At 41.4% G+C, this 288,358-nt stretch overlaps 4 protein-coding genes across 11 annotated transcripts; 2 read left to right on the top strand and 2 right to left on the bottom strand.

The window, feature by feature from the left end:
• Positions 1–18,314: 18,314 nt before the first annotated feature.
• LOC141949334 (UAP56-interacting factor-like) lies at positions 18,315–32,577 on the bottom strand. Of its 2 annotated transcripts, none has more exons than XM_074882808.1 (9): positions 32,422–32,577; positions 28,275–28,418; positions 24,780–24,922; positions 22,687–22,814; positions 21,800–21,881; positions 21,324–21,364; positions 21,163–21,237; positions 20,380–20,491; positions 18,315–19,623 (listed from the first exon to the last, which is right to left on the bottom strand). In XM_074882808.1, exons 1-9 carry the CDS (start codon positions 32,501–32,503, stop codon positions 19,528–19,530), a joined length of 903 nt encoding a protein of 300 aa, XP_074738909.1. In that variant the 5' UTR covers positions 32,504–32,577; the 3' UTR covers positions 18,315–19,527. The 2 variants fall into 2 exon arrangements, with proteins under 2 accessions (XP_074738909.1, XP_074738907.1); XM_074882806.1 differs by having other exon boundaries at positions 21,800–21,884.
• An 8,858-nt stretch (positions 32,578–41,435) lies between these two features.
• On the top strand, positions 41,436–94,929 carry LRCH2 (leucine rich repeats and calponin homology domain containing 2). 2 transcript variants are annotated; one of them, XM_074883173.1, is made up of 21 exons: positions 41,436–41,765; positions 59,918–60,062; positions 62,581–62,707; positions 64,769–64,874; positions 64,964–65,100; positions 65,324–65,457; positions 66,833–66,920; positions 68,003–68,114; positions 68,432–68,529; positions 68,625–68,692; positions 68,921–69,025; positions 74,534–74,602; positions 76,731–76,779; positions 77,920–78,036; positions 81,258–81,302; positions 81,759–81,809; positions 82,849–82,906; positions 84,926–85,038; positions 86,132–86,269; positions 86,543–86,620; positions 87,771–94,929. In XM_074883173.1, exons 1-21 carry the CDS (start codon positions 41,471–41,473, stop codon positions 87,888–87,890), a joined length of 2,253 nt encoding a protein of 750 aa, XP_074739274.1. In that variant the 5' UTR covers positions 41,436–41,470; the 3' UTR covers positions 87,891–94,929. The 2 variants fall into 2 exon arrangements, with proteins under 2 accessions (XP_074739274.1, XP_074739275.1); XM_074883174.1 differs by lacking the exon at positions 81,759–81,809.
• A 17,899-nt stretch (positions 94,930–112,828) lies between these two features.
• Positions 112,829–127,729, top strand: IL13RA2 (interleukin 13 receptor subunit alpha 2). The gene is made up of 10 exons (XM_074882339.1): positions 112,829–113,004; positions 114,770–114,928; positions 118,472–118,623; positions 120,733–120,886; positions 121,351–121,471; positions 123,299–123,483; positions 124,621–124,778; positions 125,592–125,736; positions 126,390–126,492; positions 127,414–127,729. Exons 2-10 carry the CDS (start codon positions 114,850–114,852, stop codon positions 127,454–127,456), a joined length of 1,140 nt encoding a protein of 379 aa, XP_074738440.1. The 5' UTR covers positions 112,829–113,004; positions 114,770–114,849; the 3' UTR covers positions 127,457–127,729.
• An 11,414-nt stretch (positions 127,730–139,143) lies between these two features.
• Positions 139,144–237,892, bottom strand: HTR2C (5-hydroxytryptamine receptor 2C). 6 transcript variants are annotated; one of them, XR_012630665.1, is made up of 7 exons: positions 236,409–236,681; positions 228,004–228,429; positions 209,103–209,213; positions 184,842–185,484; positions 154,286–154,486; positions 141,446–142,339; positions 139,144–140,688 (listed from the first exon to the last, which is right to left on the bottom strand). XR_012630665.1 is itself a non-coding variant. In XM_074882335.1 (6 exons), the coding sequence occupies exons 4-6, from the start codon at positions 185,224–185,226 to the stop codon at positions 141,507–141,509; spliced, it is 1,419 nt and encodes a 472-aa protein (XP_074738436.1). In that variant the 5' UTR covers positions 185,227–185,484; positions 209,103–209,213; positions 228,004–228,429; positions 237,760–237,892; the 3' UTR covers positions 139,144–141,506. The 6 variants fall into 6 exon arrangements, 5 of the variants coding, with proteins under 5 accessions (XP_074738436.1, XP_074738435.1, XP_074738437.1 ...); XM_074882335.1 differs by lacking the exon at positions 236,409–236,681 and adding an exon at positions 237,760–237,892 and having other exon boundaries at positions 139,144–142,339; XM_074882334.1 differs by having other exon boundaries at positions 139,144–142,339.
• Positions 237,893–288,358: the final 50,466 nt, after the last annotated feature.

The raw sequence follows: 288,358 nt of genomic DNA on the forward strand, positions 1-288,358 counted from the left end.
CTCACGCAAATTAATTCATGGTAACGTGAACCTGAGAACCATGCAGGATCGTCATTTGTGCATCTGAAGCAGAAGTTTGCTCTACAAAGATGGGGGGGTGGAAGGGGGAGAAACAGGTAAACGAAATCCAGCACCTCCCATTCTGATGTAAATATATTCAAGGATGCTCAATGCTTGGAAGAGGTTAAAGGGAGAGCCACAAAAATTACTTGCAAGCTAGAAACATACCTTCAGCATGAGAGCATGGAGCTGAGCAGTCTATTTACCCAGGAGAAGAAAGGAGGGTGACTCCATCACAGTCTGCCTGCATAAGGATGCATTTTCAAGAACAAGCACTTTTAAAATTAACCTAAAATGGGAAAATTTATATTAAGATGCAAATAGCTAGTAAAGAAGCTAGGTAATCATTAAGAAAATTCAGAAAGAAGGTAAATTTTCCATTACATTAATAGCAACAGAAAGAGTGGCTGTTGGCCTTTTACAAAATATTCTGCAGCACAATCAGCAGTGACAGGCTGGTGCAGGAGCTGCTCAATGGGGATATACAGCCCACATTAATGTCTTCCAAGGGATGTCAACCTGTATCCTTTCCTTTTACTTGGAATATATCCATGTGTAGCATTCCCAGATGTGAGTGATGCCACCTGTTTGTCTCAGGGAATTCTCAACTGTTCAGCATCGTCCCTTTAACAGCAGTAGGACCTGCATAATTTATTATTATTAACATTAATAAGACTTTTCTTCACATGCCTCAAAGAGCAAGGGAGAACTCCTGGGCTGATCTGGATTCTGCAGCACTGATGACAGATTTTTCTCTAAATACTGTGAGCAAATACTTCTCAGGAGCCAGGCCATCTCAGACAGGTTGATGGTATGAGTCTGTGCAGATAGTAACTACACCTAAGTAAAATGTGCCAAGTCCGAAAGTAGGAACAACTTATTGTGTTCATCAGAACATCCCAGAACTTTTGGAGCAACTCTGAACCACATTTGGGTTTGGAGCAAGTCATACAAGACTAGAGAGAGTGTTTATTCCAGCAACCTTTCCAAGATGGTTGTGTCAGCTGAATTTTTCTTCAGATTCACAGTTCCTAGGACCTGGAGCTCAAAACTGTGTAATCATGACACAGCAATTCTGGGATGAAATGACACAAGCAGAAGAAAAATTGTTCACATTCTATTGCAAAATGATGCAGCATCTCTGGTAATGCTAGTAATGTTGAACTGTGCTTTTGCTATACAGCTCTGAGATTCTTCTCCAACCCACATTCTCTGGAAAATCTCTCTGCTAAAACATATTAGTTTGTGGTCATTCTTTGCTGGATCTGCTCTGTCTTGACAAAGATACAGCACAGGCCAGGAATTAATTGACTGAGATGAACACTTGGTGGCTATCTTAGATCTTGCTAATATGATTCTTCTTTGTTGAATCCAGCTTTTTAAAACTGGGTTTTATATTGACTTCATGCAGTAGCTGTGAGACTTTCTGAAGAAGCATGTGGGATGATGGTGCTAAAGAGAAAACAAGACAGCAATCTGCCATCTGGCTGGTCTTGGAGCTAGCTCAGGCCTCGCCATGGCATTCATGGCACCAGGAGGAGGTAGACAGCATACAGAGTCTCCCCTTAGCCTGGCACCCACAGAAGGGCACAGGAGCCCATGGAGCATCTGGGCTGCGATGTGGCATGGGGAGTTCTTGGTGGTTTATCCCTCCTCCTCCCCACTTGGGGATATCCACAGGCAGAGCTGTCAGGTCAGTGCCAGGCAGTGTTAGCCATGATCCCATGTGCTCCTCTACCTGAAGGTGGCTTATCTCGCTGGGCGGGATGTGGCTCAGGGTATATTCAGCTGTGTGCCACAGCCATGGGCTTCCCTGAGATGCATCGTCCTGAGCCTGAGGCTCAGCAAGACCCTCCTGCCATGGCTCTTCTTCCACAGCATTAGCTTTTCCTCTAGGACTTGCCATTGCAAGAGATGCTGATGTGGCAGTTCAGGCTCCAGCATGGTGCTGGCCTCTCTGCAAGCCAGCCTGTTTCCACTGCTCGGATTGATCCCTGAGGTACCTTCCCAGAGCAGTGAGGGACTGTTCCTGCAAAAATGAAGAAGTATTTTAACACTTACAGTCTTGGTACGTGCAATGGCAAAGGCACAAAGACAGTATTACTGTTATGCATTACACAGACTTATACTAACCAAATTATAACAGTTAAACACTAAACTAGCTGGACACTGGACTAAAGTGTGTCCCCTGTGAAAAAAAAGGTTCAGATGTATAAACTTCTATTTTGGTTTTAAAATACGAAATAAAGTTCTTAGTTTGCAGTTTGTTGCTACATTAATTGATTCTTTTTTGTTCTTTTTAAAAAGGAAAAAGGAGTCTAAGATGCAAATACCATTTCCTGATATGGAAAGCAGAAAATACTCCTAACACGTTTTCCAAGGTCAGCTCTGAAGTGGAAGCTGCTTCCAGACTACAGCTACAAAAATTAGCAAGCCAAAAGTTAGAATCCTCTTCTATAGTTGGTCTGTTTATAAAAAAAGCCTGAGCATCTTGGTCCTCTCTTCACCCCAGAAACATCCTGTCTGACCTCAGTGGGAGATTGTGGGTATATGATACTCTTAAAACTTGAGCAAGTGTCTAAATAGGGACTCAGGAGCCAATGTTTGGATCTGTTATGTAAAAAACCCTCAAAGTCTGTCATTTCAAGCAAAGACACAGCAGAACAGTAATCTATAGTTTCCATGTCTTCACGTAAAGGAAGTTTGAATCTATTCTCTCTCCTCTTTGTTTATTGTGCAAACTGATTCCTCACAAAAAGAAATGAGCTTCTCAATCCAAATGTCACTTTATTTAAAGCAGTGGGTAAGGAGTTTACCCTGGGAAGTGGTGAGCACACTGCAGTGCTCACTGACCTCCCAACAGGCTCCTAAACAAACAGAAACCAAAGTGCTGATCATGACAATGCAGCCATGAAATGATTCAGTAGCAAGCTATGTACGTTCAAGGATCAGCACCCAGGCAAAGAACCATAATGAGCTTTAACTTGCATTTGCTGAGGGCTAAGAGCACACACCGTCACTTGCTGTAACTCAGCAGATCTGCAGTATCTCAAGAAGCTGCAAGATGTGTTCAAGTATTCACATTTGCAATGGATGAAATTGCAGGTCCCCACATGGGAGTCCACCTTTCTCAGGATGGGTCAAAGACACTGGTTATCTTCCCATTGTTGCTTAGAGCAGCCCTGAACAGGCTCCAAACCAGATCAGCTGTTTCTCCATAGTCCTTGTCTGCAGAGATGCACATGAGGGCACCCAGCAGCTGCTCTAAGGAAGAAGGGGCAGGTATTTGCTCTGTGGCTGGGCCTGGCATGTTGTGTACCTGCAAATCAGAGCATTATCCCATCTGATTTCTGGGTGATGGTGTCAGGCAGAATCAACAGTCCTCAGAGGGTCTCTGTGGATCTTCTATTTACAAGGTAGAGACATTATGAGGCATGACAACACATCAGGCAAGGATGTGTTTAAAATAACCAAAAAATACAAAAGCAGAAGTGCAACTTCTGTGTATTTTTGTTGTCCTGTGATCATCCTGGAATAGCATGTGTGATTCAGAAGCAAGCCCAAAGCCACAGTCACTCTCCCAACACCTCCCTACCAACCTGCTCACAGCAGCCACAAGACCCCACTGCGCAAAAGCTGTTGCTGTTCAACTGTCCTGGCTCTGAGTTTAAAAAATCCTGGGCTGTACTTGCTGTAATGAGTATGATCAAGACTAAGCACATGGGACATAAATAATCTAAAGGCAAGTTATACTCACAGCCTAATTCAGTTACAGCTTTAATTTGCACATTTCCTCTTTGAAAGCAGTTCTTTTGTCTTCTATATAGAGCTGAACCTCTCCCAGCTGCCATTTGCAAGCCAGGAGAGGTGCTTTGCATCAGAGCCAAAGCAACACAAAGACCTGCAGGAGCATTTCTGACCTACCCACCATGCTCTCCACCTGAAGTGCAGGACAGAGTCCTTCCATCAGCAATGTTCATCAGCAGTTCCTCAGCCTCCCCCAACTTTCCAGTTAGTTCTGTGTCTAGATGGGAGAAAAACTCCAGCACTTAACAACAGTCCCTTAGCTGACCTTCCCACTCAGTTACTTATTGCAAGCAGCTATAGCACAAAGCAGGAGCAGCTACAAAGAGCTGGTTGTTACTAAAGCAGTATCTGTGGCTCTCCGTTTATAAAACCTGCTCCTCATTTGCACCCCCGGCACCTCATTATAAAGCAGAACAGGCTACCAGCTACTCTTCTTTTCTAGTTCCTCACCCAATTCTCTGCTCCTTTCCAGGTCAGTGGTGTGGCTGTAGGTGTGCTTGTGTAGCTCTCTTGGGTCAGAGCAGCAGCATGCTATGGAGCAGAGCTGCAGTTTTATATCTCTGTGCAGCAGGGAAGTGGTATATGCATAGAGATGGCTTGTCATCCATTCTGAGTCTGGGTTAAAAAAATCCCAACTTGTTGTAAAGCATCAGGAGAAGTACTCTAACACAGCTCTGTGGTGTCTGGTCATCCCAGGAAAAAGATGTGGGTGTTTCCAGTTTCTGTGGATAACTTTGTTATCATGTTATTGCCTTCTTTGATGTTATTTGTTATGTTCCTGTAGAAACTGGTGTCATCCTAGCAATCACAGGCACCCAGCCCCTGTGAGGATGTGCTGTTGGGGCTCTGATAGCCTGAGCACCTACTCTTAGGCTTTTGTCTTTGTTTACAGATCTTTGACTATACTTGTCAAACTGCAAAGTATCTCAGAAGAGATACTACTCATACTATTTAAGAAACCTTGTAGATGAGGTCTGCCAGCTGCAGACAATGCCAGAGGGAGAGCACAACATATAGCCTGCTTTTATGAAAATATTTATCATTTACTATTCCAGCATTTCCTGCAATTTTGGGATGTTATGGCTGAAAGGTTTCATTAACAACTCTTTCATGGAGTGTTCTGTTCTCTAAGAAATCTCTTATGTATAAAAACAAATAAAACATGAGGAATATCTGCTGGAGACCTGGCTTGGCCTTTGAAACACCTAAAACTAATTCCAGAGCAGAGCAGTGTTTGTATAATCTTAACTGGTTATACTGCTCTGAGAGCCCAGTGCCAGCTGAGCTGGCTGTCTTTGCAGCTCTGCCCTCACCCCACTCCTGCCCATGCGACAGGGTCTACTGCCACCACCTTCCCACCCACGGGAGGGAGCCTGACCTTATGTGCTCCTAAGCAAGGCTTCTCCCATGGCAGTCAGGGATTTAATCCCCAAGTGAAGCTATTTTCATGTATTTGGTGTGGTGACACAAGCTTACAGCAATGTGTAGGGGTGTTACCCAGAACAACAGGGTCAGGCTTGTCAGCAGCAAGGCAAGGAGAAATGCCAGCGCTGGTTGGTGTCTCCTTTAGAACTGCAGGCAGAGGGCTGGGAATTGCTACAAAAGGCATTTCAGACATCATGGGTCTTGTTGCTCCATCAGCGTGCCCTCTGAGGCACAGTTTACTGGAGAAGAAAGTGTTGTCTCGCGTCAGAGCTCCTCTGTTCAGCAAAAGCTTGGATTGAGCAATGCTTTACAGCTAATGATGATCTTTCCTGGTGGCAGAAATAAAAATTACCATTACCCACGGAAGAGAGATTTTTAACAACTAAGGAGAAGCTTGTATTTTCCTGTGTGGAGAAATGGAAGGATTTCATATTCACAAAAAAAAAAGCGCAGCAAAACAAAAACCTGAAAATGGCAGTTTTGTCAAAGAACCATAAACCTGGCTTGGCAAGAAAGTTCAGCAACAAAATTTGAATCTCAAACTCCTTTGCTAAGATGATGTTTAGCAAGTCCATTGTTTAGAATAATTACTTTAGCTTCCTTTTTGAAAACAGATGCCAGCGAAGACTGGGGAAAAGGGTTTTGTAAGAAAAGCAACAGGATAATTCACTCATAGACTCCTAGCAAAACATGTTTGTGTTTACTCAATAGAAGAAAGTCATTTTCCAGATCAATATTTGGACTAGATCCAATTATTCACTGTTTAGCCAAGAAATGGGACAAATCCACTAAGAATTGTTATTTATTTGGAAATTGTTAGTGGTCATAAATCAGTTTCAACTGGCCCAGATTCAGCTTAACATTTAGCCTCTGGGCTTTTTTATTTGTTCCTTTAACCTGTTCCGTTCCAGCTCTTTGCTTCCAAGGTCTGACCTGGTGAAGCTCTCTCCACCAGGTAACTGTGAGTGTTGCTCAATGGGAGATGCAGGACTTGGAGGAGCAGGAGGTCAGTAAGCTCAGGACACTAGTGGGGGTAGGTGTTGCTGGGAGACACGCTGATTTCTCTGAGGAAAATATTCTGAGCGATGCAGTTCTGATCATTAAAGTCCCTCAAACTATTACATCAGAGAATTCATGAGGATGTTGGCATATTTCTCTGATTAGGACTATTTACCACAGGACATTAACCCTTTCATATACAGCTTCTGTAGAATATGTCAGCTAAAATTTATTCTGTAGTTTGCATCAGCAGAAAAATTGTAAGTGTAGTTAATACAGCATCTAAAACACTACATTTAATAGAGATGCACATAGCATGGCCAAAATCTTCAGGAGGCTGTACAGAGATGGAGCTGCCTCCCTGAAGGCGCTGCTGGTCTGGAATTAAAGTAATGGTATTTATTTGGTCTTGCCCAGAAGCAAATTGCATGGGGGAAGGGAGCACACTGTCTAATCCCAAGTGATCGGTTGCCTGGGTTTGATGTGAAGTCATCCTTAATAGGCTTGTGCAGGACACGGGCTTCAGAAAGAACATGGTGTCCGGAGAACTGCACTGAGCCTGCTTTATTCTGTGTTGACCACAAGGCAGAGCATCAAGCCCAAATGGCTCTGCCTCTTGAAAACTCAAACATGATGATCCACCTCTGTTGGGAAACCAGAGCTTTGCATGGTGCTAGGAGACTGCGCTGCAGTTTGCACAGACATAACATGCAGAGTTAGGAAAGTTAGTTTCTCTCCCACAGGAATCTGACATTTCAACCTTTCCAGTCTTTCTGTTTAGGGGAAGACTTTAAACAAAGCTTCCTCACTAATGATGCATTTAATATTGTGCATCTTCACTCATGTGGAGTTTCCTTATCATTCATGCCATGTTACCTTCTTTCAAGCCTAACTATTCATGTAACTGCAGACTGTGGGACACTGAAGGTGACTCTGAGCACCACCTGATCGATTAGATGTCATCTTCCTCGTGGCAAAGGACGGAGCTCTGCGTAGTGGTTCCCATGCCATAAACTATAGCTCCATGGGTCCCAGATGCCTTTTGCAAGCCAGGATGCTTTGCATCAGAGTCAAGACAACACAGAGTTCTGCAGCTTGTGCATCATTTTCTGCCCCAGGTGCTACAGGGACTGAAACCTCTCCTGGCAGACCTGGCTGCTACCCAGCTTCCTTCCATTGATTAGATGAAACAAATAAACTCATGCAACTGCTGTAACAAGGTATCTGAAAGCAGACACGGCTGCCAAGCAATTAGTGTCCAAACCATGCCTAATTAGCCCCTTGAGTACATCTTATTACAGAACAAAGGAGAAGATGTCTTTGTCTGGGTATTATATTGGCAGTGTGCAATTCTGATCTGATTCGGGCTGGTGCAAGGCAGGAGGAGTAGGGCTGTTAGATGATCATTTCCAGGACATGTCTGGGGAGAGACCATCTCTTGCTCTCCCTGCAGTGATGACAGTTCTGGCTCGTGCAGGGAAGGGCAGGAGAAGGGCTCTCAGTTTGCAAGTGGTGCAATATAGAAAGCCGTAGTTTTTATTCTGGATTATCTGTAAAAGATAAGATACAGATATAAAGGCAGTGTTGTGTAGACTTAGACACACACTGTAGATCTTAAAGACTTTGGAACATAGTAAATTTTACAATATAAGTACTGCAAAACACATGTTGGTTTGGAGGGTAGTCATGAGAAATAAATGGTCTGCTTCAAATAGATAACACAAGAAATTTCTTAGCTAAAATCAGCCAGATATTAAAAGCTGACTGATTGTTACCATTAAATTTTAGATCCAAAAATAGACAGAATCTGAATGGGAACTGAAATCCTGCTCAGTAACTGTTGGTAAATCCCAGCAAACCACACTTCTGTGTTGAAAGGAAAACACAGACATGCATTGGTTGGCTTTGGCAGAGCAGAAACAAATTCGCTTTCTCAAATCTGCTGACATGTTTATCAGGATAATGTGAATGAATGCATTGCACTTGCCAATACAGCACACAGTGGCAGCAGAAGATAGAAAATGATCTGAAAAGAGATGACAAACTATTTGGCTGTACACATGGGGATGTTACTTGCCCTTCCCGCACAAAGAATTGCACTTCTGAGGAAGATACGACCTAGCAGCAAAGCTGGCTGCTGACTATGGCTCTGGGAAAAGAGTGGCAGGGGAAGTCTAGGGGAGAAATTAGTCACCCAAGCCCTGCAGCACCCAGTGCACCCCTCCTGCTGTCCCCATGGCCCTGGACCTCTGCAGAAGCAGAGAGGGTCTTTGGCCTTAATGGGTATTTACTTTTTAAAAGCCTAAAAAATCTTTTCGTCCCATTTGCTTTAATTCTTATGTAGAGTTTGGGCTCTATATTGCTTGAGTGGAACACATAACATGCAATAAAAGGGACAGGAGCTAACGATGAAAAATACCCTTTGCTTTCAGCTTTTTGCCTCTGTGTTTGCTGGAAAATAACAGATTTTCTTGGCAAATATCAAGAGAATATTTGTGACGGAGCTTGCTCTAATGGACATGAACTGTGCTGTGCCTCTTAGGACTGTTGCACTTTCAGATGATTTCACCACTTTACAATTCAGCTCTTATGATAACATTTAACACACACTTGTTAAACCATTCAGTGTAAAGGCAGCATAAAGTCCGGGGAAGGGTAGCATTGTGCATGATTTGTTTCTAGATGGTCTCCCTCTTAAAAGGGCTGAGATGTTGTAACTTTTTACGGTAGGGAGTAGAAATTTATTGACGGTGCTAATGTGATTTAGCAAATTGAGCAAAATAACATGTGGAACTATCTTTCAGTTCTCTTGCATTGTGTGGGTTTTACTTTGTCAGTTGTTTTAAAAAGCAACCAGCAATTTCTGGGAATGCTGAGTTCAAAAAAAAAAAAAAGGGGAGGGGGGAGGGAAGAAAAAACTTATCAAGCATTTCTATAGCTTAGTAAACATGATTAATCCAACTCAGCAAGACTGAATCAAAGATAATTCATTGACCAGTTGATAATCAGAAACATTTTGTTTAAATATGTGGCTTAAATATGTTGTTTAAATATGTGGTTTAAATATGTTTAAATATTTCGTGGCTTGAAATGCCACGAAAAATTGATCTAGTCCTGAAACCGACACATGCAAAGTTCTTGTTGTCTTTACATCTGTGCTTATGGTCAGATCTGTTTTAATGTCTTTAAAAAATACAATTGCTAGTAGAAAAGCAGAGGGCTTTTGCAGGGCTTAAAGGAATGCAGAAAAAAAACCAGTTTAAAATTGAAGTGCCTGGCCCAAAATATGTTCTTCACATCCCCTTTTACCTGCTTCTCTGCATAGTTGCATAGTCCTTCACAGATCTTCTGCTAGTAGGGTGAAGGATGGGACTTCCCCTCGGGTGTCTCTTAATCTGCCTTTAGACAAAGGAGTTGACTGTGCTGCTCATCCATCCGTATGAGATACCAAGCAATCCTCAGGAGCAGCAGGCACAGAGGTGGCTGTCAGAGGTCCTGTAAATGCCATGTGTCACCCAGGTCTGCAGAAGTGGGGGATGGCAGATGAGCTATGCTCCTTGGCCCCACAGCCTACCCTCAGTGGTGTCCCCCAATCCTTCCCGTGCTCCAGGGGAGCCCCTCACTGCAGTGTGGCAATGCAGCAGCTTGCCTGAAGGGCTAGCCAGCACTCAGCAGCGCATGTTCAGGTCTGAATTGTGAAAAAAGAAAGGCCTACGTAGCTATGGGCAGAGTCATTGGTCATTTTTGCACTACCCAAGATGTTCATCCAAGTTCGGGCAGGATGAAATTCACTGCTGCTGCAAAATGATGGAATACCTCTGAGCGGGGCCTCTCTCAGCCCATCTGACCCTGACATACAGGTCACATTAACTCTTATAATTTGCTGAATATTCTTTGAAAACTTTTAAAAGATTTTCATTTACTGTATCCAGAGTTACAGCTTACAGTTCCCAGCAGCTACCAGGAAGGATGGGACAGACAGGCCCAGACAATAGCAGCTGTGGAAGGCAGACCTGTTGTAACAGCACTTGCAGAGACTGATACAATGTGGAAGGAGCCCATAAATTGTTCAATGGTTCTGGGACTTGATTTAACGTAAACAAAAGAAACTGAAAAAAGACTGAATATCCCCTAGCTTGTCAGGACACTGGTATGTAATAAATAACCCCTATAAAAATGTTTACCTCCTTTATTCCCAGCAATGAGAGCTTCTTGATGAAACACAGCATTTTCATTTAAAAGTTTCTGGTTCTCCTCAAGAGCTAGGGGGATGTTCATCTGAACAGCTGAAAATGTAATTTGTACATCTTTGCCACCAGAATGATCAGTTTTAATATTTGAATGAAATCCAGAATTCCCTTTCCTGATTCTAACTGTCATCTGTAAGGATTTTATATGTAGATGATGACTGCTTTCTAGCTGTTCCTAGAGACCCATATGAGGACTTTCAAGGAAAAACACTGTTTTGTTGCAGTTTATTGCAAGCTATCAAGTGTTGTAGGTCTGGGATGCAATAATCTCCCACAGCCCTTCCATCACCCAGCCAGCTGTCTCTGATGGAAATGTCTTTGGGGAACATGAATGATTGTGAGCTGGTTTTTAGAAGCTCTAGGATCTTTCTCAGCCCTACCTCCCTCCAGCTTTCCATTTCCAGGTGGTTGGAAGTTGCTGATGTGCGTGGCTGAGTACAGCAGGATGCCGGCAGCTGAGATAACAGAGGATCTGCCTCTGGCCCTGAAGTAGTCAGAGTCCTCAGCAGCCCAGATGAGCAGGAAATTGCCCTGCTATAAAGCAGCAACCAGGCAAATATACCAAAGACTTCTGGTTGGATGGAGCAAGTGCTGGACTGGAGACTTCCGCAAGGGTTTTCTGCACATGGATCCAGGATGGAGTTGGGCTCTGATATCTCCAGCACGGTAAAACCTCCCATGGCAGCGGTCGGTCTGGTGGAGCGTAGGCCTGACAAGTCTAGGGTGGGCAGCAGCCATGGGAGCTTTTATGCTGTGAGCTTGATTCTGCCTTTGCCAGGACACTGCAAGCACTGTGCCAAAGCAGAGACTGCACTCTGCCCGAGACTGAGGAGCTGCTGCTATGCAGCTGAAGAGGTCAAGGTCCTCACAGCGTACATGGGGATGGATCAAGAGCAAAGGCAAAGGTGGGCAGCTAGTTCAAGGAGGTGAAATGTGGCCAGCGGCTGCATGTACTATAGTTTGTGCGCACACCATGGTCTGTGCAGAGCTCGTGTCTAACACAGATGGCAGGAGGGCTCAGAGAGGAAAAACTCTGCCCTAACCCTGCCTAGGCTCTGCATGACTGCCTGGAGAGGTCCTGCCTACCTCACCAGTATACCAGTTTTGACATTTTGAGTATTTTTTTCCTGGCTGGCCCTAGTAAGAGAGCAATCTCAGCAGAGAACCAGCTTGTAATTTGAAATGGATATAAAAATGCAGTTCTCTAAATACATATGATCTATACCACTTAGCCTATTTTCAAGGAAAGACAACCACACATAGAAAGATGTGATCAGGGGCTGTAATTAGAAGATAAAACCTTACATTAAAGCTAGGTGCTGGGTGGGAATTGCTACATTTTCACATTCTGTTTGTGGCTACATTCTGTTATCGCCCTGCTTTAAAAGTGCTGCAATTACCATCTATTTCAATGAACACTGCTGGGGCTGATATAAATACATCACCAGAGCATCTTGTATGCAGTACACAAAAGTCCCTTTTCCTTCCAGAAGTGCTTTGGTGTTCATTTGCATCATAGATTCATGACCAGGCACATTCAATAGTATGAATCAAAGTGCTTCTAATTGCAGTGTCAGATCCATTGCACCCAATGAGGCTCTGCATCCCTATCAGTAAATCCAGGGCAACTCCAGAGTCAGACCAGGTGTAGCCTTAGCTGGGGCTGTTGGTGTGTTTCTGGATTGCTGTAGAAACATAACAACCCAAAATGCTCCTTTTTTCCCCACTGGGGTTGCTTAGCAGGGATTTCAGCCACGAGCTGCAGCAAGCAGGGTGCTGGTCATCCAAATGCCTGGGCAGTGCTGGGGACCCAGGAAACAGGGGTGTCTTTGGCAATTGCTAACACTCAGACACACCCTCCAGCATTTCATGGCTGTGGTAGGGTGCAAAATGCCTCTGTCTTACCAGCTTCCTTCCCATTTCCAGGCTTTCCTGGCCTTGGAGGAGGTGATCACTGGGCACAGATACACAACAGAAGCAAGCTTTGTGCAAGCAACTGGAGAGTCTCCTCTTGAGCAAAGGAGATCTCTGCAGTTCCCCCAGGGCTTTGTCTCCTTTTGTCTTCCTCTTGCAGTCTCTCCATCTTCCCCAATCCTTCTCAGCTGTTTGTTGACGAGGTCCAAGCAGGGCACTTTCCCGATGGTCCTTTCCCTTTTCATCATTATCAGCAAGTGGAACAAACACATGTTTTTTCCCCTTGTGTAGAACTGGTGAACTCTTAAAAGGCTGGGTTTTTTTTCCTCCAGGAACCAAGATCCTTGAGGAATCTGCCTCCCCTGCATCATCCTTGTGTTGACGTGGAATTAGTCAGATTTTTTGCAGATGATAGCAGTTTCTCAAAAAAAGGAGAAAGTTCTGGACAATTTATAGGTTTATGAAAAAAAAAAGTAAATCAATCTTATTCTAGTCTCTAGCTGTTCAGACTGTGTTCTCTTTTCATTGCACAAAAGCAACTTCCATCACTACTAATATGCAAATAAAGATATTTGACGTCAGTTTTTCCTACAGGGAGAAAACCCTCAGCCATGCCACGTATCCTACAGCCAAGGCTTGTTGCATGTCAGACCATATTTTCTTCCCTAGCCTGAATCCATGTGGGCTAAGAAACTCACAGGCTCCTGCATACCTATATTAGAGAAGACCCAGACCTCTCAGGATGTTTCAGCTCAGTCCTTCAGGTGAGGTTTTTCACAAGTTATTTTCCATATCGCAGAAGCGTTATAACTACAAAACTGTAGTGATGGAAACTGGGACTCAACTGGCGAGAGCTGTTTAGTCTGTTGTTAATATATAGCAGGCAGCTCACAGACACTGAAACTGCAGCTAGATTCCTGTCTTTACCCAAGCATTTTCTGCATACCAAAATTAACTGTGGTCAACAAAGAAACCTTGGATTGGTTGACAGCAAAATCCTTTAAGCAAATGCACAGATGAGTCATTGTGCTGGGTCTAGGGCAGGGGGAAAATCTGAATTTAGGATGTGTGCTCTCTGCAGGCCCAGAGGAGGTGTGAAACCCGGGAGCTCCTGCAGATACCTCCTTGGCAAGGCTGTCTTAGTGTGGTGCAAAAGTGGCTGGTATAAAATATCGCTGTCTCAACTGGTAGTATTATGTGGTTGTGTTCCCCAGCAGAGCTGTGCTCCACAGTATGATACAGAAGAGATGTGAGGTCTCTGCGTGGTGGCAGGAGTGCCGTTCGTGAGTGAAGGTCTTGGTGCTCTGCCAGAGCATCCGTGGGGTGGGTTTTTGCATGAAGCTATGAAAAATTCAAAAACTGAAGGGCCGTCCATCTATAGCAGTAACCTTCCTCGTATAGGTAAGACAGCTTATTCAGCTACAGTGCATTTGGGAATGGGATGTTAGAACTGGAATTTTCCATTTGTGGGGTTTGAGAAGGGCTCTTAATAGGGCTGGGAGAACTGTGCTGAAAGAGCCAACTGCAAGTGCTCAGCAGAATGCAGGCTGGGAAGGGACTTCTGCATATATACACGCTGCGGGGGACACAGGACAGTGGGGAGGGGAAAGCCATTTCAGCAGAGGATGAGGCTGACTCAAGAACAGGCAGAGATGACTACAAACTTATTTAGACTGGAAAACTGAAGCTAGGGAGAGTCTTCAGAGCAGGGGTTGCTGGATACTCCCTGGCAGAAGTGGAGGGAGAGCCTGCCTGCCCCAGGTCCTGTGGGTGCCTGTGGGTTGCCAAACCCCTGACTGTGGCAGCCCCTTACTTCTCCAATGACAGTCACTGGGAGGAAAAATACGTGCAGAGCTTCACCCATTCCTGGCATTACTGGTAACACAGAAGGCTCCAAGAGGTTTATGAACATGGCCAGCAAGAATAACAAAAAGCTCCATTCCTGGAGCAGCTGGAGGAGACATTACCAGCTGCAAATAAACTCTTAGACAAGATAAAGCAGCCTCCCTCCCTCCTCGGCGCTTGGCTTCGCTTCCCACCCCAGCCTGGGTCCCCCATGGGGATCCTATCAGTCACCACACTCCATCTTCACCTCACAGTACACTTCCTCGATCCACGGCCAGGGTCAGGGACATCCTCAGTCTCCAGGGATGGGTAGCCAGAGCGACAGTGCCATTGATCATCTGAGGGCACAGGGTGGGGAGCCTGCACCCTGTCATTTTCCTCCTGGAGCCTGGTAAGAGGAGGGTTAATAGTTGCAGCCTAGTGTGATTTAGAGATGAACATCCTCTTCTCCAGTCTTGACCTACGAAGAGAGCAAATCTCATGTTTCTCAGGCATATGGGCTTCTGCAACAAGCTGGGGCTATTACTGCAGTGCAACAAAGTGCTGCCGCGATGGGGGAAGCGGGGACAAAGGTCTCCAAATGCTGGCAGTGGCATAGAGATTCCCATTTACAATGAGACATGACTGTGGATTCATTTTGGTGCAGCAGTGTGCTCTGAGCATTTCAGAGTCATGAGCTGAGCTCTAAACATCATGAGGCTGACTTAGAAACATGACATTCAAAGAAATAATTAAGAGGTTCCTTGTTATTTTGGCATCTGATGACCAAGCTTTTAGGTTACACTTGGGTCATGGTCTTCCCCACACAGCCACAGCATTGCAAATTGACTTTTTAATACAGGCAAGCCAAGATTTTCACCTCCTGACCCGTCTCCAGGAACCAGGGTTTTAACTGCATCATTAAACATCACAGGACTTTCAGTAAAATCATGAGAGCTGGCAGCAGTCCTGACATAGCTAGGAAGGATCTGCTTTAGGACATGGCTTAATACTAAATCCTAAACCTCTGATCTTGAGTGGATAAAGCCCAAATCTGATTTTTTTTTTGTTCCTCTTGCCTCCACGTTTTAGCACTTTATGTTATGTTGCCTATAAATATGGTCAGAGTTGATCCAGATGAACAGTGGCAATAAGACATCAGTGAATGAAACCTGCGATGGGGAAAAATAAATGTCTTGCAAATGGAAGTTAAAGACCCATTAGTTGAGGCTATCCCTTTTCCAGGGTGCAAAGTGGAGCCAAGCTTCTGCACCTAGCATGGGGCATGGGTTCCTGACAAAGCTAACGCTGGCTTGGAGAAGGGCTAGCCATGAAAGCCGGGCACCCTGCCCGTTCCAATGCCTTAACTGGAAGGGCTGGGATTGCCTGGTGCTTCCTGGGGGGATGCTGTTAGTTTTTCTGGTCCTCTAGGAAATTGTGGTAAATCCTTCAGGTTTGTAGCACTTTCCTACATCCTTTTCTCTCCTAGCCCTGTGCTGGGGTAGTACGCTGATTTGTTCAGAAATTAAATTAGATTTCTGGAAATAAGTTACTTGATAAAGTACCGTTCAACCTTCCACAGACTGTTTCCCCCCTCCAGGCTGTTTTGCTGTCTGGGGTCCAGTTTGAGGCACTCCTTGCATTTCAGTCTAGGGGTTTGCGTGTCTTTTCTCAGCTTGTTATGACTCTCTTTTCTACTGGGCTGCTGCCTGGCAAATGCTCTGCTTGTAGCTCATTTTAACTGTATTGCCTGAGATGCTGTTTAGATCTCAGGTTTCTGTTTAAATATTTTGCCTGTAGTTTCTGGATGTTTGAATCCCTCCAAGGACCCCTAAAAACTAACAACTCCTGCTGCTGACAGCAGGCTTTCCCCTCTGCACCTTCAAGTCTGGGCAGCAAGTTCATGCCCTGCCTGACTCTGTTTTGCAGCCAGTCTGACAAACACTGGCACAAGGACCCCTGTGCAATGCAGGGGGGACTGGCAGCCCCCATGTGTGATGTCTTGGCTGTTGCTTTTATACCAGGACGGATCTGTCCCAAACCACATATTTTTGTTCTTGAGGCCCCTACTGCCATGCTGCTCCTGGGGCACCACTTTGGGACCCTGCCCTGTGCTAGCTTGGCAATATGAGTGTGCTAAAATACTGGGGAGTGACCTGATGCACATCTCTTCCTGGTCATACAACACTAAAATCGGGAAGAGGGGGAAATTCACAGGAAAAGTTGGCCTTCTACCCCCTATCTGTTAAACTCATTAAAGGTAGCTTTTAGCATCAAACCAGACATCCTGAGAACAGCTAAGAAAATACCGAACATCAGCTTAGATGGGAAAGCAGACCCTTGGGCACATCCTCTCGCAGCCAGCCTTTCAAGGTGCCCTCTCTGCCACCGATATGTTGGCTGCAAGACCAGCTTCTGCAGAAAATGTTCCCTGGAAACTTGTTTCATTAAACCAATATAAATGTGCCTTACCGTTTCCTACTCTAAGTGGCTATTCTGGGTTAAAAAGCAACTGGAATGTTAGGAATTATTAGGAGGGGAACAGAAAACAAAGCAGAGTCTCCCTATAAATCCATCTCACATATCGTGTCTGCTTCAGCCCTGCTGTCTCAGGCAGATGTAGCAGAGCTAGAAAAGGTACAAAGGTGACCAGAGGGATGGATCAGCTTCCAGGCAGTGATGATGTGATGTTCCACACATGTGATGGTGTCCCCGCTCCCCTTGGATGCACTATGGGGACTCTCTTCTGACCCCATACCATTGCTCTGACGTTTTTAAATCTCTCAGACATCATCAGAGCTGTCATTCTGGAAATGGCTTTGGCTGCTCTGAAATAGAGTAAAAATGTTTTCTAGCTGCCCCTTCCCGGTGGCCCCAGCCTGAGAGCAGTCATCCCGGCGGGGGGCTCGGCCATCAGCCGGCTGCTGCCACCTTCCGGGTAGGGGACCGCCGGCCGCCTGTGCAGCACCAGACACCTCCGCGGAAACCGCCAGAAACGGCCCGACTGGACAAACACATCTTCCAGGCGATGGTTAAAGAAGCGTGCTGAACTGCGACACACAAACACCCTCCCCAAAGAGCAGCCGGGCTCGGTGCAGCAGCTCTCCCTATGCACGACAGCAGGGATAATTTTAGAGATGATTATTCTGTGGTTTTAGTACTGTGGCAGAAAGAGGTATTTTATGCCTGTTGGAGTGAACTGACTGTGCTCTCTCCCAGTATGTTTTTAGCACGATGGTTATGCTTTTTTGCCACTTATAAATTCAGTGCCCTTCTGTGCAAAGCCTGTTTCGTCTCTTGCTCCATGCAAAGTCACCCAGCCCCGTGGGGAAATCAAACCAGAAAGTAAGTGTAGTTTTTATCATTAAGCCCTCAATTTCAATTTAACTTTAAAAATTATAAGGTACAGATTGCTGAAAAACATCTATTTGGAGAACAATACCAGGGCGTGCTCTGAACACCAATGCGATGCTGCACATTCAGCACTGAACGGCTCCATCCCTTTGTAACCTGGTTTAAGAAGGTTCTCTTAGCGAGTCTACCATCTTTTGTCAATATTTATAGTGAAGGTGTAACTGAAATCAGGGATATAGCCATTTGTGACAGTGTTTCTTGTTCATCTTCCATGACATCCAGATTATTTGCATGAAGGGGTGATGTCTTCCGAGTTCATTAACCTGGAAGTCAGTTTGCATTTGTTTCACTTTGGACATACTCAGAGCCAGGTCTGCTCTGATAATTTTGCCAATAACATTAAAGGCAAAAGACATCGCAGCAAAGATTTTACAAAATACCTATTGAAGGCCTCCCACTGCTTTGGCTGTGCTTGGAGCCAGCTTTGCGAGCAGCAAACTGCCTGCGTGGCCAGTCCAGTGCCCCACTGCCCACCGGTGGGCACCAACAGTGGCCACAGTCTCCCCCACAGCGCCGAGGTGGCAGCCCATGTGGCCACACATACTGTGCCCTGCAGTGCCATGCTGAGGCTGAACTTGTGCCAAAAGCCTGTTGAAGGAAGGGAAATAACCAGAGGAGACATTTGACAAGTTAGTTTTTTATTCAGTGCATTGGACTCATACATCAATGCTTTGTCAACTAACAATGTTTCACACATTCCTATAAAACCAACGCCAAGTCCAGTCTCTTGTTAAAGACGCTCAGTGTAAAATGTAAAGCAGTCTATCAAATATTTACTTTAATAAGTATAGCTTAGAGCCCAGTAACAGGCTGTGTCCAGTGCATTCAGTGCTGGGTTGCAGCAGTGGGTGGAGAATGGATCAGTGACTCATGGTTGGTGCAGGGCTTCGTTAACAAATGTCTAGACCCAGCTCATTAACATCTCAGCCAATGTTTATTGGACTGCTGTAGAGCCTGGCCTCCCTCCTGCAGCTGCTAGTTCGATTATGCCAGTGCTTTGAGCATGGGTGGAGCTGCACCTACGAAATCCCTAATGCAGAACTACTGCAGCACTGGAAAACCTGATTTGAGCTGGGGCAGCCTGTCTGTGCTCCATGCCAAGGACAGTCACGCCGACAGCTCGGCAAGGCACGTCTCACCCCGTCCCTGCAACTGGGCCGGCAGCAGCAGTCAGAACAGCACAGCAAACCAAGGAGAAATGCAAGGTGCTCAGGCCTGACTATCGGGGCAGAAGAGGACATTTCAGGATGGAGGGGTCTTACACTGCAAACCTCCAGGCAGGGATGCCTGCATGCACAGCAAATCAGGCAATGCTGGGGAATGTGGGCAGCTGGAGCATCCCCACTGCTGCCACTGCTGGGGCACATCCTTCAGCCCCACACACGCTCCGCTCCCTGCTCTGTCTCCCACGTGGGCAGGCAGTGTCCTCAGCCCTGTCCCACCCATGGGACAACGCAGGGAAGGCTCCACCGGTATGGCTTGGAGCTGGTCCCCCTTCCCTCTTGCAAGAGTCACCACGGGCAGCACAGGGTGCCCTGGCAGGAGGACAGGGCTGGTGCCAGCCCCACGGCTCCCTGGCAGAGTGCTCCCAGCAAATCCATCTCTGCTCATCCCCCTCCACCAACCTGCTCATATCCCACCTGCCCTGTGCTTTGGCCTCAACTCTCGTCCTGCCTCATCCCTGCCCTCAATCGCTCATTCATTCTGCACGTAAGGAAGGAGACGGCACATTGCCAAATTAGCTATATCTCAGAGGAAATCTATCGAGTTTTATTGAGCTGCCCGTTACGGGGCCTGGACTGTTATGGGCAGTCCCTGTGAAGAGCATGTGGTGCTAAGGCATGGTGACCGTCCGGCCGGCGTTCCTGGCTGCTGTAAAGCGCCTCTTATTCCTCAGACCAGAGAACCTCTCATCCAGTGTCAGGCTGGTCTGCAGGGGAAAGGGAGAGCGAGTCAGTCCCGTGTCTCGTGGCAAAGCATGGCCAAACTTGTAGCGGGGTATTGATTAGAGCCCATCAGTCAGGACGGTGCTTCACAGCCAGTTAGTCAATTAAACCACTCAGCACACGGAGACAAGGAGCTCAACAGACTGTGTGTGGCTGGAAAACCTCCAAGCAGCGCCCAGCCCCAAGACACTGGGCATCCTCAGCAAGAACAGGAGCAAGCAGATGGCATTTGAGCACATGGCATCAAGTAAAACCAAACCGTCCAGACAAGAAACGCCGGCGATGAAGAAGGTGGAGCAGGATTTCTGACCTGCCCAGGGGCTCTTGGACCATACTTCAGCATAAAACGTGGCACTGAGGAAGTCACCAAAGCAAAGAGAGAGCAAAGCCCAGAAGTGCTGTGTGTCTCTGAGGAGTGGGGAGCACCGACAGTGAAATGGTCCCCCCTGGCCAAGACCACTCACAAGCAGCATCTCCCCGCTCCAAGCAAGCACATGGAGAGGCCAAGAGGGGCCAAAAGAGTGGGGAAAACTGGGCCGAGTCTGTAACTGCTGAACAGTCTTCTCAGATGCCTTCAGTTTTGTGAGCAACCTAGCCAACACGGCTACAGGACTCTCCTCCCGGGTTATGCTAGATAAACCCAACTGGTAGCCCCAAAGACCTGTGAGTGATGTTAACAGCTTAGTGGCAGTGCTGCTGCAGGGTGCAAAGTGCCACCTGTCCCGTCGACACTCCTCTACCTGGTTGGCCATTGCACGGAAGTTGAATCTCAGCAGCACCCCCCTGGGCTGGGGCTTGGTGGCCCGTGGCGGGGGCCTCTGACTTCGCAGGAACGGGCGCTTGGATCCAGGCCTGGGGAGAGCACAGATCTGCAGTCACTCAGGATGCTTAGGCAGCTCACTTCCTATCATCTGCAAACCAGCACAGAGTAAAGGAGACACGCGCATGCCCCACACGTCCCATGGCATGTCTCACAGCAGCCGGGGTGAGTCTAAAGGGTGCCGGGAGAGCTGCTGTGCAGGCAGAGTTCCAGCACCAGGGACTGCGTCACATCAAGGCTATCACGGGGTGCTCTCTGCACCCAGGACATGCCAAGTGCCCTCACTCACCCTTCTTTCTGCCCCTGGGTGCTGGGTCCTGCAGCTGCACCGGCTCAGCCCAGGGGTGAAGCTGCCCCCTTCCAGCCTCTGCATTCCTCTCACACAGTGAGGGTGCTGTGTCCCTTTGGGGTGCGTGGGTTTCCCCCGTGAAACCCCACAGCGAGCACAACCAGCCCGCCACCTCCCACATGCTGCTGGCACTTCCATTTCTCCTTACTCCGGATAACAAATGAGCCACACAGTAATTATCATCTCCTTTCAGATATGCCAGGAAGGGAACGAGACACCATTTTGCTAATCATTTTGGGTCTGAACCATTCATTGCACGCTCATTATAGAAGAAGTGAAGATGCAATAATGCTAAAGGGATTTGCAATGGCTTTTGTAGGGCTCCCATCCTAACAAATCACCTCATTTACTTACGCGTTGGTCTGGCCTGCCTGGGGATTAGCCACAGAAACCGTCAGAACTGCTCCGGGGCTGGGTTTCACTTGCCACCTGCCGAGACAGGGAGATGTATCCAGCTTCCACTCGAATGTGAAAGAGCACCTTGTGTTTGCAGCGTGCCTTTGTTCACCAGTTACCTTCTCATCCTTGGTGGTTTCCCTTCTTCATTAGCATCCATCTGTTGTGAAATATATTTTTAAAAAAATGACTTAAAGAATTAGCTCTCAGAAACAATGATTCATTTTCTAGTATTTCATTTGGTGTATCTAAATAGCTCTTTCCTTGCATGTTGTCAAGAAATTTGTTAATTTTGGGGTTCCTGCTGGCACAGTGATCTGTATGGGGTGGCTTTACTTTACCCTGTGTGTGCTGCTGTATAAGCTACAAGGTTTACTTTTATCATCTGCCCAGGTTTTATTTTCCAGCTGCCAGAATATTAAGCTGCATTGAAAGTTGCCTGTCCTGCGAACACTTTCCTAGGAATACATTCGTTGTTAAAGCCATTCATCTCTCCCAGTCACTTTTGGAAGCAAAGATACAACTGGGCAAAGGCTGGTAAAACTGAAGGCTTGTCACCATCAGCAAGTTGCAGAAAAAATGTCTCGATACTGACCCCTCTCTGAAAGTTCGCTTTGGAGAACCGCTGCTGCATCCGCTTCTGCTGGAAGGCTGGTCCCCTGTTCAGCAGGAAAGGCCTGCTGGTAAAGGAGGAGAGAGAAAAGGACATAGGTGAGTATGATGCCAGGTCTCTCCTAAAGTTTAATGCTGAACTACCTAACCCAGTGTGGTATTAAAAAGCAAATGAGGCTGTGTGTTACCAAGTTCCGCCCAACGGGTTTTTCTGCGAGCAAAGGATTTCAGAGGAACTCGTTTTTCTGCTCAAATGAAACAACAGCTTGTGTTCTGAACTCTGCTCGTTTAAAAAAAAAATCATGGAAGAAAATAATCTGATCGGAAGGGACCTCTGGAGGTCATTTAGTCCCTGGTCTACTCCAAGCAGAGAAAGATGGGATTGCAACAGAGAACACAAGGACCGCAGTGAGACAGGCACGGAGACTGCCCAGTGCCCGGCAGCCTGCCTTTGTCACCGCTCCTGGGGCACAGCATCTGCTTCTGCAACCCCTCACCAGGACAGACACCCTCTCCCTGCCTATCCCTTACAGCTGGAATCTGTATTTCCTGCCTTTATGAAAATAAATGCTATTTCACCATTCAAAAGTTTTCCCCAAAATGACAGAGTTTAATAAAGGTTTAATAAAAATACAAAGGTCACATTTTCTATGTTTTCTAAAATGAAATGACAGATCTAATACCTGAATTATTAACTATCAGCACAAGGTTGTTTTATTTCCAGGTGCCCTCCTAACATACCCAGGGGTACTTTTCTCACATCGCATGAGCACACGGGTGTAGCCACTCCCAGCTGGCACAGACTGAGAGCAGAGCCCCAGAAACTGCACAGGGAAAACCAAAAAAGCCCAGAGTTACCAAAGATTTTACCTTCTCCCTGGGGCGTGGGTGCTGGCGGCAGCTGCTCTGAATCTCTTGGGGCCTGGGGGTGGCCGTCGCCGTCCCTCCGGCTGCCCACTGCTGCTGCTTTTGGAGAAAGCATCGTTGTTCTTGTTGCCCTGAAAGAGCAGCGAGAGCTCAGCAGTTGTCACCCATGCCACACCCTCAGTGCACAAAGGGGGAGTGAGCACGAGTGACAGCACACGACCGTGCTTCCCTCCACCAACTGCCGCTGCCTGAAAAGCCAGTACATTTATTTGGCATTGTCTTTGGCTCTGTCTAGAGGGAAACCCAGACTGCTCCAAAGTGCAGGTGGTGATTGCTCACACTGCAGCAGTTCCCTCGCTGCTCTCGGACACGTTCAGCGCCACTTGCAATTGCTTCAAAGGGGGCTCAGCCCCACACTGTGTGCTCTGCATTCCCCGTATTCTCATTCCCAACTGTTTTTCCTTTGCAATTTCTGCAGTCTTGCAACTGAACAACCCTGCTCTGCAAGTGGTTTTTTTTTTTTCCTTTTCTATTTTCTTGATGTGAAACTGATTCCTCACTAAATCTACCAAAATCTACCAAAACCGAGCAGTGTTGCTGTAGTCTCAAATTTGGACTCGGTATACACTGTTGTCAACAATCAGTCTGTGTGCCTCAGCTCCTGGGCATGAAACTACAAGTACCAGGAATAATGTTTCATTCTAATGGTGCAGAAATACCAAAAAAAATTAGTTCATGGAGAGCAAATCTCACACAAGCCAAGCATTATAGCTTTGCTCAGGTTTCTTTTCGGTCATTGACTCTTTCTTGTTTGGACATGTACGTTGCCCGGTCCAAGCCCTGACGCATGAAGAACATCAGAAGACCCCTCAGCAGTGTATGTCCTCCTGCAGTTACTTATGCAAACTGCCACAGACTCTATCCCATTTATTTCTGTGGGACAACCACCACCACTGTTACTACCCACTAACTGAGATGTGTTTCCACATTCTTCCCACTTGGTTTATTTCTGCGAAATGGAAGCTACCGTAGAATTATGCCTCCTAGCAACTGCTTATTACTTTCTGTTAATATCCAGCCACATTCAATATCTGAGTCATCGCAGTCTTTATTTTCAGGAATAACCACACTCCATGCACATGCATGCTCAGCTTAGGGCTCTCTTATTTACACCCCCAGCACACAGCCATTAAATGTGCCATCATGTTTGGCACTTGGGTGTTTTTTTAAAAGCTTGCTGAGCGTATGTGACCTCCTAATTGAATGGAAAAAACCAACCACCTCTCACAGAGGACTACCTGCTTGATTTCCACTTTCTACACCAAGCCAGTTTAATATTAGTGACACTCAGAAGAAAGCTGTAAGAACTACTTTAATGGTGATCACATACCTTCCTTCCCATGTCTTGAATCTTAAAAATAACTCAAAAACCAAATGAAATATTTCAATCTTTTTTTTTTTTTAAAGTGTTTTTGAGCAGACAAGACCTAGACATTTAAACTTGAAAAAGGCAGAGCCATGAAAGAAAAAAAAATGTGTTTTACACTGAAGCACGTGGGCAATCTGACCCATGGCTGTCACAGTACTGGGAATCAGTGTCTCTCAGGAGGATATCCACTTGTTAGTGAAAAGTATGTCTCTGAACCAAAGTCACCTGAAGTCAACAACAGGCTGTCCTTTTACTTCATTGGACCTTGGAAAACGCTCAGGGTGGAGGGCAAATAATGGTGAATCTTAACAAACCTCCTCTAAGTGCTAATAGTAAGATGAGATGACATGAAATTTGTTTTTATGGAAATATTTTTAAATCTTTTAAGAACACATTTTTAAAAAATCTTTTTTTTGTAAAACCCATGGGAACTGATTCAGTAAAATTATGCCAAGTCATAAGCTTATAAAATCAACCAGAAAATTGCTATTTTATATGCATATGTGTCTGTACTCAGCTAAGCATACAAATGCTATGCACAGACATATAAAGGATAGTGCCTGTAAATATTTTATGCAGATTGTTCTTTGGGGTAATCCAGGATCATAAAATCCAGCAGATTTCCTCATGACATTTGGGAACAGCTGTACCTTCCTTACCCCCCTACCTCTTGAGCCGATGCCTGGCGATTTAAAGGGCTCACTCCATTTAATGCGGCAGCTGCTCTTCTCCTGGGGCCGGGCACACCATTCCTGAATTGTCTCCGATTGTATTGTTGTTGTCCAAACCCTCTTCTAAAGCGGTTAGGTCCTATGAAAATAAACTCTTATTTTAGCATCCTTCGAAACTTAATTCATGATTACAGTTTTGCAAATGGATTACAAGGTTAACTTAATATGATATAGCAGTATCTATATAAATAGTGATGCAAGAATCACATTAATTTATTCCAGAAAAGTAAATGAATTTTGCAGAATATTAAATAATGTATCCTTCCAATGTCTCACTAACATTCTCATTCTGTGTAGGACTGACATACACATTATTTGATTTGAAAGAATATAGAAAAGCCTTCCACAATTCTGATTCCTAATAAAGGCAGGAACGCTCACATCAGGAAACCTGTCAATCTGTTGTCAGAGCTCACACTGCTATGAATTAACTGTGAAATGGAAGAAGCCTTTTGGTACAGATATGCAAGTGACTCAAGCATCCGGAAGCCAACCCCACAGCAGCCTGGAATAGCTCTGAGTGCCCACATTATAGCACTTGATAGGTGAAGACTGGACCATAATTTTTATATATATATATGTATATTATATTTTCTTTCAGCTTGATATAGACATATCCTTACTTACTGCATATACTGAAGGGGGAACCTTCTGCTGCTGTTTTATGTAACTGCACAGGACATACACACCAACAGCCCATCTTGCATATAATGCTTTCCCCTAAGCCTGTTCATGATCTTGAAGTGTGCTGAAGTGTCGAGCAAGAGGAAAGCGCTCCGTCAGACGGAGGCACAGTGCATTAAAGCCTAATTACTCCACATGATAAACTTCTGTAGTCATAATGAAGTAGACATATTCTGAGTCGCTATAGCAGTGAAATGTGCACACATACTCAGAGGGGTGTATAAATCAGGCACAAAGCAGTGCATGGCAGAGAGCGGCAAGAGTGCGGTTAAACCCTGGCCCACACAGCAGCACCGCACTGATACAAACCACAGAGCAGTTAGACACATGTATTGATCCTACATCATCGATTCCTACTTCACAGCAATTTATAATGACTTGGAGCAATTAGAAATGAAGTGTTCTGAGGCAGTGGTGACATCGCTGTCAGGGGCCATCACCGCAGTGATTAATGAAGGCTCCAGCCCCAGGGTGTAACACCGGTTGGTGCCAGCGTGTGCTGGTTACACTGGAATGAGTGAAGATGATTTGAGCTGCTCTAGCTTTAAAACAAAAGGGCACCAGGGCATGCCCGTGGGAAGCACCTCCGGGACAGCTCATAAGGGTGCTTCGCTCCTGATGGCTGGAGATGCTGGTTGGGAATCCTCACAAAAATGCTGCTCACACGATCTGTGGGGCCAGTAGTTATTTTATTTGCAAACGATGCCCTCTCACCTCAGATGTGCAGGTGTGTAAATGTTCCTCTCCAAACACTTGAATTCTGGCAATCTGTGTCATTTTGACCAGATGTGGTCTCGCTGTGTTTAATGGCCCTTTTTTCCCTTCTGGTTCTGTCCCCACAGTTTGTTTTTCCCCTTCTTGTTCCCTTCAACACCACCCTGGGCTTGCCCCTCTCTACTGTTTGCCAGATCGTGCTCCTGCAGGCCACCAAGCTCTCCTGTACCCCGGAGAGGGCGCCTCCTCTGCGGCAAGACAGACTGAACTCAGCTGCCTTTCCTGGGCATTTCATTGGTGCAATGGGAGGGACTGATGCAAAAGGCAGCCCTGACTAGAAAATCATGCCCCTGTCAGTCAGTTCATATTAGGGAGCCTCTGCTCAGCGGTGCGCTCAGGCACACCTCAGCCAGTGTAAATAACTAACGACGGAGCCGTCAGCCTCCAAGGGGTACCCTGTGTACACCAGCTGGGGACGAAGGACTCAGTCTGTCATGTATCCTGAAGTGTGACAGATGGGAGGCTCCATCTCTGCAAAAAGTCTGGCACATATTTATTAATGAAAGAACATTTGAATAAAACCCCACAGCATCAGCAGCTGGGGAAGACCCTCACTGTGTTTGGGTGCACCCTCAGAGCCTGGTGCTGAGCACATCTGCGTTGGCCAAGAGGCACCTCTGCCCAGCAAGCCCAGTTGGGGGAGAAGCCCCGATGTCTGACAGACTCTTTTTCCAAGGAGATTTGAAATTCAAATTTCTTGTCATTAAAAATCATCTTTCCCCCACTGGGGAGATGGTTTAAGCCATATTCCAGGAGGGATAACAGCACTTCGCTTGCATGAATTCTCTTGCTGGTTTAATCAGCATAATAGCCTTCTCCATCCTCTGTCATTACAGTGCTAGGCTGTTCTGATCGTCATTTTGATAATGGTTATCACATCTCAGCCCAGAAGGGACTGCACTTCAGCAGGGACTGAAGTGAAATGAGCCCCTGAAGAATTACGGGCTAAATTCCCAGTCATGCTGAGCTTCCCAAAATTGCTACTGACATCAGCCCCACACAGCATGGTGGGTCTCTGCACTTGGCAGGACTAAATTCAGATTCAGTTAAAACCTCTGAAATACTAAGACTAGCAGAAATAATTCTATAAATGAACAGAAAAGTTCTCCACTCTAAGGAATAGCTAAAAAAATATTTTGGTTGATTTATTTGACTCTGCATGCAGTAGTCGCTTGAGTGTGGAAGAATATCAAAGCCTGTGTTTTTGACAGAAAAATCAATTTGCAAAGGGCAATTATTATCATTCTGTTTTGAACTGGAACAATTCTTGCTAAGGCAATATGTGGTGGAGACCAAGAACATAAGAGTGGGAGGCAGACTGGAGACAAGCAGGATTGCTCCCAGCAGTCCCACTGTCCTGATGTGCCATTGGCACCCCAAGGGAAGACTGTAAAGACACTGCTGCAAAATGTCACTAAAATCTTCAATGAAGTGATTTAGCGGTAATTTAAAAAAAAAGCAACACTTTGATAGAGATGGCATTTCGTGCAGCAGATCATTTTGGTTTTGTAGATAAAAGCTAGTGGAACCAAACATAGATTAGTGTGTGATCACTCGGTATTATAAAAAAACTCATCATAAAAATAGCATGGTTGGCAAAAGTGACAAATTAGCTCCAATAACTGAGCTATCAAAGACAGTTACTGAAGGGGTAATTTAAGTGTGTTCTGGGAAAAAGAGGATTAGGAAGAGGCATAATTAAAATATGCAAAGCCAAAAGGGAATAGAGAATAGATATTAAGTCACTTTGAATTAGTAATTCATGAGAGGGTGGAAGGGAGAGAAATGGATGAATTTATGCTCTGAAAGGGCCCTGATAGTCCATTGTTGCAGAGAGAAAAGCTATTCAGAGCCCGAGAGCATCTTATACGCGCACAGGAATTAGACAGGAGAAGGATTTAAGGGATGCATTTTGTTATACAAACGTGTTTTCCAGATTGGCAGGACTACACTGTCCCAAGGCGCTCACCTACCTTGCAAATTCCTCTGCATCCAGGCATGGAAACGGGGCCGCCCGTACCCATATGCCGAATTCCTGTTCTTGACCTGCTGCCTTCGCCTGTCCCCTGCGGCGCTGGCATCTGTTTGCTCTTTCCTGTGGCGTTTTATGATGTCATCTAGATCAAAATGGCAAAGGGGAAACCCATAAAACCTGCACTTTCTACCAACAGTGATTCCCACTTTTGGTGCTTGCAATTGTCTGCAGTAAAAATGGAGCTTGCGGTTCTGTGAGCTATGCTGGCTGGACAATAAAAGATTAAGCTTAGCTCAGAAAGTATAGGATCAATTTACTTGGCTCCTGCGGGCTGGAGATTAGAGTGCAGCGAATTATTTAAAAATGTGCCACCATCCAGCACGTATCCACCATGTGCAGGACAGAGATTTCAGACCCACATCCCACCAAGGGATCTGATCCTGCAGATTTCCCACGAGCATAAGGGAATATGGTTTTGCAGGGGCACCGGGAGCTCAGCGATGAGCAGAGAACATTTTTTGAGAAGGTCTGACCTGGAAGGCTACAGGAGCAGTGGTCAAAGGGGGGACATTGAGCAGAAGCACCCATGGGTGCACCCACTCTGTGACAGCTGTTCCAAGGCTCCCCTTGCCATGCGTGGGACACGGGCACTGCCCTGTGCAGAGAACGTGTCCCTGGTGTATAAACAACAGAAATGCTGGTCAAGTGCCATGCAAACACAAGTGGGATGAATGTCCCCCCAGGCCCTAAATTTGTAAAGGGGAGAACTGAAGCTTGATGCAGCGAAGGCTGCGACGTGAGGGCTGTGGGGAAGGAATCTCACTCGTACAGGGCGACTGTCAAGAAAGCGGACATCGCAGTCCCACAAACACTCATGGCTCACCAGGCAGCTGTAGAACAGTTTCCTTTCAATTCCCATCTCCTGGAGTCAGCTACCTGCATGTCTTTCCTCAGTGCTTTAAAAAAACAAAGCAAGTTTCTAGCCCTCAGTGGTATGAGATGAAACTTGAAGCCATAAACCTCTATGGATGAAAAACTAGTAAGTAAATAGATGCAACATGCACAATCAATATCAGCAGTCCTTTGTATTTTAAGTTTCATTATCTTCAGGACCTGACTCTTGATTTTCTATCTGGGGTAGACGCTCCTGCTTAATTACTCAATATAGCTAACATAGAAACAGTTGGATAAGGATGTACCAACCACAGAGGAAGAATTCATTAGCTTCTGCTGTTGTCTGGTGAGGCAGAGAGGGAGAATATCCCAAATGCAAGAGGACTGCGCAGGGGATGCCTGCTCTCCCCTGCAAAACTTGGGCTCTCCCGTATAGACCTGTCTGCGCCACACCAAGGGAACCAGCTCTTGTGCTTCACATTGAACACATCAATTCGATTTCCATGCTTGCCCCACTGCCAGCAGCAGTAAGATATTTTGGGAACCCTGTACAGCTCTCTGCAGACAGGAGGGAGGACAACCAGCCAGCTCCTGCACTGCTGCAGTACGAGCACTGGGACCAGGCACAGCTGCCTCACACCTCTGAGTCTCCACTGCCACCCCACCACAAAAGGGGTATAAAACAGCCTGAATGCAGCAAAATGGACTCAGGATGTCTTGCCAACATCCCAGGACTCCCCTCAGCCAAAATTCTTATTAGGCAGCTCTGAAAATGTACTCTATTGAGCTCTTCCATGAACTGCGAGGTGTTTCTCGTTTTCCTTGCAAGACACCATCCAAATGCAGTTCCCAAGGCGCAGAGCCTGTACAAAACAACCAATTATTTTCCCTGTAATTTAGACCCTTTTGGTTTAAAACTGTACTGGTAGCACTGAGAAGACATCACAAAATTTCTCCCAAGGACATTTTGCCACAGTGCTTCACCAGTTCGGACCCAGCCAAGCATCCCGGGTGCTTCCGTGGGCACTGCTGCTGTAACACTGCACATCCCCTGAGCTGCACTGAAGTGGCACATTTTACAACAGAGCACAAGGGACACAAAGTGATGATTCACCTGCAGTATCCAGAGTATACCTGACAGGGTTTTGAAAGCTCATGCTCATCCTGAACAAGTGTTTTTAACTCTTTAAAAGATGGCACTGGAAGTTGAGGTATCTGGACCACGCACAAACTACTTTAGATGAAGAACTCTATGAAGAAACAGCTCAAAGCCCCTCAGTTCTCAATGAGTTGAGCTGGTCTGAAATCAAGGGGATCTTCTTAATTCAAGCTGTTCTGATGAAGAGGAAAAGCAAAGGCCGGGACATCTCCTTGTTAATTTTTCTTGTATTTTCCAACAATTTCTTCTTTGAACCTCAAACCTTCCAGAAAATACTTCGCAAGTAATAAAGCCACATCTGTTAAGCTCCAAGCAGAATGTTTTAACTTTACTTTAACAAATTAGCAAGGACAGAAGTGTCCAAATCAGGCCTTTTCCCAGGCAATGGCCACTCCAGCTCCTTAATGAATCACTGGAGTGGAAGCACAGAAGTGCCATTAGCTTTCAATGGGTGATTATCATGAACAGCACACCATACCTCCAGCGCTTGTCTCTTGTCATTTTCTATCAAGAAACTCCTGTGTCCAAATTAATACAAAGCCCAGGGAAAACAAACAAGAGCAGATGTAAGAATAGGCTGCGTGACTGCTTTTGTGATTTCTCTATCAAGTATGCCAGGAAGAGAGCACACTGGGAGAGGCTGGGCGATGTTCTTGGTATGAATGCGCTAATGTTCTCAGCTAAGTGTGCCTTTGGGACATGTGCTATTTGGGGCACAGGCTGATCTGAAGTGTATCGACAGCATCCCTGCTTGCCCTGCAGGGAGGTGGGTGCAGGCATCCAAGGGTGGGCTATATACAGTGCGAGGAAGAGCCTGCTAGGAATGGAAGGGAGATGAATGCTCAGGTGCCCGGTTGGTCACCTTTCAGTGTCTTTTTTCTTTGTGCATGAGTGGTTACCCTGTCTTTTGTGCCCATAAATATGAGGGGGTTAACATAGCAATGTAATGGAGTAATACGTAAGGCTGGAAGGGATCCTAAGAGGTCATTTAAGGTACCCCTATGCCCTCAAGGAAGAATTAGATATATCAGGGCTGCTTTAGAGTAACTCCTGCAGTTTCCTGTGACTGCTAACTCAAGTAAGGCCTAACATATCTGAAAGCACCGAAACAAGCACCTGATGGTTAAAGTATCAGTTCTCCACCAGGGCTCTTGTTTTATAGTTCTCCCTTCCCTGAGTAAGGTGTATTCTGGATTGAATATGGAGGTGGACCACAGGAGGTCTGACCGAGGGAAGCACTAAGGGAGAGCAAAAGCAAAGGGAGTATCGCACGTCAGTATACAGAAAAAGGGTGTGCAACACCATGGGAAAAAAAAAAAAAAAGAAGAAGAATTAGGGACCTGCTATTGCTGTAAATCCTCACAGCACCATTAAAATAAGGGTGCATCAGCCAAGGGATCAGTTTGAGTTTGCAGTGGAAAATGTTCTGCTATTCCTGACAAGTGGCTCATTGCTGGGAAGAAATGACACAAGTTTTCGGTTAGGAAGCTGACCCAATAATAAAGGGTGCTGGTGGACTTTCCTTCCACAGCTGAGATGGCAACACAATAATCCACCAAGATCAGTCATCCAAGCGTCGGAGTCCAGGCCTTCGGAGTTGATAAAAGGGCAGTTGTTTATGCACAGTTCACATATCCAGCGCCAGAGGAATGGTGAGCACCATGAGCAAGCTGCTATAAATAGCCTGCACACCCGAGGACATGTCTCCTATCTTTATTTCACTAGAGGGCTCGTTGACGAAAGCCTCTCCCAACCCCCGGCGCTTGACGCTCTCCCCCTGAAGTTACGGGGTGCTGCCAGCAAAGCACAGAGATGAGTTTTTGAAGCCGTGATTCCTTCCCCCCCCCCCAGCTATTTCTTCGCCTTTTCCTGCCCGGTGCCCTCCCCCCAGCCGAGTGCAGGGGTACCGGGGGTCACCCCGCGCTCCTCTGCCCGACTCTGCCCACCCCGCCACGACACACACAAGCACAAACCACCCCCCGGGCCCCGCCGGGCGCACGGAGCCCCGGGCCGCGCCCCCCCCGGCCCCGAGCGCCCTCGGCCCGGCCCCGCCGCCCTCCCCGGGCAGGGACCCTCTCCCCGCCGGACCTACCCAGGGACATATCGATCTCCTCGGCTCCCGGCTGCGGCTCCGCCGCGGGACCCGGCCCGGGCTGCGGCCCCGCCGCCTCCATGGGCTCCCAGCGCGCACTGCCGCCGCCCCCCGCCGCCCAGTGCGCCTGCCCGGAATGGGCCGGCACCGGCGGCGGCACCGCGGGCGGCACCCCGCCCCGGCACCCCCCCTGGGCAGCCCTGCCCCGGCACCCACCCACCGCACCCTGCCCGCTGTGCTCGGACACCCCCTCTCTCCCCAAACCGACCGTCCGTCGCCCGCCCCCCCCCCCCCCCGCCAGCATCCCCCAAGCTCGCTCCGCGGGCATCCCCTCCAGCGCCCCCCCGGCCAGCTCTGCCCTCGGGGCACTCCCTGCTCGGCCCTGCCCTGGCTCTCTGCCCCCCTGCACCCCAAGAGTCGTCCTCGCAGCCTCCCCACTAATTCGGGAGATCCTTTTCATCAGCACTTCCCCTCTAGCTCGCTCCTAAGCACCCTTCCCCAGCCTCTGTGCTAACACTCTTCTCCCCCCCGAATCCTTCTCCTCTGGGGTTATGCCGGGCGCAGATGTATCTTAAAAGGCCGTCAGTCGTTTCTGAGCGATGTAAAAGAAGGAATGACTACAAAAACAAGGTAACTTTACCAATGGAGGGACTCTCGGCTTGTACTCGGCCATCAAGTCTGTTTGTATGTGTGAGCTTCCTGGGGAGGGAGCATCCGTTTGGGATTGGTCCTTCAGCACCATCCTGATCACTCGCAGAGTCAAATTCTTCAGATATTTCAGCCTCTGTGTCACATTGGATATGGCACTGGTACTATTCTGCATTTTGAATACAAAATGTGAGCTAGACCATCTTCCTCTACTTTTAAAGCCAGATTAAAAAAACAAACAAACAAAAAACAAACAACAAAAAAACCCAAACCAAACAAAATGGAAAAGAACTGGGAGAACTCACTCCTCTTCCAAAGGGCTACCAGGCATTAGGTGAATAACATGTTTTTTTCTGAAGTTTCTATATAATAAATGCTCTGAAGTAATCTTCCACACCACATACATAATAAAGGCCACATAAATCTCAGAACAAAGTCTGCATGTTCAAGACTGTTTCTTGTGTTTTCAAGACAGTTTCTTTTTCCCAGCTTGCACTTCAAATGGCAGAGAAATTTCTACGTGAAAATAAATCAGGGCAAAGATTGCCTCCTGGTATGTGTATAGCTCTTAGCAAGATCAAGTGCTTCTGAAAGTGTTGGTTTAGGGAACTGTTCTTTCATGAAAGAAAAGAACAGAATGGTGTTGAGAAAGCAACAAATAACCTTGGCTTTTTGCAATGACACCGCAGGACGATCATTAAAGCATTTTAATGTGAAATGTTATGAACGAAGATCATGATACCTCATTTGCAATTTTCTGTGATATACAAGGTGTCCAGGGGGTGCTGCTGCTCTTTGGGGAGCCCTGGTTCTAATGCCCCCCTAGTCCAAGAGCTTTCCTTCAAAGGGAATCATTAAAATTTCCCAGCAATTTAGTCAGAGCAGCCAGGGAAGCTGGAGCTGCTGGGAAAGGGCTAGAAAGTATCCATATAAACCAAACCTTTAGCTATGGACAGGGAGAGGAGGTCTACAGCAGTGCCATTTTCTAGCACCTAATGAGAGTGTTGGAGAAGGGCTCTGGCAGGTGTCCTGGAGCCAGATGTGAAGCAGCAGCTGCCAGGAGCCACAAGGGAAGGACTGCGGGAGGGGCCTGGAGTCTCCTTTGGGTACAGGCCAGCTGGGCGTTGAATGACCCAGGCTTCCACACTGAGAAGTTGAAGTTGGTCCCGCTGAGAGGACAGTGTAATGAGGGTGGCTTTCTGCAAAGTCATACATACTTGTTTCTTCAGAAAATCTGAAAGCAACAGCTGAGACATTTCCAATAGTTTCTACTTGATCACGTTTAGTGAAACAAACATTTGAGACAAAAAAAGACAAAGGCGGAGTTTAGAAATACCAAGACCGACTTCTAAAATAGAAGGTTTTCAAATGACAGGTTTTTTATTGAACTGCAACACAGCTTTTGCAGCAAATTCCACTTTACCAGGTGAGAGGTTTAATGATCTGTTTTTCTGTAAGTGCATACCTTTGAAGGCAGTGATAAACCTTTCCGAGCCCTATTTCTGCATCTGGGAAGTACGAGCTGATATGTACTCTGTTATCTCTCAACTGCCAGTCTGTGACCTCTTAACGTCTTGGCAAGTGTCCCATTTGCTTAGTATGTCTAAGCACTGCCATTAACTCAGTTCTGAGTAATTTCTCACATTAACAGTGTAGGTGACACATGCTGGAGTTGGTGAAAAGGCCTTAAGAGCCAGAACCAACTCTGAAGCACAATCCCCCTGCACTGGAGAGGACTGCAGAGGTCTGGCAGACAGACTTGACCCTGCATCCTAAGAAAGGAATGTCAGTAATGTGACTTTCTAAAGGTTAAAGTGGGATTATTTAAAAAAAAAAAAAAAAGGGAAAAAAGAAAGGAACAAAGGAAAAAAAGGATTTTTGTCATGCATTGACAAAATTATACTGTTGGCAACAAGCCGTCAAGCTAAGCCTTCAAAGAAAACTGGGGCACCTCTGCCGAAAGTACCAGGTATTCCTTCTCTGGAGGGCACAAGCATAATGAACTTTTTCACAAAGAGCAAGTGTTATTTTGGGGCACTGAGCCTTTCAATTTATCAGGTGCTCTTCCTGTCACATAATCAAACCTCAAGGAACCCTAGAAGGCTTTTAGTTAAAAACAAATAAAAATAGAACTCAGTGGGAGAAGGGAACACATGCCAGTGTTCAAACACTTGTATTATCTGAAATGTTTTCTCAGTCTTTTAGTAGATTTAGTGAATCTTCTGCATGTTAAATAACTTGTGATGTTTGTAGTTGTAATAAATCTTATGCTGTGATATAAAATAATATAAAAGACCTCTTTGTCTGTTGTTCCAGGGGTACCTCATATCACAGTTATTTAATGTAAAATTACAAAAAATATGACTGTTCACCTTCAGTGAAATGGACCCAAAATTACATGATGCAATTCCAAATAAATGTTTTTCTTGGGAAGTAAGCCTGAGTGGCTGTAGGAATATGTGTCAAGGAAATGTTTAGCATCTGTATGCATACGTTTGTACGTGTGGGTATGGAAGCACCCTATATCAAAATTGCTCAAAGCATAAGCAATTGCTTATCTCAGTGGGCCAAAAATCCGATCACTTTTGTGATGTTTTGTATTTTGCCCACCAGGGGGGGTGTTTAGGCCTTTTAACTGGTGAGAACTACAGGAGCATAACTCTCAGCTCTTAATGAGGAATACTGGTAGCAGCACAGCTTCCTTAGCTTGCTCTGAAATTGGTGCACCACCACCGAAGAGCTTATGTTTCATTGTTAGATGCTGAACATGGTCGCTTAACCATATGTTGCTACTTGAAAACCATCTCCTTGAGAAGATGGAAGAGAACAAAACTGTCATTCAGACTTTTTGAGAAAAGAAAACTCCAGCTTACGCCAATATTTCTGCACATTACCCATTCCCAGAATGTGAGCTACATTGATGATAATACTTCTGGTTTTATGTAGAAGTTCTGACTTGATGCAATAAGTGGCTGATGTGCACATATCATTGAGTTCGGCTCAGTGAAAACAGTTCACTGACAGGTCAACCACTTCTCGTTAACAGTTAATGACAAATTCCATTATTTGCTTCTTACACATTTAGCAGATGCAGCCTGTACACTGTAAGACTGAAAGGTATTTAGAGAAAGATTGTTGTTGGGTTTTTTTTTTTCTCTCTCTCTCTGTATATTAAAATTGAGATCTCAGCCTGGTACATGCAAATCTACTCTTACAATACCCATTAGCTACACCTCTGAACTATGCAGAACATCCTCAAAGTCATCCCATAAAAATGCATGTCTAGATCTGGAGATCTGCAGGATGATTTAACATTTGTATTAAAGCACAATACAATTGATCATCCTGTGTGCAGCTATCTAGGACAAGGTGACAACCATTACTTCTTATCTTAGACTGTCTTTTGTGTGTCAGAGATGTGGCTTGTGAAATGCATGGCATACTTGATAAAAGATAATTGCAATTGGCAGGGGCTTGGACTCAACACACACACGTGCAGGATGACAGGGGTGCAATCTATAAGCAGCCTAGCTACATCCCAGTAAGCTGAGATACACAGATACACCACGCCGCTGTGCTTCTGATTGCAGTGTAGGAGTAGTTTTAGTTCATGTTGCTTCTCGGAGTCTCTCAATATTAAAGTAATCCTTCCCTGAAAGGGCTGCATTTCTAATTTTACCGAGAAACAAGCAAGGCAAGTATGCTACTGCATGGTAAACAAGTTATTCAAAATAGAATAAAAAGAAAAATCCTGTTAGAATGACACTAGAATGATCAGTTAAGGATAAAGGCCTCTGCAGCACCACAAGAACCTATTTCCAGTACATGTAATTGCAATAAGTGGTACTTGAAATTACATCTTTGAGGGTAGAGACTGCCCTCCCCCTGCCTTCAGAAATGTATTTTCTGGTACTCAATGAAGCATTGCAAGCTGTACAATTAATCAGATGCTCCCAATGGAAAAGGTACCAGGAATCTTCTCATTAATGGATCTGCTGTCTTATTGTGGTCTGTACATAAAGACTTTTAAGAACAGATATTGCTCACCAAAGCAGCTAGACAGAATCCTATTTGCTTCTTTTCTATTCAGACATCAGATGCTGAAGTATTTTCAGCTATTTCTAGCACTTTCAGAATGGTGTTTCAGATAAATCACTACCCTGTAGCACAGACAGTGTGGCATTTGCCTTTTGACCTAACCAGGAATGTATGGTTTGCTTGCTTTACTTTCAAAGTGGCCCAGATGATGCCATTTTAGCATGAATCTTGAATCCCGTTATTTGGAGATTATTTTAACTCCCTGTGGGAAGCTGTGGACACTTGCAGGTCTTGAAGAAGAAAAGCAGTATCAATTAGGAATAGAGCATGCACTGATACACAAAGTAAGTGAGAAGGAATTGAAGAGTAATCAAGGAGATGGCACAAGGATCATGTGAGTGCTGAAATAACAGTGAATGTGTTATCTCAGTACCTCACACATGTAGGAGGACTGAGGCTACTCACACAGAAGCATAGTAAGAACATTATGAAAGCTCTGGTGTGTTTAATTGCTTAAAGCAAGAAAGTCTCTAAAGGATGCAAAAAAGGTCAGTGCTGACATGTCAGGAGGATTTAATTTCTCACAGCAAACAGCAATCTGGACTGACAAAGATCTGCTTTGTATTCAGCTCAAGTATTTAGTTCAGGAACACTGAAAGCTTCAGGGGTGTCTGTGCTTCCGGCAACGCCTGTTGCTTGGCCTTAGGTGCCCAGAGCTTGCGTTGCCTGGCAGAGGCCTGCAAGTCTGACAGAGGTGTCGAGGGAGCATTGCACCACATGACACCCCAGGCAGCACCTCTGCTTTGTTACTGTGCTTTGATGTTCTTATCACATGCCCTGACCTGACCTGAGACACAGCCTACAGTATGCTCTGGAGAATTATGAAGGTACAGGAGAGATAAGGGACTCCACTCTTGCTTTCCCTATTCTCATAATCTACTTTATTCTGACATTTCCAGTGCAGATGAACCTGTCTGGCTCTCTCCAGAAGGCAGTGCTCTGGGGAAATTTGGAGCTGTGAGCAACGATGCTGAGCAGGGGTCAGAAGGGGTGTGGGAGCAGCACAGGCAGAGCAGCAGGATGGGCGCACAGCTCTCGCACTCGCTCGGAGCATGGCTTGGGCTAACTGTTCCAAGGACTACGTCATTGCAAGACTTGTGAGTAACCACATCTTGCAATCCATGTTGAAAGTCAGATAGATCAAAGCCTTATCTAGATCTCATTCCTCTAGGCATTAACACTACCTCTTAAAGTTTGTTGATGTCATATCTTTATGAGTTTTTATCTCATCTAGACCGGATGTGGGTAACCACAAAGACTTTCAGGGTGGAAGCTCGTCATGGAAGTGGGGGATTTTCAGTGGTTTTCAGACTCCTGAAACATAGACTCTGTCTGTGGTGTGGCAGCAAGAATATATGCTTGCCTCGTGCAGTTTCATTACATCTCAGTGTTTCCACCTCTTCCTGTACTCATCTTAACTGCCTTAATAAATAAGAAAACACCATCATCTCTGTTTTATAGAAGAAACTGAGGGATGGCACAGCTGTGACTTACTACTAATTATGACAAAAAGGTTGGTTTTGGAAACCTTCTGCCACTAGACTAGTGACTCTGGTTCTGCTTGTGAAATGAAAAAGAAAGGGCAGCTGGGGGCGTGGGGAGAAAGAACTGTTGAAAGGCTGTGAAATATGGTATAAATAAAATGAATTAGACTTTAGCATTCCAGACATCCGTTCTGATTGTGCAGCTATTTGAGGTGATAAATGACTCCCTGCAGGTAAATCTGCATGTAGCTATATGATAGGAACCTGCCATCAGTTCCCAAGCTTTTGCCTGAGTAAGCAGCAATTTGCTCAAGACAGTTTGCAGGTCGGGGATTTTTGGTTAGCTATTAGAAAGAGTCTCAGACATTGCTTCTAGCCTATTGTATTGGACATTTTAATGCATTTGAAGATGTGAGCGTGTGCCTGAGCAGACTGAGCATGCTTGGTTTGCTTCTCGGTAGGAACACCTGCAGACATCGTATTTCGTTAAAGATAAAAAGGCCCCTCATACATGGGAACTCCGGCATGATTAAATGGTGTTTTGAGTCCTCTGACGATTCGTCAGACCTATTTCTTGCAAAGTGAGCTGAACCCCTTTCTCTGTCTAACATCTCAGAGATCAGTTAGGCTCTAAACAGTAAGCGGCTGTGAAACTGGCTTAGAGGGAGGATAGCAAAGCAGCATCTCTGAGCTGGTCCTGTGCCAAGTCACTTGCTTTGTGAACTCAGAGCGACTATTTCTAACCTTTAGTAACATTTAGTTACTGGACCTGGTCCTGGCTGCCCCTCTGCTTTGCTCCTGCCAGCTGCAGAGTCACTGTACTTCCCTCTCCATGTCTGCAGGCAAAATCACCATACACACTTGGCTCAACATCAGTCTGTGAGTTTATTTAACCTCCACCCTCTCTGGCTGGAAGCTCGACCGAGGGCAGCAGTCAGCAGTGTTTGTGCAGGTTTGTCTGATTTTCCTGCTATGAATCCAGGGAACAATTAGCTTTTTCAGGGCAAGAGCAGAGGCTCTGGCCCAGGCAGACTGATCAGTAGATATTCATCTGTAAGCTTTAATCCCGCAGCCCACAAAAGTATCCACAGATAAGGTTAAATGAAGCAGACAGCCACAATATTTGCAGGTGACAATGGGAGCCCTTCCCCCACCACACATGCATTTTGCACATAGGCCTCTTTTGCTGGAAAGCCAGTCTATTTGCAATGACACAGTGATCCCGAAGTCCATACAATACTGCACCAAAGGATTAAACCCTTCACTCTTCAGTACCTTCTTACTGATCCTGGCTAATTTGGTTCTATTGAATTTCAGCCAGATATCACCCACAGAATATTACAGGGCTGTTCCTCTTTTGACTAATAATGGCTCAGCTGTCTCTCACTGACATATTGCTGACTGAAGGCTAGTCTCTTCCATACTGCTTATAGAAGGAATTTCCCTTAGATCCCCAAATTAGTCATGATGCATGCATGCATGCAGAAAAATTATCCATTTAAGGACCTTCAGGAGGATCAAAGCATAAAGGCGGATTCTGCTTATCAAACCCACAGCAACTGCATTCAAATGTGGGTCTATGAGCCTTTCTTTAGCATTTCTTAATTATGGCTCCAGAGTAATTTTTGACAGATAAATATGCAGCACCTAACAGGTACAGATTACATGGCAATAATTATTCATCCATACAGTATTCCCACAATTGCGTAGCATTTTATTAATATAACGGGGCCTTGGACATCATAACCAGCTTCTGATTTATGTTTCACCACTCCCCTTTCACATGCTGAGTGAAGACCATTAGTACCTCTGAGGCTTTTGTGGATGTTTCTTAACCCATTTTAGAGTGACTATCTTGCTCCTATTACCCTTTGTTCTGCTGTGGAAGATTCTGCACTCAATTTTTTTTCATGCCACTAACGGGGATCTGCAGCTATTGACAGGCACTCCTCGTTATTAGCCTTCAACACAGAGGTGATGCTCTGATGCATCTGGTTTAGGTGACTTTTTAACCTGAGGAGCAATCGATAATCTGTGTTGCCATAGATACGACAGTAAACCTGAACGTTGCCAAACGCCTCACTGCAGTGAAAATAGCCTATTTGCCACGCCGCCGGCAGGCGAGGCGGCTCCGCCACCGGGATGGGATGCCGTTACACCGGCGCTGTGGTTGCCGAGCAGTTATTTCCCGTGTCACATCACCGTCACCGCTGTTCTGCGGGGCGGCCCCTGCCCTGACACACACACCACCACCACCACCACCACCACCCCCCCCGCAGCTGCGTTCTCCCGAAACACAGTGACCCGCTCCCGGCCCGGCTGCAAGAGGCACGGAGCTCCCAAGTTCCTCGCCAGGCCCTGCTCGCCATGTCGGCGGGACATCCCGGGACTGCTCCCGCCGCACCGCCCGCTCTTCCCGCTGCAGCCCCTTAGGCTGCGACATCCCGCTCCCCGGAGCGCCCGCGCGCACCGCCCTCATGCCACAACCCGCCCCGCCCCCTGGCGCGCGCGCGGCCCCTCATTGGCCAGCGGCGCCTAGGGGAGCCACACCTCCACCGCCCCCGCCGCCGCGGATTGGTGAGGGAGGCCGGGGGGGAGGGTAAAGCCACGCCCCTTCGCCCTACCCCGCCGCGGATTGGTAAGGGCGGCCGAGAGGCGCGCGGGAGCCACGCCCCCTCCGCCAGCGGCCCCTCCTTCTCACTCCCGCGCCCCCCCCGTCCCCCATCGCCTGCGGGCTCGGCGGCGCCTGCGCAGTGGCGGCGGGGCGGCGGGGCGGCCCCGGCTGTTGTTATTGTGGGGCTGGTCTGCGCCGCGCGAAGATGGCGGCCGGGCAGGGGGGCGGCGGTGGCGGCAGCGGTGGTGGTGGCGGCGGCGGCGGCAATGGCAGCGGTAACGGCAACGGAGCGGGGGGCCTGGGGATCCCCGCTCACCTCACTCTCTCGTTCTCGGCCGGGCCGCACTGGGGTGCGGCGACTCTGCCGCAGCCGCACACGGTGCGCAGCCTGGACCGGGCCCTGGAGGAGGCGGGCAGCTCGGGCATCCTCTGCCTCAGCGGGAGGAAGCTGCGCGACTTCCCCGGCAGCGGCTACGACCTCAGCGACACCACGCAAGCAGGTGGGGGGGCTCCGGCTGTGAGGGGGGACGGGGCCTCCTGCCGAGGAGGCCCGGCTGCGGGGGTAATGCGGGGCCCGGCTGTGAGGGCGGGGGGGCGTCCCCGCTGTGGTGGCAGTTGAGGGCGAGCAGTGCGAAGGAGGGGCCCTGTGGTGGCAACGAGGGGGAGTGCGGGGGCCCTGCTGCGGTGGCAGCGGGGGGAACACAGCGAAAGGGTCTCCTGTGGTGGCAGAGGAGGGCTGCGGGGAGTGGGCGCTGCGGTGGCAGGTGGGGGAGGTGGCATGGGAGAGGGCTGCTGTGGTGGCGTTGGGGGGCCCGGGGGTGCCTAGTGGGGAGGATGCAGAGGGAGGATTCGCTGTGATGGCAGTTGGGGGGAGTAGTGGGAGGGACATGCTGTGGTGGCGATGGGGAAGATGTAGTGGGAGGGCTCGTGTGGTAGCGATGGGGAGAAGTGCTAAAGAGCCCCTGCTGTGGTGGCAGTGGGGGCCTTGGCGTGTGTGTGGGGGTTGCTGTGGTGGCAGTGGGGAGAAGACGGGGCCCTCGGTGTGTGAGGGCAATGGGGGATACTGGGGAGGCTCCACGTTTTGGGGGGGGGGGGGGGCGGGACAATGGGGAGGTTCCCCCTGCATGCAGTGGGACGGGGAGGGCTAGAGGCTCTGGGGTGTGCAGTGATGGGGTGCTCCCTCTCTGCGTGAACGGGGGGGTTGCTGCTTCTGTGTGTGCTCACGAGGGGAGCGATCCTGCTCTGTGGGTAGGTGGTGGCGGGCTCTGCACCAGGGGGGACCTTGTTTCTGCTGTGTGCGTGCAAAGGCAGGGGTGCCCCTGCCTGAGGAGGTGGGGGGCAAGGGGCGAGGGTACCCCAGCAGCGTGCGCCTGCGCGGGGTGCTGCCGCTGTGTGTGTGCAGGGGCAGGGCTCTGCGGGGAGAGGGGCTCCCGCTAACCCCCCTCCGTGTGTGCTTGTGCTCAGTGTGTGTGTGTGCAGTGCGAAGGGTTATTGTGCTTCGTGTGTCTGTGTCTGCCGTGGGGAGGGGCGCCGGCGCTCTCCGTGTGCCTGTGCTGCCGGGGGAGAGGGGTTCCCGTCTGTGTGTGCTTGTGCACTGAGGGAGAGGCGGTGCTTTCTTGTGTGCGTGCAAGGTGTGTGTGTGTGGGGGGGCATTCACAGGGAGTTAGACGTTGTGTTCTGTGTGTCTGTCTGTACGTGTCGTAAGGATGAGGATTTGCAATTCGTGTGCATGCACATGGAGCCTGTGGAAGAGGGTGTGCAAGGTGAAGGGAGCTATTTAGTTCGTGCCCTGGGGAATAAGAGCTCCGTGCTGTGGTTGGTTTGTACCTTCAGGGGTGTCAAATCCCTTGCAGTGAACCTTTATTACCTGGGGTATTCCGGTGGGTCCTTCTTCCCAGCTCAGCAGGGAGATGGTTACAAGTGCGGGTGCGAGGGATGTGTGTGCATCCAGCAGTGTGCGTGTCGGAGCTTAATGTATTCACCGTGTTGGTAAATGCTTAGGTATCGTGAGTGTGAGCCTGGATTTACTCAGGCTTTTAGGTGAAGAAAACTTGGAGACATTTTTCTGTACGGTTCCTGGAAAACAAAATTACGTTTTCTGTGGGGATTCTGTTATATTTTGGCTCATCTCTGATGCACTTCTGAATGTATTTGCTGAAAATGGATCATCTTGAGTAATGTGCTAGAACAAAATATTAATGAGAGGTCTAGCATCTTTTGTTCACAAGTAGTAGTGGTTTTCCAAAATGTCGTTTGAGTGAATTAATTCCATGGGTCTTTTTGCTTTGTTTTGGAGCTTTTCTTTCCCCATGGGTTATAAATAGCTGGCTTATTGTTTTGAATATGCGACTGTCCATTGTGGTACCTTATCCATCTCTGACAATCCTGTACTCCTGGTCTATCAGATACTCATTCTGTTGCTCTTTGTTGTGGGCTGCATTTGTGCAGAGGGTTAAATAATGATGTACTCATTCTTCTGTGATATGTTAGGTTGTGTAGTGGGTAGAATTTGTGGAGGACTGATTTTAAAATCCAATTTATGTATCCAGTAGCAAGCCTGCTAATGATTTGTAGGTCATTAGCTTTTTTTCCTGACACATGTGATGCATCCCTATGTGCAATGCAGAATACGGATAGGTAAAAGTGTGTTAGTTATTTCATAATGCAAGCACAAGACTAAAATAAAAACAGGTTCCATGGAATAATAGCTCTTTTTCCTTGTAGTAGCATAAAAATGTATTCAGCAACACAGTAGGTCGCCTCTGTGTATAAATATTCAATAACTAAAACATTAAAAAAGAAGCATTGCATATAGGCAATCTATTATTAAAAAGACTTTTTCTATATCCTGAAGCAGGTGCATCAACAATCCATATTTTGTGTTTGTTTCTAATTATTACTAATTGCATTTTGGGTTTTATTTTTTCTTGTTTTATTTTGAATCTCATCATATTTGAGTAAAAGCTGTCTGCAGTGATCTTGTCTCTATCTTTTAGGATGTAGTAGAGCCCAGTCACTGCCATCAGGATTGAATTCTCATCATGAAAGATTGCATGAAAATATTTAAGGGTAGTCCCTGACAAAAATAGCTGTATTGCTTACTTGCTTACTAATGTGGGTCTATGCAATTACCATCTCATAGCAATCCTGAATTAATGTAGCAGTGATTTACAAATTAATCCTGTGAAATACAAATTTTAGATATCTTTCAAAATATGATTGTAAACAAAAGATTTGTAGTGTTTATTTTGACTTAATCTGTAGATTTTTTTTTTTGATAAGTGGGTAAATGGTATTGTCGTGAATCACGGACATACTTTACAGAGTATCAGCATGGCATAGAGCTTGATGGAAGATCAGCAACTGTCTCGGAGGCAATGGTCATTTACTTATTGGCATATTTTAGCAGTGATCACTGTTTCACATTAAAATATACCCATGAGTAAGGGTATAGGTTTAGGCTGAGGCATGGGAGATGGGGGGTTGGGTCAAAAATCTTCGTTGTGTTTCACTTTCTGTTTTAAGTCAGTGACTTTGTAATTGGTTCTGTGGTAGTTGAAACAAACATTTTAAAAAAACAACCTCTAACAAATCTGTATGTAAAAGACTTCTTTTCCATATTACAAACGTTATGCAGTAGGATCTACAGTGTCACTGTAAATCCAGAATATTCTGCCTTAATGTCAATAAAATCAGCAACAGAAAGAAAACTGCCACTGTTCTCCGTAATGTTCAGATATATATACCTTAAAGCACAACTGCTGTTGATTTATCAGAAGCACTGGTTTTTTTGTTATTTAAGGTCTGACCATATTTTACATCTAACTTACATAATGGCTTGCCAGTACATAATTTGCAAATACTGTAGCACGTTTTCGGCATCTTAAATTATGTGGCAAAAAGTAATGCTGAGCTAAAAGCATAATGATGACATCTGGCTGTTTAGCTCTGACCTTATGTTTGTAATATCTTTTTTTAACCATGAATTGTCATTGCAGCTCTTTGGCCAAAAAATCCCTTATTTTTATTTCCCTGAATTTGTTTTCTGGCTGTTCAAACAGATCTTATGCTGCTGTTAAATGAACATCTGAAAAAAAATTTATAGGTCATGAGATATCCAGAGGTATATTGAATATTCCAATCATTTTATTAACATGTAATTTTGCTTCTCGCTGCGTGAGCAACATTAGGCCCCCTGGCTGTTAAGTAATTGAGTATATCGCATCACTGTAATCACTGTCTGCTTAACTGAAGAGTTGTGTGGTTTCTGTTTTGTTTTTTTTTAAGATAGGTTCCTGTACTGTATTGTCATGCTGAACTAAATCATTCTGTGCCTTTAGCAATTTCCCCACTTTTTTGTGAGCACTTCTTAAAACATGAATTTAATAAATGTGAAAGGTTCTAGACTGACAGCTCAAGAAACAATTTATTTGCTCTGAATAAATATAGTGGTGCCATCAAGCTTACTTGTTTATGACTTCATCACAACAAACTTGATTCCCAATTTTTAAATCTGAGGGAACCTCGAAGCAATTACAAGTAGGTGAATGATTGCTTGTAAATATATTAACTATGAAATGTCTCCTTTCTCACCACCTGCTACCTCATATAGCTGAGAAGTATCACCAGTGTATTCCCAGTATGACTTCAGAATGAGCCCTCCTGTCATGGCCAATAACAATCTCAGCACCACAGGCAGAGTTCCCACATTGTGATTCCTGCATGTGTTTGCCGAGGGGATGGGAGGAAACGTGTGTCATGTCGACAGCATTGCCTGGCATTACTTGTGTGACTTTGTTCATTTTTACATCATACTTCTAGCCCTTCTAATGTAGATAGTCATTCATGTGATTGCAGATTAAAACCAACAAAACTTGCAGTTTAATACTGAGTGTGAATTGTATAAGAATGTTAATTTATAATACTACTCTTCTGTCTTTACAGTATACGCTTCTAAACCAATTATTTTCCTGTCTGAATGACGTTATTTTTGTTGGTGGTACCAATGTTGATAAAGCATTGGCAGGTAACTAAGTAGCAACACCAAATCCAATTTTCAGTTTAAGAAAATAACATTCATAGATGATGATTATCCTAAGTGTAGATTACATTCTAGAAATCAAACATGTTGAAAAATGTGGTTCTTCAGTAACGATTTCTTCAGATTTGAATGAAAAGAGAAAGCCAGATTATATGTTTTTTGGGGGGCGGAGGGTATAGTGTTTATGCTCAGAAATGCATCTGATGCAAACTCTGGAAGTGACACAGATCATAAGTAATTGTAGAAATTCCCCACAGTGGTTTCTTAGCCTATCCAGTGTTTTAGGCTAAGGGGAAATGGGTTGTGCATGTTGTCTGAGGCTTTCTTGCTGAAGGTCAGTAATGAGGATACTTGTTATTAGAGACAAGTTAGGAAATGTCTCAGTTCCGTGAGTTGAAGTTAAAACAACTGATTATTAGTTCACCTGCAGAAAAGGATTGTATTATGAAGAATACCACTAGTATCTTAATCTATTTTTTTTTAAAAAAATTCCATGTTTCTAGCTTTATCTGAAATACTGACCTACAAGAGATGTGCAGTATGTAATTTTTTGACTTTTTCTATTCTCCATCCATCAGAACTAAATTTGCCATCACATTTACTATTTTTGTGCCTTGGAATATTAAAAAATTAATCTTTGAAATATTTCTGCTTTTGATTGATCTAAAGAACTTTTTGTGATACCTATTTCTTCTTTGTTACTATTTGAGGAGGGGGCAAATGTATTTAGATCATGAATTGTATTGCAAAACTGTGTGTGATAAGAAAAATAGACTAGCCATTGCTTTTTCAGATTTTTTTTTTTGTTAGTGAAAAGTATCTTCTCATCTGACTTGTGAAGCTTTGTTGGAGCTGATTCAAAAGCATATAATCATTTTACTGTCAAGGCTGGCATTTAATGCTGAAATGTGTCCTTAGCTAAAAGGTAACCGAATGAGCACTGAAGGCTAGAATTCCACAGAAAATGCGAAGATAGTTGCTGGATCTTTTTTGTGGTAAAAGGTCTACATGACAGTGTGGAGAGACTTCTGAATTCTCTGCTTTTCTGTGGCTGTGCAATGGTCTGATTTTCATCATTCTTCCAACTAACCTGGGATTGTTTGCTGCTTGCTAGGAGAACCTGCTGCCAGGTCTGACAGATCTAGAGAAGGTATAGCACTTTAGGCAAGGGGAGAAAAAAAAAAAGTCTGATTCTCTGTTACAGAACTAAAATATTATTTCGCTTGGCAGCCATGATTATCACTAATGTGTTCCCAAGTGTCAACCTTATTTTTCAAAAAAGGTTTTTGTAGTTACAAGGCTTGAAGGAACCCTGCATCTTGGGACTGTTCACAGGCTACTGACCAGCAGGTGTAAATGCACAATGAGCAAATCCCTGACCATCTGTGTATTAAAACAAACATCTACTTCAATTTGTCACTCTACTACTGTCTCAAGAGGTGGAACCAGTATGCAGTGAAGAAGTAGTTGATATATTAAAGACTGACCTAGAACTAAAAGGTTTGCATCAAATCATTGCATGCAGTAATGAGTGATGTTATATCCCTATTTCTAAGCTAATATAAGTGGCTACAGCCATTCTTAATAGCTGCCATGAGGTCTGGCATGAGTAGGACAGTCAGCGGGAGGCACCAGCAAATAAGAACAGATGCTGAAGTTGCTACAGCAGTGGCCTTCCTGTCTCAAGAGAACATGCTGTAGTTGTTGCTAGACCCCATTCACTCTGTGCTCATGGACTGTTAGTTTACCTGTTCAGGGTTTTTTCTGCTTTGGTCTTATTTCACTTGCCTTGTTTTCCGGTGTTGTTTGTCTTCCAGCAGTCTAGCTTACTTTAAAAATGTTTCTGCTTAGTTTGTCTACTGTCAAGCAATTTTATCCGCACAAAAAGTCAGTCATAGAGCAAACATTGGTTCCGGTTGATTGGTTGTAGCCTTTTGTCTCTGCCTCATGTCTATTTAGATTGTAAGCTCTTCAGGGCAAAGGCCTTGGATGTATATAACTGAGCATGCAGAGACTAATGTAAGAAGCTTTGCTTGGGAGTTTTGTGTGCGTTTTAGGTAATCGTTAACAAACCCAGACTTTGCTTCATTTATGAATGATGATTTCTTTCCCTTATATTACTTTTCTGTAAAAGAGTTAAATAATTTGAAACTGAATCTTTGAATTTAAAAATTTCAAAACCAAAAAAGAAATCAACAGAATTAAACCAATAAGTAATGGCCAATGTAAGTGGGGGGAAGATGCCCTGTGCTATAATACACAAGCTTAATAAGTCTTGCTGACTTGTCAGGAAAACACATTTCACTCTTTCTGGTAGTAAACTGTTTCAGGAATTATAGTCTAGACTAAATACCAAAGTGTGGTTTTGTTTAAGGAAGCAAATAGGTTTCCTGTGGGATTTGTTGTTTACCATTTCAAACTACAAAAGATTTGTGGTGACAAGATGCCTTCAGAAGTGGAGAGGAAGATAATCTCCTTTTGACTGTGTAGCCAATTGGTATGCCAATTTACCCCTTCATATGTCAGTTTGAGAAGTAAATGATCCCCCCCTCCTGATGTGTTCTTTATTTTTTGTTTTAATCATGCTACGCTAAAATAATTGAACACACATACTCAAGAGTTGGAGCAACGTGCTGTCTTGTGTTGGAAATGCCTGGATCCCTCTCATGTGGTAACATGGTGAGGAATTCCCTGAATTCATCTGTTGGTTTCATCCCTGCATTGGTGTGCAGCAGATCAGCACTGGCGTGCCTCTGAGTTGTTCCAACCTTTAGATCAGCGCTTCTGGTTTATTTTTTGATGAGTGGAAATTTCAGGAAAAACCTCATGCACCTGAACCAACATGTGACAAATGGAGATGACTTATATGAAAAACAAGAATTGCTTCAACCAAACAGCAATTTAGACATGTTCAACGTAGATGTGTCCAGCGGAGAGTAGGAGACTAGGTTCAGTGAGGATGGGCTGGAATAGTGGGTTCCTCAAGGCTACCTTGGTTTTGAAGTCAGTGTGCTGGATCTCAGTCCTTCCTCCCTGCTAGTGGAATTCTGTGAGAGACAACTGTTGGCCTGTTCCAGTTACAGAAACATGTATTTCACATGGAAGAACTGTGGTTCGATCTGGCAGGATGCTTTTTTTGTTTAAGTTCCTAAAGTAATGAGTATATATTTTTTATAAAGAATTTTTTCTTTAGTAGTGCTGTTTAGCTTGAAAAGCCAAGAACTCAATCTATAAAATACAGTTTCTGGTTGCCTGTACAAGCTTCTCTCTGTGCTTGACAAGAAACTTTGATTATGTGGTCATGTACAGTTTTTTCATTTGTCACTTTAACCTGAGTATGTAGCTAAAATTAGTGACGTGGATAACCATGAAGCAGGTATTTCCTAGCTCGTCAGTTTTTGGATTTAGAACCCAAACACCACTTTTTAATATCTCTATCACAAAAATAGAAACTATTCTGTGCTCTGTCAAATACCCAGTTAAAAAAGTAAAAGCTGCTTGTAGCCACCTATAGTCTTGGGTGTGTTTTTCTTTCTTTTAAACAGCTCAAAGAAACAATACAAGCAGAGGAGTATGAAACTGAGAAGCAATATGAAAAGATGGCTAGCTTCTCTCTAATATGGAACTGCCCTGTGCTGAAATATTTGATGGCATATTGCTATGAGAAACATGGTTGGTCACATTAGCACAGTCCAGTACCCTGTGTTTCACTTCAGCAGCATATAAGGACACATTGTGTGTCTTAGAAGACGGAATAAATGATTGAACGTGCACTGTAAGCTGTCAAGCTGGCCAAAGTAATTAATTTTCCTGGAAGGCTTTTTCATCTCTCTCTAGGTATATTAAACAGTGGTCACATTGATGGCAAGGAGAAACCTCTTTTATATTTTTCTCTGAACTTGCTCAGAAGTCCCGAGTTTATCATCCCTGCCTGTTGGAATTCTGTGACTGCATAAAAGCTGCAACTCAGTATAAGTGCTCTTTGTCCTTTCAGTTTCAGAAACTTCTCACTATTATTTCCCTTACTGTCACATCACTTGCAGAGGGTTCTTTTTATCTTTGCTGCTGTCTCCCACTATTCCCTGGAGTAGTAGGTGCTTGGGAAGAGGTACTGGTCCTTATTTCTGTGCATTCTCTCTCATCGTGGTTATATGTAGGAATATATACTATATAATTAGAAAAAAATATATACAATTATATATATTACATATTAGAAAAGTATTTTTCTAATATATAAATTGGACATAACTGTATTGATACAAAAGGTGTATCTAGCCTAGGATTCTCTATTAAAACCCAGTAATAATCTTTCTAACCTTTTACTTGATAACTTCCTTTGCAGCCCCATATTTTTACTGAAAATAATGGAAATAGATTGTGTCCTCAGTTGTCTATTCCAGACTGATGAAACCTATTCTGTATAATCTCCTGTTATACTGAAAAATTCTCATGCGTGTGTGTATACTCTTTGTATATGTTGTATGTATCTTTTTTGAGATAAGCCAGGAACTGCATGCAGTATCAAGATAAGGGTATGCAGTGAAATAACTTTCTATTCTCTGTTCCTAGCACTGTTTAGTGCCTTTGACTTGAGTTGCCATTTTCCAAAAAAAAATTCAAGAATTGAGTAATATGGCTGGATGAATCTCAGTTTTGAAAGATGAGCATATTCACTTATGAGTTACTAATTAAATGGAATACATTAAAGCTATGTGAAAGTGAAATCCTTACAAAATTCTGCCTAAGATAAATAGGAAGCAGCATTGGAAACACAGAAGTAGAACTAGCTGCACATGTAACATAGCTGAAAATGCAGAGTGTGTATAAGACTTTTCCTTCAATTTTTTCTTAGCCATAAGCTATTGCAATATTAATCATGAAGTGAAGATGGAGTTCTAATAATATCATTTAATTTATTTAAATGTCAAAAATCTAACCATGTAACTTCTCAGGTAAGTCCTTCTGAGCAGGGACACCAAAAAGCTTTTTTCATAAAATGATCTTTTGCTTCTGTAGAAACTAAGTGATTTGCTCTTTCTGCACATTGACTCCATGCTCAGATTTAAAAAGGGCTTATACTATTCTAAAAGTTTCATTGGTTTGAAGGAGCTTTTCTAGATAGAGGTTTTACAATTAATATTCCAGGTGATTGGGAATTAAATTTTAATTATGACACTCATATAAAAAAATATTTGGAGGATGACATTTTAGATGGCCTTAAATACTTATGAAATCTAATTTTCTACAAGTGCCTAATATTTTTTGAAAGTAAAACATCACTATTGTTAAATGCTCAGGTGTAACTTCATAATAAGTGGTGTCTGTGTCTTCTGTTAAAAAAGTTGCTTCCCATTTGTGGGAAGTATGTGCTGCGGAATGTAAATCCTGCTATTTGTGATTCCATAATAAACACGGAGCTTATGAACCATTTCCAAGTTTGTGTCTATTGTATGTCCTTTTGATATGTCAAAATACACAGCAACCACAAGGATTAGATGAAGACAGACTACGCTTCTGTTTTACTTAAGAGTATACATAACAGATAAAAATCAATTTAAATATTACTACATAAACTTTTAACAATAGACTTTAAATGTATTTAACTTTCCTTGTGACAAGGAAAGTACATGGGTCGGTTTAGTTTCCTGAGAGCTATGGGTGTCTGGCAGGTATATCAGTTTCCTAATTGTGCATAAGAGCTGATGGGTGCTCAGTTAGTTCTGTGTAGTCCTTCACCATAGCTCTAAATGTTGGAGAGTAAACGTGTATTTGTATGTGAAAGAGTTACATGCAAAAATTATTTTTCTGTAATTCTAGAATATTCTTTGCCAGTAAATTGTAAATTTTTTTGTCCTGCAGCTGAAGTAGTTGCTGTTTATATCAATATGCATAATCATTTCTACATTTGGACATATTCTCATTGTTCAATGCTTAATTTTGCAATTTAACTAATATCAGAATTCTTAATGTTTACTTATTGACCAGGCTTCTCTTTTTTCTTTTTCAAAGAAAAATTTTAAAACATTTCCATGTTTCAGAACACTAGTTGTGCGTTACTGTTAATATCTGAACTCTGAACCTGCCAGTAGGGTGTGTAGAATTTGAGGGGAGTGCTAGAGATGGTAGAGGACATCCCTTCTGATGTAAGCTTGGCAAGCTTAAGAGTTTCTTTCTCCTGAGGTTTCTGAAAATCAGGATGAATCGGTAGTTTCAGAAACCTGATTCTGTTTCAGTTGTAATGGAAAGTGCTAGATAACTTACGCAAAGGACTTGTGATCAGAATCTATGTGGAAAACAATCTTCTTGAATAGCCTGTCTTCTTTCTACCAAATCTGGCTTTCAGTTTCTGGCTTAGTCTTGTGGTTTGGGTTGTTTTCCTGTACCAGATAACAGCATAGGAGCAAGGTGCCTAAAACACACTCCAGCATGTTCACTTTCTTTTTGGCAAACTGGACACAGAATACACTTTTTTTTTTTTAGGTGAGTGTAACTGTTGTTTTGGGGACATTTTTGTGGGTGGTTTTTTATTCTCTTTTCTTCCATAACTCTGTACTTGAAAGCTCCAAATGGAAGATTTGTGTTTCATTAATGCTGCCATCAAAAGCAATGGCTGATAATATTTTTCACTTTACAGGAAGCAGATATGTATTTAGGCACACTTGGCTTTTTTGATGCGTCTTTAGTTTTCCTCTTTACCATCATCAGGAACTGATATTTGAAATACTCAATCAGTGCTAAGATGATTATACTCCTGTAATATGCACAAACTACAATTTTATATCCTGTAATTACATACGTTGAAAGATCTTCATAGGTCATCTAGGGCAGTCTCTTGCTCAGAACAGGTCCAGTTACAGCAGGCTGCTCAGGGCCTTCTGTTGAGTTTTGAGCATCTCCAGTGATATTACAGTCTTTCTGTAAAATGTGTTTTCTGGATTCTCTTAGAGCCCTCAGTTAATTTAATTTTTCTGCCTGAAGAAAGCATTATTACATAAACAATGAAATTGGTTTGTTCCTGCTGAGTGCCATTTCGTGGTTAATAATGAAAGCCAGATTTCTTACCTCCTTTTTTAGTTTCTCAACAAAATGGGCAAGGAGCCTCAAGCTTTAGTAGACTTTGAAACATACTATTTTTTTTTAACATACATCATTTGTCATTTTAATATTGGGCTTACAGACTTCAGCTTAAGATCAGTAAATTCAAGTAGTACCTTTGAATACCTGCTGACTCATGAATCCATCTTCCCCAGTCTTAGAATGATTGTGTCATTTATACAGTACTTACGTGACTTTCGAAGATTAAAACAAGATAGAAAACAAGGATATTCTTAGTGATTACATTAAGACCAATAATATTCTTAGATTAGGTAGATATTCACTACTGAAATATCACAACAGAAGCTGGCAGCTTCAGTTTGTTGATAAACAACTACTATATACTGTTTCCATGGGTTTTGTTACCTTTTTACTTCTCAAAGCAGGATTGCTAAAACAAGGAAGGAGGAGAATGTAATACAAGTGGGTTTATTTTCTGAACTGTTTTGTTCAACACTTGTATGTTGTTAGCAGCTCTTCAAGGTCTTTGGAAGCTTGATACTGACAGAGTAGTAAGATGAAGGATGACATTTTCAGATGTGGATAAACCAAGGTTAGTGTTAGCTCATCAGTGTTTCTTTTTAATAAAATTTCTGAGCATCTGCATTTAATTATTTCCAGTAAAGAAGATGACAAGACTAACAATAATGTGAAAATACAGGTTTTGTAGCATTACAAACATGCTTGAATGGGAGATGTACAGTCTTGGTTGTCCTGAGGATTAAACTCGCACTTTTCCATGGTATGGCCATGCAAACTATGCTAGTGTAACATAAGAAAGGGTAGGAGCTAATGAATTTATACAAATGCCGAGGAATTACTTGTTGAGCCACAGTCACGAACAATAGCAACACTCCAACTGAGATTTGGACGTTCTTTTTCTACTTAGCTTTTGAGTTTTTGTGAGTAATTCTGCAGACCTGGTTTTGCTGTTCATCAGCAGTAGGTGAGAGATTCCTCTGCTACATGTATTAAAGCTATATAATAACATTGCAGGGCTCTGCAGGTTGACCCCAGCATGCCCGGAGTCTGTGGTGGGTATAGTGTAGTTGAAGTGTTGGACTGCTTTGGCAAGCTGACCTAGTCTTAGTTTTGGATTCATACTTTTCTTTCTATGCTATGCTGGAATCTCCATTCCTGGTAGGAGGCGGGCAACTCATGCCTGTTACAGCTTAAAGTATTAGGCTTTTATAGTGTGACTCAGGGGTGGTGGTGGTGTTGTTTTGGGGTGTTTTTTGAGACAAATTTCACTGTATTGTGTGCATGCATCTTTGCTTTTTGGTTAATACTAAATGCTTGGCAGCTTGGATTTAACTTTCCTTCCTCCTCCTTAGAGAGATAGGGAAAAGCATACATTTACTGGCTGATTCCTTTCAATTATTTTGATGTTTCAGCATCTGGAATATCTTTGTGCAACAGAACTTAATTTCTTATATTTTATATTTTGTCTCCTGTTCTTTGAATGCTGTGGTATAAATAATGCCTGTCTTTTACCATGGTTCATTGTGAAGTTAAAGGTGTTTGAAGTCTAATGTCCTTACTTGTGGGTGAAGGTGACACATCAGTAAAGCCATGGTCTTGTCATGGTATCGCTCTTGGAACTCCATTGGATAGAATGCAAATCTGATAATTTTCTCTTTATAGAAGGAGGGAGACTTGGCTTTCTGTTTGAGATGAGAGGAAAAGAAACATGGGATATTTGTGTAACAGAATAGTTGGTAGGACACGTGGTCATATGGTGGCTTTGGAGCGTGACACTAAGTAAGAACAATTGCCTGCCTGTATTTCTTCAGTACCATTGGCCTGTCAAGTGAATCAATAATTGCTGTGTGAAATATAATTAAACGGAAGGGGTTTTTTTAATGCTGTTATTGTTTAATATACATTTTAACCATCACAGGATTTGAATTACAAGGTGACTGAATATTTTGTGGACATGGAAAACTTCTGCCTCCTGGAATTACCATATGCAGGTGTTTCTGCAGTGTTTGAGCCTCCTTTTTTTTCTCCAGAATCATCCTGCTTGTGACAGATTAATAAATTGTACTCGGGTTCTGTGTGTTGATCTCAGATTTGTGTTTAGATTGGCTAAAAGTGTATCTTTAGGATCAGATCTGGACACTTAGTTTTATTCATTCGTTGACTTCTGTAGGACTATTATATAGTTGCTTTTGTGCTTAGATTTTTTTGTCTTAGACTTGGCTAAAGCATTACTAGAAAAACTGGCTAGGAAAATCTGAACGTATTAAGAGTTAAGAGAGCAGATCTGGGTTTTGCGGGGGAGGGGTGTGTGTGTGTATGTGTTGTTTTCTTTTCAATGTAGTTTCTAAATAAAATTTTGGAACACTTTGAGCAAACAAAAACCCAACACTGGTATCATGGATCGACATATTTTTATGAAAAATGTTATAGCATCAAGATGAGATTCAAGTGTAAATTTCCCAACTAAGCTTTGTATTTCAAATTCAACGTGTAGTGCATGCAAAGCATGAATATAAAAAAGATTGTACTGGATCAAATAAAAGGCCAGTCTGTTCTAGCAGCATGCTTCTGATAGTAAGCAGTAATGAATGCTTGGGGAGAAGTGCAAAACCAAAACAAACATGATGTTAATACTATTTGACTACCTTACTGTACACTGCTGTAACCTGACAGCTTGAGCTTTTTGTTTTTCCTTTTGATCATGGCTTAAATTTATGCAAGATACCTTTTTACTTCTAATAGCTTCCCTTCCAGACTCTGACTGATTTCCTAAAATTCTTTTCTTTTGAACTCTCAATATATTGTTTTTTCATCATTGTCTTGCAGTCAGTAAAGAGTTTACTCTGTGTTAAAGAATCTAAGCTTGCAACCAACTTCTTCCTATTTTTGTAGTTCTCCTTTTAAATTTAACCTTAGTAATGGTGTACTTCTCACTTTTATTGTTTCTGCAGAGATAGTGAATTGAAATACCCTGTGATTCATGAGCAGTCACGGATGGTATCTTCTATTTAGTCCTCACCTAACACCCCAATTTAGAGTTTTCCAGTCTAAACTGGTTAAGCAAAGAATTCCTATAATCTCACTTCTAGAGGAGTTGTCATCTTAAATCATCTGCAGTTCTGCATTTAGCAGCTTTCCTTGCTACTTCTATTAACCCTTAAGGAACCATTCCCATTTTAAGTGCCAGCAATGTGCTTCCATTTTGATTGAGATGAAATCTATCATGTTTGTAGAGGAACATTCTATTCCATAAGTTTCCTCCTTTTTTCTTACAATATTTTCTCAGTCATACATTGAGTTATTAGTCTTCAGAAGGTACTTAAATTGCATAAGCTTCACATCTACATTTTGTTCAGCGGAATAGATGAACTCCTAAATTCTTTTGCTCATGAAAACATTTCTGGAGTAGAAATCATTTTTCAGTGTGGGAAAAGAGCAGCCTTACTTGTTTTTAAAAAGCTGTAAATACATTTGATATATGAATGTTGTGGGAAACTATATACACTTGAATCTTTCTCTTTAGAGAGATCTGAACCCCTGGGGCTACTCTAATACTGTTTTGCAATGAATGAATAAAGAATTGCTTGGAAGAGAAGTTATCTTCCAACTTTTTATTTACCTTTTTATTATTGACAGATAATGGGTATAATTTCCTATTTAATAGGACTTCTGTGTTTTGTAATGGAAAAGTGGAATCCTTGCCCCTCAGTGCCTGAAGGCATTGTTTTCAAGGAAGTGTTTGCAACAGTAATATATACCAATTTCACAACACTTGTAAATTTTTTCTAATGTGAAATTGTATGGTTTTTCTACAAGGGTGCATGCACTAAGGGACTTCAGCCAGGCTGTGGTAATGTGATTTTTGTCAGGTCATGGTTGAAATCACAGCTGGTTTTATATTGTCTGTTGAATACTACAGTCCTGGTCCACTCATTGTCCAGATCAGAGAGTTGATGCGCACTGTAGTTATTGTCTGGCCCACCTCTGGGTTTTATTTCTGCAAAAGAAATGGCAAAGCTGTTTTTTAACCTGTGTCTTTCCAAGACGTGTGGTTGGAGTATGGCTGGATGCACATACAGCGGCAGAATTTTCATGGTGCTCTTGAATCTTCCAGTTCAGATGTTACCTACAGTATTGTTCTTCAGATCCGTGGCAGTAGGGTGGGATTCTGTCACTTGTGTTTTGTGGACTAGATCTTTGAACTAGCCTTCAGTTATCTTTCCAGCTGCTGATAAAACAAAATCAGGAAGAGCTTTAGAACTGATTTCTTCAGAATGGGGTTGTATCAAAGACTGTTCATATGGTGGAGGTTGTAAAACTGCGCTAGCGATAAAACTGTGTGCATCTTCACACAGTTATCCCACTCTGCTGAATATTAGAATAAAAGAGCCTTTGTTTAACCTCAAAATGGTTTTGCAGAAAATTCTTTCATGTGAAAGCTGCCATCTTTCTCTAATGTTCTGAAAATTGATGTGGTAGAAAACAAAACCAAACCTCATTATTGTGAAAGCTTTCTCAAGCTATGCTAAATTTTTTAATAAGTGTTTTAGTTGGGATGTTTAGTTTCAGTTAACTTCATTCCATTTTTCATTTAATTCATTAAGAATGTCAGTCCTGCAATCTAGGTCTTTCTGCCTCTAGCTGCAAGAGTTTGCAGAATTCAGCATCAGCAGTGGATGCCATGATCTAAAAGAAGGCTTTGTGATACTTTAGCTTGAGAATGTTTCTTAGAAGTGATGGAACAATGGAGTGACAGTCAGTTAGCTCACAAATTTCACATATTCTAGACTTCAGGAAGCAAAGTTGAGGCTACTTCCAAAAATAATGCCACCAGAAGGTGATGTTTCATTGTAGCACTTCATTTTATTTGTTGGGCATCTGCAGCACACTGTGTGGATGGCCTTCCCGGCTGCTGGGCACACTCATGACTTGCATTCGCCTGTTGTGTACCAGCATCGTGTGTTCTTCTCTGCAAAGCAGTCTTCTATGCTTTTGTCCTTCAGCCCACGCTAGTGTGAAGAGTTATTCTGCCATACGTGCAGGTCTTTGCATTGGCCTTTTATTAGATGGGGAGCCTGTCAAGGTCACTGTGGCTGGCATCCCATCCCTCCAGTGTGTGAGTTGCCCCTTCACTCCCTCCAACTTGATGTTGTCCATGCGCTTCCTGAGGGCACATTCTATCCTGTTTTCTGGGTTGTTGATGAAGATACTAAACAATACTGATTCCAGTGTTTTCTCCCTGAGAAATGTTGCTCGTGGCTGGCTTGCTGGTTATACTTCAGGCTGTTGAGCTCTCTTTTTTTGAGCCTGACGGTGACATTGAACCACTTTCCCAGTCACTTTCTAGTCTGTTTTTTCAGTCTAGTGTAGAACAAAGTAATGTATGTTCCAATGATAATGTGATAGGAACTAAACAGAAACACGGTTATTTCATGCAAGTGTTAAAAACTGAGAACTAAAGCCTGAAATAGCAAGGGATCTGTATTGCATCTTTGTTAAAAGAGTTTGTTCAGCGTTTCTGAGAAACCACATCCTTTTGAAATATCTTGGGTTGGGAACCAGAGTTACTTTCAAAAAAGTAGACAGTCATTCTCAAGTAAATATCTCTTTCTTCCAAGATAGTTTCATGGAGTTTTTATGACACAGGTTTTGGTAGTTAACTGATAATTTTCAGGATTCTTGGGTCACATCCCACTTGAATTTTCTGGTCTCTTTAAAGATTTCATATAGTCAGAGATGCTGTGCATTTTTGTAGTGCTCTGATTTTTTTGTATCTTCCGTATGCAGTCATGCATTGTCAGAATAACTCTAGTTCAAGTATTATGTTCCCATTGTCAAAGATACCTCTTCTTTCTGCCTGTAGGGCAGGCTAAATTGCAACCTTATTTTTATAGCTAAATGCATTTGGCATTGGTTTTTGCAACTTTATTCTCTTTTTAGCTAAGTTATAAATGTGTACCTGGAGAATGTCTTGGTTACTATGCTTGCAATAAAGAATACCTTTTACATGAGAATTGTAGTTCTTAACCAAAATAAATATGTAAGCTTTTCGCAAACTTGCCTTTGGCATTGCAGATATTTTGTACAATGAGATGAGATTCTAATGTAGCTGTTAAACAGGAAAAGTAATGTTTGCTGGGTTTGTACGTTGACTTACTGTTGTGCCTAGAATTGGAGGAAAAAACCCAACGGTTGCACAGAACAAAGACTGATAGAGGAGGGACAATCAGAATTGATATTCAGCTGCGTTTTAAATGTTCTTAATTATGTAGTGGGTAATATATCAATTCCTGTCATTTTTCTATTTTCTGTTATAATTGCATATCAAAAAATAATCTTTTAGTGTTTTCGGTCTCTTTTTGTGTATTAATTATATGCAGTAGCATCTGGTAAAACGGAATTATTTTACACTTCTTGCAACACCTAAATTTTTAGGAGCATGACAAGAATAACAGTGGGTACTTTTATCTCCCCTTACTGCAGGGAAATTTTTGACTAAAAAGGGATTTTTTTTTTTCCCCCTTTTGCTTCTAGATCTTTCAAAGAACAGATTTACTGAAATTCCTCCTGATGTCTGGCTGTTTGCACCACTGGAAACTTTAAACTTGTATCACAACTGCATCAAATCCATTCCAGAATCTATTAAAAACCTGCAAATGCTTACCTACCTTAACATTAGGTGAGTAATGCTTGTTATTTTTGGTCTTTATATAATTTATCTCATTGTAGAGGTGGTATTCTACTTCATCAGGTCACTGAGTGCCCTTGTGCCCTCGTTTTGCCCAGATAGATAAAATTCTGTTGTTTGTTTGCCTTATAGTTGTTGGTTTAGGGCCAGCTGTTGTTGCTTCCTTTGTGGGAGGGAATTGAATGCATTACTAAATTTCAGTCAGTAAACTATGGTAGCCGAGGATAAGGAGAGTTTACAGAGTTTTCTTTTGTTTTTAATGTTATGCAGACAGACAAAGTTTAGAAACTACATGTGTAAAGTTTTGCTGCTCTCAAGAGGGTAGATTACTCTGGCCAGAAGGCCCGACTCATTCTGCACATTATTTACATCCGTTGCTGTTCTTAAACTTGGAAAACACATGGTTGGATTTTCTCAGAAGAACAGAAGATTAATGTAAGCTCTGGAAGGAGAGGGAATCTAGAAGAACCCTTTCAAAAAGAGCTGAGACCCCATTTTCCACAATATTCCTTGTTTCTTATATTGACTACATCAAGTCCAAAAGAGTCATCTTGTCTAAGAGCTATTTATCATGTGAGATTTGGTTCCAGAATTTATTTTGAAAAAACTGTGAATTGATCTTTGAAGGGAAAAAAACCACCCCAAACAAAACAAAAACACCAAACAAAACAAAAACACCAAACCAAAAAACCACCACCAACGATGTCTCGAAATCTGCAACTATCAGTACCTATAGTGATAATTTAAGAGTAGTGTATTCTGTGGCAATTCTGGAGAGTATTAATGATATGATAAAACTGCGGTGTTTTCTGAAAGCAAGTTGACCTTTCTTCACAGACCAACAACAGCCCATTTCTCTTGATGGTAATTGAGGTGCTGAATACAGTTCACATAAAAATAAAAGTAGCATGTAGTTCTAACTGCATGTTCCATGTTATTTCAAGAGTCAACTCTTGTAATCATCATTTGCCTTACTGCTTTGTCTTAATTTTTGTGCTCATGTCTGAGGACTATTTTAGCAATGCACGAACATGTGGACTGTAGTAGTTGAAGAACAGGCTAAAGTGCTGTTACAGAAGAAAACCATGTGATCTCAAATTCTAATTTTGGATTCAGATGACTGAAGAAATGTATTGTGCAATTCATAGTAAAGTAGGCAGCTCTTTTTTAAAAACTACCAAAAAAAAAGGCAAACCAAAAACCAGAGGAAACTTAAGTGGTGCAGAGGATAACTGTTTCGTTGCCACTTTTATAACATTTAAAAAAAGCTTCCTTGCACATTATGTTTTCACTTCTCATGCTCTCCAACCAAAAATGCCTGTCATATCTGCCTGAAATACAACATGAAAAAAGAGACTTACTGCATATTTGCATCCAAAACTTATTTGTATTGTTCACTTAAAAAATTAACAGAATAAATATGTTACTTTTATAAAGATACTGATAGAAGTTTACTTTCATTTTATGGTGTTAAATTGCAGTACTTTGAAACTGAAAGGTTGCAGGGTCAAATTTATTTCTGTTAGGTTTGCACCTCTATAAACTGTAGTCATGGATAAAAATAATGTAAAAAGCTTTGTATCATTTTCAATATGAAAACAGTGCTCTGATACGTGTAAATTAAACAGTAAAACTTCTGGGTTTTTCTTTAATACAGTGTGAATACAAATGTCAGTGCTTGAAAGTTGGTTTTTTTGTGTTTTTTTTCCAAAAGAGAACTGACCTCTACACAGTTCTACTTAAAGCAACAGCAATTACTGAATTTTTTTACTTTTATGTACAAAAGGAATTGCTTTCATACCTTATCTGAACAAGCTGGTTTCCCAATGGCTTTTTAAAATGTACAAGTACATTATTAGGAAAAAAAAAGTGTATATCTGGCAGTGGCAGTCTGCAGTTGGTAGTTTTTCCAGTATGGATTTAAATCAAATTGCCAGTATATTTCTTGTGTACAGAGCAGACGTGCATGCAGTTAGAAAATGGTATACACAAAAGAAATAAATTTTAAGTAAAACTTACCTTCCAGACTATTGCTCAGCAAAGTAATAAATAAATGTCAAGGGCTTTTTGTGATGGCTTAGGAGTGACATGACCACATGACATGAGAAGCAATGACCTTGTATAAAGGTCTATTTTTCTGAGAACATTAACTTCATATTGGTAGACTGTTAGATCAGATGGTCCTTCTGAAGGTATCGGCAGGATAAAAGCAAACATCAGACATTTCTTTTAACAGATTTCTATGTACATTTTAGTGTTAGATCAGTTACAGTATATACTCTTTTCATCAAGTGAGATGGAGATCTAAAATTCACATAGCTGAGAGAGGCTTTATCTGGTAAGGAATTAATGATGAAGATTGTAGCTTAAATTTAGATGAAACTGTAATAGGTGGAGAATATCTTCTGGAATATGAGAAAAGTTGTACAATGTGCATCTCAGGCTTCCTGTCAGGCTTAAAAAGAAGATTATAATCTAGCCTTGCTTGTTTGTTTTTCTTTCTTTCAAGTCGAAATCTCTTATCAACGTTGCCAAAATACCTGTTTGATCTTCCACTTAAAGTTCTGGTTGTCAGTAATAATAAGCTGGTGTCCATTCCAGAAGAAATTGGAAAATTGAGAGATCTAATGGAGTTGGTAAGTACAATTGTGAACCATTGTACTAAGTAAATTTAAACTGTAAGCAGTTTATTTACTGTGTAATAAAAAAATTTTTTTTTAAAATACAGAACTACAATATGTAAATTCAGTTACTGCTTTTTCTTAGTGTTTGAGCTCAAATTACAGATGTAATGTAGAGTTACAAAAATGGGGTTAAACACAAATCAGTATGTTGGGTTAACTGAAGTGTAGGAGGTTCAGAAATAAAATCGCTCTTCAGATCATTTCATTTGAGTCCCTTGTATGTTACAAAGAATGGTGAATTTTTTCTATCTTCTTTGCAGTAATCATAATTCTATTTATTATGTTGTCAGGAATCTTCTTTCCATCTGAAGAGTTCATCTCTGCTCTGTACTCTTATACGTGTTATGCCATTCAATCATTGTTTTCTTGTTTTTCTTTCCCTCACATTTCTGCTATTCCTTTATTTTGATTGGGGTGAATAGTGATGTGTGATATTCACAGTCTAGGTGTCTGTTCAACATGATTTTATCCTATGGCATACTCAAGTTTTGTGCTTTGTCCTCCACGAATTTCTCTATATTTCTTAATATTCTGGGCTTTTCTGATCATTACTCCGTGTTAGGCTCATGTGTTTGAGAAGTACGTGCAATTATTCTCTGATTTGGCTCCTGGATTAGGTCTGATTTGCCCCCCCGCCCCGTATATATAATTTCTTTGGTTGCTGCAAGCAATCCGTATCCTGTTTCCAGAGTAGTTGTGTATGCCCTGGAGATTTCTTTTAACATGACCTAATTTCTGAGCTATAAATCAACATTCTTTTTTAATTTGCAAGTAATATGAGATATTCTGAATGTTTGTGAGGCTTTTCTAGTGTCCTCCACTCTTTGGTGAGAAATTCTTTGTGCTCACTTCAATGTCATAAGGATTTCAAGGTGGCGTCATTGCTATTGTTTACAGGACGTGAATGTTTTTCAGAGTTGCAGGTGTGGTATTTTTGGTTTATTTTTCAAAATTGTCAAACCTAGAATGCATGTGTGATGACACAGATTAAGAACATACTAGAGAGTTTCATTCCAATACCTGTTACACCTGTTTAGAACATAAGTAATACATACACACTTCTTAAAAAGTTGACAACTAAGCCACATGCTAGAAAGAAGACACTTTTAGGAAGGGAATCCCATCTTAAATCTGGTGATGTAGCCAGAAAAGAACTTGCAATAGAGACCCAACAGTTGATCCCAAGCAACTTGGGAGACATCCAGCTGTGTGCAGACATCATGGTAGCCAAAAGCGGATGAGCAGTGCCTAAGCTGAAGCTCTGGAAGCATGTAGTGGAGAAGGAGGCTGGATTCATCTGGTTAAGGCCTGGCTTCTGGTTACTGCCTCAGCTCGCTTTTAAAAGCAGCTTTCAGTTTTTCAAGAGATGGATGTGTATCGCTGTTACTTAATCTAGGAAACTAATCTCTAAAGTCAATGTTATTGAATCAGAAATAAAAAAGATTAGCAATGGTCTTATAGCAATGTGATTGACTCAGTGTGGGCTACATAAATAAATGTTAAATTAGTGGCAGAAATAGCTGTAGTCTGTGTTCACTTGGTGCAGCTTTGTCACCCTCTAGTGCTTGTATCCGAAAAGTTGGTGAGCCTGCTATTGCTCTTTGTAAATTTTTAGTTGCATAGATTGGTTCAAGGTTTTTTAAGGGTGAAGAGTTTTTATAAAAAGAACGGAATGCAAATCATTCGCTGGCAGTAGCACAAAAGTTCTTAACTGATAAGGGAACTACACCAGAAACTCCTGATTCCTATGCTATAGTTTTAATCTCAAAACCAGTCTTTCATCATTCATTAGTTCAACTTTTTTTAATTGAATTTCTGAAACGTGAATCACTGATTGCTGAAGAAACAGCGAGACCTGTTATGGTACTTCTTCCCTTTGTGGGAAAAAAACAAGCAAGACATGATGTCTTTTTTTTTTTTTATAGTATGCTTCATAGTATTTTTGATAGAAGTCTTCCATTGTTTAATTTCATTTAAGGTGTTCAGTTAATTTATTAATTATATCTTTCTTAGGATATTAGCTGCAATGAACTTCAGGTTCTTCCCCAGCAGATAGGAAAATTGCAGTCACTTAGAGAATTAAACATAAGAAGAAATAATCTCCATATGCTGCCAGATGGTAAGCTGCTAGTCTTCATTTCTTTGATGTAGGTAAATTAGGTAAAGTGTTAAGATATCTGATTCTCTTTTTTGTTTCCCCCAATGCAGAATTAGGAGACCTTCCCTTGGTAAAGCTGGATTTTTCTTGTAATAAAATTACAGAAATTCCCATTTGTTACAGAAAGTTACGTCACTTACAAGTTATAGTTTTGGATAATAATCCAATGCAGATACCACCAGCACAGGTTAGTATTAAAGCATTCTAGTTCAGAAATTTGCATTAGGATCTTAAGAAAGAGGAAGCTGTTCTGAGTGATAACAATTAGGTTTTCATTTTTTCTAGCTGTATTTCTTCTAGTGGGAAGCTGTGAGTACAAACTCAGTGTAAAAAGTATTTCTTGGGGTACATTTTCAAAAGCCATGCTATGTAATTAAGATTTTTGTTTTTGCTTGTTTGTTTCCCAACAGATATGTTTAAAGGGTAAAGTACATATATTTAAATTCCTCAGCATTCAGGCGTGCCTCAGAATAGATAAAAAGCCAGATTCTTTGGATCTTCCGTCATTAGGTAAACGAATTCCTTCCCAGCCACTCACAGACAGGTGAGTAGTGGGTTTTTTGGTTTATTTCACTTTAGCATTTGCTATGAAGTGATCTTTCTATTACAGATAATAGCTGTAATTTCAATACTTTAATTGTTCTTTATTTGGGAGTCATAGTATTTATTTTCTAAGGTCGTGTTACTGGAAGCTTAATTGACTCATCCAAGTTGCTATGAAAAATTTTCATTGTACTTGCTAAAGATTTGGACACTGTAACGAAGATGTATTTTAATTTTTTTTATTGGAAAACTCAGCTATGTATTTCCCAAACAGATATGTCAAAACAGTAGATGAGAAGTTCCCATAAATGTCCTGAATATAGAGTTAGTCTGTTGGATGGAAAGTCTGCCTCCCACGTGTGTGTATATATATATATATATATATAAAGGAAAACTAACTTAAACATCAGTGAAATACCATGGATTTTTTTTTATTAGATTAGTCGAGGTTAAAAAGTGTGGAATATTTTGTTGGGCTTCTCTACTGAGTACCTCTTGAGTAATTAAATGGGTATGCTTTTGTATTTTCTATTGTCAGTTAGCTTGCCATTGGAAACCATATGGAACAATAGTCTCTTTTTGACTATTTTTTTAACCATCTGAATCATCAAATTCAGTCCATGGTCTTGATCTTGGGCATCTGTGCCATAGGGATTTAGTCCGCAGTGTCTGTAGATAGCTTCTAAATGCTCCTAAAAAGTGCAGTCCATAACTGCTCCCCAGAAGCCTCCACTGAACTTAAGGCCTACAGCTAAAATGTATTGCAAAGGAAGAAGGTCATGGGTGTTACCATTGTACATCATATTTGTAGTAGTGAGAACTTGTTTAATTAAACTTTCCAGATAATCCTATGATTTAAACCAAGCTCCAGTGCACAGCTGGAAAACATCATGCTGATGCTGCCAATTTTATGTCTTCAAAAGGCATAAATTTGGAGGAAATACCTCCTAGATATTCAGGCAGATTTAAACCATTATAATATGACAGCCTATTAGGGAATGTATATTTGCTGCTAATAGAAAACCATGTCTGCCAATAGAATTCAACAAATTGCCTATTTTCAGAGGAAGCCTTCTTTTCTGAAGATGGTATTTTTGAATGAAATAGAACAATTCTAAAATGGCATAAATACAGAGTACTGTAATTGATTGTTCCCACTTTAACTTTGGTTTGATACTTTTTTCTTAAACAACTCCTTCAGGAGATTAAGAATTTGTTCTCTGCACATGGGGCATTGTGTAAAAATTCTGTATCAGCAACTGTAGATGCATATAGAGAATATATTTTTAAAAGGATTTTATTTTCTTTTAGAAAAGTGAAACTACAGTTTCTTTCATTCCTGTGTGGGTTTTTTTGTGTTGTTTTTCTTAATGTAGCATGGAGGACTTTTATCCCAATAAAAATCATGGACCAGACTCTGGCATCGGAAGTGATAATGGAGATAAAAGGTTGTCCACAACAGAAGTGAGTATTTTTCAATGTTGAATTTTTGTAATTTCTGGGTTTTAGACTTTTTCTTTCCTTTGTATTTTGTATCATTTGAGAAATACTTTACTAAGCTGAATTTAACATTCTGTGAATATCTGTACAGTTGAGTTTAAACCATTAGACTGACAGCATCAGACACAAATTATTTACATATTGCTTTGACTTTTCTGGTTAAGGTTCATTCCAGTCCAAATTTCATACCTTTTAAAACTGAATTCTGACCTAAGGAATTGTTTAGATCTTTTAATGTGTGAAGTGCATAATCATTTTCTACGCAAAGAACAAAATTTATTTGAAACTTTATTTTGTTATTAATTAATGTACTTAAGAAAATGAAAGTATATTTGGACTAAACTTGTGTTGTATATGTTAGTAATCCTCATTGTTGTTTAAATTTTAATAAACATCTGGATGATCCGCTAGGTTTAAAGCGATGAACAAAAATCCATTTAAGTTACCTGTATATTTTGTAGAAGTATAGATTAAGGAGCCATAATTAATAACAGTGATGTCAAAGCTGAATAGTGTAGAACAAAAGATTTTTGAAACTTGGGAGAATTACTACAAATGCAGAGTGATTGTTAGTGGGGAAAGCTGTAGACCAAGCTGTATTACTAGTTGGGGGTTTTTAAAGAAAATTCCAAATGATTAGAAGTAAAGCTATGATTTTTTTTTTTTTTTCATTTACCCCAGTGGTCTGAAAAGGGTCAAAGTAATTGGAGGCTTTAGATAAGAAAGTACCTAAGTACAGTTTTCTTAACCCACTGAGTGGGGCTGGACTGGACCTCTTTGAACAAAATACTGTATTTCAGATTTATATTATATACTGAACAGTTGTATGTCACTCCCTAAACTGTGATTCTCTTAAACTCCCTTTCCATCCTGTCAATAAAACCCTGCCCACACAAAATCCCCACCTGGCTTGATGTTATTTTGTCTGTTCTGGGAGCCATCCCTCATGATAGGGTCAGTAGCACTATAATTTGTGATTTCTTAGCAAATCCTATAATAATGTAATTTATATGCAAGTTTTGTTTTAAATTTGACTCTCTTTGCAGCCATCTGATGATGATACAATCAGCCTTCACTCCCAGGTATCAGAATCAACAAGGGAACAGACATTAAGGAATGACAATCATGTAATGGGAAGTAAACTCGATCCACAGAAAGGTACTATCTGTTGTGCATCTGTCCCTTTAGGTATCAGAAATACTTTTGCTTAGGTAATCTAATATAAGAAGATTGCACAAAATGATATGATCACATGTTGGCATTGTATTTTCATAATTTCAGAAAATGATGTAATAATCACAAATAGACAAGGCCAAAAGGAAAGAAAAAATATTATTTCTAGCTCAAGGAGATGTGATTTCATTGTTTTGTCTTTATGGGACATTTTTCATAAGTACTTATCTCTCTCAGGAATAATGTTTGGTTGAGAGAACTGTTTAATACTGTCTTTTCCGTTCTTCATCAATCCTCACTAGACCAGGAGGTGTACGATTACATCGATCCGAATGCAGAAGAGGGAGCTGTTCCTGAGCAAGGAGATGTACAGATTGGACCATTGCTGTCTTATATCAAGGTAGCAAAACTTGACAAAAGAAAAAACGTTCAGCAGATTTGTCTGGGTTTTTTTTTTTGATTCAAGTCTTAAGTTTATTTTCCATTCTGTGTAAGGAACGGGGAAAACATCCTGAGAAATCCCAAAAAATAGAACAGAATGAGGACTGGGGAGATGAAAAAAGGTAAATCTTGATCTTTTTTGGGAAGGATTTACTGATGGTGGGGCGTGAGGGTGGTTTCGTTCTAAGCTCCTTGCATATGGAGGAAAGCTTATATTGAACACATAGTGCTCCTTCTGTGACAGAAAATAAGCTTATAGGAAGTGCTTCTTAGTTATTGTCCAGTAATGCAGCCATTTCTGTGTCTTGCTTTACTGAAGTCAGGCAAGTCACTGATGTTTAATTTTTCAGACTTCAGAAAGAACAGCTGCTGGCTGAAGATGATGATGAACTCAAAGAAGTGACTGACTTGAGAAAAATAGCAGCTCAGTTACTGCAGCAAGAACAAAAACACAGGTATTACAATGTTAGTTAAGGTAACTTTTGTTACAATTAACTTATTCTCTAACCTGCCTTATACCCAAAAGTTCTTGAAACCTTATTATTCTGAGAACAGTTTTGTCCAGCTGTTAAACAGTTAGTGACAGACTCTTTCAAGATACCCGTCCTGTCTTTCATAAAATTGCTGTCTAGAGAAGCAGTGATATACCTCCTATGGAGAGCAAGAAATGAATGTGAAAGTCTCTTGATTTATTGGTTTGATATTTGTTAACTTTTTATACTTTTTTTTTCAAAGTGGTATATCTAAGTAGGCATGGCTAATGCTCATACGAGTGATTATTGGTGACGTGGTAAAATGACTTTGTCTTAGTTTGGGTTACAAAACGTGTGTATAGTTTGTTTGTGACTGGTTATTTTTATGCAGATAGACAATTTAGGTTGTACTTCATTCAGTCTGATGTGAGATATAAATTTCCTATGGACTAAAGGGGAAATTTGTACAAACATTCTGTCAAATGACAGAGCTTATGTATATTATGAATATAAAAAAAAAATAAATAAATTGAACGGTGTAAGTTCATCCTGATGAACTGCCTGACTTTCTCTACTTATTGTTGGGCATTACAACCAGATTCTTGAAAAGGAGCTGTAGAACAAGCAGCGGATTAAAGGAATGTAATAGAACAAGTTAACAACTGTGTAAAACGAAGAGCAGGAAGGAATACCTGGAGTTGCATAGGATGTGGACAGGCTAGGGTAGGAACCGTGCTCTCTGCTTCCTTTACCAAGCAGGCAAATGGCCAGTGATGTACTTGGGCGAGACTAAGCTGTTTCCTGAAAGGGAAAAGTTATAGTTATTAGTAGTTCATTAACTAAAATAGTTCAAGTTATTCATTATCCCACAGTAATGGATTTAACTTCATGCCAGCTTAAATACTGTTTTTGTTTCCTTTGAATTTCTGTGTAATGATGAGATTCTGCACTGCTGTTTTTCTTTTAAGATAGTTGAAATACATGTGAAGCCCTTAGAGAAATTCATTTCCTCATACTATAAACTTCAGAGCTTTAAAAATTCACCAGTGTTTTATATTAGTTAAATATAATAGCCGCGGTGGGGGGTGGGAAGATGGGAGGTGGAGATAAAATAGGTTTTACTTACAACTCCATGCAGTGTATTTAAGAATTGGTTGTTCAAATTGGGAAGGGAAAAATAAGAATGAAATCTTAATGCTAATACAGTCTTATTACCAAAAATACTGCAAAAAAGTCTAGGAATGCTAAATTTTCTTGTATTATTCTATTAATAAAGAGAGAATAAGTGTGTTTTTTCTTATATTAGCTTTTTATATGATGGTTATTTATATTGCATGTGGTCTTGTTTGATTGGTTTTAATATTTCCTGGTTATCTAGTAGTTTGAAATACCAAGCCACTCCTCTTCTGAAGCACTGCAAATTAAATTTTACTTGTCATATGTTGTATCTTTAAAGTAGTGATCTTTATAATGGTTCTGCTTTGCTCTTGAATATGCAATCTTACTGTTAAGGTTTACTTCTTAGTTTAGCATTTATATTTTAAAGCTTGCTTATGTATCTTTAAGTACGTGAGGGCAAGATCACGTCTATAAAATTTAGCCCTGATTTTGAATCCATAGTTTTATGAATTAATAATTTCTTGCCATAAACAGCAGTAAGAGTAATTATTTAGAAGTTTAGTGAAGATATTTCTGTGTTTATTTGTGGAAAACATGTTCAATCTGAGTAAACAGAATCCTCAGAAAAGTGAGCATCGTGAAATAATTTCTCACTAATCATATTTCTGTTCGTTCAGTGTGGCTTTTTTAAATATTATGCAGTCTCCTTTCGTTTTGCTTGCTATGCTAATGACTTCCCTGTCCTCTCCCATCAATCTATCCTGCTTCCTTCTTCCGTCTTTGGCTTTGGTGTGCATGAAATATGAATACAGACGAAGGCCATTAAGCTATAGAACTTCATTCAGTGAAAAACTCTTCCAGAGGACAAGGGCGGCAGGACGTGCATCAAGGTATAAAGGGTTTGTAGAGCTTCAGATTTCCAAAGTTAAAATGTGGATGAAAGAAACATTTTGGCCATTTCTTGAACAACAATAGAGTAAAGGGATAGGCTATGTTAGCCTAAGATATTTTGTTACCAAAAATAGATTGCAATGCATTTATTGTTCTTTAAGATGAAATACTCTTAAGGAAAATATTTAATTAGGCAACTCTCCAAAGAACACTTAAATGAGTCCAAATGCTTTCTCTTCAGTTTTTTGTTTTTAATAGATACCTCAAGCATAGAACCTCAGGCAAAAGATTTTTTTTTTTTAAGATATTTTGGCTTTAAAGTGATCACTTTCAAATTAACATGACCAGTGACAACTTGTTTTTGCAATTGACAGCCATGAGGGAAGCATTTGCAGGTACACAAACCTTACAGGTAATAAGAAATCTGGAATGGGCTCTGTATGTTATGCTGACACATAAGTGATGAATCAAGTGATTTCAGACTTTGTTACCTTATCAACTGAAACTCTGTAACTTGCTCTGGATACTCCTGGTTGGTTTTAAAAAGAAAGCAGGATAGCTTAGATTAAATAATCTTCATTAGTTCCAAATGAGCCTGTTTCAGTTTGCATCAAAGTTAAGTAAGGGTTCTTACCTGACAGCAGTGACTTCCTATAACTGTCTAAATCCCTAAGAGCACAGCTTATGAACACAAAATAGAACCGTATGTAAAGACAGTAGACTGTTCCTGAATGAGTTTAAAATCCATCTTTTTCTTGTGTCACTGTAAAGTGTCTTTATACATGTTACAGATCCTAGGTAGTGCTTGCTTGTTTGCACTTGAAGATAGCTAACTTTAAAATAGCATTACCATCATTCACTTCATTTGTGTCCCTTAATTGTGATGTTTGATCAAAATGTGAAAGTATAAATGACTGAGATTCTACTTTTTAAATTCTCAAACTTTAGAAAATATTTTTCAGTACCATAATTGGTCTTGCCATCACCTTTCTCTCCCATCTAGTCAGCAGTAGATGTTAGGTTTGCATGACTAGAAAAATGAGTCAGTGTTGGGTTTCCAGTTTAATATATATAAATATGTGTCATTGTGTGTGCTGTTGAGTAATTTACATTGCAGAGTTTGCATTGAGTTTTAGAGCCCTTTCAGAATAATAGTTTGCATGCTACCTCTGTAGCAACAGAATTTGTGTGGTTAGTGGAAACTGTAAGCAGGAAATTAATGGCATTAGTAACACAAGTGTCTTATGCAAATTCTTACTTAGTGATTCACTATGACATCAATAATTGATACTGATAATTGATCTGTTTAATAAAAAAAAAATTTGGATTTAATGAGTTGTAGTATGAATGGAAACAGTTGCTGGAATCTTTGCACCATTTAACAACACCACACTTAGAAGAGCATGACTTCTGCATATGAGGTACTTGTACTTTCATTTTGCATACTGAGTTTTGCATTGTATTTCCTGGAAGACAGTTCTTAACATGACTGCAGTGATGTTTTTTTTTCCTCTTCCAGCTGAACAAATTATTTTGCCATGAATTCCTTAATCTGCAATTTAGTAAATTCAGATTAATTTTCTTCACCATTTTCTGCAACCGAAAACTTTCAAGTTCCATATTCCACAGGAAATTCAGATTTCTTTGAGTGGACTAGTGACTGCTAACCTGACAGAGACTGAACTTGCTATTACTTCCCCATCAGTATTTTTCAGTTTTTAAAGAGGAAGTTTCAAAAATGATAGATTGTGTTTGTTTTACAAAGTATAAAAACATACTTAGTTTATAATAGACTTAGTTTATAATAAACTCAAACATTAATTATATACATATTTCATACAAACAGCATAGCTGAAAAGTGCATGTGTACATATGTTTGAATTGTAAGGAAAACATATTCAAGCTGTTTCATATAATGACTAAAAAAGAGATGGCTTGTGTTCCAGTCATTAAATTTACACTGGTAAGTGTCAGTTTCGGTGCACATGTTACATTAAACTGTTTAGGTGACTCAGATTTCTATTTTTTTAAAAATTCTCATTCTATTGCAATGATCACGTCTTGTTACAAAGTCTCTCTGAATTTCTCATTGCTTTCAGTTGGAAGACATAAGGCTAATTGGGAATTCTCTCTAAAAATTAATTACTTTAAAATAGCGTGTTTATATGATGCTTTGATAAGCTACGCTCTGAATATTAATTTTTTGTAACACTCTTTTCAGGCTGTAGTGTAATTTAATTCTGGAATGCACCCTCAAAATAAAGTTTCTGAAGACAAAATGTAGGGAGCAGATGCTGCAGACTGTAAATGCTGCAGACTGTGTTGGTTTAAAGACTTAACTTCTCATAATCCCATTAAATTGAGGTTCACACAGTGAGAGATTTAAACTACAGATGAGATTACTGAGCCCAAAGCTATCACTATAAACAGAGAAGTCTGAAAAATCATCAGTCATTAAAAGCTAATGGTTGTACTGCCCTATGTAATGATGAAATAGAAAAAGGTGCCTACTGTTTTACTTCCATTGAATAGTTGTTCTTCTAATTCTTTCTGATTCTTAGTACATTCTACTTCTCTATATAATTCAGCATAAATATACTTTGATCACAGTTCTGCACATGAAGTCAGTGTCGAAGTGTAACATTACTACCTCAAAGAATTCAAAATTATTCATTCTAGTTACTGTTCAACATGACACTTCTTGAAAATGTTTAAGTGTTACTGATTGTTTTGTTATTTTTAACACTTTAAACATTCATAATAGCTCATTTTTTCTTCCTGTGTGTGCACATGTGTGGTATGTTTTCCAGATGAAAAGACATTTCTGAATCTCTGTGTAAGTTTTGGCTTTTTTTGACTGTTTACCGTTTAGAAAAATTGGATTTCCATTGGTTCCTTTCTGCATTAGACTTTTCATTTAGTTCTTAGCCTGTGCTTCTTCATTTTCCACCTTTCCTTTTTCCCTGCATTTCCTTTGTACTTGCAGTGTTTCTTACTCAGCTGTCTTCTTACCTGCTCCTATTGACTGACTTCTTGTGCTCAATCTGTGTATCATTTCTTGTCTGCATTAGGTTGACTATCTTCTGTCTTCTAATTTTAGTGAACAGTAGGGCCTTTTGTGTTGAGGGCAGCAAAACTTTACATAGGTGTGAGATCAGTTGAAATAGTATCTATTTAGGGAGAAAAATAAGAGGAGACTTCACTTTGGTTTGAGTTATGATCAAGTTTTACTTCCTTAAAATTCAGAACTTGAAATATTTCAAGAGCTGGAAACAATATTGTTGATTTAAATAGAAGCAGGATTGGGCTTGGTTTTCATATGTGTACACACATACATATTCTAATTTTATGGAAAATGTTACCTTAATGTTCAAAATTTTTTACTTGCAGGAGATACTACGCAGTGAAAGTAACACGTATTCTAAGAAAAAGGTTCAACTACAAAGCTGTTGAATAAATATCTATTTTTTTTCTTTCTAGGCTTCTTAATCATTCAGTTTCAGTAAGCACAAGGAACAGGCCAAAGCAGCCAATGGAATCTGAAAAATGGTATTGATATACTTAAATTATCACAGCTTTCAATATTGTATTAATTTAATTTTCATATTTATTCTGTTTTGCTACTGCCACCTTCTGTCATAGTGGTTTTGGCTCAAGATGAAATAGAAGCTACACAAATAATCTGTTCTTGAGCTTCTTTCTTTCAGATAAAAAAAAAAGTATCTGTTCTTCTGAGTCTTTAGGAAAGTTGATATCATCCAGAAACTAATTTGTGGGTCTGATTATGGCAGCAATTCAGATGCCTAAAGATAGGCATTCAGTGTTGTTTTAGATATCCAGTTCCAGTCCAGATCAGGTCTCCCATAGTTAAGTCCTGTGTAGATGTGTTAGATTGTGTTACATAAAATGGCACTGTAGCTGTGCTTAGGCATCTAAATTTTCCTCCCTGGCAGTCCTTTTGTGCTCTTAACAGCTGTTGCTGGGAGTTCAGCCTGCAAAACCTTTACTGTTTGTGAAAGATGTGTCATTGAGGAATCCATTGTCTGCAGGAGCTGTACTCTTATGCTCTTTCTTTGAATTAAAAGACCATCACAAACCAACAACAAAAATATCCAAATTAGGAAATTGGGAAATCACAGCTTCCCATTTCTGACTACTTGGTGAGAGAGAATTTAGCAAGTTTTCAGACCTCCCTCCCTTAAGGAATCCTAGATCAGTTCTTTTAAGACACAGTGTAGATATTTCAATGTGATACATCCTATTCTGACTGTCTTCTCTCTTACTGGTGTCTGCGGTTTTAAAGAGCTAGTTGCACACATGTCCTGTGGTTACATGAACCATGCTGCAACTATTACTCCTTTTCGTTTGGAACTTTCTAGTCCTTGATTACTTAACATACACTTTCTGTTCTTTGGGGTGCTGTCACCTATTGTAGTGTACAGCTATGTCAGGCCTTTATATTATCAGGTAATCCAGGAAAGGTTAAATTTACCTTTCCCCGTTTTGTTAATGAAACAGAAACAGTTATGAGACTTAAAAACAAAACAAAAAAACACCCCAAAAAAACCCCAACTATGCCATCCCCTCCATAATTTTGAGATGTGCACACAAGAGAAGGTAGATGTTGCGAGCTATTTGTTGTTTTATTGCACTGATATATAGGAACCTAAATCACACACTGCATAAGGAACATAGAGTAGAAAGACTGTCATTTCCCTAAAGAATTTACACTTATAGAACATGTCACAGTTAATAGGTACATAGGTATCAACAACTTATTCATTGCTGCAGTTCCTGCAGTTCTCAACTGGATTGCTTATCAAGCTATTGGACATGATTCAGACAAATTTCCTATGCCTAACAGCTTTAAAAAATGGCATTATTGGTTTGAGGCAAACAAAGAAAAAGGAGGGAAAAGAAATACAAAGTAATAGAAGCTAAGCGACTAGTTGCTTTCCCTTTAGGATTTAATATAATTGCTCAGGCTGTTATGCCCTGCTTGCATTCAATCTGCAGTTACTAGCCTTTTGGTACACTGCACAGCTTCTAAGCCAGCTGTCAGAATGTGAAGCAAATTTCACAGAAAGATTTAGAAGGAAAAAATTGAAGTTACTTTAAATCTAAACATCTTTTCTGGAGAACTTTCAATAATCTCAGGCAGACGATGTTGTAGAGTGTATTTTTTGAGATTTTGCAGTTTCATTGTCCCATCTAAAAACGTTTTTCCTTCCCTATTAGTGTAAGTTTCTACTCTACTGTATAGAACTACCAGTGAAACGAAACATGTGGGTCTTTCAAAAGTTGTAAGAATAGATCTTTTGTCAGCTTTGAACAAAATGTTTCATTGGTTGCTTTGAGAAACAAAACAGCATTAGTAATCTTGAAAGATCAACATGGTTAAGAAAAAGCTTTATCTGAATAAAGTACTGTAGTGTGGAAGACCTATTGATAGCATAGGGTAAAGGAGAGTGAAATAGGATTTGAGATTTTAGTAAAAAGGTCATACTTTTTAGCCACATTGTAACATCCTTATACAACACAGGCAGCTGAAAAATACTGTAGTGCTGCAGAGAAGCTGCTTTTTAAGTGTTCGCTTTTTTGATATTTTAAAATAACTTGTTTTTAAACTACATGAAAAAGTAGTAAATTTCATAATGCCTCTTATCTTAATTTCCAGTGTCTCAACGGATGAGGTAAATTCCCCAGTGTCCCCATACAGCTGGCAGGTAAATATTCAAATGTAAATGTGGTGGCTTCATATTTGAGTGATTTTTTTGTTTGTTTGTTTGTTTGATTTTGATACTTGGTTTTGTATTTCTGGCAGAAAGCTTTTACACATTCATACAGCTGCTTACAGTTATTATATATGTGTAATTGTGGAAAATACAAAACTTTTGAAGAACTTATGCTTCAAGATATTGAGTTGTGTGTAATGGAGGCCTTTTGTTTTAAGAGCATATGGTACTAGCTTTAAGATCTTGAAACTAGAAAGTTTTACTTACTTGGTTTTAGTATTTCTCTACTTATAAATTTTGTTGCCTCATGATAATGTGGTTTTTTAATTTCTAAATCGTTTGAATTATGTAGGCCTTTCATTCCCCATACCTCACTGAGAAGCTTGCATGGTGTGATAAAATTGCAGTGAAACTGTAGCGAGTACTTTTTTTATTATTTTAGATTTTAATCCATCAGGTATTTACAATTGCTTCAAGTGGCCTGATATTCTGATATGAAGAAATAGTTGGAAATGGGGTTTTAGCCTTATGAAATGGTGTCCCTTCAGATTGTCTGCTTTAAGTTTTCATAAAATAGACATATTCGTACATATTCATTGTTATTTTAAGAATAAATCTATTTTAACTATCTCTTCTGAATATGTTGCATAATACAATGCTTTGAAAGAGAGATTATTTTTACAGCTAGTTGATGTGTATAACCTTTTAGACAGGACCAGCAGACAAATTCTTAAACTGTCTTGTAGTCATCCTTTTCCTGTGCAGTCAGTATTCAGATTGAGAAATTAGATATGCTAGTGGCTAACAACACTTCTAACTGTTTATTTTAAGTTATTTATGGCAGTCTTGGGTGCCTTCCTAACATACCTGAAAAAATTAGGCTCAGTGCAGAAAAGGGTGTCATTTTCTTAAGAATTATTTCATAGATTATTTTTCTTCTATGAAATATGTTTTAGGATTTGAAAGGAAATAAGTGATTTCTGCCAGAATCACCATCAAGACTGGTAACACTTTCATGTCATAAAGCTAGATTGAGAGGCAAACAATTCATAATTCTAGTTCATAATAGTATGTTTTAATGCACACGAGGTATATTTACCTTTTACGTAGAAATTTTTCTGAACCTTATAGCCACTGGAAAACCAGAAGGATTCAATGGATGAGCAGTATTGGCCAGAAACACAGCCAGTGATTTGGCAGAATGAAGAAAGGAGGAGAAGTAAACAAATTAGAAAAGAGTATTTCAAGGTAATGGGGGAGAGTGTGGGTGGATGACACATTTCTTTTTTAAAAATGAGAGTAGAAGAAACTATATAGCTAAGTAAAGGTAAGAAAACCTCAAAGGTTGTCATGCTTTTAATTTTTGCATGTAACCTGTATTTTTTTTTATTATCTTTTGATTTAAATAATACATATATGTATTTAGATTAATGTGTAGGAAAATCACAAGAAAAAAATCGACTGAAGACTTTGTTTATCCTTTAAAAAAAAGGAAGTGATTTACAGTTGTCTTCTGGTAAAGCCGGAAACTAATCTTCAGTCATTGGTCATTCCCCATCCATTTTGAGCTTTGGGGGTTTTTTGGGTAGTGCAAGTAAAATATACAGTACCTTTTTGTGCAGTGTGGTTATAAGAATGATTTATGCATTTTGGTTCTTACTGTATTGATTTGCATTTTAGAGAGGAAAATTTTTCTCTGTATTACTTTGCTGCTGTAGTGTGTATCATTGGTCACTAGATGTCAGTGTCTGCTTATTACAAAAACAGATGAGACGTTATAGCAGCATTAGATAAAATTCGTTACGGGGTATGGCTGAGAAATAGGAAAATTCTGACCAGTGCTAGGTTGAGTTAAAATTAAATTTGTCACTCATTAAATTAGTTTCTTGGGTCTTTGCCATCAAGCATCTTTATGAAATGCTAGGGAACTTCAAATAAATTAAATTCTAGGAAAAACTGTGTGTGCCATACGGCTCAGATACATTCTTGTGATTACAGAAGCTGTTGGGTTTTTTTTCCTTGAAGAGTTTATGGAGTTGTCTTCTTTCCAGGGTTTTTAATCCCTAAATTAATTCTGCGCTGCAGCCTTTGAGAGGAAGGGGAGAAACTTCTATGTAAACCAGTCATTTAACTTATTAAACAGCTGTGCTATCAATATGGAAGACCTGCATTAGTGATTCCTCATAACTTTAAAGGATGTCTCTAAATGTTAGTACAGATTTCAGTTTTGAGCTCTGTGATGGAAGCAAATACCTGACAGCATATTACATACAACTATAGACATGTCTCAAAAGTGAATTAAGCAGGCTGTACCAGTAACAAAAAATACTGTATGACTGAGTTTCATTTGCAAAAACAAGGCAAATAAGCAAGTAAAATGAAGTCTGTCTTCCGTGGGAAACTGGAGGAAAAAGAAATAGGTGCCACTGCTGTTCTGAGAAACCAGTGAAAATACAATTCATATTGTGCCCATGTTTTCTTGGCAGAAAAGCTCATTGAATATCTGTACTGCCAAACATTACTATCTTAAGAATACATGCCAAATTACTGCAACGGGTGTCATTAGAACGGGGAAAACTTACTTGGATCAGCATCTAGAAGTATTTATAGAGCATCTTTATTATACATGTAATATATTTCATTGTGCAGTTGTACTGTGCCACAGAAGGGTAGGAAAATGCCCATGAGAATCAGAGCTCCTTTGCTTGTGGTATTGCACCAAAGTCTCTCTGGAACCCGAAATCTTTGTTGCATTAAGTATATAAAAAGAATCTTACCATTGAAGACAATTTTATCAACCAAAATGCTTTTTATTTTTTTTCTGAAATAGTTTGTAGTTGTTTTGGATCCTAGCTACATCCTAGCTGAACTTCTTACCAGCATATCCACAATGGAAAATAATTACTATGTGCTAGCTTTGATATGGTTAATTATGGTGGAAGAACATGAACACAGAACTGGCCAAAGGCCTGTATAAACAGAAGTCAGCAGTGAAGGTCTGCAGGGCATAGAAGATGAGGCTTTGCTTTATCAGCTGCCAAAGTAATATATTCCTTTGTACTGTAAACTTACAGGAAATATACCTAAGAAGAGAAATACCCAGTCATGGATATATGTAATAAGCTCTTCCTGACCCCAGAACTACCTGTACTCTGTGCATAGTTTAAATAAAACCAAAATAACAACAAAAACAGAAAAAAAAATCCACAAAACCCTCCCTAAAACTCCTCAAAACAAACACAAAAACCCCCAAAACCACTAAAAAACCCATAATAACAAAAGAATCCCACAAACCAACAATTGAGACTTTATTTAATCACTCTTCAAAAGATGTGTTTGATTTGCATAGAAAGTGAACGGCAGTAGGATAGCTAACAAAGGCTGTTTGTCCTAGACTTTGATTTTCAAGAGCTGCTGTTCATCATTGTTGTCAGGATCGTTCAGCATGTAGTTCAAAAACTGTTGAAAATTCAACTCTGTAAAGCTGTTCAGTTTTACAGTCCAACAGTGCTCAGTTATAACTAATAAATACAACTTCCTATAAGAGCTTTGTACGTTTGCATGTTTATTAATATTAAAGAACATAGTTGCAGGTCAGGCATACATAGTAAAACCTATATGTACCCTAAAAGTCAAATCTTTGAAGGAGAACCATCCTTTCAGTTCCAGAGTTAGTCTCTTAATTTAGCCTGTTACGTGTTATATAACAAAGGTGGGTAGGCCAGCCACATAAACACAACGCATGTATCAGAGTTTTATAGTGATGGATCTTTTTAATTCTAGCTATGTGTTTTTTTTTATTTTTTGTACACTTACTCTGGAGACAGTGAAATACAATTATTTTCTTAAATACCACTTGTATAAATTTCTTCCTTCAGTACCTCAATTTCCTACACTTTTAGGATAATCAGGAAGTGGGACACTGGTGAAGGCAGTGTGCAACGAATCAGACCAACCTGTGGAAAAAGTGCTGATCTTAAATAGATAAAAGGATGTGATCAGGCTTTGAAGTTGTAAAGGAAGTCTTGATTTTTTTTTTAAATTTAATTTTTTGCAATGTCAGGTCAATCTCTCAAAGTGTAAGCAATCTTAAAGTTACATAACAAAATATACTATAAAAGTAACTCTCACAGGTTGCATAATTTTTTCTAACAAATCATGCTTCAGAGTAGCAGTTGTTAAGATCTTTTCACTTGGATCAACTGTCATATGCAGTCAGAGTTCATGTTATGAAAATATTTAGTTTGAAAATGCTCTTACCCTCTCATCAACATAATGGAGATCTTGACTAGCTAGGGACTAGATGTTCATTTCCTGTTTTGTTTCTTCTTTGCTCCCTTGATTCTGTAACATGTTTTTTTCCTCAGCAGCTTCACCAGTAATAAGTAACATCTGAGTGATATCAAGCCATTTAGTTCAAATGAAAACCATACTTCCATTTTAAAGTAATAATTGTGTGTGTTTTGCAGTATAAGTCTTCCAGAAAGAGTTCAAGTGGAAATGAAAATGATGAGGTGAGAAATAGTAATTGTGTAAAGTATTTAAGAAAACATTTTATTCATTTGTCTTTTATGAACACCTGTGAGCCACAGTCACAGAACTGGAGAACACTGGCTGAGTACGTGCAAACAAACTTTGCATTCCAAAGCCATAGTAGAAATAAGTATTACAATGCTTCATTTGAAAAAAGTCATCAAGATTGTGTACTGGGGAAAAGTAGGACATTCACTTGCTTCAGTAATAGGAAAGTTAATTCACCTGTCAAGCAGACGTAATGTAAAGGTAGTATTTGACACAAACAGTGAACAATGTTTCCTTGACTTACATGTTTTTAAATTGAGTTGCTGCCAGTTTGTCAACATACTTGGCAAATGTTGCATGTCTCATGTATTGTGTATTTCATAATTTCATGTTTCTTGTTAAATCATAATTTTCATTTTTATAATTTCATCTCTTTGATTTCTTTTTAGCAAGACAGTGATAATACTAATGTGTCCCCACAGTCTCCTGTGTCGTCTGAGGTACAAGTTGTGGTTTTGTTTTTCATTCAACAGACATTTCTTTGTGTGCATTACTTGTCACCAGGTTTTCCATGCAGATACAAAGTTGTTAGTTTCCCTTGAAACTGAAGTTAGAAATGCTTCATCAAAATAAAAATTCATAAATAGATAGAAACTAGAGACAGATATGACAACTTGGTTTACCTTTGCAACCATCTGATCTCTCCTAGATTTTTTTGACTGGTGTGTAGAAAGGTTTATTGCTTTGTCTCATCTTTCCTAATGAAAACAGTTAATAAAACAAGAATCAAATTTGCCATATTTTGAAGGTGTCCCCTATGCACTAACCATCCAGAGGATTTTAAGTAAAACTTGTAGTTAATATTTTATATATCACAGGGAACCCAAAGGTACTGACAGTTCTTAGGGAGTTTCATCCTTTACGATTCTGGCTGTCACCTTTGTGGTGCAGCCTTGCAGCTTCATTCACTGATTGCTTTCCTTTCTAAGGAATGTCCATGTAGTCTCACTGGGGCTGCAATATTTTCTACCTCATGTCACTAAGGAACTTGTGGGAACATAATGAGAACATCTTCCAAATACAGTGAAATGAGTTGAAATAAGGATATCTCATGTACATACCAAATTACGAGTACATCTCTTTCTTTAGATGGTGAAATAAGAAAAACCTGATCTTCATAATTGAAAGTAAACATTTCTTAAGAAATATTTTGATGCTAAGCATTGGGAAGATATTTGCATTTGCTTACATCTGGCTTAGAACTCTGTTCACAACATGGTTTGCAGTAGTTTGAAGTGGTTTGGAGTAGATTTTAGTTAATGTGGTGCTGCTTTTCTTCCTCAGTAAGATAATTTTATCTACATATAGTGAGGTTACTTTCATCCTACTTATTTTATACTGTCCCCTTCAAAAGTGTGTTAGAGTTAAGCAGAAGGACTCACTTCTCTTAGGCAAAAATAATTTAAACACTTTCTTGGTGGGAATAAAAGTTAATTCTTGTAATGAATGGAAGAAAATTGACTTTGTCTCTTTTAACAGGATTATGAAAGGACAGATAGTAACACTCATGGTCCATTTGGTCTCAAACCAAGGTCAGGTAAGCTGCTGTTCCCCAGCTGCTGTTCTCTAACATAGCATGGTAGAACAGATTTCCTGGGCTGGAATAGACGGTAAGGATAGCAGATGCGTGAATTGGAATGAATATGAAGAGATGCCACAGTACAGCAATCCACTCAGCATATTTATTGCAAGTCTAGTACTGGGAAAGCCATAGACAGCTGCTTTGGCAAATGAGTAGTTGAAAGTTCCCCAAGTTTGCGCAGTGATTTTAAAATTATTTTTTCATTTTTTTTTCCCTCACTGATTTATTTGGTGCATGTTTAGTCACTGTCAAAGAACAGGGAAACAGCATGCAATTGTTCTTGAGACCTGATGGCTGAGGTGGGAGGTTTTCAAGAGACGTGGATTTTTGTAGTTTGTCCTATGAAAGGATGCTTTGAGCAGAGCTTTGCCAGGAGTTTTATGGGTTAGTGTTTTGCACCCTGACTCTTCCAAGACTCTGCCATACCCTTGTAAGAAAGCTGTATTGTCTAAAGCAGACTTTCAGTCCTCTGAAATCTAGGTTGAAATAATATTTTTTTTTTTAGTTACAGTATTCTTTTGTTTGCAAATGTCTTTGTGAATATCAGTTATCAACAGTATAAAACATAGTTTGGAAAAGCCATTGTGAAATCCTTTTCCCAGTTAATACCACTGTTCTCTGTTTTTAAGGGAACAGTCTTTGTGCAAATTCATTAAGAAAGAATGGTGTCAGCTCTTCAGTTTAATTTCATTCAGTGTTTATGGTAGCAAAGCCTGTGAGCCCTCAGTAGTAGAGGATGTCTGGCTGAGGTCATGCAAGTGGCTTCTTCAGGGCCCCTAAGTCACTTCAGATTTGTTAGCACTTGTGTGAAACTATCTCTGCCAGAGATAGTTAGGTTAGTTGCCTGCCTGGCTGTGATCATTTAGAGGCTTCCGAGATATCTACGTCCTTGGCTGCAGGAAAGTGCAGGTTTGACAAGAGGAAGCAGGCTTGTTAGGACTTTCAGCCCATCTTTTCACAGTGGGGTAGTAGGCTTCCTAGGAGCTGCTGCTGGCTCACATCTGAAACAGCAGCACCCCTTTCACTCAGTTCTAGGAAAGTGAAGGGCATTTTCTTTCTTAGTTACAAGCCAAAATTTTAGTGGTTTTAGATGCTTCCATAGATACTGCTGGTAACATAGAATTGTATTTTTCTGTATACAAACCACATACTCTTATGTATAAAATCAGAGCAGTGATTTTCAAGACTATCTATAAAATTTCTGTCATTTTTGATTGTTAGATCTCTTGCTAAAATCCAGACTGTTAGAAACAACACAGAAAGTTCTAAAGGTGTAAGTTTTAATTTTTTTTTTGACTCAGAAGCATGGGACAAAATACTTAAGGATGCAGTGGTATTGCTACAGAAGAGTTTTTATTTGCCAGTGTTCTATAAAATAATATAATTGTCATTTTAAGGCTTTCTGACCATGAATAGTAAAGTGAATGTAATTATTTAACAGACTTCCTTTTTAAAGAACTCTGAACTTGTAGATGTGATGTTTCATATTTTTCAGTTCTTTAATAAGCAATCGTTGTGTGTCTGCATATGCACACCTAACACACATGCCTCTATGTGTGTGTATATATATTTTAAGTCTCATTGTAAGTTCTATCAGGGAGGTCTGTCCTTTTTTTAGACTCCGTAAAGACTTTATACTTGATTAAAAATAAACCACAATTAAAATACTTTCAAAGCTAGATTGCAAGATATGCTTTAAAAAGTGCAAATGAAGTTGTATATCTCAAACAGATATTTGAATATTGAAGTCAATTCTGTCTCCATATTTTTCAAGTTATCTGTTTGCACTTAAGACAATCTGTGTATTTTATTTGAAAGTTTCGTAGACAGCATCTTTTACATCAGGATACTTAAATATATTTGTTCTGAGAAGTTCTGCAGCATTTTTCCCATTTTTATTCTTGGTGGTAGGTTTTTAGTCATTGTATTTTTTTAATCTGAATTCTGAAAACTAACTTCACTAATGTTTAATAGCTTTCATCCGTGCATCGCGCCAGGACTATGGTGCAGTCGATCCTGGATTTACAATGAGGAGGAAAATGGAGCATTTAAGGGAAGAAAGGGAACAAATAAGACAGCTTCGCAATGTATGTACCATTATTTACTATATGGGTGCAGTGCGTTTAGTTTGCTCTGTACCACAATTTAAACCTTTATAATAAAAGCATGCAAATCATTACGGTTGTGCAAAGGCATCTCTGTAGTGATATTTCTTCCTGAGGAGTTTCATGTAACAGGCTACACTGGTCCAACATTGGTCCAATCAAAACACCAACCAGGAATGGAATGGGTTTTTTAGCTGAAAAATGAAGTGAAATGAAAAATAAATTTTTTAAAAAAACTTTTTCAGTTTCTGAAGTTTTAGGTTTTCCCAGGGAGACGGTAAGTCTGCTTGTGTTTGCTGCTATTTGAAGAAAGATGGTCATAGTCTTCTCAATAGCCAAATGCTTTTTGAGTGTAGAACGTTGCTACAAATTATACAATACTGAATGGGATGTAAATTTCAGACTTCCACTAAGTTTTCTGTATAGTTCTGTTCTCAAGGTATTTAACAGTTAAGTTAGGCAGCTCTGTTCTCCAGGACAGTGCTAATCCTGGGGGAGTGACTTTCATGAAGGTTGTTTCTGTCTTGTCTGGTTCACTTCCTGAGGCTTGTTGCTGGGGTGGGAAAAAGCATTCCCTTTGCAATGCAAGTGTGGGAACTTCTTGGCCACGCTTTCCTCAGCTATTTAACTGTCATCTGCAGAAGTGAAATAGCCATGCCCGAAATGGTTTTCCCCTCTTTTTTTCCCCCTCTTCCTCCTAGTAAAATTGTGTATGATTTCAACCCACAAATTCTGCACACTAACAGTATTCAGCCTGATGTTTCTGTCCTTAAATTCTGTGCTTTCCTGTTATAACAGGGGAGTTCATCATATGGCTTTGAGGGTTATGTATCATGGTAGCTGTTGGCTGAATGTCTTTCTCAGTGTCTATAGTTGCATCATTAAAAAAAAGGCAAAGGGAATGTATGGTTAATGATAAAGAGAAAAGGACATTTGTACTCAGTAAAGTGTCAGTTGACTACATTTACTTCACTTCAATAATGTCCTTTTTAAAGTGAATCCTTTAAAATACCCTGGATTTAAAATTAAAAATTAGCTAATGTTGAAAGTAACTTACTTATGGACTTTTTAACAGAATCTTGAATCAAGGTTAAAAGTAATTTTGCCTGACGACATTGGAGCAGCATTGATGGATGGAGTAGTTCTTTGCCATTTAGCCAATCACATAAGGCCACGTTCTGTTGCCAGCATTCACGTACCATCGCCAGCAGTGGTAAGTCATTTATCTCACTTCCGTTTCATCTTATGTGAAAACAAGCTTGTGAAGTTCAATACTAAAATATCATGAATCGTGTTTACTGTATTAATTGGCTACATGCCTCACTTTAATTCTTCTGCAAGGTGCAATAAACGAGGCTCAGAAGTTTAATTTCAGCTATTTTCATATATTGAGTCTTCATAGAATTTGTTTTGTGTTTTATCAACATCAACATTTATACAATCCTTCATGAATATATGATGATGATCTCACATCCTGTCTTTACAGCCTAAACTCAGTATGGCAAAGTGCCGAAGAAATGTTGAAAACTTTCTTGATGCTTGTAAAAAATTGGGCGTTCCACAGGTATACTAATTGCTTTATTGACTTATTATTAATAACCACAGAAAATATCAGCAAATACTGAAGTTGAGTTTTGTGGGGGGTCTTTATTCAGGGAGAAATAGTGATTATATTACTGACCAGTAATCTTGAAGATAGGAAAAGAAATCCCGTTTCTGGCCTGTGGCATGAACTTGAGGAAGCTACTTTATGGATTTGTAGTCAGTTCCTTACAGTGTAAATAATACTGACCTCCTTGTAAAATAAACTATCATCTAAACGAAAGAACTGATGCGAGAAGATGATGTTGTAATATTTGAAAATCTTGAGTTTAGAAACTCCCTTTGGCATGAATTTCAGTGTCTGCCTAGGACTAATCCTGCAATTATAGAAATACGTAGCCTAACTGATTAGTTATATTTTTTTAGCATGGCCATAGTGGCAGCCCTTTATTCATGCTTCTGTTGCTCAAGTTCATCCTCTTGCTTCCCTGTATGAGGGGAAAAAAACTAAAATAATTTCCTGCATATTACGAGAGACAAGAAAATCCCTTGACCACCCTTTTTAGCGCAACAAGAAAATTAGTTCATGGATTTAGAAGCCTGGGTTACTGCTCTGCCACAGCTTCTGTCTAGTGTGGAGCCACAGGCCGTTCAGAAGTTGAGATGCTAAAATTTACCTCCTGAATTACATGTAACACCAGTTAGCATTTGGAAAGGTTGTCCAGCTCGTGCTGAATTTTGAAACTGAAAGATGACTTTCTTGGGGAATGGTTTATTACTGAGGACCCAGTCTACTAGCACTTCCAAGTTCTTCCAAAGGAAAATTGGTAATAAGCCTACAAAATGAGAGAAGGGGAAAGTAGGCCACTGAGCTAACTGCTCATCAGCCTGGTTTTCTTGTTCTGTGTATGAAAAGAAACAGAGTCTTTGGCTTTATGAAATTAGCAGTCTTTTATGTATCTGCTGATGTTTAACACTTCAAACATCTTGGATACAATTAGTTGCTGGCCATTCTGTCACTGTGGAGAACCACATGCAAAATTTAAGGCCAAAGACGTTTTCTGTGCAACTGTCTTAATGATGTATGTGTGACTTAAGAGAGAATGCACTGGTTACCTATCTTGGGGAAAAAAATGAATGAATCTTGATACATGTACTGCTTTATTTTGCAGGAGAGACTTTGCTTGCCTCATCACATACTGGAGGAAAGGGGTCTGGTGAAGGTTGGCCTCACAGTTCAAGCTCTGCTTGAATTGCCTGCGTTGAAAGTATCTCAGCTTTCATCCATGTGACATGACTTCTTGGAAGCTAGACAACTTACCATTCGATCTGTTGATTTGGATTGCTCTGAAGCAGTTCAGCTTCCTACATGGGAACACCCAAGCCATCAAAAACTAATATCTGTCCAGATGCTGTAGAGACCCGTACTTTGGAGTTGTATGTGAAAGCCTTGGAGTCAGCTAACAGTTAAAAGGACATAATTATTATTTTTTTCTTTTGTAGTTGGATGCACAAAGAGATTGTGGTAGCATCAGGTTGTCTTTCCAGTTAATTTAAGTTAAAAGCTGCCATTTAACATCTCAGTGTTACAGTTAAATGCTGTATTTCTTTTCCTACATTGAAAATGTTGTTTGAATTTAATTTAGAAGTACAAAGCACACACTCTCCCTCACTTTAATCTTTCAAGTCAGTCGATTGATTTAAAGGTAAGACAAAAATGTAGCGATGGTATGATGGTAAAAATGCGTGTGACTGATCACTTAGAATCCACTTTCACACTCTCAGAAAGCTTAATATTCGTGTTCTTTATTTTTTGCACTCCTGATTGTAACACACACTTCTAACATTGCCAGTATTTAGTCTGAGTGTATGGTGATTACACAAAACAGTATACAATGGGAAAAGGACACATTTTATTGGGTTTTTCCAGTCTTCTAGATTGGTGCCAAATATTTTTTTCAGTTGTACTGTAGATTGTTTACATGTGAAGTGCCTGTGTAATTGATAACTCTTAATAGTCTTAAACATTTTTGAAATTTCTTTGTTTAAAATAGATAAAATGGAAATTTTTAAATATTTTAATAGTTTTTTGTAAAATCAGTACGTGAAGATTTAAGTAATACTTCACATTTTTGATGTTGGGTGTTTTAAGTTTGTTGCACAATTTAATTGGTTATTTTGTTGTCTAATAATTAGAAAATACTGTAAATACTTTTTATTTATGATATTTAATTTGATAATACCTAATCACTTTTGGTTTAATGTATTGTTGGACAAGAAAAAGCTGTCTACTTTTCTTTGTTTGGGACAAATACACACAGTAAGACATGAGGACTAGTGATGCATACAGAGTAATTTAGGACCTTTTGATAAAACTGCCAAAATCTCAGGTTTATGCTGTGACTTTCAGGATTTTGTGTAATATTGCTCCTGATCTCACGTTACATTTTTACAACAGGTATATCCATAATTTAGTTGGGAAATATCAGTGTTTTATCTTTTTAGTGTTTACGGGATTTATTGTGTAATTGACACAAGTGTGGCATAGCACACAAATCAGTTTGTACAAATGTCACTGTGCTGAGACATTAGATTTTTCTGGATAAATGTGAAAGAAAAACTTCCACCCTGGTGGTTTTCTGAAACTTCTGAGTTTATGTATTTGTTTGCTTCTGCACAGTTCTCAGTGTTTTGAGAACGTTATGAAACCATACACAGTTGAGTTCTCCAAGTTGCAAATTTCATAATTTTAGTAATAAATCTATTTGCATTAGTTTGTACTTTGTTAATAGGTAGCTTAATTAAAGAAAAAAGCTCTGACTGTCACAGGTCTTCTGTTTCAGGCTAGGTTAATTTCAATGGAGGGGTATGTTTGCCAAGCATGTAACAAGATTTGATTCTGCTCTTTCCAATTGATCAAGACCCCATATAATTCATAAAAGAATGAGGGAGGGGTATCATTTACTCCTTACTTCATTTACTACAGTCCTTAAAATCAATAGCTGAGAGGAAAAATAACCAACATTCTTTTTTTTTTTAAGAGGTACATTATTTTTAAATCCATTGAAACAAGCTGATTCATGTGTAATAGTTAAAAACCACTCTTGTTTATATAGTGTTTTATTAAAACACAGTTCATGGAGAGGTTGGTGTAAAACCTAATTTGCAGAGTCCTAGATATAAATCTTAGGTTACATAAATACTTGTTTAAGGAAACTGAATTACTTTGACCTTTGAAATATGGTATTTCAAATCTCTCAATTGGTTTTTAAATTATTCACATAGTACTCATTTTAACAACTTCGATCTCTATTTTTCATTAAAGGCAGTATCTGAAAAGTCATGCTAAGACTAAAATGAAAAAGTAATATAATTCATTAAGCATTTGAAGAACACAACCATTCAAAAAGAGTAAGTCATTGTCTTTCAATTCCTTGCTGTGGTATTGACAACAACAAAAGTTCTATTTCAGTGTGTTAGCCATAGAATTGCTAACTGTAAATTGTCACTTTCAGTTATCTGGCTTAAACTGATCTACACTACTATTTCATTTTCATATTTAAATGTTTTTTGATCTTAAAGTAACTTTTTTCCTACTAGAACTAAATTTATAAAGTTATATTGCAGTGTAAACGTTAATAATTCCCTTGATGTAGCATGCCAGATGCTTACTGGGGGGGGGGTTTAAGCTTAGCTTATTTCCTAAGTAACTTGAAAACTGGATATGAAGTTAATGTACTCATTTTAAACTGTGTCTCTGAAGTTGAAAAATACTAAAATAGCATATTATTTGTTTTTAGTGCTCCGGAGTTGTTCTTCCCCACAAACTTGCTAGAAACAATCTTGCATTGCCATTCATTGGAATTTATTATGGCCGCCTTCATGCTTATGGGGAAGGATAATCATGATTCTTCCAGGGCTTCCTTTTTAGTATTGCAAAGATTAAGGTCTTCAGGTATCCTTAGGAGCAATCTGAGAAAAGGTCCAGTGTGCCTGGGTGAATCTTTTCTCATTTTTCTTTAGCTGCTTTTACAAATAATAATGATCTAAAGGCTTGCTAAAATTGGCTGTTCCCATTGTGATTTTTTTAGAAGCAGTTGCAGAAAAGATGCTAAAGATTTTCATTTTAAGTTTCAATTTTAAAGCAGCGTGTGGAAATTGTTGCTGTCTTCCCTGTACAAGAATTTGCCAGCTATCCCCTTTCTTCCTTTCCATTTGATTCCCATCATCTTCTTTCTTACTTTTGTTTGTTCACAGATCTAGTGACTTTACATTGTTCATTACTGCATGCCCCTTTCCTCCTTCCTCTTTACTTTTTTTTTTAAGAAATTACTCCAGTGGCATTGGTGAACTGATTCCAGAATTCCTGGTATCAGCCTTTAGTGTGTTTGAGATATCCTTTTTTAATTTTCTTTAGGATGCAATGCCAATACTAGGTACAGCTGATAGGATGATTTAAAACAGAGGTCTGCCCAATTCCTGTTGTAGATCTCAGTTTTTGCTTTGGATGTGAAGAAAAGTCAACAGTAAAAGCTTTAGGAAACTGCATTAAGTTTGCCTAATAAATTTAGGAGTAAACTAGGGTGCTTTTGTTATTGTGAATGCTATACAAAGTTACTGCAGTAATGGGGTATGAACTGTAAATTACAGAGTGAATCAACATACTGACAGGGCTTCTGGCCTTGTGTATTTTTTGTCATTGGATGCAGTATGTCACACATGAATGATCTTTCATTTAAGCAATAATGTCCTAGATATTGAGATCTTAAAGCAGTGGCATTAAAATAATTGTTGTAAAATGTGGTGACTTCCCACACAGTATCTCAGAAATGCTTCACATCTATTATATAATACTGCTAATCCAGTGTGCTAGCTGGGGCACTGCTGGAAATGCAGAAAACCATCTATACTCATATATCTGGAGGCCTTCCAAAATATAACCAAGAACCGAAATTATCATAAAATACGGAGGAATACATTTGAAACAATAAGTAACTATGACATGAATCATAAGAATTTCTGAGTAAAATCCTAGCTTTGCTGAAGTCAATGCAAGTTTTGCTCTTGACTCCAGTAAGATTTTACCTTTTTGATTTATGGAACACCTGAGGTGGAGACCATAGCAAACATGGCTTTTAAACATGTTTGACACTAACAAAGGTATAGTGTCAAATTCTTGACGTAAAATATTGGTCTCTGGTAAGTCAAAGGAAGCTGTAAAATATACTCTGATTCATTTATTTAATACAAATTTTCTGATCTGCTGTATACAGTATTAAGATGGTAGTAAAAATTTGAAGCACAGCTTTCATACTATGGGAAGGTATGTCACCTCAACAAAATTGCAGGTGAGGTCTATCATCAGTTATTTACTGCACTAAAAACTATTTCAAATCCTATCATTTAGCAGCAGTCTTCTCAGATTTTGACATAAATCTGTAGCCAAATTCAAACAAAAAATGAAAAGGCGTCTGTGGTCTGACACGTCTTCCTTCTGCTGATTTCTTAAATGCTTGTATGAAAGGTAGCTGTTGTAACTAATATAGCTGCAGTCTGCCTGGGTCGGAATTGGTCTGTATACAAGTGCAGAGATAAAGCACGTTAATTCAGCTGATTTCAACTGAAAGCAACTTGTGGGAGTTTTTAGCACTTTCTGCGTATAGGAGATGATTTTCTATTGACAAATCAAATTTCTCCTATTCCTCATTAAGTCAGGCTAATGTATGTGTTTTTCAGGAGGTACATCATATTAAACAGTGACTTGAAAAACAAGAGCAAATAAACAAAACACACCCCAGCATACACAAAACTCATTAAATATTTCCTGTTTGCAGGCAATTCTTTGGAATAAAGTCATTAAGACCAGGAATGGGAAGGGCAAAGTCCAAGCAGAGGGTGCTCTGAGTTGGTTTCACATTGAGTCACTTCAGTGAAAAGCCTTTAGATTTAGTAGAGGAATAGAGAAATAGATGTTTTGTAGCTACTTCATGCCACGGGAGGCGGATCCTAAAGTACAGGGAGCTTTCTGTAGAGGTTACAATAACAAGAAATTTGGCATCTTTGTTTTCACAAAGATTGTATAATTTGGATAGCTGTTATCCCAGCGCTGCAGAAAGCGTGGTTGATGGTGCAGAGAACGTTGTACATAGCTGGTGCTATTTGCACTACCATCTGGCTTTGTAATGACAAGAATGGCCTGTGTGGTGCAAGTTCTGAAGGAAACACCTCCTTGCTTCATGCTGCTGCCTCCTCCTGAATAGGCCATAGAATTCTTTCAAACAGATGTTTGCAATCTGAATAAAAATGCTAAGGAAAGCAGTAACTTAACTTGAGAGTGATAGATAAGTACATATTTACCGATATTTAACTTTCACCAGCAAAGAACTACGTAGTGAGACAGAGGAAGCTTGCTCTAGGAACTACAGAACTTCACTGACTGAAAATTGCACCATGACTCTTAACAGATTAGCGTGTCACTTGTCCTCTCACGTGAGTGAATCAAAACAGTAATCCTGTTTCTTGTTCCACACTGTGCTATACACGTAATTCATTTACGAATGGAGGGAAGAGTGAACTGTATTTTTTAACCAGGAATTTTATGGCACAGATCTCTTTGGTAAAATAAATATGAAGGTAAAAAGTCATTCTCTTCCTGTGAAGAAAACTTCTGCTGATCTTGACTGTTAAAGTAGAGAACATTTGTGATTAACTGAATTTTAGTTTAAACTTGCCACTTCACAGGAGCAGTTCTGGCTCCTGTGTTTCTTACATAATAAAATGCTGCTTTGCTTTATTTGTCTTTTAAGTATTTCACATAGTACAATTCTGACAACACATTATCTTAAAATTGTGGTTATGTGCAGTGTTTGTTCCCTTATTGGTTTTGATGTTTTTCTTTTTTTTAACATGGGAGGCAAAGGGAAGCAAAATTTCTATAAGCTACCTGATTAATTTCTATGGAAAGAGCACAAGTTGTTATAAAAATGACATAATCAGTCATTTTTAGTTCAGATGTTTCATAGCCAACTATGCTTTCGAAGAAGAATTTGTGATTTTTCAGTACACATTTTAGAAACCTAATCTTAAAACAAACAAAACCAAAAAGTTTTTCCAGAACTACTTTAGTATATTAGTAAATATTGAAGGAGAAGAGTAGCTCAAACTAACAGGAAATTTAAATGTTTTGGGAAGCTTTCAATTTTGGCAGTGTTAGGTTTATAGTTGGACGTGATGATCTTAATGGTCTTTCGCAACCTAAATGATTCTATCGTTTCAGTGAAAACAAAATTTCCCTCGATAGTTTTGTAACTGAACTAGATCAAGTCAGTCATTCAACATGAATTCTTGGCGCTAATGAGGATTTCCTCAGTTCTTTCAAAATTATGTGAGATAAGGCAAACATAACTTTTTTTTCACAATAGTTTTATGAAGGCAGATTGTCAAATAGAGAATATTTGGAAATAATCACAAGGATACTTTTTGTTTTGTTTCACTTTTAAATACAAGCGAACCAGTGAAATCTTTCCAGAATTGCTGTATTTGTTTAGGATTTAGTCATGCCATTCCTGGCATGGGAACTCCCATTGTTCAGTATTTAATATGCTTTCTGGAGCATGTGCAAGACTGTGCTCTTTACATGCAAATGTTAATACAGTTGTGTTTACTGAATTGATGTGTTACATTAAGCATTGCTGCAACTGTGGGAATTCCTAGCTGCAACTGTTCATGTCTCTTGCACCAGCAGGTAATGCAAGGCTTTGATTCCCATGAGGGACATACACGCAGGCATTGCAAAAGGGTTGTTTGGTGGATTACATTGGAAATAATGTGAATACTTACTATGTAAAGTGTAGAACAAGGAAAATGTGTTTGCTTTATGATTCAGTTGGTATTCAGTATTTTATTTTGTAATGTGATTATAAAACTCAGAAAATACAATGTAACCAAATTATCGATATGTAAATGCGTGTAGGACATGACAGAAGTAGTTCTGAGGCACAGTTGGAGAGTTATCATTTTAAAATAGATGCTTAAATTGTGTATATACTTGCAACATCTTTGATAGCGCATTTTAATTTTGCATTTCATGTTCTTGTAAAGTGCATCTTCCACACTTCTGAAGATTGTCTACTTGTACAATACTGTATTAAGTCTTTTTTCAGGACTTTCATTATTGCTGGAGCTTCCAACATATATGTTTCTTCTGAAAAATGTTCTTACTGTTACTTTTTTGTAAATAGTTTTTTGTATTAAATTTGCATGGATGAAACCCACATTTCCAAGACCAGTGTACATACTCAGTGTATAAAATACAAACTGTTTCATAACTTTCATGTAGTCAAGTTATTCAATTTGATTTCACTTCAGTTTTTATATATTCATAGTAAATAATGAGAATTTGTTGTATGTTCTTTCAAATGTCTGTGTTGCCATTTTGGTAGATAAGTGACCTGCCTCATTACATATCAGCAAATAGGTTCTTTTGTAGTGATGACAAACAAAAGAAATGTTAACTCTTATTCCAAGGAAATACAGGACACTTTTACGTATGAAGTATGTTAGGACTTTGGTTTTGACCAACAGATATCATTGGTGAGAATACGTGAAGATAAAGATGCCTTCACTTGTAGCAGGGTCTTCATACACTTTCACACTTTCCTGTCTTACACAATGTGAAAACCACCCAATGTCTTATATAGCATATATATTCAGAACAACGTAGGTTTTGAATCTTGCTAATAAGCTTAATCCAGTACAGAAACTGTACAGGTGATGTGCTTCCCTTCTGCTCCCTGGGTTAAGTCTGACAATAGCACAGATCACCTTTTGTGTGGTTTGCAGTCATTAATTGCTAGAACCAGCATTAGGGAAACAGAACTGCCAGTGTTTGGACCTCTAGTTAGGTTATTCAAATGTAGGTTAAAATAGAATTCTATATGATAAAATTGATTTTACCTTAATTTATTTCTGTATGAAAGATCTGGCCAATTTTATTACTAGATCTGATTATTGAAAGTAAATATTCTCTTTTGAGAGGTGTTTTTTTCCTGTGAGACTTCATTCTGCACCTGCATGCGCCCAGCTCTTCTTTGTTTCTTGATGAAGCACAATTTGGGAGTATGAAGCAGAAATTGTGGAACAGCATTACAAATAAAGTGAACACCGTCCCTTGACAAAGGCATCTAAACAGAACTTGTTTTTGCAGTTATTGATGAGGGGTGTGTGGCTGAAATGTTCTGTGAGTCTGTTTAGTTCCCAGCTATAAAGAAAACTTTCTTCTTATGAAAAAGCCTTTCAGGTCTACAGGGGGAATGGTACCATGTGCAGAGGCCTCTGTTCCGGGCTGGACTCTATGAACCATGAGATTCCTGTTTTTCCTTGACCGTCTTCATGGAGAAGGTCACTGTTGAATAAGGAAAGTGGTAGAAGCAAAAATGATCTGCAGTTTCCACATGAGATGTATTGAGAGAAATGTAAAATGCATGAAGCTTTGCAGTGTAACTTTTTTTTTTTATTCGAGCTTGGTCCATTTGATCAGGGTGCCTTTAGGTTATCAACTGTGGATAATATGACTCAGACACGGACTTTTTTCACTGAGTCATGAGGTTTTAAAAGTTTTGTAAATGCCAGGCTCCAGCTATAAACAAAACATACATGGTTCACAACACCTGCCTTGGTAAAGGTGCTTGCTGCTGGCAGGCTGCATTGATTCCAGCAGGATTTGTGAACTAATGGCACTGAACAAATTTTACAGTTCTTTACTGCAGTGCTTCTTCCACCCAGTGATTTTTCAGTAGTTCTTAGGTCTGTATAGGTCTTGCTGACTGCAGCAACCTTTTCACGTGTCACACTGAGCTTATTCACCTTCTATTTCCTAAATCAAAGATGGTGAACTACTGCTAAATAGAACTTTTTGTTTTCTGTTCAAGCTTGAAATCTACATCTCCTTCCATAACCTGTCAGATACCCGCGATGTCTGTTCTCATGCTGTGTCTGCTTTTACAGTCTTGTCAGTGTCCTGCTTACAGACCAGTGGTACATCTTGCTGTCTTCAGCTGCTGGTTTGCATTGGTTAAGATTCATTGTTATGACTTTAGCCTTTTGACTTTCCCCTCTGATTAAGATATGTCTACAGTGCCCCAGGCTAGCATCGCTGTTCTGATACTCTTAGGTTGTGGAAATGGTATGAGAGGTGGTTTTTTTTTTAAAAAAAGTGTAATCAAAATTCAGTTCATCATCCACAGCTTCAGTGAATTCTCCTGTTTCTGGTTCTGTGTTCAAACACGTTAATCAGTTACTCTGAGTGGCTACAACTGTCATTCAAATGGCTGTTAGAACCCTTCCAAGAATATGTTTTTTAAAAGCTTGAAGTTTAATGTTGCAGTGACTTCAGCAGATTAAGCCTATTTGCAAAATGTGTATGTAATTATTTGTGGTTTTAATTAGTTAGGCCTCATTAATAATGGAAATCTCATGCTAATAATATTCTGATTATATAGCCAAAGAGTAGATTATAATATGAATATCTAGTTTTCACAGCTATAACACATTGCCTTCAGAACTGAACGATGCGTAACTCAGCACAGTAGCTCATAGGTACTACTAAGGGCAATATAACAAGAATTAGAACATGTAAACTTTTCTGAAATTCACAGGTGATTATTAAAGGTTTGACTTTGTATCATCTTAACATAGTTTTCATTATAGTGGGGAAGTGGAACAACTAGACTGTATAGAACTTCTGTAGGTTTTTTTAGGTAACCTTTAAATGTGACAAACTTTCTGGAATACTTGTATTTTTCAGCAACTTAATAAACCTATCTTTGGAGTAGTATAATTGTGGTTTTATTATAATTATTTCATTACCAGAATGCATACAACTTTTCATATATACATACAGATACTGCGTGTGTGCATGTGATCTCTAGATCAATAATCACAAGTTGGAGAAATGATAAAGAATTCACCCAGAGAAAACCATGTGTTCTGTGTTAGTTGATCCTGCAGGGCCTCTGCTTATATACCTGGTTCTGTTGCAACGTCCGTGATAAAGAATCACCTCTACTACTCTATCCATAGGAGGAAGAAAAACTAAACTCATATCTAACAATGCATCTATTGTTAGGTGCAGTGGGACTATTCTTGTTGCCACCGCCCTAGCACACAGCTATGAATGCTTGTGTCAGTGTGGGGACTGCAGGAGGCCACCACTTTTTGCATCTTCATCTTGATACCTTTCTATCCCACTTGCATGTCACACTGCATTCCTCTGTATATAAGAAAGTCTATTGAAGGTGGTTGTCGGAGGTCTTGGGGCTCACTACTCCAGTGAGTTTAAGGTGTGAACCTTCCAGAGGACCATCTCCCTTATTCTCATCCTTTCACAGGAGATGGCTCCAGTGCCAGTGGTAAGTTGTCTCACTAAATGACATACTACTATTTTTATCTTCCATAACACTGTTAAATAGAGCTACATTACATTTCCTTCTCCTAAGCATTCCAAAGAGGTTTGTTGCTTTTTCTCCTAATGCACTTACAGATATTTTTCTGCTCTAAGGTTAGTGGTTTTTTGAAATCCTTTTGCAGCTTGAGTGAGAAATACTGCTATCTTAAGTGTAAATGTTCATTTATGTTAATATGACATTCCAGATAGGTATGAAGTCATGAACTGATGAGACATTGTTCATTTCATCCACTTGCTTTTGATCTCTAGAATCTCCTGTTCTCCTATAATCGGAAGAAGAAAAACAAAGTAAAGCAACAGCATGTTTCCAAGTGCATGAACTTCTGAAAACTATTCGATAGGACAAACCATCCCACATTCCATGTATTCTCCAGCCCCAAAGAAACACAAGCAATAAATAAGAGGATTATCTCTGAAAACTTTAAGCCATACCATTTAGAAATGGGTAAGTAGTATTGAATTACAAATAATCTTTATGCTAAAGCTGTTCTCCTCCACTACTTGGTGGGCGATGTGTCTAGCTTGCACGTTCCACTGTGTACTGAAATGGTAAGTTCATTCTGTTCTTTCTGCAGTAAAACATTTATACAATGATGAAATGGAGATACTTCTGCCAACAGTGATAATTTTGTGATTTTTGGCTCAAGCAACATAAACTCCTATTTCCCAGGAATATCAATTAAACAATGATTATATTGTTTCTGGTGAAATGGTGGGGGAATTGCCAAACAGTTTCCTTCCCTCCTGTTTTTGCAATCTAAGGATTGCAAAGAGCAGCAGTAATAGATAGAATATTACTCTTGGACCACTCTAATGATTCAAGCATCACTTGTTACTCGGTGTTCTTGCCCTTTTCTGAGCAGTCCCATGCTTGCCTGTTTATCCATTATTGTAGTATTGCTTGTATATGGCATCACTGAGCCTTATTTGTGTTTGGGAACTTCAAAACTCCCCTTGCCAATTTTTAACTTTTGAGAGTGGCTTAGAAACAGTCTTATCAGACAGGCTCCATTTGACATCTGCTCTTTTTGATAACTTGTGTTACCGTTTTGTTCAAAGTTCTTTCATTGCAGATTTAAGAGTTCTGTTTGCATGAATTAAAATGACAAACCTTGTTGTATTTTGGAAAAAGTATTTGATTCTTTCAGGATTTACATGCCCCAAAATCAGGATTTCATTTCATTTAGTTAGATTATTTGGCCTTTCAGATACTAACAAACAACATGAAATTCTGTTTTGACTAAAAGCAAACTCAGTTGTCATAATGTGCTTAGAAGGCATCTGTAAAGCACAGTAGATCTTATCACTTCTGTTCCTGCAGGTACAGATGGAGGAAGAAACCTCCCCATCTGTTTTCTCTCACTTTGATTTTTGCATAAACTAAGAAAGGTTAAATTTAGTTTCTGTAAATAGAAATTTTTAAAACCTAAATTTATTGTTTTTTTAAAAGCTGCAACAAATTCATGTCTAAATTGACAGGTTACTCTTAACATCAAAATTGGTAAAAACATGCAGGTATTTTTAACTTTCTGACGGACCACATCTGTTTGACAATATTGCAACTCATTTTCCTGTGATCACTTCTGAGCGCAGGTCGTGCTCTGCCTACAGACATTGAACACCCTTTATTTTGGTAGTAGAAGACTGTTTCTGCACGCTGATCTCCAGCACAGAGCATTCTGCTGTTTGTCACTTTTTCAGCTGCTTTATACAAAATGCCTTTACTTGGTGCCGCCAAAGCCGTTACCCTTGCAAGTGTACAAACATTAAAAATACATGAAGGAAGTGGAACCAATATGCAGTTAAAAATACGCATCTGGGTAGGGGTTAGGGCCGCCTCAGTTCTCTGTCAGCTTCCAGCAGTGTTGCGGAGTGTCGCTACAGTCTTGACATCCCTTGACCCCCCTCTCTAAACTAGGTGAGCTCCATACCTGCCTCCTCTATAACCCTTGCCTCAACAAAGTCTAGGGCTTGGTCTAGGGCTAAAACAGGTCTAGCTTAAATTTTAAACCAGTTGCCTGACTGTTAGCATGTTTGACCCATCTCTGCTCAGGAGGTTGGACTAGATGATCTCCTGAGGTCCCTTCCAGCCTCAGCTCTGCTCTGCTCAGGCTGGCAGGCATCTGCTTGCGCTGCAGCTGTGAGCATCCCTCTGCTCTGCAAGATCTGCAGTGTGCTGCCCTGCCTGCTGGCTCCTGGGCTCCCATGGACCATGCAGCAAGAAGACCTGGCTGGCCAGCAGACTTTAGACAGCTGTATAGGGTGGTTTGTGCCAAATTTAGTTGTTATTTTTTTTTAGTGAAATGGCTGGGAAGCATACAGGCATTCCTGTCGGCTGGCAGAATAGAGGGTGGGATGCATCTTCACAAGCGAGTATGCTCTAACATTTCCAATATGGAAAAAGCAGCTGGACTGATATGAAAATGTATCTCTATTGCTGGTTATTTTGTCAGGCATGGTGTGATTTTGATGGACCGAAGGAATCCAAAGGCATTTTTGCCCTGCCCCACACCACACTGTTTAGTTAAGATCACAGTTTTGATTGGACAGTTCATATGTTTGTGGTATCATGAAAAGCACACACAAAAAGTGCTGCTGCGGGCCAGAAATTTTTTAAACAGTGTAGGAGACAAATTTCAAACCAAAATAAGGCGTTTGAGATTAGGCTGTCAAAAGTGATTAAGGGTAGGGAAGCATATTTACTTGCTCTTTTTTTTCCCCCACCACAGGAAGAACAGTGGCTGACTTGTATGAGCAGTCCTTCCCCGTGGGGAGGAATTTCTGATCGCTGATGAATGTTTTGTGCTCCAGACATTCACAAACAGAAAATCTAAAAGTATGGGAAAATTTGTCTTATGCTTGATATTCTCAGACTATAAAATAGGGAGCCAATGAGAGACAAATGCTGTGGGCTGGAAGATAAGCCAAGGCAGTTTCCCTTGAGCTGTGGCTCATTTGCTTCTTCTGGAGCAACCTCCCTGTTGCGCTGAGCAGCCCCCTCTCCTCTCCTCCAGCATAGGCACAACCATTCCAGTATCCCCAGTGCTCTCTCCTTTCCCACGACATTCCCTCCACCCAAGGCAGAGGCAGGGTGGACACCAGGCTGAACCAGCAGCTCTTGGCCAAGCAGAGACAGCAATAACCTCTGCCCATTGCTACCTGCATTCTCAGCCTGTGTAATTAAAGGCAATATCCTGGAGTAGTGAAGGCATGACCATGTCAATGGTTGAATGTCTGGGAAGACCTTTCCTACATATCCTGATCCTGACAATGCGTAGGTTTTCTTCAAACCCTGTTTATTTAAATATAGTTTATAATGATCCATATCATATCATGGTTTGGGCTGAGCCACTGCATGCATCAAGAGACTTCATGTTTTGAGGGACTTAGTGGGAAGCATGACTTCACTAAGAAAGTATCAGAGAGTGCTTCTGTTCGTGTGGCGTGTTCCCAGGGACAGAGGCAGTTGGTGCAAGACTGGGACGTGTTTCAGAAGAAGGCAGGTCTTCAAGAGTCAGGGTTATAGCTGAATCAAAAGTGTATTGTAAAGTCACTGCTCAGTCAACTTAGAATTTAGGAGAGCATAACTCATTTTTAGAAGAATGCAGATTGCTGCACCCACAGGTTTAAGGAATGACTTTTACAGAAGCAGGCAAACTCCTGAGATCCTGTCATTAAAATAAGTATTTTTATTTCCTCTATTAAGAGAAATCTTCCTACATCAGCTGAAATCCATCTTGTAACTGGCAATTGATTAACACATTGATGAAGTATATTTCTTAAAGCCTGTTGAAATATTTTTTTCCTGTTGTACATCTTTATAGTATTACTCAAATGTACAAACTCAGCTCTTAGTAATGTAGGGCAAGCCCTAACTACAAAGCATAGCACCAGTGAAAGTCAGAAAAGGGAACAAGTAGGAAATAGCATGATGATCGTTGGGCTTAATCCTACACACCCTGTATTTCTCAAGCATTAGACTTAAGATGTTAGGTGTTAGCCAATATTTTTGCGTGCAACATGCCCAAACAGACTTTAAACAGGTTGAGCCCTCCCTGCAAGGTGAAACTGGGGCAAATGCTAGTTCTTTCCTACCACTGACTGATCTGCTATTAATCTATCCCAGCTTGGGTTTATTCTGGGAGGTGGCAGTGCCTGAGCGTGAGCAATGCAGTAGGAGAACTGTATTGTTTTGATTGAGAACCATGTTCTATTTTTCCTCACTTTGCATGTGGGCATAATCTTTATCACAGCAAATGTGATAATCTCCCTCACCGAGGGTAAACTGTGAATTTGTTGCACAACCTGGAAGAGTGAGAACAACTTGTGAAGGCAAGATGCCATGCTCTGGTCTCCTGCTGGAAGCAGGGAGCTTTCCAAAGCCCTGGCTTGCAGCATCCCTGTAAACTGAAATTACATACCAGAGAGTTCAGGCACTGATACCTGACAACTGTGTGCTCGAGGACCCAAATCTGCATCCAGCCATTACAGGGGTAGGGCCTTTATTCAGGTGAACCATGGATATTGGGACACACTTGACTTCCAGTGGCAGGAGCCCTGGGAAGAGGTGGCTTGTTGGGTGTTACGAGCTCTGCACACTCAGCAGTTGCTGAGTGGGAATTCAGGTATTTGTTTATAGGGCTTTGCTGTAGTGTCTCTGCAAGGACTGAAACAATAAATCATTCTTTGTAGCTCTTCAGTGGTGCTTCTATTCATCTTTTCACTAGACTGCTAACTGCAGATTCTTCATGTCATCAGATTTTTGGCTCTGGCAACTTAGCACTCCTTTATCCATGGTGAATCAAACACTGTTGATTTATGTCAAAGATGATGTATTTCCTTAGATTTTTTTACCCCAAGGCAAAAGGCAGTGGTTGGCACAAATCCTGCCCTGTAAGCTTTTCCAAAGGGCAAACCCAACACAGCTCCTATTGAAAAGGATCACAAGGAGACACATGGGAATGGCCTGCTCAGTTCTCTGACTTTGGAAAGCCACTGTGCTTTTGTAAAGCTTTGAGCAGCATTACCTTCAGGTCTGGTCACATGGACTTACTTCTTCGTCAGTGGTATAAACTGTTGATAAATTATCTGGCAAAGACTTCTGTCCTCAACATGCCAGGGTCACCTCTGGCCAGAATCAGTCTCTCCCACTACCAGGGTGGCAGGGGACACTTTTCAAAGCAGGGCTCTGCCTTTCCAAGCAGAGCTGAGCTGGATTAGACAGACCACCCTCTCAAGAGGCTCTGTGTATCCTGTCCTCAACCTCCTCGCCAGACCACAGTCCTGCAGCAGCTGCTGGAGGAAGGCGTCTTGCACAGTAATGCTTCACAGAGGGCAGAGCTGCAGAGTGGCTCATCTGTCTCCCCTGGAATACTGTGCCTCTGCTTTTCTTTTCACTGTTACCTAATGTGTGCATGCCCCTGGGCATGTACAGGGATTTCAACACTATCAAAAGAGGCTGGTTGCTTTTTCCCTAATCAAATTTCCTGTTGCAGAACAAACCCAAGAGCATCCACAAGCCAGATTATACCAGTGCAATCTTCCTGATTTCACTGGCCATTAACCAAGAGATCCCAGTCAGTGCTGGGGAAGACCAACCAGCTGTACCTGCACCTCCCTGGAGAGCAGTCCTGCCAGCAATTCCTCCTTCAGCACTGTAATTTATAGCTGAACTGCCTGCATTTTCTCTCAGGATGGGAGGTCTGATTTCTCAGTGAAATCGGCTCCATCTCACCAGTGTCACTTCTGCCTGTAACTTCTTGGGGCAGTTTTTTCCATCTGTTGCGTTCCTGTCTGAAAGCAGTGGTTATCTGATCAGGACCTCGGTTAAAACGTATTTCATAGGAAATAACAATAGAGTGAAGCTATTCCTTGATGAGAAGGAGCCTCATGCAGTTTGAAGGGACCCAGGGGAAGCAAAGACCAAAATTTCCCATTGGATAAAAAGTTAAAGTGTTTTACTTTAAAAAACTTGGGTTGTTTTTTTTTTTCTTGTTCCCACAAATGAAGTGGTCCAGCTGTCATCTGCCTGTGGAGACTTGCCCGTCCATAGCTGGGATGCTGAGCGTTCAGGGTGTGCTGAGCTGCAGCAGTCACTGTGTTGCAGGTGACAGGAGCTGGGAGACCTGCAACCTCTGAGACCAGCCAGGCTTTTCGAGGTTTTCCTGTCTGCTCACTGCAGAGCCCCTAGCCCAGACCTTAAACACCAGAGCCCACAGTGAGCCATTTGCTGCCTGGCTGCCAGGGGCTTGTCTGTGATGCTGTCCCTGTGTTGGGACCTCTGCATTACCAGCAGACTTGGCTGGCTGGCAGCCAAGCGGGAGTCTGTCAGAAGTTAGCTGGAAACAGTGAATTTCCACAAAACACTTCACAGTAATCAGGGTTTTCTGATCAAATTGCATCTTGTGGCAGGAAAATCCCTAAAATGCTGGTACGAGGCTGTTTACTGTAGCCCATGTGTGTAATGTATTTACTTTGCTATCTGGGAGGGGATCTTGAGCCAGATGCCTGCCGTGGGCAGTGAGCAGCAGTTGTCTTCCCTATTTCTTCATGTGCATCCTATACGCAAAACACTCTCAGGCTGGCTGTTCAGATGCAGCTGGTTGAAACTTACTCTCTAGAAACAGGAACATATGCAGGACTTCATCTTCTATTTTGCTGTTCCAGTTTTCTTTTTTTAGAGCTAGTAAATATTTTCATCTTGCACGCTACCTGGCTCAAAGGAAAATCCCAACACATTATGGTAAGCCGTAACTATGTGATCAGCATTAAATTTCAGCAACTCACTCTCTGCTGCATTTAGCCAAATGGGGGTGGGAGAATTTGCTTCATATTACGATTTTATTTTGTTGTGTGCGTTCTTGAAACTCAATGTAGCTGTTCAGGTGGAGTGCAGAATATGGATTTATGCATACCAGCATTTCTATATAAATTTGAAAGAGTCTTCCAGCGCTTCTTTCTTTTTTACTGGCACTGATGTTTGTGTTCCTAAAGTAACTTTGGTTACATCTGCTCAGAGTTCAAGGTGATGCTTGAATTGCAGATTTTTAGATGGGCATGTTTATACTTTTTTTGCATGCCTGTTTATACCACTGTTGCTTGAACCAATATGTGTTCCACTCCTCTGAAATTCTTCCTGTGGTCATTCCTAACTTAAGTGTCTTCTCATATTTTTCCTTTTATGGGAAGATTTAAATGGCTTTTAACATAATTAACAGTACTTAGGCATGTCCTAAATCAGCATTGGCTTACTGACAAGAGCTGTCAGCAGATATCGTTCAGGGGCTGTCTGTTCCTGGCCAAGCAGTTATTCTGGTTTAATGCTTGCTCTGTTGTGGGACCTGTCAAATGATTTGCATCTGAAAAGGACAGATCCATTCAGCATTTTGGGGGTGTAATTTTTTTTTTTTTTTAAATAATTTCTTCTCGGTTTGTTCACCATCAGGCCAAACTTTGCACTTTTCATAAAACATCTGATGAAGCACCTTTCAACACCAGTAAGGTGTTTATGTGAGATATAAAGGCTTGGGCTGCTGTTTGCATTGGTGATCCCTGGCCACTGTACAGGACATAGAAGGCACAGGACACCAGGCCAGCACTGCCATCCCCTCCAAAGCCACCCCAAGCTCCAGAAAAAAACATCTGCACTCAGGGCAAATGCTATTTTATATCCCTCGAAGTTGCAGCTCAGGGTTCAAGGACTAGTCTGTGATAACACACTGGACCTTGCCCTTTCTCCAGTGTTTACCAGCTGCCCTGCTCATTCCCTGACCCGCACTCATCCCTCTGGATTTGGCTGCCAGATTCTGCTCACGGCAGCAGAGGCAGGATCGGGCTCTGACTGCAAAGTGCCTCCAGGACTCACTGGCCGCATTGTGACAGGGGAAGGACCACTTCTCCCGGCCAGCCTCCTGGGGCTGCTTGGCTGTCTGGGCTCCCTGGGGGTTGCACCTTCCCCGCATGTGCTGGGGATGCAGCAGTGACAGAGGGAGTGATGGCTGCTCAGCCCCGGCAGATCCTGCTCTGGCCAGGGCAGCAGCCGTGCTGCCTCCCCACTGGAGATGAAGGCAGGACGCAAAAATGAAGTTAACAGATTGTCAGATCCCCCAGCACCCCAGGTTAGGGCATTCAGCTATACAGAATATCTGTCTTTTACACTTATTACTCCTACTGCACAGTGATCTCACCAGAGGGACCTCTGCCAACATCTCTGTAAGCGCTTGAGTACAAGACATTGGATGGAGTTGAACAGAGAAGAGAAACTTTGCTGTCCCAATGGCTCGGAGGCTTGCAGAGGAAAATTCAGTTTTAGAAAATGATGCAGAGAGGCAAAAGCCATGAGGTTATTCTTGTTTTAAGATGTCCTGAAAGCTGAGATGGAGCACTGGCTCCTTCCACTTGTTGGTCCTGGTACCAGCAGAGGCAGCTGGTCTCTGCACGTTGGGCATGCTGCTTTGCCCATCACAATTCTTACCCCCTCCATGCTCTTGGGGCTGATCTACAGTGTGCTGCACCGCTGCCAGGCTTGTTTTCCCAGTTACCATGAGAGCACTTCATGTGAAATGTTTCTGCTTTCATAACAACTCCCTAGACCTCTTTTTTATTTGTCTATTTAATTTTGGAGCAACCTGAAAACAAGACTGGAAGTAATTACCACTGTCCTGTAAAACCTAGATTGTTAAATTAGGAAGATTAAAACCCACAGGCAGAAAAAAAATCTACTTTTGGGGGCAAACGGTGCTGGGGAAAAAAACTGGCACGAGGCAGGGCAGGTGGTCGGTGGGGAGTGGGATGCTGGTGCGATGCCTGCCAGCAGCATCCTGCTGGAGGGAGGCTGAGCTGAGAGCTGGGCATTCATCACAGGCGAAATGATGAGCATGGCCCTGGTAAGGCTCAGCCATCCCAGGAGGAGACCCCCCAAGGATGTGGTGGGGTGAGGTTTTTTTCCCGCTAGTATTTAGCACTGAAGTAGCTATTGAAAGCCTAGCTGCTGTCCATCATGTCGCTCTGGTGACAAAGCTGCCTTTATGGAAGTGCACCAGGCTCTCGGCAAGGTTTTCAACAGCAGGTTGGCAACCAGCCTGGCCAGAGATTGCTGTGCTTGCCTCAGTAACTGTAGCTTGAGCTGGGTTCAGGATTGCACAAAGATTTAAGACCTGCACCATTCCAGGTAAATGCATTTTTGCATCTGGGCTCTAAGCCACGTGGTGGGAAGACTTCAGTCTTTCCTAAGACAGCCTCTGGGCTGGCTGCGGGACCCAGTATCCACTTGTGGGAGCTGATGGATTTGGTGGGAGGAAGCAAATGGAGGTTGTTTTGTAATTCTAAATTAACAACTCATGGTCACAGCCTGGTGCCCAGGAGGCTGCGGATGGCTCCTGCCTGACCTGTTGGACAGGCAGGAGAGGACAGTGTGGATGGGAGCAATTTATGTTTGGCTGTTTTCAGGTTCTCTGCTCCAGACAGGCTCATGGCTCAGTCTGACTGATACGAGGTGTTATTTATGTCTGTATTTGCCTGAGGAGCAGAAAGTGATTCTGGAGCAGTCCTGGGCTTCTCAGCACGGGGCCTCTGGGCAGCACAGGTCCAAGTCTGGAGACAGGGGACAACAGGAGGAAGAGGGGAAATGGCACCTTCCTGGGGACCAGGGATGCACAGATTTTCCCCATAAACCCTGCATCCCCCTGGCAGAGCCTGACGTAGCCATAGGACCCAGTTGCACCCAGTGTTTATGGTGTTGGGAGCGGCCAGGTCTGCCAACAGCAGCTGTGTAGCAGAGCTCTGTCTGCACACACACATGTAGGATGGTTCTTCATAGCCCCCCCAGCTCCTGCTGGGAGCTATGTCAGAGCCTTCCTGTTCTGGAGATAATTTTTAGCTTCTTTTGCATTTCTGTCTGGATGTATTTGTGGCCCATTTATTAGCAGTTTTTGACCTGCCAGCTTTGTGGCTTCATTTCAGTTCTTCCTGTAATGCCCTGGTGCATTTAGTAGCAGAATTTGGGCTCCAGCGTGCCAAGCTGTGCTCCTGATTCCCTTCCAGCTTGCCAGTCCCCAGCATCTCTGCAGCCCTCCTTGCGCCTCCCCAGCCCCTGGAGCCCATCTTCGCAGCAGGCTGGTTCCCAGATGCAGCTACACATGTTGGTCAATGCTATCTAATTCCTCAGCCCACCTTGTATTTTTGCCTACAAAAATTTTATGTGCACTGGTGTGCCAGGCTAGAACCTAGTCATTGAGTTGTTTACTAAAAGCTGCCACTGTGCCACAATAAGAATGAAATTGTTCTTGCTGGCTCTGCTAACCTGCCAGCCCAAGCCCAGCTGCATGGGAGGGAGAGGCAGAGCAAAGGGCACATGCAGGTTGTGGAAAAAATGTTCGAGGAGCAGAAGATGACTCAGTGCAATGTGAAGACAGGAGCCAGAGGGTTGTGGATGCTTCGGTCAGGGTGTGCTCCCAAGGCAGGAGACATTCTCTGCACAGACACTCTTTCATCAGCAATTACAGGAAACCGAGATGATCAGGATGAGTAAGGGGTGCCTCCTACACATCAGGGAACCTGCGGCAGAGTAAGCTGAAAGGTAGAGGGAGGAGTGCGTGACTTTTGGCTTTCAGCTGGATGGACCTTTCTGCAAACAGAATTGATTGCAGAAAGCAAAGATTTCAGTGGTCCAGCTCCATGGCAGCCACCTTGTTGGCTCACACAATACAGGCACATTCAAACAGCTGCTGTCCCTTCTTTGAGATGTCGTCTAAGCCAGGATTAGACCCCAGCAGTAGCCATCAGGAAAGAAATAGGGAAAAGTGAGGTCTCCACTTACCACAAGAACAAATGTTGACACTGGGTATTGCTAGAGAGTCTAGATGCTTCCATCATTTCCTGAAGTCCCATCGAAGCCATGTTTAATTTATTACTTAATGCAAAGAAGGGATTTTTCTTGCAACACTCAGTCTGTGCCATTGCCCCATGCTCCTCTTCCTAGCACGTCTCCTCATGGTGACATCCCCTTTTTGGTGCAATTCATAATGCTGTGCTGGAGGCCACAAGTCTGTTTGGAATTGCTGAGTGTCTTATTCCGGTGCCTCAGAAAGAGCTTGTTTAATGCAAGTTATATAAAAGAGACTGGCTTCCCTGAAACATGAGGCAGTTAAGAGGCTTTTACAAGTCATTGATTTTTCATGCCACTGGCAATTTCAAAACCATCCCTTTGGATCAAATGAAACATGCTGTTCGATACCAAATGGTCTGTTCATAGCTGGAGCCTTTTAGTTTTTATTTTGTCGAATAGGAAGCTACTTCTAAACACGGAGCTGAATTGCAAACTTCAAAGCTTTTATTCTGAACAATCAGATCCTATTATTTTAATATAGGAAGGCAATGGACTGCTTGACAGAACCAATTTAGCACAACTGGGATGAATGTATCAAATATATTTTAACCAAAACCAATTTGGCCCATTTTTTGGACTTAGCTCCAGTAATGATCTTTGCCAGCCACTTTGCCATTTGCAATGAGGTATTTCAGCAACGATGCTGCTCTTCCTTTATTTCCTCAAACAAAAGCGGATTTTTACAGAAGTGTTTTTTAATTTCTGCATGCACTTGCCCAGCATATCTGTCAGAGGCCAAGGACCCAGCCCAGGGGCTTCTCTGCTCTTTGAATTCTCTTATTCAGCCTGGAAGGACCTTTTCAAGTTTGCCTTCCCTGGGCTTTAGCTCTTTTATTAATCTTGGCCCTGTAGAGCAGCTCTGAGACCTGGCCAGGTTCCTGAAGGAGGAGGAAGCTCCTGCAAGATGTTTGTGAGCACATAGTGACTCCAGGAGTTACTCACCCGGCTGACAAATCCAAAAAAATCTCATTTGTGAGCAAACCAGACAAGTCAGTGGTGCTTCCAAATACAGTTGTAAGGGGGAAGGTAGCCACGCGAACAGGAAAATACCCCTGTGGCTTTGCTGGTTGTTGGACACAGGGGTGTCTTGCGGCTGATACCATGGGGCTCTGAGGAAAGGTGGGCGCAGGGCACGGCAGTGGCTGGCTGAGCCCAGCCAGCAGCTATGCCAGCCGCGGTGCTTGGGGACAGCTTGCTGCATGGGAATTTGCCAGGGCACCCTCCCAGTTGCGTGCGGGGCTTGCTGGTGAGCCAGAGCGGGTATATTTTTATTACCTCCTTCCATGAGCTTGTCATCACCTCATGTTGCAGCTTAACCCCATTTGCAGAATAGTTAGTAAGATGCAAATCGCCTGCCTGTCCCTGACCCTAGCTCAAGGCCATGAGGCTCTGATCCAGCATGTGCAGGCATCTGCCTTGTGTTTCCCACAGCTTGCTAGGGCACTGCTGACAGCTACAACCATAAGGTCAGTACAAGGCAAGGCTGAGCACATGGCCTTTGCAGAGGTGTGCCCTGAGCAGTGCCTCCACTCAGCAATGCTGGAACAGGGCATGGATCCTCCCCAGCTTGCCCTCAGCCAACCTCCTCCTCCAGGACCAGCATGGGGATTGCATTAACACTGGCAGGAGGAGGAACGCAGCAGGAGCATAAGAGCACAACAGCACAAGGAGAGGAAAAGAAAAGCATCTGTAGTTTGCCAAGGGAGCTGGTTTGGGCAGGAGGATGGCGGGAGGAGGCTGGACGGGCAGGCACTTTTCAGCGCAGAGCTGCGCTCGCTGCTCCTCCCGGCCGCTCCAGCACTGCAGGCTGCGTCATGGAGCCCTATTGTTGCAAATCCCAAATATGCTTTTTTCCAACTTCATTTTCTCAGGAACTGACCCAGTTCTAGCACTTGGGAACTGGCATTCACCCTACTGGCAAATGTTTCTCATCTGTTTCAAATGATCTGTCCAGTATGACCTTTTCTGCTTAAGTAGCTTACACAATGAAAATACATGAATGTTAAATCCTAATCTTGCATAACTCTGAAAGCAGGGCCATGCATTTACCGCAGCAAGGGACTTTTTTCCCTGTCCTTTGCAGAAAGTAAGAAGGAAGCAGCCAGCACTGTACAATTGCAGTGAAAGGAGAAATCACTCACATCACACTCCCCCACCCTGCCAAATTAACAGGGCGCTCAAGGCAACAGGGTGTCTACTACCCATTTCTGCTGCTCTTTGCTTTAGAAAGATAAAAAGCAAGGGTCTTCAACCACAGGCAAATCCCCCATGGCCTTCCGGGACTGTTTCCCAACCAACTGTCACTGCAAATAAGGACAGTGGTGGGTCATGGGCTTTCTGGTTCCCCACTTCAGAGCTCCCCTTGGCACCCATCAGGCTGAACTCATCTTCACAGTCCAAGTGCTCTTCCTTGCTCTCATCTCTGTTTTCAAAGCTGTGGTTTCACCCAGCATACAGCAGTTGGTGTCTGTTCTGGGAGGCAGTTGCTATAACCAGATGTATGGCATCATTTTTTAATCTTTAGCATAGCAAAAAGTTAAAAGGTTCTGAAATTTTGCCTGCAACCACCTTGAAAGTTCAAAAGTGCAAAGGATGGTCATATTCTTTCCATTGGCACCTACCTTCACGGCATCTTATATGAGCCAGAGCCAAATAGCTATTCCGTGGTGGGAATGGCTTCACACCTGAAAAGTGACCGTGCCTCCCCCAGGTCTGCATGGCCAATGCAACAGGCTGGCAGCGCTGCCCTGCCTGAGCACATATCTACCTGCGTGCACACAGCGAGATGGAGAGGATAACTGACAGGTGGAAAGGGGTCTGGCCTTGTCTTTGCTGCTCCAAAACACCCTCAGTGACTCCAAGTGGGAAGCAATAGCACATTCATTCGGGCATCAATTCAGACAGTGATACTGTAAGTCTCGTACAGGTGCTTGGAGGGCAGTTTTCTTCCTAACAAGAAGTGCTCCTTCAGTTCCTGATGCTGTTTCTCATGTTCTTAGTATGTCTGAACTGATCTCAGCATGCTTAAATCTGGCCGTGGGAAGATCCAGCCTCAATCACAGCCCGTTGCTTGTTGGGGCACACACACCACAGCTCCACTCTTTCCAAAACACCCTTTATTGTCCCTCCTGGAGGGGAGTTGCTGCAACCAACTTCCCTTGACTCACGCAAGGCAACATGAAGATGACACCCATGTTTTGTTACTGGCCATGACACTGGTTGATCCTTTAGCACAGCAACAGGAATCATGAGATGTTTTTTCAACAAGGTGTACTCAGCACCAGAGCTCTCACCTGGGGCAAATCAGGTGTGGTTGAAGCACCCGCTCCTTGCAAAGGGTGCTCCAGGCTGAGGGCGAGGGAGGGCTTGCAGGGTGATGCAGGGAAAGAGGGATGAAGTAAATGGTGACAGGCAAGGCTATACAAGGATCATGTTGACCAGCTGCACTGGTGTGCCTAGCCGACAGAAGAGGAGCGAGGGGATGGATAATTTTATGTATTTCCTGCAGATCCCTGAGAGGCAGGAGCAGCTGGATTGACTCTGGAGCCATCAGAGCCAGCAAGCTCAGGGTGAGGCGCTGCGGTGGGTCACATCGGGGCTGGCCCTGGGGGACCACTGGCCACACTTGCGTGGGCCGAGGTGCTGAGTGGAGCCACGGCTCCCAGGTGCCAGGGATGGCTGTGTGCTGCCACCGCTGCGAGGGGCTCAGGCAGCAGCCAGCAGCCTGCACTGATTATGCCATTTGGTTTTAATTTTAATGAACCATTTAAACATTTCAAACATACCTTTGACCTACTTGAGCACAGTTAGAGCAACAATTAACACCAACACCTCATAAATCCTGGCAATGTCCTCTCTGGTGCTAGCTTGGCAAAGCCTCTGATCATGTGGCAAGTGCCAAACGTTACAGGGTGGCATCTGATCCCTGAAGAGAACAGGCGGAACTCTTTAAAAACTTCCAGATTTCTGCAAAATGCAAGGTTTTGAGCAGCCATAAGGCTGCTGAGGAGCTCAGCACTCCAGAGGCAGACAGGACCCCACACAATTAGAGGCCCAGGTAAGAACACTTTGCTGTTTTTCTGTGTAAGCCTTTGTTTATTTTCACTTGCCTTGTGAAACCATGTGAATATGTTAATTAACTGTACTGGAAATGGAAAAAAAGCTTCCTCTACTAACATTCATGCACAGTCCTTGGATGCTGTTACTCACCAGCTGTGAGTTATAGCTGCTGCTTTTCCCAGCTCTGTACGCCGGCTCTCCTTATCATTGCATCCTTGTACTGAATTATGAGACCTTTCTGAGGCAGAGACTTATGCATACAACCAGGTTCGTACTGACACAAGTTTTATGTTGTGTTCGATGTGTTAAGAAGTAATTCTGGTAATTTCTTCTGACTTCTCCATACGTTCTCATTTCACAGTGAAACAGAAAAATTACTGGTATTGATTATACTTATGTGATGGATTTGGGGGGATTTTATATTAATTTATATTGAAAATTAGCTCTTAAAATTCCTGTGTATTTTTAATTGCTGACATGTGTTGCCAGTTAGAATTTCTAGTTAATTTAAACTCTCCCCCCCGACCCTGCACAACCTGTCTTCTCCGACTACCTGGAGCCACTTCTTCAAATGATGGGGTTTTTGTAGTCCCCAGCTCTCATATTTCCCAAAGTCCCTCTGACTTGAAACTCTACCATTCAGCAGACCCCCAATTTCTTATTGTCGCCCTGTAGCCATGGGTGCTGAGGAGTAAGCAGCCATGCCAGACTATGACCTGGGAGTCCACTTTTATAGCCAAGGCTGTGTGGACAATATAAAGCAAGTTTGTAATCTGAAAGGAGCTCAGTGATGCCTTGTGTGTTCATGTAGCTGTCACCATGTTGTTACACAAGCAGAGTTCAAGCAGTGGCTTCAAGCTTTCAGAAAGATTGATATCTATATATTTACACCTATATGTATATCTAATCTATCTGATCAATCTCTCTCTCTCTCTCCCCCCATCTCTATCTAATCTATACTATACTTGTATCTATACATAAAAATTAAAGAAGATTTTTTTTTTTTTTTAACCTGTAATCCATGTGCTTTCTGGCATGGGGAAGCTGGTGTGTCCATAGGGAGTGATTCTACCCACCTTCAGCATGAAATCTGAAGGAAGGAGAAGCCTCCCCTGGAAACTCTGCTCCTCTCTCCCTCTCAGTCCCCATCTTCCCTCCAGCAAACCTGCTCAGGAAGAGAAATTTGTACCCTTCAAAAATTATCATGACAACTAAGAAGCCTTCTCACAAGCATACCTACCATTTTTTTTTCTTTGGAGGGTGAATTAGAAAGGAAATTATCTCTCTGGGTTTTTTTTTTTTTTTAGTCACCAAATCCTGAAACAGGAAAGCCAAAAGCACTGGTGACAGCTGCATAAAATGTAGCTGTTTATTGGATAAGACAAGGCTCAGGCATTCTGTTTTGGGTTTTTTTTTAAATGAAAATATCATTGGTCTGAGGTGCTTCCTATGGCAGGCAGGTCAGTCGCTTGGTTGTGTCACTCTTTCCACAGAAGATGTGTGGCAGACAGCTCGGTGACTGAAGTACAGGCTGACATGCCTTCAGAGAATGTGCTTAGCTAGCCAGAAGCTATTTCAAATGAAGCCAAAGTCATCCATGTGTTACCATCCCCAAAAGTTACAACTAAAAGTCCTCTGGGAAATGATTAATCAGACTTGGTAAACGAGTAAAAAGGCGCTTGTTGTCAGTGCTCACTCTGCAGAGGGAATGCCAGAGCCCCACCGGTGTGCTGAAGCCTTTCAACTCCGCTTTATTTCTCCAGCCTCCTTGCACGCGTGCCACAGGACTGCTTTTCTGACACCGCACCCCCTCCGGCCGGAACCCCTGACGTCTGATCTCTGAATGGCTCTCTGGTGGCTTTACGCTCTCTCCATGGCACTGGTGTGGGGCTGCGTGGCATCCTCCTCCTACCACACCACAGGTAAAGCCTGGCGTGCCATTTGTGTTGCTGCCTAACGCGTGCTTCATGTTACCTCAGGCCCTTTATGAAGTTAATCCTTCAAGTGAAGGTTTTCTTGTATGTGTTACAGCGAGTGGCTGATTTATTAACCTGTAATCAATTGTGTAAATATATTGTGTGTTTAGCGGATATTTTTCTGAGTAACTCCAAAAGGAGCAGAAACTGCCTTTGTTTGATTATTGTTTGATATAAAGTTATAAAATATAAGTACCACTTGGATACATAAATGCTTCTGAGCACAGTCCCAGCAGGACAAACCGTGATAGGTGTAAGGAGGGCTTATTCATGACTGAAGAATAATACTTTCTGCTGAAAAAATATTGCTCTGCAAGCTATCATCCATGGCAATGACATTTCAAGCACCCTTTGCTTCAAGCCGTTGAACACCTCTTTGCTGCATCGCACCTGCCAGCCCCAGCTCTTTCGGCCTCCAGTACCTGGCACTTTGCACCCAAAAGCTTTCCTTCTTCAGAGAGATGGTGGCAGGTCTGGCCATCCCTGCTGCAGCTGGTGCACAGTGGAGAGGTGAAAACTTGTCCAGGAGAGAACTGAAAGGCTCCCTGTCCTGCCAGCCAGCACGCATGGAAAGCTGCCAGCAAACATGCTGCTGCCACACCAAGCAAAGCAGCATTGCCTTTAAAAGGGGCTTCTCAAAACACGAAAGCTGCCTGCACCTCTCTTACCAGCATGGAGAAGTGCAGACTTAGAAGATATGGGGGGGGCACCTGGCAGGCTGCCATTTTTCCACTGACAAAATAGGTGGAAAATTGCAAAACTTCTTGCTGCTTGCACCACCTAAGGCACCGCATGGCGCGGGGTAAGGCTGTGGGAGGCAGCTGGGAATAAGCCTGTTCATCATCAAAACTGTGATGCTCGAGTGAGCGTGCACAGCGGGTGGCCCTGAGGGCTGTGGCCACCTAGCCAGCACATTGCTACCTGACTCATCACCATGCAAATCAGGTAGAGAACTTGTTGGTTGGTTTGTTTTCAAGAAACATTCAGGAGAGGCTTTCCTTCAAGACTGGATAACGAAATAGAGTATTTCTAGTCCTGTGTTCTGTGTGAGACTGCTTTGTCATGTAATATTATGAAAATGAGAAACTGCAAGAGGCAGTGCGGACATTTAAAAAACAATCAAATCCCAGAACGTAAGTCCCATCCCAAAAAGAAGCTTTTCCAGTTCCTCTGCAATCCAGTCAAAATTTATTTTGCAAAAATTGCTGTTTACAGTTGCAATTGTTTTGAAAAAAATATCACTGTTTTGTTCAAGCTCAGGATGTAAACACATTTCAGAGCGCTATCCTTTCCAGTCAGAAATTCCGTTCTTGACCAATCTAATCCTCTCTTGACAGCTTATCATCAGGCTCACGTAAAAGCCTAGTAGCTTTTTGCTTCCTTGTTTGCATAGCTGAGAGGCTCAGCGTTTATCCACTCAGGAGGAGCTTCCAGAGCACAGGAGAGTCCAGCTCGCCACCCTGCCAGCAGATCTCCTCAGCCAGCCTGTTATGGGAGTTACACATGCCAGCCACCGTAACAGGGTTCAATTCTAGGACATGGTACACTGGCAATGTGGAAGCCCTCCCTCGCACCGGCCCTGGCGCACTCTCAGCCTGGGCTGGCAGGGGACATTGAAACACCCCTTCACCTTCTCCCCGCTCCCTCCTCGGTGCAGCTATAAATGGCCTTTCTGGACTAGCCACTCCTTCATTTTTTAGCAGCTGCAGCTCTTCAAGTGCCATTCCTGCAGACTTGCTGGCCCCTGTGCTGTTTCTCCCTTTCCGGGACCCTTTGCATGTTTGTGAAGACCCAGGAGGTGGGTGAGATGCCCTCACCTCACCCCTGCTCCTACCTCTGATGCTCACCAAGAGCCCAGCTTGAGCACTCTTTGCACAGGCAGAGCTGCCCGTGCCCCTATTCCCCCTCCTCTGCCTGTGCTGGGAAATCTGTGCCTGTCATAGCATAGCAATATCAGACCCTTGCCTCCTGCAGGAACATGGGGCTGCTGAATACAAGATACTGCACGTGCAGGGCCATGCCTCACTGCCCCTGGAGCTGGAGCAAGCCCACCACCACCCTCTGAACCCAGGCTGCATTCGTGGGACTCAAAGCTGCTGGGAGGGAGAATGTTTTACTTGTTAAACAGAAAAATACATAAAGTCTAATTTTTTTCCAAATTATTATAGTCTATTGTTTCTTGCCCCAGCACCTTCCTAAGTACATTGCCATGATATCCTACTTTGCCATTTAATGTAACAACAAATCTCCCATGGAGCTTTACATGCTGGAAGAATTGGGATCTTAAGACTGCTGCCTGTGGTGTGTTTCATTTGGGAGTTTCCTTAGAAGAAATAAATCCTCCAACGATGTTCTCTGCTAACTTTCCAAGGAGCACATTAAAGTTTGATTTATATCATTGTCTTCCACTGAAAGATATTTTCAGGGTCTGTTTTCACGATTAAAAAAAACAAAAAGAAAAAATGGTGTAAATCCTGGTGAAGATCTGAAAAACGTGGCAGAGAAGCCAGTGACCTGGAGGCCAGACTCAAACACAGAAGTGGTGGCAATGCTATGCAGACACTGCCGGGAGATGGGCTCCAAATCACCTTGAAAAAAGTGTATTATCCAGTGAATATGAAACCCAAATGGATAACCTCACCTCTAGACAGTGGAGAAAAATGACCTCAGAAGTTACAAAAATTAACTTCATTTGAACTAATGAAACTGAACAGCCAAACAGTTTTCAACATGTGAATGACAGCTCCATACAGAACTGGGCTTTTAGGAAGCCTGTCTTAGTACAGAATTAATCCATAATATATGCTGATTTATTAACATATGGCAGCACCTTACAATAGCTTAATAAAAGCCAGATTGACTGTAAAAGCACATTTTTATAAAGCTGATAGATGTCCAAAATAAGAATGATTTTAACTCTCTGCTTTTCTGCTTCTGTATGTTTTTTGTCTTGGTTTTTCATTAATCTTTAATATACTTGAAAGGAATATTTAAAGCAATGTGGGTGATTTGTGTCTGTTACAGTTAAGGAATATAAATTTCCCTGACAGCACGCTGTGATCTGTCATCCTATGCTGGTGTACCCACTGAACACAATGTTTGCAAGGATACTTGTCCTGACAGTGGGTAAATATCATGAGTTAAAAGTAAGCAACTATAGGACTTGAAAGGTCATCCCAGGACAATAGTTTTGCTTAAAACATCTTGAAAAAGAGTGTCAAAGATGTGGCATTCTTTGTGCCTTTTCAATGGTCCTTGAATGTTTTCTCTGAGCAACAGCAAAAACTGTTTTTTGGGGTGTGGGCAGGAGTAAAGCTTGTGCATGTTTGTTGAGAATAGGTTATTAAATAGCCAGGGCTGGACCTGGACCAGCAGTGCTTCCCTCCACATCCAGCAGCTGCGTTTATCATCCCATCAAATTTCACAACTTTTTTTTTTTTAACTTTACATCCACACTCTGTTTTACTCACTGCTTTGTTTTCAATTTAGTTGCTCCCCCACAAGACCTTCAGATCACTGATCCTGGACTCTTAGGTTCTCTCGATATAGAGTGGAAACCCCCACCCAATGTACAAATGTTCAATGAATGCACAGTAAAATACAAGTTTGAATACCGCAACACTGGTGACAGAGACTGGAAGGTAAGACAAAGCACGGTTTAATCCTTTTAAATCCAGGCTATTGTTCTGCCTTTAGTTGCTGCATAGGTTTATGTTTGCATTTCAAGGAGGAGTGGTACCAACGCCGGGTTCCAGCTTTCCATGAAAAAGCCAGACTGTTCCAGTGGTTTCAATCTTTTGCCAAATGAGAATGTGTTTCGAAATGCAACAGCAGCAGCAGCCAGAGAAGGGCTATTTCTGTCAGAGGGTGTGGTGCTTGCTGCCAAAAATAATCCAATAATATCTAGTAACAGTGCTCATTGTAAAAGGCATACACTGTTTAGAAAGTCTTCACAGGGCTTGAACTGAAACTCAGTGTCAACAGATCCTTAGGGATGCAGAGTGGTGAATAAATAAAAGATTAATTTTCATTAATTATCCTAATGCTTTAACATTCTTTTTATCCAGCAGGGTGTTTCTAATTACCATTTACTTTTGCCTTTTAGATATGGTTGACTCTAACTCAGCTCTGTGATAGAATTGTCAGTCTTCTCTCATTGATGTGTAGCAGGGCAATAGCAGACAGGGACAGTACAGGAAGGGTTGTAGGAATATTTTTTGGGAGTGCTTAGAAGATGAAAGCTGCTGCAGGGTTAGAAAGGTAAATAGAGTGGGGAGAGGAGACACTCAGCAATAGGCTGTTTGGTTGGTGCAAGATGCCGAAGAACACATGAAAAATATGCTGAGGATGTCCCCCAACAACCCTAAATACACATTGGTGTCCTGAAAGAAAGGGAGATTTTTTTGCACAATCCTAAAGCAGGAGTGCTAGAGAGCTTGCCAGCTCAAGAGACCAGGAAGAGGGAGAAGGAGTAGTCACATTGGGTTTGCAGTGCTGTGGACCTCAGCCTGTTGCTGTCAACGGTTTCTGCATGAGCTGCTCATCTGCCCCAGGCAGCAAAGCCAAGGCTGCCAGGCTGTGCTCAGCCACCCTGCAAATGGGTTTTGGCCCAGCCATCCCATGGGAGCCTGGAGAGCACAGTGCCTCCCACCCCATTTCAGCTATGGATTGCAATTGCGAGGTCATGGAAAGGGTCTCTTCAACCTGACATCGATCATGTCACACTCCCAGCCATGGAGCAGCGTGCAGCTGTGCAGATTCTTCTGTGATGATTAACTGGCATTTAAAAAGCACAAAGGAAGAAAGAATTGCAGTTTAAAAAACACATCAGAATGCCCTAGTCACAAGAGATAAAAGTGTCTTACACAAGCAGATCTAAAAAGTAGAAAAAATCACCTCCAGTATCTTGCCAAAATCTTGACCCCAGATAAGGTCATGAAGAGTCAGTCTGAAAAACATTCATGGGACATCAGCGGAAGCAAGAGTCATCGATGTCTGTTAGAAACACATGTCTCAACACAGCTCTTACACTCCGGGACTGCTGACAAAAAGCCTGACTGTGGTGCTGTGCCATTGCAGTTCCTGCTGTGGCACACGTGTGCATTTTACAGCACGCTACTTCTGTCCTGCTTGGGCTAACGTGACACTTACTCTCTCTCATCATTTGTTGTAACTCTTGACAACTTATTTTGCCCTTGTGTAAAGCAAGGGGGAGTAAGTCTGAGGAAAAAAAAAAAAGAAAAACCTTCAAAGAGGGTGCTCAAAAGTCCTGCAAAGGGCTAAGCCTAGTGGCATGCGATGGTGAGCTCGTGCTGCGCTGCCTGGCTGCTGCTCCATCCTTGCAGGGTGTGGTTGTGCTTCCCATGGGAACCACCAGTTACAAGACTCGTTGTTTCTTGTGTTTCTGATTATCTCACTTGATGAACAAGTGCTTTTTGTCTGGATTTACTGTGGTATCCTTGTCAGAGCCTCCCCGGTGCTCCGGGCTGGTGAAGATCCCTTGAAACAAAGTCTGATCTCTCTTGTTGTTGCTGGTGTCCTGTGGGGTGGAAGGACTGGGACCCAGCGAGGCTGGGCAGAGCAGGTGGTACAAGAGTGCTGGAGAAGCAATGGGCTGGAGAAGCAGGACAGAAATGTAAAGAAACATTAGAGCACACAAATGATAGTACTCACAGCTAGAGCAATAATAGCTAATTCTGCAGCCCACTTAGCAACAAAAGAGTTGCTTATAAAATCTGTCTTTGAACCAGGTTATTTTTACTAGGAAGCTAAAATGCAGAGTTGGATTTGACCTCAGCAAGACTGCTGAAGTGAAGGTACAGACACTGCTCGAAGGACGGTGTACCGACAACGTGGAGGTGCAAAGTGACTGGATTTATGCTACCTTTCAGGTCCCATTGCAAGGTTAGGAGCAGCCTTTAGTACCTGGTGTAGTTTTGCACTTTGCATGAGACTGTTGCATGAACCACTGCTGGCCGGAGGGTTGCTGGATGGAAGCCATTGCAGGGCTTGTTGAGATATAAGATGCCAGGGCATCTCTGCTTCCACTGGCTGTGGTTGTGGTTACTGGATACTTGGGGCTCATTTCCCTCTGCTCATACCCCAGCTCTGCTGGGTTGCCCTGCACGAGCTTCACTGCTGAATGAAAAGGTCAGTTATACATCTTTCTGCTCTAAGTACAGTGAAGATTTTATAGGAAACAGAGCACTTGGCAGCAAAACTATCTAATAACGGTGACTGGCCTTCTTTTCTTTCCTTTTTTGTCTTTCAACAGCAGCACACAATTGTTCAAAGACATAAAATGGTATTTCTGCTGGGCCTGACTGGTACATTGCTAAAATAGTGGTTATTTCTTTCTCATTTGACAGGAAAACTGGAATCAGAGGTTCAGAATTTCCACTGCATCTATCATGACTGGGAATACCTCAAGTGCACTTGGCAACCAGGTCTTCTTGCTCCTCACGGTGTACATTATGGACTATATTATTGGTATGTATCAGCAAAATAGAAAAACATTCAGGCAGCAATCACGGGAACCTCTCAGGGTACTAAAATGCCACAGCAAATATGCTTTTTTGACTGTCAATGCTATTACACGATCCACCTAGACTGAGCAGAAATAACGCTCCATGCAACATGTGCCTTCTGGCAAGGAAATACCAAATCACTTCTTCCTTAAAATGAGGCTCGTGCTGACCTTCTACAGGGAGTACCTTCTCCCATCCTTTCCCTTTTATTCACCCCTGTGGAGTGTTTTCTGCATGTTGTCCATCACGAAGCCTCATGCTTTCCCTTTGCTGGACATACCTGGATCATTCTGGCTACACATCTCCTTTGATCACAGTGCATATATCTCTATAGGATAGGATTCAGCAGGAGGTTACCAAGCTCAGTGAACCCTACACAAAGAGCAGGGCTTCTTGGCGACTAACAGTTTCTGCCTTCAAATATATTTTCATAGCCTTAGCACGTCTCATACAAGCAAATATGCCGCCAAATGGTTAGTAATAATGCATGTTTCTCAATTGTTTCTTTTATACTGCTGTCTAATGATTCTGTTCTGCAAGAAAAACAAAGCTAGACTTAAGTGTTTTTTGACAAAGTAAATGTTGTATTTGTGCTTAAATTCCCATGACACTATGGTAAGGATGACTAGTCAGGAAATCATTGGTTTTCATGCCTTTGGGCTATGTGTAGTAAACCGTAGCTGCTTTTTAAAAATAGTTTCCATATAGCTCTTGGAAATAGTCTTCAAAGCAGAAACACTGATTTAAAACCATTTTGCTAATTACAAAGATCTGCTTCAAAGAAACCATGGAAATTTCATGATTCTTTCCTAAAAAAAAAGAACCACAAAAAACCCCAACAAACCCACCCTTACTTAACTGCCTGTAACAAAACCAGGCATTTGGTTCTGAGTCCCATTGGGTAACGAGAGTGGGTGGGAACAGAGCCATGGCATCCTTTGATCTCTGAGTTAATTTTTATAGCACTGTCACATGAAGTTTTTCCTCCAAACATAATGTGCTATGCAGGGAGACTTTCATTAGGTGCAGAGTACAGAGGCCAGATTCAGGCCTGTCTCAAGAGCACTAACCCAGCAGGAGTCTTAAAAGGTAATACAAAACACTACTTAGTATTTCCAGAATGGGACCAGCAGCTCAGCTTTGGGGAGCAGCCCCCAAAGACAGGAGGCAGTTGGAGAGGACAGTGTTGTGGTTGCACATTAGCTAATAACCAGCAAAGTCCTCCTTCACTCCCAGCCCTGGGTTTCCATTGCGTTTCCATGTTGATGCATGGGATCTACCTGCAGTCAGCCATAGCAGCCCCTTAACACTCATTACATTCGTGGCATGTCACCTGCCACAAACCTCTTCATTTTGGCTTGGGAGGGGACCTTTCTGCAACTCTGGAGTTGGTGACTGATGGTGCCCCATGGGATGATGGGTGTCTGTGTTAAGTAGGGGCCAGATCCTGCCCTGGCTCCACTCACACAGGGGCACCTCATGAGGCCTCTTGTGCTCCAGGAATGGACTGGAGGAGAGGCTGACACAGCCTACAAACCAACCTGGGAAGCCATCTGTGCATGTTAATTTGGTTTTCCCTCCTCCCCACACATTTCCCATGGAAGGAGTCCAGGTGACCAATGCATAACACTGTGCTTTGGATCACTTGCAAAAGGCAAAGGGCGGGTAGGATATAGGCAATACTCGAGGCTTAGGTCGAATCTTTAAAAAAAATGCCTTACCCAAGTAGTAACTGCCATTGCTTTGGTTTTTTTTTTTTTTTCTTTCTGTTTTCCTAATACACCCCTAGGTACGAGGGGCTGGGCCACGCAGCGCAGTGTGATGACTATATTCAGGATCATGGTATAAACATCGGCTGCATGTTGCAAAATCTGAGCCAGGCAGAATATAAGGATCTGAGCATTTGTGTCAATGGTTCGGCGGCAGCCACTCTGCTACGGCCGTTGTACGTCACCCTTCGCCTTCACAACCTAGGTAACACTTGCAGGAAAGCAGCAGGGCTCTGGGGACCTGCACGGCCACCCAAGGCTCACCTCTGTCACAAGGGGGTTCAAACAAATGTGTGCTCTTGTAGATGGGTGGCTGTAATGTGTCTGTGTGGATTTCCCCCTGGAGAAGGGGCTGTGGCATACGCCACACAGGACTTTAGTTTCCAGCAGTGTTTGCAGGTGAGCAACACCACTCAGCGCCCACCCCAGAGGGTCAGTGGGTGCCTCCAAGTGCTGCGCTTGGCAGCTGGACAGTTTGGGACATAAATGGTCTGCCAGGCAGATGGCAGAGCAGCTATGGGGTTTTTGGCTTGAGCAGCTATGGGTTTTTTAGCTCTGGCAGCACCACCACAGAGGTGGCTTCATTTACTCCTGCTGGAATTGAAACCTCTGCTCTGCTCCTGCAAGCACAGAAGAGATCTTTGGACTTTGCTGTTCAAACCAAGCTAAGGGCTGGGGAGAATTGAGTGCAATGTGTGATGGGGTCTGCTAGAGCAAAGGTGGTTTTCAAACCCATCAGAGACAGGGAAAGGAAGCAAAGCACAGTATGATGTATAACCTGATACATGTACTCACTCTTTATTGTGGGCACTTATCATGCTGATGCATCTACCCATGTGTAAATGTCAGGGGATAAATAGCTAGTTCTCCAGTTGAGTCACGGGCTAATAAGCAAGATTCCTGGATTCAATTAGTGCTTTATGTGTGGCTTTGGGCACTTGACATAGACCAGAGCCTCTCCTGGGATGAGGCCAACACTGTTGCGGGCTCTCACTGCAGGGGCTGAGGCAGCCCTTGCAGCACAGGGAGCTCTGGCCGGCTGCACCGAGGGGAACATGCTGAGCACAATGCTCTCACCCCAGTGTTTCAAAACCCCTGCACTGCAGCTCAGAGCAAGGACCTAGCCCAGCCCACGTGTCAAGTTAAAATTTAAGAACCCACCCTCCAGCCTCAGTGCTATCCTGCTCCTGCAGCATCATGGCCGATAGCAATGGGAGCTCAGAAATCCCATCAGTGGGGAAAATGGGAAGAGATTGGTGGTGATTAACTGAAGCCTTTCCCACCAGGAGCTGCTTGATTGCATCTCTTGATTTTCTTTCTCTCTTTTTGTTCCCCCCACAAGCCAAGCCCTCGCCTCCGAAGCACCTGGTGGTTTCCATGTCTGCGTCTGAGGAGCTCCACGTGGCATGGAGCCCCCCAGGTGGTGAAACGCCCCCCCAGTGCCTGGAGTACGAGGTTCAGCTGGCAGAAGATCAGGGAGAAGCCAAGGCTGCCTGGGCGGTAGGGACAACACACACTATGCCGCTGGGAGGGGAAGGGGTGGGGGAACCCTTCTTGATGGCCAGCAGTGGGGAGGCATACCAGAAAATTGGGGTTCGCACCAAGTTGCGGGTGGCATGTTAGCTACCGTGTGCACAGACTGTGCAGAGATGTTAGCTGCTGCTGGGGGAAAACACTGACCGGCTGCTCCATTGCACATGTTCCTACTTAACACCCTGACCTACAGCTGCAGCATTTGCTTTAGCAGTAACAGATCCCAGCGCAAGTCTCTGAGCGATTGCTTTCTCAGGCCTCCCGCCTGTTATCTCAGAAAGCTGTCATCACAGAAATTGAAAGGTTGTTGTGGTTTGTTTTCCTGAATACGGTGGCAATTTTTGGTTCAACGAAACTGTAATTCTGATCTCTCCAAACAAGTGGCCTGGGGGAAAACATGTCTTTTATGCGTGGTGCTTTTTCCTTGTGCGTTATCCAGGTGCAGTTCTGATAGCAAAAATGGCAAGAACCAATCAATCATAGGGAACATTTGACACGAGTCTTCTTAGCTAATTTAATGAAAGATTCCATAAATGAACAGGCGGAAATGGCAACATGCATGATGGTGCCCACCAGAATGTATGTATTTTCAGTAGATTCACCTCCATAATAATCTTATTGGCATTAGCTGGTCCAAAACTATTATGAAAACATTTAAAACTGCCAAAGCATAATCCAAGGGTTTACAGAGCCTGGAGAGTTAGCCTCTGGCCATGACAGAGAGCTACTGGTGGTGGCACATAATTCCTTGACATTTGTTCTCTCTGTTTTGTTTCTCAGTCTATGTCAACCCAAATGGAAACCACTTTAACAATTTCCAGAGCAAATCAAAGCCGCATTTCATGTGTTCGTGTCAGGGGGAGAACAAATATTTTCTGTGCTGACCAGGGCTTTTGGAGTGAATGGACGCAGGAGTGTTTCTCTGGTATGGAACCCAAAGTAACCAGCGTTTCTTTTACATCCTTTATAAAGCCTGCTTGAGACTAGGCACTGATGGCTGCCATGGCCGTCTGCTGGTGTCCAGCACTGGAGGTGGGATCCTGGTTTAGTTACACCCTCAACCTACTCCAGCACAGCCATTCCTACAGCTTTGCCTCTCCAGTGCACTCAGCAGGCAAGCCCCAAAATATTAACGCTTCTGCACCAGCACCTTTCCCCACTGCACAGGGACAGCGGTGATGGAGGAGTGACTGCTTTGCAAGAGAGGGCACATGGTACTTGGAGTCTCTCTGCAGGGCATCCTCCTGGCTGCCCCACGCCACAGATCAGCTCCTTTGAACCCCACAGGCTCTATAGGGCTGTCTCTGTGTGCACTGGCTCTGCTGCAAGATGCAGAAGGCAAGGAAGAGCCGCATAGCCGTGGCTACATATATATGCAGGATATATGTTATCCTGAAGGAGTATGTTACCCTATACAGTAACATATACCTGGCATATATCCGAAGCAGATAAATAAATACATGTAAGGTAACAAACCTCAATGCACTGAGTTTGCATCTGAGCCCAAGCTTTGTAAGAGGTAATATGACCCATTCTGGAAACTAGCGTTTTGTTATTTGCTGTCATTTATCTTTGCAGTGTCCAGAAAAGAGGACAAGCAGCTATTTATCCTCATTCCAGTCATTCTGAGTTTGTCAAGTAGCCTCATAATATTTATGTTGATTGGCCAGTGCAAGAAAAGGTAAGCACAAAGGCAGCCTGTCCATGCAATGTGCTTTTATGTGGGTTTCTCAGACTAGTTATAAATGAAACAATGTATTAAATACTAAAAGCCAAACATTAGTAGATGCTCTAAGATTGGACACCAAACAACAGTTTATTTTCAGGAAATAACCTTGTAAGTATGGCTGTTTCTGATATGAAATGCCTCACAACAATCCATAAACTCAGAGCAGAGACCCAAATCCTGCTCATACGAGCCTAGGCCGCTTCTCTTAAATGCAGCAAAGTTACTTGCATGTGCAGCAGCATAAATAATGTCATTATCTTGCCCCAAATTGATCAGGCAGCAGAGATTTGTGCTGGTTGTGTTAAAGAAGTGCCATTTTTACAGGCTAAGGCCTCAATGTCTTTGCACTCCCATCCCAGTTGTTTGCATTCATGTCAATGACAGCACATGGGGAAAGCAGATGCAGTGGGTGAATTTGCCTGGATCCAAATTATTGGTACTGATGACATTTCTTCATGTCTGAAGGATCACTTAGAGGGAACTGATCCCCTGGTACTGATAACTATTATCTTTTTCTTATGGCCATATAGTGTAAGCAAGTGGGTAGCTTTTTGAATATGCCTTTCAATGCATAACTGGTGAGGGAGAAGTAGCTATAGAAATACCTTCATGTTGACCTCGGAGATGAACTAATACGTATTTGGTAGGTCAATGCATGGAGTCTGAGACACACACTCCTTCATCTTTGTTTTGTATCTGCTTTTCAAATGTTTTGGTTCGTGAAATTTTAACAAAGTGTAGGTGCTAGCAAGAAAACTGTGGAAAGCAAATACTTCCCACATTGCCACTGGGATGCGACAATGTGTGACGGGGATGCTGTAGCATGTCCCCAGCTGTCTCTCGGTGCTGGGAATAAGTCTGTGCCCATTTCAGATCCCCAGCAGGAAAGCCATTGCATGAATCAGTGGGATGCTGACTCTGCGACTGCTGTACTGCTTGTGTTTGATGGATTGCTCTTAGAACATAATCCGAAGGACAGCCAAGAAGCCCTGAGCTTTCTATAGCCCACGTGGGTCTTCCCTACCTGCTGCCATTTACGAGGCTGGCTGTTGCAATTCAAGTTCTCAACGGGCCCAGGAAAACATTGGAGGAGTTTTAAACTGACTCTGGTGCAAGCTGTTTCTGACAGGACAAAGGAGAAAAAGGAGGCAGTGGAAACTGCCATGAATAAAGATAACACATTGCTCTGTGGGTTTGTTGGGTTTTTTTAAGGACTCTAGAAATCTGTCAACATGACACACACTGAAAGGCAGCACCTTACACACAATGCTAGGTACAAACACCTGCATCTAGCCACTGTACACCACCTTGCTCTCACCATGTCTTCCTGGTCCCCACTTAGCCTGCTGAGAGCATCTAAATGCTGAACGTGAGCTACTTGAGCTATTTATTTCATTAACTGATATGCCTTATCTGTTGCAAAGCTGAGGTGGGGAGGCCTTGAGAGAAACTTTTGCTGTAAGAAGGCATGATCACAGCTACTGCAAAGGACAGGTACTTCAGAGAAGTGAGGGTTACTCTGGCAAAGCCAGTGTGGGAACTTCTCTAGGAAGCGGGCAGTGGTACCAGAATTCAATGAAGCACCCAAGATGTCTCTCAACACCATGTATTCAGCTGATGAAATTGCTGACTGATTTTTAAGGAATCATTCCCTATGATGATAATAAAAATTTTTAAAAATCGGTACTAGATGAGACACTGTCCTCCAAGCCCATTCTCGTTTTTTTTGGTCAAAGAACTAACCAACTCAGACCCAGAGATTTAGTGTGCTTTCATTTCATCTGAACAACCCAGAAAATGTATTTTCTTGCATGAGCATGTATTCAAAATGGGAATTTCTAGTGAACAGTGGAAGCTCAGAGAGAAAATCAAGTTTGCGTCAATCAGCTATGTAAAGAGCCATGCTAATCCAATCAGGCACAAAACAACAGAGCAAGTGCTGTCTTACACATCCAACTGCAAAATTATTCAATATCAGCTGCTTCCACTGCTAAATGGGCAACAAGCCAATGTTATTTGGGGAGCAACCAGAGGAGAAAAGCACCAGAAAAAAGTGGTCTATGCACAGACTGGAGCAGAAATGAAGTTTCCTGGCTGTCATTTTGATGAGACAACCTCTGCCTCTACTGTCTCCTGGGGCTTCTGGCGAGTCAGCATTGGATGGCTTTACGTTTAAAAATACCCATAAGCATGCAATGGGCATTAAAAATTAGAACTGGAGAAGGGAACTAGACTTGCAAGCCACTGACTGATCTAACAGAGAAGGGGAAATTAACCATGAGAGAGGGAAGGAATCAGGAATAAAGCTGGCTTGGCCCAGAAGCAGGCCCCAGCCCCAGCTCAGGGAGACCTGGCCTGCAGACATCTCCAAAACATGCTCATCACAGCGATTCAAGGGAATGCACCGTCCATACAACAGGCCCGATGCAAGAGGCTCAGGACAGCATATCCTCTGTGCAATGGGAGAGATCAGCTCTTTGCTTGCTGCCCTCCTGCAAGCTGCAGAGTCCCCTTCCTTCCCTCTCTGGTGTCCAGCAGGATTTTTGCAGCAACAAGGGGCACAGCCCAGAGCCCACAGCTGCCCCTGGCCAGCACAGCACAAATATTTTGCTCTGAGTTTCTCTGGAGGCTGGGCTGTGTGCACCTCCCTGCAGAGCAATGGGCCATCAGGGCCAGGCAGTCTCTGGGAGTACCAAGCCTGGATCTCCTGCTCTGCAAGACCAGGATGAGGAGAAATGCTCAGCCAAGCTCATTCTAGGGTTTTCAGGTACCTTCAGGAACTAGAGGACTTTGGCACATCCAGAACTGGGTAGCATTTGGGTTATGGGTTTTCAGAACTGCCACCAGGGCAACAGTTACTGCACTAATAACAACGGTTAAAATCAGAAAAAGCACTAGAGAAAATTATTGGAAGGAGTCGCATTGAGATTTGCCATTTACTGGGAATAACTCCTGGTAGGCCTCTGATGTTCTGCTAGTCTCTTAAACAGTTTAAACATCTACTCAAAACACATGAATGCATTGTGAACGTCCCCCAGGGGAAAAGCGAGACAGTCAGCTAGAGCCCACTCTGCTGCCCTGGGTACAGCTGATGCCATCTTCACCACACAGAAATGCCGGGCACAGACATTAGGAGTGGGCCAAATGGCATGGCAACCCTGACCTGCTGGATGGGTTTAAGTTGGGTTAAAGTTTCTAGTCTAATTTTGTCCGAAAAAAAGTGAGATGGGAAGAAGAATTAAAGAGAATGGGCAGAGGTAAGAGTTGGTGAAGGAACGGATGTTGTACCTCCACAGCCAGAACTCACCCTGAAAAAGATCAGAGCTATTTCAGTAACTACAAAATATAAAAGTTAGGCTGAAGCCTGCCTAGAAACCTGCCTAGTAACAGAGTGATAAATTAAGTATATCTACTTATGGTATCTGTATGCTGCAGCTTCACAGGAGTGTTTATGTAAGGAAAGCTGGGCTTGGCCCTGGCACCGGGCTCCCCGCTTACCAAATTTACCCCTGCAGAGGGTCCTCATTGCAGCAGCAGCAAGACACCCCCACCTGCTTTCTCACAGCATCACATCTGCAGCATGTGCAAAATTTAATCCTAATAGGTGGCCAGCTGCTAGTCCTTCCTAACATCCTGACCCTTGCTAGAATTACAGTAGTATGCTTTTTTCCTATGTTTATAGAATTACACTAATTACGTATTTCTTTCACACAGTATTTGCATTACAGTGGTTTAATTCATTTGCTGTAATCCATAATTAATATTTTCAGTAAAGCACTTTCAAAATCCATCGTTTGGCATACTCTGCTCTTATTGTTCCCAGCTCATGTCTGGGTTCCCCAGTGTTTTTACCATCTTAGCCCCACATGTCTGGTGAGGCATGTCTTTGCCAAACAAAGAGAACTCGTTTGCATACCCTTGAGTTTAGGGTCTTTTTTCTGTCTTTGACTGATAAAGTCTTAGAGCCATTTGTTGAAGAATAAAAAGCAACCTTTCCTACAGAGTTTTTTTTCCCTAGAGAATGTCAATACTTGTCAAACATATGAAAGCACAATCCTGTGCATGCTGCAGGGAAATGCAAAATCAATTCGCGTCTGTCATATTCTAACTGCTTTTGGGAAGTAGCAAAACAGGGAAGGCGAATGCCAAGGTCTCTGAACTCACAAAATCACCCTCCTTCTCTCACTGAGAAGAGAGAGAATTTTCAAGCTGCCAACAAGAGAATAATCTGAAAACCAATTTACATTCTCTTTCCTCATTACCCATCCTCATATTTTTTATTTTTCTCACTGGCCTCTGAATACAAGAATTTGAAGTGTTTCAACCACTATAAAATGCCAATGGCTGAAAGATATAAAGCAAGGCTGGCACTTCTCAGGAGCTCTTTTCTCCTCTTGCACTTGAGGAATGAAAAGGTAGAAGTTGTATCTCACTGGCTGAGGCATCTCTGCTGAAGTTTTCCATCTCGTACAGGCGCTAGAAACTCCATGGCCACTGGGTGTCATCATCTGTGCTTGGACGCAGAGGAGGAGGAAAGCAGGTGCAGCATCACTTCCGCCAGAATTCAGTATTTAATGCATGAAAATTAAATAGAGGGGACAATGGCTCTCTCACTGTAAGGTAGATGAGTTTTGTGCTTTATGTACTGCTAAGTGGAGGAGTGTCACACCTTCGATCCATCATTCAGCACCACGCTGAGTGCCAGGTAACATCACCCCTCGTGCCTCGTGGCATCGTGACCACCGCCCAGTGCTGCTGCACTGACCAGAGCTGCCATCTCCCATGACATGTGCCGGCCAAAACCAGCCCCTGTCCCTGCCCTCTCTCCCATGCTCACACCACTGAGCACCCACAGAAAAACCCCATTGGCTCAAACTGGAGGCTCAGCTGAGCAGGGACTGTGCCCTGCTGTATGTTCCTGCCTCACTCTGGCATCAGCTCCTGCATCCCTGAGCCACCATGGGTCTCAGCGCCCATCCCAGAGCCTCCGCACGTCTCAGCACCCATTCCAGAGCCACAGCAGCTCTAGGGAGTACCTAGATCTTGGAAGGATGTAAAGCGGCACAGCCCTTCTGGCTTCAGCTTCCAGATGTTGAGGCTCTGGGAATGCAGTAACTAATGATATAATCTAAAATCTAAAGAGCTTCATGGGCCATGGCAAGTTTGCAGCTCACTGCCTTGTGTGGGAGAGTACATTTGAGAGTGCTGTCAAGCTCTTTATGTCTATGTAGTAGCTGAATTTTCTCAGGAGGGTCTGTGGTTCTCATAGCTTCAAGGCAAACAACTACAGCTGATGCATGTGCTTAACAAAACAATTTGAGGCAACATATTGTGGCTGAGCTGTCTGAACAGCTGAAACAGCTCTGCAAACTGTCTGTGTCAAGATCCTCTTCCCCGAGTATAGAGAGATAAAACAACCAGATGAAAAATGACGGCCACCGCAAGGTTTGCACCAAAACTGAGTATTCGCCTCCCTGCCATCCTAGGCTGCTTGCCTCCTGCACCAGATCCCGTCCAGACGTACCACGGGACTGCTCTCCTCATGAAATGAAATGCAACTGCAACAAGTGTAACACCACCATACACATTTAAAAAAAAAAAAAAAAAAAAGGAAAACTAATTAAAAAAACCTAAACATGGCCTTGACATCTCCTTTTCTGATGGCTCTGCCCAGGAAACAACCTCAGTGTTTAAGCAGGTCTCACTCCACAGAGAGCTGAGTGCAGGAGCATCCTTAAGCGTGGAGGCTTGACAGGCATGGTGGCAGCTCTGCCGTGGTCCCGGACAGTGTGTGCGCCCATCTCCAACAGCAAGGAGAGCTCGCACAGCACCTCTGCCTTCTCTGAGGTACTGAGTTAGGCTGCATTGCCCTGGCTTTGCTGGAAGGTCTGAAAGGTCGCCCCAAGTTCCTGCAGCTGTAGTGCAGGGATTTGAGCCATGGTCATCAGGGATCATCCACAAACTATGTTTTTTCTTTCCTTGCCTGGGAAGCTGTGAATGGAGGTGGTAAAGGCATGTCACACCTTTGATGTGCTTGGATGTCCTACCTCACCAAAGCACCAGGGACCTGCAGGAGTCATTTTCATTTAGGGGAAAAAAAAAAAAAAAAAGTAATAAATATCAGGGTTTTTTTTACAAATCAGGGAACACCTTACTTTAATAGAATTCACTTAGCTAGGTATCTTTAAGATTTGAAAACAAAGTGTAGCAAAATGTTCTTCATTGGAATTCACACAGTGGTGGAGAAAACATGCAAACCAAACAGAAGCATGATGTTCTTGGGAGAGGAAGCTCTGTATTTCAACCTACAATCTGTAAACACATCAGTCCCTCACCACCCAGGCACAGGCTCAGGCTCAGAGCACTGAAGAGGTATTTATCTGCCCACATTTGGAAAGAAAGGTTGCACTGGAACATACTCCAGATAAACTGAAGATACTAAGTGCCCTGTGGGAATGTGTGCTGCTCTAAGTGTGCAACCATCCCTAGTACTGTCCTGCTTCGGATCTGCAGTCGATCCACCTGTGTGCCAACTGCTGCAGCAGTCTACAGCAAGACTTTTCTGCCAGTTTCCTTGTGCAAAACCTGATCTTCACAAGGATTGGAGCCTCCCAGCTGCCCTTGGACCTGTTGACCTCCCCTCTCCAAGCACCCATCCCTGCATGGCCGTGACACACAAGTGCAGCTTCAGTAACAGCAAGTGGATGCAAAGAGTGTGTTACGCCATTCAGTGCATACAGCTGTCCCCATGAAATGGCTACAGAAAGTTTACACAGGAGAAGAAACCAGAGACAACAGATGCAGGTTCCCATCCTGCCTCTAGGTACCTGAACATCCCTTGTACCCTCACAGGATCTGACCACAGAGCTGGGGCCACCCAGGGAGCCTGGGAGAGCCGCTGTGCCACCAAGAGGTCCCCATCTGATGCATAAAGCCCAGGAAAGGATAGTCCTTGCCTTTTATCTGATGATGTTCCAGCTTTTAACTGTTAAACTGGAAATATGTCCCAACCTTTGGGAGACTCAAATTGGTCTTGGCTGGTAGCTGCCCAGAAGTTTGTGCCCATGCTGCCAATTTATTTAGAAACACTCACACTGAGAAAACAATAACCATGCTGCCTGCCAGGTTCAGCTGAGTCCACTTTTAACAACAGAGAGCTTAAAAGGCCAACAGCACAATTTATTTTACTGAAGCAAAAAGCATGAAGTTCCTGCCTGCACAGTTGGAAATGCAGTGACAAAGAAAAGCATTAAAAAAGTCAGACAGTGCAAGCACAAAGCAGACTCTCAGCCCTTAAAGGTGCTCACCAGCGTTTTCTCAACTACACCAGCTAATGGCAGCTCAGCAGGACATTACCTCAACGTGCCGCTCTCCAGAGGTCCAATAATACTCAATGTCCATGAAAGTGCTGTTGTGGGTAAATAAAACTTACGTGACTGCATGCAGTCAGGCTTGGGCTAGCCAAGCTGGTTGATTCTGGACACTTCTGAGAATGCAACTGAAATATTGCTTCATAGAATTTGGGGGTGGCTCAGGGCTGGGAACACACGGACTTCATGATCCCTTGACTTCATGTAGTCCTACGTGTGGGAGATGCACTGACTTGGCATTGTCTTGTCTACTTTCCTCCAAAATGGTGACATTTTTCATGGCTTTGCTAGGACTTGGAAGGACCGTAGCACAAAAATAGTGTTCTTGCTTCAAGATGTTTGTTCCTCCCACACTTTGGGACACGTGGCCGGGGAGGTCAGAGGTGCTGCTGTGCAGATGGCTGGCTTGGTGCCCGAGCTCTGCCAGCCAGGAGGCTGAGGACAGAAGGGCTGAGCCAGGCCCTCCCGCTGTACCCCTGTAGCATAAATTCCTGCGTGAATGCAAGGGCAGAGTCTTCAATAAGCTTCTTGCTGCTGCATCACCAGAAAATGCAGTCCCAGACCTGGAATACTCCACTTGTTAGAAGCCTGCTTTTAATTCTTAGTTTATTTCTGGCCCTTTTTGTATGCCAATATTTTCCTCTAACCTAACTAGCTCCTCTCCCTCCTTAGTGAGAACAAGCACTCCCTGATGTCGTGATGGAGAGCTTTCTTCACCTCTTTGGCTGCTAGGAGGAACAAGCCAAACTTTCTACTCTCTTCTCATTAGAAGGGCTCTCTGTGCCCCTGCCTGGACTTGTGTCCCCACACCATGCCTATCACCAGGGCTGCTGCTCAGGCTCAACACACGGTCCTATCTATTTTTCAAAGTAGAAGTGCCAACTAACTACAGTGCAACAGGAAATCACAGTCATTTACTCTCAAGGAGTAAAGATCTGGCTAAGGAAAACCACTGTTTGTTCACCATGGTTTGCTGCATCACCTGCTTTGTTGTATGGAGTCACTAACACATCCTACCACTTTGCTGAATGCCATCGTAGGACAGCCTGGTAGAGGATGCAGGCAGTTTTCTCTTCAGCAACACCCAGGAAAGGTGCAAGACAGACCAAATGCTCATTTGAGGGTTAGCCCACCTGTGTGCCACCTGTGGCTGCACTGCAAAAAGAAGGGGGAGTACTTAGATGAGGGGGCTAAACTTTGCCATGGCTTCACAGGTGAGTCACTGCAACCTGTGGATCATCTCTGAAAACATTTTGGGACATGAACTATTGGTGCCTATAAGGGAGGAACCTCCAACACAGCTGAGATCTCTACTGGGCATTTGCACTTACCTGTTGCTTTGAGCAGTATCATGATCTTTGGGAAGTGTAGGCTCTTCAGGGGGGGCACTGAAGTCTTCCTCCACACAAAGTCACAGAAGAGCTATTTAGCCTTCAGTCAGGGAAAGAGGCCTTGATTAAAATCTTCAGTGGCTTTGATGAGTGTCCGTCACCAGCACATTTCTGTTCTTCTGCAGGAGGAGACACTAACATCAGCAACACACACAAATGTAAAACTGCCTTAAATTTTAAGAAATGCAACCAGGCAGTGGTCTAACAGATACCAGCCTACAGATTGTTTTTAGTGTATCAGCAATTTAAATAATTCAAAATGCCACAATTAGATCCTATTAAAAACATACATTGGATAATTAGGTTGTATTTTAATTAAACATTAATTTATCCAATTTGTTGAACTAATTACAATTCAAGCGCAGGAAAGTTCAGAACAGTAGATTTAACATGCCCCTGTGTGATGCTGCGTGATTCATTTTTCAAGTCACCTAAGTGTTGGTAGCCCACTGGAGTGACAAAGTAGCAGCCATTGTCCCAGGAAACTGCTGGGGAAATTGTATTTATATGCTAAGAGATCCTTTGTTTTTTCAGGAAGCAGAACATAAGGCAACATTCATGAGAGATGCAATACATAACAAGGATTGCTTCACAGTCTCAATTTTCCACAATAATTTTTTACCCATTGGCTGCTGCGAGCAGTCTGTATAATTCTCTTGCTTTCACCACCTGAGACCAATCGGAGTTCTTGAACTTGTGTCACCATTAGACACTTACCCACTTGCTAGGCCCCTCCCCAAGTATTTGAAGTTGTGGCCCAGGAGGCCAGGCTTTTGCAACCCTTTCTGCAGTCGCACTGCTCAGCACAGAGTGGAGTAAATCCCACTGGGTAATGTGCCAGGAAGCGCTGTGCTGGGTTGGTGAACAAGCACCCTCTCGGAGGGAGTGTGCAGGAGGGCTGCCCAGAGCAGCATCCAGCTCAGGGCACCTGGCACTGCCAGGCTGCCTCCCCACATACCAACACACCCTCCTACCATCAGCAGAACCTATGATTAGGACAGTTTTAAGCAAAATTTTTCAGTGTGTAGCTCATGCACTTGACTGTTCGTTAAAGATCTTCTGGTGTGGTTCTTTAATTGGCAAGCGTACCTTGCTGCATTGATTCTCTGTCTCATATATATCTAAAATCACTCACCTGAAGACTCTCCATCTCCATATTGTTATGGGATTGCAGCATCCCTGTACAGCCGAGAGGGAAAGACACATCGCAGATATTTTGTTGACTTCTGACAGCTTCAGAGCACAAGTTTCAGTATGGGTAAAAGCAAACAAGCAGAAGACCTGAGACTTAAAGAAAAATGAGGGAGACGCAGAACAGTCAGCAACAACTTCATAGTTAAAAATGAAAAAATAAAAGCACTTTTTGGTATATGCACGCCCACCACTACATTATCATTAGAACAGCCCACATTTCACAGTGACACCCACAGCTGCATTTGATCTCCCCCCCATCACAGGTTTCCTCCCCAGCTGTTCAGCTATTCACATTTTTTCAAGGGAAGACTGAAGCACGATGACATCTCCTGTTGCCTTCTGGGGGCTCTGGGATGTGTGTGTTCATGTGTGGAGATGTGTGCGTACATCTGTCCATCTCTGTTCTTCTGCTGCACCTGCCCAAGGCTTTGTGGTCTTTGTATGCTGTTCCCCAGGAAGAAGTTTCTGATGGTTTTTCCGCCCCAGTCTGAAATGGAGACAAAACCAAGTGCGGTTCTTGGCTTAGCATGTAGCTATCCTAATGATAACATGACCCAGGGAGGAATCTCACCCAAGAGACATCTGCATCTTTATCACATGATGGATGCTGCTTTTGGAATGCCAGATTAGCATAATTTGTCTGTAAGTACATCAGACACCCTTCATTAGATCAAAACTAAACAATATTTCTGAAGAGATGGCTTATAGTTTGCTTTTTTCTTTAAAATATGCTTTTCCTTTGGAATTTGTGTCTCCATATCCAGAGCCTTTGTGGCTCCAGCACATCAGATGACTACAGTCAGCCTGCTGACTTGGAAGAGCACTGGCATCGTTCCCCACCAGTGATGGACCTCTTTGTAGCGTTGTCCAGAAGAAAGCCACTAACAGTTGACATGAGTGTCTCTATTGAGAAAAAAGCACTAACCACACTGTTCATACTGACTACTCACACATCACCTAACATTAGCATCTTTAAGTTATCACTCAGATAAAAACTATTGCTGACTCTGAAGTAATTAAAAAAAGGAGACTAATGCTGGGGTGGGATGCCTTGAGGCTCCTCAGCATTGGCTCTGAACTGTATCGCCTCCAAAACGCCACAGCCTCTGGGTAGCTGCTCTTACCTTCAGTGAGCACAGGACTGAAGGAGTAGGCCCTTTGAGGGCCTCAGAGGTCCGTCCCCAAAACCACCACGTCTGACTCCGTGGACGCTACACCCCAGACTTGGCTGTGTGGGGCAACATGTCACAGGTATAGATGAGCCAGCTCAGGTCTGAAAACCACGTTGCTCAGCCACAAGGCTTTGAGCTTGAGCAAACATGGCCAGCCTTGCTGCTGGCCCCTGCTGGGGAAGGCTGCAAGCCCCTACAGCTCAGGAAGGTGCTAGTTCAGGGGCTGACTCCATGAGTAGATTCCCTGATGCAAATCAAACGGGGTGGTCTGTTTGCCGGGTTGGACCCTGCTACGTGCACGGTCAGTCTCACAGGCAGCCTGCCTGCACATCTCCCATCTGGTTTGGGAAACAAAGCAACCAACATGCTTCAGCCTACAGCACCATTTCCAAGGAACAGTTTTCACTTGTTCAGTCCAAACACAAAACACCGCCACGCACATTATTCGTAAGACAAAACCATACCTGAGCTGAGGTTTAAGGACTCACACAAACCTTCCAGCGGGTACTCCCACCAGGCAGCACCAGGGCAGGGCTTCTTGAGGCACCACCATGGTTAATGACTACAGTTCAGGAGAAGCAAAGCTGCTGTGGGGACAACCTGACTTTGGTTAAGTTGCAGAGAACTAAATCCATTCTTCAAATTGAGGTAATTTTTAAAATGTCATTTTTAACAGTTATTCCTAGAAGGAGCAAGGAGAAGAGGGGGAATAGTTTACCACCATCTTTGTATTTAACAAGTTTTGGGGTTGAAAGTCTTGGGATATCTGCTGACACTAATTTCTATGATTAAGTAACTGTGGGCCATACTTCAGGTGTGGAAGGAGAAATGAAAGTTATCCTCATCATTTTTTGTTGTTTTGTTTTTTTGGTCAGGACATATTTTTCGCTTAGGAAAGATTTTAATTGGGGACAGATGAAAGAAAGAGAGGGCATGTTCATTTATTTATTATCTGATAGACCATGAAAAAAAATTAAGAGTGATTAAACCAACAAACTTTCTTTAATAAATTAATAGCAGCATCACAAAACCCTGATGTGAATGACCCAAAGGAAATTGGGTAAGTGACAGTATTTAACCATTCACAAAAATGTTATCACCCGCTGGCCAGGAGAGAACGCAGGCGCTGTAAGGCAGTCCCCTTGTCTGTTTATCTAAACAAGTGACATACATCAGAACGGGTCCAGCTGAGTAGCCACGGTCGACATATTTACAGTTCTGGTGTTGAATTTTTTAAAAACATTTATAAAAATTCTGTAAATTCTCTGTTCAATTCCCATTATTTACATCCAAATATAGTAGGTTCCCTTTTTGCCCATACAACAGAACTGGCAAGGGTAAGTCATGAAGGCTCCTATGCAAAGACAATGCCTGTGTGTGGACTTATACCAAGTTCAAGGATGCTGTGAAAAATGAGCTATTCACACATGACCCATTCACACATGTGCTAGAAGCTACTGTAATTCAACTTATTGCTAAATGCTTTCAAAGTCTGTGGTTGGCTTTTAAATATATATATGTATATGTATATATATATATATGTACACACTCACACACATTTATACACACACATATACATGTTTGGAAAAGATGTGCTATGAAATCACCGACGGAAAAAAAGAACTTAAAAAGCGATGTACTCTTTCTGATTTTTCTGTACTGTTTGAGATAATCAAATCTGACTCACTGAAGGCACAAGTTTGTGTCTCTGGCCAGTCCTTTTCCTACTGGTTACTAGACCTTTTGGAGAGGCAAGTGGATTCCCGAGCATTCAAACCCATGGCAGTATCAGCAAGCTGGCACATTGTGCATCTCTGTTGCCTTCTGCAAGCAGTAAGCTCAGCTCTGCACTGGGATACTTTGCCTGCCTGCATGGAAGTACTATGGATTTTTTCCAGGAGGGGATGAGGGAGAAGAAAGGACCATCACCTTCAACGCATCAAGCTGGGAGCAACCCAGCAGCAGATGCAACCCGTATGTTGTGTTTTGGTAGTGGCCTCAACAAGGTTGTTACTGTACACAGCAATAGAACAGCACAATGTTACACTAGCACTAGCAGAATTTTCCATTTCTTCTACAAGTTAATTTTGGTGGGATGAACACAGCAAATTTAAATATAAGCAGTTCATGTTAGTAAAATGCAATTTATCCATGCCATGCTTTTCTGTTCTGAGGATTTTCATAGCCAGAGGCTGTCAGTGATGCATCCATGTTAGATGGGCACTGCAGCATTTGTGTGTTAGTTAATGAAGATGAAAAAACCTTATGGGTGATATCTGGCATTAGACAAGGAAATGAATGAGAGGCATCAGCCCAGAGGCACAGTGCCAGAAAGACACAATGCCTTGGAAGACTTGTCTACACAGGAACACAGTGGAAAATGAATTCAAATTTTACATGGTGTGAATTAAAAGCAGATTACTTAAACTGCATTAAATCCCAATATGGATGCTTTCATTAAGATGTAAGTGGTGTTAATAGGATATACTATAATTTACTTTGGGAGTGAAACGGAATAAATCAAATGTTAAAATTAATCCAGATTAATCTTCCATGTAGACTACCTTCAGGTCTGCTTCCTTTCTGTCATCATTTGCTTTTGGAACATATCACCAGCAAAATATTCCAGTCAGATACTCTGTCCAGCTCTGCCCACCCCCTCCTGAGACAGGAGAAATGAGCAGGGACCCTCATTTACGCCCCTCTCCCAGCATCCCCCAGGGAGCAGTATCCTGCATCTCCCAGCCTGACCCCAACCAGCACCGCACGTGCAGCAGCTTCTGCTCTACACCCAAAGCAGTGCTTTATCACCAGCACTGCAAGTCCCAGGATGTTGAAAAATAAAAATAAATGCTAAACAAACTAAGGATTAAATAGATGGAGACCGAGAAGTCAAGAGCTCTTACAAAGCTAGAGCGCTCTTCTCCAGGTCAGCCAAAGACCCTGATCATCCAAGCAGTCTGTGAAGGCAGTGCCATCCACACTGAGCACAGCTTGCTCCACCCCAGAGCTGATGATTACCTATAAGAGCAAAGGAGAACTTTTTATAAATCTGAGGCCCTCCATTTATAAAATGGTTGAAGCAGATAACTGGCGTTCACTCTGTTTCTCATGTTTCTTCTCCAAGTGTGCAAGTGATCCCAGCCAGGATCACAAAACCACACCAGAACTGCATTCCCTACCTTCCTTAGGGGAGCCGAAGCCTCCTGAGGAATGGGAAGAAAACCACAGGATTGGCAAGGGAGTCAAAATTTAACTGAGGTCCCTTGAAGAGCAAGATTGCCCCAGTACGGCAGCAAGCCACTACCCGTAACAGGACATGTCTGGCCAGGTGCCTGCACAGTCGCTACACTTTCGTGATGTCTCTCTGCCAGGTTTCTGTACAATCTTTACACGGCACAAATAGGGGTGAGGATTTAAAGTATATATTTACTGTCAACTTGAAAAAGAAAGTTATACTGACCAAGTCTAATAGCATGTATTTGATATATAACTATTAACATGCCATTCTGGACTCCAGCAAATGCCACCTGAGATAAATATTCAGCATTTTTGTTCATGCACTGGAAGAAGAATTCAAACATTTTGTCCATGACATATGCAAAGTAACTAATAGTTCTGATCTAGTATTAACAGTAAATATAGAACCTTAAACTTCACTGAAGTATATTAATATATATGATTTTAAGTACTGGACTGGAAAGACAACTCTTTTTTCATAAAAAAAAAAGCTTTGTTCAGAATGCAATATTTACATTGTCCTTTGACCAACACTTACATTTTTACACAACATATTTTGGCTACAGATACACCGTAGCAAAAGGCTGTGTGAGCCACCTTTACACACAGCTCACTCTTTCGCTTACAACATTACAGCTGTTTATGGAGAGCTCTGAAGTCCCTGGTTGCATTTCAAGGCCCTCCTCAGCTTCATCTAGTTCCATGCTATTGAATTCATTGCCATTTCGATAACTAGTTAAAGTCAGATCTTTCCCATATAAAGCTGTTGAAGCAACATTCAGACACTGATTCTGCCGCAGTGCTGATTTTTTACTGGTCTTGTATTGGCAACGGATGTAATTGGAAAAAGCCCTGCGGTACGTTTTATTGAAGAGTGTGTATACGAGGGGATTAATCCCAGAGCAAACATACCCCACCCAAACAAACACATCAAGGAGTTCACTCAAGAGGTCTTTATCGCAGGCTTCCTTGCAAAGCACAGACATGACATTGGTGATGAAAAATGGGCACCACATGATGAGGAACAAAAAGAAGACGATGCCCAGGACTTTGGAGGCTCTTCGCTCGTTGTTGATGGACTGCATAGTTCCTTTCCGAAAAAGCACTGCCTCCTTATTTACAGGAGAGTTCAAGTGAGATGCCCCCTCGTGATTGTGAAGCATTGAAATGTTTTCTGTGTTGTTTTCCTTCTTGAGGCAGTTTACACTGCTCCTCCTCTGCTTGGGCACCTCTCCACACATAAACACCGTTGCCTGCCTCTGCAGCACCTGGACGGTCAGGCAATACGTGATCACCATGATGATGAGAGGGATGAAGAACGCCATGAAGGACCCAATGAGGACGAAGTTCTCATCGTTGAGGACACAGGTCCCATTTATGAACACCCTGGAGTCATCCTGCAAACCAATGACCGGAATGGGCATAGATATCCCTAAAAGAACAAGATCAAAAAAGAGAGTGTTACCTGGATGGCCAGGGCTCCAAAGAGACAGCAGAGATGACGTAGGTCCTGCATGCATTCAGCCCACTGCCTAAAACTGTTCGAAAGAGAAGTTAATACTCCCAGATGGAAGGGAAAAACTCGGTTAACAACACTCCTGGTAGTGCAGCTCCAGGGCATAAACAGCCTCCACTGGGAACAGCTGCAGCTTTGCTGTGCTGCACAGCTGACACAGCAAATGCAGTGTAACTTCTTTATCAAGTTCGCTTTCTAGCATTGGGATTTGTGGGTGTAGAAAAGACAGGCATTACCCTGCTCTGTTCCAGCTGGCCACTCTGTGCCTGCTAGTTTGGGGTCACTGATCTGGTAGACAGGAGCAAATTTTAAAGATGAAAATAATCAAAATGCAAAAGAATTACAGCTATGAACATATAGAAGCAAGTTTCTTAAAGGCACTAAAATCATCCTGATAGAAAAATGGCCACTTTTGTCATGGCATCACAGACACATGGAAGAAAAGCTTCTGGCTTTGTGAGTCCTTATTGACTACCTCGGTGCAAGCAGACAGTGGCCTCTGCAAGCTCTGCCTGCCTAGGCATTTCATTCAAAAGCAGTGTGAAACTGAGAAGTACCACAGAGGCAGTCTTGCTTGAATTCTTAGAGAAGGCAATTACAAAGTCAAATGAAAAGGCTCCAGCACGCCTGATTCCTATCACTCTATTTTGAATACAGGGCTAAAAACTGGAACAACAGACAGTGTGAGAGTAGAAAAGGTGTAGCTAAAATGGTAATCATATTGACAAGACGGTCTGAAATCAGAACCCTGGCTACACACACACTCTGGCTGAAAGGAAGGAAACTAAATGACTCAATTATAATAATAACTGGAGCACAGCTTCCAACTACTCCTAAGCACTAAGCAGACTAATAAGCCTCCGGAATCACTGCACTTGCCAAGGCAGTTTCTCTTGTATCCTAGTGGCAGAGCACTTTTTACAGTTGTGGACTTAATGACAGACAAGTAAGATTAGGAACATTTTGGATCCCTTTTCCTCTTCAGCATCACCCAGCACAGCTTGTTTGTCCAGGATTTTAGGACACCAGGCCTTTCTGAAGCAGAAACAGGAGTCCTGCATGGAGAGTCTCTGCAGACGGCTGAGTCCGTGCTGTCTGGCACATGGGCGGAGCAGACAGCATGCCAACCCTGGAGCATGACTGTCCAGGACTGCACATAGTAGCCCACGCCCACAGCTAGCCACTGGCTTGTCCCTCACGGAGTGAAGGAATGAAAGCATTTTGAATAGCTCTAATTCAGATGCATTTACTTAATGTCCTCCGACGCTTTTTCTTCTAAGGAATATATATCTATATACCTGCTCTATTCTACCTTCTGAAAGTCATCAGTAATTTACTGTGGATACAAAAAGAAGAGGGAATACAGGACTTATGCCAGAGTACTGGTTCTCACTCGAATATTTTTCATGTGTGCTGAGATACAAACTTTGTCACTTGATCTGTGGAGCTCAGTCCCACACCAGGGCAGACCTGAAACCTTCCAAAGAAATCTGTCTAGACACAGCCAAAACCAACAAAAGCAACAACATGTTTTGGAATACCACAACCTATGTGTATGTGAGAACATGGAAAAGACATTGTGGGCCAGATATCGTTAGACCATCATGGGTTAATCTAGCCCTGTTCTCATGTCTTTGGCAGATACCAGAAGTTTAGGGCCATAGTACAAAATGAGGCAGCTGTCAGCATTGTAGCTTAGAAAATTCCACAGCAAGAAGTTGCATCCACATCTCATTTTTAAAATAACCTTTGAGAGACCTATCTTCCATGAATTCTTGATCTCATTTATAACTTCACAACACTCAGCAGCATTCAGATCCATGATCTATCTGTTTATCATGTGAACAAAGTATTTCTTGCTCATTTTAAATTTGCTGCTTGATAATTTCATTTGACTCCTCTCAGTTCCTCTAGGATGAGAAACAGTGAATAATCACTCTCTGGTCACCTTTTCCACCTTCTCAGGGATATTGTAGACCTTTATCATCCCTATGGTCTGACATCTCTTTTGGAACTGAAAAATGCTATTCTATTTATTCTCTCTCCTCATGCCAAACTCATTTTATGCCTTTGATTATCTTTCTCCATTTCTTTTCAAATTCCTCTCTGTCCTTTTAAAGAAGGGAAAAAACCTGCCCATCCTAGCAGTTAGAGAGCAGCAGAATGTCTTTTGTTCTCCCCTTACTACTGGCTGTCCATGAGCACTCACTCCGCAGACACGTCTGTGGGGCTGGCCATGCCCTTCCTTAGCTTCTTCACTCAAGAAATAACCAATGCTGAGGCCACTGTTGTGCCTGGATTGCTTTTTTTCAGGTTGCTGTGAACAGCACAGGTCCTAGAACTAATCCTGTGGGACTCTGAATTCCTAAACAGTAGTGACATGCTAAAGAGATTATCAGGGCGTTTTTCCCATTCCAGCTAAGTGTTTTCCAGGATTTTGGAGAATACATCTGCAATTTGTCATTACCATAAAATTACCATTTGCCAGTAATCTAGTGAAGGAATTTCTTCTGAAAAGTAATGATTATAAATGCCTTCTGTGATTATAACATGTGTTTCCTTACCCCAAGTGATAGTTCCAGGATTTAGTCATCTTTCCCTCTATGTGCTAATGTTTATCAGCTTACCCTTGGCAAGGCAGTGGCCTCCTTTCTGATATGTTAACCCCTGTTACCTTTCCTGTGCCACATCCCTGTGCCGGCAATAACATTCATCCTATCAAGCCACTGACTCTTTATTGTTAAAGGCATCTTTCTATAATACCTCAGCTCCATCAAACCACAGACATTTGGGAAGTGGTAGGAGGTGGACAGAGCAGTCTTTACACAAAGAAGAAATCTAAATTAGATCAATAGAATTACACTGGGATTATACTTGCATGCATAATTTTATGTTTTAGAGCCCTCTGTAACACATACCCTTTGAAATTGAACTCCAAAATAAATGAAGGTTCATTCATTAAGTAGTCATCATTGAATTTAGTTTTATTGCTTTAGCCAAGGGAAATGAGATGAGGTTTTGGGATATCTTCATGGTCACACACATAAAGAACATTTGAGAAGAATAATAATCTAGTTCTGGGATGTGATGAATATACAAATCAAGAGCACTGATGGCAGCCTAAAACTCTGCATGATCATGAGATACCTCAGTATTCATGACAGGGAATGAGGAGGTAACTTCTGTAATGAAAAAGCATCCCTCGCCTCTCTCATAGCGAAGTGGGATTTCAAACTGAGAAAGCACAGAAGAGGGAGAGCACCAGGTTCTTGTTTGCTCTTTCCTCCAATACAGGAAAATCCCATCCTTAACAGCAGTAGGAAGAAAGATGCCCTCGGAGGAGCTGCCAACACACATTCATTCAGCTGCCAGCTAGCCTACAGCACTACTGAATGGGCAGCATTACCCTCATCTCAAATGCTTTCTTCCACCTCAGAGTCCTCCTTTGTAACTCATTCTTTAATGTGAGATTTATCACTGATCCATCCCACAATCCAGCCCTAAAGGGAACTAAGTCTGTTACACAACTTGGGCAACAGGGACTAACTCTACGCCACATCAGTAGTGAGAAGTGAAGTGTGGAAGGTCTCAGGCACCCCAGAGGGTCATCCTTCATGGGGGATTACTGCAAAATTGCTACTCCACAAGCACAAACACCAAAAGCACAAATACCTTCTTGCAGACACAGCTCACACCCTGGCCCTGATTACAACAGGGCTACCCTGATCAGTATGTGCTGTGCTTACCACTAAGCATTCTCATGGTGCCTGAACATGGGTAAACACGAATGCCTGCCTTACTTGAGTTCAGCTGTTTGAACAAGCACAGAAGGCATTCAACTCCACTCGACTCAAGCAACCCACGCTACTAACACTGCAGTTGTAATTGTTCATAATTAAAGAACTAGGATCAGCTGGTCAGAGAAAGCCAAATTCACTACACAAGGGCAGTGAGTGCCAACCCAGGTAAAAGGCTCTGAAGCCTACTGCTGTCCAGCCCTACTGCTGTTCAGCTCTCCAACCCCCAGTGCAGTGTTTCATGAGATTTTGCACACAAGATGATGCACTTTTCATCAACAAATGTCAGGCTGATTTAGTGAGCTGAGGTCTCCAGCCTCAGAGGCATTTTCCAGTTGTGTCAAATAATCCTTTCTAACTAAGGCAGCAGCAAATTCCCAAAGTGAGGTGGCATTGTTCCAAAAACTTGCAAGGTAAAAGCTTTGCAAGCTTATTGCGTATCAGTTTGCTCTGAAGAGCAAACTTGGTTCTCTTGCTTGATGTTTGAGCAGTGCCTAGGGCAACTGGTTTTGCCCCAGTAAAAAGAGACAACCAGCCACCACCAGCCAGCAAGCCATGAACTGAGTCCCTGCTAGACTCAACATTGGGAACTCTATGCATCCTTCTGCCAGGCAGCAGCTTAAGCAGGACATCCCTTTTCACCACAGCAGTTCATAAGGGAGAAGATAAATGTGATTTTTCCTCTTCTTCCCTCCTTTAGCTTCTGTCTGACAGAACAGTGGGAAGCAAGACAGAGAGATCCTCCAGATTACAAATCCAACTACAGTTGTTGTCCTAACTGCTTCTTGTCAGCTTTAAAGATGTTTTTAAGCCAGCAGAATTGTTCACCAAATGAGGCTGAGATGATGCTGCGGACACAGAGTAACAGATGCTCTTCACAGATTCTCAATTAATAAACAAACCCCAAAAGACTACAAATACGGCTTTGTAAAACTTCTACTAGCTTGCTCCAGAGGAAAATCTGGCTAAAAGGTCCAAATTGACATTCACAGAATTTAGACTTAAGTGAAAAACAACAATGTTTTTGTGTTTAATACCTTGTTTTCTTCTGTGAAAGCCCATGAGACTGATAGAGATTACTGGAAAGATGGAGTCTTTGGTGGTTATTTCCACTAAGAAAGGAAGTAATTTCCATTCTTTTTCACAACATTCTTATACAAGAAGATATTTAATTTCCTCCTGGGACAACAACCTCACTAAAGAAAAGAGGCCTGCGCATAGGCTTACTCTGTCTTTCCGTGTGTGGGATTCTCAGAGCTGAACATATTTTGCTGCATGTACATGAGCTTGGGAATGGCAGGGACCACCTCTCATGGTGTCAGCACTGGATTCAAAGTTCACTGTGGTCCATGGCACGAGCTCTGCTGATGCAGGTGGGCTTTGAACCTCACTACCATCCTCCTGGCATTTACACATAATACTGAAAAAAAAAAAAAGGCAGAGAAAAAGATCTGTGTGCTAAACAAGCCTATGGATGCCACAGAAGCAATCTATGCTGCAAAACCAAGAACACTGCTGCCCATACTAATCACTGCATGTTTAAATCATATTTATTATTATACAAAACAAATGTGGGTTACAACTTTAAGAGACATTCACCTGAATGTTAGCAGCTGCTGTAACTATGCATTAGCATTAAAGTCTGTTAGAGGAAATAGGAACTAAGTCCCCTAACCCTCTCAGAAAAGGCAAAAGAACTAAAACAAATCTGTTTGGTTTCTTAACAGAAGTGTCTCACAAAGTGCCTACACATTTCTCTAATATTGACTAACAGACAGTGAGAAGTAAACCCCAACAGACAGTACCCTCCTGACTTGCATTGTGAAAGACAGACACCAGTTCAGGAAGCAAAGCTCTTCAGAGGCAAATTGAAGAACATAGGCTTTTTAAGTGTTCAAAACAACAAAAATTCCATATATTCCCCATATATCAGCAGACTAACTGCAGTGCATTGCATGCGATAATACAACAACAATACACCTTCAGGGCTGGATTAGGTCTTGTTTTATCTAACTGCTCTAATAAAACAACAGTGCCAGCCTTGTATTGGTTTAAAGTCAAAGATAAAAGAGGGCTGAACTTTGAAGGATCTCTCTGCCCGCAATGAGCACAACTGCAAACAGATGAATGTAATTACTGACTCTGCCTGAACAAGTTGCTGACCTTTACTTAAACCTTGTGAGAGCACTGAACAACCCGAGCCCAGACAGAAAACCAGCAAACACCAGTAAAAGACAGAAGAAATAAATTATTTTCCCACCTGCCCTTCTATTTTGTTAAATTACTTCTTATGGTTTGCTCAGTCGTGTTTTTCCAATGGTACATTTGAACAAAGCCCCCTTTGTTCAAATTTGGGGTTTGGGCTCCAGCTCCAGCTCACAGCCCTGCCACCAGGGCTGGGCTTCCCCAGGAAATCAGTGATGCCTGAACTGATGCTCAGTAGCAGTAATCTCAAACAGGAGACACCGGTATCTCCCTTGCACCTGGGAACAGATGTGGTGGGATGATCGATCTATCTTCTGTGCAAAACACTCCACAGGCTATCACCATCTGCTGCTGTCCCAGGCAAAACATTTCACTGATGTCTGATGACAAAATCAAACCAATCCAGGCAACTGTGCCTGAAATACCAAGGTAGTTCCCTTGCTATGAACTCAGCTTGCTGTCAACTGCTATGATCTTCCTCACGCTGATAACTCTTGCTGATGTGCTAGGGAGATCAATGCCCCTCTTGGGAATCACGGTACAAACACCCAGGCAAAAGAATGTCTTTAGAGAAAAATAACCTTGTAGTCAATTCAAACGAATGGGAAATAGAGGCAGACGAAGCCTTAGTGTCAAGCTCTAGGCCATAAAGCAAGGGTTTCTGTCTCACCCATGACCAGAAGATAGGCCTGAAAAAGTTTTATGAGCACAAACCTGCTCTACTGCTCCACCAGAAGCAAGTAGTAGCCTGGATTGCAATGCTAATGCCACCTCTGTGCTCCCTTGAGGTTAACAAAAACTATCAGGATCGCTACCACTGCAGCACCTCTGCCTACAGAAATCATCAACTACAACCCTCATGCTCATGAGAGAAGAATTTTAGTCAAACATATACTATCAGACATTTAATGTCACACATAAAAAGGCAAAAATACATTAATACAATTTTCTCCTAAATCTGGAGAGAAACTAATGTTACCTTCTCTTAGGCTTTACTAACACGAAACCATTTTTCTCAGCAATACTATTACTGTCCTCTACCAAAGAACTGCTTGTAGTCAGGAATCTGTACACTTTTCAGGAGGTGAAGGGTGTCTGTCTAACCTTTGCTTTGCCAGTGATAGTTGTCTTAACACTGCTTCCTTGTCTCCAAGTGATGAGCCACAAACAGAACCAGCCTGCTTGAACAGAACCAGCCTGCTTGGTGGGAAAAGCTTGAGCAAAATCCAGGTACCACATTTTGACCTTCTATTTGTTGCTTTCTCCATTAGCAGTGGTTTTGCTGTTTTTTTCCATGAAATGTGTCAAAAGGTTTGTTTGCTGACCAGGGCCTGAAGCCTGCAAAGAAATTCCTGGGTGTGTGCTCCTATCCCAAAGCACAGTCTCTCAGGAGCAACTACTGCCCAGCCAAAACAGACGATGCTCAGGAGCAAACATGGGAACAAAGAAATGCCTTGCTGAACAAGTCACTGATCCTAGAGACACACATATGGGCAGAAATACAAACTAAAACCCTAAACATGCTCTGAAGCCATGACCTGAGGGAGGCTACGTGAATTACTCCTGCCCCCCTTTACCTCCATGCACAACCTGCTCTTAGCCTGTAAGGAGATTACAATTCCTTTTAATATCAGTGGTGCCATTCCAAACATGTTCCTCAAACAGAGTATCATTTCCCACTGGGATTAACCCCAGTGAGATAGGGGAAGTCTTAACTGATACCTGGAGGCTCTTTAAGGACATCATTAGGACAGCTTGGATGCATGGGGCTGCTCAGCCTGTGTGAGAGAGGAACACTCAGGGCAGAAGCAAAAAGCTGTTAGACATAAGATCATTTAATCCAAGATGAGCGTTTACTGATCCTTGCAGCACACATCTTTCATACTTCTATAAACAGATCTCCTCAATAAAACAATGCAGTAGTGTGAAAGTTAAATGGGGATGTAAAGTTCCTTTGTAAAGTTGAATGGTTTATTATATACACAAACACAGGATATCTACCTGAAATCAAAATTATCATGTTATTCATGAGTCAGAGAGAGAATGAAAAGAAAAAAGTCCAATTTTAATACAACATGTATCATGGTATTACCATAAATCAAAAGTGCATTTCCTTCTTTTGTTACTTATTCTGCTTTCAAACAAAAGACATGTGGGATCTGCTTATGGCACTGATACAAAGAGCAGAATTTGAAGGATGGCCTTATCTCAGTCACTTATCAAGTAAATTGAATTTACACTGTCACTGAGAATGTAAAACCGTGAGCTGGGAAATTGGTAGCATGTGTAATTTTGGTGGTCTCTAGTGAAAGACCAAACCTTGAACTTTCAGGGAAGCAGAGGAAAATCCCTTTTGCAGTAGTAGGCACACAGCTGGGCCACAAGGAGCTTCAGAATTAAAATGTTTTGCTTATTTTGATATCAGAAGCAATGTGTGTGCACCACTCCACATCACTGAAGTTCTTCCATTCACATTTCTTTTATATTAATATTACCCAGTTCACACTTTCTCCGTATTATACAGTGTGCATTTAGAGTTTGACTAGTTCTTCCTCACTGCTGCTGAGAGCTGCATGGGGATCTCCTCTCTTGGCCAGGATAGAGGGAGTCCAGTGAGATGCTTAAGTCCACATGTTACTAATGAAAAGTTTTGCACTTGCAACGTGCAAAGTCTGAAGTCTTGAAACAACATCAAGATTCTGCCAGAAAGATCACATCTATAATTTATTTTCATTTTCAATTTTATGGATATTTCTGTTGCCGACATTTCTGTTTCCAGCCTCAGCACTGCGCTATCACAAAACTCATTTTTACAAGCCCAGCACTTCAAAGCACCCATTTTTTCTCTAACACAAAAAGTCTTGCTCAGGTTACATTTGCTAAAACACAGGACAAGTGACTGTGTTGTACTTTAATCTGGAACAAAGAGGACTTTGGAAAAGACCCATTCATAAAGCAATTGTCAACAGACAGGAGGACTCTGTTATGTTCCCCTGCTTAAAAACCTAATCATAGGTTTAGGCTTGTGCAAACTGCCAAATTCATAGCTCAATGAGCAAAGAACTTCTATTATGTATTTTGCTGTCAGCATTAACATTTCAGGAAAATGGAATGCAAAAGATACTAAATTAAGATAAATTACATGGTTTTTACTTCCTATTTTAAATTCTCATTCAGAAACAGAATTCAGGATTCTTTACATGGGCTGCATTTAAAAGTTTCTTCAGTCCAGCTGAAGCAGGATTTAGGAAATGCAAACTGAGCATCCTGCACTTAAGTGCTGCTTTGAATTTGATACGTACAGAAATGAACAAACTCTTTTGTGATACTTAATACTGAAGGGAGGATGATTTTACTTAATCTGTTTCATCCTCTTGAAAATTGCATAGGATTTTATCAGGCCTTTCCAAGTAACAAGCAGGTAAGAACCGGAAGAGAGCAACAATACACTTGAGGTGAGTTCTCCTCTTTTATTCCATGTTCAGTTTATTCCTGTGTCTGTTACATTTCTAAATTCATTTATGAAGTAAAAATAGTTATGCTAAAATAAGCTAGATACATACCAAGAGTACTTTTCTTTCTCCATTTAATGCAACCTTCTGGAGAAAGCCCAAGTAAATGGGTAAGCCCTAGCGCATGCACTGGGGAGGGTGGAAATCCAACAGCATTTCAGTGCCCTGAACAGACTCTCTGGGGAGTATCGATTCTGCCTGTATCTTCAAAAAAAAAGGGATGCAAGCAAAGAATCCCCTGGGCCAGCTGTATCTGCATCAAAGAGAATGAACAAAATATAAGCAAAGCCCAGACATGCTGTACACCCTCTCAGCTCTGATCCCAGCAAAGCAGGTCATGCAGGTATAGCTGTAACACATCTCCCTTCCCAGCCTGGGGGGGGCAGTCCCTCACAGCATTGTGCACTGCAGACATCCCGCTGAGCGACGGCTCACAGCTTCTTCCTAAAGACTGTAGGATGCTGGGGAATAAATGCCACACCCATTGTCTTATTGAGGGCTGATGAGCCATGTGCCTGCAAAAGAAAAGCGCCATTTCATCTCCTTTCCAAGCTACAGCAACACAGAGGCACCTTGCCTGTCCTGGCTCAGGTACTTTTGTCCTTGGGGGACAGTAGAGCCCATAATGTTCCTATTTTCCATTGTCCTGAGCCCATTCCCCACCCAGTAACTTCAGGAAGAGGGAGGACTATGGCAGTCTTTACATCTATCTGGTCAGGCCCCAGATTTGCTTACTAGTCTGCTTACTCAGTGAACCATACATGAAGTACTCATTGCCTTACTTTGTTCCTTAGACCCATAGTCCAAACCACAACTTAGCTCTCAGGGCACTTGTACAGGCAGCCACATTCAGCGTTAGCCAAAGTTTCTAAGGATAGGTCTGCAACATGTAAAGCAACACAGTCAAAAAACTCAAGTTAGCTCCAGAAATGGAAGCAAAACAGTCTTATTGCCCAGGTTTTGCAATGTGCTACTTAATGCTGCTGAGAGATTTATATGGCTCTGCTAGGGCAGGATACCGGCTACTCCCTCTGTGTTACGGTGCAGCCCAGGGCACAGGTTCGGTGCCGACTCTGAACTGCCTGTGCAAATCGAGCCCAAGCATCCTGCACATGAAGTTGTTTTCATGTGACTGCTTACGCACTGAATTCAGCAGCTTTCTTTCCTATGCCAAACAGGTAGCACAGAGAATTAAAAATAAAAAATAAATAAATAACAATCTTAAATGAATTGATTAAACCCAATCTAATTTCACTGTGGACTGTATTACCCAGAGGAACTGTAGCAGGCTGTGGCACATGAAAATTTGTTTCTAACAGATATTATTGTTATAGTTATAGTTACAAGGAGAGAAGGCATATTTCCCCTATTTTTTTGCTTTTTTCCATAGACTTTTTCCATGGGAGGATTCTTCAAAAGTGGCCCCTGCAGCACCCAGACATACAGTAAAATATTCCACTTCTAAAGCAGCAAAACCCAAGCGAAGTTCAAGTACCCGAAACATGCTTTTCCTTGCAGTACAACCGCTTTACAAAAGAAAAATTAAATGTTAAATCTTTGTAAGACTGAATCTTATTCAAGCAAAAAGGCAATACAGCAGGGGGAAGTATTCTTCTGACCCTGCCCCAAATGTCTCTTTTATAAAGCACATTGGAAGAATTCCCCCCAAAATGTTTTTCTTCACATTCCTGATATTACTGTTATCTTGCTATCATTTTGCCTTTTCTTGTTTTACTGATGCTTTATTTATCACTTTTTATCAAAGTGATACAAAAGTGTCTTCCTTTATACTCCTCATTTACTATGACTTCAAACTTGCTAGCTCAGTACTAGCAGCAATCCAGCTGTGGCAGGGTATAATATAGGCTATAAAGCCTGCGCAAGAGCAGTAAATACCTCACTGTTAGTCTGCCTTCAATTCTGCACTGCTTCACTTAAACGGCTATCAGAATTTGAGCAAGTTTAACTGCAGCAACTGCAGTGTAGACATGTCATTTGTACTGGCTGGGTTTTCCTTCAGGAGTCTTTGCTAATGCTATTTTCTGCTTTGTTTACACAGCAGTTTTATAGTACCATTTGTCTGTGTTACCGCTGTTATCGGCATATTGATATGTACACAGCAGCAATGCTTCAGCATTGAAAGTGATGGTATTCTGAAAAATGACTACTTATTTTGGTCACTGACCAACTGCAACGTAAGACTTCTATTTCCCAGTAATCATTTATTATATTCAGGCATGCAGGCCAGGTAAATTAATTTGAGTATCCTCTTAAAAATACTAAATGAAAATTGGAGTAACACTATTATTCATTAAGACATAGTTAAGATCGTGAGCCGCATTGCTTACCTATGGATATGGTCCAAACTGCAGCAATTTTCATAATAGCCTTGGTGCGGGAATTGAAGCGGCTGTGCTCAATGGGATTGCGTATTGCTACATACCGATCAAGAGAGATGGCACAGAGATGCATAATAGATGCAGTTGAAAAGAGCACATCTAGGGAAATCCACATAGGGCACAACTGTTTAGGCAAAGGCCAAGCATAATCTGAAACATAGAGAGAAAAGAAATGAAAGGAAAAAAGAAAAGGAAATAATTTGGGAAGCTAGGCCACCATTTCTGAGAAACTGTTGGGATATTTAAACTCTACAATACCAGTAAGGGGCACGTGCATGAAAAGTGGACAGAGAAACCTCTCGTGGGGCCTCTGACCAGGCAGTCCCTGGCTCTGGACACTCCATAAACCCGTAGCCAGTTCCCACACATCTGTTTTCCATGACCAGTAGTTAAAGGCAAAGGAATATTAATTTGGTAGCGCCTCCAAAGTGACCATTCTAGCTCTGTTCCTCTCTCTTAACCTTTCCCACATATCTTTACAAAATCAAACATTACATTAATTTATAATCACCTCATCACATTCTTTTCATGGATTACATAGCGCTATATGGCATTAACGTCACTCTGATCCTTTCTAAAGCTCTCTTGATATATACTTCTCAGTTTCTGTCTGCTGAGGAGAAAGGTAGCAGACAGTTTTTCTGCACAGTCTAACAACTAGCTAAATGATGCTACTTCACCTTATATATTCTCCCCAGGCAGTGTGTCTTAATAAAAGAGGAATACTTGCCCCTTTACAGAGCAGCTGGATTGAGCAGCTGAAACTTGAAAACCGTTTTGAAGGTAGACAAAGATGAGTATTATTCTTTACAGAAACAAGTATGCCAGCAAACTGAAGAGACTAGATTCTTACATGTGACAGCAGCTGGCATGCAGCTGATTTGGGTGCCTGCATTTATAAATCAGTCTACCCAGTGCTGAAGTATAGCTTGAGAAAGATCCTCAAGGGGCACTGGTATTTAAATTAAAGCTCAGAGAAAATTGATTTGTGAGTGATACTCCCATGTTAATGCCTAGAGTGGATTGCATGAGATCAATAACATGTCCTGCCAAGCTCTGGGCTTCTAATGCCCTTATCAAAACAAATCAACAATATCTATAGCAGCTGAAAACACGAGAGACTTCATAACAGTTGAATAATGAGATATTCTTGTGTCTTCATTCAGAACATGGATATCTAAAGCAATCTTGAAGTTTACCCCAAACATCAGAAACGTCACTCTGCAGAATCAATGTTATGTTAAGAATGATGCAGCTCCATCCTACTGATCTTGAAGGGAAAGGGAGAAATGTTAGTCTCAGAAAGTGTATTTTGAAACAAATTACCCAGCCAAGAGAGACCCAGGATACCTTACATGAAGAAACCTGAGATGAACTGAACCAGAGCAAGTTATTATGAATTGTCCCAGCAAAGCCCAGGAACCCTTCACAAAGGGTACAGCAGAACGAGATGGACACATTAGCTCATTTTACCAGTGGGAAACCCACAGAAGAAGAGCTAAGTGACTCACAAAACCCACACAAGACCTCAGCTCTGGGGAGATAACCCATTTAATTCAGCAAGTTTCCACCACCCCTACTAGATGGACTGTAAGTGGACTGAAATCCAAAGCAGCAAGCATTTAAGAGGTCCTTGTCAAAGGGAACTAAGTAAAGCACTTTGTGGCTGAAGCATCTTTAAAAGGCATCTCTGCTGTACAAATGAATTGAACTTGGTTAAATTATGACTCAGCCCATTCATGAAGCTACCATCAAATTCTGCTCCTCCTGCTCTCATTCACACTTTGCAATAGCTTAGGACATTGTTGCCATCAACCTGCAATTGAGCTCAGAGCTCCAGCTAAGCTCTGATTTGCGGGGTCTTTAGTGATGCCTCAGTGAATGCTCTAGGGAAGAACAAGCCTCATCTCCTTCAAGTGGTACCCGTGCTCCCTGTAGAGCCCCAGGCTTTTGCTGCCAGCCCAGGCTAAAACACATTCAGTCACACTTTATCCCTCATTACTTCTCCCTCTGAGTTGCAAGAGCCAGCTTTCTGATACAGGCTGAAATGAGGTATGAGCACAAGACCTGGAGCAAAGCACCACGTGTGAATATGCATGGGGCAATTGTGACTGTGCAGCAGCCTCTGCACAGGGGGACAGTGATGGTGATGGCTGCTCTCCCCATCAGGCAGACGTCCAGGAAATCTCCGGTGTCTCCAGAAAGGGACTCCAGGCCTCCAGATCCAATCTGATCTATGGCACTGCAGTGGGTCTGTTTCTTGACATTTGCTAGACCTGGAAGAGGTTTCTACAGCAACAACCTTTTCAGCATTATTGAATGATCAATAGCCTCTCTTGCTCCTTCCTTTGAGCTACCTGCTTGCTTCCCATGACTGATTCCTCCTGAAACAACTTCTGCTACTGATGTGAACTAGGCAACAGCATTACAACCAAAAAATTAGCAGAAGCAAAAGTGACAGTGAACATTCATACCCATGGTGTGAGGTTAGTAGGTGTTGCCTGCTGTCAGCCCTGGCACTACAGGAACGACAGCCACCAACAGATCAAAGTAATGCTGCCCAGAATTACTGCCTGGGCAAACTGTCAGGATGTCTTTGAAGATAAAGGTGATAGGAGAACCCTCCTAATGGCTAATCCATTTAGTCTTTACTGTCCTGAGGCACTCTGTTATGTTTCTAGCTGAAAAGGCTGTTATACGAGGAGACATTTTACTTTCTCAGGAAGTTTCCTAAAATGATCTGTAATAATAAAATGTCACTCTGGAAATTTGTAGAATGGCAGCTTGTAACACATGACTATACCTTGATAGGAAGTGCATTATATATATCCTATCTCAAAATGCAATTACTTTTAAGAAAGCATGGTGTGTACATTTGAAAAACTCCTACACAGCCTACAAAGCCAATAATTTGTAAAAAAGAAAAAAGTTTATTCTAATTCTGTTTCTAATAAATGTACAAAACATAGGAAATGTGCCCCGTGACTGTGCCAAGATGCAAACAAGGATTAAAAAAACAATTCTGTTAATGTTGTTATACCTTTGAAACAATCTTATCGTCAGAAATACCCTATCTGCAGAAAGTAACATTTCTCTAATTTGTTCTATTTTATCTCATTTCAAAGAATAGCAATTACCATATATTTAGAAGTGCAGATGACTGAATGAAATGAATTCTTGGACCCCAGCACTTCTAAGCTTTAGTAATTGCATTTCCAATGGAAAGCATGCATCTCAGTCCAAATTTGGCTCCAGAAAGAATAAACCGGTACTAAACACCTGGGTAAGCAAAACCCAAATTCTCTGTAAGAAACTCTGATTTTTGTACCTTGAATTAATCTGTGCCCTTAAAATCAGTCATATATTTAATGTGCTGGTAGACCGGATAGGAGAGTGCTGAAGGGAATTAGATGAACCCAGCAGGTCAGAACAAAAGGCAATATTTCTCTACCCAGCTTGTAATCAAACTGCAGATTTTTTTTGACTCCAGACATTTTGTGGATGCTAGAAGATTACACTGGACAAATTCAAAGAGAAAAGCATATAGAAGAGTATTGCAATGTTAATACTTTTAGATCGGTGTTAACTTCTGTCTCTGATCAGCGTAAAAACACTGTGTATGAAATCCTGGAAGGAAACTTCTACAGAATGCCTGTGTGCCTCCAACACTGAATAGCACCTCATGGAACCTGAGATGCTGTCGTCCTTCAGTGGAAACATGGGTCAAATGCTCATGTTTAACCAGAAGTCATGGTCCATAGTGGGTTTTCATCTCCTGCACTGGGATAAAACAGCAAACCACAGTTCCTGCGTGTCACTGAACAGCTGAGATGGGCACAAACTGTTGGCAGCAAAATACAGAAACTCAAAAGCATTTTGGCAAAGTCACAGGCCATCTCTGTGTGTAGCTAATCTGCTGTTGCATGAGAGTTCCCTTAAATTTTTTGTGCTTTCCATCAAGAAAGATGACAACAATGAAATGTAATCACTTTTGTCAGAGGTTTTATGTATATGGGTAAAAAATGTTGTATAACACTAGTATTATGGTCATTGTGCTGTTCACTGCGTGAGAGTCAAAATTACCAGCCGCTGCAGCAGGAGGTGACTGGATATCCAAAACACAGCAAATGGAAGCAAAATTAATTATGTCAAATGGTAAAACAGAATTACTCCAGATTGTAAGAGAATGGAAGAACTGAAGAAAAAAAAAAAAAAAAAGTTAGAACCTGTGGCTGAAAAGAAACTGTGGGACTGTAGAATAGACTCCCCAAAGCCTCAAACAAAATCTCATGAGTTCTACCCAGCTTTCTGTGTTAAGCTGGAATAGACAGGATTTGTGTGTACACATACAGACAAACACACCCCACGCTACAAATGGACTGGCTCACTGTATTTACATTTTAAAAAATGACTATTGCTTGTATACATTTATTACTTCTCCAGCACAATCTGCCCCAGGATACCTCCTAGGAATATGCAGTGTAATGCTCAGGACAAATTTGGAATAATAGTGACAAAATACCTGCTTGCACCACAATAAAACGAAGAGTTATGTAAAATTCATCCCTGTAGCTTCAGAAATTTTTCATGGCAAACTCACAGTAAGCTGCAGCAATCATTTCTTTTCCAACCATGAACAGGAATTTGGAAAAGGCTTCAGAACACATTTGTTGTGTTTAGCCAGAGCTTTATATCTATCAGGATGATGAAAAGGGTAAAAACCACCCTTCACAATCACACAGAAAGAATAAGGGTATATTTTGTCTTTTAGGCTCATGATGACATTTTTTATATATATACATACATGCACACATATATATAATTTATATATACATATTCATATATATAGAAAAAAAAACAAAGCTAAGAGGTGCAGAATAAGAACTAGAGATGCTTATCTGTTCAAATACAACCTCTTTTAATGTTGTTCCTTGGCTTGGCCAAAAACTAAAATACATCTAATATTTCTCCTTTTGAAGTTCTGATATTTACTGTATTTACATTTCGTTTTAACTACTAGTAGGCCTTGAATGAATTGAACTAAAAATGGTAGGAAATCATTATGTTTGAATGAATCTTAATCCCAGTACAAAGCACAATTTCCCAGCAGTTAAAATGGCAACACAGCACATGCTTGAAGAACCTCTTGATCATCTTCTAGGTGCCACAGATTTATTCCAGGCCATTCACCGCTCTGTGTAGAGCTCTGACTCTCAGAAAGGTCAATGACAAAAATCCAGAAGATGCCTCACCTAATTCCCTGAGAAGTGAGGATATGGCCTTTCAAAATGAGAAGAGTGTAATATTCAACAACAGCATTTGCTCAGGTTTCCTTGCTGTAACTCAGAGCAGCGTGCAGACAATGGGAAACAGCAACCCAGAAGACATAACCAAAAGCTGTCAACTTCTGGTAGATTTTGCAGCTTTTGAAGATTCTTTCACACGTTCCAGGGAAATCCACTGTCGTGGCCTGGGAAAAAAAAGCCTACCCTTGTCCACTGCTAAAAATCTTGCACCTACTGCAGCTCAAACTCCTTCATAAACTGCCAATATCTCCTTTTCAGTTGGAGTACAGCAGGCCTTGGATCTTTTTTATTCCTGACTCCAAAACCCCAGGAGTCAGCCTCGGGTCTCCCCTGGTGCTCTCTGCCAGAGAGTCCAGGTAGGGCCATTCTCCCTGGCTGCAGTGTAGACCACGTTTTTAACATCTTGTCCTGCCCAGACCTGCCCAAGGGCTACTGTATTTCCTGATTAATTTGTTCAAAGGCTTGTTGTTGCTCAGGGCCCCATTTAAAATTGTTCTTCTTCCAGGTCACTTGATAGAGAGGGTTTATACTCTGACTGTAATCTCTAATATGCATTCTCCAGAAACCCACAAGGCCTCAGAAAGCTTGTGTTTCCTTTTTATTAGGAATGCACTGATTGCACCATTAATGTATTGCAACTGAAACATTTTATACTAACCAGACTTTCCAGTATTAATTTTAAAGTTTCATAGCTGCCACAGGCTTTACAAAAATAGAAAGCAATTACATACAGTTTTAACATTACTGCATTACATTATTCCCAAGGGAATGAAATAATTTAAATTATTCTCTTTTCTTCTCTCTTATCTAGGAAGTAAAGTATTTCTTAGCCTGAAATACCACATCAGTAAGTGTAAAGCTATGTTATCTCTTTTTTGCTAATTTACTTCTTTCAGATTTACATAGACAAATGTTTCAGAGACATCCGTATTCATGACCCTGAGAGTCACACAACTGAGACTGTTGAAAATCTCCATCATGCCTGAAAAGTACAGAACGTCTTGCTTGACCCCCCACAGTCCTCAGTGATTACCAGCATGTCCACAGACAGGATCATGCGCACAGCCAAGCTTCCTGGCTAGAGGAACAGCTGATCTCAAGGGCATCATCAACAGAGTGGAATTTAATGTTTTTCTGACATATTGAACTCCTGGGTGCTGGGTTACATGAGAACTTGTGTTTACTTTTAAGTTTCTAGCCTGCATTTTTCTAGAGGAAAAAAAGGCTATCTGAATCCCTTAAATAGCACATATTCTACCACAGCCAAGCACAGGGACATAATCTACACACAAAGAGTGAAGATGCCTTTTAGAAGACCTCTATTCTTGAATGCTGCAAGTCCAAAAAGGCTTGAGGGTCGCAACAGATGCTCAGTGGAGGATGGGCTCTCAGGTGATATGATAGCTAAGAGGGTGGAAGAGATCACCAAGTGCGAAAAGGAGGGTGACACTGTGTCCAGATGTGGTGTTGGTGAGACCATTGCTGGCACCCTGCGCTTGACTCGAACCTCTGCACCTAGATGATATGATTTTGCTATAGTGCAACAACGCACAAAGGATTTACTTGAGTCTGTGCCACCGATCACCTCCAAACTGGGCCGTGCCACCATTCCTGAGCTTTGATTTTCCTCTGAGCTATTTGCTTTTCACCTTGTGAAGCCATCAGCATGGCACAAGTGGCCTTGGGGCAGGGAGCAGGCAATGGGCACAGAACAGTGTGGTCTCCTTCAGAAACCCCCCACCATCAAGTGAAACCCCGGCACAGCTGGATGAGCCTCCAAAGGTCTTTTGGTGCTTGCCTCACAAGTTATAGCAATTAATTGATGTGACTGTATTTTATTGCAAATTAAACAATTGTACCCATTATGGCATTCTGGGAATTTTAAATAACTGTGTTAGATTTTGCTTTCTATCCAGTATGGCAACAACTTGCCGTCTTCACAGGACTTGTAAGAAAGAAGCAAATTTAAAGCCAGAATGGATGTAATTATCTGATCTAGGGAAAGGTTGCTTGAGTATCATTTAAGTAATATTTTAAATGCAAGGAGCCAGCTTTATCCATGCTATACTTAAAACAATCCTGCTAATAAAATGAGATGTTTGCTAAGAAGACAACATAGAGAACGCTGTTGCCATCCCAAAGGCAGCATCTCTTCTCAGGGAAATATCAAATTATTCTGCTGCAGTCTGTCATTCCATGAATCCATATGTTACATTCATCTTTTCATTTATTGGCGGAGACTAAAACTATGTTTGAAGTCAGAGGAAAAATTTCTAGGCTCAATAATGTTCTGCTCACAGTTTAAGCATCCGTAGCTGAATCTGGAATTTTTACCTTGGGTGATATGGACAGTTAACTGGGCAACAGTACAATTAATTGAATTGTATCACCAACATCATATAAAGGGTTCCTTACAGCATTTTAACTCCAACAGACATATGATCTCTTCACACAATTCTGAGATATAAGTTCTTCACAATACTTTATCTAAACAAAACCAGAGTCTAATAAAATATTCACACCAGTAAACATTTTCCTTTTACTGATGTTCTGTATGTCAGCACAATGGCAGGACAGTGGCCTCTAATTTCCTTCATGCAGGTTATGGATCAGCCTTCATCCGTTATCTAAACAACTAATAAAACAACAGTTGAACCAATCATACTGGAAAATAAGCCCACAAGCTAACACAGACACCAAATGAATACCCTCTAAATGTAAAAATAAAAATATTTTCCAAAAAACTGTTTCATAACAAAGTGCACAAACCTGTGACAATAACAGGTAGTTTTCCCTAGTTTTGATGAAATTGAAAGAGATCCATTATCACAAGAAATAACTGCCAAAACATACAGATCATCTGAGGAAAATAAAATTCAGAACTGAAAATGATGTGGCATTATTTGGATTACAACTGGCTGCTGAGCAGTTGCCTTAGTCGGAACAAAGAAGTCATCTGCTCAAACCAAACAATATCAAATAAAGTTTAGACTATGGCTCAACCCTAGGACTGGCTCTGAGGATAGTGAGAGGCCACAAAACCATACAGAGGGGAATTTTTTGGTCTTTAGTTTGACTTCAGCATAACTCTGTGGCAATTCAGACATCTGTGCCATCCTGACAGATGTGTGGGAGCCTACCTGGGATTAATCCTCTTTCTCAGCTTGGGCTCCCTCCTGTCAATGCAGCTGAACAAACTGGCCTCTGAATCCTGATAAAATGTCTGATTTTGGAAAGAACTATAATAAAGATTTCCTTCATTTGATGTAAAGGGTTCCGTATTCAGAGAGCACAGATTTGTCATCTTTAACTAACTAATGCTTTTACTAAATATTCCAGGAAGATGGCCAATTTGATAAGAATTTATTTACTTACTCTAAACAATCTTCTGCTAATCACTAGCATTAACTTTGAGCATACCAGTGCAGACGTCTTTAGGAGTTTTGTAAGTCTGGTATACCTTGCATGCCCGGTTAGTATTTTTTTCCCTCTCCATGGGGGAAAGTAAAGAATTGCATCTGGAAATATAAAACATAACATGAGGACGGAGCAAGATCTGCAGTTTGAAAAGCAGCAGTGATTTTGCCTCCCATTTGCTCACAGGTTGCTAGATGTGACCAGGATGCCACCATTGTCTCAGCCCTTGTTCAGCACAGTGCTATGCTTGCACCAGTCTAATGCCGATGGAAAGTGCAGCCTACACTGCTCAAATGCTTGGATGAATTTAGTTCAGTGAGTCAGCTTTCCTTCTTACTGTATGGTGTACCTTCCTCAACAGCAGGAAAGCTATTAGGGACAGTAGGTTAATTGTCTGGCTGAACTTCATGCCAGTGTGAGTCACAGTTTTCTTGTCTGATGAGGTTAAAAGCCAGTACAAGTAGTCAGTGAGACTGGTAATGGCAGGAAATCACTTCAAGCAAGGGAAATAAGCCATGTTTTGGTTATACTCACAGATGTTTATTTCCATTTCTGATATTTCTCAGAGCAGAGGACTTGCAAAACGCATTCCCTGTTTAGCATTCTCCAAGCCAGTGGGCATCTCTGATTCTTCACGATTGTACAGGTAGAAATGCCAGCATGACAGTGCTTCACAGAAGCCACTGTAAAAAGCAATTATTTGGGGGTTGCTAAGAAGCCTAGAATTTCTGCTCCATATCCTTGAGTGCCATCTACTGTCCTTCTGTCACTGAATACCTTAGATGCAAACCTCCTGCTTGCAAAACATTTCTGCCACCATGCCCATGCTGCTTCTGACCAAGAACCGATATTCATTATAGGAGAAGTGTCAAGCCGGAGTTTGTCACAGTGGAAACTTTCACCGTGGGACCCTGAAAGGTGATAGAACAGCACCTTCAGCGGCTTTCTCAAGGAAATAGTTTGCTAGTGAACACTATTACATATGCAGTAATCCCAAGGAAATCTGAACATGTGAGCAAACCACTGTTTTCTAAAAAACTCAGCATAGTAATCTGTGCACATGCAACCTGCCCCAATTAAAAGGCAATGCAGTGGAGAATCACTGTCCTTCCCTGAAGCAGGAGTGGAACAGAATTCATCCAGTATGTAAACAAGATTCAAATATTTAATTAAGTAAATCTAATAGCAATCTGGAAAATGCATGTATTGCTAGTCAGTTCTATACTCTGTAGGAATAACCTGCTGAACCATGGCGAGTGTGCAAACAACCTCCAGATTGCACCCAGAAATATTCAGTTATCCACCAGGATTCTTGTAGTGGTATGACCCAGACTTACACTTTGGGAAAATTTTGCGAATAACTTTCTTTTAACTGAGGAATAGGATGTAGAAATGAGATGAAGCAAACAAGTGCAGCTAAACTAGACCAAGTTACTTAACTGCTTGAGCTCTTCTCAGATTTGCACAATACTTGAGAAATAACATTTCAGTAGCCTTTTCTTCCGGTACAGTGTTTCAAAGTCTGGAGTCCCATTCCCTCTACTGTCAACCTCAATTACCCAGCTGTTCTTCCCCACTTCTTCCCCCTGTTATCTGACAATACTTAGATGTTTCCCCATTTTGCCAGGCCATAGGAACCCTGGAGACTCCTTTCACAGGCCTGGAAAATAATTTTCTGAGCAGGACTAGGTCTGGAAGCTTCATCGGCATGTAAGCCGGACAGCGTGGTGCCTGCTGGAAAGCCCGTTTCTCCATCAGTGGCACAGGAGGCTTTCCTAGACAGCCCAGACACCTGCAGGACATGGACTTGTGAGAGGAGAGCCCCTGGTGTGGCCTGCTCCACTTCCATCACCACAAGAAAGCATGAACTTTAAAGGCTCATGTTTAATCGAACTTCTCTGTGGGGAAGCACGGACAGAATCAGAGTCTGAGGATGTCTGTACATTAAGCCATGGAGGGAAGAAGGTTTGCAGACTTCACCTCAGCATGTTGCAGTATTTCTTCCTTTCTCATCTGCAGAGGCCTGCAGGCTAATTCTGTCTTCAGCCCAGGAGCAACCAGTGCTACAGCTGAGAGACTCAACTCCTGGCCCTCCCGTAGGATTTAATTCATTCAGCCTAGCTGGGAACCAACCTCCCATCTGGGTATTATACTCAGAGAAGACTGGGTCATCCCAAGCCCCCTTGCCATGAAGAAGGAAGGTGACTGTGTCACCAGCATCCAAGCATCCAAAGCAATCCTGAGAAAGCAGGAGTCTGGGAAGGCTGCGTGTGGCCAAAACTGCACTGTCCCTCTTCAGAAACATGGGGCTTCTGTACCTCTGCTCACCCCACGCCCACCCGGCAGAGCTGATACACCCCCCAACCAGGCTAATGCAGCGTGCTAAATCAGCCCTTTACTCCAAGCAACCAACTGGTCATTCGGTGCGACAGCCCAACTTGTAAAACCACATAATATAATGTTAAGGATTTGCATTATTGTAAGCATTTTGTACACAACTTATTACTAATAAACCTGCTCACTACTAACAGAGTCTACTATAAAAGACTTGAAGTTGGAATATGATTTAAACTTGGATTATGGCGCTTTCATACTGCAGCATTTATAGCCTATAAAATGCCAAATTATTGTCAAACTGCTGCATGAGGACACGTAAAAGTCAACTCAGCACAGCTTTCTTTACAGATCCAAAGATTTAGAAACACCTCAGACTACTCCAACACAAGTACCTTCATCCTCATATCCTGGCATTCAGGTGACATCCCTCAGCCAAAAAGAAAACAGGCAGCAACATCAATCCTCCCTAACTTTATGACCCTCTGACAAATGATGCAGGTACACAGTTTTGAATCCTGAGAAAGTCTGTGTTCAAAATGGCAATGCAGGATGAGGTGATCCCATTTCCCATAACAATGTTTCAGCATTTGGAATGTATACCAGATGGGTAACATCAGAGGCAAAGTGAAACTTAACATATGACCACCGTCTGGGTACAGTTGTACTCCTTTATTTCTGAGTTTTGCAGAAATTGTAGGCCTATTGTAAGTTCCATTAACTTGAAGTAGAAATGTAATTTAATATGGATAAATGAAGTGTGGGCGTACTGATATATTAGAAAGAATACTATTACCCAGAAAATTATAGTGGTCTCATGAGGTGGAAAAGGAAACTAAAGAAATGATATTTAGTTAAGTTATACCATCGGGTTTTTTGATAGACTTGTTTTTGCTTTGTAATCAAATGCAACATTATTTTATTATCATGGTTATACTATTATTACAGTGTAATCTTGCACTTGATTACAAATCAAAACCAGTGATAACTATGATAATAAAATAATGTGTTAACATAATAATCTAGCGAAATGTAATAAAATAAGTGTTGAGGTAGATTTAACAAATGTAAATGAGTAATATGGGTGTCGTAGTAGAACTAGTTACTCCCAAGATACAAGAGGTACTTATCCCAATATGGACTAGAAAAAGCTTGGAAAAATGATTATGGAAAGTAACGGGTATGTTTGAAGGACTTAATTTTGGAAGTTGTTTTTCCTGTGTTCATCTTTATCAACATCAACTTGCCGTGTTATATCAAAAATATAACCTTGTTCTGCTGTTGTGTGTCTTAGATGGAGACAGCTAACTAGATTTTAGCAGTAGACTCACGACTTTTGTCTTCTGCTCTGTTAAAATGCAGTATCTCCATTCATTTCAGATCAGCTGATCAGAAGGAATCAACAAAAGCTTAACTGGCAAATGCAAAATTCTACCCAACAAATTCAAAATTTACATAGAGGAGTGAGAAGTAGTTACCATTCAGAACAAACATGCGGACATAAGGACAGAGCTCTGCTGCCTTCTAAAATCAGCCATCAATATTCATAGGTGTCAGACACGCATTTACAGTCTTCTGCATCCCAGTGGGTGCCAAATAGGTACGGTAACAGCCTGTCATACAATTTCCATATCTCAACAACACCAAGACCTTTTTCTACAGCTGCTGCCTCTGATTGGGGATAGAAATAGACATTTATAAAAACAAGTGAAACACCCAAAACTTACCTAAAATAAACACATCGCAAAAAATATTATACATCAGAAAGTGGAAACGGATTGGTCAGGGTAACAACTGGTCTGTCTCTATAACTCCAGCACAGCTGGAGAAGAGAGCCTGCTGCCAACATGTCAACAGTAATAGAAAGCAAACCAAAATAACAGAGAATCAACAGAACCTTATCAACTGTCCTGCCTTGCCCATAAAATCTCACACCTAAGAGTTGGTAGAGGAACTAGGTTATTTCATGTTTGTGCATTACTCGTTGAATTTTGTAGTCCTGAACCTTTTTCACCTAGGACCCAAGATGACATCTCATAGGAGAGATTCACTCACTAAACCCACTGCTGTCACTGTGCTTATCAGAGTTCCTGCAAGAATAGTAAAGTTTTCCAACAACGAGACTTATTACAAACAGAAAACATGAAGGAGGCTGGAAAAATAGAATATATATTTGAAACTAATGCATGATACCAAAATGTTGCTATAGCACATATTGGTAATCACAGCCTAGGCTCTGTGACAGGCTCATGCACAAATTCCCCTCATCTCATTAGCATCTTTAATGACAATTTTGGCAGAAAAGCTAGTGAGGATCCATTCTATTTCTCTTGTGAGTTGTCCATTCAGAAAAGGGTTGTATTGCATCAATGAGGCAGCGTGCAAATTAGTGCAAAGCAGAGCAATTGGCATGTGGCCCCTCTTCCATCAATGTAATTTCCATTTAATTACCATGCAAGCAGATGAATGACATCAGAGCCTCTTTCCCAGCACGTGCTGATAATCCACGAAGTAGGAACTTAATGCTACACTTACCATTTGGTCTCAGGGAAGCAAACTAACCTACAGGGGTATTTGCGCATATTTTAATGAATATTAGACAACTCTAGAACCAGAATTTCAAGGGATATGTCATGTGAATTGGAGAGACATTAAAATCATAATTTGCCAAGTAGAATTTAATGATACCAATTCAACAGACAAATGTGAAAGCAAGTAGAAGAAAAATCTGAGTTAATTCTGAGTTAATTGACCCAATCCTGGAAACATTCATAATTCAAACCAATGGATTACATTGGTATATTTGTCTTACAATATATCTAAGTGCTTTTCAGACATTTCACCTTGCTTCTCTGTATTTCTTTCCATCTTGTCTAAAGCGGCTGTCTATATATGTATTGCCCTGCATAATGGCAGTGATTTTTCCATACTTTTGAGCTCAAAGACTAGGTTGGCCCATTACATACACCTCTTCTAAAAAGGCAGTAGTTTGTTCCTTGGGGTCTTGGCATGTCACCATCACTCAGGTTGAGCCCTTAGGCAAGAAATTATGATATGGTATTAATCACATAAAGAACATTAAGGTTACCATATGCTGAAAAGAAACCATATTTATTTTCACAAAATGCTGCCCATAACACAATACAGTAAAAGCAGCAAATATGATAGGATGTACACAAATATATCATCTATCTGCATGCAACAACAGACTTCCTGAGTGAATACAGGGCATAATTTCCAAACAGAACAAGGATGAAAGAGTTTTTCAATTACACGTTAAGTGAAGACTGAGTACAAAAATACAGCTGACCATCCTTGGAGTCCTTCTGTGTTTCCCTTTACGTTCTCCAGTATCTGCAGCTACAGCCAGCACAGGAAAATGAGCCATATGTTAATCTTTACAACAGACTGCAAGTAGGACCGTTCCTGGAAATTATAACTGCTCATTGGCAAGTGCTGAGAAACACATGCTACTAACCAGTTCCTCATCCCAGTTTCACTCTGCTGGGGTGAGTGAGAAGAGATAGCAAGTTCTCAGCATGAGAGAATATATCCTAGATATTTGGTGTGTGAAAGTGTTTCTAGATTTAGTTGCAGGCACCTTCGAGGATGGAAAGTAAGGGCTTTTATGGATAAGAGAAAACAGAAGTAAAAGTAATAACTAGTATGGGTCGTTTGAGATGGACAGAATGGATGAAGCCATTGAGATGCACTCCTCTGTCACAGCTCAGGCCAGGCTGTTGTAGTCACCTCTGTTTTTTAAACTCCAGGTCACACATATGATGCTTCTAAATGGAAAATATTTTATATCCCACTTTCCTACATTAATTTAGTGTTTTGGTAAAGATTAAGAGGAGTTGCTATCCTTTCCACTCTGCTGTTCTGTGGAATTTACTATTCCTCTCTCTTTTTTTTTTCCTTCTTTAAAAAAAAAAAATCATGCTGTTTACAAAAATCAATAGAAGCAAATGTCAGTTCACAGGCAGCTCCCCTGCTCACAGAGCAGATGCTGCTTGAGCACCAGGCTTTGTGGTGTGGTTGGAGAGGCGGTGCACATTTTAACTGGGTCTTTCTCCAGATGGCCAACAGATTGGGGGAATGAGGGAGGCCTGAGCTACAGCTGAAGCTGAACTCAGGCGAGTTTTGCAAAGGGACATCTAGGCTGGGACTAGAATCCATATCTAAAATATCTAAGTCCCTGTAAGAAGCTGTCACAGGTAAATATATATGTACAATGACATAGACTAAAATGAACTCAATCTTGGTAAAATCCCTGCAATTCTGGTTAAATCCTTTATCTTTATTTTAAAATTCAAGTTTAATAATAGGGGATTAAACATACCTAAGGAAGACTCTGGGTGGCTGTGTCTCACATGGCCCCAGCACCCGGAGGGTGTGCTGTTCTTCCTGTCAGATGAGGCTAAATCTGTCTGTGGGAAACACATTAGCTGTCTTCATTTTACTTGTTATCTCGGTGATCCACCTGGCACCTTTATAAAGCAGCAAATTTATTGCTGGAACAGTTTATCATCATAGGGTCTTTCTTTTTATATATAACAATTCTGCTTTTCTCATTATCTTGTATCAATTTCTAGTTTACTACAAAGCATGTAAGTTTATATTTCTTTTCAAATAAACTCATAAAAGTTAATTACAATGAGGCAACACACTTACAGTACTACTACTGCATCTAAAGGGCTACTGTCATAAAAAGTAAACAAAGATTCATGCATTTTAAAGCACATTTAGCTTCACTGATCTAGAAGCAAATTGGGCATGTGAAAATTGCACCGACAGCATTAAAACTGCTGCTGTATTTAAACTGACATCAGTACTCCTGTAAAACAGAAATGTAACTATACACACTCCAGGTTTTTGTCGCTTTACACTCCTGTGAGTTTTAAAACCCATTGCATCTTCCAAAAATTTTTAGCATAAGGATGAAATAAAAAATATAATTGGATCTAAATCTTTATTTGCATTAAATAGTAGCATTTAAATGTGTGTCATTCAAAATCATTCTAATAAGTCATACTTGAAGATAAAAGATGTATTTTGGATGGGCAATTCTCAATTACACTGGGCAGGCAAGACATGCCTGTCCAATTTAGTGTCTAAAATATGAAAGATAGCTCCTTGATCAGATACAGCATACTTGGTGTGGGTAAATTAGAAAACTATAAGGCCATATGTTCAACTAGTATAAGTAGGAGTAAATCTACTGAAATCATCTAGAGTATTTTAATATTTCCCTTCACCTCTCAGGAACTTAGGAGGAGGACAAAGGTGGACTCTGACAGTTTTTTCTGCCACATTTGTAGAAGTTGCATCCAAGGAAACATCCTCACTGAGATGCCTGGGTGATATTTTACATGGTTCATGCTTACCTAGAACTGTTTCCATGGTGCGTTTTAGGGTGAGACCACATCTCAAATTGAGTTGTGGAGCTGGAAGTGGTGCAAAAACCCTGCCTCCACTTAGCAAATGCCCATGAGGCTTTGTTACAGAAACCTGCTCTGCAACCTGCTCTCATTACCTATGAGCTCTGGCTTTATTTCAGACCACAACCATAAATGGTTTAGAGGTGATGGGCCTAACTGACCTAGTGATGACTTCTTGTGCCCTGGTACAGCTGTGAGAGAGGAAATACTGACGACAGGTTCCCCTGGATAAAACTGCAGAGGGGAAGCAGCCTTCTTTATCGGCTTTTGAAGGAAAGTTGCAAAGCACACTCACTTGTAGGAAGTACAAAGGTACATGGAGGCTCTGCTTTTATCACACTGCAGTGTTAGGATTTTCTATTTAAAAACTGCTTCTTGCAAGAAAGTTGAGGTTGGCAAAGAGATGAATTTCTGATTTTGTAATAAGGTGCTTAGAGATTTGTCATGGCTTTCTGTTGCTACACACTGACACACACAGATCCTGGCTTCGGCATCCCAACAGCAGGCAGACCTGAAAGGAAACAGGCTCTGGAACATGTAAGATATGACTGCAGTAGCTTAGTGTCTAATACTCGGTAGCAAACAACAGGACACAGCAAGTCAGAAAGTCCTTTTCACTCCTGTATTCCTGTGGGATCAGGAAACTCTCCTTGGAATCTCTTTGTGATTTCATTTTCCTATTTGGATCATGCTGCTCAGCAAAATATGATTTTTCTCTGAAGTGAATTTGCTTCCTCTGCCTTTTTAAAATTTTTATTTTTTAACCAAAACCAATAAAATAAACAAAAAATCCCCTCAGTCTCAGTCAACCCAAAAGAGAAGAGTCCTCTTTCCAGTAGGAAACACAGAGCAAAAGAGATTTGCCTTAGGGAGAACCAGCCTCACAAAGGCAATCAGAAGGAGATTTTCATCCCAAATGACATTAAGTAAGTGAATGCCCACTGAAATACACTTCAGGATCAGGCCCTGCACAGGCTTGAAGCGCATTCTAGTGCTGAGCTGAATGTTTCAGACTGCGCAGCATCAGGGCATCTTACTTGGACAAATGCCAGCTCAGTTCTGTTACCCATATGTACCATGGCTTTAACAGGATAGTGGCTCGTGCCTTGTGTGATGGTGCTGAAACATAATAAACAGCAATGCCATGAAGGGAGCTGCATTGCAGTGGCAGAAGAGATTTCCTTAGACACAGAGGGGAGTAGCAAAGCATCTGGGACCCTTCTAGATGAAGGATGCTGCCATAGTCATGCCAAGAACTACAGTCAAGACAGGCAGGAGGAGTGTAAGGAGGGTTGGAGGAGCCAGAGAAGTGCTCTGTAAAAAGCCCTAGCCTCTCTGAACTTGCTGCCAATGTTCCCATTGACTTTAGCATGGTCAGGATCTCCCCTGGATGTATTTTGTAGGAAGACATTCCCTAGGTCCACTTGTAAGAATAGGGGAAAAAAAAGAAAAATCACACTATGTTACCTACCTGCAGCCTGCTGCTATAGATCAAAGCAGGCAGTAACACATTTAGAAAAAATCTAGGGTGTTCTTTAGCATTCCTGTTTTTCATATTTTCTCCATTTAGGAAAAAAAAAAAAGAAAAAGAGAGAATTTGTCTTTTCTACCTGATGGATCACCTTTAATCTCAGAAATATGGATTCATGCCTCCATGCAGCATTCTTCTGATTAGCACAACCAATTTTGTTCAGGCCTTTCTGCAAGAGGCTCTGTCTGTGAAAAGCCTGTCAAACCTACAGGGCAAACAATGAGTCTCTGCAGCATCCCCCTCAATCTGTGAAAATAGAGGCCACAAGCTCATTTTCCTGAAGAAGGCCAGGATTAGCTCTCAGCCTGGCAGTGCTATAACATGCCAAGACAACTGAACAGTGCACGTGTGGCTCGTTCACACCTGACACCCACCACTGCCATGCTGAGATGCTGGCACAGCCCACTGACTCACTGACCCACACCCTGCTCTTGAGTGCATACCCAGGGGCTCCGTGATCCCCTTGACCTCTCTGGAGGGGTGTTGTTTAATTAAATTTAACGCAAGCTGATTCAAAGGGTGTGCAATCAATAAAAGCTCTAGCAGCCTTACAACATTCTCCACAACCAGCCCTCATGATGGAAGTTACCAGAAACAGAAGCTGTTGGAAGTGTTTGTGCTGTGTTCATCTGTGCTGGACTGAGAAGCCTGAGCTCCATGTGCAGCACCATCATCCCTGTCAGATCACAGGCTAAAGGCTCCGTTAACCCACAGTATGCAAAGTAGCTGGTTGCTTAACAGCAAGAGGTTAGAAAGAGCAAAAAAAAGCATGTTTACAAATGTGAAATGTTTATTGTTTTCTGGTGTTTTCTCCTAAAGCTGGCATATTGACAAGATCCTCTTGTCAATGGGAATGAAGACAGGGAGGGTAGTAAAGAATATCTTTGCCTACAACGAGAAGCAGGCTGGAGCCAGAGCTTCATGATATACAGGCAGCACAGAGTGAAGAAATAACAAGAAACAGGCAGGTGGTAAAAAATTAAATAGTAACAGTTCTGCCTCTGTATCTGACAGCAGAAATTGGTCTTCAGAGTCTCATAAACTGATGCTCTACAATGTGGATTATAGCTGAGCTCAAATTAGTCATAAGGACCTGGCACAAAACTGCCAGGCCCTACCCACAGCAGGTAAGAAAGGTGCCATTCAAAGTCTCTCTTAAGACTGGCATTGATTTACTCTGGGGAAGATCCTCTTTGCACCAGCTAACCCTTTGCTACATTATCCAGAGCTTGGCAGTAGCGGAAGCAAGATTAGAGACCTAAAGTTAGGGGTCCTCTATTGTTCTCCTGAAAAAAAAATAAAATACTTGATACGTGCAAGTGAACCTGAGCAATGCTGAAGTGACAGGCAAGAAGCTTGTAGGGAACAGCTAATACGTGAGCTGCTGCATCCTGGCAGCTCAGGCATAGCTGTCTTCATCGCTGTCAGAGACGGACACGCTGAGCTCCTTCCTTGGAAGTAAGGGCTTGCTGACCATAGAAACTGGCTCCTGTTTCCCCCCAGGCTCCAGAGCTGCCCAGTTCACAGCACATGCCTACAAACAGCAGACTGGATCTTACAGCTTCACAGCCCTGGAGTGCCTTTTGCTGTTTGAGCATACTGAAGGGCAGCATTTGAGTTTCTCAGTGGTGTTACAGGGTTAGAAGTTTGTTTTCATTCAGCTTTAGAACAAACATGAGAACTTTTGAAGATTTTTGCAAGAATAGAGTTATGTTAAAAAATACACATTTTCAAGACAGAAGTTCTACTTTATAGCTTGAAATATAGTCCGATACACCCCAGTGATTATTATGTTACTGGCTAAATTTTTAATTTTTGCACAACAGATCATCATGAAGCTGGCAGAATGGGGACTTGGACTCCCACATGCTGCAAAAATACTTCACCAGCAATGAGGATAATCTCATTCCTCTTCCAGCTTCCCAGAAGTGCTGTAGACATGGATACACTCTACAGAGTTTTCAGTTTTGGCAACACACCATATTGTAATAAAAAATGTAATTAGCTAAAAGCACTCTGAGCAGTTTATTTGCCATGACACACTTTGGTTAGGATGCTATGTGTGTCCAGAGCAGTGGCTGGAGAGAGGCCCTTGCTCCTTGCTTTCCTGCAACATGAGGCATCAAGTGGTGCGTAGCACAACAAAGTCCAGGCTCCCACAAGATACAGCAGAGCAGCTACAGGAGAAGGGGAGCTCCACTGGTTAAAGCATTCACTTCCAGAGTGCATAATGAAGAATAACAGCATTCATTTTCAGAAAGAAAGTGCAGAGCAGTACACCTTGTGGAACGTGACCTTCATGTCCATAAGCAAAGTTAATGAAGCCTTGCTGAGAGCCCAGGAGGGACACTTGTGCATTCATTATAGCCAGTTATTAACACCCAGTTCACTTGTCCTACCTTGGGTAACAGATGGCAGTGCAGGCAAGACGGATATAAAAATATCACAGAGGCTGGGTGATAGTTACAGTTGGTTGCACCTATGCATCGTTGCCCCACAATACTTTTCCAACTTTGGTCCCTACACATTGCACACAGTGAAGAGCACAGCCTGGGTTGGGGTTTGGTGTGGTTGTGCACTCTCACACAAGCTGGACGGAAGACTCAAGTCAGCCTGCCAGACAAACACAGGGGGAGATCACTGACACAAGGAGCTGCCTGCAATTCTTTCTTGTAGTGCACAGGATCTCCAAGGATGCAATTCCAACCATACTTGGGGTGCACTACCAGCAAGCCCTGCCTGCTCCTCTCCCTCCCAATATTTTGAAATATACTCCTGGCTGTCACATCCCGCTTGCCATGATAATGCCGCAAATTTACCAGCTGCTGTTGCTGCACAGAGGCCTGCTAAGGGAGGGAGAGATTTGTCATGAGGGAGAGAAAAGAGCTTCCACACAGAAGATTTACAGTGGATCCCACGTAATTTTTCAGGAGGAATTTACAATGCAAGCCAAGCTTTTACTAAAACCTGAATTTTTATGGGGCTGGTTCCTATTATATTAGAAGTGACAAGCTTTCTAAATCTGTCCATGCAGCTGCAGCACACACAGAAATAATAGCTCAGTTACTGATAAAGAACATTACCATCTGCCCAAAGAAGTGATGACAGGTCAAACGCTGAACACTGTTATAATTTAATCTACTAGAAGACAGACAGATGCTGCAGATGTTAGAAATGATGCAAAACTACCTTCCAGAGGACCTAAGGGCACTCTGTACCACTTCTTGCTCTACCCAACTTTAGGTTGAGACACTGTTCAGAAGTCAAATCCAACTCAAAGCAATGCTTTAACATAATTAAAAGAAACTTCCTAATTGACAACGGTCTTTCTGCTGACAGCAGAGACTTCCCTGACTTGCTTCCTTGAATTTATATGATTTATTTATGGATTGTTCCCTTGCTTGCAAGCCCTGAAACCAAAATCCATGCATTGTCTCAAAAGGAGAAACTCAGCAGAAAGCCAAGACATAAGCTTGCCCAGGAAACTTTTCACTGTCTCCTTCCTAGACCAGAACCTCACCATCAGTGCTGTGTGTGTGTCACATTTTACACAGCATGGCAGCAGTTCATCATGGAAGAGGTCGAGACAACCCTTCCCCAGTTTTATGGGGTGCCCATTTTTGATCTTTCTCTTAACTCGATGAGGACTAAAACTTCAAGGAGGCTTAGAAAGGAGTGTATGAAGAATCCACTTCAGTCAAATGAATGTTCCCAGACAATAGGAACAGTCAGTGCAGATGTTACCAGTGACGTCAGTTAACTGAAAATAGAAACAAGTTTAAGCACTGTATCAGGGGGTAACTGTGCCCACAGACAACTTTTTTCACTTAACCGTGTCCATGGTTTGACATAATTTGGGCTTCCTCTTCATTCCTGGTCCATTCAATATTCTTAATTTGCTTTGGATTGTTGCATGACCTCTTCGAGAGAAAGACAACAACAACAAAAAAAATCAAATACCTCAACCCACCATCACCAAGGGCTAAGCCTCTTTTTTTAAAAAAAAAAAACAACCACAACAATTTATTTTGCATAGCTAATATAAGACTGCAACATCCCCTCAGAAGAGTGTCCAATAGTTTTTTTCTATGAAATTAGTTGAGAAAATGAAAGACACAGAAAGAAAGATAAGGCATTCATGCTAATTTGATATAAAGTCTTTATCTCAATGGAGAATATTGCACTAGAGTCATACACAACCTGTCTGTTAAGAAAGTCCTGAGGTTCAGGCTGCTCCTTGGATGAATAAGTGGAATTTCACCAGTTAGACAAAAAAAAAAAAAAATATCCAAAGGACTGCATCCAACTCATATTGGTACTGTTCTGCAAATATCAAATTTGATTTCTCACCTCTCATAACAAAAGAATACAAAAACCTTGAGGAGATTTTCAGACAAGGCATCAATAAAAAGACACATGAAATAATGAGAAAGAATAACAAAAGACTAGAATAAGTAACAAATTTTAAAAACAATTCTGCCTTATTAAGAGTAGCAAGAAGATGATTCTGAAGTACCATGGAGCACTATGGTCTGTATTTCAAAGTGCTTTGCACTGCTCAGATGATGGCACTTTCCCCACTAGTCTGGCTTCCAGTCTTTATTGTACTAAGTCCAACATTAAAAATTTAACAATGAAAAAAAACCAAAAACCCAAGATAGAAAGCCAAAACCAAGGTATGGATAATCTCAGATGAGATCAGAAATGAATTTAAGAAGAAATTTATGTGTATGGAGCAAAGCCAGCTTTCCATATAACAATTAAAAGCTAAAGGCTCCTACTCAAAGTGTTTCAGAAGAGGTTGATGCTAATACAACTGACCAAATTTCATCACTGCTGGGAAAAGTCATGTAGCATCACTCCCTCCTCTTGCCAGGTATTGTCACCATCTCTAGTCCAGAGCTCCTGTGCTGATTTCAGCTCTTCAGCCTTTGACTCTCATTTGACCAGAAGCAATCAGTTTTCCACCAACACAAGCTAAAGTTACATAGCAAACACAGAGTGTGCAATATTTTCAGGGGCTCTGGAAAATCCTGCGAGTTAACATTTATCTGCCTCAAAACATTTTACAACCAGGGTCCCATATTCAACAGGATACAGAGAGTATCCAAGAGGCTATTTAGTATTCCCCCTCCCCTTACGCTAAGCACAATTTAAACCTTGGTTAGCAGAAGAGAAGCTTTTACATGGATTCAGGGCACAACATACAGAGTTTTCTTTCCCAACAGCAACACAGATATACTGCAACTTCATCCCATTTGTCACATTAGGTAAACAGGCAGGTGTTCACGTGGAGAAAATTCAGTAGCAGGATACTCAATATCTGATTTAAAGTTTTCTATGTATGTAATAATCTGGAAAGAGGGTGAACAGTGATGTAGTGTGTTTTTAGATTTCACAGAATTATTTAGGTTAGCTGACATTACAGGAAAGCTGTGGAGACTTCAAAAGAGAGTAAATGTTGCTGGATGAGCACATAGCATAGCAGCCAATGGATTTTACTGATGGCAAAAGATCACAAACTAATACATGCTGTTGGATATTATTTCATTGCACATATCCCAGATACAAAGTGTCATTGGAGAGAAAAAAAAAAATCCCATCTGAGTTTATGACCTAGTAGATAAATGCAAGCAGTTCAGGTGTTCCCATTCACTCACACCCTAACAGAAGAATAAATTGTAGTGGTTACTCAGTACAAACAGAAAAAGTCATGCATTTAAAATTAACATGTATAAAAAATAATTTCTGAAAATAATGTAACTGCCATCTGTAACTTGATGTGGTCAAGATGCAGCCGAGGCCACGACTTGGCAGGATTTTTAAAATGACTGACCATTTTTAGACACTTGAATATCATAAAGTGCTAAACAAAACCTTGAGACAGACAGATAACAGGGGTTATAATTCTCATAATACAGGGCACAATTCAAACACCAGCCAATACAGTCTAGGAGGAAACGTCCCCCTTGAGAAGGCTTTTCTGTAACATTCTGGCACAAGAAAATTGATCGCTTTGCTCAGGCCCCTGTCAGAGGCAAAATATTAATCTAGTTGGACCTTTAGTCTGATTTGATCTGGCAGTTATACTCCAGACTCGCTCTCCAGGATTTTCTATTCATTAAGACCTTAGTCTACATTTTAGATAACAGCAACCTTTAATATTTTACTATTTCCTTTCTTATTTTCATTGCAGCTCAGTGGTAGGCTTAGTTAGAGGGATTTTTTCAGAGATTTTAAATAATTCCCACTCTTTTCATTGTTGTCTCTTCTGGTGCATCTCACCAGCACCTCCTGCCATGCCTGCAGCCATCCCCATGGCCATCTTCAGAACACCCCTGCCCAAGGGAGAGCAGATGCCACTCTCTAAGCATCACCTGCATATTCAGAGCAACAACACCTGCCTCTGGGGGTCAGAGAACTAAGGCCTATCTGCATCCCTAAAAATCACTTCCTTATAAATGCACCTGAACTGCTGCTGAAATACAATTTTCTCAGAGCAGATGTGGATGTTTATAAGGCTCTGGGAGGCTCAGCTGGCACTGGCTCACACCATGGCTTTTACCCTCACCCCCAGGGTTTTGCTGCAGGCATTTGCCTTGTCTTCATTGTCAATCTCTGGCTTTTCTTTCTCTTCTCTTTCACCTGCTCTCTGAGGATCCTGGTTATAAGCCATAAAAAGGAGCTTGTTTTCCCTATGCTCCTTTCCACCATTCCAGCTTGCTGAACAGAGGCAACAAAGATCCAGGAACCTGTACTGCTCTGTACTGGCTCTTTTTGAGTGAAGGTGTTGTAACTCTGGCATCATTTGTAAGGGCATTATTTTAACAAGGTGAGATTTCACCTTTCTCCTGACAGTATCATGTTAATACTTAATATCAATCATATAAATATTTAAAGCCTCACTATAGTATTGAGAGAAGCAATTAGTAAGTATCTGTGTAGCCCTAGGAAGGCCCAAACGCTAAACCTGATAAATATTCATGTTAAAAGAGCTCCTTGAGCTTCCACTGTGCTGGGAGATGCTGCCAGTGCTCTCTGGAGATGAAACCTTGGTGATCCTGTGCTTGTTTTCTCTCCTTTTATCAACACAGTGTTTCTGCTCTCCACTGCTATGACACCACCCCTGGCTCCAGGCACCATTCTGCCCATCAGCCAGGCTGGGAGGGCTCCAAAATTCCAGAACATCTAAAAATTTCAGCTGACCCCAACATTAATGTTACTACTGGCAGTGACACAGGCAGTTAAAGCAACTGGGAGAGGGAAGGGACCCCCATCGGTCCTCCCTGAAATGTTTCCATGCATGGCCAGCAACCCAGAACCAAGGGGACAATGCTGCCCCAGCACAGGGAGGTACCCAGGGTAACGTGGCACAGGGAGGTCAACGAATGTTCATGGATTTTGGGTTTACCATTTTTCCAGACTACTAATGGATTTTAAGTACAACTTGTTACATTAAAATAATGCAGGGTGATCTCACCAGTTCTCTATGTCAGACAAACTAATGACTAGATTATATAATAACTAGTTAATAACTAAGCCAGGAGTTTGTCAGAAGGGGAAGACTGTTAATTAATCCAGGTGGACTGATGCAGTCACATATACATGACTTGTAGTCATTTAACTCACAACCATGAATACACTAAAAGAATTAAGGAAACTCCAGTATAAGAAGCTTCACTTCATATTTCATCTTTTTCTTTTTGGAGAATGAAGGGCCATAACAACCACCTCATTTAACTCCTTGTATCCTTCCCCCACAGCATTTGGGTGCAGGTGCCTGTAGCTAGTTGGCAGCAGTAAGTACTAACCTGTACCTTGGGAGTCGTTACTAGAAATCAGGAGAGAGAAAAATTAAATTGAAAAAAAATTTAGAAAAAGACAGTACTGATGGCCCCAGCTCTTGAAGGAGCACATTGTTTCTTGCTGCGGCTTCAGAAAATACCCAGCATCATCAAGGTGTGCAGCATGCCCTGGCACTGCTGAGGAGATCTGCATTACAAACGCCCCAGGCACCCTCTGGTCTATCCTTTCAGGTATTGACTTCGCCCAGGAACTTATTCAGCGACACTGTCATTGTCTGGCCTGATCAGGTGTCTCTGCAAGTTGTTCACTGCTGATAGCAAGTGCCACCCTAGAAAGGCAAAGCAGGGTCAGGCAAAATGAGACTGCAGAACAGGCTGCTTGACTGACAGCTCTTTCTGCTTCCCCCCTTCCCTCTGCAGGGGGAATAAACAGTGAAGTCTGCTGCAAGCGCTCAGCGCATCTCTGTCACCATATAATAATGATGATAATTATCAATAATAACAATAATCTGGATGTAAAGCTGTTCCAGCAGTTGGGGCTAATGAATGCTGCATCTAATACCAGCCTTCCTGGAAGCTGTGCTGGATTGCCAGCATTACAGTGTTTTTTGAAACTCAAAGAGAAGAGAGAAGCCTGGGCACCTGGAGTCACGGATGAGTGTGCTGGCCGCTTGTTGGCAATTTGTTAGCATCTGTGAATCTATTTCATTAGAACAAAGAAAGTTTAATACCTTCTGCAATTTCCACTCAGATCAGCTGATGAGACTGTCTTACATTCCTTCACTAGTCCTAGTAGACAAAAAGCAGCCCTCTCTTTCTTTCCCATAAACACTAGACACAATGCAACTGCTGCAACTAGACACCCACCACTGCTTGTCCCTGAAATGCTCCAAGGTGAGGAGACAATCTCCATGTGTTGTCAGAAGTTCCATTACATGCAGAATATCTGATGCCCTATCACACCAGTATTATATTAATCAGAGGTTTCTCCACCAAGATTAAACATGGTGTTAATTCCTCATTTACTCTCCCCAATACATGTTTATTAATTAGCATACTAATTTGTTTAGTTCTTTAGGAACTCCATGCCATGGTAGACATTCTAAGTTGTCAAATGCAATTCATCGATTAACCCAAGATATTTAAGAAACACTAATTGATAAATGTATCAGAGCACTGACTAACTGGTGAAAAATCTAGCATGATGCATCCTGTCATCCCTTCCTTTGTAATAAGAATCTTGAATTAACTGACAACTTGATTTTTCCTTCTTTTAATTAAGAAAACCACAAGTCTTTGTGGAGGGTGTCTATTCAATTTTCTGGTTATGCTTGATGTGAAATCTACTTCATCTACCTCATTAGCTGAAAAGTAAGGAAATTAACCTACTCTGCAAACTAGAATTTATTACTGAGGCTGAGAGAACTGATGTGGAAACTTAAAAGCAACTTCATCACTCTTCTATTTATTATATGTTTGTTTTTAAGGTTCCTTTCTGATTACATAAATTAAAAGCAACTTCTACAAGTCTGGAGGAGATGTGCTGCATACATTTCTCCATACAGCATATGGCAGCTTTTGAAGCAGCCCAGTGTCGTAATATGTAGACTACATGGAGCGCACAGGGTAAAATATACAGAGTAAAAATGTCTGAACATTCACAATTATGTCTGCAAGCAGTAACGCTCTCCCTGCCACAGTCCATGGCTATGAGCCCCGGTTGCCCTCATAGGAATTCTGCTCATACGTGGATATTTGCCCCCTTAATCACTGATACTGGTTTGTGTGCTACCATGTCAAACAAAATATAAAACCTACTAAAGCATTTGTATATGTTTGGATTTCCTGACCTGTAACTCTTAGAAAACAAGATAAAGCCCACTGTCCTACTGGCCAGTGTGGCATACAGCGTGCTTGCAGGCTGCTGTAAGAACCATTTTTCCAAAAACTATCGCTCAAAGGAAACTAAGCCAAGAAACCCCATGTTACACAAGAGGCCAGATTTTATCCTCAAAACCAGTGTGTGCAATGGTGCAGATATGCTACTTATGACACCAGATAAAACAGACTTGGGAATAAGCGATGGATCCCTGGAGGCTGTCAGTTATAACAACAGCATTTGTTAATGTTGAAACTCTGCCGAGAGCCTTTTCAGCTGCTGTCTCATGTTGCTGTAAGAACTGGTCCACCAAGCTGGGTATAATATACAAGACACCTGCCTCCCCTCCCTGACAAAGCTAGAAATAGGTGTAGGACTCTGAAAAGCTTGATGCCTCCAGCACATGTGAAGCTGAGGAGGAAACTCTATTTGGTACAAGTTGCATGTAGTGATGAGTGACAGGCTTAACCTGCCTTTCCTCTCTGCTCTTGTATGCATGCTTTATTTACATAAACCATCAAATGCTAAGGTTGTCTATGTGCCCTGTTACTGTTACATCCCAAGTGATTTTTCTAGATGCCTAGAAAAGGGCGTCTCTATGTTATGGTGGATTTAAAGAGAAGCAATACTCTTGACACAACCTCGGTCTTTTTCCTTTGATCCTCTCTCAGACATACCAAGTCAGTCCATGCCCTTTAACTTCTGGATATCAAACCAAGTGTTTATTTTCAGGGTGAATTAACAAATGATCACTTGGGAGAGGGGACAGACTTTCTCTACTTCTGACAGCCTTCTCCCTTGCTGCTGGAGTGGCACAGCCCCGGCTGCTTACTCCCACAATTAGTAGCTTAAATAATACAGACAAGTGATTTCACAGGGGTCCTATTCAAATCAGTCCACAAGTTCCTCTGAGTCTCTGTTTTCCCCAAATGGAGCTTTTCTTCCTCCCCTCACAAAGCCTGCTTTGGTCCAGCCCAGCAAGGGCTACCGAGCCCGCCCAAGGGAGCAGTACCAGCACCCAGCATGGCTTCAGCAGCCTCATGGCTCCCCTGAAGTAACAGCAGCTATTCTCATTTTTCACAGTATTTCCACAAATTTTCCATGCCTCTTCTGAAATTATAACTTTTGCCAAAAAAAAAAAAAATCTCTTTAGTGCTGTTTGCCTGCAGAGAAATGTTTGGGCCATCAACAGCTGATACTGGTGCTCTGGTAGAAGAGAGGAATAATTACAATTCCTCTTCAGATCAATGATACTTACTTGTCTCTAAATATGCGGCATGCTTTACACCGTTAAACAACCTTAAGTAATCATTTTCTAGGCAGAACAGAAAATCCATTTCCATTAGTTTCCAAGGACTCAGAAAGTATGTCTATAGAAAGATCACTTCCATAAATTCACCTTTTTAGAATCACTGGCTAACCCAGAATTTATGCAAGTGCAGGTCAATCAAATAATTCAGTATTTATATGCTCCCTTTCAAGCTTCAGGGAACCGGAGTAAAATGCTAAAAATAAAATACACATGTTGTAATACGCAGAAGATTTAGAGATGTAACTATTCTGACAGCCCAAAATAAAAGGCTTTATGCATAAGATCTCAATGGCTAGGTCTGTACCTAAATCACATATTGATTTAACTCACTGTAGACAAGTTATATAAGCTTTGGAATGACGTATACTTGATCAATGTGTTTTAGAAATGAATCTCTGTCTAACTTAATCATTTAGGCAAATAAAGAAGTCACATAAATATCCCTACGTTTTACTTTATAGGACAGTAAACCAATTTCTAATCAAATCTGCAAGTAAACAGCATTATTTGTTTCTAAGAAATATCAATGTTAAAATACTTTTCAAAGAAAATCTGAAAACAGACTTCAAAAATGATTAAGTGTTATCTTTTAAACACACGCACATAATATTCGTCCATGAGCATACAAACACGATGATCAGAGATACAGAGGCAAACGCAATACCCCTTTGTAATACCCAGGGATGGAGAGTCCCAGCACCATACTGAAAAGAATTGGATTTGAAGTTTCAGACAGATAAGAAAGTTGGATGTGTTTGATATTTTACTCCTTTGAAGTGCTAACAGTGCTTCTACACTTGAGTGCAGGAGCAATGCCCCACTTCAGCACAAACCCACCAACCCTATTATTATAGAAATAAATGCTTGCATCTATACAAGCAGTGTTTTAAAATGAAGGGCATTTGCTTAAGTTAGAGATAGGGAAACTGAGGCACAAAAAGGCAAAATGACCCCCTGAAAGGCAACAAGACAAGCTCAGGTATAAATGGCAAGAGGAAAGGCTTTTATTTGAATGCCAAATCTAATAGTGCAAGCCTCCTTTGTTAACCACATTATTACTCAAATCCCACTAATATCAGATATCAGTGGGAGCTCAAGGACTGATTCTGATCTGGCTTAGTCACACACTCCTCAGCTTTTCCATAAGCTCTCTGTCCTAGCTAATTTTGGGGCAGTCCAACCAAAAGGTAAAAAGGTGACACACTGTTCCAGTTTCTCTGAGTGGCCTCAGTAATAAAAACAACCCAACAATGCTGACATCATTCATGGGTCATTCCCGTCAGCACAGAAACAAACTCTACTCCCAGCAGAGCATCAACCTCACCCAGCAGAGCATGAACCTCAGCACAGACCCATGGCCAAGTCCACACTGATACTCCCCAAACTACCAACACATGAAAAATTGGGCAAAGCAGATTGCTGCAGCCTCAGGGAATTCCCTGCAAAAGCGTATAGTCAAACAAGGAGGGAAGCCACTTACCGTACAGGACTGTAATGAGCGACACGGGCATGACCAGGATACCCACCAGCATGTCTGCCACCGCCAAGGACATCAGGAAGAAGTTTGTGGCATTCTGCAACTTCTTCTCTAAGGACACAGCCATAATTACCAATATGTTCCCCCCAATGGTCAACAGGATGACAACCAAGATCAGGAGGGCAGGCCAGTTCTTCTCCCTCACGGACATCCGAGAGACTTCGCCCTTCTCAGAGGCATTAAGAGGATCAGATGTAGGCAAACTCTGATTCAGAGTCAAATTGCTGCTTAAGGACCAAGCCATCAGACCACCATGCAAACTAAAATCCAGCGTAACAGACACTGTCGTTAAGCTGAGTAATATTCCAGTGCTACTTAAAGTGCTCATCGTCTGGGACTGTTTTTTCTGTCTCTTAACCGTGCCTCAGAGATGACCCCTTTTCCAAATTGCAGGTCCAAGGCAGGTGCCGAACTTCACAAAACCTGAGCCAGGAAATCATTTGATCTTCCATAGTGAAACAAACCTTACAGAAGTTAACGTGGAGCTCTTCTAGTTTCCTTGGGTGTGGTGGAAGATGACCACTGATCGGCAACCTCGAGGAAAAGGAGACTTTGCAATCTCCAGCTGGTTTCCAGGTCCACCATTCTGAAAAGGAAAGAAAAAGTATATCCTTCAGTGAAATTACAGTATACACAACACCTTCTTTATCCCCATACAAATGACATTCTTATTCTCTCCCTTCCTGCTGGCTAGGATGTTCTCCAGACTGCAAGTAATTTATCTTATGGCTAGAGACTATGCCTACAATTATGGGGAAGAGAGAGAATCACATCAGTGTGCTCTGGCTGGTTAAAAACCAATTATCACTAATTAAATGTTTTGTGAAACCTGCAAAACCAAGTCTGAAGAGCAAAATACATTTCAATTGATAGCCACTTCACAGATACTCTGCTGCTGTGTAATGTAGTAATTGCACAAAATTCCAACCAATCCAGATATTGCAACCAAAGCCGTATAAACCATCACCTTAAATGGAAGTGTTTGGATATATTTTGCATATTCTGAGATAAGGCACAGGTGGTGTAAAAACCCTCAAATGTTAATCATTAACTCTCCTATAATAATGAAGACTATAGTTTAGTTTTTATTGGGAAATAAATGGTGGATAAGATGCAATATATATTAGGTAACATTATATATTAGATAACAAATGATGCTATGCTGTCAATCTCTCCAAACAAACAAATAATAAACAGTTAAGAGAAGAGAAAGGACAAACTTTCATAAAAGCTGAGCCATTATTTCTGCTCTTCTTCATCTGTTTTTGGGCTGCTGTGCTTCTGTGCTGATTAGTAGCATGCAACTGGGCCAGTAAGCCCAGTCCCACCAGCCTGCTGCCCAGCGATACTGCCCAGCACGTGCAAGCATCAGCACCCTCATCACACACAGTTGGTAGGATAGATTTCCTAAGAGTATCTCACATGATTTATGCTTCTTCTCAAATTAGTTGACAGTGAGGGCAAGCCAGATTACATCCCCTGACTGCCTATGTAATACAGGTCAGAAAGCATCACGCTGCTGTTTCTGAAGGAGTCCATTAGCCTCATGCATCGACCTAACTCAGCAGATTAAACATACTCTTAACTTCAGGCACATGCCTGCACCCACTGAGGCTAAGGGCATGTATTCCCAATCCTGGCTAAATCACATCCTCAGGAACTCCGTTGTTTTGACTGCCAGTCCTGGACAACTGATGAAAACAGCAGCTTTGCTTTGCATTTCCATTGCATCAGAGTCAGGATCCTAACAACCATGTACAGCATAGGACTAAAAGCACAGAAGAAAAGCAGTTAGCAGAATAAAAAAAACAAACCAACCCACACACTGTATGGAAGTCATTCAGTAAGTAGAATAAAATAAATACCATGCAACTTATTTTGAGCATATCCTCAACTTTTTGTGTAGTCCACAGCAAAAAAGCTGTTCTATCACTGTTAAACTGAATAAAAGCCAGATTTTATCCCTTGAATACACTGTGGCACACATGTGACACAGTAATTTGCTATCCAGGGATCAAAAGCTAAATGTAATTTATCGGATTACATTAGATTTTATGTAAAATAAGAAGTGCTCAGAGTCCTATAATAAAATGTTTAACATTCACAGAGGTTTTGGAAACTTACTAATGGGCTTTGTGCAGAAAAACATTTCTTAAATCAGCAGTGCATACAATGAACCCAGATTTGCTTCTGCATTATAGTTAATTACTCCCAAAGGGCCTCTAAACCTCATATTTAGGAAGCAGTCTTGCACTATGTGCACAGAAAATAATTTTGCAGCTGCACATGCAGATGAATTAGCAAGTAGTCACTGGACCATTTATTTTTCCAACTTAGCTGATCTAAAAAAAAGTCTTTAGAAAGTTTCAAAATACTTCAGAGAATTTTTTTCAAGACACAGCTTTTACTTTAAAGCTGTTAACAAAGTTAACCATTTTTCCAAATCACCTTTCCACTGTGAAGGAGACATTAGATACCTTTGCGGCACTTAAGCTTTGCTGTGCAGGGAAACCCTATTAAAGCCAACGGGAATTTCTGGGTCTCCAGAAACTCCCTCTCTTTGGCTCCATGACTTTTGGGCACTCCTGATCATGCCACAATAGTACTTTGGCAGGATGAGCAGAAAGTTCATGCTCAAACATCAGGACGTGGTCAGACAGCAGGACACCCAGCCTTGGTCTTACATATTCCCAGGTCTGAGCTTTTGGAGAAGGTGAGGCTACCACCACTCTCACCATAGATGTGCTTGATGTTCTTGGCATGTGCTAGTTGGTGTTGCCAAAGAAACATGGGTAGGTAGATACCTCAACTCTGGACCATAAAAAAAAAACCCAAAACCAACCTAGTGGCAAGATAAGATTTCTGAATTTAAAATGTCTAATTTTATAACTGCTCAGCACTGAATTCTGAAATGGTCAGTAGGGTCATTCTCTTGCATTTCAGAAATGTATTTGCATTAACATTTTCTTCCACGCCTGATGTTGCTTCAGAGCATGGAGTTAAAATAAAAATCAGTAGGCAGAATTATCACTAGCTTATTCATCATTTTTATTATTAAAAAGAAAATGTATGTTATTTGGCTACTAATGCACAGCAAAGCATGGGGTTCCAAAATTATACTAGCCACCAAATACAATTTGCTTTGAAATAAGTTATCCTCAGGAGAAAAATCGGTTTTGTCAGGAAAGCCTATGAAAGGGAGACTTCAAAATTCATTTGCGTGTTCTAAACAAACAGTTTTTCAAACACACACAGAGGCAGACTGAGCAAAATGCTTTCTACACAAAGTAAATTCTGCAAATCTGGTACACACTAACTTCTCTGCAAGAAAATTACATTTTTGAAAGTCTAACAGATTTCTCAATAATCTTCCCCCCACACTCCTGTCAGTAGTTAAAAATGTACATGATCTACATGCAAGAGTAAAATTATGCTATGATATTGAGAAACTAAGTTTTTTTAATTAGGACTATAATGGTAAAAATGAATCTCAGACTCCAAATTCCATCTTTGCTATTAGAAGGAATTATGGTTTCTTTCAAAACTTGGCCCATTCACCTATCTATTACTTGGAGTGGCTCATGAAGAGAACCATTACTATTTTTGTGCCAATACAGAACTAGGAAAAGAAAAAGAAGTCACAAAGACACCTAAAAAAGCATTTTCCAGGTGCACTTATAGAAATGCAATACCTGAAAAAACTGGGTACATATGTAGGAGAGATGTGTAGGAAAAAAGGAAGGAGTTCTGCCTTACCCTATAGCGCCAAATCCCTGGTTTAGATGGATTGAAGATGTTGGCACTGCTCTGTATGTCACCTTGTCCCTGACAGTGGCTAGAAAGAAGTTGGCAGCCTTTGCTCTCGTTGCCACTAACAGCTGCCCCTGGGCGTGACCAGTTCCCCATACCCAGGAAATGGAGTAAGGAAGAGCACACTCTCAGACCAGAATAGCATCACCGCTTGTTTTGACATTCCCTAAATTCAGTCATCATCAGGTCTGGCATGAACAGCAACAGACCTTCACCTCTTACCTTGGCATAAGAAAAACATTACATTGAAGAGAGGTGACTCTTAAGTCTTAGTCAATGCTTCTGGCTCCATTCTACCACATTTCTGTGAAAAACCCTGTGCTACAGTCCCTAACAAGTCTTATTGACAACCCCCCCCCCCTTTTTTTTTTTTTTCTACATTGCCTTTATTTATTGTTTTATTTTTAGTTTTCACTGCTGGGGAATCATTGCTATTCATCCCAGAATGGCATCAGGTTCTCTAGTGGTGTGAATACCTTGGAGAGGACATCAGGATAACAAGGGTTTTCAAAAGTGGTATAGGTTTTATCCAAGAGCGTAACGGTAAAATTAAAAAAACCCATCTATCTCAACTGCCTTAATCAATAGAGGAAGCATTTTGCATATTCATTTTGAAAAATGATACGTAGGAATTTGACTATAGCAATGCTGAAGATTAGGGTCCACCTTCAGAATTAACCATCCTATTGCTTTGTTAATACTTTTATTATTTTACATGGATTCTGGCTTGAAGTCATCAGCTTTCTTTTTCACTGCATCCCTCAGTCTCCACAAGGTGAAACTTTACGACTAATTCCTTCAGCTACAGTCTTCTAAGCACATCATTGTACCAGAAAAAAAAAATCCACATTTTATTCATGAATTCTGCATATATTTAAGAAATATCTCCATAATTTTAAATTAAAACATGTGCCTACTACAGATTTTTTCCCAATACTTAACTTCAAAGCACACATACTGAAATTTGTGGTCAATCCACAATTCCAGTTCAATCTACTACTGACAGTCCTTAAAACTGTAATTGAAACATTCAGCAAAACCAAGTTCTTGTCTATGCCACTCTTGCTTTTTCATAGAGGTAAGTAATGAGTTCTTAGGGCACATTTTTTTCCTTCAGTCTAAGTCCAGTTTAGAATAAACTGAAGTTAGAAAAACATTTTTGTTTCTCTTCTGTTAAGAACACATAAATTATTTAAAGCAAGAGTTTGGTGTGCTGAAGTTTTCAGATATTCTGGAAGGTTAAGTCAAAGGGAAACATAAGCTACAGTGGTTCATAAGTCTGTACTGGCAGAGCACTGGGGAGTTCACATGCCTTTGGGAGTGTTTACCACCATTACTCTTGCTAAAAGGAAAAAACAAACCAACCTTTCTTGGAATAAACACAATTATTTTTTTCCTTTGAATTAAATGCATTCATCTTTAGTTGTTTTACCCCTCACAGCTCAGAACATTTTTTCCTGGAGAAAATCAACTACCTGCTGAGAACTCAACACATTCCCCGGCCCCCAGCCAGGATCCTGCCTCTCCTGGACAGACTGCAGAGCTCCTGCACTCTTGTAAATCATTTAAAAACTCTCTGGGACTCATAGCCTGAATGTTAACGATACGCATTTGAAATTGGGTAAGAAATCAATGATTGTCAATTTAGCCCAATAAAAGAACCTGGGTCTCAGGCAGAATCATAGAGAATAACACATTAATTCATGGTAAGTCCTGCTGTAAAAAACAAAAAGTACTTAATGACCAAAAGTGATGACTTTCAGCAATTCCCTCCCCACAAGTAAAACAAGCAACATCCAATGTCTTGTCAAAGGCACAAAGGCTACATGTGAGCGAAAGAGATTTTTTTTTTTTCCTCCTAAACTATCAGCAGTATTCAATTCTCAGAGTCACATTCACATTTCATTGATAAGCAGATGAAAGCCAACAAATTGTTAAAGATCAAACATACTTAAAAGTTTTTCCTTCAGCCTTGGCTTTGATGGTAGACCTCTGTAAGGGTGAAAATAAATCTGAAGTCAGGTAAACTGAACTGCAAGTACTGCAGTTTTGACAGGAAAACCGTTACAGATAGTTCACAACTATCTGAGCCAGGTAGTCAGCTGACGCAAATTGTTACAGCTCCATGAAGCCCTTTACAAAATGGCAATTTAAAATTATATAATAGGACACACTGTTTAGGCTCCAGAAGGCAGACTTAAGGCTTCATTCTTCACTCTAAACTCTGTATTTCCTGCTATTTGCATCTTTACTAATTTAATTTTTTTAATGCATTGTCAAATTCATTTTCATTTTTCTTTGGAATAGAAGGTTGCTTTAAAATACATCTTTTCACGACACACTTGCAAGGGCCCCTTTAGTTTTAGTGACTGAATAAAACTATGTTTTTATATTTATAGAATTCTGCATTTTAGGCACTTGCAACTCATCTTTCTCCTTTTTGTAACAGTCCTAATATGCATCTCTATTTCTGCGCAGATCTATTTTCGAATGGAGTGTGAGAATGCAGCAAGTCCAATAGAGACCACCAAGGTGATTGGGGCTGAAGCACATTAAATGCTGGATTTGGTTCAGCACCGGGTTTGCTTCAGCCCACAGAAAAGGCATTGAACAGGGATGTGTTTCCTCTCTACAGCTCCCTACTGGAGCTTATAGAGAAGACTCTTGCACAAGCTTCACAGCTAAACAGCAAGGAGCAACTGTCACAGTAATAGATCTAAGGAAATTGTGTATAAAATAGGAAAAAATAGATGAAAGAAATCTCAGTGAGGGTGGTCAGACAAGGGGAGTGGGTCACAGAGAGCCTGCAGAATCTCCAGTCTCAGAGATGCTCAAAACAGCTGGGTCAGATACCTGACCTAACTTTGAAGTTAGTCACGTCTCGAGCATGGGGTTTGACTAGAGATCTTCAAGGTCCCTTCCAGATTAAATTATTCTATGATTGGATCAGGAATGTTCTTCTGAGCAAAGCTGTCCAACCTGGGGGTGTTTGTCCCTACTACTCAAGCTCAGGATAAGACCAGCACATCCTGTTCCCTTTAGTTTCCCCAAGGCCAGAAATAAAACTGTGTACCCAGGTGGGAAAGCACAACTGCTAGGACCCTAGCCTGCATGATGAGGGGACCAGGACCCTACAGCTGCACCTACACATGCCCCTATCACACCATGGAGGTGCACACAGTGATGTCAAGTCCTCACCTCTGGTCACCTGTTGAGGTTGCAGGTGTCTGAGGAACATACAGTTCAAGTATATTCTGAAAAGTAGAAATTGTGAAAAGCCCCAATTTGTTTTGGTCACTTGGTAGTATCTGGAAATCATCCTGTCTTTTGAAAGGAATACATGTACTATGAACAGAGGCACATTTTCACAATCATTTCAGTGGGAAAAGAAAAATCAAAATCTAATGATTATTCTGCAGATACCCACTTCAAAATTAACTGAAGATACAGTCCAGAAAACTGCTTATGCCTAATTTTAAGTATGCAAATACTTTCCAGAACACTTTTGAACTGGGGACCACAAGTACTAGCACTTTGATTAGGGACTTTCTTTCAAGGAAGTATTCAATACTCTCTCTTCAGTTTTGCAAGAAATTCTGGAAGCTTTCCCAGCAGGTACTGGAGATAAATCAAAAACACTTAATAAAACCTTAGGGAAACCTCCCCAAACACAGCTTTTTACCAGTTTTTTAATTCCAACACACAAAATAACTATTTAATTACCTGCAAACTAAAAAAGAATATTTCATTTTTTCCACAGCAAGAGGAAAATGGATTTTCTCAGACACAAGCTCAGGTAATGATATTTTGTAGGGTCATAATAATGAATCACTGCCATTCTGTCCAAAACCAAATAGCATTAATTTCCCTCTCTGTGTCTTCCCTCATACTGAGTCAGAAAGACATTAATTTATTTTCTAGACATTTCAAGGCAATACAAGCACACAGAAGAGATCTTAATCTACCTTCTGGCAGTAAGACTAGCATCCTTGTTTTTTATTTTCCCTTGGTGGAAGAGCACCTGGGAACCTTACAAGAAGATGTAGATACTCTACCACTCCTTGCAATGATAAACTTGCTCTCAGCTCAGACACACAGTAATGCTACAACATAATAAATCTGAGTCTCATCACATATTGTCCTAACTTCTTGGAATGATTACACTGTAGTTGTTCATATTTTCTATGTGTAGATATCATTCCAAACTACTTTTTTTTTTTGGTAATTCTTATATTTATTTTTAAATAAGCAGGTCCCCAGTGGCTGAAATTCACCGTTGTAAAAAGTCCAGCTGAGCATCCCTCAGCCTCCTTGGTAGGTATATTTTGGGGTCACCATCATTGCGTGGGATATTTACCTGCCATTGTGCATGGAGTTAATTGCGAATCAAAATTTGGATTTTGCTTCATCCTTATTGATAAATAACTGAAAGCATTCAATATCAGCATTAAAAAGTCAACACTTGCTATAGGCACTGTGTGTATTTGCTCCCTGCACCACAGAGGTTTGAGAGTTTGCATAATCCCCCAAGGCAGCTCTTGTAGCGTAAAGACCCCACTTCTGCCACCCCGGGGTGACATTCCCTCATTCCCTTTTTAATTCAGCCGTATGACGTGATAAACATCAAATCCAACACTGGCGGAAAAATCTTATGTGGTAGGTATTTTTGCCCTCAGCTTTTCAGGGTTGTTATAGTAAAGTACTATTAAACTCTTTCCTACTCACAAGAAAACCAGTTTTTCTCTCCTCTCAAATGCTTTGCATGACAGCTCTTTGTTTGTCACATTAAGGTCTGGAAGTGAGCACTTGCAATGTCTGATCTCAAAATAAAATGTTAATAAAACAACAAAAACACTTGCCTGGCTTTCTGTAGCTAACTTTTTGCAAGTTTTAAAGCCACATCTATTTAAAACCAGAAAACCATAATTTTCAGCAGTTTTTGCAGCACAGTGCTCTATCCTGCGTGTGGTTGAATATCTTCATAATTCTAAGATACTATATATATGGCATTTGTTTACCAGTATGTATGGACCCGTAGGAAAACGCACCTAAATACATACATGCATCTAAATAATATAAAATCATGATGTGATTTCTTTTCAAATTTTGGGGAAATCTCACATTCAATAAAAATGAACCCGATATTCTTAAGTTATTGTGTATACTTTGCATTAGTAATAGAGAGCAGCAGTTAATCTGGAAAAGAAGAACATGAATATTCACCAGGCCAGATCATGAGTCATGGCATGAACGTACACACACCATTACATAAAACACATGTGCCCATTTTTAGGGGAATGGTGACAACTCATCTATTACTTAATAAGGCAAATATCTTAATCAAACAAGAAATCATTTGATTTTCACTCCAGCTCTCTGTCTTCTGAAATCATGCCAGTTTGGTAACACCATTCATTTTCTAATGAGGAAACTGGAATTTATTATGCAGTGACGTGGGGCACACCCTGCACCACATGCCGCACGTGATCCAGGGAGAATCTCCTCTTTGCTTTACAACGTGGACCCTGGGCTCAGGCAGCTTGACCCATCTGGTACGTCACCAGAACACAGCTGCTCACCATGGGGTTCACACGACTGAAAACACTTCTCCCTTAAGTTAATTTTCCCAGTAGGCACCTGAACCTGCAGAACCCTCTAATTTAAACATCTTATAATTTAAAATAAATAGCTCTCTGAGCTTTGAATTAGAGGCTTCCTACCTAATGGGGTTGTGCATTATTAATAGATGCCACTAAGTGCCCCTCCTGTTGTCAGTGCTGCCTGAGCGTCTTTAAAAAAAAATAAATTACGGCATCAGATAAGCCAGGAAAAAGCAAAGCAAAGGGCAAAGCATAATAGAAAGTGTCTCTAATGAACTGAAAAACCCCTCAGGGCTTTTACTATAATAGTATAATTAAATATATGTTTTCACATACCTGTACAATGTCAGTGAAGGGATTATTGAAACATTCAGGAGTGACACAGCTTATCTGTATCTCATACATAACAACAGTTGATATAAGAACAATTACATAGAAAATGTAGCTATTCATGGCAAGAATAGCCAAAGGTTACTACTGTATGGATAATGCTCAGAGAGTGATTCAAGCCCAGCTTTTGGCAGTGTGCAGCCTCTTACACATCAAAGCTCTGGTCCCACCACTGCACCTCTTCTTTAAGGTCTGTAGAGATGCTCTATGCCTTCCTCAGCAGAGAAGGGGACCATGACCTAGCAGCTGTATTTGTCCCCTTCCTCCACTTTTACAGGCTCTCACATGGCGATTTAATATATGAGGAATACATTGGATCCTAGGAATGTTAGGAAACAAAGACTGATAAAAGGTAAATTAAGTAATTCCTTAAGGAGATTTTAAAAACCATCACACCACAAAAAAACAACAAACACCACACACCTGAAGAACACTGCAAAAATGCAAGGGTGGGGTTTTTTGTTGGTTTTTAGTGGGTTTTGTTTTCTTTTTTTTTCCCTTGGAAAACTGATCCATATGGACTTGAAAGGGGATGACTGACAGCATAAATTCAGAAAGTCACTTCTCAGATCTAAGTATATCTCAACTGGATAAGTACTAAAGAAAACCCTAAAGACAAAAGTAGGTAAAAAAGAAAACTCTTAAAACAGGTATTAAAAAGACAAAGAACAATGTCAGTCTGAAACAGTTAAAGGAACTGGTCTGTGTGATGCCTGGATTTAGAGATAGAAAATGATCCACACAATTATAAACCTCTTAGGTTGACCTTAACCAGACAAAATTTCAAAACAGATTTTAAAGGAAAAGACATGGAGATACACGCAAAGCTCTATAAAACTCAAGACAAGTTTCCCAGATGTACATTGTAACATTCTTGACTTGGTGTCTTGGGATTTTGTTTGTTTGTTCTTTAACACCCCATTCTCTAGGCAAAAAAAATTACACTGGTTCTAATTTACACAGACTTCATTAAACCATTTGATATGGTGTCACCAGGGAAATTAGGTAAACTCCAGATTAAAAAGATGAAAAGAGCAATTGTGAAACTGCCATGGAATTGGCTGCAGACATGAAAATGGATTAGGCTGAAAAACCAAACCCTGGTCTGGAAGTAAGTTGTTCGCTGAGATTGGCAAGGTTTGATCTTGATAGTCATTTCATTCTAATTTTTTGTAATGATACTAAAACAAAACATTTACTTTGGGAATTAAATGTACTGATGATTCAAAACCAGCATGCAACACCCACATTGGGAAAGGCTGGAACATCACACAGGAGAAGCTGAATGGCTTTGAGGACTGAACTAATCACATAACTAATAATGAAATGTGATAATACAAACTATAAATAGCTAACAGAATTCGGCTATAAACTAAGAGTTTATCAGTTGGAAACAGTGATAATTACTCCAGCGTCTGAGCCATACGTCAGCACATGAGGGACATGAAAGGAGACAAATATAATCTAAGTTTTATATATATACACCGGGCAAGGGATTTCTTGTAAAGATAAGGAGGAATTAATGCCACTGGCACAATTCACTTGAGTCCTAATACTTGTATTTTTACTCACTAATCTTCTATTTTCAAGAATGATGATTCAAACAGGAACAAGCCTGTGCATTCATGGGCAGGAGCATCCCGCCTGTGAGCCAGCTCCAGGCAGCAGGCCACTGGTGTTGCACTCAAGATATGTGAGTGCACTGAGAAGTTGCATAAGCACCGGAGGTTGCTGTGCTGTATGGGCACAGCCGTGCAGACCAGCACCAGCACATACTCAGCCAGCTCACAGGCAGGGCAAAGCAAGTGTGGCTGGACTGCAGATGAGATGCAGAACAAGAGAGTCATTTAAGAATAAAAGAATAAAAGGTTTGGCTTGGTTAACCGTACAAGGGAACAGTATGTGGTGGACTCCAACAAAGCAGAACTGACCACTACCACCATTGATGCATTTCTTTCTGTAGACTCCAATAAGGCAGTGTCAGAGTCATGACTCTTGCTTTGAAGAAAGAGACTACTTACACAAGCACATCTGTGATATCTAGGCAAAGCCTCTCGTAACACTCTTCTGAATTCCAAGTATTCCTTTGCCTTTCTTGTTAAGTTCTGTGTTTGCAAGAAAGTACATTTTTGTCTTCAGCTACACCAATCATCTAACTGGTCACAGAATCAACTAGGTTGGAAAGGACCTTGAAGATCATCTAGTCCAACCATTAACCTAACACTGCCAGTTCCCATCTACTCCATATCTCTCAGCGCTTAGCTCTTTAGCATCTAAATGATTACATGGTTCTTTGCGTACCAACTTGCTCTCACACTCTCTTCCTCACTCCCACACCACTAGACCTCTTGCCTTGGCTCTCTCCATCAGTTGTTGCCCTGCTTCTTCCTCACTTGCAGCACCACAGGGTGGTAACATGGGTTATCCCCCGGGGAGGTCACCCACAGCCCTGTTAACCTTACCCTTCCATCGACATGCATCCAGACTAGCTTCTAGGAGGTTGACCCACAAATTCAGCCCAAGAAGCCATTAGCATTCCTCCCTTGGGCCAGCTTTCATCCTGAAACCCAGGATCCCAAGTTTCACCCTTTTTCCATTTTCCTTTCCTTCTCTCTCTGCATCCTGGCACATGTACACAGGCAACTTGTAAGCCTGCTTTCCCTTCTCAGCATTGAATAGGGACAGTTCAATACTTTTAAAATTTTGTTCTGACAACATGGCTTTGATTATATCCTATTATCTGGACTTTTAAAAAATCTTATTAGTTTGACTTTTTTAAAAAACAGTATTTTATTTCATTTCTTTAATTCTAACTTCTTTCCTTTCTTAGGCCTTACAGCTGAGAGAAAGAAAAAACGGGCCAGAAATCAAAATGTTTGATCAGCTTCGGGTGTAGTAATAAATAGAGAAAAAAAATAGACAGACTATTAAAAAAATCTTAAGTTACTTTTCTTTTCTCTGCAAAATTTTCTAGCAAAACCACACTCCACTATGAACTAAATTCACTACTGATTTTCTTAATACAGTGACATTGATTGGAGCTTTTTTCCCTACTTTGCTTATTGTTATCTAACTTCAGTTAACGTCCTGCTATTTCATACTCATAATTCACTGTTAATTCTCCTTAAACTGATGTAGCAACTCTATTATGAACTGTAGGGTTTTTTCTTTCATTCCCTTTCACTATTTTGAGAAATGTAATAATTAACATCGCATGTTTTTCTGTATGTTCCACTGTTCTAAAAGCAAACAAACCAACCCCCACATGCTGACTGCTTCAAGCCATGAGAGGTCACTTTAATTGGTATACCTTATTCCAGGTAAATTCTGTATTGTGTTGCTGCTCCCAGACTATGCTGGGACAGATTCTGAGCTCTTACACTGTAGTTTAATTGAAGATATTTGTGATTTACAAGTAGGCCCAACTGCCTCTCTGGTCAGACAAACCTCAGTATAGTCAGTCTTAATTTTATGAGAAAATAGGCTAATTGCATTGAAACATCTTCAATGATATTAGAAGCAGGCTCTTTATTTAGAGAAATAATTTAATTTTCAAAGCATTTGACAATTTTAATAGACATCATCTATGAATAAGTCAGGGTGTGTAATGTGCTTGAAGCAAGAAGAAAAAGGCTCATTAACTTTGAGAGAATAGACAGATGGGCACGTTGGGGTAGAGCTCTGACAGCCCGAATTATGTAAGAAGTGAACAGAGAGGAGTCGGATGCCGCACACACATGTGCAGGAGTCATTTCCATGGGAGCAAATTGCAATGACACAAACTGTCATCTATGACATCAGTAAATGAGTCAGGAAAAACAAAATGAAGGAGATGATACATAATGGAAAATACTCCAGTTTCCAGCATGACGTGAAAGGCAAAGGTCTATAAAAGTTGATGCAATTTGGATTAACCCAGTTCTCTTTATGAGCATACACATGAAATAAGGATTTTGTACAATTTGGATTCTATTACAAACAGAATGCACGAGGCATGCTGCAGCAAGGGAAGCAGCCCTGAGATGGCTGGTGCCGCAAAGAGCAGGCAGATGCTTGGCTGCATTTAACAAAATGGTTAGGACCACAACAAAGAAAATGAAAATAGGAGAGAAGTTGTAGACAAAACCAGGAACATAACAATGAAGGAAATATGAAGGTTAAAGACCAACAAAGAAGCTGATGCTATAATGTAAACACAGCCTCTGGTCTTAATGACAGCCTGCAAAGGAAAACTAACATTTAGAATTGAAGGAAAACAGGTATTTAGAAGTGGCATCATTCAAGCAGGATGCAAAGCAGCCACTTGCTTTTTTAAAGGAATATTTTTCCTACATTTACTAAAATTTGGGTGAAACTTGTCAGGTGCATCAGCAGTGTTTTCCAGCCAGGCTGTGGATGACTGCTGTGTTGTGGCAAGAGACCCAAAGAGAGCCATCCCCGTGTAAGCAATGGGTGACAGGAGGCCAGTCTCTCCTTACACAGGTCACGCTAGCACGAGTATATCAGAGGGAGGTGGTCAAATGCACTTTTAATGAACTTGACTAAGGAAAAATAATGAAATTATCAAAACAATTTATATATGAATCAGGTAGTGTCTGCATTTTAATGGCTGGAACAAAGGCAACTGAACTCTAATAGAGTTGATTTTCTCTTGCAAACGATTACTAAATTGCTTTCACTTTGTCAGCGTGGTAAGATCTATGTGAACAGCTCAGAGTTAAGGAAGTAACAAACCGTCAGTTGTCAAGTGGAGAAAAACATTATTCCCTCTCTTTGGGTAAAGCACATTTGAAAGAGAAACGCTTCTGTTCCTCTGGCAACAACAAGCCCTTTAAAGAAGGAAATTACTCCATCAGAAACAACAAGGCAGGTCCATCACTCCTGGCTTCTGATCTCTAACAACTTCAGTATCACCACAGACTAAAATAATTTGGATGCTGACACCATAAGTGAATGAGAGTTTTGCCTCTGTGACTCCAGTTAAGCTGGAATTTAATTCTTCTCTGTTTAGTCTCACAAGGAGCAGAAGTATGTTTGAAGGCAAGAGGCATGATACCTTTTCTGACATCTGAAGTCTTTGAGTAAAGAGTGGGTCTCTTGCCAGAGAAGAAGTTCAAACAAACTAACAGTCTGAGACAGAAATTACTTTAGTTTGTAAGTACAACTACAGCACACGGCAAGCACTGCACAGAGAGACAGGAACTAAGGTTGGGGAGTCAGTGGCAGAACCATCTCTTTGGGCACACGGCCCATTAATTACTTTGCTGATCAAACTGGGGACAAGTTCGATGCAATCACAACTAAGCTCTGCTTGAGAGTCAACTCTGTCTTTGCACGGCACGTGCTGTGCCACGCAGACACTCCTACTCCATCAACGGTAGTTTGGGATTCCCAATACACACATGCACTGTGACAAATAGATACAACTTCTGTGCAGTGTGTATTAATTAACTATGCTGGCCTCCTGACCTATTAACAAACAGGAAAGCCAAGAAGCAAAGCCCAAATCCCCGATTCCTGTATCATTCCCATTTATTTGACCACCATTTCCCGCACATCCCAGCTGAAGGGAAATCTTGTCACCTGTATCAGCAGACCGGCATTTGGAACAGTTGCAGAAATGGGGCTTCAGCATATTTGTGCAACAATTGCAAACACCTCTCCAGTTCTGTGACAGTAAAAGTGCATCTTATTTCCATTTTCTAAACCTTCCACCGACTAACACAAAGAAACAATCATGGGAATGTTTAAGAACAAGCAGCATCAGGCCAGGTAACCTAACATTTTAAGCAACTTTACACCAGGCAACATAACCATTACAAACACATTTTGTTAAATGGCAGCACTCTAAAAATGAAACAATTACGCTACTTCCACTAATTAACAGGCAATATTAGACTTTAATGTGCAGATGAGCTAACAAATGTCATCACATAATTTTAAAATTACACCAGCATCGTTTTTCTCTCACACACATCTGACCCTCAAGGAAGATTTGCATATAAAGGTCAAAGAAGTAGCAAACACATTTCTCAGTTCCCAGTTTTATTACACTAAAGCAGCACAAATAACTACTAGAAACACTAACTACTCAGTGAGGCCAAAATCAGCTTCATACACCCAGATTAACAGGAGCATGTCCCACCCCATTGATGCTGCCATGAGCCACGGTGTCTTACTAGTGAGAATAAGTCTGCGGGGCTGAAATGGTGACCTTCAGACCAGGGGACAATGGCACAAACCCTTGCTGCCACCACTACTTGCTATCTACTTAATGATTTGGGAAAAAAGCCACTGGGTCAGTCACTCCAGCTGATCCATGAGCCATATGGTCCTTTAATGAACTGTCTTGTTAAGTCCCCAAAGAAAAAGTGAATTCACTCCTGTTGGTATGTGATCCTCATGGAAAGCTGAGGAAGACCGAATGTAGAAGCCCATAACACAGGGCTACATGAACACCTGAACCTTACTGAGGAGAAATTCCTGTGTGGAGTGTGACAGATAGTGACACAAAACAGGATGATGTTCTCTTTTCGAAAACTGCTTTGGGCATGAAGACCATCAACAGGTGGTAGATAACAAAAACTGTGCCAGTGGTGATATGCTACCACTCAACACTTCTTGAACAAGATCTTCAAAGAAAGCAAGGAGATCTGGCAAAACAGGTGTCTGAGCATTATTCCAGACGAAGGCTACCAAAACACACACCTGGGAACACCCATCAGCAATATTGCACCAGGAAGGAGGACTGGAGGAAGGCAGGCATATTCAAAGAGCAGAGGACCATACAAGCCATTAGAAACCTCAGGGGTGGAACAGGCAACCAGCAATCATTAAACATAATGGGTAGAAATATCACTTTACAGCTCCTGAGCAAAAACGGAGGATTTTGAACCTAGCTGAAGTCTCAGTGTTTACGTATGGCTGTGAGAGTTGCTGAGATGCAAAATGTTAGAAACACCAAATGCCTCTGAAACACTGATGCAACCCAAGAAATCCACTTGCAGTAGTTCATCTCTGTATCAATCAAAAAAATGTTCAACACAAAGAGGATCCCATTTGAGCCAATGACAAGTGCAAAGTAAGACATGTTATCTTAAAGCTCTTTCATTACCAGCCAAGTTGTACATCGTCACACTTGCTGTGAACGAAGGGATGGTGTATTATTGCTATGGCATATACTGACCTAAGGCACAGAAGCGTCACAAAATGCGGGGACCTGAGCCCCACAAAACCAGCAGGCAACTCTGCCCTGGGCACGGAAGAGTAGAGGTCTGAAAGTAAAGAAACATGAACTTAATCCTGCTTTGACTTCTCCAGCAAAGCTGTGTGGGAGGACAGACATTGTTCAAGCACAGAACCGAGCGGGAAAGCAGAAAAAAACCCCAACAACCAAAAACTAAAGAGCGTAACTTCATTGAGGATTCATAAGGCATAACAGTACCAAGCAAAACATTTCATTTGATGCTTCTATAGCATTAAATTCATTTAGAAGACTGAAAGACATAATACTTTGCACTTTCTAGATAAAAGCACTATTGTAGTCATTCGGATGTGGAAGAGCTTTATTCTGCCAAAAATATCAGCACCATGCTGCAGTATAGAAGCCCTGAAACACGAGACCCAGCTCTGAATCAGAGCAGCTGATTCATTCAGAAACAAGGGTGCTGCACTTCTCCCCTTGATCCTACTCACCACGCCACGGCAGCCCACTGAGAACAAAGTAAGTTCTGCAACTTATATGGCAAGTGAGATAAAACCACTTCATTCAACAGCTTATGGAAAAGGTCACTTCTCACTAAGCTACAGAAGAGCTGTGAGGCTTCAGTGACAACACCTAGTAATGCAGTTGGGAGAGCAGGGTAGAAAAGGCTGGAAGAACAGGGTTTAGTTCCTGAGAACCAGAGATATTTTGGTAGCTTGCTCATTATAATAATATGCATATTTAAAACATAACAAGAAAAACAAGACCCAGGAAAAGCAAGAGCTTACATCAAAGCCAAATACTCCATGCAGCTTGCTCCCAGGAGAGAAACAGAGATAGCACCTCACAGGTCTGAATCTTAACATATAACAGGAAAAATACAGAATAAACTTTTTTTTGCAGGAACAACTGAAATACAAGACAAAGCTGGAATTTCAATCTTAAAGGTTTTTTTTAAAACAACATTATAAAGAGTTCTGATAAACATCTTAAAATACTTCTTGCTCTCACTTGCTACTATTTCATATCAAATGAATTCTTTTTACTTTATTTCTTTTAAGCCACAAATGCACAGTCCAGCTATAAGAGGTGACAGCAGTGTGAGTTACTCAGATTCCTGCTTTCATATTACTTTGGGAAAAATGAAACTAGCCTAGTGTTGCCACATGTCACAGGTTTTCCTCACAAGTCTCTTAGTGTCTTGGGTTTTTCAGTCCCAGCCCTTTGAGACAGTAGGCATCACAGCTGCAGACAAACTATGAAAAATACCTTTCCTAAAGGCTTCAAAAACAGGAAGCAAAATATAAGCAAACCATATATATAAAAGCAGGGTTTATTAACTGCTGAATTTTCTGATCTTGAGACACTTGACTCATGGTTCTAAAAAGCTCTCAAGGCCAGTGACTTTGCACTCAAAAAGTTCAATGAGAAATTCTTAAAGTGCTCCACATCCAGAATAATTAAAATCAAAATAGATAAATCAAGCTTTATATTTTACACCATACTTCCACCAACAACACTGTTTGCAGATGTCCCCAGAATAACACACTGTATTTCCCAATGCTAGCATTCAAGTTTGCAGGGTCCACAACACTGCTTTTCCCTAAACCAAACCCACACCTCTTAGCAATGCCAAACCAAAGGAGAGGTCAGGCAGCAGGGAAGGAGTCCCCAATGCTCCTGTACATTATGTTGTGAGCAAGCTGTGATACCTTATCCCTTTCCAGCACAATGCAAGTGGGATCTACGGTCTGGTTAAGCCATAGCTGGGGCAAGTCAGTCTCTGGGATGGATCAGATCAGGGCAAGTTTCTCCTGTAACACTACGGACATTTGGTCAGAGGAGTAACAAACAAGTTTTTAATATCGTAAGATGGTGACTAATAGTTCTGGGACAGAGAGGAGCATTCACAGCAGAGTCTGCAGCTGGCCAGCTGGGAGCTAGCCTGCAAGCAGGGCACCCCACAGCACAGGAGGGCATTCTGGCCTGAAAGAGCTGCTGGTGCCAAGAGACCTTGTTTGCACTGAAAAAATTTTTCTTTTTTCAAAATATCTACAGAGGTGTCACAGAAACTTAACATGAGCCAAAGTCCATACAAACTTAGTGTATGCACAGTTTGTATGACAAACCTCCTAAACCAGGAGTGGTTTTGACATTCATGAGCCTTTTGCCTACAGATGTTGTGTCAGCAGTCAGCTGAACACATTTCCTTACTAGTGAGAAGACCCCAGATTAGAACTGTTTTGGAGATGGAATTAATCTCTGCTGCCAGCATCACCACAGGAATTTAAGTGAAAGGCCAAAACAAAGTTATAGGCACACAGAAAAAAGGCAAACCCACACATCCTAACCTCCTATCTTTTAGGCTCACCAAGAACAGTTTACTGCACTGACACCCAGGGGCTAACAAAATAAGAAGACAAGACTGCACTATTTTAACCCAACAGGCTGTGTTGCCTGATCCAGAGGTGAGCAGCTGATTGCATAATTTTTCTCCTACATTTTTGTGAAGACAGAAAACAGAGGCTCTCAATGATACAAAATGCACACAAATAATACATGAGCAAAGCTATAATCCTAAACAATTCTTCTGGACAAGACAAGGACACAAAAGACTTTTATAAACACCCTCTTACCTCTTTGCCTGCTTGGATAAGTATCATTTAGAAGATCTCTTTATCAATATAGGCAGTATGAAGCATGTTTGCTCTGATGTACTTCACACAGAGCTATCAAAAACAAAGCTATACATACCCAGGTGTGCCTGGTGTGCTGATTTTTATGAGCTTTAGCCTGATTTTTGAGTAACAGCAGCTGTGCACTTAAGCCTCTTCCTCTCTTCCCTCCATGTTTCAACATGCTTTGCTTGCAGAGCTGATACAGTGATAGCAACAAACCATCAGGGAATTCCTCCATGCTAAGAGTATCCCTTATTTTAGGAGGGGATTTTTGGTGCTTGTGAGATCTTCCACAGAACACCAAACTCTGCACTGTTTTGTGAGATCTAAGAACAGACCCTGCCTGGGCCCTACCAGAATGGCTTGCCATTGAAAACCAAGATTTCTTCCCAATTTAGCACCATCCAGCTCAGGCTGGAAGGCAATAAACTTTATATATATATATATATATATATATAAAATCCATGCATGATTTTTATCTCAATCCATTTGTCAATAACAATTTCTTTTTCTAAAATAATCCAGGGGTAAAAAAAACGTAAAGAGAATAAAAACGGACTCCTAGGTTTTGGGCATTTCCCCAATCACAATCTCTGTCTCAGATCACTGTTATCTGGGAAAGGACCTTCCTACCCGGAAGAGGGTTTGGGCAGAATTCAGAGCTGAGCACCATCTTCCTATGTGACTGAAAATAGTATCTTCCACCCTTCCTTTTCCCAGTGACAGCTGTATTCTGGGGTACCACTAGATTCTTTCCAAAACAAATGTGGCACAGCTGCTATGATTTATCTTCACAGCTCATAGCTTAGAGTTACAGACAGAAAATACATATAACAAGGAAACATCTCCACTATATGTTCCCACATGCTGGAAGTGTTCCCTCAGCTGCAAGGAAGATGTTGCAAATTGCCTGAAAAGGTTGAAGCAGCATCCCTAACTGACTAACACCATGTTTCTCTACAAATTTGGGGGATTATCATTGGTTTTCTTGAGTTCTCCAGCTTCTGCAGGAGGAAAAGTTTTTCTTTGCCCTAGGCAGAGGAAAAGACTTCTGCAAGTGTGAATGCACCAACAGAGAATTGCAGGAAGGGTGTTTTTTTCCAAATTACCCTGTGAAATCCCTGCAGTACATGTCACAGCTGCAGAAGCTTTCATAAAACAAGAGTCAGTAAAGCAGCAGATCTTGCACATAACTTTTCTCTGGGCCTTGGCATGGGCTGTGGGTTGTGTGGGTGCCAGCACTGCTCCAGGATCTCGCTCTGCAGAGCAGCATCACGGATCCCCCACTCCTGCCCACCGCAGTCCTCGCACTGCTGCAGATGAGACACCTACATTTGAAAAGAGATCTGTCCTAATATGTTCAACCCATAACAATTTCATCACAGAGAAACGAGCTGGGAAATGGCAGATAAAAAGTACTTCTGTAAGTATACTAGTGTGATTTTAATTCATTTTAGTAGTACTTACCCAGTAGTTATTATGTTTTACTTTAGTTTTCTGTCTTCTTACCTGCAGAATTTGGGGTTCTTCAAAATGCAGAAACTAAGGCTAGTAAGTGCACAAGTCATTTAGACCCTTACTCATTCTGACATTAAAAATACACTTCTTTCTGTCTGAGGAGATCAGGCATAACTGCTCAACCATGTCCCCATCAAGGCTTGGATGTCCTAGGCTATGGAGCTAATTTCCCACCGTATCAGGGCAGTTCAGGGTGTCACTAAAGAGAAATGGGAATTAAGCCATTTATAACCAGTTCAACAGGCTGTGTTGGTATCAGGTTAGTTATAGGTATTGTGATGTATTTATTAGGTTTTCTCCTTTTTATAAAGGAACTAAACCAGAGGTGTGAAAAAGTAATTGCTAGCTTCTAGAAGTAAGAACTGGATGGTTCAGTTCTGCTATGTCTGTTTAATGACTAGTAAAGACTGTTTATTCTCTCATACACTCTTGTGCCATAAAGACTGCCTTACAAACACTTGAAGAAAATGTATCTGCTTTATCTTGACACCTCTGATAAATTCTGGATCTGTAGCAATCCTGTTTACTTATTTTGCTTGCAAATGGTAAGATATAATGAAGAGAATATTTATTACCAGAGTTGGTTGGGAATAGTTCCACAAAACTTTTTTTTCTTGCCAAAAAAATGTGTTAAGTCAACATAGAAACTTTTTTGAGGGGAAACAGTTTTGATGCATTTCTCAACAGAAAGTAGTGAGGAAAAATGTTGAGAAAATTTCATTTTTACAGTTTGAAAACAAAAATAATCCTGAAGTTTGAAATTACTTTTTCATTTTTGTATTTAACAAAGTAGCAGCAAAAAAAGTCAGATTAAAAGTTATATAGAAATGAAACACTTCAAGATGTCAAAATGTCCCAAATTGACCCAGACTTATTTCTTGTTGAGATTTTTAGTTTACATAGGCCTTTTGACATTTTTACACTTTCTGAGATTTCACACATGAAAAAAAAAAAAAAAAAGAAGACTCCTGAATAACAGTTGTGGGTTAGAAAAGCTGTTTTCCACCTAGCACTAGTTATGTTATTAGGCTAGCAGTGAAAGAGAGACATACACTATGTTACTCTCTGGATCTAACAACTTCTTCTATCATGATAAGACAAAAATGTGTGAACATCAACCACATGGAATACAAGTTCTTTGTTTTTCTTTTCCTAATGAACTGTGCAAAGAATGCAACATAATTATGCCTTCAAAAGAAACTACTATACTACCAGAGATACTAAAAAAGCTCTGTTCTTTGGCTGGCACCCATCTCTGCAAATGCTGTCACAACAGTCTCCAAACTGTCACTTCAGCAACTGCCCCTCACGGGAAAAACATATTTCTTCTAATTAGACAAAATTCTAACTCCATGTTTGAAGAGTATAATTTGATCTTTTCTCTAGAAACTCATTAACCACTTGAGTTTAATTATTAACATTTGCTTTAAAAATTCACTGAATTAACTACCAATTGTGTGAGTGCAGCTACTGCTTTGGCGAGATGATGCTCATTGCTGCAGTACATGGGCATGCCACCAGGGGAGGTGGTGTGCTCCATGTCCACCTAAGACACTCCTCTGAACATCAAGGAGGTGTAGCTTCTTCCTCTGGGTCTGCCATCGGCTCACTGGATGGCTTTGGGCAGGTTAACCCCTTTTCCTTCCCTTTCTAAATCTATTTAGGATGGTCAGACCATGAACTGTTTGGAGCAGGGACTTCTCCGCTTTTTCTCCTTCAGTCCCACCATGCTTAATAAAGTGCCAATACAAGAGGACACTGAGCTGATGATTGCAATATGGTAGAGCAAAGCTCCCAATGTGAGAAATGTAAAAATTCATGCCTAGGTAGGGCTTAATACTAGGCTTACTCATTCTGGGGCTCCTGCAGGGCCTGCAGCAGCAAGAAACCTGCTGAAAGCACTTGGTCTTCTGGGATAAAACTGAACAATACTGATTCCTTAATGGAAACCTTTCACAGAAGTAGAAAGCCATTATTTATTCAGTAACAAACAGGTTTTCAAACAGTGTCACAAACACTGAATATGCAGACACACACTTCCACTTGGCCTCAGTTATAAAATGTGGTGATTTACAAATCCAGGGCACAGTGGGGTGATGCAGAGTATAGGAAACTCCCTTTTTTCTAATGCAGAAAGTTATCATCAGAAACCCATTTTCTCCCAAAAGCTCTTCAATTTGATTCAAAAAACCCCCAACAAACCAAACCAAAACAACCAACAAAAAACCCCCAAACAACTAACTACTTCTTTTGGTTTAAATCAAATACATGCGTTCAATGCTTCTCTTAAAAATAAGCAGATACAAGGTTCCGTGGGGTTTTTTCAGTCTCATGGGTACGATTTCTTATAGCATCTACGGGTCAGTACCTCCCGTGTTAAGGATTTCCTAAATCCTTTTTAATTCTCCAGCTGGTAGTTGCCACAGTGTTTTGGATATGCAGAAATGTGTGAAACTCCCCAGGAAACTGAATGGCTCCAGCACCAGCTCTCTGCTATGTGGATACTAACTCCAACATTTTTGCTTCACGGCAAAGGAATGTAGCAAAAGTTACTATTTTGTTACCAGATTTGACAGGCTTAAGCAGCCTTAAAAAAATCAGTGATACAGAGGAGCTAGCTGCAAAATAAACCTTTCCAAGATCTCAGTGACATAAGATATTTTCAGATTAATAAAGGCATAAACTTACGCAAGAACTTCTACATAAACTGTAATATCAGTCTGCATGAGACTCAGGCGCTTTTGTTATTTCTGCATTTGGTAAATTCAGGCGTAACAATTCCTGAAGTCCTTCGGCTTTTACAAACAGGTATGATTGACAGTCTCTAAATGCTCTGCTTTTCATAACAACAGTGATTGACAGCCCCTTGGTATATAGCCCAGTCAGCCTAACAATGTTATTGTTCTCTAATAATTACCTGATAATTTTTTTTAATGTGTTGCTGTTAGTTATGGTTCAACTAAGTAAGAGTCCTCAGAACTTTTCAAAAGTTTATTTAACTTGCCTTGATTTGGGGCTGTCTTTCTGCAAGTCTGATTCTGTGGCAGTGCTGGGATTGCAGACATTAGTGCCCAAGGTGCATTGGCTGTTGATCTACCCGTAATTGGTTCTTTCCCTGGAAAACAGAACATATTAAGCCCAAATATGTGACAATCTGTGTGTCAATTTGGCATATGTCACTCACACAGTATTTGTACAAAGGGAAATGTTTCTTAAGTTAATACTCCCTGGAGCATAAGAATATAGCTAGTAGTTTTTATGCACCTAGGGCCAGAGCCTTGCGTAGGATGCATGCTGGTAGCTGGGCTCAGTTCAGCACAGTTTATTACTTCCAAGCTGCTCAAGATGGCAGCTTGTTTAACTTCTGCTGAAAGCAATAATTGAGATTTTTCTGTCTTGCGGAAAGATCATCCTCAAGAACACTCAGCTAGGGGACTGACTTGTGTGAATCACTAGCAGAAAATCATGACCCAGTAGGGTCACTTTTCTGAGTATTTTCTGGTACCTACAAAGTAAAATGAATTACATTCTTTTTATATGAAACAAGTCAACCGTAGCACTGTATACTAGAAAATGACAATCCTAGTTTGAAAATGCTCAACCCTTTACCCTTGTACTAGGCATAAATCCAAGCTAGCATTCTTCTGAAATTTAGAATTGTAGCTTTTTCATCTCTGTCTTGATTTTCAGATAGGATGGAAGCGGGCAGGGTAGAAAAATGAAACCCCACATTGTCTCAGATTTCCAGCTGAGGGAGACAAGAATCTCCTGGATTTTTGCATACCTATAACATTAAACTTGGTAGAGCAGCTTGGAGTTGAACAAAATGTTACTCCCACATCAAAGTAGTACTGCGAATGAACCTTAGTCTGCATGGCTAGTTTGCCAATTACAAACCGCAACACCTATTTCAGAAATTTTGTGAATGCTTTTTCTTGAGTGTGTTGAAAAAAATTATAAAACTCACCTACCTTGCAGGTTAGAGGTCTATTCTGTTGGAGGTCTATTAAAAATATATTATTATATTATGTTTAGTTACTCTTAAAAGGACCAATAAAAGAAAAAAACCCTTGAAGAAGAAAGCATGCTCAGTCTGGGTCTTTCCAAACATTTCCAGTTCTGCACTGGGGTGCTGAAAATAGTAAGTAGGTATCAGAAGGAGAAAGCTGAGTGTTCTGGGATTTTGCTTTTTGAAACCAGAACTGTGGACCTTGAGCACAGTTTTATAGTTCACCTGTTTGGTTGCCTTTTCAAGAACTGTTCTAAAGTTTTGCCTCTGCACCCATGTACACTATGAATCACCAAACACACTACAGAGTCAGGGTTTGGATTTGCATACAGAGCACTGGAATATAAAGGTTTTTGTTCACATTTACTGCAAATGAAAGCAAGTACACAATGCACAGATTGTATAGCCAAATGGGCTAATTCTGCTCATGAACATTTGTTCACACAGATTTAGGGGCTACGTTGGGGCCAATTGAACAGTTGGGCCTTTAGTCTCTGTTAATTTGCTTTCCAGTACTTCTGAATTTTACCAACATATTTATAGAACTGTCCATTTCAATAAAGTATTATCTATGGCCCTGACCCCAACCTCTAATCATCCATAGAGCTAGTTCCGTTACTGAGTATTTTTCCCATACTGTAAACATACCAGGCATTCTCTAAAAGTTGTTTCGGGTTGATAAATTCTGTAGAGAACAATAGTGAGGTAATGAGTCATTGCACTGTCTCACTACAGACTGAGGAAACTACTCATTGCATACTAGATATAAAGTAGAGGACAAAAAATTCAGCCATCTGTAACTTACGCAAACACCATGAGCAAGAGCTAAAACCAGCTTCTCACAGATCTTAAGTCAACGATATCTCTGATCCCTTTTTTCAAGAACTTCTAGGATGCCTTACTGAGTTCTCAGCCCATCATTCTGTAATCCTTCAAGTGCAGCTTGGTCTCAGAGACTCCTGTAATCCAGTGCAATCATCTCAGCCTTTCTAAAGTCTGTTTTGGCATGTAAATCTCTGTTCTTCCACATGCACACAAGATCTAGTTGCTCACCAAAACACGTGTCAGAGAACGGAATAACCACCGTATGGGTAAACTCTTTTTAGGGCACAGAGAGGGTAGGGAGAACCCATGCTTAACACCTAGGGACCTACCCCACCACCAGCAGCAAGGAAGATGTTTCCAAACAGATGAGAGCAACATGCTTCTCTGTTATCTAAGGCACAGCAATGTGTGGGAAACAGGCACTGAAAAAACAGCATTTTCAAACTGGCAGAGATGCTGGTTTGCAGGGAGTAACAGACTCTTGTGGCTCCAGAACTTTTTAAAATCTTTAAAGCAACTGTACTCCTTCTGGTGCTTCGTACAAGATTCCCAGACATTTCCCTAGCACAGACCGACCCCTACCAGACACCTTGTCTCGTGGATCCTGTCATTTCTACACTTCACAGATGCATGGTTAGCCTTGGGGCAATTCTGCTGCATGGAAGAGTAAGATGAAGAAACTATTTCACTTATTTTTAGGATTAGAAATGAGGAACAGAAGCCACATCAACAGCCAATTCTTCACAGACCACCAGCTGTCCACAAACAAGCCAAAGAAAATCCTGCATATGGAAGTAGTGTTAGCACCATCTAACAACAGCTCATATCAAACAGCTACATAACTACAGTGTGTGTTGTACTAGATATAGCGATCTAAGACAAATTAACGCTGTTTTGAGGTTTCTTCTCTGCAGTGGGTTGGATAATCTTTTCCTTCAGCTTTTGCTGTGTTTCAGTTCATTTGCCTCGTGCTGCTCCCACCAGTTCCACCCCGCAATCCCATAAACCTCACATGAAACTCCTGAGAACAGTCAATTAGATAAATTTATTATTTCTTACTCAATACAAGTTACTGATTCATCTAAGTTTATTCAATATGTTGATGGTCCTCATAAGAGTTCTGGTGACCCTCACTTTCATGTAAATTTTATAAGAACAGAGAAATCTTTAGCACTATTTTATGTTTCATTGTGGGAAAAAATTGAGTACTGTCAGTTAAGGCAATCTTAAATCTTGACTAAATTAACTTTGTCCTCTATTACTTTACCCAACAGATACAGCTCCAGCATCCTCTTCCCATTCATGCTTCCTTACAATCGCATTCTAAAACCACATGTTAATGAATCAGAATTTATCGAATTTCCAATTTCACTAATTATTTATCAGATCAGCTAAATCAGTTTCATTTAGAATTATAGACTTAGTTACTTAAGGTGGATTTTTCTCTCTATTAAAAACATTAAGCCACCTAAAAGTAACTAATATACCAAAGTTTAATTTCTGTTCAAGGTCCAAACATACTATTGATGAGTGATCTTGAATTAGCAATAACATGCTTAATTCTAAACCTATCATTTTTAATTAAAAATTAATTAAACAAGGACAGAAAAATCAAATTGTGTTATTAAGTATAACAGACCCTGCAAATTCATAATAAAGCATTTTAACATTGCAAAGACAACACTGAAACCAGACTGGTTTTGTATCTTCAGAAATTCTATGAAATATGAACATACTAATCTTGTCAACAAATGAGACAAAAGTTAAGGTGCTGAAAGATGCATAGACCTTCAACTGCCAGAGGTTAGCTCCAAAGATGGGAATGTTGCAGGTATCAAACAATCGCATTGGTGTTAAAGCCTGGCAGGTGGGACACTGCACCGTGTGGTCTCACCAGCTCTGGGAAGGGCCCAGCTCCATTACTTATTGCACACACTTCCTTATTTAGATCCTGAAAACCTTAAAACATTGGGGTTTTTTTAAAGTGTGTTTGTATTATCAAAAGAAAATTATCTTCCCCTGTGACAAATAATATGGGACAACTGCTCTGCACAGGTGGGGTCCTAGCCCTAAAACCACAACTGAACATTCTCCAAATGACTCCTGCTGCATTTATAATCTGCCCTTACATTTTCCAATCTTCCACACATGGGAAGGAAGACCGCATATCCATAATAACATCTTCTGATACTGTGGTGGCTTGACCCTGGCTGGACACCAGCTGCCCACCAAAGCTGCTCTACCATTCCCCTCCTCAGCTGGACAGGGGAGAGAAAATATAACAAAAGGCTCCTGGGTCGAGATAAGGGCAGGGAGAGATCATTCACCAATTACTGTCATGGGCAAAACAGACTCAAATCAGAGTAGGGTAATAAGAAATAAAACCAAATCTTAAAACACCTTCCCCCTATCTCTTCCTTCTTCCTGGGCTTAACTTTACTTCTGATTTGTCTGCCTCTTTCCTGCCAGTGGTGCAGAGGGACAGAGAAGGGGAATTGTGGTCAGTCCATCCCATGTTATTTCTGCCACTCCTTCCTCCTCAGGGGTAGGACTCCTCACACTCTTCCCCTGCTTCAGCGCGGGGTCTCTCCCACGGGGTGCAGTTCCTCAGGCACAGAATGCTCCAGCGTGGGTCCCCCACAGGGTCACAAGTGCTGCCCAGCAAACCTGCTCCAGCATGTGCCCCTCTCTCCACGGGGCCACAGGTCCTGCCAGGAACCTGATCCAGCACGGGTTTCCCACAGGGCCACAGCCTCCTTCAGGCATCCCCCTGCTCTGGTGTGGGGTCCTCCATGGGCTGCAGGTGGGTATCTGCTCCACCATTAACCTCCATGGGCTACAGGGGCACAGCTGCCTCACCATGGGCTGCACCATGGGCTGCAGGGGAACCTCTGCTCCAGCACCTGGAGCACCTCCTCCCCGCTTTCTTCACTGACCTTCGTGTCTGCGGAGTTGTTTCTCTCACATATTCTCACTCCTCTCTTCAGCTGCAGTTGTCTTTGAACAGGTTTTTTTTTTCCTCTGTTTTTAAATATGTTATCCCCGAGGCGCTACCACCATCACTGATGGGCTCGGCCTTGGCCAGCGGTGGGTCCATCTTGCAGCCGGCTGGCATTGGCTCTGTCAGACATGGGGGAAGCTTCTAGCAGCTTCTTGCAGAAGCCAGCCCTGTAGCCCCACTATTACCAAAACCTTGCCATGCAAACCCAATACAGATATCATGTATTGGGTTTGAAGCAACACACTTCCACCCTTACGGGTTCCCTAAACCTGAGGCAGCTCTGCAGAGAACGGTTAGGTGTGGTGTGCTGCTGAGTAGTGAAGCTCCTCAGCTCAAGAGGGAGCAGCTCATGCTGATAGTTTGGGAGCCTTCAACGTTTTCCCCCTGCTGTGCATCACTCGTATCTGAGCATGATTTCTTCCCAAGGCAAAATCACACCACTTGCTCTTTGCAGGTTAGCACTTGACTGTTCAATCCATATTTCTTTGCTTCAGTTCACCAAGCAAAGCCAAGTACTTTGGGTTTTTCAGTCACCCTAAATCCCATCACTATCAACAACAGAAACACACTGCTGGTGTTTTTTGGTTTTGTGGACCATTTTTCTAGCCTGAGGATTTTGGGGCATTTCAGCAAAGTGGAAGGGAACAATGACATTATTTTTGTCCCATTTCCAGGCAGAGTGGCAGAGAGCCAGTTCTCAGAATTTTTCTGAGAAGCCAATTGATTCATGCTTGTCTCAAGTCCCAGCATCCTTGTGAGAAGTTGTCAGAGGGCAGCCAAAATAGTACAATTGCTTCACCTACTGCCAAACACTGAGATAAAAGGCCACTCTGTTTCAATCATAAACAAAACCAGGGAACTGTCATAGAGCAAACAGCCTTCCCCGAAATTCAGATTCCACCCAGAAGTTCACCAATCAGTTAGTCATTGCTGTAAATCAACATGACTAATCAGCTCATCTCAGCATCTTAATGAAACTCTGATGCTTTTCCAGCCTCAGGACCTATGGCTTGGTTTGACCCAAGGCAACACAAGTGAACTGCACAGCAGGGTGGAGAGTCATGCTGAAGAAGCCTCCCCACAAGATCCTCAGCAGGTCTTGCTTTAAGCCAGGCTTGAAGGTGTCCTGTGGCTAATACTGCCAACTTTCCACTTATGTACCTGGCCAGTGGCAGGAGCTGTGCAAGCTGCCAAAATGGGAGGGGAAGAAAGAGCAAAATGGAGAACACCACAGCCTGCGTTTCTTTTGGCTTTGCTGTCTTAGAAACCAGTTTGTGTCAGATACAGAGAGAAATGGGACTATAATTTAGACATGTTCTTTCTTTATGTGAATTAATTCACCTAACCATATTTCAAAGCATCCTTAAGACACCAATATTTTGGTATATCTTCACAGGAAAAATTCTACAGAAAGTCAGGCAGATAGTTTAGCAGGACTCCATCATTACAAGTGCTTACACAGCAACTCATTTATCCACAGACTCTCAAACAGCCTTTCAGCCACACAATGTCTGTACAACACTGGTAAACACACTTATATTCCATTTACAAGTAAATAAATCCAGACCTACTATCTTGGAAATAAAATCTGAGAGAATCAGTAGAGCAAACAACGTACCCTAGGTGGGTTCATGCCAGGTTTCTCACTACAGAAAGTCTGGCCTGTGCACACTCGAAGTTTTCAAGTTTTTTGCTCAGCCACGAGAGCAAAGCACACCCTTCTATATAAACTGGAACTCTTTGATAACCACTCTGCTTGCCAGACTAGAAGCAGTAACAGAAAGGCAGAAAATAGAGCGAGATGGTAAAATTAAGATCGTTGGGAATGTATTTCACAGAACTTTCATGCTTCAGTGCTGTTCCATCAGATACATGAGGGAGAGCATGACTTTGGGCATGTTTTGGACTGGCTATTCATCATCCCTGAAATTAATCACTTGGAAGTAAGCTATATCAGTTCATCAGCCCAGCTTTTTTGCTTTTTTTCCCAGCTGGGATATTCACTACCTAATTAGTGAGTTGAATTAGTTCATTAATGGGTCCAATGAAGGCAAGAACTAATGCAAGAGAAGTGCTGGGAACATACAGTCCCAAGCAAAGGCAGGGTGGGGAAGCCTGAGCAGGACCACTCGTTTCAAGAGCAGTTAGATGCTTAGCAGTTAGTTGAGCAGAGGAGCTCAATTCATCTTATGCAACTTCAGTGTAACTTGAATATCATTGCTGTCCTATGCAGTCGACGTGGAAAGATATTCTCTACAGCTGACTGGCACAGCCTAAGCTACACGCCTGAATTTCAGTAGCATGAATGTCTGAAAACCATGTGGTGGCTCATGGACCATTTTTGTTGTGAATTTAAAGCAATTGCTCATAACTGAATTCAAATTAAAAGCAACAACCAAGAGACACAAGCTTCAGCATCTCTGCCTGAGGCAGAAGAATTGGTATATTAACTAAAGGATAAGGTGGAACACATCGTACCTCAGGAAATGCATTTGCTCCAAAAGACAGTAAGACAGTCAAGAATTTGGCTTGGATGTTTACAGCATGGTACACTAAACAAAATAATTACCATGCCACAGTATACAATAAAACTGGGCTTTAACACTGACAATAATGCTATAGAGAGGAAAGGTACATGGACAGGACCTAAAATAAAATAAGTTCCCAGGTTGGAATAGCAAGGGATTAAATTTTATGGTTTATGTGATGCAAAAAGGTCAGAGTAGATCTCAAGGTTTCTTCTGGCGTGAGAAAGTACTGTTTGATCCTGCTGCTTATAGTCTGTTACCACTGTTCTTCATTTCTCCATCACCTATGCACACACACAACATGTATGTTACAATGCTGTCCTCATACACACCCTGTCCACCACAGGGAGTCCTTTGGCCGATGAAGTCAGCACTGCCTCCATGTGAACAGTCTAAGGAACAGAACTTGGGTATGGTTAAGAGCAGAAGGCTTTGGCAATCAAAATAAATCTTGTACTACAAACTGGGGCTTGGCTACATCTTTTCAGTAACCAAAACATCTATAGTAAAATAATTATTTAGTATTCCAGGACAAAATTTTGTTGTTCTACTTAAAGCAACATCAAAGGAAGAACAAACCAAGGCCTAAGCAAAAATGCTGTGCATTTTCTATTCAGAATAAAATTTGCAGCTCAGTGACATAAAATACTAAATCAGAGGTAAGACATGCATTCAGAATACATCTATATAGGCAAAAGCTACATCATCCATAGTTAAAACAGCCACAAGTTATATGGTATGTGAAATATTAAGTTCATGACAGCAGTATACTACTGAATACCCAAACATACATTTATCTCTCTAGGAAATTCAGTAAGTAACTGTTCATCTCAAAGATTTTATATTTTCCCATAAAAAACTAGGAGTAACCACTACCAGTGACATGGTGGTAAACTAGAGAAATCCTCCTGTAACCTATAGAAATCCTCCTATACTTCTTGAATAAATGCCCTGTTAAAAGTGTTGGACTCATTGCCACTGAATGTCATGAATACTGAATTTTAAATTAGTTCAAAAAGCAATTAAACAAAATAATGAGAAAAAAAAAATCCATTCAGGGCTATTAAACAGGATAATACCAGATCTGGCTTAGGAAGTCCCTAAGCAGAAATTGGTGGAGACTGAGGGGCTACAGGGACGAGGACCGTGCGCTTGCCCTTGGCCCAGTGCTCTTCCCTAGGCAGTTTTTGCTGGTGACTGTTGGAAACAGGGTACTGGGCTGGATGAACCTTTGGACTGACCCAGTAGAGACACTCTAATTCCAAGAGCTCACAAGAGATGGACAACTCCATATTGTGCTTCTTTAATATGCAAACAGCCAGATTTGGTTCTGGTATACAGAGTCTAATTAAGTCAAGGGAAAATGCATGTCTGCTACCTAGGGGTAGAGTTCACCACAGCTGAGAACAGAAGCACACTTTGGACATTTAAATGACATCTTATTTTTGCTACTGCATCCAAACTATTATGCTAAAAATTTCACCAACAGAAATCAATACTTGCAGCAGATGACAATTTTTGGGGGTGGGTGAGGTGGATTGTTGTTGTTGTTTTAAAGAAAATAAACAAATTCATTGAAGCCAAACCAAATCAGAACCCTCAACTATAAAAATAATTTCCCTTCCTCCCCCAGGCCAAATAGCTTGGTCTACTTACAAGAGGAAAAAGTCCAAATTCTCAGTCTGAATGCAACAAATTATGCTTGGAGACCACAAGATGAAGATCCTGCTATATTGGAAATCTGTTGTGACCAGTGCCTTGGGAAACCAAGTCAATCTATTCTCTACATGGTTTGACTCCCTCACCACAAGCTGGAAGCAAGAGAACAATCCATGCTGCTGGATGTGATGTTTTTCACTGCTCTACAGTTCAACTCCTTGGAAGCTTATCTTCCTCATTGCTGACTGCTTTAGTGACCTTGGAAAATGTAGGTAGAGATAATAGAAGCAGAATACTAAAAGGATTACTGCTTTTATTATCCTACTACTGGGAAGCTGATTAAAAGCACATATCCTTTCACAGACTACCCTGGGCTTTAGCACTCTCAGCTCTCTTGCGAAAGGTCACCAGGCAGGATATTAAAAGTAGCCTTAAGTATTGCACATTCTTCACTTCCAGCACAGGTGTCCTTCTCATGGCAAATATCATAGGGGGTTGTCTGCCTCTAGCCCAGGAGTTCTTTTTTACTTCTTACTAAAACACAACAATAGCAACATGGATTTTCATAATAAAATGTCACTGACCTGCTAAAGGGCCAAAGAATGGTGGTGGGTGATGGGAAGTTGCATAAGTAGATGCAACTTCAGCTGCAGGATTTCAGCCAGTTCTCTTGTTTGTGATTGTCCCTATGAGCCACTCCACCAGGCCACAGTGAAGACATGCATGAGCTGGCTCGGTCCCCTCAACACTTTCCTGCTGAGTGGCAATACAAAGCTAAAATAACTGTGTGATAACCACCGGAGATATCACCTCATATTTTCAGAGTGCCAAACTAAGGACATTTCGCAAGGTCTGAAGATAGGGCCTTTAGTATTTTCCTATGATAATAGCAAGCTGCTTTTTAATGTCATGCCTTCTGTAGCTACCAGCTGCTTTGGCATGAGGTAGGATCTCCTTATGTCTCCTCCTACCATGTGGAAATGGCAAGGCATGAACCATGATGACACTCCATGTAAAACAGATTCTCCTGAACCCAGAAAGAGGTCAGATGGACAATATGCTCCCGGTCTCCCTAGCCAGTACAAAGTACCAGTTACAAAATCAGTGTATTTAAGAATAGTTTGCAGTGGTCATCTCCCTAAGAACCTAAGAGTCTTATTATGTGGTCACACATCTCTGTTGATGTAGTTTTTATTTCATACCTGTTTTGGGTAGCAATGCATATGCTGGAACACCAGGGCAATATGGTGTTTAATTGAGGATAAGAGCAGAGGGACAAATGGACACAAATAACTCACACAGGTGAAGATATTTTCTCTGATACCATCTACCTCTACTCTTAATACATCACTGCTTTCATGGAAGAATCCCCCACAAGGTTACAAAGCACCATGAATCAGCGTCATTGCTCAGAATAAAACTAGGTGAGGGTCAGCTGTTTTCCTGCTGTTATTGGCCTAAAGAAGTGAAGGACTCCTGCTTGCTGACAGTCATTACGCAACAAAGATAACTCATCTTTCTGCAGTCATTTGTAGGTGTCAGGAGAAGCTAAGAATAAACCAGGAAATTCCTCTGGAAAGGTCTGGTAAGTGAGCTGAAAGAAACATCTCTTAAGACACAGTGTGCATACCCTCGCTTTAGCTTGAAAGACATCCTTATGCAACCTCTGCTAGATGACTACAGGTCATAATCACATATTGCGGTTAAAATTACTGATCAACCTATGCAGGAAGTGTTAAAACAAGCAGAGGAAAGTAGATGTTAGGAACAATAGTTACATCCCTGTTCATATAGGATACAGTAGGGTTGCTAAGCTTAAGAAAATAAGTAAGTGCCCCCTCCTGCTCATTACAGGGAGTTATGAAGCAAATTGCAGCATTTTAAATCCTGTGTATCCACAAGTCAGATAAATTAGGATGTCTTTATTTCTTTCTCTTTTTTAATAGCTTGTCTCAAAACAGCTACAAAAATATGCAATTGTATCCAGCAGAGAAAGCAGGTCAACATTGACCCCTATTCAGAAGGAGGTCAATAAAAAGAAAGAAGCCAATTAAGACATAATTGGGCAATCCTAGTCAGTAAGCTACTAGGGAGAAAAGAAAGGAGAGAAGAAGCATGACTATCTAAGAACAACCAGTCTCCCCAGCAGAACCCAGGGCAAATCTTCTGCTGTTGTGAATGAGATACCTTTCATGTCCTTGCTTACAAACTGAGGAAGCATGCTATGATCAGACCATGGAAATCAAAAAAATAAACCTGTTTTTGTGCCAGCTTTAAGCTTCTTACTTTCCTTGTTTATAAGATCAAGAAATTTCCTTGCAAGAGAAAGCTCTATAATTCTGTAAAGTTATGAAAGTTTGTGAAAGCCAATATTACTGATTATCTCCTAAATTAATGCTGAAACTTTGGGGCAGTCTAGCAGTAAAATTAATGCTTAAACTGTACACACAGGTCAGAATTCAAAAAGAACTGTTAACTCTTCTGAGACATGCAAAGCAAGCTTGCTATCAAGGTCTTCAGGATAAACAAAATAGTCCTGAGTTTAGTCCCACTTACTCTAAGCACAATGGAACTGCAGCGATACAAAAACTGAGAGAACAAGATTAGAAGCAAGCCCATGTAATAAAGGGTCATAGAAAATGAAAAGCTGACCTTCACTTTGTTGCGTCTGAATTTTTGCAAAAGGAAAAATTTGCAATGCCCTTCAAAAGAAAATGTAACATGTAATCTAAACCAGACGCTCTCCCAAATCAAAGGTCAATAATATTAACCGTATCTTTTTACATTGCTCCAAAAAAAATTAATATACTGGATCTATTGAAGTGTCTAATACCAGCTAGAATCAAGAATAGCAGAAACCAAATTTGAATGAAAATGTCTCTTCTGGAAGTCACCAGATATTGGCTTCTTGCAGTATTATCAGAATACCTATAGGCAGAATCTTTTAGTACAATGCAGCAGTAAAGAGTTTCAGTGAAATTTATTTTCGGGGAAAAAAAAACAAACAAACAAGAAAACCTCTGCTCAGCATAAAAAGTACCAGTCTTCGTAATGGAGCAGAAAGACTCATCCTTTTCTCTCTTTTCAAAGAAATTAAGCTCTGTAAATGCTGAGCACATTAGTAATCTGAACCTTCTTGATGCTCTGATTGACTTGGCTTCGCTATTTGTAGGGAGCGGGAAAAAAGAAAGGGCACAAAATGAACCTGAAACGCAGCAGCCCTCTTGCAGGCACTACTGTTTGTAAAAAAAAAAAAAAAAAAGTACTGGTAAATATTTAACTCATCCGCTTGCACAGTGGACAAGCAACAGCCATTCTGCAGTCCATAAACTCTTAAAAAGACAAGAGAGAGAAACTACCCATCCGCACTGCTGAGCACAGACACAAATCAAGGGAGAGTAATTGGGTCTGACTGTATGTTTCAAGCCTTTCTGGTGCCCAGCATGGGGCTCGAAGGGTTTGAGATAATGACAGATTTGATTGGAATGTGCTAGATTGAATTTATAGCTGTTATTGCTGTTTAGCTATTAATTGACAGGCTCCTGTGCTTGCCATAGGGTTTGCTTGCCTTACTGTAAATTAGAGTCTTGTGCTCGTTAGTGGCTGCTTTTTGCTTTTGCTGCTTGCTGTACTGCTTATCATCTTACTCTGCTGTGCCTGAGAACATTTTGATAACAGCAATGGTGATGCGCCTGGGCTGGCAGATGGCCAGGGCATTGCTGCTGTTTCTGTGCTGCTGTACTGGGTGGGCTGGAACCCTAGTGTGAACTCAAGTCGAAGGGACTGTGACACGTGGGTGAGTCCACATGGGAGCAGGACAACCCGAAGCATCTGTGGATAAGGCTGTGGATAAGACCATGCCAGAGCAGGTACATCTCGAAGCATCTGTGGCAGTGGTTATGTCTGTGTCACAGCAGGTATACCTCTGAAGGGATTGTGGCCCAAGGATAAGTCCACACTGGAGAAGATACACCTCAAACCATCTGTGGCGGTGGACAAGTCTGTGCTGCAGTAGGTACACCCTGAAACTTCAGTGGCTGTGCATGAGGTCATGCTGGCCATGGATAAACCCACAACAGAACAGGTACACCCCTGGAGGGACTGCAGCCATGGGTAAGGCCATGTTGGAGCAGGTTTACTTCTGAAGAGAAAGTAGCTGTGAGTCGGGCCATACTGAGGCAGGTACATCTCTGAAGGCATTGTGGCCCATGGAGAAGGCCACACTGGAACAGGTGTACCTCAAAGTGACTGTGGCTGTGGATAAAATCTGTGCCACAGCAGGTACACCCCTGGAGAGACTGTGGCTCATAGATAAGGCTCTACTTGGAGCAGGTACAACCCTAAGAGACTGCAGTCTGTGGATAAATCCAAGCCAGAGCAGGGGCAAGGGGAGGAGTTCATTGCAATGTTAAACTCGATGGTCTGGTCCAAAGGGATCAAGGGTGAAGACTGTAATGGAAATACCTTTAAATTGTTGTAACCCATGATTTGAATTGCATGTTATAGGAATTACTACAGCAGGAACCCCCTGAACCAATGGAGGACAAGCCTTACAAGAAGCAGTGCAAGTGCAGCAGTGACCCAACCTGAGCTGACTTTGGTGCTGAGTAACTCCACACAACACACCACCTCTCCTGTCCTCAGTGACCACCACAACAGATGGAGCTCAAAGTCATGGACTAAATGAACTCAGTGGACATTTTGTGGACATCTTATGGCCATTTTACAGGGGTGGTCCATAGACTACAGGAATAATATCTGTGTATTACATCAAAGGATGGGAAGGGTGGTGGCGGGTAATAATGTATTGGATAGTGTGAGACTTGAGCATGACGTAAATGTTATGGAATAAGGGATGGAGAATGTGCTGGTTTGGGCTGGGAAGTTTTGCTTTGCTTGTGTGCATGGCTTTTGCTTTACTTATTAAACTGTCTTTATCTCAACCCATGAGTTTTCTCACTTTTACCCTTCTGATTATCTCCCCCGTCCAACTGTGGGAGGAGTGAGCAAGCGACCGTGTGGTTGCCACCTGGGGTTAAACCACGACACTGAGACAGGTACAAGTCAGAAGGACGTGATTTCTCTGGTAATGGGCTTATACCTAGGATCTGCTCTTTGGCAAAGCAGAGCACTGCCCAGATTCCCTGAAGACTTAAACCTAGACATTTCACGATTTGAAGGCAGGGCCTGTACTTTCTTTGTTCTGCTCCACCCTAATAACACTGCTGGTTCTATGTACCTGGTGATAAAAAAGGAACTGGCAAACCTGTGGAGGAAAGGAAAAGGGATTAGCATTTCCAGATTGCTTCTGTTCCCTAGAAACACTGGTTTCCTACCACCCTTGCTTGGCAGAACACAGGTAACTTCATGTAATGAAGCAACTAATGATGGGCCAACAAGATGTGTAGCCTGAGAATAGGGTGGGAACAGAGAAGGAACCTCAGGTCAAATTCACAAGCATCAGAAATGGGTTGTATAGACCAAGAAGCAGTAAATATTACGTTTTCCTACTGTTGCCTGGAAAAAAAAACTCTAAGTGTCCATTGTTTCCCCTTGGGTTTAATGAATGACTCACATACCAGCTAAAAGTTTTCAGCATCATTCCACTGAAGTACAAGGACTGGACCCATTGTTCAGAGGTTCTTGTGGCTGCTCCATATACTTCTAAACCTGTGATGCTGTAAGAAGTTCCCCAAACCAATTTCCATACAGATACTCCTTCAGCTGCAATTGCTTTAGAAAAGTCCAAGACCATATATATTTTTTTAATTTAAATTTTCTTTTTTAGGATAGAACTAAGGAGCCCTAACTAGATGCGATCAGAAGACACTACAGTTTGTCCATATTAGCCGGGTCTATCTAAGGCTTTGGCACTTCATTTTAAGTCTCAGGTTTTTGAAAGGTGATCCTCAAACTGCTGCTGCATGGTTCAGTCTGTACACAGAGTAATTACACAATGAAGAATAAACTGCAAAGTGATATGGATAGAGTTTTAACATTTACCAAAAAAAGTTGGTCAAATTTTTTTTGCGATCATGTTCTAAGAAAATTTGCTGCAAATAATAAGAGTAAAGTTACTGCCCTGCATAGTTCAGACTAGGTGCACAACCTGCTTAGACTTGGCTTCAGAGCAAATCAGAAATAGGAGATGGGCTGTTTTATGATGGCCGTATTTTGAATTCAAGGAAATGAACTTTTTTTTTTCAACAATTATCATCCTACATCTGTATTTGAATCCACAAATGGTTCCTGATAGAATAACACATTGATTAAGTCATCAAACAAAACACTCTCTGGCACTGGTAGCAGCAAGGCAGCAGCTGTTTCTAAGAGCAATTGCATGTCAAGTGAAAAAGCTGGCAAGCTGCAAGTTAACATTTAGCTACCTGACCAGGTTATCTTTTTCAGTAGCAAGAAATGTGGAGTCAGCAGAAATTTTTCTACCCAAAGGACACAGAAGGAAGGGAACCTCTGCCTTCCAATTCATTATTTAATATACTTGGTGCAACCCTTATGTTCACAATCTGTAGCTACACTGAGAAACATAAGTGATCCAAAATCTCCAAAGACCTTAATCATTACAGAACATGCAGGAGGAACTTGTTGACAACAGCAGCAGTAATTTAAATCTGCTGGCACTTTTGCAGACAAATAACTCTGTATAAAATCCAGCTGGAGGTGGCTTCTCCTCCTCTTGGTCTCTGAACATTGACATCAGGACATTCTAACCTAGACCCACTGGGTGATTAGCAGGGCAGTTGGTAAATCCTGTGGATGATTGCATGGAGCACACTAGTAGGTTAGGGGGGCTTTTTCTCTCCTGAGACAAACATGAAGCAATCTACTGCACCCATCACAGAGAGGAATGCTCCCCCAGAAACAACCTGTGTGTTTCTTCACAGCTTTTTCACTGCTGGACAGCAACCATGGATTTTTCATAGAAATAGTTACCCTCTGCAAAATCACAAATCTTCACTATCAAAATCTACAAGCAATAATGGGTTGGTGCTCTTAAGGCTTTTGTTTGTTTCTCCAACAGAAAGTTATTTTCTCATGAATTTTTAGACAAATTCTAACAAATCATTCCCACCCCTGCCAGGAGAGGAAAGCCAAATGTTTTCCTTGAGCAGAACTTGCATAACAGCCTCCGCATCCTCTTTAATGCCATTTCTGGAATAAGCATCTTTTAAAAGTTTGTTCTTTGATGAACTTGGACTAGGAAGTTCTCAAAGAACAAGATAAAAGTCTGCCATTTGAAACAATTACTGGTTACCTCTGCTGCCAATGCCAGCCTATTCATCACTGATTCTCATCCTACCTGTTCTTGAGAAGTCTTTCTCAAAGTAATCTCTGTCCACTTGGATCTGCTGCTCCCCAAATCTCTATAGAATCAAGTACTCGTCAACAAAACTAGCAACCATGCAGAGCAATGGTACAAAAAACATCCCATCATCTACCTGCATCAGAGGAGGACATGCTGCAGCAGACTGAGACTTCACAAGCCTCCTGTCACCAGTGAGACCCCTCTGGGGTCTTGACCTTGTGTGCAGACCTCTGTCTCCCTGCTACAGCATTGCTTAAAACATCCTCCAAGATTGGTAACTACCAGTTTTGTAGTCTGTAAAATTCAAAACACTTTTCTGGATTTTAACGGACAAGGATGGTACATTAAAAATCAAGAGGCTTAAAGAAAAGATCATGAAAAGGAGATAAACCATCTTTGCTATAATTTTTAAATTAAGTCTGCAGGAGCTTTTATGAAGCTAGTGAAAATCTTTTAGATGAACCTTCAGGGCTCATCAATTTAAAATTATTTTCTTTCTGCTCCCTCCTCACTGGTATTGCTCAAAAAACAATGCTGGAAATAGTTGTCAGCAACATAATCCAGCCTGTGAAAGGCACCAAAAAGGCTTCTATGCCTACAAGTAACAGCACAGCTCCTCAAGGCACATCGCTTCTGGTCTTTGTTGTATTTTTCCATGTTTTTAATTTAAATAGGCAGTAACCTTTATCACATGAAACCAAGATGGCAAAATATTGGATTTGATATGTGTGCTAGGACTGGACTGCCTTGCTGTGAGCTACAAGAAAAAGTGGTGCCTTGAGATTCTCTGAGTTTGAAACAGGAGAATCCATGTTATTTGTCCCCTTGCTCCCAGCTTTGAGGGAAGCTTTGGCCAACATCTTCTTTTCCACATAGCAGCCCACAGCAACAAAGTCAGGCAAGCAAACCCCTGCAGGAGTTTACCCTAATTAACACGTAACTGTTGCTGGTCAGCAGTGAGCATCTCATGAGCACAGTTACAGGAACTCGATCAACATGTAACTGTTGCTGGTCAGCAGTGAGCATCTCATGAGCACAGTTACAGGAACTCGATCCTTACCCTAATACTTACGCTTTCAAAATATTATAAACAACTGATAATCAAAACAAAAGAAAAGCTAAAAACCACACAGCCAAAACCTGGGGATTAACATTGCAACTACAGGCCAGTCTACCCTTCAATTTGCTTCTATGCAGTATTTCACCACGAATTTTATGTTTGCCAGTAAACTTTTCAAAACAGAAAGCAGTATCATTTGTGTTTCTGCAATATCCAGCACCATGGCACTTGCTGGTTGTAAGGTACAGAAACTCTACTGTTAAGTGTGTGTTCAAGAACACAAATAAGTATTTTCTCATTTCCAAAAAGAATGAGGAAAAACTGTAAGTGCCTGGAGTTTGAGATTAGATAAAAGTTCTAAGAGTCACTATACATATCTAATTAGCAAAAGGCACAGAAACACTGATCCACTGATGCTTTACAAGACAGTGAGAAACTTCTGTGTTTGGGTGAGATTACCTAGAACTGGCACATCTGGAGGGCACTGGTGTGTTCCCAGAGACACCTGCAACCTGGCATGTGCTGCTGACTGCAGGCTGGCAGGCAGGCGGGGGGGTGCAGGCAAACAAACATTTATCTGGCCCCTTCATACAGGAGAGCAGTGACCTGGGTACTTCCCTGCTCCAGAGGAAGGATGTAGAGAGCTGGGAAGGCAACACTTGCTGCTTTGCCAGCAGTGCAGCAGCAATGTCTTTCTCACTTCCCAATGGTTTTAGCTGCATCAGTCTGCAGAGAAACGCTCAGAAAAATGCCTCTGCAAAATGTCTAGCTCTGCAGTGTCATTCTCAAATTACAAAGCATTTCTAATGCAGGATCACGGAAGAGGATGCAAAATGAGCTCAGTCCTGTAGTTGCAGGGAAGAAGAAATGCTGTCAATAATGGAAATGCATCATCGGTATTGTTGTGACAAAATGTTTGGAATTACTACACTGGCAACTTTTCCAAATGGGTTGGCTTAGAGACAGGTGTCTTGCACAGATTACTAAATTATTTTCTTTACAAAGGTCTAAGTGGCTCTGTTTTCCAGATGAATAGCCTGAAACTACTTGGTTCAGAGCTTTAGTCCCCTGAGGTTTACCTTGGACAGTAAAGAAATGAGACAGATGAACACTGAACTACTCTGTGTATGAAGCCAGCAGTGGTTTGGCTGATGAGAACACTTTAGGTAAAGTACCTTTCAATTTAAAATAAAGACAAAGATGAACTGAGACTAGTTAAAAGTTACAAGAAGTCAGAAGCAGCATTTGCCAACAAAGCATTTTAAACCAAGTAAACCTTCCTAAAGAGAATCTTGGGTTCACCACATCTCATCTCATCTGGGAGAGCTGCCTTGCCAGGAAAATTAAGGGCAGTAGTTTGGCATCAGCACTTTCCCAATCCAGCCAACCCAGTCACTGCCAGACTTCTAGACTGCCCTCTCCCCCTTGCTGCCTGCCTGCCTGCCTTCATCCAAACATACAGTAATACATTTGCCCAGCATTTACTGACCAACACTTACTTTTTTCTTGAAAGAGAGCACCTGCGCTCAGGGAGGGAAGCTCTTTGCAGTCGCCTGCACATCTGGTGTGTGGTGACACAGCGCTGCTGGCAGGGACCAAAGCAGGGAGAGGATGTCAGGGAGCAAGGTGAGTATCTCACTCTCATGCGGTACCACCTAGACGCAGGTTTCCATCAGCCTTTGCTTACACAGAAAAGGTCCCGAGCAGCACAGCAGGAAACAGAAAAGTTCAGCCCCTCTGGTAGCTGCTCCAAAGAGGATTTGAGGCCAGTGTACGCTGATGAGCTAGGAAAGTTTGCTCTGCCTGTGACTCATGGTCTTGCTAGCATGCCTTCCGTGTGCTCTTTTCAAAGCACTCTGCACTTGTGGATGGCACCGAGCTGAACTGCTCACCGGGGAGGAGACTCAGATACGCTGGGGAGACCTCTGGGGGAAGAGAGAGAGAGGGAGAGAGAGAGAGGAATGAAGAACGATGTTCATTCTTGAAATTTAAATTTATCTGTGGCTTCTACACAGTACATTTCAGACATCCCCATTAAATTAGTCCATTAGATAAAATCCTATTAATCGGATTATTTGGTCAGCTCTGGCTTACACAGAATTTGTTACAGTTTTAGTATTTTATCATCAAATATAGTTCTGGGTAATTCAGACTTCACAACACCAAGCAGAAATTGCCCACAATTAATAGCTTCCAATACAAGCAGTTTTCGTCACACAAACACCAGCAAGAGCTTACACCACTGTACTCCACTTCACTTGTTTATTTTAGTCTGGTTTACATCTGAATTTCTTCTCCGGGTTCAACTGATGCAAACTCATGCCTACAAACACAATAAACCAGCTCCAGCCAGGAAGCTTTAACCTGTCACCAAAGTTAACTTCAGTAATTAAAGTAGCGTATCTGATGAATTAGCAGAAGGGAATATAACAGCATAATTCTGTGCACCAGGAAGAATTTCTACCTTCTGCAGTCACCAGTGGACTATCAAAACCAGTATAGCATGACACATGATGTTGCAGCATCCCCAGGCTAGAAAAGTAAGTAATCTGAGTCACCCACAAACAGAAATAAATTCAAAAGGTCATAAAAAAGCTACTAAGCCTCACAAAATTAAATCATTATATTAATTAATTAAAAACTCTATGAAACAGCAGAGTTGAATTTTGCTGTAGTAGTTTTACATGGCTTTGGAGACTGCCCTTCAGTAATCCAACCAAAACTTGGCATGTTTCCATCTCCACTTATTCTCCCTGGTCTAGAGCATCATCAGACACCCATCTGAAACATCAGAAAGAAATGAAAAACAGGATGGAGGGATTCAAGAAAAATAAATACTATTATCTAGCTTTTATCTTGTTCTTTTTATTCATGAATGTCAAACTCATTTATCCAAGACAGTGCATAGTGTCCTTTTGCAAGCCTGAATAGTGGCCATGAGCCACTACACGTATCATGGAACACAGCATGGCTGGCAAGGGGAGTCAGTCCAGCTTGGGAGCCCAGGCCAAGGAAGAGCATGGTAGTTTGAGGAACTGACCAGCTCCTAAAAGTCACTGCTGCACAGCGTAAGAAAATAAAATGACAAAACTCGACAGTGCCTCCTGTACACTCACACAGACCTTAGAGCCTCAAAGCAGCACCAGCCAAGGCACATTCTGCTCGAGGCTGTACAGGCATCCAAAAAAGGTGGAAATCTCTGCCCAAGAGTTTCCTGTGGATATCTAACACCATGCAGAAGTGCTAAATGAGTGGGAAGGAGGAAGAGAAGGAGCAGCAGTAGAAGGAAGGCCCTTAGCAGTTGTGTGTTAGTCGCAGCAGTGTCTGCGCCACCAAACCAGCCCCAAAGGAGAATCAGCACAGAAACAAGAGCATAGTGGAGGCACTGACATCCATAAGCATGAAAAACAAAGGAAAGTTACTGAATGTAACTTATCTCAGCTAAACCACAGACCTACAGTCATATCAATATTCCAAGTACCAGCACATCAGTGCTCTTGGAAGAGGGGAGAAAGCCAAGTGTGAGGCACAGGAGACTTGCACGGTGTGTTCTTGTATAAGAGGATTCTGCGTTGGAACAGCCATTGCATGTTCTTGGCTCTGCATCACTGTCTGTTTCTAAGTACCACAAAAATTCTGTCTTTAAAAAGTCCTTTTTCCAACAAAAGTGACTCTAAACTGGTAACTTCCCGTTATCGGGCTACCCTACAAATACAACGCAATTTATACTGCATACAGATCATAAATCCCAGTGAAGACTTTGCTGTGCTACTAGTTTGAGGCCAAAGGCACTCACCTTGGTGACCATCTTGGCAAGTGATAGCTACCAAAATCAGCTTATAAACAGAGAACAGACTGCAGCAGCTGCTTTGAGGCTAAGTGACAAGCCCCCAGCTTTAAGCATCAGCATTGCACAATGCCTCGTCTTGTATCTTTTACAAAATAACCTTTCAGAAATGCAGTTTCCAAAGTCACTAGTCTTGCTGGTGACACACAGCTAGGGGAAACAGAGAATTTACATTGATTAGAATAGATCAGATTTATGGACTAACAAGACAGATGATGCAGTGAACCAAGGAATGAAATGTAACACAGCCAAGAAAAAATTAAACACACGCTATATTCCAGCCAAAACAGCAGTGTACAAATAGACAGGAAATACAATCTAAAACTATTCACATAATGTTTAGTAACATTATAAAGGAAAACCAGAAAAGATATTGCAGCTCTTACAGACTTCGTAATACAGAGTAAAAACCAATGGAAGACTGTCAGGTAAGTTAAGAGGTACTGTTAAAACATCTGTATGAAAGGCACAAGGAACCTTTCAATCTCAGGAGCACTTGTTGCCACACTGAAAGATGTGAGACACTGCCAAACAGATTTCCAGAAGGTTCAAATCCAGTCCTGAAATATTTCATAGATACCAGGTTATTTGGGCAACATTAACATTTTTGCAAAATGAAGCCTACTGTTACATTAAATCAACCTAAAGCCTGTAGGATCTGATCACCTTTAGGTATGTGACAGATAAATGCAATAGGGAAGGTGTCTCCCAAAATGAAAAGGTGTAGCAGGGAATAAAACTAGCTTTGAGGAAAACGGGAGTGATAAATGAAGAATTTGAACTTGACCCTGAAAAAGCCTTGGTGGTCTGTTACTCATGGCTGAACCATATTGGAGAAAATGCTGTGTCAAAGGATATATTGGGTTACAAAAACAATACTGCTGGGGGGAATATTGTGATAAATTTTAGTGCGAAGAATTTCTTTACCGATAGGAACATCCTTAAGATTGTAAATGTTCTTTATGAAGCCTTATACTTCTGCTCTGAAAACATTTACAAACATGCTTAACTTTATATGTGTTGACTAACTAAGATCAACTGGGATAATCATGTACTTTAATTTAACATGTTCAGCATTATAAAAATCAAGTGGATTGGCATGTTATATGTTTTCATCTCTCTTTGGTTCACTATGTAATTTTTGCAGTTGTACTCAGGATAATGAGAAGAACTGCAACTCCCAAAAAGCGAAGAGAAGATGCAAGATTTTAAAATACTATCAGAAGTAACAAAATTTTTCTAAACTATCCCTTTTACTTGAGAGAACTCATTTTTAAAGGTCCTCTGTACACACAACATTATAAAATGTTTCCTCAAACACTGCAACTTATTAGCTGTATTCCTGACTAGTTTCTTAATTGGGCTGAGAAGTAAAATTATCATTCAGATGTTAGCAGTTTTGCTGTTCAACATGTAATCTATTTTGAAAGCTTAAACAAATTCTATAAATATTTAAATTAAATATAATCTGCATTTGCTTAGTGATTCTAATTAAGAATTAAGTTGCTGTTTGCCTGAAATGTGTAAGTGTTTAAAGTCAATGCAGTAGCAGTATAATGTCAGGGCATTTAAGATCCTGTACTATTATTAATCCATTTTTCAGTGTATTGCAGGCTGAGTTTAGCACTGTAGTTGAGCTGCTACAAGTAGTCAGAATCATCTTTTAAAAAACCTGAAAAACTGCAAAAAAATTTGAAAATGTAACTCAGTTTTAAACTGCTATGACTGAGACACAGAACAGGATTTTAGCCAGTTTTTTTCCATTTTTATTCCTACTTTAAGCCCAGTTTCTCCAGACCTTCTTTCCACAGGCAAAACTCTCAGCCTATGACTTTGAGCCCACTGGATTTCTTCTGGGTCTGACAAAGGAGCCTCACAGAGATTTATATGGCTTTAGGGAGAAAAGCTACCTATGCTGAGTTCACACTATTCTTTTAAAACAAGCGAGTTACAACCCTGTTTATGACAAATATTTATTCCTTGCATTAGGGTATGGTATCTGAATCCTACCCATGGACTCCCCTGGTACTAACTAAATCCAACAAGACCAAAGGGTAACTCATCCACCCCAGAGCATGTCCCCAGCACACTGAACCCATGTCAAGGATGCCCATTTCAGAGCATCCTACTCAAGCTATGTGTGTGTGCAGGAGGCAGAAATGTCTGTGGTTGCTGAAACAGGCTTCACCGGAGGCACTGCAAGCTACAGGCTGTGTGTGGGACACACAACCTGATGAGACATGCCATGAAGCCAGCGTGCAGCTGTCCACACCACAAAAGGCTACTCTGCAGAATGGTGTAGTCAAACTGAACTCATCCTGGGCAACTCCTGTGCATTACTGGATACGGCAGTGCTGCTTCCTCTGCAGGAACAAAGAGCCGGCTTTTCCAATCCTATCTCATGTCTGAGAAGGAAAAAAATACATAAAAAATGCAAGACACTGGGTAGCAACAAATTAGATGCCTAAAGACCAGGACTGAGAACAAAACCATTACAGTTATTTAATTAGAAAACTAGCTATTAAAGTAGACTGCAGTTGTTTAATAATAGTTTGTCAGTGAACTAATGTAATTAACTGTTGGACAGAAACGGGGACAATACAGTGGTTACAGATCTTGGAAAGAAGTAACTAGAGAAGAATGAACTGCAAAGGTTATAAATCTCAGATTCAACTGCAAGTCTTTCTCTCTCTTAGTCCACAAACAATTAAAAATGTTTCTTCTATTTGTTCTAATCTTTGAAAGTATGACTGCATAGACTGCAGTTGCATTTTGACCACAGTATAAACACGTACTGGACAACTTTTTCTCTGCATAGATCTGCACCTTGGTTGGAGAGAGCGAGCCAGAGACTATGCCTGCCCCTTACCCCAGAACTGCTTAAATGGGATTGAACTGGGAACCAGCAAATAGAACCCAAAAAAACAGAACAAAAGAATATTTAAACCTAGTTTCAGTAATACTGGGTGTTACTAACTAAAGCAAAGGAAAATTATTATTTTACAGAAAAGGGCTTTCAGTTTTCCTTTGAATGGCTTCATGGCATGTAAGAAGATAGTAACAAAATAGCTGTGTATCTCCAGAGACCTAATTTAAAACCTCTAATTCATAACCAACAGCACTCTTGGTGATGTAGAAAAAAACAACCCACCACAAAAACTCAGCCCAATGCCCCACAACAGGGCAATTCCCACACACACATTCACAAGAAGGCAGAAGATTAACTCTCATTTTGATCTTTTGATGAGAAAGAGCACAATTTTGACACAGAACTGCATTTTCTCCAGCGGACACTAAGCAACCCAGAGTAGCACAGACCAAGAGAGCATTTCCAGCTTGCAATCCAACTTCAATCTGTTACACCCATTCAGCTGGTACCATCCGAAGTCCCAAGGTATGAGGCACATCGCTGTTTCCTCATTAAAAAGTTAGCATGGGCGATTTTGGATATGTAGATTTTATAAAACATTCTTAGGAAAGAAAATAGAACAGAGCAGAGCAACGAGTGAATGATTAAGCTTTTTCAGAGCCAGAAAAAGCAGGCAATAATGTTCACCACCACACTCGAATATTCATCCCATGGAAGTTGGCCCTGAGCTGAACTTAAACTGGGCACAAAGTGCGGTTCTCTGCCACCAAGGTGGGGTACAGCAAACACGTTTAAGCCACAGCAATTCTACACAGCTCCAGCTTTGCCCTCTCTCATTTTCCTTTTTACTTCTGTCCTTCGCACAGAGAATGACAGATGCAAGCATCGCCTTTCACTCTGCGCCTCAGACACTTCTCCTCTGACATTGTCTTCAATTAGCATTCCCGTTTGTTATCCAATATATCACTTGTAATAATTTTAGTGCAGTCAGCCAGTTCCTCCCCAAATGAGAGGAAGGTTAATGATACTTTCTGTTACTCTTACGATATGCTTTGTGTAAGAAAGGGAATGGATTTCTTAAATAAAAGACAACTTTCCTTTCCTGAAATGCCTTACAGCAGAAGACATCCCTTCTTCACCAGTGAGGTTCAGCTGGACTGCCCACATTTTACCAGGTCAGGAGTTGCTTTCTGCCCCTGACACATGTACCCTGTGGCCCACAGAGAAGTGGTCCAAGTGTCTTTAGCCTAGATCCTTTTCTGCAACAGAGAAAAACAATGTCTCTTGAGAAGATGGAGCCAAATCCACTAGTGACAGAGCTACTTGCATTGGTGCACTGCCAGGGTTGTTTTCTCCTTTCACCTGGACCAGATACTCAGCCCAACACCTCAGCCCATGAACCACAGACCACTCCCAGCTCTGGTATTGGGGTGGGTGGAGGGAAGGGGAGCTCCTGCTCTGGAGTCAGGAAGGGTGAGAGCGGCATCAGCTCCCCCCTTCACCTCCAAAGCAATGCATGCTAAACACAACTTGGGCATTTAAAAGCAGAAAACATTAGAGGGAGCACTATGCAAAGCAGAAGTATGATCTAAATAGAAGTTTGACCTATGAGCCACTGACTGCACCCAAAACATTTTCATTTAAGTAACTGATGTTAACCCTACTGTATAATCCTATTTACCTGTTAATCTTCCCTCAAAGAAAGACTGATTCTGATTACCTGGTAACAGTTACCACTGGCTGTGTCATTAGAGTAACTTCAAATTTTTTATACTAATAGCACATCATGATTAGCAACTATACTTTTTCCTAATTTTTACATTACTTATTTATTAGATGATTAATTTTACCTGCAATTTGTGTCAAACTGCTTTTGGATCGAAGCTGGAATTCAATTAACAAAACAGAAAAACAGTATTTTAATAGGTGCACTGGCTACAAAAGAAAATGTGATTTGCATTTAAATGAGAGTCATCATATGAAGAAAATTATCTCCATAATTAGTGACTTGAGCCAATTGTTCCTGATCATAATGTGATCAAAGAGCTAGAAGAGACCTCACCTCACCTACACCTTTACCTAAGAAAGGATTGATGATAGCTGCTCTTCTGAACTAAAACAGTTTGCAATTAAGCATAATTTCATGTGTTTAGCCAGAAATTCCCTGGATTGTATCTTTCTTTACATGTTAATAGGAAACATCTAATCCTTAAATATCAGGTTTATGTAAATTTAAGATATTATGATGAGTTTAAATCTTAATACAGAAAAGATGAGATGTCATTTTAATCTGATGGGGATGATTTCAAATGTTTTGATTTCAAATAGAAATACCATGTTTAAACTAGAAAGACCAAAAAAACCCCACAAAAACCCCACAACACTTCACGCACCCTGTAATGGAACAGATCTGAAGGATGCTTTCAACAAGAATGAGCACAGGGCAGATCCAAAAACTTAATCCTCAATGGCACCAAAGCAGATGGGGCAGGAAATGTAGTTCAGCACTGCCACACAACCAATTCACAGGAGCAAAGGGGTCTTATCCAAAATAAGAAACAGTGCCTGGGCTGAACAGGATGTCAGTCACATCTAAGCTCATCACCAGGCTCAGACACCCAGCCCTTCAGTCTGTTTTTCACTGGATCCCATTGACCAGCCTGCTAAAGTGGGAAAATTATCTGCATGCTACTTGCCCTGACAATTTTGCCACATCGGTTTTACTCAGCATCACAAATGTGACCCATGCTGGTCTCAGGAGGGTCCAGATGCTCAGCAAGACTCATCCCCACAAACCAGGATGTCATCCCTCTAGCTGGCAGTGAAGCCCCGTAGGCCAGCAGATGCAGGGCAGCCCAGGAGAGAGCTCCTCACAGCCCCATCCAGCAAAGCACTCCCCCTGCTCGTGTCTGAGCATGCAAACCATCTCACAAACCTGCCATCGGGCTCGCCCACGTGCCCAGCTGAACCCAAGCCCCTCAACAAAGACAGTCTGTGAGCTCAGCTCTTTGGTGCTACAGTCATGATGCAGGCAGCTGCACTCCTGCAAGGCCTGGCTTAAGCTTCGAGCTTTAGTTCAAATAGGAATTAATTCAGGGAAGCCCTTAAAGATCCCTCTTGGCTTTAGGATCTCTTAAAGCAAGCATAAATCACTAGCGTTATGTCTTGGCGCCAGACTTTATACTTACTTTATGTTACCATAAATGACTGCCAAAAGGGAAGAGAGAGGAACTCAGGTCCATTAGCCATACTTTATTTTTTCATGATCTTCCCAGAAGTAATTGCCCACACTGTTCTGATGCATCTTTGCAGTCCTCATCCAAGTCGCTGAAAGCCCTTGCTGGAGCCCTGAGATATCTACAGCTTTTAATCCTGGGTGACAGCAATACAGGCAGCAAAAAGAGAGCTGAACCTCCAAACAGTATCACTGGGAGGAAAAAATTCCATGTTGGTTTGTTCTTTTCTTCACATAATGACTCGCACTGTCCAAGCTGCAGACATCATATAAGGTAACAATTCTGAATATATGCAAAGTGAAGGAAGTGGCATTTCTATCAGCAGGAAACATTTGTGTCAAATTTAAGACAGCTGTTTAGGAATGATCAAGGGTACTTACCCCACAAGTTCACAGTCACAAGTCTAATTTTGTCACCATCTAAAAGTTACCAAGCCATTTCTACTAAAATGGGTGTACTTATTTCCGTCCCTTTAGGTGGGACTCACCAAAATAACTGGCCAAGTGCTCACCGAGGGGTGAAGAAACACACACCAGGGCCTCCGTTACAGCCACTGCCTTATTTAATGTTTAAAGACTATGAGGGTACACTTTGCATTGTTAACTTTAAGACCTAGCCTACCTAAGACAGGAAAAGTGCAGCTTATTTCATTTAGTTATTAGTCTTACAAGATAGTCTCAGAGAAACTTCTTTAAGAACACTAAGCAATAACAACTAATATCTGAGTCACTGCGCTGGCTTGGGTTTCCATGGTATGGGGTTCTCTGTGGATTTTCCCATTTATTAGTCTTTTTTTCAGATTAGAACACTATTTTTGTGATTGAAGTTGTGAAATAAATATCTTATGAGGGTTTTCCCCTTTAATCCAAGGTTTCAAAGTGATTTACATTGAAAATTATGAAGCCTTAAAACTTGAACTTCCTCTGGGAAATACTGTTACTGAAACATCAGTACCAATGAACAATATTTAAAACTCATGGAAATATATTTCTTGTGGGGCAACCAAAACGCTACAGTCCCTAATGACCTGTGCCACAGGAATAAGAATTGAGCAGCTGCAACTTCCAGCAAAGTTTTGAACATCACCGATTTGGGAATTAAAAACTCACCTAAACTCATTATGGCCAAGACCTAGAGTGAGAACACGATGGGCACCTCTTTCCCTGAAATGTGCCATTACCTTCCATATGATTTGCTCATATCAAACTCTGCTTTCTATGTTTTAAGATTCCTGAAATCCTTTTACATGAATTGCATGCAATTGTGATAAATGCAATAAAAAAGCATCACAGAACTCATTTACCTTTCCCAAACATTTTCTAATGAATAATTTTTCAGGCACATAGTATCTGCTCCACAGCACAGGCCACCCAAATGCAGCATTTGAACAGCCAAAATCCAGCACTTTGAAGAGCCATCACCCCAGTCCCCACGCTTGCATTCAGTCCAAAATACAGCGTTTATTTAAAGGTTTTGCACAATTTCAGAAGGCTGCACAGTGTCGCATAGATAGGCTGTACTGCGGAGGAAATGGAGGCAGAGAAAGGGCAGGCATTCATTGGTGCAAGAATTAAGAGCAGCCTCAAGAGTCATAGGATATAGGACCTGCCTAACAGTTGACTTTTACATCTGGATTTACTGGTGTTGTAAATGTCCGCATAATTACGAATCTCACAAAACTCATATTCTGTAATCAAACAACCAAGTGGGTATTTCAGTTTCCATAATATTGGGAGCACGGGGGAGGGAGAAGGTTACTCCCTGTGGCTGAGAACCAACAATTGAAAATAATATGATCCTAAAATGAATAAAACTTACAGAAGTAGTTAAAAGAACCATTAAAAATCCCTCAATGTAAAGGTGCTGAGTCATGGTTTTTTGAGTGTGTGCCAAGACTGCACTGCTCAGAAAACAGATGAACTCTTTAAAAAAGATCTTTTGTAACTCTTCTGAAAATAAATTTTATTTCAATTCACTTGATAAAATTCCCAGTATGGACAACTGAGAATCACACATCTAATGCTACACTGCATTATGACGAAGCTGGTTCTACCTAATGCCTGGTCAGAATCCCTAATGGACATCAATTATTATACAAGCAGATGAATTAAACATGAAGATTATTTATTTCCATAATACATTTTAAATATGTATTTACTTGTATGTGATGAAATTTTTATTGTTTTTGCTTGGGAGATAAAAGGGATAGGATACCTAGTGTTAAAATGAATTTTCTAATTGGACTTCAATGAACCTTGTCAAACCTCTTGATGCAGCTTTTTCACTTTCAAAGATTACACACTCCCTATCTAAAGAATGAGCCTGCATTAGGATTTAAAGGTCTACCTTTTAGTGGTGGGGTTGTGCATGCTGAGTCTTAACTTCAAACAGAAGAAAAGTATTTTTCTTTTCAAAATTAAGAAGAATCTGCACACTAGCCAAATGGAATTACTTTATTTTAAATAATGTAAATAATTTATTTACATTATTTCATTTGTGAGGGAAAGCACTAAAGAAAAAAATGAACAACTAAAACACTGCCAGTTGTCAGATTAAAAGCAATAGCAAAATCTACATTTTTTTCCCCGAAGTTTCCCCTTGAAAAAAATTACTGTTTTGGCGTTTCAAAAAGAGATCACATTTTGACTAGTCTGCTGTGACCAAGGTTATGTCAAATGCCTTAAAAATGGCAGTACATTTATGCTATTCACACTGCCAGGAAAGCTGTTACTGGATTTTTTTTTTTTTTTTTACTGCAAACATTACTATAGCAAAGAAATATTTTGTGTGATTCAAGTAGAAAACAGTTTTAGACTACACTGAAAGTTTGCATATGACAAAGTCAGTGAAGGTGAAGAGGACAGTGTGGATCTGTTCCTCTCTCATCTGTGCTCTTCTTGGTTTGGTCTCTCTGGGCTGCAATGGCCCCCAAGCACTGCAGCAGGGCTCCCATAATAGCTGCAAATATTCTTAACAATAAGGCAGATGTGGCTTCCTAGTTTCACAGGCCTTTTGGAAACATTTTCTTCCTCTTACGTACATCTCTTCCTTTTGCCTCAAGGAGGCTTTTATAGCCACTGTGTCTCGTATTATGGAACTGAAATGCCAAATGAGGCTACAACATTGCAATGAATTATTCCCATCAGTCCCATATTACAGGCTCAGGAATTCAGATTGTTGCCATCATCAGTAGCTCCAAAATTAATGAATATAGTTTATGAGCAACCCCCAGTTCAATTTCATTACCTTACACCAAACCTGAGATAGGGAAAACCACAGCTTCCATAAAAGAGTGTACTATGCATCAATTTACAGGAGCATTCCTAATCTGAGGTTGGGCAACCACTTGCTCTCATGCCTCTGTTGTATCAAAGGCTTCTTTCATTGAAAAGACCTTTTCAATTATGTCATATTCCTAGTCTTTCAACAAAAGGCCCCCCAAAGAAATGTAAAATCCTCATTTAATTACATCCCTAGCCCTAAAAGCCCCTTGCTGCTTTGTAGGAATAAAAATTTCCTACATGTTAAATAGGAACATTATTCCAAAGCAAAAATAATGGCAAGGATAAAACTTTATTCATGAAGAAAACTAGAACTTCATTTAGTATTTTAAAGACTTCATTAACAAAATTCTCTGTGGGTATCTACAAATGTTAAATTAAGATCAAGACCTTAAACAGTTTGTTAGACAGATGAGCACATCAAAGTGTTTCAAAAAGGAAGAACCTGAGACTTGAAAAGCTGTCAGAGAGGAGAAGTGAGAAGAAATAAAGGCTAATGAAGTAACTGCAATGCCTGAAGAAATGTCTAGAATAGGTTTTCCTTTACATTATCATCCTTTTACTGTAAGAGGACTAAAAACGAAGCTGAATTCACTTCATAATAGTCGATATTTTATTATACAGAGGTGTAGATTTCTATAAAAACCAGTTCTTCCTTTCTTAATCTCCTTTTCACTCTATACGTGAAAGATCTCTTTGCTGTTATTTCAGAATTACTTGTCACACTGGGAAACAGAGGAGAAAATACTGCATGCATTCCCTTAAACCTGCTGAAAAGATGCTGTAGTCCTGGCGCAATCCCTGGGCCAGCTCCAGCTGCTCACTGCAGCCCCTGCACCTCCACATTTGTGGATATACCCACACAGGGACTCACTCCCAAGTGTTGTCCTCTCTAAAGCAACCAGCAGCCTATAACCTATAATGGCCTACATATCTATGTATGTATACCTCAATGGCTATAGCTAGGTATAGGGATCAATCAGAAAGGTCACCAGATACATTGTTGGTGATGGAGCAGACTAAAGCAATTAGGCATCAGATAGATGCACAGACATGCCAAGTTGTATCCCAGAGGAGATCCTCCTCCTCTGCTGAGCGCAGCACAGCCCAAGGTCTCCTGTCTTCCCTAGCTAAATCAGACCCCTTGAATGGTGAGGCAGGGAGAAAATAGCCTGCTTACTATGAGTAATTCAATGTGATTTCATGCAAATAAATAGCTAAAAATATCCAGAACAAATAAATCAAACTTTTCTTCATCTGTAACCTAAGGCTCAAAAACCAGCACAACACCCTCATTGGTGCAACTTCTTCATGATTCAGACACTAGCTGTGTCAAACAAGTACCCACTTTAGTATACAGCATGATACAACTCTGTATGTGCACCTCTCATCACCAGCAAAGGCAAGTCTATGAAGTACAAGAAAAAATGCCTATTTATTGTTGACAGCAAAGAATTTTTTGGAAGAAGGAAGTTGAGGTAGCAACTGACCCAAAATCTAAAACAGCAAAGCCTGCATAAGCTCTGTAGTCATCCTTATATCTCCTCTGTGAGTTCATAAACAAATCAGTATAAGCTTTTATAATAGTTCCCAAGATAATATTTTTTGTATCCATCATGATTTATAATGAATGTCAATTTTTATCTTGTGTAGTACATGCTGAGTTTGTGGTCTGCATGCTAATTCTTTTGGAGCAGCAAGGTTTGAACCCCACATGGAAAGGACTAAATCTTCTGCGAACATAGGGATTAATCCCTCTGACTTGTCAAAATCTAGTCTCAATCCAGTCACAGGGTGTTCATTGCTGTGTTAGCCCCCAACACAACCTGAATTTTAAATGTACTTGCTGTGAGAATATTGGAAGATGATGTTCCAGTTGCTTATTTTATTGAGTGTAATGCTTTCCAAAATATGATGGTTTTTTATGCATGATTACTTAAAAACTTTGCTCTTAAGATAAAAGCTAAATCAACAAACGAAAACATTTCATTTAGCCCAGACTATTTGGGAACACTACTGGAGATGCATATGAAAGCATTTATTTCTAGAGGCACGTATTGTACCCGTGTTTGACTGCAACAGTGATTGCTCTTGGAAGAATTCTCATGGTCAGACCATAAGCTCCTTTCAGTGAAGGTGGCTGCAAACCCCCAGGTGCCAGGAAGAAAACCTCCTGGAGCTGAGGGAGCTTTGGCCACATGTCCTGTTTTGCAGGCTCAGTGCCACCACTCCAATTTCCTCACTGGGTTGGATTTATCAGCTTGTGGCCCCAGGAAGGCAAGTCCCTGCACCCCAGGAGACAATTTTCATGGCTGAAATCCAGTTCTTCAGGCCCTGGAGCCTCAGCACAGAGGAGCAGAGAAGGTGATATTCACTTTCTAAGTTCATTTGATGTGGGAAAAGAAATATTGTGCAGGATGAAGACGATCCCTTTGCCACCAATGGTAATTCATCGTTATATATTTATGCATGGCAGCTGCATGGCCACTTCCTCACTGCTATCTCCCACTGCAAGGGTTTCACAAAGAGACTCATACCTGTTTTAGGGGGCACGTTGATAGATAAGATACCCCTAAACTCACCTTCCCTCCAGTGGAGCACAGGCAGGGCTCCCAATTACCATAAAGTGTATTTTTTATCTTAATGCTTGGTAAAGCATAAAGCAAACAAACACTATCAGAAGCAAAAACACAATCACAGACTAGTGTTGTTGCCAGTTGGAAACTACATGATAAGCTGCCTGCAAGCTCATTACCACCCAGCTTCCAAAATAAATGAGAAATTTTCAAAACCAGAAAGATGAATAATCAAGGAAATTCTATAATATCATTTACTGAGGAAATAGCATTATAAAACAATATTTGCTGCTGCTGCAGATTGACTTTAGCCACAGAATTTAGTAACCACTGATAAATGTCAATCATGTTTTTCCTCCCCAAGCAAAGCAAACCTCTTTGTGCTCACCCTGTGCCCCTTAGCTGGTTCACTAACGTTGTGCTTAATGCTAGGGGTGAAAAGAATAATGTGATTCAAAATACAGTATTGTTTCTAAACCTTAATAAAAGGAAAGCCACCGAGTACAAACCTAGGTAATTACTTCTACTCAGAAGAAAATTACTCAGGCAGTTCCCCAGTTTAAAGCACCCAGAGAAAAAAAAAAAAAAAAAGTTATGCTAGGGCTTGTTTTTATAATTGAGCTGTGTTGCAAGTGCGTGACTAACAAATAACCTCTGCAAACAAAAAAACAGGATCCATGCTGGATGCGTGCAGCTTTTGCTTGTTACTTTCAACTGTACTTTACTGTATTTTTATCAATATCTCAATCTTTAATTTAAAATTGTATCTTTCACTGGTAGTCCCAGAAAGCTTTTCTGTTACACAAAAGTTATTCTTAGTTTGCAGAGTATCATTGAGGTTAATAATATCAAAGAAATATCTTTCACAGTATCCTGAGAAAAAGAATTCTTAATAAAAAGTACTAGATAGCAGTAAGCAAATTATTTCTTTACAAATTATGTGATATTGCAGTTGATGAGAAGTAATAGGTGAGTAAAACTTGTTGAGAAAAGGCACAGAAATGTCCCCTTGTCTGTTTATTGAAGTTGGAATGATATCAATAGATATATTTGAAAATTGCCTTCGGGGACAAATCTCCATAACTAGTCAATAGCTCTGATCACTTCCCAAAGGAGTAAAATATATTCTTTGCCTGATCATACCCACCTCAGGAAAAGATGACCCCAACCCAGCACTAACTTGGGAGTAATCAAGGTGTCATGGGTGAGGGTCACTGGTATACAAACTGCCAATATGCAGTTGAGGTGAGGCACGGAAAAAATCCCAGTCTCAGATTTCCATACCTCAGAGCAAGCTGTTACTGGGACAAATCTGATCATAAAGCACACGGTGATTGTGTTGTTCTGTTCTTACAGAGCATTTATCGCTAACTACTAGACATTATTGCAAAAGTTGGCTTTACTGTTATGAGGTGTACACTGAAAAGCTCTTGTTTTAAATGCCGTCTGTGACGTTTAACAGGTTTCCAGGTATCGCTCCACAGCTGACTGTTACCTATCAGGATCAGCAAGTTTATTTGCTATAAGGCAGCTGCACGTGGGGACACTCTGGAATCAGCATGACCTGCAGGGTCTCAGCATTTCTTTACATCTTCAAATAATGACATTTCTCCCTGCTGCCAGGCACTGCCACAGCCACAGCTGGGAGGTATTCGGTGGTACTTCACAAGCAAGCAAGAGCAACCTTCAGCTGCATAGTTCTGGCACCTGGTCTTTTGGGGAGAAAGTTCTCTTCTCATTTTTCCCTTTCAGCCTTTCTGCTTTACTCTTTCGGCTATTTTTCTTTTTTCCCAGACTCCTCTGCCCTATCCAGCAAGATGAATAAGACACCCCACTAGAAGCATCTTACAATGCCACAAAGGTACCCCCAAAATGGTTGAGCTCACTATTTGCCTATCTCAAGAAATTCTCAGCTATCCCAGAGCCTCTGAAACATCTCTGACTTTAGGCACCTCTTGGATGCTACTACAGGGCTCATGCTTAAGGCTCTCTGGTGTATAAGGGAGTCCCATCAGGTCTCCTTGATATGGTTGGTTGGTTCAAACTACAGCTGCCATCAGACATGCAAGAGTCGCCAAGTGGTTTGGGATCAAAGAGCCTGAAAGACTGTTTATAGCATTAGCAGCTACTGCCTGAGTGACAGCGCCCACATATTTACAGTTTAATGAAGAAATAGATCCTCTCGGCACACTGGAGCTTGCAGGAACTTCGCAGAACATGTCAAGTTCCACTGATAGAGATGGGTCGCATACAGATGAAGTGATAAAGCAAATAGCTGCAAAATGTATGTGAGGGCCCCATACACCCACATCTGAAATGTCACCCTGCATATGAAGTAGTTTATAATATCCCATAATGCCCAAGGAAGTCAAAATGCATGGAAACGTGATTTATTTTAAACCACAACAACTGAACGAGCTCTCACAGAAAGGAAAATTTCATTTTTTTTAAGCAAATTTGCTCAAGTATTTGTACTGTTTTCAGGACCCTGTGTGTGCACAGTAGAAAATTAAGTCATTTCCAAAGTCACTTTGCATGGCATCACATGTAAACCAGAGCAGTTCGGGTGACTTAACATGATCTGCTCCTTAGTGCTCTGTTAGCTTTTGTCTCTGCTATTAATTTGACAGGCTGGCACATGAATGTCACCGTTGATCTCAGAATTCATTCCATTCCTACCTCCTTACTACTTTCGTCCTCCTACTACAGTTTCTTTCACCAGCACACTGTCAATTACACAACTACACTCAACAATTCCCAAGACAAAGAACTTTAGATTTACAGGAGGGGAGGGCAAATGCCCATTCACACTCAGAGCCCCTCTCCCTCTGAAATCTGTGCAACTTTTGCTACTGATTTCTATTCCACCAAAGCAACCTTCTTGCAGCCACATCAGATCCTGAGATCTTCTTTCTGTACTTGGAGAGATGGCGCCAGTTCATTTCTGTTATCTACTTATTCGTACCCTTCAAAATGAAGGGCTATGCTCCAACACAGGTACATTGCAGCTAGGAAGTCTGTATTATGAGTGATTTAATATTGACATTTTCTCAGGCCAGTGTTTAGTAATCAGTCATCAGGTATTCCTTCTCAGTGTATTATCCACTGAATTCACACTGCTTGATAGTACCAGTACTTCTACACACACAGACAATTTTTGAATTTCTACTGACGTAACATAGGGCATGCCAAATTTTTTTGCTACACCTACTTCAGCAATGAGTTTCAGTGTACCAGTTTGGTAAGACAAAGAACATTTGCATGTGAATAGTGCTGTGCTCCCAGAGCAGCCTGCTAGCACTTCACTACCACGGAAACACAGGCCTCTTTGCAGTTGCATATGCTGAAGGCTGAAACTATTTTTAACAGGCCATACTGATGCATTATAGATCATAAACCACATAATAACAAATCCTAGACACAAAAGCAATGATTTTTCAGCTGACCACCCATAGTATCACAATAATTTTCAATGCATGCAAGGCTCAAGAAGGAGGCCATCAGCTGCAGATTTATATGAGGAAAGGGCAAGTGTTTCATCCACCCATCAGCACTACCCAGAGGAGCAGATCAGCTTCCATGGCTTGTAACCCACTTCCTGCTCTACAGACCCTTCCTCCTCATTCAGATCAGGATCTGTGCCAAAAGACCTTTTGGTCCCAATATGGAGCCATACCAGCCGCAGTCTTCTAAAACTTGTGTATAGCCTTTCCAAGGGTTTTCCTACAAAATGATCTGAGCAAGCCAATGTTAACATATCTGCAATTCTCAAAATCCTCTGCAAGCAACAGAGATTTATCTCACAGTTACAGGGATAGAAACAACAGCGCAGAAAAAATTAAACATCCTGCTCAACATCGCACATTGCCAGTCTCAGAGGCAGGGAGACAACCCAGATCATAGCTCTCAGCCTTGTGCCTTGATCACCAGAACTTGGACCGTTCTACACAGTTACGGACAAACTGCAAAGTAAACAGTTTCATCTAAACCAAGAGGCCATACAACACAACACACAAATACAATGCCTACAGATAATGAAATGACCATGGTGATGCACCTAATTGAAATGCCTTGCAGGAGTCCAACTGTTAGAGGCTCACTGTCCTCAATCAAGTTGGGTGTCAGCTTACTAGGTAACTTTTCATTATCAGATCTATAAGAATTTATGGTGTTGTAGGGTATTACAAGAGAGATTACCTTTATATGGCCAGATCTATCATGGGGAATAAACAAGAGGAGTTAGAGACGTGCACATTCCTGCAAGGCTACGATCTTATTGGCATCACGGAGACATGGTGGGATGACTCCTATGACCAGAGTGTTGGAATGGAAGGAGACAGGCCCCTTAGGAAGGACAGGCAGGGGAAACAAGGGTGGGAGGGAGTCGCCCTCTATGTCAATGACCAGCTGGAGTGCCTGGAGCTCTGGCTGGGGATGGATGAGGAGCCAACCAAGACCTTATGGGTCAGGATTAAAGGGAAGGCAGGGACAGGAGACATTCTAGTGGGGGTCTGCTACAGGCCACCCAACCAGGAAGACTGAGTGGATGAGGTCCTCTATGGACAGATAGGAGCAGCCTCACGTTCACAAGCCCTGGTCGTCATGGGGGACTTCTGTTGGATCTGTTGGAGTGGATCCAGAGGAGGCCATGAAGATGATCAGTGGGATGGACCACCTTCCTTACGAAGACAGGCTGAGAGAGTCAGGGTTGTTCAGCCTGGAGAAGAAAAGGCTCTGGGGAGACCTTACAGCAGCCAGTACTTAAAGGGGCCTACAGGAAAGATGGGGAGGGACTCTTTATCAAGGAGTATAGTGATAGGATGAGGGGTAACAGTTTTAAACTGAAAGAGGGTAGATTTAGGTTAGATATAAGTAAGAAATTCTTTACTGTGAGGTGGTGAGACACTGGCACAGGTTGCCCAGAGAAGCTGTGGCTGCCCCCTCCCTGGCAGTGTTCAAGGCCAGGTTGGACGGGGCTCGGAGCAACCTGGTCTAGTGGAAGGTGTCCCTGCCCGTGGCAGGGGGGGTGGAACTAGATGATCTTTAAGGTCCCTTCCAACCCAAACCATTCTGTGATTCTATGATCTGCAATACTTCCATACAGCAAAACAGTCACAGAAATGTTCTGAACACTTGTCAGGACACCGAGTTACAGAAAGTTATAACTCCTCAGACAAAATGCAGTACAGGTTTCAAAGGGAACATTTTCCAAGCCCCCTAAATTCCTCACAAATTACATGATGATGCATCTTTATAAAAGTAATAATTAAGATGCTTTTCTGCTAGGAAAAAGCCCTAAATTCTTGTCAAGTATATGTATGTTTATAAAAACATGAGGCTAATCTAGGGAAAATGTTAACAAAGTCATTTATTCTGCTGATTAGAAAAAGAGGTCAAAAGAAGGTCTAGGTTTTCCTCTCACTCTAGCTTGTGCATGGCCAGTTTCATGCCCAAGTGTTTTATGTAACACTCTGTTCTCTCTCCCATCAACCCAGTTCTTGGGCACCAACTTCACAATTGAAGGTGAAAAATCTTGAATGAAGAATTAAACTTCTATCCAGTGGCAAAAAAAACAAAAACAAAAACAAAAACAAAACCAAAACCAAACCAAAAAAAAACCCCACTTGATGTTATGGCTAGAAAGGGGGAAATACAAGTCTTTCTTTCTAAGCTATAACCTTACTAATCTTAGCTTTGTCCCCATGGCAGTGGGAGCCCTCAGTACAGCCTCTTCCAGCCATGCCGATATGACAGTTCAACTAAGAATTTGTGCCTTAAGTGGGCCTCAACCAGGTCAGCAGCCCAGTTCACGAGGTGCATTATTTGCCTTAACTAGTGCTGAGGCAGTAAAATAACACTTACTTAGGTGGCTTCCCAGTTAAGCTGCTACTTAATAATCAAATCCTACCTGCATAATTTTGATGTTTGTGTAAAATGGCATTCTATAACTTCCATAACTGGGCAAGGTAAAGGAAGATTCTTTAATTATATAACATAAACATGAAAACATGAAGGAGGACACTCTCCAGCCTTGGACATAATCCAGAATTCAGATGGATTATGTTTTGAGACAGCTCATCTAATCTTGCCCTGCTTGCAGCAGCGGGTTGGATCAGAGACCTGCAGAGGTCCTGTCCAACCTAAACTACTTTATGAGTTTGTGACTCCAAATGCTTGGATCTTGCTGATTCTGGGTTTAAATCCAAGTATGTCATAAATTCACTTGGGATTGGGTTCTCCACACCATGTAGCAAAGCAGAGAGTTCCTACTTATCATCCACCACGAGCATTCATTGCCTTCCTCTCCTTACTGCAAAGCCAGCTCTCATGCCAGCACGTATAGCCTGACTGCACTACCCGCTTCCTACCAGGGAGCTCAGGAGCTGGAGAGTTAAGATGTCACAGTATCCCAAGTTTATGAATCATCAGATCCTTGAGTGAGGGGTGCTCAGCAGCTGCAGTTTCCCACCAACTCCATCATCAGACAAAAAAAAAATGACATCGCTTCAAACATTTTTTTTCCAAAGTTGTAAAGAGAGAAAATGAGAAAACATTATTGACACAGAACACAAAAAAAATCCTCCTCCAGTGCTAAAGCAAGTAGCTCACAGCCCTGGCTCTGTGTGGTTAAGTGAGAACTACTGCTGTTGAGGTAAAACAGGATGTCTTTGTTAAGGTGCCAGTGCTCTCAGCTCAAGCACGGAACATCTCTTGCCAGCTTAGCAGGGCTTCCTCCTCCCCCGTGGCTGGTACTGCACTGCCTGCCCTGGTACTGCACACAACCTGCCTGCTTGCCTTCCTGCATGTGTATTTACATATTGTTTGCTAATTGGCAGTCTATGCTTTAAATTGCTTGTTTCTGGTGCAGCCTCCAAAGACAACAGATAAAATTTATGAGTCATGTACAAAATATTAAATGTACATTCACCTCATTAGATTCTTCACCAATATTTTTCCTTAAGCGTGACATAAAGCCCGATGATGATCTGGTGAAACTGGCAAGTGGAGACCTTGTGTGATAGCACCTCCCTTTCCAAATCTTGGCTATACAGACTCCTCCTAGGAACCCTTCACATGTGCACTGAAGCCACGACAGTTTAACACCCTGCAGCCCACCAGCAGCTGAGTAACGGTAGCTGTGTGAATGCATGATTTTAGCCTGCATTAAAGAGGAAAGAGAGCTAAAGTTGCTTTTAAAAACCAGCAGCATTTACCAGAGGTTAAGGGCTCATATACCATTACCACAGCTCAGGCGATGCATAGTGAACTGCAAAACTAATCATGAATCTGAAACCTTAACTATTTACATTGTGTGGATGATACCAGTCTGTCCAAAATCCCCTGGAATCAAAGCCAACTCTCTCTGCATTTAGCGCCTTATGTTTCCAGCTACGGCCTCATTATTTACTTTGATTAATGATCACTTTGTGTACTATTAGCTGAGCAAGCAAAGTGTGACTTCAAGCATCTGAAATAAGACCAGGGAGATATTAAAGCCTATAGCACAAGCAAAGAGCCTTGCAGATCCCTACCCTCTCCTTCGCAGCTGCTTTTTAACCAGCTCTGAACTACAGGATATATTTCCTAAGAACCATCCAAAGATCTCATCTTCCTATTGAAATAAACAATAGTATTTAGAGCTGGGTTGTTATGAATAGCTTTCCCTAGTGTCACAAAATGTTTGTAAACAAGAAACTGTTCGTAAAGAGGATGTCTCAAACAACTCGAGTGGGACGCCCTGTAGGGGGGGAAGTGGAGCAAGCTCTACGGAGGTGGGGCAGTGGGCCATTTCTCTTCCCCTCCCTCCTATTGTTGCCCAGAGAAGGAACTTGCCTAACTGCGCAGGTACAAGCCAGAGAAAATGAAAACCTTCTGGAACATCCTACTGCGCATGCATAAGAAAGACTATATAAAGGCAACACCCCACATGTCTCTTTGTGGATGCACCACCTACAGACTACACTGGCTACTCTGCAACAGTGTGGGATCCAAGGATAGCGATTCTCTTTTTCCTATCCCCTCTTCCTCTCTTTTCTCTTTCCTCTTTCTGCTCTCTCTCTCTCTTACATATATTCATGTGTATAAGTCTTGTAGGAGTTGAACTGGGATCGGTTGTTCATTGACAGGTTACTAGGAAAATAATCTCATCGCCAAAGTGCCTTTATTCATTTCCCGGATGGCTATCAGTTGATTGTTGCCAAATTGTCTCCATTCACTTACTAAAGTGGTCAGTTAATAAAGTCACCAGCACAATTGTTCCTCTGAGTCATTGTCATGACTCTGCCCGCCCTCAGACTCTGCCGAGCAGAGACCAGCTCTTTCACTGGCATGCAGGCTCTCGGGGAATTCAAAATATTCACTCCCATCATAACCCACTGTCTGGGACAAGACACCTAACTTTCAAATTTCTCCCAGAGTACAAAGCTAGCAGCACTGAAGACGTTAGCCAAAATGCACATGTAGTTTACTGAACAGCATACCATAGATAACTCATCACTTATTGCTTGGAGGGTTTTGAAAGAAAATGATGGGCTAAATGTTCCCACAGTACCAAGAAGAAATGGCCTAAAAATGAAAAGGTAGGAAATTCTAACACTACCTACAGATATGTAGTTTAAGTCAGAGATATAGGGGTTTGGTGCAACCATTCATGAAACCTTCATGGCAAGTGCCCCGTGGTCCCGGTGATAACATTGCCGAGCATCTTAAACAGTTGAAATAAAGTGAACAAGTTCAGTTAGCTTGTATTCCCCTCTCAGCTTGTTTCAATACAACGTGCAATGATTATTCCCTTTCTCTTCCCCCAAAATAAAAAGTAGCAGAAAACATCTTTCTGTAGAAGAGTATTAATCAGAGAGATTATTATCAAAAAATTAAAGCTTTTAAGACTATTTCTCCCCCAAACCACCAGATCATATAAATGCAATAGATATTTATGAAACACTTCTCAGAGAGATCAGCAATCAGATCTTTTACTGGGGAAAAAATAATCACTTAATGAAAACTTTGTCTTTAGTCAGAACCAGGATTAGACTCGTAGTCATCCTTGGTACAGTCCAAGCCATTTCCTTCCCCACACACACTAGACGACTTTGTCCAGTGAAGTTTTCTCATGGCTTAGAGCTTTAAGCAAGTTCCCCAATATTTACACTAAAACACTTACAGATATATGAGATTAACATTTAAACATATAAAACATTTACAGATATAAGAGATTAACTGTCCTTTTACTACCAAGGGAAGGAGAGGTGTAGAGTGGAGTTCAAGACTTTTCAACCTCTATCAAGGAAATCTGCCAAAATCATGTTGCAGATCTCAGCAGCTTGCTGAATCCTGTTATTAGCAGCATATGAAGTGCTAAAGAAAACAAAACAAGCCCCCCTCCAAACAAGTAACCCAAACAAAACTATTTGCAGAAGTTCCAATGGCTCTCTGAAACCCAGGAACATAGCTCTATGTGTTTCCAGATCCGATTTTATATCCAACCCACGCTTTGGGGATGTGTTTTACAGAGCAGACCTCTAGCAGCTCTCACTACCGCCTCTCTGCTCACATTTCCCTGCACATTCAGAGCCCTTCAGATAGTCATAGAAAAGAGGTAGCCAAGAGTTGTCCATAGACTAACGTAGATGCAGATGCAGGTAAATGAAGAACCACCTGCATCACATCCATCACTGGGTTGCAGAGCCAAGACACTCACAACATTTTTCAAGTCTCAATACTCTGCTGCAGTTCTGGAGCCTGAAAGACCAGGGCTGCGAGCAGGTGCTTTCCAAAGCCACCTTTGAGAGAGAAACTCCGAGGCTGCAACTTTGATTTATAGAGGCTTTTAAATCTGATTCAGAGTAGCTATATAAAAAACAACAATTTGGCATTTTGGAGATGGAACTCAGCTTTTAAGATATCAGGATGATTTGTGAAGGACTACCACGATGTAGAGCCTACAGACATGTACTTTGTTCAGAACTGCTAAACCTGTGCTATGGATTTGCAGGAGAGGTCTGGCGCACATTTACAGAATGGGCTGAAAAATCAGAGTTTGGACAAAAATAACCCTACAAGAAAAACTGTCAGAATACATGGGATCAGAAATCTTTCAGTTTTTAGAAACCCAGCATTTTGTTAAGGTGAAAAACTCTCAAAGTTCTAATTTAAGCTTCAAAAAAAGCAAGCCCTGGAATACTTGAGAAATAAATATAATCCTTTGATTCACAAGGGAAGTATTCCCCTTTTATCCCCCTGTAATTCACAAAGAGGAAAGCATTTAGAATATTTTCTTCCAAAATAGCACTCACTTGGTTACCTAGATCAGAGGTCTGCCTACAGAAGTGATAAATGCAACTGCAGAACTATTTCGGTACAATCTAGGCTCCAATAAATTACGTGGCTACTTTAAATAGATGTTATGCATCAAACTGCAGTTCTCAATCATATTTTAGCATAACACTATATTCCTAGAATATGTATTCACTAGTTACATATCAAACACAGTTTAAATCAATATATGAAAAAAAAATTTTGCAAGAATTGATTATTCTTGTACAAAGCAAAGTCCAGACAATGAAGTTCCTAGAAAGCAATGTGCTGATAAGAAAGCTAAGAACAGGGGGCTTTTTGCTCATTTGTTCATTTTGAGTTTGGGTTTGATCTGTTTGTCTTTTGCATCCCTTGAGTGGCCTCATACTGTTCCAGGAGCTGTTCCCATCCTGAGGCAGAACTCTGGCCCTTGGGAAGGGAATGTGTGTTGGTGCCTTCAGTTCTTCACCTTGCAAACAGGATCAGTTTTAAAGGGGAGATACTGCTGGTGTTCCTTTTCCAAGAATATACTACACGAAGTTCTAGAGACAAGAAGCAACTCTTCAAGCACAAAATCAAATCTGAACAATTGTCTTTAAATCACACTTTGACAAACCTTAAAGGTTACAGTGGCAGAGCAGTTCAAACTGTGAAAGTCTGCAAGCAAACTAGAAGTCAGGTATGAACAGGGCAGAACTGAAAACTAACAATTTCCAAACACAAAAGCAGAAAAGAAAAAGCCAAAAAGCATTCATTGAAATGAGAAGAGGGCGTTTTCAGTGAGCTTCACAAGTCATCATGCATCATGGAGGTGATATTCACATCCAAAGTGTATGTGGGGGGCGGTTGCTTTGTTTTGAGAATTGTCATACTTCTTTGGCAGAAGTCACACCACACAGGGTTTGAAGCTTTGATGCTTCTGCTTGACATAAAGGCTTTGGTACTGCCTACTGCCTTCTTTCCTCACAAAACAGTCTTATGAAATCTACTGTAGTCTTTTCTCCATGTTTTTTACACCACATACATTCATGGTCTGTATATGGCTCTCAAAACTTCATGAAAATGTGCTAAAACCAGTAAATTAAGACACATTGAGGGCTTTTAAAAAATATTTTGTTCAAAACTAAACACCAGAGGAAATATAAGGTCACATAGTTTTAAGCAGTAATTAGCAATGAATATTTTGTTACTGAATTTAGTTTTTTTTCTGCTTGCAAAATAGGTAGGAGTACTGGAAAAAAGTGTCAAATTCAGCATCACTACTTAATTTCTTTGCGAAACAATTGATAGGACTGCATTTGCAAACCTTATCTGGAAATATGCATCATTCAGACTTCTAGGCATGCATTTCTGCCATGATTTTGTTACCAATGAGATGCAATATCAATGCAATCATTAGTAGTCACAACACAGCACCCCTTCCCAACAATAATCAAATATATATGCTGAATTTCACATTCACAAAATATGAATATTTGAAATTAGGTTGGTTTTACATAAATATTCCTGTTACAAAAATACTCACATATCCCTAAGCAGCAAATTTTAAAATAGTTTCCAAACTGAATTGCAGTACTTTAGACATGCAAACACCTCTAATGCATCTTATATATGTATTTTCAGTATACATATCAAAAGCCTATGCTTGCTGAGTGGCAAGAGAGTAATAAAGAGTTTTCAAAACAGATAGATTATAATTACCATGTTACTGATTTGCTTAGTCTAGTAAAAGTTAGTGGAAAAAGCCACCGCTCTGCTAATAGGATTTCACCCTGGAGAACACTGGACAGTTTAGTTTTGCTCAGCTTCTCAGGGCTCCTACTGACAGCTCTGGCAGGGCTCACCCACTGACTCCAGACGGGGAAACATGGACATCCCTTCCCCATGGCTCCTGGGCAACCAGTAGCTAAGGAAATCCTGCTCCAGTTGTGAACTAGAAAGGCCAGAGTTTAACCAGGCCATCAGGTCTGTGGGTGGGATTCATACGACCGATTGCAGAGGCCTTTAAAATTGATCGGGGAAGAGAGAGATGGACAAGAGACACTCCTGGTTCCTTATGGTGTCAGACAATTTGTATTCAACACATCCCCTTTTCCCTCTGCTGTCATCCTCTAAACTGTCTTTGTGTCCATGGCAGAATCACTGGATACATCTTATTCAAGAAGGCCTGTGGACTGGATTTTTTGAAATAAAGTTTTTTAAGGAATTACAAATCCTAGGAGTTTTTTAAAAATATGGTTCAATTTGATTCAAACCAAAACACAACAGAAAGAAAGAAAACAGCCAGGGGAAAAAAAGAAACCCCCCAAAACCAAAACCCTAACCAAAAACCCACAACCCACAATCCTGCTATTTGGCCTACTTCATGCTTGTCTTTCAATTTAGTAAATTGAATTTATCTAAGATAAATTCATACTTGACCCACATTTAAATGATGCCAGTAATTTTAAGAGATGCTTTTTCATATAAGCAGTAATGTTCAGTTGTTTAAGAGGCACTTGGGACTCAAAATACATTTCTCTTGGACTCTGTTCACACTATGTCTAAATATTTATCTTTGTCCACAGCACTGGTCCTCTCCCTGAATGTAAGAGCATACGAATGGTCAGAAATACTATTCCTGTTCTTTATATAACCATGCAGTTAGCTACCTCAGCAGGACCACAAGTTTCCTTGACATGAGCTGTCAGTTCTGAGCTGATGGGGAAAAGACTGTCATGATGCTTTATGGCTACATGAAAACAAACATTTTGAACGCATAGAAACACAATCATCTCTCTCCAACTGAGCACTTGAAGCAGATGAATTGCATGGATTCTGGCTCAGAGCTTTGCTCCAGCATGCTAACCTCCACTTTGTAGGTTAAACAATACTACATATGCAGAACTAAATCCATTACATCATCCACAGTTATGTACATGTGTAAATGTTAACCCTGAAAACTTATTTTAAAGCTTGTGAATAGCCCTATAATTACAGTACTTTTGATCAGTTTTCAGAAAAAGTCATCAGTGCATTTTTGACCACTGACACAACAGAATGTAATTTCTAACTCCCAAAAAAATCAATATGCTGTTTCTATGTCCCTTGTCACAGTGCTGGTCATAAAGAAGCCCCTGAACATCAGCTCAGAGAAACTCTCTGGAATACATTTATTTTGTCTCCAAAGAAAAAAAAAAAAAAAAAAAAGACTAGAAAATAAACCTCCCACCGTTTTACCAAGCAGTAACTGAATCAGAACTCCAGGCCTTCATTGTTTTCTGTTGTGCTCCAAAGTATATCATCTTGCCCAGGGCATTTCTGACTCCCCGTGCCACAGTGCTGTGACATGCATTGCACATGATGTAGACCTGAGCATGGAGGGCATCCTGCTGCAGACTCCCCATCCTGCAGAATAAAACACTTCAACTTCCTAAATCCAGACATCTGTTATCTCATGATGCTCATCCAAGAACTAGAAATTTCTTCACGAGTGCTTCATGATCACCTCGGCTATTATAGACATTTTAATTTTACATGATCTGACATTACTTTGCGCTTCCTTCTGCTCTGACTTGCTATGATGGATTTAGAAGGGTGGCTGATAAAGCATTAATACATTTATCTGTTTTTATACAAACAGAAACAGCGAACTAGCTTTTTTATGCACTCAAATTAAATTCAATGTGATCATAAGAATATGTTAACATAGTAAAATCTCTGATGAATAATTCAGGCTCTTAGGAGTGAAACACTGAAAATCTGAAACATTTTCAGATGACTGTTGACAGGCTCTGATGTCCAATATGTTCAACGCAATGGAGAATGAGTCGGAAAGCCCATGAATGTCATTTTTCTAGTTCATTTATTTCTCATCAATAATAACTGGCATCATGTATTCATTTTAAATTCTCTACTGGAGAGACTGGAACATTCATGCTAGAAATGAAAAGTGCATCACAGTGACGTCAATACCCAGATGTAGGACTGAGTCATTCATGTGCTTCTGACCGAGACAGCATTGAGAGGAGTTAAGAAAATAATCCCAATATGACCACAATGTTTACAATAAGGAGAAGTCATGTGTGAGTTATGCCACACGTGAGTTCTCTCCTCTGATGCCAAGTTCAGGTCAGTAAGGGAATATGCTTTCTCCGATGTAGGTACATGTTAGACTCTGGCCAGGTTGTCAATCTGCAGACGACAGGTTAACTAGCTCCTGTGTTTTCATGCAGTCTTTTATCCCTGCTAGGCTAAGATTTCATAAAGTCAAAAGCAATTTGCCTGGATCTCAAAGATTTTAAGTGTTGGCCCACTGCCTCTGACTTTGCAAATAGAGACCAGGCGAATGCATCACAAACATGAACAGCAAAGCATTAGAGTTAAGCTCCTTTATGCCAAGCAAACCATTGAAAGTCTCCCTCACTCCCCCAAGATGCTCAAGAGACAAGTTCATCAAATCACTGTCATCATTTTAAATAATTTTTGAATTAAGTAATCACACACAGGTCTATTGAGCACAATTAACCTATACTGATATATCTCTAGGGGAAAAAACTTTCACTATTGCACTTCTAATTAGTAAAGAGCAGATTTCTCCAATTGCTAGAGAAACAGAGATCACCCCATGATGGCAACAACCCTATAGGTCGGCAGGACGTATAGCACAAGAGAAAATTGGCAGCTCAGCAAAGCACATACCCGAAATGGCACAGTCTTCTCACAAAGTGGACATGCTACACATCCCTTTACCATGTGCCTCAAAGTTGTTCCTTAGGTGGGGACATCTCACAAGCTGCTGAAAGCTCAGACCTGCCAACTCCCTTGTTTTCACCAAGATTCTGGCCTTTCTCTGAAATACTGAGTAAAACAAGAGTTATAAATTGAGGTGGGAGTTGCTTAACTGCCTCAAGCATCCACCGGCAGCTGCCAAGGCAATATAAAACTGTTCTTTGTGCACATCCAGTAAAAGTTTCCTCTGGGCCGCCAGGGCTTGAGGACAAACAGGCACATTAATGGGATGCTGTTACCCATCCTAGCAAACCAGCCTTTTTAAAGAGAAAAAGAAGCTCTTTGCCCCCTTCCTAGCACTGTGAACTTCTCCAAATCAACCCACACTCATGCTGGTAACTCCTGGCACACAGGAGCCTCTTTCTATTTACAAACTCCCAGGCTGAGCCAAAGCTGGCTGGTAACATGGCAGCTGGTTTGCAAAGTTCCAGCTCTCCTTTGGCTTTAAGTCAAATGTATACAGAAAATATATGTCACAAATCCCAAAGCTGAAGCACAAACCAATGGTTTCTAGATTTGTGCAAGATAGAAGTCCCTACAGACTGGATTTTCGAAGGCATTTTGCCAACCAGTGCAATATTTAAAAATGGATGTCGGCAATATTTAAAAATGGATGTCGGCACCTGAAAGCCCCGGAAGCATCTGAAGGTCTGGCTTAGTGGCTGTCCACATCAGTGCACCATGAGAAACATTTTCAAACTTAGCCTCTTACACATAGAGCTATCTTTCCAACACTGAAAAATTAAACTGCGTCACGGCTGTAGTATAAAACTAACTAATTTAATGTTTTGACCATAAAACCATAACTCTGACAAAGACATAAGATTTAAAATTACCTTTTGTATGATTTCAATAGGAGCTTATTATCTAAATGTCAGATGCAATCAATAACATTACCTTTTGGTATATCCCAGTGTATATGATTTATTTGCAGCAATGTTCCATAATTACAGCTGATATGAAATGACTAATCAACTTCACATTTTGACACTAATTCATCACAGTTAACCATTCTGTTTGCAACTTCCACCCTGTTTGCTATTTAACACATTTTTAAAAGCAGTTGAATGATCCTTAAATAAGCTAGTGAAGCATGGTCCTTACTGTAGATTTTTATTTATATGTGTGTATATATATCTATACACACACACAGAGAACTGACCAATGCTTTCTGTTTGCCAATTAAAATATTTTACGAATGCAAAAAAGTGGCCGATTTTCAATGCAATTCACAGCAGGTGAAATGACTGAACGTTTGACAAGTGACAGAAATTAAGCCAGTTTCTACTTCCTTTCAGCTCATGTCATTTATTTTATTGGATTACAGTTATTAGAAGCTGGGGGAGGAAAGTGGGCAGGAGAAGGGGGATTAGGTTTAGTTGTTCAGTCGACAATATAACTTACTCATTTTGGCATGTACCGCAATGTCTATTTTTACACAGCCCATCGCTCTGCTCTCCCCAAGATGTGCCTTCACCCACACACCACTTGTGCACTGTAGAAGTCACATTCCTTATGTAATGGCAACATTTTGTCTCGGATACGTAGGCTTGTGCCAGAGCATGTGAAAGGGGGAGAAGACTCGTAGAAAGGAACCAGCTGGAGGCACCGACACCAGGCATGAGGAGCGGGCTCCTTGCAGCTCCTGGCGGGATGGGCTGCTGATGGCTTTGAATGTCCTCAACAAAAGCAAAGAGGAAAAGAGTAAGCATGGCCAATACAACCTTGAAAGCAAAAATCAAAACCAGTCAGTATGGTATGCAAGAATTTATGGCATGAAAATCTCTGTCACATCATTCAAAATGGCCAGCGGAGTTTTTCAGTGTTTTTTTCTAAGACTGTCCATAACAATACCACATTGTGCCATTAGTAATATATTACTATAATTATGTGCTTTAGCACCACTGATCTTTGCTCCCTACACATAAAAATAAAAGTTTATTTTTAAAGGGAATTTCTCCTTTTTCCTATAATTTAAAGGCTATAATTATAAAACAGATATTTCAAGCTTCAGTCAGTCACATGGCTTGCTCCCTCACATTATTTAATTACAAGAGAAATGAAAGCTAAAGGCAAATCAGCTTTTTCGTGAGTTTTTTTGCAAAACTATATGCTGTTATTGCTCATGTGAAAATCCTAAACAGGCAGTTAAAACTAGCACAATAAATAATTTTACATGGTGAAACTGTGTTCTTGAGTAAGTATATGTTTCATATAACCATTTAAAATTGAGGGGTTTTCTTGTACATTGGTTAACAATCATGATTACTTCTCTATTTCAGAATTTTCATAAATACCATTCTAGAGATTTTAAGTAGTTCATACTCAAAATTATCTATATCTGCCTTTCTGTATTACTGATACAAGAAGCAGAAAGAAAAAAAATCTGTATGTCAGTATAGAAAAATACAGAAATATATTAACCACCACACTTACATATCTTATAAAAGAGCAAAGACACCAGTAGAATTGAAAAAACTCGGGACCTCAAAGGCTGTAATATGACTGTCGTCCCATTGCTCCAGGAGACACACTGTAACCTGTTATCTTGCTCCACTGACTACTCAGCAGATCAACACCAACTCACTAACTTCTCTGCACAAGTCCATGACATGACTTCTAAAAAATTTAGATAGAGCAGATGAGATGGATGATCATGTTGTCCACAATTACTTTGCAAATTACTGTCAACCAGATTCAGCACTGAATACATTTCAGAGACAGGTCAGTTAAACATGCTAAAACATCATTATTAAATTATATAATAATTTAGATGACAAGCACAACAGACAGTTTTCTAGATACCTTGCAAGGAAACCAGCATGCTTTTCTGTGCTATCTAGAGAAACAAATGCATACAAATAACTAATAATAGTAAGGCAGAGTCATTGAGTAATTCAAAAGATATAGTGGCTCTCCTTCCTACGGAGATTAAAATTATATAACAAAAATAAAATAGTAACGAGCTAATTCCATCATCATCATTATTATTAGACTGTACAGTTTATGTAAATGTTAACAAGGGTTGTCAAGACAGTTAGGTGATAAAGCATACGCAGCAGACAGATTGGTTCATTTTAGCATCTGAATTTACATTTTAGCTAAAGAGAACGATTTAAATATGAATTTCATTTGAATTAAGATATACAAAAGGATTTTCATAAAAAGACCTTGTTCCCTATAGATCTATATGGAAAAAGCTGTCATCAAAATAGAGTTATTTTAGCAGATTCCTTTCTAAAAAGACAGGAGATGGATGATATGAAAGTGAATGAGCCCAGCAAAGCAAACCTCAAATACATTCACCTTATGCTGTGCTTTTCCCAGGGCCACGGACAGACTCTGACACATTTTGCTTTGGTGAATACCCGTGTGCGAAGACCTGCATGGTCCTCCCAGCCTCATCCCTCCACAGAACAAAGCTGCACATGAGATGGGGCACTGCCTGCTCCTCCAAGCCCTCAGGTGAAGGAAGTCACCCTGGGATGGCACAAATGGAGCAAATGAGCTTCATACAATGGACCACGAGCTCCGATAAAAACAACTCCAGATTTACACTGGCATGAGCAAACAGGGGTTTTAATGCCCTGGATGCTGCCAGCATTGGCACAGATGATCTGTTAGGGGAAATCCGTCATTAAACAAGCTTAAAGTCAGGCTCTGGGGGTTTTTTTGCCTTGTGGGGAACCTGCTCTTTGCAGAGACTGGAGGGGCACAAAGATGTGGAAGAAATGGCTGGCAGCACAGGAGCCTGCCTGGCTTCTGCCCATTGGGGCAAGAGTCATCAAAGGTCCCCCAGGGGATCTGGCGTGGCACAACCCTTTAGAAACAACCCATAACCCAGCAGGAGTCTGCAGACTATAAAATATATCATTTCTGTAGCTTTCGATTTAATCTCAATAAAGTCAATAAGGTGAAATAGTGTCTGCTTTTTTCAGGCCCTGTGGAGCAGTATGAATACCCTCTAGGGCTTTTTTCCATCTCTGTAGAAATCATAATACCTTCTATAAAGTCTAGACACAATTTTCACAACGTAAGCTCTAATTAGACACCAATATTGTTGTTTCCAGAACAGACAGCTGTTGTCAGCAAAGCAACACTGTGCATCTGGAACAATTTAATATATTATTTGAATAGGTTTTAGTTTTAGGAAAATACAAACTTAAGCTCAATTCTATGGATATTAAAAAAATCTGGCTGCTTCAGGCAAACAGAAATGCTGAAATGTTTTGTCATTTCATTTGAACACCCCTGGAATAATATTGGCATTACCTCCATACACAAAGCACACTACAGAATACAATAGGAAGGTAAGCTGTGAAAACAGACAAAAGATTACCTCAAAACAAAATCAATGACTTCATCATTGTTAATTATGATGTCATTGAAAAACATAATTCAGTCAGCCAAGAAAAGATCGACTGGAAGGGAAATAACCAACTAACTGTAGAAATACCTAAAAAACTGCAAGGCGATTTTATGATGCCTTAGGAAACCACCAAACAACTGTTTGAGCTGTGCTTCAGGACATGCTATACCCAGTGGCACACTATGCCCCAACCAAATACTGCAACCCTACGCAGTTCCTTAGGCAGACTGAATAGCAACGTTTTCAAACATCTTTACTCCAGCTCCTACATCGCATGCATCTGTGTTGCTTTCCTTCATGACTAGGGTTGTAGACAGGATTTCCAACTGAAGTTCATCCAGTGCATGCAAGCGGATGCAAAAACACTCAACTGGAAATTCTGAAGAGAAAAAAGGAAGCCAACCTCATCTGCAGCAGCACTGTGCTATGGCCATGCAATTGTTGCTGCACTGAAGTTCCTTGTTTCCATAAGGTGGCTACAGATATTTTCCTACTACCCAGTGTAAGTCTTCATGGTGAGGATGACATCAAAGTATTAAATCTTTGTTCTTACTCTAACTGCATAAAAGAATAAAATTGGGAATATGTATTCTGGCACACACACACTGTGCATCTACAGGTCATAAAAGCAACAAATCCAGTAAATTGCAGTCACCATTTTTGCCAAGCACTTCCAGAAAAAACAAATCCACTAACTCTTGAAAGTCAAGGTTGTATTTGTATAAAAAGTGATCTAAATATTACTCTTTACAGACAATGTGAATTTGAGGAAAAGGCTCATGAATATTAATTGCTATGCTACTAAGAGATACTTAGCAATAATTTAAAAGTATTATGCATGTTTGGTTAAAGGTTTTACACAGTTGCAAAAGAAGTGTTGCATTACAATTTATTACTCTATCCAGGACTGAAAGCCTAGCTTTTGCAGAGTTGCCCTACTTCAAATATTTACTTGTCTGAAATACAAGATTTTAAATGACTGACTTTTTAGTAACCACAAGAATAAGAAAAAAAATGCAAATAAACAAAAAATGCCCCACTATGTGTATTTCAGAGATAAGAAGGGGAAAGCAATTTTAAACAAGAACTGTGACATATTGCAGAGTAAATCTCACTCACACATGGAAGTCCAGGTGGAGCTGAAAGTGTATTGAGGGCACAGAGACCTAGGCAGCAGTGAGAACTAAATTCTACTGAAAATAGCAGTGCAGAGAAATCAAGATCAATGGGTAGATGGGGGGATGGGGGGAGGGGAATCAATCCACAGAGCACAGAGGATAAAAGGAAAGGCTGGGAAAACATGAATTAGGAGGGCTCCAGAAGCATGGAGAAACCCTTCTTAGGGTAAGGAAGACCATCTGCCATGCATGAGACTCCACTGTCACTGGAAGTTGGCTATGGTTTCGTGGGGACATTCCACAGTAATCTTATAATGTATAAAATAGACGTGAAAGAAGACCACAGCTGACAAATACCAAGTCACTGAACCCAAGATATTGACCTGGAAAGGCATAATCTAAACACATCACTCACACCACTCAACCATGACGGTTAAGTTTTGCTGACCACACAGCTAACCATCCAGACTACAAATGCATAGAAATTGTGAGAAAGGAAGAGAGACTCTGAAATTGAGCTTTGCTTTCTGCCACAGTGCAAAGTTTTCCTATGATCACAGATGCACGCTAAGATTATTGTTTATTTAGTTGCACTAATCTTCTCTGTGAAATTTGCATTTACATTTTTATTTGTGGAACCAAGATGAAGAATGACATATTTTAAGAACAGAAAAAACAAATTCAGGCAGTTTATTACCATGGTCTATTAATACAGACACAGATATCTCAATGGCAAAGCAAGAAGAAGGCCTAAGGGGGGCACTTCATTTAAATTTTCAGGCTCAGTCTCCATTTGCAGACTTTGCTCTGGAAAAAAATTTTAAAAGCAGCAGAAAGGAAGATTTGCTCATTAGCAATTCCTGCTGAGGCTGCATAACCCATAGATTTATAATGTTAATGTTTTCTGCTTTCATAGATATGACAAATACATAGCTTGTAATTACAAAAATGAGATATAACTAATGACACAGCTGAGTTTTAGATAATGAGATAGTATCTTGGAAAGCATAATTAGAGGACCAAGGGTGAATCTAAGTGCCAGTACTTTTCTAATGGCTCCGAGATTTCAATTCGTTAGTATAATAAAAAAATTTCAAGTTAAGACCTAGTAAAAATTTAAGTTAGCATTGAGGTTGCTTCGTGTCTCTGAAAATCCGTCTCCATCACACTGATTAAAGAACGACAGTGCAGTGCCAGTAGAAGTCGAGTGTAGCAGGAAGAGTAGTGCCTGCCAAAGCAGAGAAATGACAGAGCAAAATCAAGGGAAAACAGGGAGGTGAGACCTGCAACACAGTACTGCCAAAAATCGAACTCATTTTCCAGCCCCACTGAGTTGTACTGGCACAGGAGCCCAAAAATGTTCAGCTGAGGTCAGAGGTGAAATCACACCATATTGAACAGTTAAAATGCCCTTTGTGGTGCAAGCCCAAAATGTCCATTAATTAGTTGTTCAAAAACGAGGGCAATGAAGATCAGCTCTTTCTGAAAACTTGTGGCAAGTCTGAATTATGACTGCTTTGTACAGTAAAGAGAAACAACGGCGAAACAGAAACTGAGAATCCAAAACATCTTTCTGGCTGCCTTTATAAATTTGCAGTTACGTTCTGGTTTGGGGAAAGTCCATCAGGACCACTTCACTCTCTGCACTGCACCATTCCTGCAAAGTCAGTTCTATTATTTCTCATAAGTAAAATTTATTTTTCCTTCTTGGCTGATGGGATGACTGCATACTGGCAATTTATCTTTGTCTGTAGAAACGCTTCCTGACACTGCTTCATGATGTGTTCTTTAAATGATGCCACTTTCCACTCTTCCATTATCTCTTTCAGCTGCACATCAGTGCTGCTCCATGGGGCTCTCATCCTGCTGTTCTTAGTCAGGCAAGACTCCAGTGATGCCTCTAACATCCCCAAATGAGCAGGCTCGCTGCACACAGGAGACATTTTATTCCTTCATTATTGAAAAACCAAGAGGGAAAGTTTTCTCTTTCCCACTTACAGCATTGCATTCAAAAGCCCCAAATACCATTAAGTGCCTACTTCAGAGTCCTTCTCTTAGTTCCAGTCTCCCTCCCACAGTTCCTCTGGTACAGTGGAAGATTTTTTTATTAATTCTCTTCTACATCAAATATAATTTTTTACTACAAGGAGCCGGGCAAAACCATCATGTAAGTGAACCAAGAGCACAATTACAAACGTAAAGCTGTCCAGGGCAAGGGCCCTCTCCATGTCTGATGGCAAGGTACCAAGCAAGGGTACCCTGTTGGTTGGGAAACAGGTCTGAAAGCAAATCTGTGCTTCAGGTAGAAGAAACGACCCAGAATAAGCCAGGACTGCTGTAATGGGCAGTCGATTTTTTTCAGGTGTGTGAATATCAGTATCTAAAAGGTACTAATGATACCCAATTAGACATTTCCTCTCCAAGCATCGAGCTTGGTTCACTGCCAGTTTATTCCTTTTTATTCCTTTGCATTCAGCTTTCTCTCTCCATCTTACTCTGCCCCACTTTAACACATAAGCTATAAGCTTCCCAGACACAAGCTGCCTGAAGTCAACTGGGACCAGTTTCAGGGCTTTGCATCTTGTGCCAAGCTCCCCACCCCCAGAGCTCCTCTTTAAAGTTTGGACAAATATTTTCCAAATAGTCAAACTGTTTTGTTTTGATATACATTTAATAAAAGTTTAATTAACTGAGGAGAGGGACAGGAGTGGGAGAATTATGAAAATGGAAACAACATTTTCTGTGAAATACAACTTATTTTTGAAGAGCCTTCCAGAAGCAGTCACTTCTTAGGAATGTAGTTTTCTGCAGAATAGCTCCTTTGCGACCCACTGAGAAAGCACAGATCTAGCAAATACATTACAGTCATTTTGCATGTGGTTAATTTCCCTGAATTTTCAAGCATAAATGAATTCATAAGGGGCAAAAAATAACCTTACATTAAAAAAATCTAGATGGAATTTAGACAGATTCTTTTCTATATTACTGATATTTGCATAAATTTTATGAACAGCATGGAATGTATGCTGGGGAGAAACTAGGGGATAATCTGTCTGCATTTTCCCTGCAATTTGTCAATTTTATCACTTTGACCACACTGTAATCTAAAGCAGTATCAGCATCATCAGCATCTTTTGCAATATATCTGATTTTTTGCAGCAAGTCATTTGAACCCATGGAGAAGTATCCACCAGTAACTATAGAGTCCCAACTATGACTCATTATCACTTCTAAAGATGTATTTTTGGACATTGACAACAGTGATGCTGATCCTATAAAATAGATTAACGGCTGGATGTGCTGATTAACATCCCAGTGCAAGTCTTTACATAAAAATAAGCAGTCCATAGGAGTTGGAACATTTACAAAACTGGAGCCAACAAGCCACAGCAAGGGTACTGTTTTGCTTATTCATATTTAACTCATTCAATCCAGTCTAGATATCCCCTTACACCATGTATTCATTTTTTATTAATCTAACAATCCATCTTTTACTGCTGAATAATATTCTTTGCCCACAGTGAGCCAATATAGCTCTTGCTATCACTTTGCACTTAAAACTAGGAAGGATCGAACGAAATACCCCAAGTTAAATTCACATTCAACCACTTGTCACTTTTACCATCTCTGATGTTAAAGATGTCCTTTAACTCTTGCTTTCCAATGTGTCTGTTCAGAGATCCTTCCTGCAGCCCACATACACTTACCACTAGTGTATTTTTTTTTATTTTAGTGGCTTTTCTCTGGCATCACCATCCACTCAGTTCCTATATGATTTAATTTTCTGTCCCTTCCAGTTATCCTACTAGCTTTACTTCCTAACAGCCTTAAGCTCCTTCCAACCAGCTCCCTATTCTCTAAACATTATTCTTTTGGCTCTTCCCAGAGGCACATCCCACTGCAGACTCCTTATGCTGACTTTGAGCATTCATGATACATAATATATATACATGCTTATAATAATATATATACCTATACATTAACCTGCTCACTTCCAGAAAGGTGCCTACAGTTCTCCCACAGTTATCTCCAGAAGTTATGAGACACCAATCTCAGAAGAGGTCTCAGAAACACATTACAGCACACTTCTTGGTGGATCACCTGGGGAACAAATGATTAATTTTTTCTGAAATTATGGACTTCACCTCTTTGCCAAGAAAACAGCCACTGCTTGAACAGGACAATGAGTAGTCATATCATCAGGAAAGCCAGGTTGCCTGCAAAGACCTACACAAAGAACTGAAATGTGGTAGGGAACTGAGAGATGGAGCAACCTTCACTGGTTGCAATTCCTTGCTCCTAGGGTTTGGTTTTCTAGTCTTTAAACACATGTAGAACAGTACTCAATTCAGTCACTGTCAGTAGGCATTAGGGACAGCTAAAAAACAGGAAGGATAGGAAAAAAAAAAAGACAATAAAAAGCACATTTGGAAGAAAACTGTAGTCCTGACATCTAATAAAATAAACTTAGCAAAAGTGTGCAGATCATCAGCAAATTCGCTGCTGCCTATCTCTGTATCTTTCTTCATGCACTCACATTGTAAAGTTTGCCTCCCAGGTAGGAGTGTGACAATTTGTAAGAGAGCTCAGCCCAAAAGACAGCGACCAATCCCATCCATAAACACTCATTAGAATGACAGCAAGGACCCCAGCACATGGTTTACATGGAACAGTAAGAATCATTAATGGGAGCAAAGACACAGGCAAAACTAACCTTTTTTGTCTCATTTTGTCAGCTGCTGAACTGCTGCCCTAGCATAGGCACCAGATACATCAGTTGGTTGCCAACACTTCAGTTAGATCTGGGAACCAACACCCCACCAGAAACTCCCCAGAGAGCTGACTTGACTTTGATGACTTGAATTAAAAACAACAAAATAGTCCAACCGCCTACAAACCAAAACAACTGCAACTGATCCTAATGGCCCCAGAGAGGACTCCTCATCAAATTTTCTAGTCTCACCACAGTTTATCCCTGACCAGAAAACTGGGAATAAATATATCTGCACACCACTACACAGGAAAGAGAGGATTTGAGGAAAAAACATCAAACTATATGCTTCAGAGCCACCCCAAACTGCACCCACTGCAGAGGACATGCTGGCTATCATGAAAAACAGATGCTAAATCTTCTCCCATTCTTATCCCATGCACTGGCCTCCTGTTACAGCCCTTAGCTCACCCCAGCTGTGCCAGCACAGTCTCATGGGAGCCACACTACAAATCAGGAATGATCCACCCTGCTAATAACCTCTGGTTTCCTCACCCCAGCAAAAGTTTACTTTTAACCACTCAGCAGCATTAATAGCTCAGTCACACAAATGCACCTCTCATTTGAGGAGTCGACACGCCATGGCAGCTGGTGGGAGCTTCTCCAAGGATTTGTGTGAGGTCTGAACTGGCTGGAAGACCACTGGTTATATTTAATTCAGGTACCTTTTTTAATTATATTTTTTAAAAATTTTAATTCAGGTTTTTTTTTTTTTTTGGATGTTGGGCTTTTTAAAACAAAATATAGACCATCAGGTTTGGAAACACAGTGAGCTTATGCTACAGAATCCATTTTCAGCTGTGCTGTGCTGCATTGCTAGAATTGCCAAGGTCCCCTTCTTCTGTCTTCCTCTGTCGCACTCCAAGACTATTCATTCCCAACACAATCATTCACATTTCCATTTTTATTTTATTATACTGAGATATGATGCAACCTGTATTTAACAATGCATTACCATTTTCAAGGGCAAATATTTTTCTGTAATCCCAACTATGTCATTATTCTCTTTCTATTACACATACTTTAAATGTCAAAATCCATCTCCTAGAACTAATCAAATATAAAACAAGCCTAGCAGGAGAAAGTGAGCTTGAAAGGGGTATTCCAGATGAAATAAAAACTTAAACGTCCTTTCTTTAAAAAGATACCTTGCCTATTATTTAATTTACTTTCAGATTTTAAGAAGATCTCCCAGGGAGAACATATGATAGACCAGGTGCATGTCACAGCTCTGTTGAAATTACCCCAAATCTGGGGTAGCACATATTATATGGCTAAATGCTGAAGAAGAATTAACCTGAACATTATGGAAGAGGGAGGAAATACTTCATCACTATCTCTGATTTTAGCCTCTCTTTTACTCCTGACAGGCCATCAGGAAAAGTAAAAGCACAAAGAAAATGTTGATGCAATGAATGACTATTTTATAAAAATGGAATTGTGACAACATTGGATGTTTAAGTGTTTGAGATTAAGCTTGTGAGTTACCTGTTCCATAAATTCCTTTCCCTATGCAGTTTGCCAGAGCTACTTTACTCTTCCACTAGTGATTTACTGCCAGCATTAATACTACATAATGCACAGATAATTGGTTATCTTTCAATACAGCTGTTAAAGTTTATCTGATACTGCATTACACTTAACTAATTTTACATTTGTAGTACAAAAGCCTTTTTGGGGGTTGGTTTGGGGGTTTTGTTTTTTTTTTTAACAAGAAGTCCTAAAGTAAAGCCTCTCTCAGTGTTGATATAATTCTCTTTAAAATACTGAGCAATTTAAATTACTTCTTCTGTTTGAAGATTTTAAAGTAGTAAATGGGTTCAACACATAGCTTTTATTTTTCTGGCCTCTTAATCAGGTCAGAAAGCATTTGTCCATAGGGACACAGTTCAGTTTCTGACAAAGGTGCACAAACACCAAGCATCCTTTCCTGGCTTAGCAAGTACAGTGTCTCGGCTGGATAAAATGAACAATCTCTTCTGGGATTCCAAAATTTCCATGCAATTCAACAAAGTAAATGGTTCACCTCTTTTTAGGATCTATCAAGTCTTAAGACACCTGGAGTCTACTTCTAGGCTACAGCTGGGATCTTGCTTCCACTCCCAACTTGATCAGCCCATGTAGGTTACAAATGAGACCCTGTGCATTGGTCCCAAACACTGGATAACACCGGTTAATATGTTTCTGTCCAATTTACCTCCTTCTTGATTCAGATAAGAAGCTTGATGTATGTTGTATTATACTTGCCAGGGTCTTCATAATCCAAAACCCAATTTTCTCCTATTTTGGACATTCACTGGTAAAAAATACATTTACTTTTGTAGGATATCATTGATAAGACTACAGTTATCTTGCCCGCAGAATGGTATTTTGGCCTGTATTCGCTACTAGGTTTAACATTGACTTGCTTTTTTCGAGCAGATCTGGTCATATTTGGGTGCCCTCACACAGATGGGCAATAAAATGATACCCTGTGTAGCATTATTTAAAGCTACAGCAACTCTGTAAATCTCTATTCTTCATCTTAATGTTCAGATGGAGATGAGTCAAAAGAGCTGACGGTGACTTTAAGTAGCTGTCTTCTCTTTTCTCCTGTTCTGAGGCAGGCTAAAAAGAATATATAATCTTCCTTTACTAGAAATCATCCAACTAGGTTTTAACCTGTAGTGAATTAATCAGTGAAGCAGATTTCACAACTTCCACAAGCAGCCAGCTCTAATGCTTCACAGCCTCCGTAGTTTGAAAATATTTCTTAAGTCAAAATTCATTATTTACTTCTCTTATTTTCTGCAGCAGCCAGATAGTAATTCATGAAAATTCTCTTCATAACAATCTTTTATATATTACTAAGTCAGAGGAGCCCTCTTTAGTCTAAAGAAACCCAGTTCCCTGAGCCTGTCCTCACTAGTCACATATTTGTATCCCTCCACCATTTGGACACTTCTATTTGTCTGCAGATTTCTAAAAGATGAAGCATAGAACTGTACCTCTTTAGGATAATATCAGAACTCTTGTGGTCACCACTCTAGGCTTTTTATTGGTGATGTCAAGTGGTTCCTTTACATCTGCAAAGGATTCACACTGTCAACGGACCTGAAAACCAAACATTTTTCACTCTAGTCAGTCAAGTCCCTGCTTACAGGAGCCCCATGCTGGGTAGTCAATAAGATTCCCATTGGCAGTATTCCCCACTGTGTATGCCTGCTGAGTTTACAGCTGATTTTAACACACAAACTTTTCACAAAGCTCTAAACCTTGCATACTACAATAGAGATCTTTATAGACATTCCCCTAATGTGCAGTGAATCCTATTGCATTACTCCACCTTCCTCCTCAATAAATTTTAAGATACTGATTTGGAAGAGCATCACCAGTATCACAAAAGAAATTATTTTTTTATCTATTACAGGGCTCTGTTTCTTAAAAGTTCCCTCCTTCTTCAACTTCTACACTGGTCCCAAATGCCCATTTGCCATAGCTGTTCCCAAAGACAGACAAATATTCCTCAACTGAACGACTTAAGTAATTTTAGGCAAAAAGGAAAAAGCATTCCAAATTCAAAAATTCTTAAATACAACTTCAGTAGATGAGCAAGACAAACAACTTTATTTGCTTCCCAGGAGGAGGTGTTTTAATGGTATAAAATCCTAGCACCAAACACATAGTGATCCAGAAGAAACAACTGTGCCCTTCTCACCCGACAATACAAGACTCCAATTGCTGGTTTATGCACAAAATTTACTGCCATAGTATCCAAAGAAAGGGGAAGTGCTAGTAAAAAGAGGGCATTCCTGGAATGGAGAAAGATACAGTTGTTTTTCCTGTGTCACTTCAAAACCAGAGGAAGTTACTATGCAGCTACAAAACCCGGTAACTTCAGGGTAAAAAAACCCAAACTGTCATGCTAAACAAATTGATGGCAGGGGTTTGCACACTCAGGAAGATCCCTTCTTATCTGAGACTCCAACAAGTGAGTTTTGTGAAGCTGCTACAAGTATTTATGGAAAGATAATATTTTTTAAACAAGAAAATTATGCACGGCCACCTGGCTTTCACACCAAGTCATTCTGGAATTGAGTAATGCACTTGAGCATTTCTAAGATTATATTTGGCAGTTTAAAAATATACCCATATCCCACCACCCATACATGTACAGCAAAATCACATCCGTAAATATGTCAGGGACAAAACAAAAGCAAAGGGCAAGGCAAAGGAAGAAAGCAGCCAACTAGGATTGCAAAAATAAGCAAGCTGAACATACCTCTGTTCATGGCTACCTGTCATTAGGTGGCACTAACTTAACTTCTCTTTCTAATCATCTTCTTCCTCTTAAACCTGTACTTAAAACATGGTGCATGTTTTGTCACCTTCAGAAAAAACAGTGACATTTCAATGGAAATGGGACCGTCCTCCAAGGCAACTCAGGTTTTAGGTGCTCTCGGAGCACACAGGCTGGGTTTAGGAGAGGCCAGATTTTTGCAGAACAGTCCTGGAGCCTCTCAGGGACCTAGCACTGCACATGCTGCAGCAATTTAGGCTCCCTCATTGCTCACCGAAGGGTGCAATGCATGCTCAGAGTTATCAGTGCAAGAGAGAAAATGATAGAGAAACTGATCAGAGACTTGATGAACATAAATTAAAGGCCCTTAATCTGCCAACTCAGTCTCTTAGAACAAGGTAAAGTAAAAGGTGGCACATTGAGAAATATAATTACTTACCTTGCAGCTGAAATAAATTATAAGCTCTTACGCCTAGCAGACAGTTCTGAAGCCTGCAGGAACAGTAGGTAAATGAAAGGTAGCTGCTCTGCAGGCTAAATAGTTCTTAAATCTCTCCTCATTCTTTTCTACACTTCTCTAAGTTGCAAAAGGGACCAGAGGGTCATTTTCTTGAAAATCATGACAGCATGACGTATAGGAAGCCCAGCAAGAAGAGTGTTCTGACACTAGTCCTGCATCTCTCTGGACACATTTTTCCTTCAACTGAAGCACGTGATTTATAATTTTGGGAGACAACTAAATGGAAATGCTCTTTCCTTCACTGCAGCAATGAGTCACCATCCAGACACCACAGTAAACTCAGTTACACATTGAACAGAGGTGGCTCATCACCCTCAGCCTTATCTATGGGCAATGGTGAGGAACAGGCCACCTTTCAGAATCTCTAAATCAAGGCTGATTCAGAGCTATGAAGGAAACTGTCTCAGGGAGCCTAGAAGGAGATTTACCTCCCAAATTGAGCATCCTGCTAGTGAATAAGCAAAGGATAATTATATTACCTGGACCTCAGCAGTATGCAAGACAAAGCAATGCAACCCAGCGGGGCTCATAGATTTATGGTGGCTGAGGCACTGGAGTCCTCATGTATCTCCCAGCAATGCAGATGACTGATTTGTTGCTTCACTGACTTTTGTTTCAATTTACCTTTTTCACCTTAATTTCTGCAAATTCCTTGATGTCAGCTATTTCCCAACAGAATTAAGAAACAGAAAAGAGGAAATCAAATGGTGTTAAGTGAGATGCAAAAATGAAATGGGTGAAGAACTGACATAAACCTGGGGAAATTAATTACAAAACTGTCATCCAAAATGTCATCAAGAATAGAGTCACACATATCCCAAGGCCTTTGCTAAAGAAGGTCTAATACCAAATCAAGAGGAGGAGAAAGTGACTTTCAACATTTCACATAAGCTTGAAGCTAATCAAAATTCAGCCATGAAGATGGCATTTCCTTTAAATGAGTTTCCCTTCAGCTTGTCAAAATGGTGATAGTTTTAAATATATTGTACTTTGCAGTTTAATTACTAATGGATTTTGTTTTGTTCTTTGGTGCTCTTCAATTTAGTGTAGGTATTAAATTAACATAATAAAGCAAACAACCATTCTTCCTCCTCTTAAGACTTACTTTTAGAAGACATTAGAAATATTAACAAAAACTTTTGAAAAGCCTAAAATTACCACGTGTGGCAAAATTTCTAAATAAACAGTATGAGTGAACATTTCAGTACTTATCATACACACAAAAATTAGATTTATTATTTCAATAGATTACCAGGCTTGGAGCTACAAGGCCACAAACTCCTTTCTCCTCCACACACTCTGAGCTAGGGACACCAGGATTTACTCACTGCTGAGCAAAACTTCAAGGAGCTGATCAGAAGAAAGCAAACCAGGCTTGCCTTTCCAAAGAAGAAAGTGGGAGTCTGAGCTCTATCTCACACCAGGAGATCACCAACAGAAGCCCAGCAAACATCTGAACTTCTGAAGGGAAGCCCCAGGTAAGAAACCTGGGGACTGAGAAGAAAACAGAAAATAATGGAAATGCCAGGGAATATGCACTGCTTGCAACCTGCAAAGAGTAAGATTATAAAAGTCATGCTCTGAGAAGCAAAGCCTTGTCCTGTAATAAATCCAATTTTTGGAAAACATTTACCTTCATGCGAACAGACTGAATTTACTCTATCAAATTATACCTTCTGCAGGAATCAGGTGAGTGAAATAAAGGACAGGAAAAATTTAGTACCTGCACTCTGCTTAGCCAGTTCAGACTGAAGCTCCAGGTATGCTCATAAGCAACAATCTGTTGATGCTAAAACAGCCCTATGTGATTCATAGGTGACTGACAGCCCGGCAGAGATTCTGTAAGTACCAACAGTGGGAGCATCCCTTTGGGGACAGAGGAGGTGAAACGTCCATGCTAGTCTTACGAGGTTCTCTGCCATCCCCAGCACACTGGCTGAAGGAACAGCTTAATCATATGCAACCGTCAGCAAGGGTGGCCCAAACAACAGCTCACACTTTTTTCCCCAGAAATGCCTAGAATTTCCCTAGAATTGCTGGAGAAGGGCTCACCGACACAAGTACAGCCTCCTTGTGCACTCCATCCAGCATTTACACAGAGGTTTTTCTGTCCATACAGCAGCAAATACCAGGTCAGGTGCTACAGACATTGAACTTGCCTGACCCTTTATGCTGGCCCTGCATCTGTCTGACAGAGAAAAACAGTCCCACACCCATGATGCTGTTATCAAGTAAACATTACCAGATAAACAAATATAGGTGGAAAAACAAAATCTTCCCAGTATCTTAAAATGCCAGACAAGAAGATGAATCTCTTTCATGGCTTGGAAGAAGGAGAGGGTTTGGTCCATACACACTAAAATCACAGCAGGGTTTTCAAAGTACGTACCTTGAAAGAGAGAGTAATAATACATAGATACTGCTTATTACCAGCAGGCTCTGAGGACATAAAAGAAATAAAAAGCAATGACCTAAGGAAAGCAAAGAGATGTATTATCAGAGGTAACACACAATGGTCTGATTGACAGAAAGGTCATTTCCAGTGCAAGCTTAGGTCCCTCTTCTGGACCAAAACAGAGATTACAGCAGGGTTCAAAAACCCATAGCAATGACTCACTGCTATGGCTGTGAAAAGGAAAGAGCTAGCTTTCCTCAAAAGCATACTCAAATAAGAGGACAAGCTACCATGATGACAAGCAACACAGAAATGTGCAGTTTTAGATTTAAAAAATGGCATTCAGCATCTAAAGCAGACACCTTCCTCCCTGCCCACCCCATTCTGGTAAAATCAGAGGCACCAGGCTGCCCCAGCAGCAGCAAGAGAAGTAACAGGAACTTTATGAGACAGTCCCTGAATATGTGTGACCCCAAGTGACTAAATTTCAGCCTGCTTTGCTTTCATTCTTTCCACATACATTCATTCTTTTTATTCATTCGGGCTTTTAAGTAGGATAACATCCTGATTCAAGGCTTCATGCCCCCATCTTTAAGTAAATTCTTAGTCACAGTCCCAGGAGAGCTGGATGATTCCCCTCCCTTTTATTTAGAAGGCTGACTTTTGTACAAAACACCTTGATGAAATCCTGGCTCTCGTTCACATTTACAATCACCTTGGAAGTATCTATAGGGATTTTCGTGTTGTTTGTCTGTGCCACCAACTTGATTTGCTACTTGTCTCATTTTGGTGACCTTGCTATTCAAAACCACACACATGCAGCCAAGGTCCCTTCACTGATGAGCCAAAGACTCCCACCCTGGAGGCAACAACTGGCAGCACTTTTGTCCTGGGTTAACTCCAGGCAGACTCTGTGGACATTTCCACACCAACCCTGATGCTCCCTCTGGCCCAGGAGGCTGCTGTGTCATCATCTACCCAAGCCTTGCACCTTCAGATCCCTCCCGTGTCACTTGCAACCTGTGTTCAGCATGATACCGCCAAAGTCCATTGTGGAAAGTTGGACCTCTTGCCTTTCATTGGTTTTGGATATTTTAAATTGATCCTTACCTCAGAAACATCCCCTGACAGAGGCCTGGCCTTGCAGTTCCGGTGGTTCCAGCTCTCCCTGGCACAGCCCACAGGCAGGGCGAAGGCTCAGACACTGGACCACATCACCCTGGGCATCGGCCCCAGCTGACAGGCATCGAGCCTGCCAGGAACACGGGAAATACTGCTGAATCCAATTACTCCATCATCTCTACAAGACATATTGCTTCAAGGCTTGCACAAGGCAAAACTATATCCTGAGCCAGTCCTCAAGCTGTCTGGGGGAAAGGACAACTCTTGGTGAATTTTTTTCACTGGTTCAATAACAGAGCATTGAGTTCAAGTTTCAGCAGGCTTTTGTCACAGGCTGAGAGAGGTTCACAGGCTCCTTTTACCTCTGAAATCTGCCTGTCCCCAGCCTGAAACAGCTCTGAATGCAGGTGACTTACACAAGCCTAGCAAAGCTATGCCCTTCAAAATCAGTTCAGGTTTTGTCAGAATGTCACCGGTGATCCTCTTGCAGTCCAGGCTAATGTAAGGTTTGGAATAATCTAAGTTAATGTCTGAACTGAGATCTCTGTACGAAACCTTCTGGCAGAACTGATTTTGCCCTGACTGTGCAGTGACCTTCTGTCCAGCACGTCGCTTCTGCTCACACAGTATTCCCACAGCATCAAAATCTGCAAAGGGTTAAAATGCACCTGCAATCCTGGATCCCATTTTCACATCTATCCCTCCCCTCTGAAGTTGGTCTGTAGGAAGAAAGGCAACTCTACGCCATCTCATCCCAAAACATTTTACAGCCAGTATCAGAAATACTCACTGTGACATAGCAAGCAACTGAACAGCCTGCAGGCAAGTACAACACACGTTACCTTCCCGAAAGGGTTGGAGCTACAGCTGCAAACCACAACTGGTAAAATAATAATTTAGATTACTGAAGGAAAAAACCTACATAACCTTGAAGACAGTTCTGAAGTCTCTGACTTCCAAACAGTAAAATTATGGCTTATGCTATTAAAATATAAAGAAAGCTCAGTGTTACACACAAAGACAATAAATTTACAGAGCTCAGCACAGGATTGAATGATAACAAAAATTATTTTTCCTGTCCTGAAGACTGGCAGATTTTCTGCCCTAGAGGGAAGCACGTTTGAACAGATTGGTTTTTATGAAAAGAGAGGACAAATGTTTCCATATGGAAGGCTTGGTTGCTGGTTTTTTTTTTCCTTAACTGACATATGCATTTTGGATGTAGCAGTAAATTAGGTGTTTTCATGAACGTTCACAACAGCATGCTTGGCACTGAAGTGTTCAGATGTGAGAGAGACCCATAAACCACAAATACTAGAAACTACAAGTAGACAATTGTTGTCCCTACCGGCTTATGGACAGCACGCTGCCTGAAGACCATCCAACACTGTTCACAACTCTGTTTTGCTTTCTAGAAGTAAATTTTTCTTCAGGTTGGGAAAAATAATTTCATTGTTTGTAATGTTATCCGTCTCAAGCTGTTCAGCATCCTCTAATACCTTAAAATATTAAGAGACTGTAAAGGAAAATCACTGCCTGGATCTTACACCTTTGGCCAGTGTCAGCATTAGTAGGAGCCACCCAATGAAATCCCAGGAATACCTGCAGTAAAGTAAGGAAAGCCTCATAGGGCATATACATCCTTTTCAAGGTAACTGTCACGAGGTACCAGGGTCTGCTCTTCCCCACTGATATAGTTTCCACCACAAAATGTTTATCCCCTGAAGGGAAGGAACAGATACAATCAAATTCCAAGACAGAAGTCCTTGGGGATGCAGGGAGGTACCCAGCTACCATGATCATGGTCTGAGTTCATATTGCTAACAGTCTATATCAGATGTGGAAGGCATGAAAAAAAAATCAAAGATACTGTATATTGCCAGCAAGAATGTTGAGCATCCAGCCAAGATGCAGCTTCAGTAATCTTACAGAGGGCAAAGAGTAGCCAGAGTGTCTACTAGTGACCAATAAAACCAGAAGAATACTTCTAGCCATCTGTCACGATTTAGGCCCAGCCAGCAACTAAGCACCACATGGCCGCTCACTCACTCCTCCCCTTCCAGGTGGGATGGGGAGGAGAAAATATGATGAAATATGTCATGGGTCAAAACAAGGACAGGGAGGGATCACTCACCAGTTATGGTGACGAGCAAAATACAGACTCAACTTGGAAAAAAACCAAACATCAATTCAACTGGAACACCACCACCACTACTAATTTATCAATCAGATCAGAGTAGGATAGTGAGAAATACAACCACATCTTAAAAACACCTTCCCTTCATGCCTCCCTTCCTCCTGGGCTTAACTTTACTCCAAATTTCTCTGCCTCCTCCCCACTGGTGGCACAGGGTGAAGGGGTATGGTTTGTCACACATTGTCTCTGCTACTCCTTCCTCTTCAGGGGGAGGACTCCTCATACTCTTCTCCTGCTCCAGCAGGTGGTCCCGCCCATGGAAGACAGTCCTCCACAAACTCCTCCAATGTGAGTCCTTCCCACAGAACTGTGGCTCTTCACAAACTGCTCTAGTGTGGGACCCTTCTGCAGGGTGCAGCCCTCCAGGAATAGACTGCTCCAGCATGGGCTCCCCATGGAGTCCTGATGCTCTTTGGGTGCAGCCACCTGCTCCAGTGTGGGTCCTCCACAGGCTGCAGGTGGGCACCTGCTCCACTGGTGACCTCCATGGGCTGCAGAGGGACAGCCCTGCCCTCTCACCATGGACTGCAGGGGAATCTCTGCTCTGGGGCACCTCCTCCTTCCTCCTTCTTCACTGACCTTGGTGTTTGCCTAGGTGCTTCTATCACATCTCTCTCCTCTCCTCGGCTCCCCCTCCCAGCAGGTTCTTTCTTTTCTTAAGTATGTTACCACAGAGGTGCAGCCACTATGGCTAATTGGCTTGGTCTTGGCCAGAGGTGGGTCCAACTTGGAGCCAGGGGAGCTTCTAGAAGCTTCTCACAGGAGCCACCCCTACAGTAGCCACCCCGCTACAAAAACCCTACCACACACACAAACCCAACACACCATCACAGCAGGAACAGTCTTGCAAAAATAGCAGCTGGGGAAAAAAATACAACATACGATGGAAATTCATCATGTATGAAAGGTGAGATCTGTTTCATTGCACTACTAGGGGCCAAATTAATAAATGTGGAAAGCTGTGTCCTCTCCTAAATTTCTAACATTAATTGTTTTTTTTCTAGGCTATGATGATGAGCCAAAAATGTGACTTGCTTATGGAAGTCCCTCAGGTCCACCACTTTGAGCTGATGTGCTTGTCTTTTACGTCAAGAAGTGTTGTTTATTTTACCTGTTCCTGCCTCCCACTTCTTCCTCCTGCCTTCTATTCACCATAGTAAACCACAATTTTCATTTCCCTTTCTTAACCCTGTAGCAATGTTTCTGTAACTACCATAGAAATTACTGTAATCAAAACAATTCCTATTCTACCAGTTCCAGTAATAAAAGATCAGGCTACACATATCCTGAACATATTCATAGCACTGCTGTAAACCTTCCCTTCACACCTCCCACCTACTGAAGGCTAAAACACACATTTCCTGACAGAGATCATCATCTCTTGTCTACCATCCTTCATTAGCTAATTTCAAAGCAATTTACAAAAAAAAAAAAAAAAGGTCCACATCAACAAGATAATGATGGCTCAGAGAAAGAAGGGACTTGTCTGTCACAAGGAGGTAAAATATCGGTAATTTCAAGAATGCAGGTCTGCCTACCTTAGCAATTTTTTGCTTGCACATGTCTGGCAAATCTGATTTTTAGTACGCAAATGCCCTCTGTCTCTTCTGGAATTTTGCTTCCAACTACAGTCTTTAATTTCATGAGATGATTGGTTGTAGTGGTAAGCTATATGGATAACAAGTAAGTGTAATAATTTCCAAATATTCCAAGCTGTTTGCATGAAGAGGAAATCAAGCCACAGCAGCTTTTCACACAGAGCTAAACCATACCAGTTTAACGCTTATGTACAGTCACAGGTATCTATGGTAACAGCAAATTATATCACATTGCCACAGTACTCACATTTGTTCCTTCCTTGACTTTTATACAATCTACTGGCTGGGACTGAAGAGACCCAAGAGGGCATCCAGTCAATACCTCTCGCAAATTACAATCTAAATGGAGTATCTTAGCACACAGCATGCTTTCCAGAGCTGAGTATTGAGACAGGGAGCAGAAGTCCTGCCCTCACACCTTCTGACGGGATTTCCAAAAGTTAACACGCCTGGTGGTCAGCAACTTCATTTTAGTTTTTTCGCCACAGAGTTTTTACCTCCTCTACCCTGATTTTTCCTCTCTACTTAAGGCACTTCCCTCAGCTCTACCATTATCTGCTCATACACCCACACCTACCACCTCCAGAAATGCCTCTGTCCCAGAGTCATCACAACTCCTCCTAACTCCCATCTCTTCCCTAATGCTTTTCTAACGTTGCTTCCCAAAATGAAACTGCTATTCCAGATCCACTCTTGCTATCACAGAAAGCAGCATTTGGCTGCTCCTCTCTTCTAGGTCTGACACATTATTATAGTTGTAATTTCTGCTGCCTCACCATGCCATGCAGCCATGCGTATTTGTTAGTCGTTTATTACCCCTACATCTACCAGAGCCTTACTAGCCTTCTCCCTCTCAGTTTTGATTAATTTATATTGGATTACAAGCCCTAAATTCATTAGCTTCTCCTTTCACAGAATGAATCTCAAAGTAGTTTTTTGGCTGTATTTGGAATTTCACTAGATACCTTTGAGTTTTTGCCTTGGCATTTAGAGAGGCATCCAATTTACTATAATCTGCCACTTTTGATACAGCACTGTTTGTTCACTCTTTTAGATCATCAAGGGACATATCAGCATCAGAAAAAAAAAAAAAAAAAAAGAGAGATGCTGAGTTATTGGAATTCCCTTCAAATCATCCCACAAGTGAACAAGACATCATCTTTTTCATGAGGCTGAAGGTGCTGAAGCATTTCATCGGTACTGAAGCCAGAGGAGACCACAGCCAGCATCAGCCATAGTGATGCTCACAGACTCCCTAGCAGATGTTCAGACATTCTCCCAGGGAATTCAGACATATGATTTTGCATTTAATTGCCTTGATCCAGAAGAGGAATAATAGAAAAATAGAATTTACGGAAGTGTAAACTCAGGATTGAAAATAATAACTCTGTATTGAATACATTTCAATTCCAGTTGTCAAAGCAAGGTCCTGTAAGTCACAAGAGGGTAGTTTCTTAAATATTCAGGAGCAGAAATGTCACTAATTTTGTACATATTAATAATGTTCAGAACTTCTTAGAAATAGTTGAGAAAGTCTCCAGGGCTTGCCATTTAACCAGTTATGACTTAGTGCAATGCGAAACACACACTGCATGATTGTGTTCAATATGCAGTAGTTATTATCTGCTGTGCTTTTTGAAATGACACTCCAGAAGCTGTGAGAAACCACGTATTTTCAGAGATAACTTGAAAAAGTCCAAGATGCAAAGTCTCCTGCAATTATAAACAATATATAAATTAAAACCAAAGCCAAGAAACCTTCCAAGATAACTGACAGAACAGAACACATCTTTCTGAAGATTAGAATGACAAGATAATAAATTATTTTAAGTGATAAATCCAGGCAGGAGCAAACACACAAAAATCTTAATCTAGGATAATTCACAGTGACTCAAAAATGTTCACAAAATGTTCATTGTTCATATGGTCAGAATGATGATTAACAGATTATGAAACTGCTTCAGAATGTTACCAATCTGCAAGTTCAGATCCCCCAAACTATTTCAGAAACCACTAGATTCATGAAAACTAAATGTGAAAGAATTTTATGTTCTCTCCTCAAAAATGGTGAAAAGACTAAAAAAACCCACAACAGTATTGGTGACAATCCACGCCATTTGGAAAATCCAGCAAGGCAATACTTCTGTCATTCGACCAGGTATCAGGTACAGCAGAGTGCATGGTTCACCTTTCATCTTTTACAAGGACAATCACCTAAAAGTCAGACTTTCCCAGATTTTCTACAAAATATTTTGGATTTCAGTTCTATTAAATTATTCTTTTACTCAGATAATCCCAAATGATAGCCACCACATAGTGTTGATGTTTACTTTATTTCTCCTTATTACTGGCCATCTTAAAATCACTACACTTTCCTCAGCGTTATTTATGCAACCCATTATTTTCCCACCAATCTCAGCAGAATCACGATTACTCAAAAGCTCATTTAGCTAATAGGAGAAAATATTATTTACTGACTCATTGTACCAAGCTTGGCAGTATGTAAAATAGAGAAGACACAGTTTTCAGCCCCATGGCCTAAGCATACATGACACCAACAATAAGTTACAGAAGCAAAACAACATTTCAGTAAAAATAGATAAGAAAATGCAACTGCCATGGTTTTGCTGAGTTTGAAGAGTCCAAGCTGTCAAGAGTCAGTAGGGTGTAAGGTGATAACTATCCAGAAAATCGAGCTTCTGCCTACCCAGTTCATTTGCTGCTCAGGTACTAGCCCTGCAGCACATTGCGTAAGTTGAACATTATGGGGGGGGAAAAGAAGATACATGACAAAGAGCAGACAGGAGAATAGTGAAGAGAACAAGTTGTTCTTTCACTATAGGTTTTTTATTCAGCTTTTCTTCCAAGGAAGTCTAAAAGTAACATTTATCTCTGTAAAGTTGCACTGCTGTTCTTTGAAGATATTCCTAAACTCAACAGTGGCCCAGAATTTGGAAAAACAACACAAAAAAATCCCCACCAAGAGTCTGGAAATATAGCCCTGCTCCTGCTGTGTATTCAACAATCTTCTCTTACACACACATTCAGCCTAACCCATTTGATCAAAAATTTCATAAAATCCAGGATTAGATGCTTCTGTAACAAACCACAAGTGCCAGCCATTTCCAGAGATCACATCCTGATCCAGCTTTTCTGGAATATCACATACCATCTCCTTGTACAGCTCTTTCATATACATGTCTTTTACCCTACTCAGTGCTTAGGATCAGCCCTAGGGAGGCTCTGCCAGGGAGGTAACGTAAACCCAGTTTATATTTACCAGGCACCTCAGAAATTATTTAATGGATGTTCTCAGTTCTTACGTGAAGCAGTTGCTCCAATTCCCATGTTGTTAGAAGCAAAAAGAATTTGTCAAACAGATGAATGTCTTGGGTGTGATGGATTGCAGATCTCATGGCTGCAGAGATCCGTCACTTTATGAGCCAGATACAGCTGCTCTGCAACAGTTCCTCCTAGCAATCTTTCAGAGCCTCACAAACAGCAATATGTAGGAACACGGTGCCTTGCTTAGTTTCTTTGCTAGTTAGGCCCCTTTGTAATGACTATACCTCAAGCTCTTGAAGGTTCTTTAAGAGGAGGAAGTGAACCTCCATCCGCATGTGCAGTAGTCTGACATCTTGTGCTACCTAGTAAGCTTGAAAGCTTCAAAGTGTAATATATTGCTTTCTCCATTCCCTCCATATCACTGCAATATTTTTTCAGCATCTACAATAAGACAGCCTTCCTTACATCCTGAAGGAAAAACAAATGACACTGTTTCTTCGTTCAGTTTTAGCTAAGAATTTGGATGCCTTAAATAAATGCACCCTTTCTGAAACTCAGCGAAGTGCAGAGAGTAACGGGTAAAGCTGTACAGACCCATTCAAAGCCTTTGTCTGCTTAGATATCAAGTATCAGCCCAGTGCTGGTAAATTCATGGAAGCAGCTTAGAAAGCTTCAAGAGTTTCAGTCCTAAGGTTCAAATCCAGGCAATTGTATGTAAAAGCTGGATATTCTGCATTTTAGGCTCAGCCAGCACAGTATATGGAAGACATTTTCCTGAAGCTTCTTACAATCTCTCAGTGCCTCATTTACTCCAACAACATGAACTCTGCATTTAACACTAAACATTTCTACAATACACAGTCATTAAACATTAAATAGAACATATAGCACACTCTGGAAAGTCTGTGGTCTTCTAAATTAATATAGGACATGGAAATATCATTTACTGAACCATTTGAAAACTTGGTTCAAAGCATACAGACACATGGTAGTAAATTCCTACACAACTTTCCATTCAAAAGCATATTCTTTTCTATTATTTCTGATAACACAAGACGCCTGGAGATAGACCACTCCCAGCCAAAACACTGACATAACATATTTATTGAGCCCAGAAACAAGTAATTCTCAATGACGTGGAGCATTTAGTTCCATTTTGCTGAAACATCCCTTTGCATGCCACTCTTTCCAGATTGTGAAACAAGGATCTGTAGTTGTCCCCCACTGATCAGCTCTTGCTTTGTTTCCTGTGGACTGACAGCCAGTGCCATCTTAAAACTTTCTTCCGTGTGGTTTTGCTTTTCAGTTTTCTCATATTCATTATATTTCATAGTGCTAGGCAGGACAGTTATTTAAGAAATAAAGTTACTCAAGAAAATACCAGAGTGCCCTTGTACGGAGTTTTCTTGGTGTTACCCAGTTTCTCAGCTTATATGCTCCTTGTCTCTCTTTCAGACATACCGAGACCTTAAGAAAGCCAGAGCAGGAAAGTCTCTCTTTCTTCCTTGCATCTGCTTTTTTTAACACAAGTTTCTGTGTGAAGGTTGCTCTTTTCTCAAATGCAGTTTTCATAAGGAGGTTTCATGGCTTCTTACAAGTACCTTTTACCACCTTTTCCTTCAGACCTGCAAAACCCAGTGACTCTCCCCATTCAGCTGCTAATGGTCACCCCACTGGAAGGAGCTCATGTTATGGAGCTCTCCAGGATTGCCATTTCAGGGTCAAGAAGGAATTTTTCCAGAATGACTAACCTGTCCAAGGAGGCAGGGTAGGACTCTGATGGGGGAAAAGGAACATCAATTTAAGGAAAACACAAATGAGAGCAGCAAAGTTCCAGTGTTGCAAGATGATCTAGTTCTCAGGTGTCAAAAGTAATTAGGCAAATTGAAAGTCTTTTAGTCACTGCTAAGGGCTAACCTGCAAATGGAAGGGTTTGACTGAAGATAAGGGTACCTCAAAGTGAGTGGAGGCCTGAATATTCAGGAGACCATGTCTTCCCTTGAGGAATTGTCCAGTGATATGTATAAAGGGAATACTGGATACATATTTACATACATATATACATACTTACATATGGGCAGTAAAATATATCTCACATATTTAAATATATGTACATACACATATATAGATGTGTATATATAAAAATATCCACAAAAGTTACTGCTTGGATATTTGAATTCAATATCAATTTCAATATCATCCTTTATCTATAGTGGAGCCAAAACACAAAACATTTAAACCAAGTTGTGTTTAACCATTCAGCTGTTACATTCCCCCAGAGGCAGCAGTATATAACAGAGTTTTGTTATTACAGACTTAATAAATCATATTTTATATTGGTGCTACATTGCAAACCCTCATTGGATTTATTGATTTGTTCTTTTTTCCTTAAGTCAAGTTAAAACTTTCTTGTGCAGATAAATATAGCTTCAGAGCTAAAAGATGACCTGAAGCACATTCAATTTGAAGTTTCTTTCCGCGTACTGTGTTGTAGGTTATGCTACTGATGGCCAAAATTGAGAAGCTAAAAATCCATCCTCAGAGATAATTAAAAAAATTCAACTGTGAAATGAAACTATCAGCATGCCACCTTTTAACTAACAAGATTAGAGTTACAAAAGCTGTGAGCTTATACAGTTCTCACCAGTGTAAGTCCCTGTGGAACTGGAAGCTTTATAAAGGATTTCAATCCAAACCCATAATATTTGAGCATGCCTGATATACATAGAAGCAAGTTATTTTATTTTATTGAGGCATCATACCAGGAGACACCACCAGACCATCCAACACAACAAAAACCAAAGACCTGTGGGATAAAGGACTTAAAAAGCTATTACTACATCTGCAGTACACTCCTGTAACCTTATTTTGGGCACCTCCTCTTGCTCTTAATGGGCCCAGTGATATGGTGAAACAAAATGCATGAAAACATGAGTTTTTCCACATCCCACATGGGCAAAACACAGTTTACCCAGTGCCTATACACAAAAAAATTAATGAAAATAAATGCTAAACAGTGCTGAATCACTTTATTAATTAACCACTAGCACCCTAGCTAGGCTTACTGTCTTACTCATAAGTATCCAAATGCTTTACTTGTGCACAAGGGCTCACCATGTCCATCTCAAAACATCAAAAATTAAACTTCTGACTTTGATTAAAAAAAAATAAAATATAATCCCTCAATCCCATATATACATTAGAAGGAAGAGATTTCTGTTTCTAACAATCTTTAACTTGCAAAATACCTTTTCAGTGATATAGATTCTGGAGCTCCTATAGAGTCAGAACCAACTAACAGTGCTTATTTTTACTTACTGTAATGGTAGGCTGTGTGCCTTTGGTTTGTTTGGTACAGAAGAAAGAATGAATACTGATGGGCTTTTGGATGTGAACTTACTGCACTTGCAACACTGCCAGCTACATGGGATCCATTGTCAAAAAGTTATAATTTGAGACTATTTCAACACATGCAGTCCCAGCACTCACTCCTGTAGTGGACTGAGATAAAACAGTCCCAGTGTAATCCCAATAGGCTGACATTTGCTCTCCGGGATCCCAGCTACCCTGCTGTGGTCCTACAAATCGTCTCTGGTACTCTGATGTTTACTGTACAGATTTGAGAAACCACTAATACAAATCCTTGAGGCAGAGAGTAATGGCACTAAACAACAAAGGTCAACAGCTAGAAATTATTATTGAAGGAAAATCAAAAGCATGATCACACAGAAAAATTTTATCATCTCATGGAAAATCCCTCTTACAAAGTGTTCCACAGTAGTAAGGAAAAAAACTTCAATATTTTTATGAGGCTTAATTTTCTAGTTTTCTGTTTAGTGCTTAAATATACTAATTATGTTAATACTTTTAAATGAAAAATTCTGTTCCTTAAATAATCTCAAAGTCTGTAGCAAATTCAACTTCTTATTCTTTAAAAAGCAGCTTTGTAAAAGGTGTTGCAGTTGTTTGTATCAGTTTGATATTGCTATTCGAGCACACTCATGCTGACAGTTCAGCTCTGCTTTAGTATCCTTAGATGCTTACACAGCAGCAAAAGCAGCTGGACCAAGCACCAGAAATACTGACAGATTTCCAGTTTGGCCCCTGGTTTTGTGTACAACAGGAATAATAAGATTTATTCTCCTCAAAAGAATGTACTTTGAAATCTATTGCTCACTGTAACAGCATAACTATATCACTTAGTGATCAACTGAATTAAATAAGATACTGTTGCAAGAATCTGTATTAAAGACAAGAAGACACTCAGGCCTTTAAACTAACACCTTTCAACTGCTGGGCACTCCCCATTAATGTTGCCATGCGTATTCAATGGGCTTTTACCAGATATAATCATGAGAAACTCCCAGCCACGGGGGCAGCTGCACCATGCATACATCCTTTGCAATGGATACTGCTGAGAAACACCACCAGCTGATAGTCACCATCTTATTTTATTGGTGTCCTAATTCTCCAGGCAAGTCAGTCAATGATTTCCTGGTCCTTTCCTGTGTTCACAATTTCCCCTGTGCCTGCAATATCTGAATTTTCTTCTTGGCAACCACAAGGCTGTGTGACATTTGCACTTTTATCTTAATTTCAGAGGCATTTGAGCAGCATCACAGGAAAGTCAGAGGTACAGTGAAGCATAAGGAAAGGCAAGCGCCTCCCTGTCTGCCCCAAGGATGGATTGTCATGGAGATGGCCCCTCCTGGGTGAGGAGGCTTGTCTAAGCACATTGCTGCTTGGTAATCGTGCCCTCATGACCTGCTCCAGCTGACTTACCATTGGGCAGGATGCCATTTGAAGAGACTGGAACAAGTGTAGATGGTTGGAAAATGATCTTCCCATAAATAATTTGTGCTGGTGGCAACAACAGTTAAATTGCACTCCTTTCTGTTTCTGAAGAAACGGGTCAGAGTTTGATCTCTGCCAAGTTAACTGAGCTATGAAACCACAGATGAGGGGGCTGGCACTACTGTTACTGCCCATTTTCTTGCAGTGGTGGCACATCATCTGCACACTCTTCAGTGGTTCCTTAGCTCCTATGTCTTTCCCAAGTTTACACTCAGGACAGAGAAGACAGGTGTTCATCAAATTCAGAGGGACTGAGTAGCTGAGGCAGAGGATACATCATAGCCAATTTTCTTGTCTGTTTGAAAGCTGATGCACAAGCTTGCCCCATGGCAGCCTCCACTGCCTTGCTCTAAATTCACCAGGTCAGAAGTGGACGGTGTTCATTTCCTTTTCTTTCCCACCTCCATCCAGACATGTTCTTCTCTCTTCCCTCTCTTCAGAGTCCAAAATGCTTGTGGTGACATCCAAAAT

The sequence above is a fragment of the Strix uralensis genome, chromosome 13 (genome assembly GCF_047716275.1).
Source record: "Strix uralensis isolate ZFMK-TIS-50842 chromosome 13, bStrUra1, whole genome shotgun sequence".
NCBI classification, from domain to species: Eukaryota; Metazoa; Chordata; class Aves; order Strigiformes; family Strigidae; genus Strix; species Strix uralensis.

Bases quoted from the DNA above. Each gene is read 5' to 3' on its own strand.
- HTR2C (XM_074882335.1), bottom strand. From the start codon at position 185,226: ATGAGCACTTTAAGTAGCACTGGAATATTACTCAGCTTAACGACAGTG. The intron at 154,487-184,841 runs GTAAGTGGCTTC...TCTATGTTTCAG, and splicing joins GCTCATTACAGTCCTGTACG to ATTATGCTTGGCCTTTGCCT. The intron at 142,340-154,285 runs GTAAGCAATGCG...TTGTTCTTTTAG, and splicing joins AGTTTGGACCATATCCATAG to GGATATCTATGCCCATTCCG.
- LOC141949334 (XM_074882806.1), bottom strand. From the start codon at position 32,503: ATGGAGGCGGCGGGGCCGCAGCCCGGGCCGGGTCCCGCGGCGGAGCCG. The intron at 22,815-24,779 runs GTAGGGGGGTAA...CTGCTCTTTCAG, and splicing joins GCCAGGCATCGGCTCAAGAG to GGCAACAAGAACAACGATGC. The intron at 19,624-20,379 runs GTAGAGGAGTGT...TTTCCCCTGCAG, and splicing joins TCCGTGCAATGGCCAACCAG to ACCAGCCTGACACTGGATGA.
- IL13RA2 (XM_074882339.1), top strand. From the start codon at position 114,850: ATGGCTCTCTGGTGGCTTTACGCTCTCTCCATGGCACTGGTGTGGGGC. The intron at 123,484-124,620 runs GTAACACTTGCA...TCCCCCCACAAG, and splicing joins CCTTCGCCTTCACAACCTAG to CCAAGCCCTCGCCTCCGAAG. The intron at 126,493-127,413 runs GTAAGCACAAAG...TGCCCATTTCAG, and splicing joins ATTGGCCAGTGCAAGAAAAG to ATCCCCAGCAGGAAAGCCAT.
- LRCH2 (XM_074883173.1), top strand. From the start codon at position 41,471: ATGGCGGCCGGGCAGGGGGGCGGCGGTGGCGGCAGCGGTGGTGGTGGC. The intron at 41,766-59,917 runs GTGGGGGGGCTC...TTTTGCTTCTAG, and splicing joins CAGCGACACCACGCAAGCAG to ATCTTTCAAAGAACAGATTT. The intron at 86,270-86,542 runs GTAAGTCATTTA...CTGTCTTTACAG, and splicing joins ACGTACCATCGCCAGCAGTG to CCTAAACTCAGTATGGCAAA.